We start from the raw sequence: 288,358 nt of genomic DNA, 5'->3' as shown, positions 1-288,358 counted from the left end.
TTGGAGGCAAAAACACATAGCAAATTTTTTTTTAGGTATATTAAAAGCAGGAAGCTGGCAAAAAAATTGGTTGGACCGCTAGATGACCGAGGGGTAAAAGGGGTGATCAGGGAAGACAAAGCTTAAATGAATTCTTTGCTTCGGTCTTCACCGAGGAAGATTTGGGATAGATACCGGTGCCAGAAACGGTATTCAAAGCTGACGAGTCAGAGAAACTGAATGAAATCTCTATTAACCTAGAGGAAATCTCCTGGTATTCATCCCAGAGTACTGATAGAACTGAAAAATAAACTTGCAGAACTATTGTATGTAATTTATCCTTAAAATCGAGCATGGTACCAGAAGATTGGAGGGTGGCCAATTAACGCCGATTTTTAAAAAAGGTTCCAAAGGACATTCCGGAAATTATAGACCAGTGAGTCTGACGTCGGTACCGGGCAAAATGGTAGAGACTATTATAAAGAACAAAATTGCACAGCATATTCTAAAGCATGGATTAATGAGACAAAGCCAACATGGATTTAGTGAAGGGAAACCTTGCCTCACCAATCTATTACATTTCTTTGAAGGGGTGAACAAACGTGGATAAAGGTGAGCCGGTTGATATTGTGTATCTGGATTTTCAAAAGGCGTTTGACAAAGTACCTCATGAAAGACTCCAGAGGAAATTGGAGAGTCATGGGATAGGAGGTAGTGTCCTATTGTGGATTAAAAACTGGTTAAAAGATAGAAAGCAGAGAGTAACATATTTATAAATGATCTAGAGATGGGAGTAACTAGTGAGGTAATTAAATTTGCTGACGACACAAAGTTATTCAAAGTTGTTAAATCACTGAAGGATTGTGAAAAATTTCAAGAGGACCATACCAGACTGGGAAACTGGGCGTCTAAACGGCAGATGGCATTTAATGTGAGTAAGTGCAAAGTGATGCATGTGGGAAAGAGGAACCGGAATTATAGGTACGTCATGCAATGTTCCACGTTAGGAGTCACCGACCAAGAAAGCGATCTAGGTGTCGTCATTGATGATTGCTCAGTGTGCTGCGGTGGCTAAGAAAGTAAATAGAATGTTAGGTATGATTAGGAAAGGAATGGAAAGCAAAAATGAGGATGTTATAATGCCTTTGTATTGCTCCATGGTGCAACCGCACCTCGAATATTGTGTTCAATTCTGGTTGCTGCATCTCAAAAAAGATATAGTGGAGTTAGAAAAGGTGCAGAGAAGGGCGACGAAAATGATAAAGGGTATGGGACGACTTCCCTATGAGGAAAGGCTAAAGCAACTGGGGCTCTTCAGCTTGGAGAAAAGATGGCCGAAGGGAGATATGATAGAGGTCTATAAAATAATGAGTGGAGTGGAACAGGTAGATGTGAAGCATCTGTTTATGCTTTTCAAAAATACTAGGACTAGGGGGCATGTGAAGAAGCTACAAAGTAGTAAATTTAAAACGAATCTGAGAAAAATTTTCTTCATTCAACTTGTAATTAAACTCTGGAATTTGTTGCCAGAGAATGTGGTAAAGGCAGTTAGCTTAGCAGAGTTTAAAAAAGGTTTGGATGACTTGTTGCCACATCAAAGGCAGACAAGACTCAAAGTGGAGGAGTGGCCTAGTGGTTAGGGTGGTGGACTTTGGTCCTGGGGAACTGAGAAACTGAGTTTGATTCTCACTTCAGGCACAGGCAGCTCCTTGTGACTCTGGGCAAGTCACTTAACCCTCCATTGCCCCATGTAAGCCACATTTAGCCTGCCATGAGTGGGAAAGCACAGGGTACAAATGTAACAAAAAAAAAAATGATGTCATATAACAGTGCTTCATTTAAATCCAAAAGCAGCTTCTGCAGTTTTTTTATCCTTGAATTCAGTTGCCAGTTGTCTAAAATGTGTTAATTTTTTACATATTGATACTAGCATTTTATAGATGCTGTTCCATCATCTAGTTTGAACAGCCTGTTTAAGGCTAGTCTCAAGCTTTTAGAGAATGACATGAGGACAAAGTTTGTCCCCATCCCTGTGGGCTCTGTCTCTGTCCCTGCGTGTAACCGTGTGTCCCCATCCCCTTGTCATTCTGTTCTATGAACCCTGATTACAACAAACTGGCAGTGGCGTTCCTGGACTGGATGGCACCCGGGGCGGAGCGCCGATGCGCCCCCCGGATGCAGCACGCCCCCTGCTAGATGACACCTCCCCCCCTTCGGCGAAATGACACCCCCCCTGGGTGCACGCCGCTGGGGGGGGGGTGCCGCGGCGTGCGCCTGCTCCTCCAAGTTCGCTAAACTTCGTTCGTTCGCTGCAGCTCCCTCTGCCCTGGAACAGGAAGTAACCTGTTCCGGGGCAGAGGGAGCTGCAGCAAACGAACGAAGTTTAGCGAACTCGGAGGAGCAGGCGTGCGCCGCGGCACCCCCCAGCGGCGTGCACCCGGGGCAGACTGCCCCCACCGCCCCCCCCCCCCTTGGTACGCCACTGCAAACTGGTGAACTGTGCACAGTTGCAGGGATCTCATTAAACTTTTAAAGTAACAGCCAGTGTTGTATAGTAACTAAGGGGGTCTTTACAAAGGCACATGCAATAAACATTAGAGACGCTCATATGGGTGTCTCTAACATTTAGCATGTGCTTATTTGTAGCGTGCACTAAAAACACTAGTGTACCTTTGTAAATGGACCCCTAAGTAAATGTAACTAGTTACTGTACTTAAGTAAACGTTTTGTGAGTTTTACTGGCAAAGAAGTACAGGAAACATTTGTTACTTCTAACTAACCATAGGAGCCAACTTTTCAAAATGATTGGGGGTGCTGAATGAATGCAACCAAATATTCTCTTTCTCCCTCCACTTGCCACCACCAAAAATATTCTTAGACTACATTCACCTTTTGTTTTGTTTTTATATATTTTATTGCAACATTCAGATAAAACAATTAACAACGGAGCAATACCAAACTGAAAATGAATGGTGTGCAAAATTAGTCTACTGTCTAAGTAGTTGCATGGTACAAGTGTAAACACTTGTGCCACAGCATTTCTTATCATCAGCTGTGGCAGACAGTGAGACTGCCAGCTGTGATGATACAGTGGTGGAAATAAGTATTTGATCCCTTGCTGATTTTGTAAGTTTGCCCACTGACAAAGACATGAGCAGCCCATAATTGAAGGGTAGGTTATTGGTAACAGTGATAGCACATCACAAATTAAATCCGGAAAATCACATTGTGGAAAGTATATGAATTTATTTGCATTCTGCAGAGGGAAATAAGTATTTAATCCCTCTGGCAAACAAGACCTAATACTTGGTGGCAAAACCCTTGTTGGCAAGCACAGCGGTCAGACGTCTTCTGTAGTTGATGATGAGGTTTGCACACATGTCAGGAGGAATTTTGGTCCACTCCTCTTTGCAGATCATCTCTAAATCATTAAGAGTTCTGGGCTGTCGCTTGGCAACTCGCAGCTTCAGCTCCCTCCATAAGTTTTCAATGGGATTAAGGTCTGGTGACTGGCTAGGCCACTCCATGACCCTAATGTGCTTCTTCCTGAGCCACTCCTTTGTTGCCTTGGCTGTATGTTTTGGGTCATTGTCGTGCTGGAAGACCCAGCCACGACCCATTTTTAAGGCCCTGGCGGAGGGAAGGAGGTTGTCACTCAGAATTGTACGGTACATGGCCCCATCCATTCTCCCATTGATGCGGTGAAGTAGTCCTGTGCCCTTAGCAGAGAAACACCCCCAAAACATAACATTTCCACCTCCATGCTTGACAGTGGGGACGGTGTTCTTTGGGTCATAGGCAGCATTTCTCTTCCTCCAAACACGGCGAGTTGAGTTCATGCCAAAGAGCTCAATTTTTGTCTCATCTGACCACAGCACCTTCTCCCAATCACTCTCGGCATCATCCAGGTGTTCACTGGCAAACTTCAGACGGGCCGTCACATGTGCCTTCCGGAGCAGGGGGACCTTGCGGGCACTGCAGGATTGCAATCCGTTATGTCGTAATGTGTTACCAATGGTTTTCGTGGTGACAGTGGTCCCAGCTGCCTTGAGATCATTGACAAGTTCCCCCCTTGTAGTTGTAGGCTGATTTCTAACCTTCCTCATGATCAAGGATACCCCACGAGGTGAGATTTTGCGTGGAGCCCCAGATCTTTGTCGATTGACAGTCATTTTGTACTTCTTCCATTTTCTTACTATGGCACCAACAGTTGTCTCCTCCTCGCCCAGCGTCTTACTGATGGTTTTGTAGCCCATTCCAGCCTTGTGCAGGTGTATGATCTTGTCCCTGACATCCTTAGACAGCTCCTTGCTCTTGGCCATTTTGTAGAGGTTAGAGTCTGACTGATTCACTGAGTCTGTGGACAGGTGTCTTTCATACAGGTGACCATTGCCGACAGCTGTCTGTCATGCAGGTAACGAGTTGATTTGGAGCATCTACCTGGTCTGTAGGGGCCAGATCTCTTACTGGTTGGTGGGGGATCAAATACTTATTTCCCTCTGCAGAATGCAAATAAATTCATATACTTTCCACAATGTGATTTTCCGGATTTAATTTGTGATGTGCTATCTCTGTTACCAATAACCTATCCTTCAATTATGGGCTGCTCATGTCTTTGTCAGTGGGCAAACTTACAAAATCAGCAAGGGATCAAATACTTATTTCCACCACTGTAGATCCTAAGTTCAAAACAGGTCATTTCCCTCATATTGACTAACCATAGCTGCAGATAGTGGTGGTGGTGAATCTTCTGCCACCCAATAGAACAGAATCAATTTCTTGATGAGCAAAAGAGCATTATTAAGGAAGTGGCACGGCAAGGGCAAGAGGCCCTGCTCCACCAAGTGTTCCCTGAATGCAGTAGAACATCAAACATCTATTGTAAAACTAAACCAGCCAGAACAGTACAGATCGTCGATCCTGCATAGTCAATGCCAACAGAAAACCGTGTCGTTTTCACAGACACAGATACACCCTAATCCACTATAGAATAAGTAACCACAAACTGGTTTTAATCATTGTGAACACTGAGACCTGCTAGTGAGCATTAGCAGTATAGCAAATTTTAAATAAAATATAAACAATAGAAATATTTAGACAAAATTAAACTGAACCCCCCAAGAAGCCAGAGTCTGAATACAATGCAACACCACAGAAACAGTGATAGTGATGATAGCAGATGTAAATGTGAAAAAACTAGCAAATACCAATCCCCACTTTACAAATTAACAAATAGAAACAAAACAAATAAGGAAAACAAGACAATACCATTTTATTGGACTAATACATTTAGCTTTCAGAGGCCAAAACCTCCTTCCTCAGGTCAATACAGTATACTGCTATTACAGTATGCTGTCCAGACCTGAGGAAGGGGGTTTTGGTCTCTGAACATTAGTCAAAATGTATTAAAATGAGTCCAATAAAAATGATCTTATATCCATTTCCTATTTATAAACACGTATTAACACAGCTACAATAGTACTTTAACCTAAAAATAAAAAAAATATTTTATCCACCTTTGCTGTCACTGGTTTCTGCTTTCCTCATCTTCTATTCACTCTCTGCCTTCTATCCACCATCTGCCCCTTCTATCCAGTGTCTGCCTTCTCTCTCTCCCTGCAATCCAGTGTCTGCCCTCTCTCTTTCTGCCCCCTCCACCCAGCGTCTGCACCTCTTTCCCTTCCATCCTGTGTCTGCCCCTTCCAACCACTATCTGCCGCCTCTTTCCCTTCCATCCAGTGTCTGCTCTCTCTGCCCATTCCATCCACCATATGCCCCTGTCTGTCCTCTCTCTCCCCCTTCCAACCACTGTATGCCCTCTCTCGCTTCCATCCTGGATCTGCCCTCTTTGTCTCTGCCCTTCCATCCTCTGCCATTTCAATCCCTTCCATCCAGGGTCTGCCCTTTCTCTCTCTGCCCCAATCCATCCACTATCTGCCCTTTCTCTCTCTGCCCCAATCCATCCACTATTTGCCCTTTCTCTCTCTGATCCATCCATGGTCTGCCATCCCACCCTCTCTCTTCCATCCAGGATCTGTCCTCCATCCACTATCTGCCCTTTCTCTCTCTGATCCATCCATGGTCTGCCATCCCGCCCTCTCCCATCCAGGATGTGCCCTTTCCATCTCTGCCCCTTCCATCTACCATGTGCCCTTTCTCTCCCATCCATCCAGGGTCTGCTCTCCCTCTTCTTCGTTCCATCCAGGATATGTTTTTCTCTCTCTCTCTCTCTTTCCCTTCCATTCATCGACCATCTGTCCTTTCTCTCCCTTCCATCCACGGTCTTCCCTCTCTACCTCTCTTTCTTTCTCTCTCTCTCTCTCTGCTCCTGGGCCCCCTTCCATCCACCATCTGCCCTCCCTCTCTCTGCCCTGTCTTCAATCCACTGTCTGCCCTCTCTATCCTTTCCAGATCCATTCGCCCCCCCCCCCCCCCCCCCACAAATGCTGCTGCTTCTACTCCCGCTTCAAAATATCAGAAGAAAAAACAATAACCAAATCGCGGGGCCTTACCTACTCATGGCTGCCGACTCTGCTCCAGAACTGGAAGTGACATCAAAGGGGCGGGATCGGCAGCCATGGGTAGTTTAGAGACCGTGCAATCTTCCAGCGCTTACGTACCGCTGTCCGCTGCTAGTCTGCTGGATGAGAAGCAGTAGCGGTGGTGGTGACAGCTTGACTGGGCTGGAGGCTGCTGGAGGAAGACACGGGACCGTCCGGCCAGAGAGGCAATAGCGTCTCCGGAAGCTCCTCTGGCTCTGACTGTTGCAGGCAGCATGATCATCATCCCGCCTTTGCGGGACAGGAAACTGTCTGTAACAGAGTGAGCCAGTCAGAGGGAAAGCTTCCGACCATTGAGGAAGGCAGTGCGCTGTGCTTACTGGCTTCCTGACACGGAGAGTCACTGACGGCATCGGCGGTCCCGGTCCGGAACTTGATTGAAGGAGCGGAGGTAGGAGCGGACAGACGTCAGACAGCACAGCGACAGTCAGACAGCGGTGCAGGGCAGGGAGTCGGGAGTCTCGGCTCGGGACGGTGCAGGGAGCAGGACCGAGAGGGACTTTATGCCCACGTGCCACTGCCAAATTATTGGGGGTGCTTGAGCACCCACGGAGTCGGCGCCTATGTAACTAACTAACTACTAACATTTCTAAAGCGCTACTAGGGTTACGCAGCGCTGTACAATTTAAACATAGAAGGACAGTCCCTGCTCAAAGAGCTTACAATCTAAAAGACAAGAGAACAATCTAAAGACAAGTGTACAATCTAGAGGATGAGTGAACAGTTAATCTGATAGGGTGGATAGATTGGGGCATTCTATATTTCTCAAGCGGTTAGTCGCCGAAGGCAGCATTGAATAGGTGAGTTTTAAGCAGAGATTTGAAGATGGGTAGGGAGGGGGCATGGCGTATGGGTAAAGGAAGATTGTTCCAGGCATAGGGTGAGGCAAGGCAGAATGAGCGGAGCCTGGAGTTGGCAGTGGTGGAGAAGGGTACTGAGAGAAGGGCTTTGTCCTGTGAGCGGAGGTTACGGGCGGGAACATAGGGGGAGATGAGGGTGGAGAGGTAGTGAGGAGCCGCAGACTGAGTGCATTTGTAGGTAAGGAGGAGGAGCTTGAATTGTATGCGATATCTGATCGGAAGCCAATGAAGTGATTTGAGGAGAGGGGTGATATGAGTATATCGGTTCTGGCGGAATATAAGACGTGCGGCAGCGTTCTGAACGGATTGAAGGGGGGATAGATGGCTGAGTGGGAGGCCGGTGAGGAGTAAGTTGCAGTAATCAAGGTGAGAGGTAATGAGAGTGTGGACAAGAGTTCTGGTGGTGTGCTCAGAGAGGAAAGGGCGAATTTTGCTGATGTTGAAGAGGAAGAAGCGACAGGTCTTGGCAGTCTGTTGGATATGCGCAGAGAAGGAGAGGGAGGAGTCGAAGATGACTCCGAGGTTGCGGGCAGATGGGACTGGTAGGATGAGAGTGTTATCAACTGAGATAGAGAGTGGAGGAAGAGGAGAAGTGGGTTTAGGAGGAAAGACGAGGAGCTCGGTCTTGGACATGTTCAGTTTAAGGTGACGGTTGGACATCCATGCCGCAATGTCGGATAAACAGGCCGATACCTTGGCCTGGGTCTCCGCGGTGATGTCAGGTGTGGAGAGGTATAGCTGGTTGTCATCAGCATAAAGATGATACTGAAAACCATGAGACGAGATCAGCGAGCCCAGGGAAGAGGTGTAGATTGAGAAAAGAAGGGGTCCAAGGACAGATCCCTGGGGAACTCCAACAGATAGTGGGATGGAAGTGGAGGAAGATCCATGGGAGTGTACCCTGAAGGTGCGGTGGGAGAGATAAGAAGAGAACCAGGAGAGGACAGAGCCTTGGAACCCAAAAGAGGACAGCATGGCAAGAAGTAAGTCATGATTGACAGTGTCAAACGCGGCGGAAAGATCGAGGAGGATGAGGATGGAGTAGTGACCTCTGGATTTGGCCAGGAGCAGGTCATTGCAAACTTTAGAGAGTGCCGTTTCTGTCGAGTGCAGAGAGCGAAAACCGGATTGAAGTGGATCGAGGATGGCATGAGAGGAGAGAAAATCAAGGCAGCGGCTGTGAACGGCGCGCTCAAGTATTTTGGAGAGGAAGGGTAAAAGAGAAATGGGTCGGTTGGAGGGGCAGGTAGGGTCAAGTGAAGGTTTTTTGAGGAGAGGTGTGACAACGGCGTGCTTGAAGGTATCAGGAACAGTTGCAGTGGAGAGAGAGAGGTTAAGGATGCGACAGATGGAGGGGGTGACAGTATGGGAGATGGTGTTGAGTAGGTTGGTGGGGATGGGATCAGAGGAACAGGTGGTGCATTTCGAGGAGGAAAGAAGGCGGGAAGTTTCATCCTCGGTGATCTCAGGAAAGGAGGAGAAAGAGGCCTGGGTAGGTTGGTTGAGGGAGAGGGTTAAAGGGTGAAGAGGAGGTGGTGGCTTGGTCGTGAACTCAAGGTTGATCTTTTGCACTTTGTCGCAGAAGTAGTCGGCCAGTGATTGAGGAGAGAGAGAAGGGGGAGTAGGAGCAGGGGGCACTTTTAGGAGGGAGTTAAGGGTGGTGAAGAGACGACGAGGGTTGGAGCTGAGAGAATTGGTCAATTGGGTGTAATAGTCCTGTTTTGCACGGAATAGGGAGGAGTGGAAGGAGGATAGCATGAATTTGTAGTGGAGGAAGTCTGAAAGGGTACGAGATTTCCTCCAGAGGCGCTCAGCGGATCGGGTGCAGGAGCGAAGGTAACGGATGCAAGGAGTCAGCCAGGGCTGGGGATTGGTGCGCTTTGTGGGATGGGAGATGGATGGTGCGAGGGTGTCCAAAGCAGAGGAGAGAGCAGTATTGTAAGCGGAGACCGCTTTGTCGACAGTTTCGGAGGACGTGATGGAGGGGAGGAGATTAGAGATAGTAGATGATAAGGTGGAGGAGTCAATAGCCTGGAGGTTCCTGGAGGTGGTGGTTAAAGTTGGACGGGGTGGAGGGGGGGGGGTGAAGAAGTGTGAATGTGATCAGGTGATGATCGGAGAGAGGAAGAGCTGAGGCGTGGAAATTGGAGGGTGAGCCGGAGGAGGAAAGGGCGAGGTCAAGACAATGGCCGTCACGGTGAGTAGGGGTGGTGGAGCACAGCTGGAGGTTGAAGGAGGATGTTAGGGTGAGGAACTTAGAAGCGTGGGGGTTGGATAGGTCATCAGCGTGTACGTTAAAGTCTCTGAGAATGAGGGACGGAGATGAAGGGTCAAGAAAGACGGAGAGCCAAGCATCAAAGTCGGTGAGGAAGGAAGGGAAGGATTTATCAGGGGGCGGTAAATGACTGCCACTCTGAGTGGTAGTGGGTAGAATAGCCGGATGGAATGGGCTTCAAAGGATGAGAAGCAGTGAGACTGCGGTAGGTGGAGGGGTTGGAAACTACAGGAGGGTGAGAGTAGTAGCCCAACGCCTCCGCCGCGGCCAACTGGGCGGGGCGTGTGGGAGAAGAGAGAGCCTCCATGGCAGAGGGCTGCAACTGAGGCAGAGTCTTCCGGGTGAGATCCAGGTTTTGGTTAGGGCGAGCAGTTGAAGGGAGCGAGAGATAAAGAGATCGTGGGTGAGAGACAGTTTGTTGCAGACTGAGTGGGCATTCCACAAGGCGCATGAGAAGGGGAGGGAGGAGGGGGGAAGGAGGGGAATAGAGACGAGATTGGAGACATCCCGGAATCGTTCGCAAGGATAGGACGGGGACAGGTGAGGGAGACCTGGATTAGGGTTAATGTCTCCCGTGGATAGCAGGAGGAGGAGCAAGAGAGTGCGGAGGAGGGTGGGGGAGGTCGGGTGACGAAGGCGACGAAGACGGGGTGTACTTAGGAGGAATGGGGATGGGTTAATGGCAGGAAGGAAGTGCTGAAGGTTGAGAGCCAGGAAGGAGGAGGGGGACAAGAGGGATGGTGAGGTGAGGGATGGAGGTGAATAGGGTATTGCGGTGGCAGGCAGGGTGGGAGGGCAGCGGGTTCTAATGGTAGACAGTGGGAGTGGGGGGGAAAGAAGATTAGGAAGGGACAGGGCAAGGAAGAGAACATGGACAGGGGCCATAGGTGGTGACTGAGGTGTAACAGGTGACTATGTAGTGACTGAGGTGTTAAGCAGATAGATAGGGCTTGAAGCTAGGTTTTGGGTTGGCGATTAGGTAAGTCAATGGCTGATAAGCTAGCAGGCAGGTAGGTAAGTCAATGGCTGAGAGGTTCACAAGCAGGCAGGCAGGTTACTCGATGTGTTAACAGGCAGATGGATTGGAGCAAGCCGGAACAAGCTGAAACAAGCCGGAACAGGCAGGAACAGATGGACAAGCTGGAACAAGCAGGAACAGATGGACTGTGTCAGGATGAGCAGACGGACAAGCTGGGATCAGGAAGACTGGAACGAGCTGGAACACGCTGGAGCAGATGAACTGGAGTAAGCAAGGAGAAGCTGGATCAGGCAGGCTGGAACACACTGGAGCCGATGGACAGCAGGGGGAAGGCTGGATCGGCGGACTGGAACTAGCTGGACACGCTGGATCCGGTGGACTGGGCAAGCAGGAAGAAGCTGAATCAGGTGGTCTGGAACACACTGGAGCCGATGGACTGGAACAGGCAGGGGGAAAGCTGGATCGGCAGACTGGAACGAGCTGGAACATGCTGGAGCCAGTGGACTGGAGCAAACAGGGAGAAGCTGGATCAGGCGGACTGGAACACAGTGGAGCCAATAGACTGGAACAAGCAGGGGGAAAACTGGATCAGGCGGACTGGAACCCACTGGTGCCGATAGACTGGAACAAGCAGGGGGGAAACTGGATCAGGCGGACTGGAACACGCTGGAGCCGATGGACTGGAGCAAGCAGGGAGACGCTGGATCAGCGGACTGGAGCCGATGGACTGGAGCAAGCAGGGAGAAGCTGGATCAGCGGACTGCTTGCCTGGGATCAGGCTGGGATCAGGAGGACTGGAACACACTGGAGCCGATAGACTGGAACAAGCAGGTGGAAAGCTGGATCAGGCGGACTTTAACAAGCAGGGATCAGGAGGACTGGAACAAGCTGGAACACGCTGGATCGGGCGGACTGGAACAAGCAGGGATCAGAAGGACTGGAACAAGCTGGAACAGCTCTACTTATACCAGCTTCTACTTATACCAAAGTAATAATTTTACCAATTTTTACTGCTTTTACTCAGTTACATCTGATGCTTGCAGTTAAAAGTAAAAAGTAAAATCAGAAATGAGTTGTAAATGCAGTGCTTTTTTTGTAGAAAAAAAGGTGCCGGTACTCATTGTGGGTGGGGTCACCACACATGGCACCGCCCCTATTATAGCCACACCCACATTAGTCACACCCCTTGTACCAGCCATGGCGCATATAAACAGACATCATTGAAAATATTATACTAGTATAGGAGAAAAAATAATTTGATTTTTTTTCATTATAAATAATTTCTGTAAGCTGTTACAGCTCCAGTATACCCAGTGCAAAATAAGACAAATTCCAAACACTAAAATGAAAATAAAATGATTTTTTCTACCTTTGTTGTCTGGTGACTTTGTTTTTCAATCCATATTAGTCCCAGTCTCTGATTCTGCTGCTATCTGTTCTCTTAACTCCATTTCCAGGGCTTCCTTTCCATTTATTTCTTTACTTTCTTCCTTTCTTCTTCTTTTGTTGCCCTGCATCCATAAGTAAAAGCTGGGTCCTCCTCCATGGAATTGACTGGAGGAGGTATAACATGGATCCAGCTTTTGCCTATTTTCTCCATCCATGTGCAGTTTTCTCCTCTTCCCTTTCCCTCATCTCCATCCATGTGCATCTTCTTTTTTCTTTCCTCCCCTCCATTCATGTCCAGCACTTCTCCTCTCTCCTCCCCTCCATCCAAGTCAGCATTTCTCCTCTCTCCTAGCCAACACCTCCATGCATCCATGTCCAGCAATTCTCCTCTATCTCCTGCTCTCCTCTCCATCCATTTCTAGCATTTCTCCTCTCTCCCCTCTCATCCATGTCCAGCAATTCTCTCTCCCCTCCATGTCCAGCAATTCTCTCTTCCCTGTCCTCCCCTCCCCATCCAGCGATTCACCTCTCTCCCCTCCATGTCCAGCAATTCTCTCTTCCCTGCCCTTCCCATGTCCAGCAATTCTCTCTCCCCTGCCCTTCCCTCCCATCCCATGTCCAGCAATTCTCTCTCCCCTGCCCTTCCCATGTCCAGCAATCCTCTCTCCCTTGCCCTTCCCTCCCATCCCATGTCCAGCAATTCTCTCTCCCCTGCCCTTCCCTCCCATCCCATGTCCAGCAATTCTCTCTCCCTTGCCCTTCCCTCCCATCCCATATCCAGCAATTCTCTCTCCCTTGCCCTTCCCTCTCATCCCATATCCAGCAATTCTCTCTCCCCTGCCCTTCCCTCCCATCCCATGTCCAGCAATTCTCTCTCCCCTGTCCTTCCCTCCCATATCATGTCCAGCAATTCTCTCTCCCCTGCCCTTCCCATGTCCAGCAATTCTCTCTCCCTTGCCCTTCCCATGTCCAGCAATTCTCTCTCCCTTGCCCTTCCCTCCCATCCCATGTCCAGCAATTCTCTCTCCCCTGCCCTTCCCATGTCCAGCAATTCTCTATCCCTTGCCCTTCCCTCCCATCCCATGTCCAGCAATTCTCTCTTCCCTGCCCTTCCCATGTCCAGCAATTCTCTATCCCTTGCCCTTCCCTCCCATCCCATCCCATGTCCAGCAATTCTCTCTCCCCTGCCCTTCCCATGTCCAGCAATTCTCTATCCCTTGCCCTTCCCTCCCATCCCATGTCCAGCAATTCTCTCTCCCCTGCCCTTCCCATGTCCAGCAATTCTCTCTCCCTTGCCCTTCCCTCCCATCCCGTCTAGCAATTCTCTCTCTCTCTTGCCCTTCCCTCCCATCCCATGTCCAGCAATTCTCTATCCCTTGCCCTTCCATCCCATGTCCTGCAATTCTCTCTCCCCTGCCCTTCCCATGTCCAGCAATTCTCTCTCCCCTTCCCTCCCATGTCCAGCAATTCTCTCTCCCCTGCCCTTCCCTCCCATGTCCAGCAATTCTCTCTCCCCTGCCCTTCCCATGTCCAGCAATTCTCTCTCCCTTGCCCTTCCCTCCCATGTCCAGCAATTCTCTCTCCCCTGCCCTTCCCTCCCATGTCCAGCAATTCTCTCTCCCTTGCCCTTCCCTCCCATCCCATGTCCAGCAATTCTCTCTCCCCTGCCCTTCCCATGTCCAGCAATTCTCTATCCCTTGCCCTTCCCTCCCATCCCATGTCCAGCAATTCTCTCTTCCCTGCCCTTCCCATGTCCAGCAATTCTCTATCCCTTGCCCTTCCCTCCCATCCCATCCCATGTCCAGCAATTCTCTCTCCCCTGCCCTTCCCATGTCCAGCAATTCTCTATCCCTTGCCCTTCCCTCCCATCCCATGTCCAGCAATTCTCTCTCCCCTGCCCTTCCCATGTCCAGCAATTCTCTCTCCCTTGCCCTTCCCTCCCATCCCATGTCTAGCAATTCTCTCTCTCTCTTGCCCTTCCCTCCCATCCCATGTCCAGCAATTCTCTATCCCTTGCCCTTCCATCCCATGTCCTGCAATTCTCTCTCCCCTGCCCTTCCCATGTCCAGCAATTCTCTCTCCCCTTCCCTCCCATGTCCAGCAATTCTCTCTCCCCTGCCCTTCCCATGTCCAGCAATTCTCTCTCCCTTGCCCTTCCCTCCCATGTCCAGCAATTCTCTCTCCCCTGCCCTTCCCTCCCATATCCAGCAATTCTCTCTCCCTTGCCCTTCCCTCCCATCCCATGTCCAGCAATTCTCTCTCCCCTGCCCTTCCCTCCCATTATTTCCAGCGATTCTCCGCCTCTCCCCTGCCCTCCCATCGACGTGCAGCGATTTTTCCGTCCCTCCCCTGCCCTCACCTCTCCCATATCCAGCGATTCTTCGTCCTCCTTCACTGCCTGCCAGCCAGCGTCGGACGCAGAAGCGAACGGTGCAGGCAGCGATTGGCTGGCAGCGTCGTAGCTTCCCTCTGCAAGTCCCGCCTACAACTTCCTGTTTACGCATAGGCGGGACTTGCAGGGGGAAGCTACGACGCTGCCAGCCAATCGCTGCTTGCACCGTTCGCTTCTGCGTCCGACGCTGGCTGGCAGGCAATGAAGGAGGACGCTGGGGGACGAAGAATCGCTGGAAATGGGAGAGGTGAGGGCAGGGGAGGGACGGAAAAATCACTGCACGTCGATGGGAGGGCAGCAGAGAGGCGGAGAATCGCTGGAAATAATGGGAGGGGAGGGGAGGGGAGGAGGCGAAAAAGGTGCCGGTACGCCGTACCGTTGCGTACCGGCACAAAAAAAGCACTGTGTAAATGAGAATTCCTCAGTAAACCAAATGAAACAACAAAACCTGGTCACACAAACAGTGGATCATCTCATCTTTAATTTTGCTGTTCGGTGAATATAGACTATGAGAACAGTGAAGTTGCCTGTGTTTCTTGAATTGGTTATCGGTCTCCAGTCAAACAATGATGAGTTGGATCACTTTGAAGCAGAGATGAAGCTGAAGCTTGTTGCAGTTCTTGGTGAACAGAGCCAGGGGCGTAGCTACGGGTGGGCAGCTCAGGCCCGCCCAATTTGTCCTGCTCCTCCAATCCGGTGCTGTCTTCTAGGTGCCGGTTAGGCTGCAGTGAGAGTGCTGCACAGCCTTTCAGTTCTGCCCTGTCGTAGGCGGCATAGCTAGGTGGGGCGCAGGGGGAGCGGTCTCCCCTAAATGGATTTTTAAACAAAACGGCGTCTATGCAATTTTGAATCGGCGGGGCCGGCACTTTTTTTTTTTTAATTTGTAGTTTCTCCTCTCCCTTCCCTTCCCACCCTACGGTTCCACAAAACGCTTCCCTCTCCGAGTCTCCAAGCCCAACACCACTCTCGCTGCAGCAGCAACAACAACAAACTGCTTGCTTGATTGGGCCCGGCAATGGATCCTTCTGCCTTCGTCACAAGTCCCGCCCTCGCGCAAACAGGAAGTGCCCGAGCTGGAGGAGCGAGTCGAGACGCGGTAGAGGGAAGGAACGGAATGAAGCAGGTTTGACGATCCCCGCGCGCGGGGGGGCCCGACGGCCACGACACAGAAAGCGGCGCTGGACTCGGGGAGGATGGGGGATGGAAGGAGAGAGGGGAAACAGCGGTGCTGGACTCGGGGGGGGGGGAGAGAGGGGAATCAGAAAACAGTGCTGGACTCAGGGAGGGGGGTTGAAGGCAATGAACTAAAGGAGGAGACGCTACTACCCACTTACAAGAGGAGAAGAAATGGAAAGCCCAACCTGGGAAAGAATTTGTAAGGCTGACTTATAGAACAAGGGGGAAAAAAAGACTGAGGCCAGCCAAATTCCCAGACAACAAAGGTAGAAAAAAATATTTGTATTTAATACTTTGTAGGGACTGAGATACTGCTTTGTAAAATGTACATTTTTTCCAATTTTTATTTTGCAAAAATGTACATTAAAAAAATGGGTTTTTTTTGCATTTTTTCTCTTTTTTTTAACCAGTATTTATTGCACTGTTTATAGAGTCTGGCTTCCTTGGGCAGATTGGGGGGAGGGTCTCTATTTCAATTTTTGTTGTTTTGTTTTGGTGGCTCCGTATTCTGTATTAGATTGGTAGCAAGGAATGTTGTCACAATTTGTGTTTCTGCCAGGTGCTTGTGACCTGGGTTGGCCACTCTTGGAAAAGGAATACTGGGCTAGATGGACTGTTGGTCTGACCCGGTATAGCTACTCTTATGTTATATAGATGAGGGTCTGTCCATGTTCTGCATCTGTGACTGAGGTGAAGGATTCTGCTAGCATGTAGTATCTGTGTAGGAATGTGTAACAATGCAGCTTGTTCCAGTTTCCCAATAGTAGGTATATTGGTGCTCCAGAGCCCAGTGTACTATATATAGCACTGATAGGTGGGTTAGAGCTGTTATGTTGTGGTAAGTTTTGTGTTCTAGGGCAGTCCTGGAGTCCCCCCTTGTCAGTCAGGTTTTCAGGATATCCACAATAAATATGCATGACATCGATTTGCATATACTGCCTCCATTACATGCAAATCTTTTTCATGCAGATTCATTGTGGATAGCCTGAAAACCTGAATGGCAAGGGGGTACTCCAGGACCACCTAGGGAAACACTTCTCTAGGTCCTACTGTAATATTTATATCACCGTCTTTTCATAAGTGGGTTAGGGCTGTTATGATGTGGTAAGTTTTCAGTATAGGTTTTGGGTGTCTTTTTGCAGAGGTTTGTGTTATTTCACAGAGGGGCCTGTTTACTAATGTGCTGTGTTTTTAGAGCACCTACACTTAGTGCTATAGGGATATTGTAGGCACATACATGGTTAACACGCGTTAAAAATGATAATGCTGTTTAGTAAACAGGGCCCAAAGTGTCTAGCCCTATTTGAGGCTCTGGGGCAAGGACCACCAAAATAAAAATGTTCAAGACTAGTGTTCTTCACATCCTGTAGAGTCACCACACAAACAAAAGCCCATCTTGATTTAAACAAGGTGTCTAGCAGTGGAAGGACTGGGTGTGTTATTCCTGAGGTGATGGTCACGATTTGAATATTTTTATTTGAAGTTAAGAAGACAGGTTGCCTGCTCTGGCCAGTCCAGGGACCTCTTCTGCGCCCTGCCTACTGATGTAACTTACTGTTTCCTTGTAGGCAGGTCACAACAGAGACATCCTGTATTAATCAGTGCCTGGTACAGCCCCTGAGCAACAACACAGACACTACTGTCTAGCTGACACCAACTGGCGCCTATTTTATAAAAGTCTGCTCCCCCTGCGATGAAAACCTGGCTACGCCTCTGGCTAGGGGGGATGGAAAAAACGGCACCTATGCGCATTCATCGCCAGTTTAGTTCCTGCAGCGCATGTGGTGCCAGTTGGCTGGATCGGATTCGTGCCTTGCTTTGCTGCGGATGGTTGGCGCTTTCAGCCCACTCAGCCGCCTGCCCCCTGTGCTGCCAGTGCCTGCACTGCTTGAAGCCAAGAGAAGGAGCAGAATGTCGTCCAGAGAGCTCAGCCGCAGCCATTGTAGTAGTAAAGTAGCTTACCACACAAGGCCGCTGCGGCTGGGATGAGCTCTCTTGACGACGTTCTGCTCCTTCTCTTGGCTTCAAGCAGTGCATGCACCAGCAGCACGGGTGGGGGGGGGGGGGGGGAATCTGGTGTGTGTTGCAGGCTGCACTCGCTGCTGCAGCCCAGCTGTTTGGCGGCAGCAGCGCTTGACCGTGGTTGGTTGTGGAAAGCTGACTCCTGTGACCTGTTCTTCTTTGACTGCTGGGCTGGCGCCATGGCTGTAGTAGAGGTAAGGTAAGGGACCGTTCCCACAGCACATGTTGTGTGTGCTGTGGGTCGCTGACTTTGTGGGTTGCTGGGTTCCACCTCTGCGGCACTTATAGGAGCTATCACCCGACCCTGTCCCCAACACAACACAGGACAGGACAAGGAGGTTGAAGAAAACAGAAGATGGGGTGTTCCTATCTAGTCCATTATACAGACTTTAGCAAAAGAATTTTCAAAATAAATATGTAGTCCATCTGTAAAAAGCCTAAAACAGTTCCAGTTGGATAGGCATTAGACAGTGCCTTAAAAGTTGGAGGTGGGATTTTGTTTTCTTTTTTTACTTATTTAACAGCTTTTTAATTTATTTGAAACCTTCCTATATCTAGAGTTAAATATAAAATAAAAATTGAACATCAGTAAAACAGCTTAAAAATTATTATAGCTGGTAGAAATAGCAGTGATAATCTTTGTATTTTGTGCTCATTTATCTACATGTTTCAGTGAGAATATTCTATTTCTTGATCTTAACTGTTCATCTTAATTGTTTCTGTAATCTGCCTTTGGGAAGCCTGGTGTTATAAAGTGACATAGTTAATGATGACAGATAAAGACCTGTAGGGTCCATCCAGTCTGCCCAGCAAGATAAACTCATTTTACATGGTATGTGATACTTTACTTGTATACCCCAGTTTGATTTCTCCCTTTCTTTCTCAGCCCAGCCCAGCCCAGTACTGCAGGTAATACAATTTGTAAATGTTTTTTTTTAACATCATAATGGTGGGATGAGTAGGGGGTAGGACAGGGCTGACAAGGTTATAGGGATAGATGGGGGGTAGTGTAGAGAAAGGAAGGGCTGATGCCAGACTACGGGGATGGATGGATGGGAGGGGGGTAGGAAAGGAAGGGTAGGGCTAATGCCAGGTTATAGGGATGGATGAGGTGAGTAGGGAAGGGAAGGGTAGGACTGATGTCGGGCTACAAGGAAGAATGGAGGGATAGGGAAGGACAGAGCTGATGCTGGGCAATTGATGTGGGTTGGTCTGTGTTCTGCATGTGACCAAAGTGATTCTTCTGGCATGTGGTTTGTGTTTGGATCTATATCAGTCTGAGTAGTCTGACTTTTCCAGTGAGAGGCGTAACGCTGTTGTGTATATTCACTGCTGCCTTTTTAAAAGTACTGTTATTAGTATTTGTGTGTTCAGAATTGGTGGTGTTAAAGTTTGCTACATAGGCTTTGAGTATGTATGTGGTTTATATTGATACTGGGCAGACTGTTTATTAGAAATCCTTCATCAAGTGCACTTTAAGGCATTATTTAGGAGTATCTCAAGAAATGGTACTCTCACTTATATATATATATATAGTGCCCACCCAAAATGTCAGGTCTGGCTACGCCACTGGAACAGACATATCTCTCCACAACAGACTACTGGTCATCCCATGGAAAATTTTACTTTGGGGTGATTGTCCACTAGATTGATAGTCTTTAGAGAGGAAGTCTGCTTGCTTGGCCTTAAGACTGAAAGGTTCCCACACATTTGATGTTCTTGCATCAGTTCTCGAAGATATTCAAACAAGGTTTGCCGTCAGATGAAAAGTCATTAGAACAACAGCAGACAATGATTCCAACTTTGTGAAAGCCTTCTCTGTAATTGGACAACATTAATAATGAAGATGCTAGTGATGAATTAGACCTTACCACTTCTAATGTAAATGATAATAACAATGATGATGATAAAGTAGTATTCTTTGCTATATGGAAATCAAGTGTTTCAGACAGATTCCCTTGATCAATATCTGCACACCCAGTCAGAAGACATCAGTAATATTGCAATCTGACCTGATTTGAAGGAACTTTTTTTATCAGGCTGAACAATCTACCTCCTGCTAGTGCAGTTATTGAATACCTTTTTAGCTGTGCTGGTTTAATAATGACTCAGACGCATACTGACAACCTTAGAATAACAGGGGTTTAAATTCACTGTTAAATCTTGTACGTGAAATGTTGGAGTACTGCCAGATGTAAATCTAACTATGCAAAACCAAGTTGATCAGATTATTTTGACAACTTTCTTTCAACTGTGGATGTTGAGTAAGATGAAGGGGATGGTGCCAGCATCATATTTCCAGATGATCGTGCAGAGCCTGGTATTAGAGAAAATTGATTATTGTAATTCACTTTACTTAGGTATGTCTGGCTAAATTCTAGGCTCTGCATGTTGTCCAGAATGCAGCAGCATATTTAATTACTGGAGTTTCATGATCAGTACATATTACTCAAGTATATAAAAAACCTCACTGGTTACTGATAATGTACAGAATATTGTTTAAGGTTTTGGTATTGATTCATCAATGTGTTTATGCTGACGTGCCTATGTATTTTTCTAATGTTTTGAGTATGTATTATCCAAAATGATCCTTGAGATCACGAACATCAAAACAACTATTCTTACCATCAGTAACAGCATATCATTATGCCGAAAACTGGAAGAGTGCTTTTTCTGTTGCTGATCCTACATTATGGGATGCCCTTCCTGGCCATTTGAGATTGTGTGATAATAAGAGCTTTTATGGAGGGATGAAGTGTTCTGATTTCTGCTAGAGTTTTAGGCTATTCTTAGAACTAATTAATTGTTTATGGTCGTAGTTAGAGCTAGTTAGAACATAAGAGTAGCCATACTGGGTCAGACCAATGGTCCGTCTAGCCCAGTATCCTGTTTTACAAACAGTGGCCAAGCCAGGTCACAAGTACCTGGCAGAAACCCAAATCATGGTAACACTCCATACTACAAATCCCAGGGCAAGCAGTTGCTTCCCATATCTGTCTCAGGAAAAGTGGACTTTTCCTCCAGGAATTTGTCCAAACCCTTTTAAAACCCAGATACGTTAACTGCTGTTACCACCTCTGGCAAAGAGTTCCAGAGCTTAACTATCCGTTCAGTGAAAAAATATTTCCTCCTATTTGTTTTAAAAGTATTTCCATGTAACTTCCTTGAATATTCCCTAGTTAATTGCTGTTTGATTTTATTTGATTTTAATTATGTATGTATGTTTGTAGCTTTGGTTAAAGCGGGATATAAATGTAAAAATAAATAATAATAGTTGCATTCTTTGTAGTTATAGCACTTTTACTTTTTTTTCATTATTCTTTTTATTTTAAGCAATTTACAAATTCAAAATCCAAGAATAATCTTGATATAGAAAAGATGAATATTATCAATTCAAATTTCCAAATCACAAAAATAACATAATCAACATATTATATTTCTCATCTTTAGTCCACAAATGTGGAGGAAGCAAGGCACAATACCTAAGAAAATGAAGAAAAACTCCACACTAATTAAAGAAATTATAGGCTAGAAAGGGTGGTTCAGGATTATGACCAAACTAAGTTACGGAGTAGATGTAACTACTACTCTTGGCTATGAGGGTAGACTTACAGCAGTCTTGGAATCCAAAAGAGAACTTAAATGTGTAGGATCATAAAAAACATATTTCACTGAATTTAATTTCAACACACATTTACAGGGGAAATTCAAACAGAAAAGACCGCCCAATTGTATAACACGTGGGTGGAGTTTAAGGAAAAGTTGGCGCTTCTTTTGGGTTGCTTTAGATACATCCGGAAACATTCTAATCTTACAATTCAGAAAAAAACTCTTTTCTATGGCGGAAAAATTGTTTCAATATCCAGTCTCTATCAGGTTGTAATACAAATGTCACTATTAATGTTGCAGATTTTAAACCCAAATTATCATCTTCAAGTGTCTGTGTAAGATTTAAACTCTCAAGGGATACTTCAGTCCCTTCAACAACAGGTTGTTCAGTTGTCTTCTTAATATAAGGTAATAAGTAATAGATTTTTGAAACCGGAGGATAAGCTTGTTCTGGAATCTTCAATATTTCAGACAGATACTTTTTAAAGGTTGTAAGAGGAGCAATTGAAGACTGTCTAGGAAAGTTTATTAGCCGCAATGTTTTAGACCTCTGTTGATTTTCTAAACTTTCAATCTTCTTCTGAAGCAACAAGTTCTCTTTAATCATATTTACTTGTATTTGTTGAAGAGATTGGATATCTTAGCATTAGTCTCAATCATTTTATCCATTGTTAATATTTTTTTCTCCAATATAGATACTTTCTCTGATGAAATTTGAGTTTGCTGGAATACTGATAAGAGTTTTTGAGAGAAAGATGTTTCTAAACCCAAAAGGGCTTCACAAATAGTGTCTAAAGTAATAGTTGCTGGCTTAATAGGCAAAAACAATTTACTCAGTGAAGTAGAATCAGTCACGGATTCACCAGAGAGTTGTGGCTCCTTTGTCACAATAGATTCACGAGAAACAACAGCTCCATACTGTTCCACACCCAACTGTGCGGAAGTGCTTGGCGGCACGTCGCCAGAGGCTGATCCCGCTCCAGGAAACACTACCACCTCTTTGGGATGCAGAGTTCCCTGTACTAGTCTCTGCCCGTCCACCAGCATGGGCGGCGGCGTCCATAACTCGGGACTTAAAGTTTTTTCTGCTTCAAACTGGGGGAGCGGCTCACCTCCCACCGCTCCCTCCGGCAGCGAAGATACAGGTCCAGATATTGATCCTGAAACGGCGAAGCGATCCATAGGTCCCACCAGCAGTGTGGCAAGCATAGCAGCGCTAACGTGTTGCCTACCTCTCCTTTTAGGCGTGAAGAAAAAGTGAACAACATTGCCAGGTTTCAAGAAAATAAAGGTAGGACCGGAACAACTTCACAACGCTCCCTTCAAGCCGACATCTTGCTTCCTCAGTACTTTTACTTTTAATGTGTTTTTCACTGCACTTTTACTTAAGAATTTAAAAAATACATTTATTTTTACTTTTACTTAAGTACTTTGACCAACACTGATAATGGCAGAACAACACTGGTATTGACAGAAATATATGGTAACAGAACATTCTGGTAGTAATTTATGTTCATTCAATCATCCCATTGAATTTTGTTGGTCATGAATTATATGGTACATTTATTAATCTTCTGTGTGCAGCCCCCTAGAGTTAATACAGACATTCATGAGGCTCTCTGTGTATAAAGGTTGTCCACTCCTGACTTAAAGTGTAATGTTGCAGTTAGAAAGGAAGGCAAGACAGTTTAAATGTTGTCATTTCCTACCCTTCTGCATCTCCAAAATGATCTACCCTCTGAAAACTTACCCCTTCCTCACAACTGCCCCACACCCAAAACCTATCTCCCACCTGTGCCATACTCCCCTTCCTACTGACTCCCACCCCACAAACATTTCACGTATAACTGCTGCACCACCCAGAAGCTGTCATCACCCCCTAAAACTACCTTCTGCAAACTGCTTCATCTAAAAAAACTAACCCCCAATTAACCCTAGAAACTCTCACACCTCCAAAACTACCCCTGGAAGTAGCTGCCCACTGCCTTGCAAACTGCCCCACCCTCAAAAAATAACCCCTATAAACTACCTACTCACAACAGCCCTCTAATTGTTCTGACCACCAAAACTATCCCCTGCAATGCCCCACCAACCCACTCCCAAAGCCTGGCCCCCTCAAATATCCCTACATGATCCAAACTACTCCCTCCTCTCAAACTTGCCATCTCAAAAGTGCCCCCCCCCCCCCCACCACCACCATCTTCACTACCTTCCTCACAGATATAACACAACCCAGCAGACACACAACACAGAACAGAGATATACAAACACATGCAGACCCACAGCTGCACATACAGGGAATAATTATATTTTCTTATTCGTTTCTTTCTTTTTTTGTTATTTATTCTATTCTGAAACTACTTCAAGAATCAGACAGTTTTTATTGGTTGCTATGTGTATTGCCAAGTAATTTTGCTGAGGGCAGGGCCATTTTAAGCCTTTCGGAAATTTTCCACATACTTTGTTTAAGGGGACCTCTATGAGATGTGCTCGGTACTCAGGTGGTTAGGATTGCTAACTGAATTCAGCAGAATTTTACTTTTTTTTTTGTTACATTTGTACCCCGCACTTTCCCACTCATGGGAGACTCAATGCGGCTTACATGGGGCAATGGAGGGTTAAGTGACTTGCCCAGTCACAAGCAGCTGCCTGTGCCTGAAGTGGGAATCAAACTCAGTTCCCAGGACCAAAGTCCACCACCCCAACCACTAGGCCACTCCTGCACTCCCTACAATAGGTGACATGTCTGGACATTTTTAGTTTAAAAATCTCTATCTGCAGTTCTCTAATCCCCTCCCCAGTGAGCCTGCATCTAATATACCTAGCAGCACAGACTGTAGGTAGGATTCAGCCAATGTGAAGGCATTGGAGGTGGAAGACAGGAAGGCAACTTTAGTTATAGAAAGAGAAGAGGCGATCTGGTCTGGAGGAAGTTGTAGAAGTTACATTTTTGCATCTGGTCGGAGACCTCTCCAAAAAATGCCACAATACATTTCTATAGCAGAAGCAGCTACATCAGCTGCAATATACAGTACATACGTTGCTTCACTGTAACATGGGCAGATTCAGAAAGCCACATGCTAGAACCACATGTGGATGGATGGCTGAGCAAGTGGCTTCTACCGCAAAAGTTAATTCAGTGTTATGCAGAAAATAAATGACATGCAACTTTTAGGCATGTAGGACTTTGAGTGCAAATTGGGGGATCCTGCTGGACGCATGCACACAAGGGTTTTGTGGTAAGAGCTGCTTCTTGTGTGCACGTGTAAAGAAAACAAAAATGCCAGCACACAATAGCAGCTGTTCAGAAATATTAGCATCACAAAACATTCTTGCACATATAATTTTTGCAAGGCTGATATTTGTATGCAGGGGAACAGGCACAGATGGAAGCTGGCACTTTTGTTTTTGTTCAGACACATGGACATGAGCCCTTACCTCCCACCTGTCTTTTAAAATCACAGATTCTTGTTCCAGTTACTGAAAAAAGGCAAAACTAGTTTTTACATCTTCAAAACAGGGATTTTGTGCTGTCATCCAACCTTTCTACACTTACAAATAATTTCTTATGTTGTCCACACGTCAAAAGCCACTGTTTTCTCCTCATTACCATACAGTTTAATGCAATGTAGGGCCATGTCTTCTGCGTGAGTTAATACCCACACTCATCCCTTCTCTCCATTGCTCAGCCATTAACATGCGCTACAACCCTTGGTAACGCTGCATCGGCTCTATTGTGATTAAGGAATTGTACCTTTCAGACTGCCTACCCCTGTCATATTCTCTCCTGATTACCGACACACAGAAAACACACACACACGTATACCAACACACACCCCATGCACGCACACACACACACACACACATGCAAGCATAGTAACATAGTAGATTACAGCAGATAAAGACCTGTATGGTCCATCCAGTCTGCCCAACAAGATAAACTCACTATATATAAGTACATAAGTATTGCCATACTGGGACAGAGCAAAGGTCCATCAAGCCCAGCATCCTGTTTCCAACAGTGGCCAATCCAGGTCACAAATACCTGGCAAGATCCCAAAAAAGTACTAAACATTTTATACTGCTTATCCCAGAAATAGTGGATTTTCCCCAAGTCCAATTTAATAATGGTCTATGGACTTTTCCTTTAGGAAACCGTCCAAACCTTTTTAAAACTCTGCTAAGCTAACCGCCTTTACCACATTCTCCGGCAACGAATTCCAGAGTTTAATTACACGTTGAGTGAAGAACATTTTCTCTGATTCGTTTTAAATTTACTACTTTGTAGCTTCATCGCATGCCCCCTAGTCCTAGTATTTTTGGAAAGCATAAACAGACGCTTCACATATACCCTTTCAACTCCACTCATTATTTTATAGACCTCTATGATACGTGATATGTATACCTGCTCTTGATTTATCCTTGCCATTTTCAGGGCATAGAAAGTAGAAGTCTGCCCAGCACTGTGTTTGTTCTAAAATTTCTGGCGTTAACGTCAAAGCCCCTGAAAAGCTGCACTCCATCCCATCCAAATCTATTCAGCCACGATCAGGTCACAGACCTTAGAAATCTGGCCAGTGCTGGCCTTGTTTTCCAACTTCTGAAGCTGAAGCTTAATCTGTCTAGCCACGACCACAGCACAAACCAAAGAAGTTTGCCCAGTACTGGCTTTGCTTCCCAATTACCGTTGTTGCTTCCTTATCTCCCTAAGCTTCTGTGGATCCATTCCTTCTAAACAAGATTCCTTTATATTTATCACACGCATTTTTTAATTCCATTACTGTTTTCATCTCCACCACCTCCCGTGGGAGGGCATTCCAGGTATCTAGTACTTTCTCCGTGAAAAATACTTTCTGCCATTATTCCTGAGTCTGCCCCCTTTCAACCTCAATACATGTCCTCTATTCTAGTGCCTTCCTGTCTCTGGAAAAGGTTTATTTGCAGATTAATACCTTTCAAATATTTGAACGTCTGTATCATATCGTTCCTGTTTCTCCTTTCCTCCAGGGTATACATGTTCAGGTCAGTAAGTCTCTCCATGTATGTCCTGCAACGCAAATCCTATACCATTTTTGTTGCTTTTCTCTGAACCACTTCAAGTCTTTTTACATCCTTAGTAAGATAAGGCCTCCAAAACTGAACACAATACTTCAAGTGGAGCCTCACCAACGATTTGTAGAGGGGCATGAACACCTCCTTTCTTCTACTGGTTATACCCCTCTCTATGCAGCCTAGCATCCTTATGGCTACAGCCACCAACCACCTTGTCACATTGTTTTGTCACCTTCGGATCCTCAGACACCATCACCTCAAGGTCCCTTCATGAGCCGAGCTTACCAATCTCTCTTCCCTCCTATCTGGTATATCTCCTTTGGATTTCTGCACCACAAAATGCACACTGCATTTCTTGGCATTAAATTTTAACTTGAAAAGAAAATCCACTGAGGTGGAAGAATGCTGAAATCCTACAAGAGGCACACAAAAGTTGATGGACAGTGGGAAGTCAACCATGAACTTGAGAGAAAATGGCAACAGCCTAAAGCCAATAGTCTAATTTTCTCAAATAGGTTTTTATTGATCATAGACTGAGCACTAAATCACTCTAAATGTGTTTGTGTTAATGAAATATGGATGTTGTGTGAATGATTGATTAGAGTTTACATTATTTTTCTGTACTTGTAATTAATGATATAAGAGTGGTACGAGTGTATATTGAAGGTTTTCCTAAGTATATTGATTCAGATTAAATTTTAACTGTCAGACCCTTGACCATTCTTCTAACGTATAAGATTCATTTGGCAGGATTTTCCTTTGGTAAAGCCACGTTGCCTCAGATCCTGTAACCCGTTGGCTTCTAGAAAGTTAACTATCCTTTCCTTCAACAGCGACTCTGTTATTTTTCCTACCACTGATGTGAGGCTTACCAGCCTGTAGTTTCCCACTTCTTCCCTGTCTTCGCTTTTGTGAAGAGGGGCCACATCAGCTCATCTCCACTCCCAAGGAACGTCTCCCATCTCTAAAGGTCTATTAAATAAATCCTTAAGAGGTCCCGCCAGGACTTCTCTGAGCTTCCTCAGTATCCTGGGGCCAGATGTATCCCATCTGGCCCCATAGCTTTGTCCACTTTCAGATTCTCAAGCTGTTTATTTATTTTATTTATCACATTTATACCCCACAATTTTCCCACATGTTTGCAGGTTCAATGTGGCTTACAATAAACCAAAAAGGCTATCGCCAATCCGGTAGTTATATAAATACATTAGATTGTAGTAGTCAGCAAGGAATGAAAGAATAGGGTGTGAAGGGAAAGTGGGTAAAGTTAAGAGAGTCCAAAATGGTCCATTTATATGCTGTTTTGCAGGACTTTAGGTTGGTCTTGAGTAATTTCCTAAAGTTGGGATGGTTTTGAATAGATTTGACAGCTTTTGGCAACGCATTCCATAGTTGGGTGCTGATGAAGGAAAAGGCTTTCTTCCGTGAATGGCACAGTATCCACTCCATTCCCAGATACTCCTTTGGCAGCCAACCATGGTCCTTCTCCAGGATTTTCTTCCGAGAACACCGAAGAGAAGCATTTGTTTATCACGTTCGCTTAATCTTCATTATTTTCCACATAGCCATGCTCAGCATCTTTCAGTCTAATAATTCCATTCCTATCTTTTCTCCTTTCCCCAATATATCTGAAAAAGGTCACCTCTCTTAACACCTTTAGCCATTTTTTATTCCGCCTGTTCTTTCGCTAGCTGTATTTCCTTCTTCGCTTCTTTGAGTTTAATCCTATAATCTTGTCTGTGATCCTCTTGTTGTGTTCTTCTGTATTTCTTGAATGAAGTCTCTTTCACCCTTATTTTTTCAGCCACTTGTTTGGAGAACCATATAGGCTTCCTGTTTCTCTTGCTTTTGTTTACTTTCCTGGAGTAAAGATCAGTTGCCATATTTATAGCAGCTTTCAGCTTGGACCACTACCATCAGTTCCTTCTTCAGGTATTCCCCCATTTTACCAAAATCAGTACATCTGAAATCTAGTACTTTGAATTTTGTACGACCACACTCCACTTTTGCTCTTATATCAAGCCATATCGTGTGATGATCATGTACCAACATATTTATTTTATTAATTTATTTGTTACATTTATAGCCCACATTTTCCCACCTGTTTGTAGGCTCAATGTGGCTTACATAGTACCGGAGAGATGTTACAGACTCTGGTGTAAACAACTACAAAGTGATGTTGTGGTAAGATAAAGTTCATGTGGCATAGCCACATTAGGGAATCGTACAACGGAAGAGTTGTGTTATGTCTATTATGTTCTTTAGTTTTGTTGTGTTGCAAAGATCAGGCATTTATGTTGGATCGGTAGGGTATGCCTTTTTAAACAGGTTAGTTTTTAGTGTTTTCCGGAAGTTTAGGTGGTCATTCGTACTTTTCAAGGCTTTTGGTAATGCGTTCCACAGTTGTGTGCTTATATAGAAAAACTGGACGCGTAAGTTGATTTGTATTTGAGTCCTTTGCAGCTTGGGTAGTGCAGATTTAGGTACGTTCGTGTTGATTTGTATGTGTTTCTAGTTGGTAGGTCGATCAAGTCTGTCATGTATCCCGGAGCTTCACCGTAGATAATTTTGTGAACCAGAGTGCAGATTTTGAAAGCAATGCGTTCTTTGATTGGGAGCCAGTGTAGTTTTTCACGAAGTGGTTTTGCACTTTCAAATCGCGTTTTTCCAAAGATAAGCCTAGCTGCCGTTTGAGCCGTCTGAAGTTTCTTTAAGGTTTGTTCTTTGCATCCCGCATAAATTCCATTGCAGTAGTCTACATGGCTTAGTACCATTGATTGTATCAGGTTGCGAAATGTTCCCCTCGGGAAGAATTGTTTCGCGCATTTGAGTTTCCACATTGAGTGGAACATTTTCTTTGTGGTGGATGTCACTTGGCTCTCTAGTGTTAAGTAGCGGTCCATTGTAACGCCGAGGATTTTCAGGCTGTCTGAGATAGGGAGGGTGTAATCTGGGCTGTTGATAATACTGGGGTTATCCACGCTGTGTAGGGATGAGAGGAAGAGACAGTGTGCTTTTTCTTTGTTTAGTTTTAGTTGAAAAGCATTTGCCCAAGAGTCCATGATGTTCATGCTGATCTTGATTTCATTGGTGATTTCTGTCAGTTTAGATTTGTAAGGAATGAATATTGTGACATCATCTGCATAGATGAAAGGGTTAAGGCCTTGGTTGGATAAGGACTTGGCTAGTGGGGTCATCATTAGGTTGAAGAGGATCGGTGATAGCGGTGAGCTTGTGGTACTCAGCACATAAGCACCGCCACGCTGGGAAAAGACCAAAGGTCCATCAAGCCCAGCACTCTGTCTCCGACAGCAGCCAATCCAGGCCCCAAGAACCTGGCAAAAAACCCAAAATTTAATAACGATCAATGGACTTTTCCTTCAGAAATCTGTCCAGACCCCCTTTAAACTCAGCAAGGCCAGCTGCCATCACTACCTTCTCCGGCAATGAGTTCCAGAGACTAACTATGCGCTGAGTAAAGAAAAACTCTCAGATTTGTTTTAAACCTACCACATTCTAATTTCATTTTGTGTCCCCTGGTTCTATTATTGTTAGAAAGCGTAAACAAACGCTTCACATCTGTCCGCACTATCCCACTCATTATTTTGTAAACCTCTATCATATCACCTCTCAGCCACCTTCTCTCCAGGCTAAAGAGTCCTAGCCATCTTAACCTCTCCTCATAGGGTAGTCGTCCCATCCCTTTTATCATTTTTATCACCCTTCTCTGCACCTTCTCCAATTCCTTTATATCTTTTTTGAGATGAGGCGACCAGAACTGAACACAATACTCCAGGTGCGGTCGCACCATGGAGCGATATAACGGCATTATAACATCCTCATGCTTGTTTTCCATCTCTTTTCTAATAATACTCAACATTCTTGTTCGCCTTCTTAGCCGCCGCAGCACATTGAGCTGAAGATTTCAACGTCCTATCCACGATGACTCCCAGATCCCTTTCTCGGTCTGTAACTCCTAACGCTGAACCCTGTTGAATAAAAGCATAAAAAATAGAAGTGGAAAGCTTCAAAGAACATGCAGAGCAAGCTGTGTCAACATTAAGACCTCCTGAGGCATGAGAAAAGATTGACGGACATTAAACATCGGCCAAAGGCACGGCTCCAGAAAGTCTGGCAAGAAGGGGGAGCAATAAGGGAAAACAGATGTAGCATGTTCTGCACATGATTAACAGCGTTGTGGTATTCAGAGACTTGCACAGGAATGTTGTGTGAGAATTAGTCAGATGCCAAAGAAGAACGGTATAAAAACAGAGTAGAACAAAGAAGTAGTAAGCATTTTGATTTGCCTTAAGCATTCTAATATCTTTGCTGTATATTGCTTGTTTGAGTACAGAAATGCTTCCTGAATACCCAATTGATGGTATTCAGTTTGTAAACTAAAAAAGTGAATAAACTTTTTATATTAAATAGGAAATTTGTCTGGCCTTTTCTACAAAAGTGGCGACCGCGGCAGGACTGAAGATTTATGCCGCACACGGAAAAGAGAAGGCGAGACGAATGACAAATTAAGTGTTGTTAACGAAGTTTTTTACAGGATTTTGAGAGCAAGCGTTGTTTAAGCCTGATTTCTGTGTACCACTGATTTGGGAGTGATCAACCTACTGACGTGGACATACAGGTGACGACTCCTGGGCTTGCTAAAGAGAAATAAGAAGACGCGTGAGTAAGCTTACATTGTGGACTTATTAGTGGTATATTTGTTTAGCTTTGTAGTTTTCTTTTTTGTATATTTTCTTTGTTTAAGTGCATTAGTATATTTTTGTAGGTTGTGGCTCTATAGGAGAAATTGTAATAGTCAGAATAAAATGGAAGGGAAAGGGGCAGATAAGAAAGAAAAGCCTCCTGTATATGCTTTGTATTTAGATTTAGATAGTTCAAAAAAATGCACCCCTTTGCAGCATGTCATAGAATTATTCCCGTTAGAAAAAAAACAGATTGAAAAAATACATGAGAAATGGGTCAAATATGATGCAAAAGATTCTTTTTTGAGCTGGTCTCAGTATGGATCGTTTGAAAAAATACAGCAAGAACAGGAAAAGCAGCCTTTGGTTCAGCCTGAAGGTTGAGGAATGTCATCTGGTTTTGATTTCTCGGGTGTACAGGTTAGAAAGGTCAGGAAGAACTGAAATTTGTTTTGTTCCTTTTAAAAGATTGTTTTAGATTAGATTTAAATAAGTTCTTTGTCTTATAGGGAATTCTGATCTCTGTTTATTTTAAAATATGTGTTATTCTGTTTAATTAATAAGTTCTATTTCTCCATGTGGAAACTTTGTCTGACCCTTTTTTAAGTGAGATTCCTGCAGTGTTAAGAGATCATCTGGTTTGAATTAGTCACAGTCCTAGCTAGTTTTGTGTGTAGGGCTAATAGGTGAAAGAGGTGATTTAAAATCTCTAATAACCTCTGAACAATATGATTTGTCAACATAATTTGAGGCTGAGGGACGGCTACGGGTTAGTCCCGAGACCTCAACAAAAACCAAAGGTAATCCTGTTCAAATTGACACCCAGACCGTCAAAGGCAATTTTTAGGGAAACCCATGTAGCTGCAGAGCTTGTGAGAATGGATAAAATCAAATGTGGGGAGTTACTAAAAACCTGTTGGAAGTTAAACATCTCCCCTTCCCCCGTGACAAGGGAGGACCTATATCACTTGAGGATGTACAGAATTTGACAAAAGCAGGAACTCAATTGACTATTGGGGATTTTAAAGCTTTATGTGCAGCATCAGGTATCAGTATTTCTCAAAGTTGGGCAGCTATGATTAATCAAAATAATGAAGTAAATACACCAGTAGCTTTTTTATCAGGCTCTTTTAATCATGTGGAAAAGGGAATGAAAGAAATACCAAAGTTATTGACAGCTATTGTGGCAGCAGTAGGCAAATGGAGAGCACAAATGCCTTTTGTTCCTATTGTAATACATACCAACCACACGATTAAAACGCTGTTGAGCCCTAGCCAGACGGCATTGACAGCCACTAGATTTGGAAAATATCAAGCAGTACTTTTAGGACAAGATATAAGAATAATACCATTAACTAAAGATCAGAGAAATAAGATAGATCTGCTTTTTCCTGTCGATCAAGAGGGTGAGATCGATACTATAGAAATCCCTACATTTCACTGTCTTACTTTTGAACCCTTATCTGATGGGTTAATATGGTTTACAGATGGAGCTTGTGAAAGGACTGTTGCAGGCTTTGCCTGCGTGCAGGTAGATGAGAATCTAAGAAAGATAATGCAAGTACAATATAAAACCCCTCCTGACCATACTGCACAGCATGCTGAACTTTTGGCCGTTATTACGGCCTTACAACACACTGATATGACTCAAAATGTCACTATATATACTGATAGTGGTTACGTTGCAAGTTCACTACAGTATCATATATTAAAATGGCAGCGTAGGGGGATGATAACCAGTGCAGGTAAAAATCTACAACATTACACATATTGGAAATTGCTGTTTGAAATTTTGGCAAGAAGGGAACATGAAGGTAGGAAAACGGCAGTTGTGTAGACCCCGGCCCACACTGAAAGGCCAACCTTTGAGGCACTAGGTAATGCAATGGCTGATGCAGCAGCAACAGAGGTGGTTAAGCAAAGTGAAAAGATTTTGTATAATACTAGACAGACACAGGAAGGGCCACTTACGAATGTAGATAAGATTGAAATGTGGCAGCCAGAGGGACAGGAAAGTGAAAAATGGTTGAAGAGAGGATGTATGAAGTTGGGAAGTGAATGGTTTAATACAGAAGAAGGATTGCCTTGCATGCCAATGAGTCAGGTGATTAAGGTATTAACTGAGTGGCATGCAACCATGCATTGGAATAAGGAAACAATGAAACAACAATTTGAGCAAAGATTTTGGACTTTAAAAATTGATAACCTGATTCAACAGGTTGTGCAGAATTGCATGGTATGTAATATTAACATACCTAAAAGAGGTCCTAAAATATCGCCTGGGACACTTCCAATACCAGAAGGCCCAGCAAAAGAATGGTATATTGATTTCACTGATATGATTGTTCCAGTGCAGGGAAAAAGATATTTGTTAGTTTGGGTGGATGCTTTTTCAAGGTGGATAGAAGCATTTCCATGTAAAAGGGAGACAGCACATGAGGTGGTACAATGCCTGGTAACTCATATTATGCCAAGACATGGGTGTCCGTCTAGAATAATTTCTGATAACGGGACACATTTTAATAACAGTGTTTTGAAAGAAATGGAAACGATTATGGGTTTAACACACAGGAAAGTATCAGTGTATCACCCCACCTCCAATGGTTTGGTGGAGCGCTACAATGGCATTTTAAAAACAAAATTGAGAGTCTTACTAAAATCTCTCAATAAAGAAATGGTGGGAAAATTATATACATGGCTTGATGTATTGCCATTAGCATTAATGACAATAAGGGCCCAACCTAATGGGCGTACTAAATTGTCCCCATTCCAAATTCAGACAGGACGTCATTTCTTCCCGATGCAGACAGCAAGTACTGATAGCACAGCTCAGTACTGGCAAAAGCTACAACCAATGTTGAACCTGACGAGTGATATGATCCGAATAAATGTAGCATCACAGGCAGGGACTACTAATGATGTTTGTGCTTTTAAAGTAGGTGATCTAGTACTAAGAAAGAACTTTACACATAAAACGTGGAAGGATCCTGTGTATGTAGGGCCTTTTGCTATCACGGCCCTTACTCAGACCGCTGCCCGTCTGGAAGGTCATACTTCTTGGATACATTTATCAGATATTCGACGAACTAATAATATTGAAATGGACAAAGAATAAACAAACATCATGTCCCTAAACATGATGGTATTGGGATGTTGTTGTTTTGTTGTTGTTTGTTAATGGACAATGAACACATATGAGAATAGACTTGTTACAGCGGCCAAGATGTTGAATTTGACTGATTGTATCATATGTGCCCACTGACTGACATCATCCTTGTCCTTGCCAGCTATGATGTTTGGGACTACAATGATAAACCTCAACATCATGTCTGTTATCCCAATAATACCTGTGTAAGGGATGGTGGAAACCTTCATTGGACAAATGAGACTATTCATAAGCAAGCCTTGCTTATGGACAAGTACCCACAGACATCATTTTGGTGTCTGATTAATAGTATGACAACTGGAAACATTCCCCTGATAAAGTGCAATTACACGCACAATGTTGTAACAGGTAATTGGTCTATAGGAAGAAGTACAGTGATTGTAAATGTCACAGCCACCAGAGAAAATTTTTTAATGCCACATCAGCTAATGAAAAGTAAGAATGAATGACAGTGTATTCCCCTTTGATGAAGCTCACTGTCCTATAAATTATATACCTCAAGAGATATAAATTTTGTACCCTAGTACAATTGAATCTGTTTAATGCTGTGTAACATGTGTATTAGCATATTTGCAAAGATGTGCCAGGATGCTTTTAAAATGATAATGGTAACTGAAATCAAGAATGAATAGAACTTTAATATGTCAGCCAAAAATATTGAAAAAGCGTGCAGAAACTGAATGCCACAAACATGAGGGAGGAGATTTAGAAGGGAGGTAAGGAAACAGACTGGAGCTGAAACAGATGTTTGAGTCCTGGAATACCAGGCCTCAAAGGGAGGATGTTGAATAAAAGCATAAAAAATAGAAGTGGAAAGCTTCAAAGAACATGCAGAGCAAGCTGTGTCAACATTAAGACCTCCTGAGGCATGAGAAAAGATTGACGGACATTAAACATCAGCCAAAGGCACGGCTCCAGAAAGTCTGGCAAGAAGGGGGAGCAATAAGGGAAAACAGATGTAGCATGTTCTGCACATGATTAACAGCGTTGTGGTATTCAGAGACTTGCACAGGAATGTTGTGTGAGAATTAGTCAGATGCCAAAGAAGAACGGTATAAAAACAGAGTAGAACAAAGAAGTAGTAAGCATTTTGATTTGCCTTAAGCATTCTAATATCTTTGCTGTATATTGCTTGTTTGAGTACAGAAATGCTTCCTGAATACCCAATTGATGGTATTCAGTTTGTAAACTAAAAAAGTGAATAAACTTTTTATATTAAATAGGAAATTCGTCTGGCCTTTTCTACAACCATGTATAACATAGCTGTAATTCAGGTTCCTCCTTCCCACATGCATCACTTTGCACTTGTCAACGTTGAACTTCATCTGCCATTTGGACACCCAATCCCCCAGTCTCACAAGGTCTTCTTGCAGTCTGCTTTCCACGGTGATGATATGTTTGAGTTTGATTTTACTTGACATGTTCTTGTGGTTAAGAAACTCTTGATCTAGCTGAGTATGTTTCCACCAATCCCGAACTTATCTAGTAATCTTATTAATATATTATGGTTTACCATGTCGAATGCACTAGACATGTTGAATTGGAGGAGGAGGGTGTTTTTGCCTATTGCTATTTCCTGCTTGAATTTGGCTAAGAGAGTGAGTAGCACTGTTTCTGTGCTGTGCTGTGGAGGGGGCGAAAACCTGACTGTGATTCGTGTAATATTGAGAATTTGTTTATATAATCTGTAAGTTGTTTGGCTACCATGCTTTCCATCAGTTTGACTGACAACAGAATGGATACTACTGGACAATAATTAGTGATTTCATTTGTTTTTTTCTTGGTGTCTTTTGGTATCGGAGTGAATAGGTTATTGCCATTTTCCTTAGGGAAGATACCTTGTTGAAACACACCTTCTTAAACATGTACACACCTACCATCCCCCCAACATACACAAACATGCATTTACATGTGGAGAGGGTTTGGAAATAATTCTATGAGACATGCACCATATGCTTTCCCTACTTGCTACATTGATATCATTAATACTATTTAATTTTGTTGGTTTTATTTGTAAGAATAAATAACTCATTTAGGGCCTCTTTTATCAAGCTGCACTAGTGGTTCCTGTGCGGCAATGCCGATGGAGCCCATTCAAAGTGAATGGGTTTTGTCAGCATTAGCGCACCGGGAGCCTCTAGTGTGGCATGATAAAAGAAGCCCTTAATTTTTTATATTATATTGTATTCATTGGGATTTTGGCCTCCTCATACATAGTAACATAGTAGATGCGGCAGAAAAAGACCTGCACGGTCCATCCAGTCTGCCCAACAAGATAACTCATATGTGCTACTTTTTGTGTATACCTTACCTTGATTTGTATCTGTCTTTTTCAGGGCACAGACCGTATAAGTCTGCCCAGCACTAGCCCCGTCTCCCAACCACCAGCCCCTTGATTTGTATCTGTCTTTTTCAGGGCACAGACTGTATAAGTCTGCCGAGCACTAACCCCGCCTCCCAACCACCAGCCCCGCCTCTGCCATCCAATCTCCGCTAAGCTCCTGAGGATCCCTTCCTTCCGAACAGGATTCCTTTATGTTTATCCCACGCATGTTTGAATTCCGTTACTGTTTTCATCTCCACCACCTCCCGCGGGAGGGCATTCCAAGCATCCACCACTCTCTCTGTGGTTTTGTTTTGGTTATTTCACAATGTACATGTAGTAGAGGAAATTTTTGTGTTGATTCTGAAGAACTTCAGAATCAGAACCTAGCATATCGAAATGTAACTTGCCTTGAGCTACTCTTGAACAGGCAGGAGCTAAAACCAATTTTTTGTTGTTGTATGGTGAGTTTTATAGGGAAACTAGTAAAAAAAAGTCTCGTTTCTGACAGAAATGAAATGGGCACTAGCAAGATTTTCCTCGGAGTGTGTATGTTTAAGAGAGAGTGTGTGTGAGAGATGGAGTGTGTGTGTCAGAGAGAGAATGAGAGAGAGAGACAGAGTGTGTGTGTGTTTGTGTGAGAGAGAGAGCAAGTGTGTGAGAGACAGAGTGTCTGTGTGTGTGTGTGAGAGAGAGATAAGAGTGTGATAGTGTCAGAGAGAGTGTATGTTAGAGACAGTGAGTGAGTGTGTGCCCCCCCTCTCGCAGGTCCCCCACCCCCACCTCTCTGGTCTCAGGACCCCCTCCCCACCTCCCTCTTCCCTGCCCCCCCAGCCATCCATGTCCAGCAACCCTCATCTCCCCCTGCCCCCCTGCAGCCACCCATGTCCAGTGACCCTCCACTTCCCCTGCCCCCGTCTAGCGACCCTCCCCTTCTTCTCCCCCCTGCTCCCGCTCCAGCCACCCATGTCCAGCAACCCTCCCTCCCCCCCCCCCCCCCGCGCATCAAACCCCCTCGCCACCAGCAGCTGCCACTGGTAACGCTGTGCGGCCGCTGCTGCTTCTCCTATTGAGCAGCAGCGGCCGCTACAAAAAGAAAAAAAGCCATTAATGTTTTTAAACCTGAAACGCGGCACCGTAGACAGCCATCAGGCATTGGCTGTCGGCTCTGCAGCCGTTCCTCCTCTCGCTTCTCACATCGCTGTGCTCCTCCGGGGTCTTACTCCAGGGGCAGTGAAATGGAGGCGAGAGAAGGAGCGGCTGCAGAGCCGACAGCCAATGCCTGATGGCTGTCTATGGTGCCGCGTTTCAGGTTTAAAAACATTTATGGCTTTTTTTCTTTTTGTAGCGGCCGCTGCTGCTCAACAGGAGAAGCAGCAGTGGCTGGACAGCGTTACCAGTGGCAGCTGCAGGTGGCGAGGGGGTTGATGTGCTTTGGGGGGGGGGGTTGATGTGCCGGGGGGGGGGGGGGCTTGGGTGATGCACCAAGGGGGTGTTTGAGCGGCGCACTCACAGCTGATTCTCAGGCAGGGGGAGGAGTAGGGAAACACATGGAGCAAGTTGCTCCGCATGTTTCCCTACTCCTCCCCCTGCCTGGGAATCAGCTGTGAGTGATGTCAGCCTGGCTACGGAGCCTAGCTCAGCAACTCCAGGAGCCACGGACACAGGCAGCTACTTTAGAACGTTGGTGGTGAGAATTATTATATAGGATGTCCTAGTTCTGTTTGCCCTCACTGTTGGGGGGGGGGGGGGGATTTTCATGGATGCAAAGTACATGATTATATGTAACTCCATGTGTGTAATGTGTCACTTATGTGCATGTTGTTCATCAGGATTATCATAATGAAAAAAAAGGTTGAGAACCACTGATTTAGATAAACACCTTCATTGGTGAGCCTCAAAAATCAAGAATTTATAGTCCACAATAGAGCAAACATAATAAGCAAATCAAAAGGGTAAAGTCACAAATTTCCAAAAGATCATTTGTTCAAGTCCTGAAAATAAAGCAGTTCCTCTGGATCTCTATTTCTTCCTTTTCTTTTGTAGGTCTTGGGTTTGGATCCTTAAACAACTCCTACCATTTATACAAGATAGTTGCAAAGCAAACAAATTAATTCTTTCCAGACAATGTTTGATTTCTGTATAATTGTGTTGCCTCTGTGTGTGTTTTATGGGAGTTAGTTTTCAGGGGATAGAGAGTTGCAGGTTATGTGGGGGGGGGGGGGGGGGGGGGGGGGTTAGGGTAAAAGTAGGTAGGATTATTGAAGGTGTGTTTGGTGTTCACTGTGAGTGAGATTCAGATGGGTTGCAGGGCCACCAAGAGACAAAGAGGGTCCCAGAAAACAACAAGGCAACCGATCTGCAAAATCCAACGTGGAAAACAAACTAGCAGATCAGTATAATATCCAACAAAAACTTTATTGAAGATACCATGTATGAAACGAATGCCCAATACAGGCCGTGTTTCGCCCAACAATAGGGCTGCGTCAGGGGCTAGTCTGTATATTTTTAAATAAGAGCGGTATCATATTATCTATCAGGACAAGGATATGAAAAATATTCTTCATAATAGTCTGCTATCGATTATCTGGCGTCACGCATATCCAGAGATATGCTATCTTGAGCTGCTCATGCTGGATTTTTATGAAGAATATTTCTCATATCCTTGTCCTGGTAGATATGATACCACTCTTATTTAAAAATATACAGACTAGCCCCTGACGCAGCCCTATTGTTGGGCGAAACACGGCCTGTGTCGGGCATTCGTTTCATACACGGTATCTTCAATAAAGTTTTTGTTGGATATTATACTGATCTGCTAGTTTGCTAGTTTGTTTTCCACCAAGAGACAAAGCCAGTCCCAGGGCAAACAATGTTAAGGATCCCCCACTGCCAACACCCTACTGCCGCCGCCTTCACCTGGTCTTCTACTTGCCTGGAGTCACTGAATGGCAGGCAGCAGTGATCAAGAGACTGCTCTGCCGGCCACAGGCCCTTCTTTCTGCCGCATCCCGCCTCCTGTGAAGTAACTTCCAGTTTCTTCATAGGCAGGACATGGCAGGAAGGACCTGTGGCCAGCAGAACAATATCTCTCGATTGCTGCTGCCTAACATTCAGTGACTCCAGGCCAGTAGAGAACTTGGGGGGGGTTGGTTGGAAGGGAAAGACAGAGGATCTCATGTGGGCTCCGGTACCGGGCCTCTCTTGGAGTCTGGGTCTGAGTGAATATTGCCCCCTCTCCCCGCCCCCCCCCCCCCCGGCAGCCCTTACCAGCAGAGTGCCCACTCCCCCCCCCCCCCCAGCAGCCTTTACCAGCAGAGTAGAAAACAAGGGAGAGGCAATATGAAAGAAGCAGTTCCCTAATTGCCCTGTTTCACTGTATTTGATTTACCCTTGGGAGAAATTTGCACAGGCAGCAGCAGAAGTGGTGACAGCTTGAGGGCTTGGCCACTCAGCGGCTTTCCCTTCCTGCAGTGATCATGCAAGAGGAGGAGGTGCATGGCTACACCATTCCCTTCAGCTGCTCTAGACTCAACTGTTCATTTGAATTGCGCATGACTCCATGTAGCCATGGGGTTCAAATAAACAGGCGGGTCTGGGATGGCAGAGGAGGATGGAGCCAGGGAACTGAAGATAACTGTGGGGGGGGGGGGGTGGCTACAGCAAGCTGGATGTGGGCCACCAGGGGTGGGGGTGGGGGAGGAGAAAGGTGAGAGCTTGTGCCTGGAATAAAGGAGAGCTGGACATGGAAGTAAGAAGGAAAGGGGGTTATGGGGAGGAGGAGGATAGAGACCTTCAGGACAGTAAGAACTGGAGGTTTTGGCTTGGAATTAGGAATAGAGGATAGTATAGAGGACACAGAAGACTGAGAGGTGGGGGGAGATCATTATGAAGTGCAGAGAATGCACTAGAAGACTGGAGGGAGAGAACAGAGAATAGAAAGAGAGAAGTGGGAGCAAGGGAGAAAGCTGGGAGGTGACCGCGCTAGAGAAAGGGCAGAGAAAGCTGGGGGCTAAACCTATGCTCAGGCTAATTTGTGGCAAGAAAGAGAGAACTGGAAAAAATGGAACCTGGAGAGTGATACTGCTGGAACAGGTCATGCTTAAGGAGGGAGAAAGCTGAGGAAGATTTTAGGCCTGGTCAGACTTTATGATCAGTGGATTCTGCACAAAAAATTTACAAACAAAATATATGGAATTATAAAATACTAGTAAAAAAAGGCCCGTTTCTGACACAAATGAAACGGGCGCTAGCAAGGTTTTTCTCGGCTCCCCTGCAGCCACCCATGTCCAGTGACCCTCCTCTCCCCCTGCACCCACCTCAGCCACCCATGTCCAGCGAACCTCCTCTCTCCCCTGCCCCCCCTGCAGCCACCCATGTCCAGTGACCCTCCTCTCTCCCCTGCCCCCCCTCCAGCCACCCATGTCCAGCGACCCTCCTCTGGACATGGATCAGCTGTGAGGCTTCCCCCCCCCCCCCCCCCCGGGTTCTGAAGTTGATATCATAATGGCTACGGTGATGTCAGCCTGATCTACGGAGCCTAGCAGACCAACTCGGAATGAGCCATGGTCCCAGGCAAGTCAGGACGTTGGAGGTGAGAATTATTATATTGGATTGTATACAGAATTTTCTTTCAAAATCCATCAGGCAAATGTTGTTTTTTCTTTTTTTAATTTGAAAGGAGTCTTAATTGAAACTTGAAGGATTCCTATACAATGAAAACTACACACAACAGAGAGCATAGTACAAGCCAGCAAGAATTAAACCACCAGATTGTTACAGCAAAACCCTTACACCATCTCTAAACAATAATAAGACTAGACAGTGCTTTTTTTGTAGTAAAAAAGGTGCCAGTACTCATTATGGGCGAGGTCACCACATATGGCTCCACCCCTTTTATAGCTACACCCGCATTAGCCACACCCCTTATTCCAGCCATGGTGCATATAAACAGACATCCTTGAAAATATTATACTAGTATAGGAGAAAAAAAATAACATGATTTTTTTTCATTATAAATAATTTCTGTAAGCTGTTTCAGCTGCAGTATACCCAGTGCAAAATAAGACAGCAGATGTAAATTCTCAAATTGGACATATTCCAAACACTAAAATGAAAATAAAACGATTTTTTCTACCTTTGTTGTCTGGTGACTTTGTTTTTCTATCCATATTGGTCCGAGTCTCTGATTCTGCTGCTCTCTATCTGTTCTCTTAACTCTGTTTCCAGGGCTTCCTTTCCATTTATTTCTTTACTTTCCTCCTTTCTTCTTCATTTCTTGCCCTAAATCCATAAGTAAAAGCTGTGTCCTCCTCCGTGGAATCGACTGGAGGAGGTATAACGTGGATCCAGCTTTTACCTATTTTCTCCATCCATGTGCAGTTTTTCTCCTCTCTTCCCTTTCCCTCATCTCCATCCATGTGCATCTTCTTCTTTTTTCTTTCCTCCCCTCCATTCATGTCCAGCACTTCTCCTCTCTCATCCCCTCCATCCATGTTCAGCATTTCTCCTCTCTCTTCCCTCCCCTGTATCCATATAAAGCAATAATTCTCTCTCCCCTCTCCTCCATCCAAGACCAGCATTTCTCCTCTCTCCTCGCCAACTCCTCCATCTATCCATGTCCAGAGAATCTCTCTCCCCTGCCCTCCCCTCTCATCCATGTCCAGCGATTCTCCTCTCTCCCCTGCTCTCCCCTCCCATCCATGTGCAACGATTCTCCTCTCTCCCCTGCCCTTCATGTCCAGCGAATCTCTCTTTGCTGACCTCCCCTCCCCTCCATGTCCAGTATGTCTCCTCTGCCCCCTGCCCTCCCCTCTCATCCATGTCCAGCAATTCTCTCTTCCCTGCCCTCCCCTCCCCTCCATGTCCAGCATGTCTCCTCTCCCCCCTGCCCTCCCCTCCATGTCCAGCAATTCTCTCTCCCCTGCCCTCTCCCCTCCATGTCCAGCATGTCTCCTCTCCCCCTGCCCTCCCCTCCATGTCCAGCATGTCGCCTCCCTCCCCTGCCCTCCCCTCTCCTCTCCAAGTCGCAGCCAACCGGAAGTGAAGTCAGCGCAGCAGTGCTCACTGATGCAGGCACGCAGGCAGGTTTGTCTCCTCTCGCGTTGCTTCCCTCTTAGCGCTTCCCGCCTTCAAGGGCGGGACGTACTGAAAGGGAAACAACACAAGAGGAGACGAACCTGCCTGCGTGCCTGCCTCAGTGAGCCATAACGTGAAGAGTGGAGGGCAGGGGAGTAGAGGAGAACCACAACTTCAGGTAAAAGATTTTGCAAGTGAGTCTAGCCCTATAGGTAATCCAAATCTAACAACTGTTCAAACTATGACTCCCAAGTTTTTGAAATTTTTAATAAAGTGACCTAACCCTCCCTTCCCCCCCAACCTTCCCCCTCAATTGCAACCGATTTCCAACCTCCACACTCTGCCCCCCCTAACATTCACAATGCTTCAGAAAGGGCTGCCAGATCGCTTCCCACTTCGCCTCCATATGGCCCCTTACTGCCCGAAGTCTCTCCATTTCACAGATATACCATAATTTGTTGAGCCATCTGGTCAATGGTGGGACTGTAGGTGATTTCCAACAACCTGCAACCACAACTCTCACTGCCACCATTGCATGTCTGGCTAGTAACGCTTGAAATTTTGTTAGACCTGACGGTTTTTTTGAAAATAGAAAATACTCAGGAGACCACTTGACCGGCCTAAGGAACCACCTTTGCAATCTATGTTGTATTGCTTCCCAATAGGCCCTAAATTTATTACAGGTCCACCAAATGTGACCCATCATCCCCCCTCTGTCCACAGCCACACCAACACAGTGGTGAAACTCCAGGAAACATGTGGTGCAACCTAACTGGAGTCAAGTACCACCGGTAGAGCACCTCAACTTCATTTTCTTGATGAGGAACTGAGATAGAAATTTTTAACCAATTATTCTCAAAAAAGGACCAGTCACCCTCACCAATGGTCACATCTAGCTCCTGTTGCCACTTCTCCCGATGGGCATGATTAGGACCCATTTGTCCCCTTAAAAAGGAATACAGACATGTAATCAGACCCCTGGTAGTTTTGGAATCTTCACAAAGGTCTGCAATAAACAATTTTTCCTGCACTATAGTGGCCTGTATCTCCCTTGAGGTAAGAAAATGTCTCAACTGACAATAGGCAAACATATCATTTGGTAGAAGGTGTCAGCCTGCACTTCTCCGTGCTGTCTGCTCTCGATCCGACACCTCTTCGTGCTGTCCGCTCTCCACTCAACACCTCTCCGTGCTGTCCGCCTTCACCCACACAATTGGGGCTAATCCACCTCCTAAGAGGAACTGCTTCTGCTCACTTGCAAAAAATAATTATTCACAGTATTATATTTATTCTGCAGAGTACTTTATTCTACAGCGGTACCAGCGGGAAAACAGTATGTCCACTGTACTACAGCTGCTAGCCTCTGTGCACCTTGCTTCACTTCTCCAACACACAGCAATCAACAACAGTTCAGAACAGTTCAGTCTTAGAACTCGCTATCAACTTGGGATAAACCTGTGGATCAGTCTATTCCTCCTCTCCTTTCTTCTACCGCCTAGGAGTTGGAGGCATTTTCACCACCCTCATTTGCCAGACACCAACACTCTGACAACCTCCCACAAATGTTCAGACTGACCTCCTTCAGTTCCCACAGTTCCCACAGTTCCATGAAGCCAGACCGCATCTAGGCATTGACACTTAGCGGCCCCAAATCTCTGGCTTCTCTCTCTCTGCAGTCTCTTCCTTTTCCACCTCCATTTGTCCTGAGCAAAAGAACTCCATTTGCTCCTCACCAACCTCTTTCCTTTTGCTTTCCTCTCCTAGTTCAATCTCCTCCCACTCCATGGAGTCTTCCCCCACCCTCTCTCCCAGGTACTGCTCCTCCCCCTGATTAGCCTCCATCTCCCAATCACCCCCTGACTCTACTACCTGCTGGAAGTTGTGGTACTGTTTTTCTTGTTCCCTCCTCCCTTGCAAGTGTTGCTGGGCTCTGTAGTTCTCTTCCCTTTTCATCAGTCTCCTACTCCCTTTTCCCCTCTGAGGGTTTTTCTCCTTTCCTCGCTTACTGTAACTATCAGCTCTTCTCTGCCTTCCTTCTACCTCCTCCTTACATACCCCCCCCCCCCCCCCCCCCCCCTGCTTAAGAATCTTACCCTCCCAGGGCTTGACTCCTTCATCCTCCTGACTGGCCATTCGGGACAAAATATCTACATTCCCCAACAGCTTCCCCGCCCGATTCTCCACCCGGAACTGAAAGGGTTGCAAGGCCAGGTACCAACGCATAAGTCTGGCATTAGCATTCTTCATCTGCATTAACCATTTCAGGGGGGCATGATCCGTAATGAGCCTAAAGGGACGTCCCTCTAAGTAGTATTGGCACATTTGTGTGGCCCACTTAATGGCCAGACACTCCCTCTCAATTGTGGCGTACCCTTTTTCATGAGGAAGGAGTTTATGGCTCAAATATAACACCGGATGCTCCTCCCCGTCATGAATCTGAGAAAGCACTGCCCCCAACCCCACCCCTGAGGCATCAGTTTGCAGAATGAAAGGTTTTTCCCATTCCACCGCCTTCAACACCGGCTCCTCACATAGCGCTAAACGCAAGCACTGAAAGGCTCTCTCCTCCTCCTCCCCCCATTTCAACTGATTCGGCCGATTCCCTTTTAACATGTTAGTTAAAGGCTCTGCTAGCGAGGCGAAATGAGGAATGAACCTGCGGTAATACCCGACTAGACCAAGAAAACTTCGAAGCCCTTTTTTAGTAGCTGAATACGAAAATTCCCTAATGCTTTGTACTTTATCCAGCAAGGGCCTCACCTGTCCACCCCCCACCTTATAACCCAGATATTTTACCACATGCTGCGCGAAGTGACATTTCTGTGGATTAAGTGTGAGCCCCGCATCCCGAAAAGCCGCTAACACCTTTCTGACCTGCCTCATGTGCGTAGCCCAATCCTCACTATGGATGATGACATCATCTAAATAGGCTGCAGCATAACTCTGATGAGGATGTAAAATCCTATCTAACAAACGCTGGCAGGACGCTGCTGCAGAATTCAACCCAAACGGCATCCTCTTAAACTGAAAGAGCCGCAGGGGAGTAGAAAATGCCGTCTTGGGCCGAGCCTTCGCAGATAACGGAATCTGCCAATATCCCTTGGTCAAGTCCAGCGTAGAAAGGTACTGTGCCGAAACCAACCTATCCAACAACTCCTCAATGCGCGGCATAGGATAGGCATCCGGAAACGACAAGGCATTAGCCTGGCGGAAGTCAATGCAAAACCGCCAGGTATCATCCCTCTTTGGCACCAGCACCACCGGACTTGACCAAGGGCTACATGACTCCTCAATTATGCCATACTCCAACATTTCCTTCACCTGTCTCACCACCTCTTGTTGTTTAACCGGGGACAGCCTATAGGGCCTCTGCCTAACCACCCGGCGGGGCTCTGTAACAATCTCATGCACCATCAAATGAGTCTCCCCTGGGCAGGGCGTAAGGACATCCTGGAATTCATCCAGGAGTGCCCTAAATTCCTGCTGCTGACCTTCCTTCAATTCTCCAGCAATCTGAGGTTTCAGAGACTTAAAAATGTCCGAGATCTGAGGCCCCAGATCCTCCTCCTCCAACTCCTTAGTCCCTCCCCACATCACCTTCCTCTCTCTCCACAACTTCAACACATTAACGTGATATTTTACTTTCTCCCCCTCTCATTCATCACCTCATACGTAACTGGCCCCAATTTCCTAGTAATCACCACCGGTCACCTCCACCTACTTTCAAATTTATGAGGGGCATCCGCTATCATTATTATGACCTTCTCCTCTTCTTCAAACCCTCTCTCTTTCACTCCCCGATCATAATATGATTTCTGGTATTCTTGACTCTTACCCAATCTATCCCGAGCGTTGCCCCCCAACTGTCGCAACCTACCCTTCAGGTCAAAAAGATAAGAGACCACCGTACAGTCTCCTTTATCTGGCGGACCCATTGTTCTCTCAGAATATCCAAAATCCCCCGAGGAGCCCTCCCGTACATTAATTCAAAAGGAGAAACTCCTAATGAAGCTTGAACACTCCCTACAAGTGTATAAGACAAACGGCAGGAGGCGATCCCACTCATCTATACAGCCCCCCAACCCCCTTTGCAAGAGAGTCTTAAGAGTCTTATTAAATCTCTCTACCAGACCATTGGTCTGAGGATGGTAAGCCACAGTACGAATGTGAGAAATGCCAAAAGCCTCCCATACTTGAGTCAATGTACGAGAGAGAAAATTAGTGCCTCTATCTGTAAGCACTTCTCGAGGAAACCCCACCGTGCAAAAAATATGAATAAGCTCAGCGGCAATCGCCTTGGCTGATACAGTACGTAGGGGCACAGCCCACGGGAAACGAGTGGCCATATCTAAAACCACCAAAATATAGACAAAACCCCTCCGGGACTTGGGAAGCGGTCCTACAATATCCATAGCCAGCCGGCCTAACGGGACCCCAATGCGCGGCAAGGGACATAAAGGCGCCCGCTCCGGCCCTCTCTCCGCTACCTTCTGACAGAGTCCACAGGAATTGCAATACCCCTCCACTTCCTTATAAACCCCTGGCCAATAGAACCTTCTTAAAACCTGGTCCAGAGTACCCTGTGTTGCCTTATGCCCCCCCCCCCCCCCCCCCCCCCCCCCAGAGGATGATCATGAGCTAATCTCATTATCAGGCTACGAAACCCCTTGGGTATCACCAACTGTTTCTGACACCCCTTCCCTGCTGTCGAGTTAACTCTAAATAGCAGCCCCCTCTCCACCACAAAGTGCGGGAAAGAGCCCCCCTCACCTTCCCGGGCCCTACTCCAGGCATATTGCAAGGTACCATCAGACTCCTGCTCCCTCGGGAAAGATGGAAACTGCTCTATGAGCTCCCCTGGGTCCATTGGAAAATCTCCTTCCCCTTCGACCTCTGTCATAGCCTGCCTTCTTCTCCATTGAGCTCCTTTTTTTTGTCGGCCCCCTTTCCTACTTTTCCCCGGAGTACCTAAAATCTCCGGATGAAAGGGGAAAACCTGATCCAAAGGGAGAACCTCCCCACCCTCCTGCTGAGCTTGACTCTGAGCCCAGGTAGTTACAAAGGCTTTTCCCCCCTTCACATATTGGGAAAACGGAGCCCAGTCCCTCCCCAGTATCAGGTCCTGAGGCAGCCGAGGAAGCACCGCTACTAATATCTGGTGTGCCCCCACAGGCCCTTTTATGGTCACCCAATGTAAAGGGTATCTTGTACTAGCCCCATGAATACATTGAATAGCTACCTCACCAGGACTAGACCCTCCCTGTTCGTTCTTTCCCTTACTTATACGGGACCATAACCTCCTCGAAAGCATAGATTGATCAGCTCCCGAGTCTAATAGGGCCTCCACCTTCAACCCCCTCACCTCCACGACATGAGAAAAGGAATGTGTAACCTGCTTGTGAGAAGTAAAGCCCTCTTTGGCCCTACAATCTTTCCTTAAGTGTCCTTTACGCCCACACCTATAGCAAATCCTATCCCTGGCATACCCCAAAACCTCCACTCCCCTTTCTCCCTTACTAGCCGGTACACTCCTTGCCTGCAGAGGCCTAGACCCTGTTATAGAGCTTTCTTTCCCCGCCCACACCCCTCTCCCACCTGCATGCTGTGACTCTAGAAAGCATTCCATACTTTTAACTGCTTCATCCAAGGACCCACATCCCCGCCTAATCAAATCCCTTTTTAATTCTTCCAGTAAGGCCTCCAGAAACTGCTCCAACACCAGCTCTAACATTACTTGTGTCACTGAGTTTTTTTCTGGTTCTAACCACTTGGTGGCCAAATCCATTAATTTCTGGGCCAAAGCCCTGGGCGTCTCCCCCTCTGCCCACCTCCATTCTCTAAATCTCCGCCGGTATGACTGCTTACTTAGTCCATACCTGTCCAAAATAGCCCGTTTCAGTTTAGCATAATCCGCAATCTCTACAGCAGGGAGACTGCGAAAAGCCGCCAAGGCCTCCCCAGACAACGCCGGAGCCAGCCTCATAGTCCATTGCTCCCCTGGCCAGGCTGCAGCCACCGCTATCCATTCAAATGCCCCCAGGTAATCCTCAATGTCGTCCTTATCAGACAGCTTACCCCAGGGTAACCAGTTCATTCCCATCAGGCCTCCTGGCAAAGGTCCTCCTCCAGTTGCAGCTCCCTCTGGCACTGTCGGCCCAGCCTGTACCCGTGCTCCTCCTTTCAACAACTCTTGACAAAGTTCCAGAAGCGGCTGTTGCTGAGCCCTTGAGGCAGCCAAGGAGTCCTCCATCAGCTTGTGTGCCAGTTCCTGTTGTTTTTGGAATTGATGGGCCATGAAGGAAAACATCTCCTTTGGATCCATGGTGGCCAGCCTTCTTCTCACCTAGACAAACCAAAGAGAAACAACATCCAAGTGCAGCTGCTTTTATAGGCCTGCCACCCTGCAGCACCACACATGCATAAGCCAAACTCATCCCGGTCCTGCTATATGCTCACCGGATGGCCAAGGATTTTGCGCCTTGCGTCTCCTTCTCTTCGAGAACCAGGTAGTTTTGTCGAATCCCACCACTGCCACCAAATGTCAGCCTGCACCTCTCCGTGCTGTCTGCTCTCGATCCGACACCTCTCCGTGCTGTCCGCTCTCCACAACACCTCTCTGTGCTGTCTGGTCTCGACTTAACACCTCTCCGTGCTGTCCGCCTTCACCCACACAATTGGGGCTAATCCACCTCCTAAGAAGAACTGCTTCTGCTCACTTGCAAAAAGTAATTATTCACAGTATTATATTTATTCTGCAGAGTACTTTATTCCACAGCGGTACCAACGGGAAAACAGTATGTCCACTGTACTACAGCTGCTGGCCTCTGTGCACCTTGCTTTACTTCTCCAACACACAGCAATCAACAACAGTTCAGAACAGTTCAGTCTTAGAACTCGCTAACAACTTGGGATAAACCTGTGGATAAGTCTATTCCTCCTCTCCTTTCTTCTACTGCCTAGGAGTTGGAGGCATTTTCACCACCCTCATTTGCCAGACACTAACACTCTGACAACCTCCCACAAATGTTCAGACTGACCTCCTTCAGGTAATTAATTCCCACAGTTCCATGAAGCCAGACTGCATCTAGGCATTGACACTTAGCGGCCCCAAATCTCTGGCTTCTCTCTCTCTGCAGTCTCTTCCTTTTCCACCTCCCTTTGTCCTGAGCAAAAGAACTCCATTTGCTCCTCACCAACCTCTTTCCTTTCGCTTTCCTCTCCTAGTTCAATTTCCTCCCACTCCATGGAGTCTTCCCCCACCCTTTCTCCCAGGTGCTGCTCCTCCCCCTGATTATCCTCCATCTCCCAATCACCCCCTGACTCTACTACCTGCTGGAAGTTGTGGTACTGTTTCTCTTGTTCCCGCCTCCCTTGCAAGTGTTGCTGGGCTCTGTAGTTCTCGTCCCTTTTCATCAGTCTCCTACTCCCTTTTCCCCTCTGAGGGTTTTTCTCCTTTCCTCGCTTACTGTCACTATCAGCTCTGCTCTGCCTTCCTTCTACCTCCTCCTTACAAAGGTTATATTGTTCTTTCAAAGATTCTAAAGAAAGCACATGGCCCTCTTCAAAAAACTGACCCCAAGAAACCAGCCCCAAGGACCACCATCTGCGAAAGATCGCTGAGGAAACACCCGGGGGAAATAGGGGGTTGTACGCTATCGGCGAGAGCTTAGATAACCGCTTCCAGTCTAAGAAACAACCCGTCCCAGTAAGTGAATGTTGAAAGAATCGAATAACACAAATCTTTACATAACAACCTATGCTTACTGGGGATCCACATCAAGGCACTAGGAGAGCAAGAACCAACCTCAGCCTGTTCCAACTTCACCCATAATTTATGAGGCTGATCCTGAAACAATTCAAAAGCCGCTCGCGCTTGGGCCGCCTTGTAGTACCACAAAACATTTGGCACTCCCAAGCCCCCCCTCCTCCTATCCTTGTATAATAGATACCTAGGCAAACGAGAGCGCTTATTGGCCCATACAAAACGGACCAATTTATCTTGCACATCGGACAAGAAGCCCCTAGAGACACGAATAGGAAGAACTTGGAACAGGTACATCAAGCGTTCATCTTTAAAACCGCTATTCTACCCAGCCAAGACAAGTCCATGGTGTCCCACCTCTCTAAGTCTCTATAGACCACCTTCAAAAGTTGTGGATAATTGGCTGAAAACAACTCTGAAAATTGAGGAGTGATTGTAACCCCTAGGTAGGTTATTCCTCCCGTTACCCACCTAAATGAAAAGGATTGCTGGAGCGATTCCAACACTGGACAAGAAATTCCAACTGCTAGGGCCTCTGACTTACTCACATTTAATTTTTTTTTTTTAAATTTTTTGAAGTCTTTATTAATAGATAATACAAAACATCTGAAACATAGTACATTATGCAAGCCGTGTTACATGTCATTTATGTAAGCCAGAGTATTCTCAAAAGTTCACGGTTATACAATACAAGTCAGAGTGATTATTGCTCTATGTACCAAAAAGAAAATAATTCTTATTGCATTGAAGTGTCAAATAAATTATTCAGATTTATGATTCCAAAACTTCACATTTTCAGAGTTTTCATTTATAATATTCTGTTGTTTACCCATCCCTCCCTCCCTTCCCTTCCCACCCACCCTTCCGGCACAACTTTAACAGAAACCTTATCTCAAGTTATACATGAAGAAGAAAAGAATCCCAGATCTGATGCCATCTGTCTAATTGATTATGCCTCTCTGCTAGAAGCCTTTCCATCTCACAGGTGTATCTCAGTTTTTGGACCCATCTGGTGATAGGCGGAATCATGGGCTGCTTCCAACATGCAGCAATTATAACTCTTGCGGCAGTTATGGCCTGTCCCACAAATATATGCTGATTTCTGGAAAGGCTCACTGCTCCCCCAAAAAATAGAAAGAACATTGGGCTCCATGGCATTGGGCTGCCCATCCATCTCTGTAACCTGCTGTGAATCGATCTCCAATAGGCCCTGACCTTCTTACAGGTCCACCATATGTGGCCAGCTGTGCCACGTACCCCACAACCCCTCCAGCACAGCCCCGTCAATGTGGGGTAGATACGCTGAAGACGCTCAGGTGTCAAGTACCAACGATACAGCACCTTCACCGCATTTTCCCTGAAGGGCACATGAGACGACACCCTCACCACTGCCCGCTCCAACCTCTCCCATGTAGCCTCCTCCAGTTCCATGCCCAGTTCCCTCTGCCAACTCTTCCTATGAAGTGTGTAGTTCGGGGATTGTCTATTAATAATGTGATACAGGCGAGAGACCAGCCCAGTAGTCGTAGGTGGACCTTCACAGATAAGCTCTATTGCTGTCTGTTCTCTGGCCATAACCTCCCGAACTGCCCGTGTCTTAAGAAAGGATGCCAATTGAAAATAGGCGTATCGATCAGATCCCACTATCGGGAATTTCTCAAGAGCTGCAGAATAAGACAACAAATTCTCACCATCAAATAAATGGCCCCACTGTCGTAATCCCCCAGTGTACCATCTTGTGAATATTCCCTTTGTCGTACCGGGGTAAAACAAAGGATTATAGGCTATGGGGGACAGACGAGATAGTGTTGTGCGTCGGAGTGTGAACATGCTGTCCCAGTTTGAAAGGGTAACATATATTGAAGGACATAATCCTGTTTCCAGGGACCTAAGTGAGCCCGGTATCCACATAAGAGCCCCCAAGGACCTATCACCTAAGGTATATTGTTCAAGCTGCACCCATTGCCTATCTGGGTAGTCCTGGAACCATTCCACTGCTGCGCGTGCCTGAACTGCTCTATAATACCAGGCCAAATTGGGTACTCCCAGCCCTCCCCTCGCCCTGTCCTGGTACAGAATCGTACGTGCCAAGCGTGGGCGTTTCCCTCCCCAAATAAAGCGCATTATACGATCTTGTAGCATTGATAGAAATCTACGTGGCATTTTGATTGGAAGGGCCTGAAACAAATAGAGCAGGCGCGGTAAGACATTCATCTTTACTGCTGCTATTCGGCCAAACCACGAGAGGGTAATATCCCCCCATCTACCCAGATCCTCTGTAATTGCCTCTCCCAAACCTTTATAATTAGTCGAAAAGAGATCTGAGAGATCTGCTGTCAAGTTAATCCCCAGGTAGCGAATGCTCTTATCCGCCCATCTAAATGCGTGGGAAGTCCTCAATGACTCCATAAGCTCCGTCGGTAGGGTTATGTTTAAGACTTCAGATTTGGACATATTTACTTTAAATCCCGACACAATCGAAAATTCCTCTATCTCCCGCAGAAGCCCAGGGAAAGTGGTCAGGGGGGTTAGTAACAAATAACAGAACGTCGTCTGCAAAAAGGGCTAATTTATGTGTTCTCCCACCCATGGTAAGTCCCGATATATGGGGGTTAGCTCTCAACCTGGTTGCAAATGGTTCCATTACCATTGCAAATAATAAAGGAGACAAAGGGCAGCCCTGTCTAGTGCCTCTATGTAAGGGTATCATCCCTGAGTTACCCCCATTTACACGAACACAGGCTTTAGGGGAGCTGTAGAATGCTTGTATCCATCCACAAAACTGTGGTCCTATCCCAAAGGTCTCCATCACCTTATACATGAATGGCCAATGCACCCTATCAAAAGCCTTTTCGGCATCTAAGCTTAAGAGACAAAGGGGTTTCTTCATTCTCTTAGCCAAATATATTAAATCGACCACTCGCCTAGTGTTGTCAGTTGCTTTTCTGTAAGGGACAAATCCCACCTGATCAGGATGAATAACAGCTGGGAGCAAAGGTGCTAGACGGTTGGCCAGGACTTTAGCTAGGATTTTGACGTCAGCATTTAAGACAGATATAGGGCGAAAGGATCCACAATCCTTATGGTCTTTATTCGGTTTGGGCAGTACTGCAATCCATGCTTCCAACATGGAAGTGGGCAAAGACTCCCCCTTCCCAATCGAATTAAATAAGTCAGCCAGCAGGGGAGCCAATTCAAGGGCATATTTCTTGTAAAATTCATTCGGGAATCCATCTAAACCTGGTGATTTACAGGAAGGTAAATGTTGAATGGCTTTTTGGACCTCAACCGGAGTTACCGGTGCATCTAGGGCTGCCCTCTGCTGGCTGGTTATAGAAGTCAATTCGCTCTCTGCCAAATAGTCCAAGATAGCATTTTCAGATGGATTAGTCTCCTGCGCATATAATTTCTGGTAAAATTCACTAAAGCGTTTCCTTATGGCCTCAGAGGTGTTCAACAACTCTCCTTTCGAGTCCCTAATGTGAGGGACCGTTCGGTCCACTCTTTGCCTACGCAGCTTTATTGCCAGGAGTCTACCTGCCTTGTTAGTAAATTCATAGGATCGGACTTTATTTCTGGATTGTAACCAACTTAGCTGATCAGAATAAATAGTATCCAACTGGAACCTCTGTCCACGCAGCTCCTCCAGAACAGAGGGGGAACCACCTGATTTATGCTGTGCCTCTAGGATCCTAATCCTGTCCAAGCACTGTGCCAGCTGGGCCCTACGAACCCTCGCTCGCCTACTGGCTAACTGTATGAAGTACCCTCTTGAGACTGCCTTCATAGCATCCCACACCACACTAAGGGGGGGGCCCGATTCCATGTTGAACTCCAAATACTCCTTCAGGACCTTCCTACACCCCTCTACAGCCTCCCCCTCCAGCAATAGGTCTGTGTTAAGTGTCCATCTTTGATCTTTGGCCTCAGCTCTGATGTTCGACAAGGTTACCCAGACTGGGGCATGGTCTGAAAATGTAATGTTGCCAATTTCTGCTTTCGGGCCCCTCTCTGCTAATGTAACGTCGAGGAAGATATGATCGATCCGAGAGTATGAGTTGTGTACAGGAGAAAAAAAAGTGTAGTCCTTAGTCGTCATATGAGTTAATCTCCATACATCCAGGGTGCCCAGTGAACGGACCAAAGAGCCCAATGCCACTGAGTCCCTAGAAGTTGGGTGTTGAGAGCTCCCAGATCTATCTAACCCAGGGTCCATAACCTCGTTAAAATCACCCCCCATAATCAAAGAGCCCCGAGTGAATGCAGCCAGAGTGTTTTTCACCTTAGTGTAAAAGGACCCCTGATGTTCATTAGGAGCGTAAATCGAAGCAAGCGTGAGATCTACCTGATCCAGGACAATTTGCAAAAGTAAGAAACGCCCTCCCGGGTCCCGCCTAATTTTCTTTACTTGGGCTGATATTGTTTTATGGAACAGAACTGCCACCCCACGTTTTTTGGAACCGTCAGCAGAGGAAGCGAAGAAGGAGTGTGGGTATTCTGGATGAGTTAACAGCCTCTCATGTGCCCTGCGGAAATGGGTCTCCTGCAACAATACGATGTGCGGCCTAAGTATCTGCATCTCTTTGAAAAACTTCTGTCTTTTCTGAGGCATATTCAGCCCCTTGACATTATATGATAGGATTTTTAAGTCTGTATTCATTTCTGGGATGTTACATCAGCTATCTCTCCCACCAGGTGGGATCCATCCATTTCATGTCTTTGTTCTATCCAATACCAGTTGTGCTCCCTTCCCTCCCTAACCCTCCCTCCCCCTAATGATGACCCTCCCCCTACCCATGTCCCCTCCATCCCCCCCTGTCTAGCACCAACTAACGGGATCAAGTCCCAGTAGTGGGAAGCGAGGAAGTAACCCACCAGCATCCAGGCAACCCAGCCCCCCCCCCCTCAAATACCTATGTCATCACCAATTTTATGAACCCAGATTGAGCAACCTTAGTTACCCATCTGCATGATTGGTCCCTGCCCATTGTCCATCACCTTAAATTTTCCCTCCTCTTAATTTCTTGTAACTTATGCAACTTCATTCACAACGAGCCTCACATCCTTAATTACCATTTCCTCCATTAACTATATTATTAAAGTTCACTTTTGCAGAAAATAGCATTAATAAACAAAGAACAAAACATATTCAAACTTGTGACAGAGAGTAATATCAGTAACTCTCCGCAACATTACCAACCAGGATATCAATTTCAGCCATTTTTCTTCTGGTAAAGTTCAGGTTTCTTCCACAGCCACTTTTCTTTTTGGAATATTTCTTTTAGGAGTGGCAGGAATCCTTTGCCACTTTTGAAGCTTTGTCTTCGTGGCTGGAGCCAAAGCGCCAGGCGGTTTGTTAGTCTGCCCCAGGCCTGCCCCATGCAGGGATTTCCAAGCTTCCATCATCGACGTCGCTCTCATCTTGACACCCTGAAGTGAGTAAATCAGAGAAAAAGGAAAGCCCCATCTATATGTTATCTGTTCCTTAGCCAAAATGTCCAGAACTGGCTTCATGAAACGTCTTTGCTGCAGAGTGAACTGTGATAAGTCTTGATAGACAGACACAGTGACCCCACCAAATTCCAAGTTAGACTTTTTCCTGGCGCAGTTAAGCAGTTGTTCCTTTGTTTCATACCTGTGGAACCGGGTGATAATGTCCCGTGCTCTATTTTCCTGCCGCTGACCCAGGGATCTGTGTGCTCTGTCGATCTCAATCTTTACCCCTTCAGCGTCGGCCCCCAGCAAGCTGGCACACAGTGTCTGTACAATTTGAATAACATCCTCTGTTTCTCCACCCTCAGGAACTCCACGGAATCTCAGGTTATTTCTCCTTCCCCTGTTTTCAAGATCATCAAGCTTATATGTTAGATCTATTTGTTTTTGATCTAAGGCTTGGAGGTTGGTCTCGACTGAGTGTATGGATTCAGAGTGTTCTTCCAACTTAGCTTCTACCTCCTCAACTCTGTTCCCCAGTTCACGGAGGTCGGAGCTCAACGACTCCATTCTTTCCAAAATCTCATCCTTCAATTTATTTATATCAGCTTGTATACCACATAGGATCTGGCGAAGTTCGCCTGAGATTCCTTTTTTAATATGCGGTTTCCGCGATTCCGCTAGTGAAAGCGCAGAGTCAGAGTCAGAAGGAGAGACCGGCGCCATTACCTCGTGGCGCTTCGCGGTTTTGGCCGGCCCGCCGTCAGCTGCCTTCTCCTGCACTTTAGCTCGCGCCGAAGACGCTTTACTCATCCTAAGTTCAATGAGGAGCAGCGGAGAACACTGCAGGCAGATCCAAACAGGTTGGTGATAGCTTTTTATAGCTTTGTAGTTATCGAGGAACGGGAGCTAGAACGCTAGGCAGCCATCAGCTTCAGTGACGTCACTTCCTCTACTCACATTTAATTTAAAACCGGAAACCGCTAAATATAACAACAAGCCTTTCATCAAATTGGGAAGTGATATTAGTGGTTTTGTCAAAGAGAGAAGCACATCATCCACAAAAAGCGCCAACTTGTAGTCCCTAGGGCCCACTTGAATTCCTGATATATTAGGGTCAGACCTAATATACATGGCAAGAGGTTCCATAACCAATGCAAAAAGCAATGGCGAAAGAGGGCAGCCCTGTCTAGTCCCCCGGGACAAGGAGAACATTGGGGAGTTACCTCCATTGACCCTAACACAGGCCTTGGGTGATGTGTACAGCGCTCGGATCCACCTTATAAATCCTGAACCAATTCCAAATCGGTCCAACACTTGGAACATGAAAGGCCAATGTACTCTGTCAAAGGCCTTTTTGGCATCTAACCCCAATAAACAAACAGAAAGATTATTTTTCTGGGCGATATGTAGCAAATTAATCATTCTACGAATATTGTCCATTGCCTGTCTACAAGGAATAAAGCCCATCTGGTCTGGATGAATTAAATCAGGCATAACTTTTTCCAAATGATTAGTCAGCACCTTTGCTAAAATTTTTATATCAGAATTTAATATGGAAATGGGACGATATGAGGCACACTCAGTCACGTCCTTACCAGGTTTAGGAATGACAGCTATCCAGGCTTCCATCATAGATGAAGGAAATTCACCTCCCTCTAGGATCTCATTTATGATTTCCGTCAAAATGGGTGCCAACTCCCCCTTAAAAGCTTTATGAAATTTGTTTGATAACCCATCCAGACCAGGCGACTTTCCAGCCGGAAGGGTCTTAATCACCTTAGCAACCTCTTCCACAGAGACCTTTCATCTAATGCCTCCCTTTGACCCGGTGTAATTGTAGGGAAAGAACAGGCCGACAAGAATTCTTGTGCCGAAACATTATTAGACAGAGTTTCTGAAGTATACAGTGTTTGATAAAACGACTGAAATTTCTCCCGTATCTGTTGAATTGGTCACCAGCACCACCAGCCCATCCCTCACTTTCAAAATAGTTTTGTCGACTCTTGACTGTCTCAGTTTAAGCACCAGCGTCCTACTCGGTTTATTACCAAACACAAAGTGGGAGTGCCTCTGTTGGTCATGAAAGAACTTTAACTGATCCGAATATACCTGGTCCAATTTCAAGCGCAATGCCTGTATTTCCCTAAATGTTGTCACAGAATGAGAGGATTTATGTTTTTCTGAATACGAATTTAATTGGGTTAAACATTTAGCAACCTCAGCTTTTTTCTGTCTAGCCCTAAAACTAGCTTTCTGAAGGAAGTATCCCCTGGTAACCGCCTTAAGCGCGTCCCAAACAATCCCCAGGGGAGGGCCTGAACCCACATTAATCTCCAAGTACTCTTGAAGAAGCTTTCTATAGCCAGCTAAAAGTTCCTCCTCCTTTAAGAGACCAGTATTCAACGACCACCTCCTCTCTCTCTCCTCTCCCCCTAATGAGGGAAGACTGACCCAGACTGGAGCGTGATCTGACAAGGTGGCTGTACCAATTTCAGAAGACCATCCAGCATGAGTCAGTGTTACATCCACGAAAATATAATCAATATGAGAGTACGTATCGTGGGAATGAGAATAAAATGAATAATCCCTAGCCCCCGGGTGGGAAACTCGCCACACATCTGAGATCCCTAAATCTCTAACAAATCTACTCAATGCTTGGGAAAGCAAAACATCACCCCCAGAGGGCAAACCTGACCTATCCAGCACAGGATTATGCGTAGTATTAAAGTCCCCCCCCCCCCCCCCACTATAAATTTCCCCTGGGGACAAGAATTTAAATGACCCACCAGTTTAGTCAAAAACGCTTTCTGCCCTTCATTAGGAGCATAGATCGAAGCTAATGTTACAGCCTGTTCTCCCAATGTCACACTCAGAAGTAAAAATCACCCCTCTCTGTCTCTCTTCACCCTCACCACCTGAAATTGTAAAGAAGAATGTAACATGATGGCCACCCCCCTTTTCTTAGATCTGTCTATTGCGGATGCACAGAATACATTAGGATAATGAGGGTGACACAAGTATTTTTCATGGTCCCTTCTCAAATGAGTCTCCTGGAGAAACATCACCTGTGGATGAAAATGCGTTAGTTCTTTAAACAACTTCTGACGCTTTTGCGGAGAGTTCAGGCCTTTCACATTATAAGATAAAAATTTTAAATCTACAGTCATGTCAAATCCCTACCAAGCATACACTTAGCAAAGCCATCTGGACCAAGTAGCCCCCCTGAAGCACTGCCCACTATAGCAACACTGCCCCCAAAGGACCCCAAGAAACCTCCCCTCCAAACCCCCCTACCCCCCTCCCCCCCCTTAACCCCCTTACCCACACACATAACCCCACCAGACAGCGCCGTAGGCCCTGAATGGGAAATCCAGGAAATACCCCACTCAACTCACACACACCCCAAATACACCCCCCACTCAAACAATATTCACCGCGTCCTATCCATCAAACCCCCATCCAGAGCACATACAACCCTATGCCCCCCAGAGCAGCTAAAGTCCCACTAAAAAGAATTATTGGCATTGCTATACCACCATATCCGTTTCATCAAATGAACTGAGACAGTTTAACAGTATATCTAAGAAACCACAGTCATATTTAGGTCCCTTATTTCTTGGACGGCTTCGGAACTCTCTTCCACTTCTGTAACTGAACTCTCGTCCCAGGAGCCAGGTCCCCCGGCAGAAACGCTGAGCCAGTCATACAGGCTTCATTCAAAAACTTCCAAGCCTCCACAAACCAGCGGAACCTGACCTGTTTGCCACCGAGCGAAAATCACAAAGCAAATGGAAAAGTCCATCTGTACAGGATTTTTTCCTTTGACAAGATCTCTAGCACTGGTTTCATTGACCTCCTCTGGGCTACAGTAAACAAAGACAAGTCCTGAAAAACCAACACCTTCGCATCATTATATTCCAGTGATGATAATTGGCGCGCTTTCAGCCATATTTTCTCCTTAAGTGCATACGAGGAGAATCTCACTATAATATCCCTGGGCCTGTTGTCTGCAGTTTTCTCCAGTGCTCTGTGTGCCCGTTCCATCTTGATTGCCTCTGTTTCAGGGGTTTCTCCCAGTATTTTAACACACAGTGACCTGACAATAGCTGGGACATCCTCCATGTCCCGCCTCCGCCCTCCCCCCCACCACTGCGGCCCCCTGTCGCTCCCCCCGCCGCTGCCGTCCCCAATCGCTTTCCTGCTGCTGCAGTCCGCGGTCTCACCTACCTGCCTCCACGGCTCTGAGCCCCCTGCATTCAGGGCGGCAGTCGCAGATCGCCTCTCTTCTGGCCTTCCTTCCCTGTGTCCCGCCCTCGTCTGACGTAACTTCCAGTTTCCGTGAGGGCGGGACACAGGGAGGGAAGGCCCGAAGGGAAGCAATCTGTGACTGCCGCTTCGAATGCAGGGGGCCCAGAGCCAAGGAGGTAGTCAGGTGAGACCGGGAACTGCAGCACCGGTGGCCTGACCCCGGCACCGGGCCCCGCTTGGCGGCCCGGGCCTGGGGAATTTTGTCCCCCCTGCCTAGGGTTACCATATGTCCAGATTTACCCGGACATGTTCGGGCAACCGGGCGGGTTTTGCCAATCTGCCCCCTCTTTCCTGCCCGGAGCGCTGCCCTGCATGCATCCTTCCTGTTCCTGATCTTGGCGCCGATTCAAAATGGCCACCGAGAGTTGAAATGACCTCGCAAGACTTCAACTCTCGGTGGCCATTTTGAATCGGCGCCGAGATCAGGAAGGATGCATACAAGGCAGCACTCCGGGCAGAAAAGAGGGGGCTCTTTCCTGCCTCGAAGAGGTCACTAGACCACCAGGGCAGTAGTAAGGTAAGTGGAGGGGGATGACAGGGTGTGTGACAGGGGGGAGGGGAAAATGTGACAGGGGCGGAGCAAGGACGTGAAAGGGGGTGGGTGGGGTGTGAAAGGGGGCGTCGTGGGGGGTGGGGTGGGGCCTGTGTTCTCCTTTTTGGGGGACAAAATATGGTAACCCTACCCCTGCCCCCCCCTCTTGGCGGCCCTGACAATGTCAACACAATATGTAATAGGACATTTTAAAAGACAGCTTAGGGTATAAACAAAGATGGAACATATAGATAGGTAAGAATAAGAGGAGTTAGAAAATAAGGTGACTAATTTAAAGAAAGTTGCACATGAGGTCAGAGAGATGATTAAATGTTATCTCAGCTAATGTAGGAGTGGTTAAACATATCCTGCTGCAGATTGTGCAGCCTATGTCACTCCTTGTGTGTGAGACTAAGAAGTTAGTTACTTCTTCCATTAAAGGCCTGGCTGAAGAGCCAAGCTTTCACCTACTTCCTGAAGTGGAGATAGTTGTGTTAAGCGGAGCCTTTCAGGCAGTGCATTCCAGAGTGTGGGGCTACTCCAGAGAAGGCTCACTTGCGGGTATCACTTTGTGTAATGTCTTTTGGAGAGGGTGTGGTTAGGGATACCCTTTGGGAGCAGTGGCATACCAAGGGCGGGGCAGTGGGGGCGGTCTGCCCCGGATGCACGCCGCTGGAGGGGTGCAGAGAGCAGCCACGCGCCTGTCGGCTCCGCTGGTTCCCTGCTCCCTCTGCCCTGGATCAGGTTACTTCCTGTTCCGGGGCAGAGTACATAAGTAATGCCACACTGGGAAAAGACCAAGGGTCCATCAAGCCTAGCATCCTGTCCATGACAGCAGCCAATCCAGGACAAGGGCACCTGGCAAGCTTCCCAAACGTACAAACATTCTATACATGTTATTCCTGGAATTGTGGATTTTTCCCATGTCCATTTAGTAGTGGTTTATGGACTTGTCCTTTAGGAAACCGTCTAACCCCTTTTTAAACTCTGCCAAGCTAATCGCCTTCACCACGTTCTCCGGCAATGAATTCCAGAGTTTAATTATGTGTTGGGTGAAGAAACATTTCCTCCGATTTGTTTTAAATTTACTACACTGTAGTTTCATCGCATGCCCCCTAGTCCTAGTATTTTTGGAAAGCGTAAACAGATGCTTCACATCCACCTGTTCCACTCCACTCATTATTTTATATACCTCCCAACACCTGGGGGGGGGAGGGGTTCGATACGCCGGGGGGGGGGGGGGGAGGTGTCGTGCAGCACCCGGGGGGGGGGGGGGGGGTGCGCATCGCCAATCCGCCCCGGGTGGCAGCCGACCTAAGATCATCACTGCTTGGGAGGACCTTAGTGTCCTTGGAGGTGTGTTGAGGGTCATCCTGTTCTTCAAGTATTCCCGGCCATTTCCTTTAAGGGCCTTGAAGATCAGACATAGAGTTTTAAATTTAGCCCAGTATTATACTGGTAGCCAATGATGTTTTTGCAAAAGTGGTGTGATCTGGTCACGTCGTTGCAACCTTCTATGAGTCTTGCTGCAGCATTCTGAATCAATTGGAGCTGGTGCAAACCCTTTGTAGTCAGACCATTGTAGAATGCATTACAGCAGCGGTTCCCAAACTGTGTGCTGCGGCACCCTGGTGTGCTGCAGCAAACTGGGGTGCCACAGCAAATCCCGACATCTCTCTCGCCACCACTGCAGATAGCAGTGGCAGCAAAACAACAAAAAAAGCAAGTACAGGGCTGCAGCAGCCTTCAAGCATGTGCTGTTAGTTCTGCCGGTCCTCTGCCCCCAGAACTGGAAGTTGACATCAGCAGGGGCAGAGGACAAGGATAACCGACAGTGCATGCATGTCTTTTTTTTTTTTTTTTTGTGGCCACTGGGGACACAGAGCAGACGGCCTTCGGGACTCGCTTTTGCAGCCAAGGAGGTTGGATGAAAACAGGAGATAGGTTAAAGTCAAAAAGGTGGAAGCCAATAGGCCAGTCTCTGTTTCCCCTTCCCATTCAAAACAAGCAAGCAAAGCAAGCAAACCAACCTATGAGCTACTGCATCCACATTGTCATTCTTTATTGCTGGTAGTATTTATATTTAATCTCACTTGTATTTTCAAACCTGCCAGCTTGTGTAGCATACGGATGTACACAGAGGAAGTATAGTAATGGAATAACTTTTCATAGGTAGAGTAGTAATTTGTTAGAAATGGTAATCAGTGTGTCATTTGGAGGGGCTGGTTATAGGGACACCCTGGCACTGTTATATTTGTGCAGAGAAAAAGATGGAGACCTGTGTGGCTGGGGGGGAGGGGCCGGAGGTCAGTGTGACTGGGGGGTGGAGACTGGAGTGGCCGGGGGGTGGGGGTGCCACAAAAAATTGCTCAGACACGAAGGGTACCGTGAACCGAAAAGATTTGGGAACCACTACATTACAGTAATTCAGTCTTGATGTTATCATGGCATGCACAACTGGGATAAGATTTTCCTTCTCGATGTAAGGAAAGAGGCAGCATAGTTGTCACAAATAGTAGAAGCAACTCTTAAAGGTTGCTTGGATTTGGAGATTCAGAGTAAATGTTGAATCTAACTGTATTCTGAGGTTTTTGACTAGTGATTGGAGGGGGAGTTTGTACTTCCCAAAAGAGATTTGGATGTCAGGTACGTGTCCACTTGTGTTAGGGACCTAGAGAAGCTCAGCTTTACTTGGGTTCAGGCAAAGTTTGTTGTGCTTTACCTGTCTAACATCAATTCAAGAATAGGCTATCAGTTTATTCAGGGCTGTAGTTAAGTCAGGTACAGTGGGTATGAGTATCTGCACATCATCCACGTAGATGTAGAAGAGTGTCCATTGACCGAATCAGCTCAGCTAGTAGCTTAAGGTAGATACTGAACAGAATGGGTGACAGTATCAATCCTTGTGGTACCCCAATGGTCAGTGTCCATGAGGTGCTGCCAAACATTATGAATTGTTGCCTGTCTGATAGGATCTGAACCATGCAAGTACTGTTCCATTGATACCTGTTTCAGCAAGTTGTGCTAGCATGATATCATGATCCACAGTATCAAAGGCTGCTGAGAAATCTAGCAGTACTAACACCAAAGCAAATCCCCTGTCTCGGTTCTGTGAAGATCATCTAGTAGGGGATACGAGGGCCATTTCTATTCCATAACCAGGTCTGAATCCAGATTGACATGGATCTAGCCAGTTTCTCTCTTCTAGCCAACCACTGAGTTGAACACAGGGCGGCCTAGCAAGATGCTATAGATCATTTTGGAAAGAGAACACAGAATCTCTTCTCACATGGGTATGGTCTACAGCCCTGTGACACACATGTAGTAGCTCGACAAAGATATCCAAAAGTTGGGATTGAAAGGGAAGGTGCTGTTGCTAGGGGATTTCAACCTGCCAGATGTGGATTGGAATGTCCCATCTGTGGAATCAGAAAGAAGTAGAGTGATGTAAATGCCTTTCAAAGTGCTCTACTCAGACAAATGGTGAGGGAACCTAATGAGGGAAGGGGCGATGCTGGATTTAATACTCACAAATAGAGAAAGTGTGTCTAACATCCGTGTGGGTGCCCCCATGGGAAGTAGTGATCATTATACGGTATGGTTTGATAGACGAGCTAACGCAGTAAAACAAAAGTCCTAGATTCCAAATATGCTGAGTTTAGTAAAATGAGGAAGTACCTGAAGACATTTGACAGGATAGAGGACATAAGAGAAGTGGAAAGATAGTGGTCCAAGCTAAAAGAAACTATAAGAATGGCAAAAACATTTTTATGTAAGGGAAGTAAATAAGAGAAAGAGCACCCCAAGTCTAGCAGAAGCTGCAAAACTCATTACACAGTTCATGGACTTGGGGAGTCCTCTCCCAAATTTCTGCCTGGTTCCCAGCCACATCTAAGCTATATCTTCCTGAAACTGACATACTAATCACCTTGGGGGGGAGGGGGGTCTTTTACTAAACCTTAGCTCAAGTTATCTACAGCTGGGCCCATTTTATTTCTATGGGCCCTACTGCATATAACTCAAGCTAAGCTTTAGTAAAAGACCTCCTAAATCACCAGGGACATACCCAGTGTACCTGACTGTAACTCACCTTGAGCTACTACTGAAAAGGTGTGAGCAAAATCCAAATAAAATAAAAATAACTAAAATAAATAGAAAATAAAATTATTTTTTTCTACCTTTGCAATCTAACCATTTTATTTTTCTAATTGTGTTGGTCCCAGACTGGTTTGTCTTCTCAATTTTTTTTCCTGGCCATTTCTCTCTCCTCCTGTCCTCCCCTACATCTATCTCTGACATCAGTCTCTTCCTTTCAGCTTTCCATTGATTTTTCTGCTTTTCTATCCAGATTCCACTCCTCCCTTTTACCAACCAGTGCCCTATCTCCCTCTTTTTACTATATATACCTTACAGCTTGCTATCTTTTTGCTTCACTCCCAATCCCCATTGATCTTGCCTTCCCTAGTCTCTAACTCCATCTTCTCCCCCAGGTTCAGTATACCATTCCTCTCTCTCTACTCCCCCCCCCCCCCCAATCCAGCATCCTGTCTCCCTAGTCCCCTCACCCCTTATGCAACATCTGTATGACTCTCTAGATCCCCTAACCTGGTGGTCCAGCATTTCTTGTGTCCCTGTTCCCTCCCCCCCTCTGTGGTCCAGAATCACCACCACCACAGCCTCACCTTGTCCAGCATTTCTCACCTGTGTCCCTATTCCCTCCCCCTAGATGGTCCAGCATATTTCCTATCCATGTCTCTGTCCTCCCTTCCACAGCCCCGTCAACTTCAGCACATCCCCTCCAACATTTTCAGTAAAATAGCCCTATAGTTTGTATTCCTCCTGAATAATATGAAGATGGCATGTTGATACTTGGGGCCACTGATCTGCAAAAAAGATTTGTCTTCTTCCGATAGGGATTGTCTTTGCTCCGAGACTGGGACTTTGGCAGTCAAGAACCTTGACATACATACTGGTATATTCACAGATTAATCACAATAATAAACACAACACTCAATTAAAAAAAAAAAGAACAAAATTTTATTTCTGTAATAAAAACATGTGCATGTGCTGGACAGCTTGTGGGCATCAGAGTTTACACATAGTTTATTGCAACTGAGCCCTTTCATGCACTTCCAGCCAGAAAATGGAGAATAAGCAAAACCACAGTGTACTTTAAAATTAAAAAGATACAACTTCTTAAATCCTTTTATTTAAAAAAAGTCTCTTCCCCCCAAATATTATATAAACCAAGCAGCTTGTGCTGAAAAGATGATAACCCCTCCAGTGTAACCTCTCCTCCAATCTCAGGGAGAGGAAGCCTATGTATTGGCTTCTAAATCACTTGTTTCCATTCAGGGAAGGTCTCACAGTCACAAACTACAACATGGGAGAATTTAAGTCTGTTCCATGGTGTGACAATTTAGACAGTAGGTGGCCATCTTGGTTTAGAGATGCCTCAAACTCCCATCATCCTCTAAAGCCCAGAAACACAATGATGTCTGGAACAACACAGACCAATAAGTCTCCCTTTTCACAATGACATCATCAAAAGTAGCCAAGCCAATCAGTATCACTGGCAAGAACAAGTCTGGAGGTGATCAGACTTGGAAACAGCAAAACCTGAAAGATTGATAAAGGAAAATTTCAACTCCATTGCTTTGTGATGCCTTCATCTTAAGAACCTGGAAGCTCAGCTTCCTACAACATAGAAAGACTGTCCCATAATCCCTTCACCAAATATCAGAAAATTATAAAAGAAAAATTTAGAAAAAAAGCATATTGTATCTTTAAAAAGAGAGTGTTTTTATTTTAAAAATGTAGAACAGGTTGAAATAAAGTGACTAGCGTGTAAGAAACAAAAACAGTAATGAAACACAACCAAATACAATTAAAAATAAAGTTTAGAGCCGTTGATTTTAATGTGCTATACCAGGTTTGAAATGAGCCACTGTATGGAAATAAAACATCCCCCACCATTCTGTTATGGCTTCCATCTCAGATCTGCTTATTGGCTCAGATACCCTGAGGAGAGAATGTGTAATGGGATGCTTAACTTGTGTTCCTCCCTGAGGAAAGCTGCTTTGTATCTTTAGGATTTTACACTCTGTAGTAAGGCCACAATTACTGCTCTAAGGAAAACTTCCGTATTAAGGACACTTTTATTTTAAAATCATGGCTGGTTTATTCTGAGATCTAGCTATGCAGAATTGTCTTTTTTTAGACACTGCTGCCATCTTGTGGTTCCTTCACAGACTGTCATGCTGTATTTTCTATGGATCAATATTTTTCAGGGAATTTTTATTTCAAGAGCTGCCCCTTCCCCCCTTTGTCCCTGCAATAAAAGATAAAACCTTGTATCGCTCTTGCTATTAAAGGCTTTAGTAAATTCCATTTGCAAAGTTGCATATTGTTTTTATTAATGAAATCATTGAAAAAGTAATCCTCTTGAAATATATGACTTCCAATTTTTATTCCTCTTTTAAAAACTGAGGGGCTCTACCTTGAAATTAACTCTCCAACCTACTGTGGCATGCTATATGCAATGAGCATGCAAATTACTGCCAAGTTAAAATTGAGGCGGTGATATGCAGCTCACTGCGAAATGTCACTCTTCCTGTCAGTACCTGAGCAGGGATTGGCCAAGCAAGGGTTACATATAAAAAAACAAACAAAAGCTTGGCAGCAGTCAGCACCCACCTGATCTCCTTTCCCTCTTACCTTGATCCAACCTTGCTCTCGCTCCCCCCCCCCCCCAACATGACCGACACTGGACCCACCCTGAACCCACTTTAAAACTGCCCTGGTATCTAATGACACCCTTTCCCTCCCCGACTTTTTTTTTTAAGTCCCTGGTGTCTAGTAGGGACCCAGACTTCCCCCCAAACCTCGTTCAGGCTCCCTCCATATCTGTATCTCAGATGAGGCAGGAGCGATGCCCACTCGTTTACAGCCTCTGGTGCAGTCATGTTCAAAATAGTGGCACCCTGCCCTGTTTGGTGCACATCATGGGATGCACTGGGTGAGACCATATAAGGAAATTATTCTCTTATATGGCAAACTGACCCCACTCAATACATCCCAGAATGCACCGCAGGGGGTGGTGCATTGCCATTTTGAATGATGGCACCGAAGGCAGGAGCGAATGGGCATCACTCCTGCCTCATTTGAGGTACAGATCTGGAGAGGGCCTGAACGAGGGGTCATGGGGGGACCCCATGAGACACCAGGGAATTTGAAGAAAAAAAAAAAAAGACAAGTCAGGTCTGTTGCACAGGGGGCAAGGAAGAGTGCCCTAGACATAGGGATTTTTTTAAAGTATTTGGGTGGGGTCCAGTGGCATACCTAGGTTGGCTGCCACCCGGGGCGGGTTGCCACTACACAGCACATCACATGCCCCCCTTTCAACACATCACCACCCTCCCCATGAAGCACATTATCCTCACCAACTGGGGGTGCACAGAGCAGTCGTGCAGCTGTCAGCTCCACCAGTCCCCTGTCCCAGAACAAGAAGTAATATCAAAGAGGGGAGGGAACCAGTGGAGCCGATGGCTGCGCAACTGCTCCATGCACCCCCTTGCTGCCTGCACCCAGGGCAGACCGCCCCCTACGCCCCACCCTTGGTATGCTACTGAGGGGGTCGGTGCCTTAGACACTGGGTGTGGGGTCGGAGGGAGTGCGCTAGGCACCAGAGAATTTTGTTTTATTAGTTGGGGGAAGGGAATGCGGTCAAGTTAGTTGAGTCCTCTAGGAGCAAAGTGCCAGTGCAGAAAGCTAATCAGGCACTGCCCTAGACACAGTGAAAATAATTTACACAGTAACCATGCATCAGAGGCCACATTTTTATTTTGTGTATTGCCGCAGCATACTTGATGGCCTCATCGGCATTCATTTGAATGCAATGCGTAGCCATGTATGCTGCACGAGGTAAACCTGCACTAACTCCTTCCTGTATTGCTTGTGCACAGATACCTCACGGTATCTGTGCAACCGAGCTGGTGGTAGCTTTCTGCATTAGCCTGCAAGATATTTTCCAAACTCTACCAAAAAAGCCCTGTTGGTATAGTAACAGGGGACTTGGAATCCTGAATCAGCTATGTTTGTATTTTGTAAACAATAAACATTTCTTTCAGATAATTTACTTCCTACACACCACTCCATTTGTATGTACAATGCTTACAACAGTGTACATCAAATGGGGAAACATTTAACGCATGATTTCTGGTCACAAGGTGATGGGATTTACAAGTTTCCATGAGATGGGTGAAAATCAGGACTCGCTCATATTGTTCTGAGTAGCCTGGAGTTATGTTAACCATAAGTTCATTCGTTTCTGAAGCCCAGATGTACTTAAGGCCAAACCTGCACTGTACAGCCCACTCCTGGTAAATTAGCAAGAACACCAAATTGTAACCGGGGTCCTGGTGATAACCAACAGACTGAAAACATGCTGATCTGACTTGCAGTGACAAGCAACACAAAGCAGGAATTTATATACAAGGATAGACAAACAGCAGTACTATCCTCCACTCTAAGGGGGTCTTTTACTGAAGTACAGTAAGTTTTTGCACTTACCATGTGTTAGTTATAAAAATTAATGCACAAAGTGCAAAGCCTGTGCAGTAAATGCAGGTGGTGTGGCCAACATCTGCCCAGTATTTACTACACGTACAGATATCTACCACAATATCTGCAGTGCCAGATAGCATGGGTGCACCTGTGCTATGTGGTACTGCAGGTAATGTAGTGTGGCCCCATTCACAAAGTTGCACAGAGCTGCTGCAGTGACTCAGCCCTGGCCACTCCCCCCCCCCCCCCCACACACCACTCCTGACCCCCCAGTTCTGATTTCCCAACCCATCTCTCTGATAAGCCCTAACCCACTCAAAGACCCACTCACAACCTGGCAAGGAAACCTTCTCCCCTGCCCCATTACCACCCATAGGTGATCTCTGCTAGTCTAGTGAGCGGGAACAGGAATGGTACTCTGAAATCAAAATGGCTGCCATGATGCCTAGTGGTAGTCTCGTGATGCTACCACAAGGGGGCATCCTTCCATATAAGGAGATATAAGTATGCCCCCATAGAGGTAGTACCACAAAACTACTGCTAGGGATAATGTCGGTCATTTTGAATGCTGGAAGGGGACTGCTCTGGTTCCAGTGAACCAACTACCAGAGATCACTTCCAGGTAAGTCCCAGGGTGGTAGGGGTGCCAGGAAGGCCTACTTGCCAAGTTGTAGGTGGGGCTTTGACTCTGAGGAGGAGCTTATCGAAGAGATGGGACTGAATGTTTTGGGGGGGGAACAGATAGGAGGAGTTGGGGGAAAAGATCAGGGAATTGAGGGATCAGGTTGGAAGGGGAAATCAGATGTCGGGTAATCAGATGGGTGGAAGGGTGAGGATCTGCACCATTCAGTCTGAGTCATGCCACCGGTTCAGTGGCTACACTTAAGTGCCTCTTCTTGAAACAGTGGTTAAGTACAGTACACTATCAGCAGTTGAGACAGCTAGTGCGCATACTGACCCACGCACTGTCACAGCCAAACATTCCTCCAACCTGCCTGGTTCCTATCCCTACCCAGCTAGCACAGGCTTTTCTACCACACTACTGGTTTTAATGTATAGTAAAGTTTAGCATGCATCCACACTAACGTCTACTGTGTGGTAAAACCTTCACCAGCTGTTTAATACATCTTAGTAAAAGAGCCCCTAAAAGCAGTATAAATCAGTGCAAGTGGTATATGTAACCAGTTGCACTGTCTTACATCTAGACATCTCCCACTCCATCTTATGAAATAAAAACGTAGCTTCCTGGGATACATCAGAAGACCACATCAACAAGCAGGAAGGAAACATTGGGTTCTTCCCAAGTGACACACCTATTCCATCTACCTTTCCTTCATTTTACATGGACCCCAAGCTTCTCAACATCTTTACCCCACCACTGTCCAACTCTGGGTCAAACATGGGCTTTTTCCAACTGTCCTACAAAGCAATTTTGGCCAGTGAATGACTGGAACTTTAAGCATATGCCCCTTTCTCCATACATGTCCCAAACAATACTTTGCTTGTTTTTATGGTCCCGACTCCCTCTCATACCCAAACTTTGTCCCTCAGACTCTGGACTGTTGAAGATGTGGTACAAAAGGATCCTTTATGACAAGGTTGTCCTGCTGACCCCAAAGCTAGTTAGGTTTTCTGGGTACCCTCAAGGAATAAGCATGTGATAAATCTGCACATGTTGGAACCGAGTACCTGCATATTTCACAGTGGCTAATAGTATATGAGATTTCAGAAAGAAATGAAAGTGAGGCATTAAAAAGACAATTATATAACTGGCAAATGCACGTGTGCCTTGTTTGTGTAAATGCACCAATTAGTGTCATTTAAGCATCCACATGCAATACAAGCTATTCTATAAGGGAGCATCTAAGTACAGGGGAATACATGCCAATCAATTATTCAATCCAAAGGCATATCAGTGTACTTTTATGTGGACAATATTTTATTCATTTATCCTCTTAAACCTTTTTCGCCATCCATTGGTCTACTTCAGGCGTGTCTGGATTCTGTAGCAGGCTGGTTATTTGAACACAGATTGGTTTTAAATAAAGATAAGACAACTGCATGTTGGTTTACTGTTACTGGCCATCTTTCACAACCAACAAGCACTATTACTTTATTTGGAAACCCTATTGTACCAGATGACTCTTTAAATACTTAGAGGTCTTTCAGGATTCTAAACTTTTGTTTATTCTGCAGGTACTCTATGTAAAACTAGTTTTTAAATTTACGTCAATTACATTCTGTTAGACATGGTCTTATCTCTCTCTTTTTGTAACAAGACTGGACGATTGCAAAGTTATTATTTCAGGTCTTCCACGCACAACTTTGAAAAAAATTACAGATGCTTCAGAAATAGCAACTAAATTACTATGCAAAGCAAAGAAATCTGATTATATTACTCATTTGTCATCATTGGCTTCCCGTTGAGCAAAAAGATTTATAAAATTCTTGCTTTTACTTTTAAGACTTTTTTAAGGTGGGTTCACTGGATTATTATACAAACCCCCATATTCACCAGCTCATATTCTTCGTTCCATCAATGATTTTATTATAGTGCTTCGTGGCCCTAAACAAACCCAACTTGTAAGTACCAGAAGATATAGTGGCTTCTATTTCTTGGCACCAGCCACCTGGAACACTCTTCCACTAACCATTCACAGAGTTCAAAATTGCCATGAAAACTTGGCTTTTTGAACAAGCTATATAATGGTTAGAACTATTATCCCTCTTCTGATTCCAAGATGGTGCTGTGAATAGACGCACCCGTGTTTGCTCCTGGAGGCTGCTGTGTTTGTGAGTTTCTCTCGGTGCCTCTGTAGCCTCGTTAACCATGGGGAAGCGGAGGGGGAAGGTAAAGGAATTTCCCTCGGTTCCTGTGACCTCCTCGATGTTGAAACAAACAACCCTGCAATTTCCCAGGCAGCAACCGGGTCCTCAGGGAACTTCGACCCCCACTGCAGCTCTCGGCCCTTCGGAGTCGATTGAGAGTAGAAACGGGGCTTCCTTGAGCCCTGTGGAGCGAATTGCACCTCCCCAGCCTGGAAGAGAGTTGCTGGCTGTTCAAACAGAGACAGACGCCAAAGTGGCTCAGCTGGTCCTGTCTGAGGGTGTGACTGCAGCAAAGGAGTTAGATTCTCAACTTCGGGAAACATTACTACAACAGGCTTCAAAGGTATTGCCTCAAGCTATTGTTTCCAAGTTAGCTCGGGCTGATAGTCTATCTCAATCTCCTCCTGTGGCTAGTGGAGTGATTAGACCAGCAATTGTGACGAGTCACTATGGGACATGGTTTACAATATCCAAACCTCTATGCAAACTACTTTAAAGCAGAATTCTTCTGATATTGAAGTTCTTTCTGAGGCTGCCCTGCTTCAAGCACAAGTGACTGCACAGCAAACCCAGAAATTGGAACGTGTGGATATCAAAATTCAAGAAATGGGATCTATAGAAACAGCTTTGGTTAAAGACAATAATTTCCTACTTAAACGACTTGAATACCTTGAAAATCAGACTAAAAGACTTAACCTTAGGTTTCTTAATTTTCCCAAATCGCCTTTAATTTCTCCTTTGGAGATGGTCAAAAAATATTTGGTGGACATCCTGGGAATGGACAAGGACTCACTCCCTCCCATTACACAGGCTTATTACATCAGGAGTACTGGAGTGGAGGAGGTGGGAACCCCCCCACCCCCACCCCCGTAATAGGGGAGGGAATGAATCTTACCTCATTCCTAGAAAGCTCATTAGAAATAGTTACTCAGAGGTTAACTCTGCTTGCCACTTTTGCGTTGGAGCCTGATAGGAATGCCATACTATGGCTTTCGTTGAGACACTTAGAAAATCTGTTTTTGGGCTCAAAGGTCCATATCTTTCCAGATCTCTCACGGCCTACACAGATGAGACGAAGGGCCTTTTTGGAACTTCGCCCCAGGGTGGTGGCATTGGGAGCAAATTTTGTTTTGCGATTTCCTTGTTTTTGTAATGTGATGCTTGAGGGTAAACATTTTCAGTTTGTAGATCCAAAACAGTTGAAAGAGTTTATTGATGCAAGAGTTGATGTGAATATAGTAAACCTTCCCTAATTTAGCAGGCTGGGGTCTGAACCAGAGGAAGCATCTATTGATTATTAATTTTTGTATTTCTTTTTCTTTTTTTAATTTCCTTAATCTTGGAATCAAATTTCTTCAACTTGTGGACAAATGGGCTGTAAAGATATATACTTATCATTTTTGTTTCCTAATGTTAAATAATGCCGATTGCATATTCACTTTAAGTGGTGATATATTGGAAAATTTAAATAATTAAAAAAAAAAAAAAGAACTATTATCCCTCTTCTTTGCACTATGCTCCTTGCAAGTACATTTTTAGTCTTTTACTGGATAAATATTGCTTAAGTATGTGAGAATGTCCATTCTTTTTAAAATTGTAGTTCTTTTCTAACTGTTTAATTAGTTTGTAAGCCGCTCAGTTCTGTAACTCAGTAAGGGAGGTATAACAAGTTCTAATAAACTATAAACTATCATGTGTGGGCTATCAGCATGGTACCATCTTATGCATATAACATATAGAACACTATAAGATCTATGCACTGCATTTAGACATGCCAACATACGCCAGACATAGACCTGGCATAAGTGGTTGTGCCTAAATGTAGGCATATCGATGTCAACTTGCACTAGTATTCTATAATGGAATCTTGGTGCCAAGTTGCCATTACAGAATTAGTGCATAGCATTGAGAAACCAAGTTATAGAATTGCCCGTATTTACTTTTATAAAACTCCATGAAAAAATGCAAGTACTTTCCATGATCTGCCTCAATCTCCTCTTTAAACATATGCTAGAAACTGCATCTCACCCCCTCCCCCACCGGGCATGGAGGACATGGCAGCCTGGAACATTCTAGTGCTTAAAGAAGTGGGTTGTGAACCAGGAAAGCCAGTATTCAAACCCTGCTTCTTCCCCTCAGTTAATCCTTGTGACCTCATGCAAGTCATTTCACCTGCCACAGTCTCAGGCACAAACTTAAACTGTAAGCCCTCAATGGACAGGGAAAGATCTATAGTACCTGAATTGATTTGGAAAAGTGAGTAAACAAATCTAAAATCCAAACTGAGCAATCTGATTTGCTGAATGTTTCTAGTACTAGGCTGCCTGGAATGGGTAAAATTTAAAAAACAAATCATATTATTGAAACTGCTGTAGGATGTAAATGATCCCAAAACATTCTGCTATAGAACCACATGCCTTTTCATTGCAATTTTTACCAGCCAACCAGAAACGGTTGTCAATCGACCTGAGGTATGAAACTCCAAAATAAATTTTCTTGCCCAGCACAAACCAAACAGCTCTAAACTCTGCCTTAGAAAACAGAAAAACGCTGCAGGAAAGCTTTTCCTGCTCTGTGTTTTCATCTCCCTTTTTTTCCTGCACACTGAAACCTCATAGCAACAAAAAATATATACATTTTAAAAGAAAATTTTCAAAGTTCAGATATTCTTCAGAGGGCAGTGGTCCTGGGCATGGAGTTTCTTTCTCCAACCCATACAAGAACAGGAAATAGGGAGCGCTGGGATGGAGGGCTAAATGACCTCCATTATGGAAAGCATTTCTTCCTCAGCTCCTGGATGAAGGCTGTAGAAAGAAGAAGATGGAAGTATATAAGATTTTTCACTACAGGATTGTCTGCACCCACTGCAACCATGGAATTGTAGTTCCTGCTTTTCTTGGAATTGCAAGTCCATAGATACAATGGATGTTAAATCAGGACTGGACTATAGCCAACAGGAATCCCATTCCCCAAGGCATTTCCTGCTGTAATACTGAATACTAGATCTGTTCAATATACTTAAGATCGACATGAACTAATGTCCTTAATGTGTAATACGTGTGTGTATGCTGGGTCAAATTCTGCCAGTATCACTAAGAAGTACCCAACTAATCCTTAAAAGTGTATTCTTTCCTTCTTCCTCACCTCCAGAAATAAGCAGTGGTTGTCCCCATTTCTACATGGCTAATTTTTTTAATAGACTTTTCTCTAGGAAATTGTCCAAACTCCCTTTAAACCCAGCAATGCTAAATGCCTTGACTGCATCCTCTTCATAAATTCTATAACTTGTTTGATCACTGAGTGAAAAAATACTTTCTCTAATTTGTTTTAAATCTGCTACCTCCTACTTTCACTAAGAATCCCTCTATCCAAATACAATTTGAAGGCATATAAGTATTCCCTATTTACCCATTCCACCCCACACATCATTTTATAGATCTCTTCATATCCCTTCTCAGTCATCTCTTCTCCAAACTGAAGAGCCATAACCTGTTAGCCTCTCTTCACTGGAGAGCCATTCCTTCCCTATTATCATATTCATTACCCTGTTCTGTACTACTCCTAGTTCCACAGATGGGGGGGGGGGGGGGGGGGGCAACTAGAACTGCACACAATATGAAAGATGCAGTCACACCATGGAGCTGTACAGATGCATAAATGATATTCTCAGTTTAAATATTGCTTCCTTTCCAAATAATTCTAGCATTCATTTGGCTTTTTTGACTGTCAGTTAGGCAGAAGATTTCTGTGTACTGTCCACAATGACTCATGGTCCTCTGTCTGGGTGGCAACTCCTTATACAGAACCCAGTACTGAGCACTGTAGTTAGAATTATTTTTTCCCTTGGAGTAATGACTCCACATGGATTAATTTTGTACATACCATGACAATAATGAATCTTGCTCCTAAGCCAGGATATGTAGAGAATGATCTTAGTCTCTTAAATTCACTGGTAACACTTGCCATAGTATTTGTATCATGCCAAAGAGAGCATCACTTTGCACTTGTACACGTTAAATTTCAACTGCCATTTTGATGGCCAGTCTTCCAGTTTCACAAAGTCCTTTAAGTAATTTGAACAGTGTATCACCTGCAAATTTGATCAATTCACTTGCTGCTCCCCTTTTCATATCATTTATCAGTAACACTTATGTGTTAATTACTGTTTAATTATTAATTATTATTAATTGAGCTCATAGGGATGTTTAAAAATAAAACAGTAAATCCCCCTCTCCATTCCCAGGGAAAACCTGGAGATCTGGTTGAGCCTTTTTCTTTGTTGGGCTGCAGAAGTTAATACAGTAGTTAAAGGAGGCTTCAGTGACGAAATGTATCTTCAGTTTCTTTCCACACACTCCACATCCTTCTGGTCTTATATAAACTATTAGCAGGGCAGATACCTGATTTCCTGCAGCCATAGTTAATCTGAGACATCTTGTCCTCTTAACCCCATCTATGAATCCACCTCATTTTGTTTCTGCACCATCATGGCCTCACTCATTTTAAACAGAAGCTGCTCATTTCTCTTATCCATAGCCCCACAGAGCAGAGACTGTCTCTGAATAGCACTACAGTAGTAAACATAAATAAATAAATAAAATAACCCAGCGTGCAGCAACCCCTGGGTGGATGGCCAAGCATTTTGTATATAAGTTTCAAGTTTATTTATCCACCTTTCACATATACTTCTAGACAGTTTACAATAATTATTATTAATAATAATAAAGCACCAAAATAATATTCTGGTAATTTATAATGAAAAAGTAACGAAACTATATCAACCAAGGTAAAGGAGGAAAAAGAAAGTCAACTCTGAGCATGTGCAGGATCCATCCATCCATCCAAGTCTAAATACCCTTTCCACTAATCAAGCCTTAGGTATCAAACACCTTAGAAAATAAATAAGCCTTCAGATGGGAAGGGACATCTTAAACCATAACTACGGAGATAGTCACTTCCAAAGAGTTGGGGCTGTGATGCTGAATATAGAATCTTGAACAGTTATCTAGATGTATATGCCTAAACAAGGGAATCATTGTTGGACAGAGAGAAGTACTCTGGATGATGCATATGGAATTATGACAAAAAGAGGAAGATCTGAATAAGAGTCTTGGAATTCTGGGAAAGGGAGATCTAGGATATAGCAAAGCCCACCTTCAATGATTTCCTCTTTCACTTTCTGCAGTTCTTTCCGAACTTCCTCCACCAGCTCCTGCAAACAGACATAGCAGAAGAGATCATGTTTAAAATGAGGTGGGGGCTACGGAGGGTCTCCCCCATTTTGCTGCCCTAACACAAGTCCTACTAGGGCACATGAACCAAGTCCTATGCCCCTTGGTTACTCTCTCAAGAGACCCCAGAAGCAGGTCCCCCAACTACTGTTTTGTAGGGTTCACCAGAAACCTGATCCTTCGCAACAATGCTGATAGCCTCAGTCCCATTACCTGTTTGAGCCTCTCCAAGTCTGAGTCCTCTGTGGTAGGTGCTGCCTCACTCCCACTCACGGCAGATTTCATCCTAAAGGAGAAGGGAAATGTTACTAACTTGATGTATTTAAGACTAATACAAGATTGCATTAGCAACTAAAAAAACAAAATTTCTCTGCACAACCAGTGGAGATGAGTGGCAACAGCACAAGCTTCCCTCACACACCCACACAACCCTACCACATGAAACATATTCAGAACCAGCAGCAACACTACAAGCCACACACACACTCACCTCACAATACATACGGCACAGGCAGCAGCCATGCAAGCTTCATCTCCTCCCCATAAAGACACAAGTGTAGCAAATGCAGCAGCAGTACAAGCTTCTCACATACACAAACTGCACCATCACATGACAGGCATTTCTCATGTATACACACACACACCAGCACTGCCTCACCACATTACAGGTGTACAACACAGACAGCAGCAGTACAAGCTTTGCACATACACAAGATGTAGCACTGTAGATAGGGGCAAACAAAGAATTCCTGCAATGCAATTTTCAGTACATCCGTCTTCCTGCAAGGTACCTTGACCAATATATGCTGACATTGTATCCAGTGGTGTGCTGGAGCCGGCTCACACGAGCCATTTGTTAAATTTTTAAAGCTCTTGCGCGCCGGTTGTTCCGGCAGGCAAGCCGGCTCCCAGGGGTGGCGCAACCCGCCACTCTGGGGGGTAAATAGTTGATTCCTTCATCGTCATTGTCGCAGCAGCAGCCGCAGTGGTGAATCCCTCCCCAACACTGCTGGACTGAATGCGTTACTCTCCCTTGTCCCTTCCCTGCTGAAAGCGTTCTAGTATCTCTCTCCCCTTCTTCTTCCCCTGCTCGCTCTCTCCCTTCAGATCTGTCCTAGTACTGCCCTGCAGCTCCTTCACAGTAGAGCCCCGATGAGCAGAAACTAAAACCAGCTGGTTACAGACTCTGTTGTTACAGCGGGGGGGGGGGGGGTTCTGTCTGCCAGATGCACCCTCCCTCGCTCTCACGCACTTCCTGCTGCTAAGAAGGGGGCGGCTCTTCCAACCTGATTCACAACAGCACGAGGCTCCGCACCTGCCGTTTCTACTTCTGGCTGCACTGGGAAAGATCCACGAGACTAGGACAGGTTTGAGGTGAGGGAGCGGGGGGAAGAGTGCATGAAGGGAAAAAGCAGAACAGGGGAGGGGAGAGAAAGAGAGATTGATCCTTCAACACGTTGGGCAGAGGAAGTCCAGCAACGGAACGAGAACAGGCTTGAGGGAAGGGAGTGGATGGGGGGGGGTGGGGATGGATAAAGCTGGACATGGAAGGAGTGAGGGGGATGCTGGAATATGTGGGGCAAGGGAGGGAGAAGAAAGATGGCACACAGTTGTGGGTTGGGATATGCATTGCTGGACATCAGGAAGAAGGGAATAGGGAGGGGGGCAAGAAGGGGCAATGTTGGATGGGGAAGGAGGAGAGAAAGACAGACAGAGAAGGGAAATGTAGGAATACATGGGAAAGGGGAGGGAGAAGAAAAATGACAGACCTTCTTGGTTTGGGAAAGGGGATATGCTGGACTCTGGGGGGAAAAGAATAGGGAAACTGGGCTTAGAGGGCTCAAGTGTAGGGGCACCTAAAGCTTGCTGCACTGGATTGTCCCATCACAGCTGCCACCATGTCCACCTCACCCTGGCATCTAGGATACAAGCATCTAGCACCTCCTTCCCTCCCCTATTCCACCCTCTACCCAAACGGTATAGTGGGTGGAAGGAAACATTGGGGAAATGTTGGTGAGGAGGCGGGTAGACGCTAGAGAGAGGTGGATGGAAGGAGAGATTGGCGGAAGATGCTGGAGAGGAGGCCATGTGAAAAGAGACATCAGGAGAAGATGCTGGAGGCCAAGTGGAAGGGGAGATCAGGGGGAGACACTGGGTATTGTGGAAAAGTAGATGGAGGATATACTGGCCACAGAAGAAGGTGGAAGGGGAGATCCTGGAAATGGAGTAACATGGGAAACTGGGGGGGGGGGGGGGCATGCTGGACATAGTGGAAAGGGAGATGGGAGGACATACTGAACATGGAGGTAGGTGACAGGGAAGATCAGGGTGACATAACGTCATGAGGGACGGGAAGACAGGAGAGATGCCTGATGTGTTTGAAGAAGAAGGGAAAAGAGGAGAGATGTTTGACGACGGGTGGGGGACAGATGGAAAGCTAGATAGAAACAGTAGAAAGAGGGAGCTTGAAGACTGGAGGAAGAGAAGGAGACATTTAATTTAAGATGCAGAAAATAAATTGGAGAAAACTGAGTATGAAAAAAAATCAATGAGGAAATGAAGAAGATAGGAATACAGAAAAGAAATGGCAAATGGGCAGGAGGCTCTGGACAGACAGCACACTAAGAGGATAGAAGAAAGAAGAAGCAGAAACTAGGAACAATTCGATTAGGGGAAAAAACATCAGACCAAAAAAAGGTAGAAAAATAATTTTATTTTTGATTTATTGATTGAACTGTGTCAGTTTTGGTAATTGGAGGGGAGGGAAGAGTGAGGAAGGAGATGAGATGAGGGAAAAGGAAGAGAGGAGAAAAACTGCACATGGATGAAGAAAATAGGCAGAAGCTGGATCCACTGGACAGTCAAATCTGCGGAGGACCCAGCTTTTACTTACGGATGTAGGACAAGAAATGAAGAAGAAAGGCGGAAAGTAAAGAAATAAATGGAAAGGAAGCCCTGGAAACGGAGTTCAGAGGACAGATAGCAGCAGAATCGGATACTGGGCCAGCATGATCAGAAAAACAGTCACCAGACAACAAAGGTAAAAAAAAATCATTTTATTTTCATTATAGTGTTTGGAATATGTCCATTTTGAGAATCAGGTGCTGAACGTTAAAAGTTTATATTTATTTACTTATTTATGGCATTTTATCCCATATTAAACATGAATTAGATTGGAACCTGGGATCATTTAATTTTTTTTTCCTGGAGAGAGTAATGCATTCCCCCCCCCCAGGCTATAGCCAGCTCTGCAATTTTTGGGGGGAGGGGGGGCGCAGAGGTGGACGGGGGAGAGAGCCTGTTGTTAAAAATTTACCAGCACACCACTGATTGTATCTAACAATGCACCATATGCCAAACATACTGGCTATTCCTTCATCAAGAGTGAGTGTGTGTGTGTGAGTGTGTGTGTGTCAGAGAGAGAAATGGAGACACCCCCTCCCAGCATTGTTTAGCCAGGCACAACTGCAACCTTTCCCATCCCTGCCTGAGACTGCAGCATGCAAGGTAAAGCAGGTCCAGGTCCACAGCAGATAACACACATATCACCACCCGACATAGTTACATGAAAGCCTGCATCCCACGCCATCCCAGCAAAACAAAAGCCCATAATATCCAGCAGGGCTGAAGCATGCATTCCCTGTCAGAATAAAAGCATGTACTCCCTTACCACTACCAGGAAAAGACATGTGCCTTCTGCCTTCCACAACAAAGGCACTGCCCTTAACTGCTACAACTACTTATTTCTATAGTGCTACTAGATGTACACAGCACTGTACACAAACATGTAAACAACAATCCCTGCTCGAAAGGCCTTACAGTCTATTCAAGACAAATATGCCAAATAAGAGATTTAGGGAGTTTCATTTATTAAGGAAATGATTAAAACATAGGCATTAAACAGGCAAATAAGGGGTGAAGATTACAGCCTTGAAAAGGTGAGCTTGTTGTCTGTATTTGAATAGGGCCAGAGATGAAGCATGGCATACTGATTCAGGAAGTCTATTCCAGGCATACGACGCAGCAAGATGGAAGTTACAGAATCTGGAGGTGGCGATGGAGAAGAAGGGTGCAGATAAAAGTGACTTACCGCATGAACAGAGATCCTGGAGAGGGGTATAGGGAGAGATAAGAGAGGAGAAATACTGAGAAGCTGAAGAATGAATGCTCTTGTAAGTCAGTAAGAGAAGTATGAACTGTATATGGAAATGTATAAGAAGCCAATGAAGTGACTTGAAAAGAGAGGTTATGTGAGTGTAGCAATACAGATGCAAGATAAGTTGTGTAGCACAATTTTTAATAGATTGAAAGAGACAGAAATGGTTTAGTGGGAGACCTGAGAGGAACAAATTACAGTAGTCTAAGCAGGAGGTGGATTAGAGTTTTGGTAGTGTACTCAAAAGGGATAAATTTGGGTGATGTTATAAAAAAAAACAACAGGTTTTAGCAGTCTGCTGGATATGTGCAGAGCGAGAGGAGTTGATGATCCCAGGGTTAAGAGCTGAGGAGAAAGGCAGGATGTGACAGTGTTATTCACAGAAATTGAGAATGAGGAATAGGAGATTTAGGTTTAGGGGAAAAAAGATAAAAAGCTCAGTATTAGCCATGTTCAGTTTCAGATGACAATGGGACATCCAGGTAGCAAATGTCAGACAAGCAGGCTGAGACTTGGGTCTGGATTCCCGGTGAAATTTCTGGGGTAGAGAGAAAGACCTGAAAGTCATCAGCACAAAGATGGTACTGAAAACCATGAGAAGAGATCAGAGCACCAAGAGAACAAGTATAGAGAGACAGAGAAGAGGCCCCCAAGACGAAGCCCTGAGGTAGACCAACTCACTGTGGAGTAGCAGTGGAGGAAGATCCACCAGAGCATATGCTAAAGATGTGATGGGAGAGAGATAAAAAGAAAACCAAGACAGAATAGAGCCTTGAAATCCAAGACACACTATCAAGGAGTAGGTAATGGTGAACAGTGTAAAAAGAAGCAGACAGGTCAGGAAGAGTGAGGATTGAGTAAAGGCTCTTAGATCTGGCCAGGAACAGGTCATTGGAGACTTTGGCAAGGATTGTTTCTGAATGTACAGAGTGGAAGCCACACTGTAGTGGATCAAAAATAGCTTGACATGAAAGAAAGTCAAGACAGCGGTGCTGACCAAGTACGTTCAAGTAACTTGGGGCTTGATGGGTAGGTAGGGTCAAGTAAAGGTTTTTTGAGGAATGGTGTCACCACAGCATGTTTGAAGGCATCGGGAACAGTTGCAGTGGAAAGTGACAGATTGAGGAACATGACAGATGGAAGGGATGATAATAGAAGAGACAGAGCTACGTAGATGGGTGGGAATGGAATCAGAGGAACAGTTAGTGAGTTTGGAGAAGGCCAGAAAAAGTGCGGTTCTCCCCTCTGTGATTTAAAAAAAGGAAGAAAGGGAGGAAGTGACGTCACGGATCAGGATGGCAGCTTGAAAGCAGAGCTCCGTTGGGGCGCTACTAAAAGTGAGCAAATCCCGTAGATTTGAGCAGCATCTCGAAGCTTGGATCGCAGGGGAGAGGTCCCAGAGCTATGCCGCCGAAGAAGGGGCTGGAGCGATTCCGTTTCATGATGGAACAAAGCAAAAAAACGGCGGTGGTCTTGGCAGGACCAGAGCAGAGCGAGTCCAAGATGGCGGCAATTCCAGCTGTAGCCGAGGAGCATGCTAAGGAAGAACTGGAGGACTCTGGCGAGATTACTAAATCGGATGTGGTGGGTTAGTTTCAGGACTTGAAGGCCAATCTGGCGGGGGTCTGAAAGGATGTCCAAAACGCCCTGAGAGAAATTAGGGCTGAAATCTGCGACCTGGGAACGCGTGTCGGTGAGGTGGAGGAGGGGATGGAGACTCTTAAGCAGGACATGGGAAAACTCCATAAAGCAGTGAATGCTGACACGGTGGAAGTGCAACAACTAAAGGAGCAGTTGGAAGATCTAGAGAATAGGTTGCGACAAAATAATTTGAGATCTAAAGGAATCCCAGACTCTGATATGTTCAGCAACTGTGAAGCAGTGATTCGAGAGCTGTGTGGGCACATATTGAATTCCAAGGAAGGGGGTCAATTATCGGACCTCCACATCCAGAGAGCGCACAGAGTGGCTGGCCCGCAGCGAGATTCCAACCCAAGGGACATTGTAGTGTGTTTCACTGATTTTCCCACGAAGGAGCAGATATTGTCTAAAGCGAGGCAGCAAAAAGAGATTCTTTGGAAGAACTGCAAGATTGGAGTGTTTCAAAATCTGGCATGGACTACTTTACAAAAGCGTCGATCCTTTAGAGAAGTCACGATATTCATGAGGTCAAAGGGGATCCACTACAGGTGGCTAATCCCCTTTGCGATGTGGCTAATGGTGGATGTGAAGTCGCACAAAGTAAAGACCCCGGGTGATGCCTGGTCAACATTGCGATCTTTGGGGTGTAGAGGTGTTCCAGTACAGACGGAGTTACTGGAGACCGCCAAGGAACCCAGAGCGGATTCAGCATGGCAGACGGTGGTGGATCGGGGAAAGAAATCTGATAAGCAGGCTTCCTGAAGGAAAACAGACTTAAGTGGACTGGCGACAGATTGATTAATTCGCTGAGGACGTTATGCGGATAAGCAACCATTTCAGGGGGTGCTATGCATAGGGGGTTGGGTGGGGAGAGGGGAGGGTAGGCATGGATAACCCTGGTGAGAGTGGGGAGCATGGGAGCACGTTGGAACATTGTGAGGGGTGAGCTGAGAGATTGGATTGGAGGGATTTTGGATGTGGGAAATGGGAAAATTAGGTTCTTACCGTGATAATTTTCTTTCCTTTAGTCATAGCAGACGCAGCCATTACAGATGGGTTGTGTCCATCAACCAGCAGAGGGAGATAGAGAGCACACTTTTTTCAGTGCCTCATACCAGCTTGCTCCACTGCCTCTCTTCAGTATTTGAAGCTTCCAAAGCAGTATGGCAAACCGCAATGGGAATAACATGAGTTTTCCTCACAGCGAACGATGGCCCTACAACAAAGGGCATTAACTCAGAATGGAGGGAATGAAACATCCTCCCGGAGGGCATAAACTCATCCTCCACTAAGACATAACTGGAGGGAATAAACTCATCCTCCCGGAGGGAATAAACTCATCCTCCAAAACATGAAACTGGAGGGAATTAAGTCATCCTCCTTTTTTTTTTTTTTTAATTTTATTTTTTAACTTCTTCAGTACACAATACACTCATAAAAAGCAGAAAAAAAACATAATCTAGGTCACTATGCACACCAATACTGATACAAAATTCAACAGAACAATAAAACACTGTCATAAAGGTGAGATGTATTCCATACCGAATTTTCTTTTATAACCCCCCTTTTTCCCCACTTTCACACACTAGCAAGCCGTCATGCATATACATCCCATCACAACATTCGTACTCCACGCACCCATCTACCCATGCCCTTCCCCCTATCCCCCCTCCCCTCCTACTATCATGAAAACCTTAGCCCATGATATTTAAACATGAAGCCCATATGTAAGCGTACTGTCTATTGGCCAGTTTGGGGGATCCCCTGTAGATCTGACTCTCATATTTGCCTACTTCCCTCATTTTTGCCTTCCAAGCTTCTGCAGGTATGGGCTCCGGTGACACCCAGAAATGCAAAACTGTTTTCCTAACCAGCAGCAGAGAGACATACACAAATCGACTCTGTGGATATCGCAGTCCCTGGGCCACCAATAATGACTGATCCCCTAACAGTAAAGTTGCATAGTCCCACTCCAATTCCCGTTGCAACACGGCAGCCAATAATTGAAAAGCCGCATTCCACAGTGATAGAGCCGAGCATTCCAAGAAAGAGTGTATAAGGGTTCCCCCCTCAGTCCTGCACTTAAGGCATCTGTCATCTGTCCAGAGTCCTATGGCTGCCCCCTTTGCTCTAGAGATATATGCTCTATGGAGGATCTTGTATTGTGTCTCCTGCAGGTCAGCAGCTCTAACCATCTTATACAGGTTAGTGAAAAGTTTCCCAAACTCCTTTTCCGTGTACCTAGATCCTACGTCCTCATTCCAACGCATTACCAGCTGTTCCATGTCCCCCCACTGCCCGTTCGTTGTTAGGATCTTATACCAAGTAGATAAACTGTTAACCTTAGTGGGTATACGTAACAAAATCTTATCTAAGGGGCCCCACAGCCAACCGTCTCCGTGTTGTGCCTATATAGTAGACTAATAGTGTCTAACCTGCAAGTACTGTAATAAGTTGTTATTCGGTACGGCCCACTGTGCCTTAACTTGGTCAAAAGACAAAAAGACGCCCGACCCTTCCTCCAGAAGTTGTCCCAATATCCTGCAGCCTAAATCTGCCCACTTAGAAAAAATAGAAAATCCCATGCCCGCCGGGAATGCCGCATTACCTGTCATACTCAAATATGGTGAGGCATCCGAGGAGCACCGCTGCTGACCTCTCCACCACATCCAAGCTCTCCGTAAGGGTCGTAAGAAAGCCAGCTTGTGTGACATACAAGAGTCACTACTCGATCCCACGTGCAGCAGGTTAAGAAAAGTCCACGGGTGACTCCAGTCTCCTAGTCCCTCACTAGGCAAGAAGCGATTGCTCCCTCCCATTCCCTCGTAAATAAGGCGCATTAACGCCGCTACGTTGTACCGGCGTAAGTCCGGTAATCCCAGACCCCCTCTGTCTTTGTTGTGGCATAATTTGGAGACCCCTATTCGTGCCCCTTTCCCCCTCCATATAAAAGTCCTAATAAGGGACCGGAACTTGCGTTCTTCCCGTCTGAGGACCCAGATCGGTGCAGCCTGTATCGGGTATAAAATCTTGGGAAGCAACACCATCTTTACTAATGCTATTCGGCCCATCAGCGAAAGGGGCAAGTCCCTCCATCTGTCACACAAACTCTTGATCTTGTCCAGAGCATCTATCACATTTTTCCTATAAAATGTAGTTCTATTAGTGCTTAAATAGATGCCCAGATATCTCATTGCCCCTGCCACCGGTTGTATCGGAAGCCCCACCATCCCCCTCGCCCCCTGAGTATCCGTCATGGGCAGCAGCTCCGACTTAGTATAGTTAACTCTGAGTCCTGAGATATCCCCGAAGCCCCCAACCACAGAGAGTGCCTTCTCCAAATCCCTTGGGGCATGGGCAACATATAGTAGAATGTCGTCAGCAAAGAGATTCACCCTCAGCTCCCTACCCCCTACCCGAATACCTCGGATCTCTTCACTACCACGGATTTTTGCAGCCAAAGGCTCTATAGCCAGCACAAAAAGAAGCGGCGAAAGGGGACATCCCTGCCTTGTACCCCTTTGAATTGTAAAATAATCAGTAAGCCTCCCATTTATCTGTAATCGTGCAAAAGGATTGGCATAAAGTGCCCGGATCCATTCAGAGCAGGCCCCACGAATCCCTAACTGCTCCAGCACCCTAAACAAGTATTCCCACGAGATACTGTCGAAGGCCTTTTCCATGTCCAGCCCTACTATAGCCGCCGGGCCTTCCGTCCTCTTACACTCATGGATGGCCATCAATGCTTGCATGATATTCATAGAGGCTTGCCTCCCTGGCACAAAGCCCACCTGGTCTTCATGTACTAAAGTATGTATGACCCGATTCAGACGCCTGGCCAGGATAGCCGCCAAGATTTTAACATCCTGATTTAATAGCGAAATTGGTCGGTAAGACCCCACCCTGGCCACATCCTTCCCCGGTTTCGGTAAAAGCACCACATGGGCCTCATTACGCTGCAGGGGCTCCCCCCTGTCAACCAGATCATTAAACCAGGTCCTCATCGGTGGTGCCACCAGGTCTGCCATAATTCGATAATATTCAGGCCCAAAGCCATCGGGCCCAGGGGCCTTAGTCAGCTTCAGGGCTCCTATGCCCTCCCTTATCTCCTGCTCTGAAATGGGGGCATTCAGATGGGCCAGCTGCTCCCCATCCAGGCGTGGGAGCCGCAATCCTTGAAAAAAGTCCTCATACTTGGTCTGGTCAAAATCTCGGGCCCTGTACAGGGAACTATAAAAGTCCACAAATTGTTGTTCAATTTCAGACTCTGTAGTGTATGACCTCCCCTGCTCATCCTGAATAATGGATGTAATCTGTCTCTTTCGCGAGGGCCGCACCAAATTGGCTAACAACTTGCCTGCCTTATTACCCCATTTAAAAAGTCGGAACCGCTGGTAATATATATCCCTTTCGGCTCGTTGCCGCAAGATCTCATCTATCTGCTGTTTAACCTGCTTCAGGGCAAGCTTATTGTCCTCGTTCATCTGAGAAATGTGCTTCCGGCGTAACTGGTGGTATTCTTGAGACAGGCGCAACAAATCCGCCTCTCTCTTCTTCTTTGCCCCTGCCGCGTATGCTATGATGTGCCCTCTCATAACAGCCTTGGAAGCTTCCCAATATGTTCCCGAGCTCACATCTGATGTCTGATTGTGCTGTTGATACTCCACCCACTTAGCCCACATATACTCCTGAAAACCTCTATCAGTGCTTAACAAAGGGGAGAACCTCCACACCCGCTCGCTCGGCTCCGTACACCATGGGATAATTATCTCCACTGCCTGGTGGTCACTTAAGGTATGATTTACTATGTGTGCTCTAGAAATCCGAGCAGACAGGGAGAGGTCCACCAAGAGGTAGTCCAGTCTAGAATAAACCCCATGAGGGTGTGAATAAAACATAAACTCCTCCTGCTGTGGGTTCAGTAGCCTCCAGATATCCACTAGCCCCGTCTGATTACATACAAAATTCACCCCTTTGTGCTCCCAATTCCCACCCATACATTTCGCTGGCTTGCAGTCAATTGAGGGGTCTGCTACCACATTAAAATCCCCCCCTACAATCAGCTGGTATTCAGAGTAGGCGACCACCCTGGCCACCAACTCGGAGAAAAATTTATGGGAGTATACGTTGGGTCCGTACACATTACAAAGTAAAAGTTTTTGTCCCCAGAGTTCTCCCAGAACCAAGACATACCTCCCATCTCTGTCAGCTATTGTTTTATGAACAATAAAGGGAAGTTTTTTATGTATCAAAATAGCCACCCCTCTCTGTCTTGCATTGTAGGAGGAATATCCCATCTCCCCTACCCATCCCCTTCTGAGTTTTTGATGTTCTGCCGCTGACAGATGTGTCTCTTGTAAATAAGCAATCTCAGCCCCCGCTTTAGACAACCAGGAGAGTAGTTTTGTACGCTTGATGGGAGAATGGATCCCATCAACATTAAGTGTGATGATCTTTAAATTAACCATATTTTAAGCATTCACAAATTCTAGCACTCAATTCTTGACGAACGTTCTCACAGGCCTCCCAGCATAGCCTGCGGGAACAGCCGCGCCAACCTTCCGGCCTCCAAACATTCATCAACAAACATATGCTGCGTCTGACTGCTTCACTTAGGCTAACCACAATTTTAGGCATCAAGGTTTGCGTATCTTTCAAACTCCCCCCAGCCCCCCCCCCCCCGCCCTACCCTGCACACACACACCTTCCACTCCCTCTCTTCCATCCACCCCCCAACCCTCCCCTCTTACACATCCATACTCCCCCTTCCTCCCCCCCTCCCCCCCTTCCCTCCCGAACCCCCACCCAGGAGCTATTTTCCCTCCTATGACCCACCAGTAACCGCCCGCCCGTGGCTCCGCCCCCCTGACATCAAATAGAAGTAAGAAGAAAGTGAAAAAAAAAACCCCCCAATATCTCCTCCTAAGACTTATACATATTCTCGTACTAAACTATATGACATTGCAACCAATATAACTTTCAACTGTCAATGCATCAGCTGGAGCCATACTTTGTATAACAGAACAATACCATCTACATAGTCCAGGTGCCGGCGCCCTGTTCCAGCCCCAGCCTCCTCCCTTCCAGCGCATGGCTCCACTTAAAGAAAACATTAAGTGAAACAACTTAGAGTAACTGTGCTCCCCCTTACCACCCACAGGTTTAAGGCACCCATTGATATGTGCAAGCGGCAGCTTGAAGCGTCCACAAAACCGCAGAAGCCATATCATCCCTGGGCTGCTATTATAGTTCCGTTATCCACGGGGCCCCCAATGCTTACGTGCCATCTGCCACAAACCCCAAGAAGCCCATTTTCTCAGTTCAGTCCTGGTCTTCCAATCACGCTCCCTGAAGAACTCCTCACGGCAGGCGCCTGACAAAGGCCTCCAACTCTTTAGGGTCCGTAAAGAATAACGTTTTGTTGTCGTGGAGAATCCTCACCTTCGCCGGGAATAGGAGGGCGAAACGCACCCCCTTATCAAACAGTCTCTTGCAGTGAGGGCCCATCTTCTTTCGCTGCTCTGTGACCCTTGCAGAGAAATCTTGAAACAACAATAGCTTGTGGCCATCATACGCCAAGGATTTCTTGCTGCGATAAGCCTGGAAAAGTTTTTCTTTATCGGCATAGTTAAGGATGCGCGCAATTACTGGTCTCGGGCGCGTGTCCTTCTCGCGCTGGAATCCCACTCTGTGGACCCTCTCGACCAGCATCTTCGTGTCTGCTGACTGGAGCCCCAGCTGGTCAGGCAGCCAATGTTCAACTAAATTCCTCAGTTCGACGTCCTTAACCGCTTCTGGCAGGCCGATAATTCTAACGTTATTGCGCCTGCTACGATTTTCCAAATCATCAATCTGCTGGGAAAGCTGGGCCTGGCGCACTTCCATTGTTTCCACTCGAGCCTGCATCTCCTCCGATCTATCCTCTTGGCGGGAAATTCGATCCTCCGCTTGCTGCATTCTGGCATTTTGACGTTCCATCGCATCCTTAATGGAGTCCACTGAGGTCTGTATTTTAGTTAGTCTTTCATCTAAGCTCGCAGTGATTTGTTGTGTGATTTCTTGAATCGCCGTGGTCGGCAGGGTCAGGATCCCCGCGGGCTCTGTTTTGTCCGCCATCTTGGGACTCGCCATGGCCACGCGTTGCTTACTCTGCCGCTGTGTCTTTACGGGCATAACACCGCTCCCTCTCACCGCCAGCGCTTATTCAGCTCTCCGATTATCGCCGGTAAGAAGCGGGTACCCCTCAGCTGTTCCTGCGGCGTGCTCGGGGGTTTTAATGTGCAAAAACGGGGGTTTTTTTCAGCAGTGGGAGCGGAGCCCGGGCTGGAGACGTCCGCTCAGCTCGCAAGCATCACGTGACCCCCAAGTCATCCTCCTTTAATTGAACAAGAATCCTGAAGACTGTTTTCCGACTTTCTCCCAAGGACGGAATCTCCAGGAAACACGAACAGAACCTGAAATAGATTTACAGCAGATAGCATCAGACAGGGAGGGATCATGGCTGCATCTGCTATGACTAAAGGAAAGAAAATTATCACGGTAAGAACCTAATTTTCCCTTCCTTGTCATCAAGCAGATGCAGCCATTACAGATGGGATGTATCAAAGCAATCCCTAGATAGGGTGGGAACAAGCCACACCACGCGCCAGCACTTGCGCTCCAAAATGTGCGTCCCTCCTGGCAGCCACATCCAGCCTGTAATGTCGGGCAAAAGAGAGCTTAGAAGCCCATGTTGCTGCACTACAAATCTCTTGAAGAGAGAGTGCTCCAGTTTCAGCCCAAGAAGAGGAAATTCCTCTAGTGGAATGCGCCTTAAAGGCATTAGGCGGAGGCCGGCCGGCAAGCAAATAAGCTGAAAAGATAGATTCTTTAAGCCAGCGGGCAATAGTGGCTTTAGATGCTGGAGACCCTCTGCGAGGACCCGATAGCAAAACAAACAGATGATTAGAGGTCCTGAAAGAGTTAGTAACTCGCAGATACTGCAGCAGAGTCCTGCGCACGTCCAACAGGTGTAATTGCCCAAAAGATTCTGGAAACTCCTCCTCGACAAAGGAGGGCAAGAAAATAGGTTCGTTTAGGTGAAACGCTGAAACCACCTTAGGCAAGAAGGAAGGCACAGTCCGAACCGTGACCCCGGACTCTGAAAACTGCAGAAAAGGGTCTCTACAGGACAGCGCCTGGAGCTCTGACACCCGTCTCACCGAAGTAATGGCCACTAACAAGACGGCCTTCAGTGTCAAATCTTTCTCTGAAGCACGCCGAAGCGGTTCAAAGGGAGCACCCTGAAGGGCCTTCAGCACTAGCCCCAGGTTCCAAGCTGGACAAGGTGCACGCACGGGAGGACGGAGCCAAAGCACCCCTCTAAGAAACCGTGCCACATCCGGATGAGCAGCTAAAGACACGCCTTCAACCTTGCCACGCAGGGAGGCCAACGCTGCCACTTGCACCCGCAGGGAATTATAGGCCAAGCCTTTTTGTACACCATTCTGCAAAAAGTCCAGAATGGGCGAGACAGGAGCCCGCAGGGGTGTGATCTCTCTGGAAGCACACCAGACTTCAAACTGGCGCCAAATCCTGGCATAAGCCACAGAAGTGGAACGCTTGTGGGCTTGCAGGAGAGTGGTAATTACTTTATTGGAAAAGCCTCTGCCTCTCAATTGCGCCCTCTCAATCGCCAGGCCATAAGACCAAATCGGCCGGCATCCTCCATGGTCACCGGACCCTGTGACAACAGGTTGGGAACCAGAGGTAACTGAAGGGGATCCTCTACGAGCATTTGTCGGAGGTCCGCATACCAAGGCCTCCTGGGCCAATCCGGGGCGATGAGGACCACTTCTCCTGGATGCAGCCAAATCCGCAGGAGCACTCGCCCTATCAAGGGCCACGGAGGGAACACATACAGTAGGCCCGGAGGCCAGGGTTGAGCCAAGGCATCCAACCCCGCCGCGCGAGGATCTCTCCGTTTGCTGAAGAAGCACGGGACTTTGGCACTGGTGCTTGTCGCCATTAGATCCATCACGGGCTTGCCCCACTTGGCACATATCTGCAGGAACACTTCGTCTGCAAGTTCCCACTCCGCTGGATCGATCTGATGCCTGCTTAGATAATCGGCTTGCACGTTGCTCTGACCTGCAATGTGAGCTGCCGACAAAACTGTAGATGCAGCTCGGCCCACTGGCAAATTTGTTCGGCCTGCGTGGCTAGAGCTCTGCACTGAGTGCCGCCTTGTCGATTTATGTAGGCCACTGCTGTCGTGTTGTCCGACATCACTCTGACAGCCAATCCTTCCAAGGTCATTTGAAAGGCCAGAAGCGCCTGAAACACTGCTTTCAACTCTAGGCGGTTGATGGACCACTCCGACTCCTCGGGTGTCCATAGACCCTGGGTATGCTTCCCCTGGCAATGTGCGCCCCAGCCTTTCAGACTGGCATCTGTCACCACTAGGCACCAATCGGGGAGCGCCAGCGGCATTCCTCGCCGCAGCATGCTGTCTGAGAGCCACCACTCCATGCTGAGTCGGGCCGCAGGGAGCCAAGAGATTCTGCACTGGTAATCCTGAGATACTGGAGACCATCTTTGGAGTAGAGCATACTGTAGAGGTCTCAGGTGCGCTCTCGCCCAGGGCACCAGTTCCATGGTGGCCGTCATCGATCCAAGCAGCTGGACAATGTCCCAAGCTCGCGGGCGGGGCATCCTCAGGAGCAGACGGACCTGATTCTGAAGCTTGCACCGCCTTTGCTCGGGTAGGTACACATACCCCGAGGCTGTGTCGAACCTGGCCCCCAAATATTCTAGAGACTGCGAGGGGGTCAGGTGACTTTTGGCCAAATTGACGACGCAGCCCAGAGATTGAAGTACTGAGACCACTCTGGCTATTACATGCTGACTCTCTGCAGCAGAGTTTGCTCGAATGAGCCAGTCGTCCAGGTACGGATGAATCCGAATACCCTCTCGCCTTAGAAAGGCAGCTACTATCACCATAACCTTCGAAAAGGTGCGGGGAGCTGTGGCGAGGCCAAAAGGCAAGGCCCAGAACTGGAAATGCTTTCCCATCACTGCAAACCTCAGAAACGTCTGGTGCGGGGGCCAAATTGGAATGTGCAAGTAAGCTTCTTTCAGGTCCAGAGATGTGAGAAACTCTCCTGGCTGTACCGCCGCAATGACGAAGCACAGGGTTTCCATGTGAAAATGCCGCACTCTCAGGGACTTGTTTAATTCTTTAAAGTCCAGAATAGGGCGAAAAGACCCTCCTTTTCGCGGCACCACAAAGTAGATGGAGTAGCGGCCGCAGCCGTGTTCGGCGGGAGGTACCGGGGACACGGTCGTTTGGCGGCAGAACCGCATCGGGACTCCACAAACACGTCTCTTACAGGGACGTTGAATTCTATTCTGTAACCGTCTCTGATCAGGTCCAAGACCCACTGATCTGAGGAAATGTTGGCCCACTCCTCAGCAAAGAGGGAAAGACGTCCTCCGATGACAGGACTCGAGGAGAGGGCTGGCGCAGCATCATTGAGAGGGTCGCCCCTGAACTCCAGGCCTTGAGCCAGTGGCTGTGGAACGTTTGTCCGAGCGAAAGGAGTTCCTCTGCTGAAAACGGACACGAGAAGTGAACCCAGCAGAACGCCCCGGGCGGTACCTTCAAGCTTCACGGAAGCGAGGTCTGTAAGAGGAGTGGACCGCCGCACCCTTAGAGGAAGGCCGAGGCCTATCTTCGGGCAAGCGCTGGGGTTTAGCCTCATCCAGGCCCTTCACAATTTTCTCCAACTCCTCACCAAACAGGAGAAGGCCTTGAAAGGGCAACTTCACCAACCTTTGCTTAGAGGCCATGTCCGTCGCCCAATGCCGTAGCCAAAGAAGACGGCGAGCCGCCACTGCTACTGCCATGTGTTTAGCCGAAGCTCTGACAATATCATAAAGGGCGTCAGCAAGAAAGGACAAGGCCGACTCCATCCGCGGAGCCACATCTGAAAAGGGCTCCGCTCCATCACTGGACTGTTCCACTGCCTGTTGCAAAAAAGCCAGGCAGGCTCTAGCAGCATAACAACTGCATGCAGACAACCGAATAGTGAGACCTGCAATTTCAAATGACCGTTTAAGTGCTGATTCCAGTCTACGGTCTTGAATATCCTTCAGGGCAACACCTCCTTCAACAGGGAGGGTAGTTCTCTTTGTCACAGCTGTGACTAGGGCATCCACTTTAGGCATAGCAAAGCGAGCCATATGCTCCTCACTCAGAGGGTATAATTGCCCCATAGCCCTGGAAACTTTCAAAGGTCCCTCGGGGTCAGCCCATTGAGCCGAAATAAGCTCTTGGATGGAGTCATGCAAAGGAAAGGCTCGAGCAGGCTTTTTGGTACTAGCCATCCTAGGATTCACAGAGGAGGCTATGCCACTGGCAGGGTCCTCAATAGAGAGAGCCTGCAGGCATCAGAAATAAGCGCTGGCAGCTCATCATGGTGGAAAATCCTCACCGCTGAGGGATCGTCCAGATCCTGAGTCATTTCTGCACCAGACTCTGGCTCCTCAGACCATGAAGGCCTGCCAGAGTCCTCCGAATCCTCGCAGCCCGACCACGGGGGGGGGGGGGGGGGGGGGGGGGGGGGGAATGGAGGTGCCGCACTCTCTGAAGGGGAATGAGCCCTTCTGCGCTTCATATTCTGCCAATTATCAGGGAATAACGCCTCAGAGGGCATACCCAGGCTAGAATCCACCGGGGGGGGGGGCATTAGAAGAGGCCCATGCCGGGCTTTGTGGGAGAGCTCTTTTAAGCTTGTATGCTTTATGCATTAATAAGACAAAATCAGGGGAGAAAAACTCACCCTGGGCACCCGGATCTCTGCCGGGGCTAGTAGCTCCCATATCAGCCTCACTCCGAGGCCTCCCCCCGGGCTCAGGACTCTCCGTCTCAGCGGAGGTCGCACCATGTGGTAAATTCAAAATGGCGCCCGCTGCCAGCTCAGAGCGCGAAGAATTGTCGCTCGCCATGCTCGGGCCGGCTCTAACGTCTGTACAGCACAATTTACAGAGCCCCGCTGCTGATCTGTGCTTGCCACACTTGGAACAGCGCTTTACTGTCTCCGCAGCCATCGCAGAAAACGGCGGTAAAATTCAAAATGGCGGTTCGCGCCAAAATCGCACCAATCGTGGGCCCACCCCGGAGGAGTCAGAAAACACTCTTACCTCACTGGATCGAGTATCACAGCTCTGGTCCCACAGAAAAAGGCAAGGAAAAACCTCTGTTCCAGCGTCTAAGCGCTTTTTTTTTTTTTTTTTTAACGCTGTGAGGAAAGCAGAGGTAAATAGAACTCCGGAGGCTCAGGTGAGTGGGAAAGGCAGGGAAAGGGCGAACCTATGTGCCTGCATCCACTGTTGGTGGGGAAGGACAGGGAAAGCTAAGCAATGTGTCCACATCCACGGAGGTATGGGTAAGGCAGGGAAAGGGCGAACCTATGTGCCTTTAAAGTGAAGCTGCTATAGCCTCCAACACCCCTGCTAACAACTGGCAAAAGCACAGGAGCAACCTCCAGGCAGATTTTAGATGGAGCTCGAAGAAGCTGCAGCCACTCTGCTAGGGGAGATAGAGAATACTGAAGAGAGGCAGTGGAGCAAGCTGGTATGAGGCACTGAAAAAAGTGTGCTCTCTATCTCCCTCTGCTGGTTGATGGACACAACCCATCTGCAATGGCTGCATCTGCTTGATGACAAGGAAATATTTGTGTGGGTCTGGGGGTGGAAGGGTGGAGGGATGCTAGACAGGAGGGTAACGGTTAAGTGAATGTAGCGGATGCGGGGGACTGTGGGGTGAAGGGAGGGCAGGGGATGAGGCCAAAACCCGGGAGAGTGCGTTTATTCCTCGTGGGATGGCTGATCTACTGATAGAGAGATCGGCTAAATGGAGGGGGAGGGTTGGGGAGGGACTGTCGATATGTTAAAGCAGGGGAGAGTGGGTTTGGAGCAGGGGGAGGGACGGGGATTGGCCATGGTGAGGGGAAGGTGCCAGGGGGGGTGAGGGTGGGGGGGACAGGCCTTACTGGTGGGTATATGGAATGTGAACGGGCTCAATAATCAGAGGAAACGCAGTAGAGTATTTAAGGAGTTGAGCAGGCTGAAGTGGGACTTAACGTTTTTGCAAGAAACACACTTAAGACCAAGAGATACTCACATGCTGCGTTGTAGGCCTTTTCAGGAAGTGGTGGTACATCAGGGAGAAGGACCAAAGAGGATGGGGGGAGTATATTGATAAGACAAAATTGTGGGATTGTGATTAAAAAGGTGTTTCGAGATACTAGTGGGCGCTGTGTGGCCCTTAGAGGGTGGTTGCAGGGCAAGGAGCTGACATTGATCAATATTTATGCACCGAATGTGGGGCAGAAGAAATTCTTTCAAACATTAAAAGCAGAGATTCTGGGATTTGTGGGAGGGCAGGTAGTGGTAGGGGGGAATTTTAATCTCGCCCCAGATGCAAGGTTAGACCATTCGACAGGAGGAGGGCAGCAGAGTGGTCCTGGGCAGAAGGCATTGTTGCAATTTATGAAGGGGTTGGAAGTGATGGTTTGTTGGAGGCTGCTACATGGGGTGCAGCGGAATTACACCTTTTACTCGCATGCAGCACAGACTTATTCCCGTATAGATGGGTTGTGGGTGCATCGTAATGGATAGCATATGGTGGAGGCGGCTGAGATAGAGACAATTTGTGTTTCTGATCATGCGCCAATGTAGATTAAACTAACTGGGCTGGGTCATTGCAGGCGACAAGGAGTCTGGAGACTTAATGAGAGTCACTGCTAGGTGATGAGAAAGTGAAGGAAAATATTAAGCTTAATATTCAAGAGTTCCGTCGCTTTAATGACAATGGGGAAGTAACTGACAGGGTGTTATGGGATGCGTTGAAGGGGGCCTTGATTAAGTGGGGATCGCGCAAGAAAAGGGAAAAAGGACAACACTCGCTACTTTTGCATATGAGGTTATTACACTTAGAAAAGCTGCACAAACGAAACCCTACACCACAGATATGGGAAGACCTTAAACAAATGAGAGGGGAAATAGCACAATTGCAGATGGCAGACGTTGATTTCATGAGAACTAAGCTAAATCAGCAATATTTTGAGTTTGCCAATAAATCAAGTGCAATGTTGGCCCATTATTTACGGACAAGGAGAGGGCGCTCCCTTATCCAAAAGTTGAAAGATGGTGGGGGAGGTTGGCACTATGCTGATTCAGATATTGAAAAATGCTTTGTGCAATATTACCAAGACTTATATAGTGCCTCTGAGGGTGCATCGGCTGCAGATACAGCTCATTATTTGGATCAGGTTCCATTACAACGATTGGATGAATCTGAAAGGGCTCGGCTTGGGGAACCTATTAGACTAGGGGAGGTACAGGGGGTGATAAAAAGACTTCCTAATGATAAGGCCCCAGGATTAGACGGATATTCAGTGAGGTTTTACAAGTGTTTTCTGGAGGAGCTGGGAGATTTATTGGTGCAAGTGGGTAATGGCATTTTGGAGGGCAATGGGCTCCCGGTATCCATGTCTGAGGCTAGGGTAACGGTCCTGCCTAAACCTGGGAAAGACCCCACTATTTGTTCATTTAGACCTATTTCACTTCTGAATGTGGATGCAAAGATAGCGGCTAAGACCCTGGCTAACAGATTGGCTAGGGTACTGCCGAAATTGATTCATATAGATCAATCTGGATTTATCCCAAAGAGGCAGGTAGGGGATAACATAAGGCGTACTCTTCATTTAATATGGGAGGCACAAAGATCCCGGTCTAGTACAGCTATGTTAGCCATAGAAGCAGAAAAGGCTTTTGACTGGGTCAGTTGGGGGTTTTTGCGAGCAGTGATGAATCGCATGGGCCTTGGAGATAATTTTGGTACCTGGCTGGCAGCCTTATATGCAGATCTGAAGGCATGCCTTAATATTAATGGGGGATATACATCTTTTTTTCCAATTGGTAGGGGGATCTGAGAAGGGTGTATAGTTTAAATTATGGGAGGATCGTGGACCAAATTTGGGTGGAGTTATCCCGATGGAAGGGGTTGTGGCTTTCCTGGTGGGGGCGCATGGCAGTGGTGAAGATGAATGTGCTGCCTAGATTGTTATTTCTGTTTCAGTCACTGCCAGTGGCGGTTCCGAGGCAGACACTTAAGCAACTGTAGGGTCTTCTGTCACAGTTTATTTGGGAGGGCAGACATCCCCCTTTGGCAGGACGTATATTATGGGGGGCTCCTGAGAGAGGGGTTACAGCGGTACCCAATATTGAGTGGTATTATTTTGCTGCCCAACTGCGGATGATTATAGACTGGGAGAGGGGGAAAACAAAGCCAGCTAGTCAGGTGGAGCAGTCGTATAGCCCTCATAGGCCAATGAGTTCCTAACTGTGGACTACTGAAAGAGTGGGAGTGATTTTGGCTGGGATACAAAATCCGTTTTTGAGGCATCTGGTGGAACTGTGGGGAGAAGTGCGGAGGAAATGGGGCCAGACTGATAGGGTGTCTACACTTGCGTCTTTGCGATGGGAGCCAAAATTTGGGGCTGGGAGAGAAAATGCCATATTTGTGCAGTGGGAACAAATGGGTATGTTGAATTTCCGAGCTGTGCTGCAGGGGGGGGGGGGGGGGGGGTAGGATGAAGAGTTTTGATATGCTGTACTCCATGTATGGCCTGCCCGGGGGAGATATTTTTTCCTATTTACAGATTCAACACTTTGTGAGGGAACTGGGTTGGAGGGGGGAGAACCCTTAAGAGCTGGAAAGTCTGGAAAACCTGTGGCTTTTGCTGAGGAGGGTGCCCCGACCAATATCAGTGATATATAAATTTTTTAGGGGATGTGATCCCAGACAATTTGGTTTTCAGGGGGCCTGGGAGAAAGATTTAAATTGCCGTTTTTCTGATCAGGGGTGGGAAGTTATTTGCGGGGAGGTTCAGAAATCTTCGGTATGTGTTTTGGTGCAGGAAAATGCACATAAAGTCTTATCCAGATGGTATTACACACCTGAGAGATTGAAGCGGATGTATCCTGGTACATCAGACATATAGTAACATAGTAGATGACGGCAGAAAAAGACCTGCAAGGTCCATCCAGTCTGCCCAACAAGATAAACTCGTATGTGCTACTTTTTGTGTATATCTTACCTTGATTTGTATCTGTCATTTTCAGGGCACAGACCGTAGAAGTCTGCCCAGCACTAGCCCGCCTCCCACCACCGGCTCCACCACCCAATCTCGGCTAAGCTTCTGAGGATCCATATATGATTTAGGTAGAGATTTATTCTGAATTATCTGAAAGTACATTTTTGACAGGCTTTCTGCTTTAATGTAAATGTCTGTCTTTGATTAAGTTTTCATCTGTGTCTGCTGGTTCCATCACTCCCATGGCAGGACATCATACCAAATAATTGCTGATCTTCAGCACAGGTTATTAGTCATGGTTTTGCTCTCAGTGCGTCTCTGAAATCATGCATCCAATTCCTCCAGAAACATGGCCAAGTCCTAGCATGTCATGAAGGTAAAACCAGGCCAGGCTCAACCTGTTCCTGGTAAGTTGGAGCTCGTCAGCTTCACCAGATGTCAGTTTCACAAAGCAGCTCCATTTCTTCAGGACAAGCTGATCCATTTCCAGTTTTGCCCCAAGACATGCATGGGGATGTAGTTCCCATTTTATAATATCAGAACGTCAAGGTCATTAATTCAATGGGGCATACACTCCTCGGAGCTACACTTCCCTTCCCTCCTGACACAGTAGTAAGCGAAACAAGTGGCCCTTGTCGAGGACTGATTGGATATGTGTGGCTTAACCTCTATAATTTGTGGGTTACAAATGTCAATTGACTAACTGTAGCACTGAGGAGTTGTAAATCCCAGCTGGGTTCTTTTCTACATATATGGTGGACCTGCCCAAGAGTAGTTCCCTTCTGGCAGGCCGGTATGAAAGCGTTAGTAATATTGATTGAATCATCATTGGTGTGTAGTCCTGTGGTATGCCTCTTGGGTTTGTATAACGAGTGGGATTCTTGGGAGGAGAGCAAATGGCTGCGATGGGGGTTGGCAGCAGCCAAGTGCCTTATAGCACAGCATTGGAAAAAGGTAGACCCCCCCACGTTAGGTGATTGGAAATGCAAATTGGGCCAGTTAATACATATGGAGCGCCTTACGGCTTATCGCAGGGAGGGGGTTCAGCCACATAAGGGTGGGTGGGCTCGATTCCAACAGTGATTACTACGCATTTAGGATGATGGAAAATTAGAGGATGGACTCCATTTCCTTTCAACTGGCTTTAATATTAAATCCCGTGTATTATACCTGAATGTAACTCGTCTTGAGCTACAACTGAAAAAGGTGAATGCTAAATCAAAAATACCCCTACTGAAATTTCAATCAGAAACAGCGAACAAAGAACACAGGAAAAGATCTTTGTTGTTGAAGAAAGATTGTTGTGATTGAGAAAAAACCTAATGTGAAGAGCAGAAGGCATATCCCAAGCTCCCAGACCAGTTTGTTTAGCCCTAGAGAGGCCAAGATGCAAAACACAGCAACGTGTGGCAACTGTTAAAAATAGGTCAGTACATATCAGATAAAGTGAATTAACTGAGACAGAGGGGATAATGTGTTCCATAAAGAAGACTTTATAGTGTTCCACTTCTCTCAATCAATCACAGCTGGACCACCCCCTACAGTAACAAATCAAAGCTAGAACCTCTCCCCCCAACAGTAAGCTGCAGCTAGAATATACACCCTGTCAATCAATCATAGTTGAAAGAATCTTCCCACACCTCCCTTCCTTTTTCTAATAAGCTATGGCTCAAACAAACTTCTTCCTCCCGCGGATAAATTCCATTTGGAATGTATCACAAGTCCAGTTGAGTGAATACCCCCCTCTCTCCATTATGTTGAACAAGCCTTGGTAGTTGAACATTCCTCTGGTACCTGGGCAATGTGGTGCTGGCTTTCTCCCATGGTCTTCTAATTGAATCTGCAGAGGGAAAGGATGGAAAAATATGTGAATAAAATCCCCAAGTAGGTGATCTGTACTTAATCTAGTGTATACATGTTAGCTTCAGCCCTAGGTAGTAGCTGAGTATACATCATGTCTGAGCCTGCTGTCGCAGCTCAGTCCACTGCAAGTGTAGAATGAGCAGATGCAGAGCTCCTGACTAGAGCTGTTATCACCACCATCTTCTGCCTTCAAAATCCACTTGTCTAAAACATTACAGAATTGCCAGCTTTCCTGCAACTCTATGACTTTCTGCATGTTCTAGCCTTTGTTCCTATTATTTTGCTGGAACATCCACGTTTGGTTTACATTTTCAGCTATACTTGTCAGTCTTACTGAAGGATTACTCCTTGGGAGCAATTCTAACACACAGGCACTAATATTTATGCATGTGTGCCTCTATATGTGTAAATTCCAGAATTTTGCCTAAGCGCTATTCTGCAAATACCCACTTAACTAACATAGTACTTATTTGCAAGGCAGCATACACAGGGGCAGAGCATAAGTGGGGCTCAAACTTACATAAGAATAGCCATACTAGGTCAGACCAATGGTCCATCTAGCCCAGTATCCTGCTTCCAACAGTGGCCAATCCAGGTCACAAGTACCTGGCAGAAACCCAATTAGTAGCAACATTCCATGCTACCAATCCCAGGGCAAGCATTAGCTTCCCCAAGTCCATTTCAATAACAAACTATGGGCTTTTCATCCAATAACTTGTCCAAACATTTTTTAAACCCAGATACACTAACCTCTGTTAAGACATCCTCCGGCAGCAAGTTTCAGAGCTGAACTATTCTTTAAGTGAAAACATATTTCCTCCTATTTGTTTTAAAAGTATTTCCATTTAATTTCATTGAGTGTCCCCTGGTCTTTGTACTTTTTGAAAGAATGAAAAATTGATTCACTTCTACCCGTTCTACATCACTTAGGATTTTATAGACCACAATCACTATAAGTTATGTGCATGTCTGCAACATCTAGCTGTATGGTTGGTGTAAGTGCTCATGCTTAACTGTTAGGTGCATATATACCCAGTCAAGCTAGAATTCTATGAAGGAGAGTAGCTGCATATGTTCCTTTATAGAATAGGCTCCTACCAGGATCCCTTTTGTACAACTGTCCTGCTTATGACCTGGTCCTTTCTGTCTCCCTTTGGTGCAGTACTCAGGGGTATATCATGTGGGATAGGGGATGCTGCACCCATAGAAACAGCAGCCGGAGCCCTGGAGCCTGTGCTCTGCCATCCGACTGTTCTGAGAGCTGATACCACAGGATGAAGTGGTGGGAACAGGCAAGTAACTACAGCTGGAGTTGACACTCAGTCAAAAATATACAAACAACTGAGCACTGCGACCACTAGAGGGCACTGTGGCAAAAAAAGGAATCATGCAGCCACAGTCTTGGAGTAGAGACTTGCAGGGACGGAAGGAAGTCATTCCTGCGGGTTCCCATGGAGACAGAAACCGTTACTGCTGAGTTCCCATGGAAGCGTACGCTGCACTTGTGTCAGCCTCTCACTTACCAAGTACCAAGTTCTTTGAGTGCTTTCTCCTCCTCCTCCTCCTTGCTTTAACAGCACAGATGTGGAAGTCTCCATTAAAGAGGTGATAGAGACAAAAATGGTGACGGAATTCAAAAAAGAATGGGATGAACACAGAGTATCTCTAATTAGAAAATGGAGTTATAAAAAAACCTAAACTTAAATGACTGCATGTACATGGATGTGTTAAGCGACACTTAGATGGCGACTCAGGCTGTGATGAACTAGGGCCAATACTGGGCAGACTTGATGGTCTGTCTCTCATATATGGCAATCTGTTTTAAGATGGGCTGGAAAGGGCTTAGACAGCAACTTTAGTGGCTGGAACATGAGGACAGTGCTCGACAGACTTTTATGGTCTGTTTCCCACAAATGAGAAGACAAATAGGCTAGAGTGGGCTTCAACGACAACTCCAGCAGTTGGAACGTAAGGATAGGGCTGGGCGGACTTCTTTGGTCTAAGTCCCAGAAACAGCAAAGAAAAATCATAATCAAATATACAATATCACGTTCATTGTTGATTTAATTATGAATTGATAATGAGTGTGACTATTGGGCAGCCTGGACCGTTCAGATTTTTATCTGCTGTCACTTACTATGTTATTATTAATTCTCTCTGCTCCCGGGCTGATGCACAGACCTCAGCTCTGACACAGGCACAAGAATCAGATGTCACCTGACCTACCGGCGCGTGCATGTGGCGACCTCTTACCACACAGTGCCACTGAATCAAAGACAAGTCTTACATGTGCGCACCAGAGTTCCTTCCTTGCCTGCAGTGCTGCAGCTCGAAGCCAGAGAGACTGAGAGAACCAACCTGAATTTTTTTAAATGTACCATTAAATTCTTGTGGGGATGGGTAAGATTCCAGTGGGGATGGGTAAGATGTCTGTCTCCGTGCAACTCTCTATCTTGGAGCCATGCCTAACATCATGCTGGTGCAGTGGTGTAGCCAGACAGCCATTTTTACATGGGCCTGAGCCCAAAGTGGTTCTCCAAGCCCTACCAGCTGAACCAGAGCTCCATTTTACCAAGCTTGGCAGGCAGCAGCAGTGTCCCTGAGCCACTGACTCCAGCATCCCACACATGCTCAGTTGTCAGCAGTTCAAGGACGCTCACTGCTGAGATTGGTACAAAAGAGCTCTGGCGCTTTTGGAGGAGATCCACAGCTGGTGGGTCTTGGGGATCCCCACCAGCAAGAGGAAGAGTAAGTTAGACATGCTGGGGCGCAAGGCAGACAAAGTGGGCTCCTCCATCCCCTCTCCCCTTTTCTCCCTGCCTCCTCCCAATCTCCACCTACTTTTACTACCACACCAACACATACAGAACAAGGTACCACAAATAAAAACACGTAGATAAAAAATGAACTGGTAATCCCAAGAAGTTAAAACTCGGTGTGTACTGCAACACTGAAGAAATAAAAATAGAAATGCATTTCCTTTTCTACTGAACACAATTAAAAGACATCTGCTGTGAACACTTCCCAAACCTAACATATTCCAGTTAATAAATTAAAGATAACATGCTTTTTTCTACCTTTGTTATTTGGACATTTTATTTTTCCATCATATTGGTTCCATTTCTGTTTTCTGCTTTCCTGTCTGTCTTCTGCTAATTCTCCTTCTGGTGGCTGCTGTCCATTTGTCTTTTTCCTCTCTCCTGTCCCCTTCCATTTCCTCACTATACCTATCTCTGACATATTAATCTTTTCTTTTTAGCTTTCATCCCATTTTTCTCTTTTCTGCCTCTGTCCACTCAAATTTCACCTTCTTTCTCACCCTTCATCTTTTTTACTTTTCACCTACCTATCGGCTTTCCATCTCCTCTTCTCACCCACTAGCACTCCCATGTTTTATCACTCCTTCCCCACCTTCTATTCCCTTCCATCTTTCATCTACTCCCCATTACCATGCTTGTACCCTCTGTACTCACTCTCCTCCTCTCATTCATCCTTTTGCTACCCTCCCCCATCTCTTCCACCATTCCCAGCATCTCTCTCCCTCTCCCTCAACTCTTGTAGCCCAGCATCTGCTCCTTCTTTCTCCCCTCGTAGCCTGACATCTCACTGTCCGTTCCACTCCACCCAGCCAGCATCTTTTTGTCCCTTCTCTCTTCCCTCCTATGCCCAACCCCCGTGGTCCAACATTTCTCCCTCATTCCCTTTTGCCCCAGGATCCCACATCTCTCTTTCTTCCCTCCCCCCATTCTTTGCAGCATCTTTCTCTCCTTTCCACCCCTATGTCTAACATCTCTCCCTCCCATTGTCTACCATCTCTCTCTCCCCTCAACACCCAGATACAGCATCACTCCCCCTTCATAGCGCCCTCCTTCCCATCGTTCAACATTTCTCTCCTCCCATCCACCCCGTCTAGCATCTCCCTCTCTCCCCCCATTTTTGATCATAGGGTCACCGGCAGTGGCATCGATTCCCATATGCTGCCTGTGGCTGACCTGAAAGCCTTCCCCCTGCCATATTCCTCTGCATCCAAAGAGGCTAAACATGGTAGAAGGAAGGTTTCCGGATCAGTCACAGGCAGCAATTAGGAATCATGGATACTGCTGGTGACGCAATGTTGAAAGATGCTTGTTAGGGTACATTGGGGGGTGGGGGAGGGTGATGCTGGACTGTAGGACCTTCTGTAGCTGTGGAGCCCAGTTTGCTCCCACCCCCTAAACATGGTGCGATCGCACCTCGAATATTGTGTTCAATTCTGGTCACCGCATCTCAAAAAAGATATAGTGGAACTAGAAAAGGTGCAGAGAAGGGCGACGAAAATGATAAAGGGGATGGGACTACTTCCCTTTGAGGAAAGGCTAAAGCGGCTAGGGCTCTTCAGCTTGGAGAAAAGGCGGCTGAGGGGAGATATGATAGAGGTCTATAAAATAATGAGTAAAGTTGAACAGGTAGATGTGAAGCATCTGTTCATGCTTTCCAAAAATACTAGGACTAGGGGGCATGCGATGAAGCTACAATGTAGTAAATTTAAAACGAATCGGAGAAAATGTTTCTTCACTCAACGTGTAATTAAACTCTGGAATTCATTGCCAGAGAATGTGGTAAAGGCGGTTAGCTTAACGGAGTTTAAAAAAGGTTTGGACGGCTTCCTAAAAGTCCATAGATCGTTATTAAATGGACTTGGGGAAAATCCACTATTTCTGGGATAAGCAGTATAAAATGTTTTGTACATTTTTGGGATCTTTCCAGGTATTTGTGACCTGGATTGGCCACTGTTGGAAACAGGATGCTGGGCTCGATGGACCTTTGGTCTTTCCCAGTATGGCAATACTTATATACTTATGTAATGCTGGCCCTATGAAGGGTGCACCATTGTTGGGTGAGCCTGATCCCAAAGTGCATGGGTCTGGTGACCAGCTTGCAAGGGGAAGAGGGGAAAAATGCCAGCTTCATCTGTACACCCCCCTGCGGTCTAACTCTTCTATTAAATTGAATAAAAAAAACCTCACCACGTCAAATGCAAAGACACATCATTTAATGTTATCCCAATTAACTGTATGTAAACAAAAAACACAAGCTAACTAATAATTATTGAAGTATAGGGGAAGCCATCAGTGTGAACATGAACATGTGAATCCAATGGGCTAAGATAACATTTAAGCCAATGAACTTGGCCAATCATTAAAGCTTTAAGTACACCATCATAGGCCTTGTGTATACTAAAAATCTGTGAATAACCAACATTTAAGGCAATAACATAAGTGTCCATGAATTTAAGTCAGCTTCCAAAAATAAATGTGCTAAATTATTCAATCAAATTACAGAATAAACTGAAAATGCTGAACTTATTTTCAAATACACATTTTATATCAAGTCCATGTATAAGAGGATAAATCCAGGAGTACTGGATTAGGTTCCCATGCTACCTATTCTCTCTGAGGGCATGGAAACAATCAGGGAAGATAGGGAAGGAATTTCACACACATCCTCACACTTCTACCACAGCAGAACATTTCCTGCTTTCTCCTCTTGTCCTAGCATAGTGTCCCTAGGAGCTCCCGCTGCCCATCACTTACCATTTTGTTGGCTTGGTGTTCTAGTGCTCACTGTCTCAGAATCATCCTGGCAAATAAAAATATAACATTAATTTGACAAAGCCTTAAAATGCTGAAAAGAATAGATCTAGATGGCGGTTCACACACACACAGCTGTGGAGCCAGGCTGATCTCAGAGAGATGGTGCTGCACCTCCCACCCCCCACCCCCTTCTAGTGTTGTCGCTGCAGTGACAGTATTTGTCTGGGGGTCATACACAGATACTAGCTCTGTGGTACCTAAACGCACCCCAATATTAGGCAAATTCCTTCACCGTTTCCAAGGAGGGGGTAAATCTTGTTGAGTTTAACACTGCCAATTGTTTTGAAAAGTTGGCTCCCTTGGGACTATACATCAGGACTTTTCAGAGCACTACAACGATAAGCTCCGAGTCCAGACAATAGATGTCACTACTAAGCAGTGTGCATGACTCCAGGGGCTGTCTCTATGGGGGGTGGGGGTTCTCAATTCAGTCCTCGGGATACACCTGTTAGCCAGATTTCCAGGATACTCACAATGATAAATTTGCATATAATGGAGACACTGCATGTAAATTTATCTCATGCATACTCATTATTGATATCTTCAAAACCAGATTGGCTTGGTGTGTCCTGGGTTGAGAACCTCTTCTCTATAATATTCCCAGTCCCAGACAATCCAGGGAATAGGAGACAACACTCAGGGCAGTGCACAGCATTTACCGCCTGAGGCCAGCCTCCAAATACTGACTTCTATAGGACATACTGCTCAGCCTAAATAAAGTTTCCTGGTTTTATTGTAGTGAGCAATGTATACCTTACACACAAACTGAAGGTCTCTGGAAGCATGTGCATGGGCTCTGTCACTTGTTGCAAGTGGAAGAAAAGTGGGATGCCACAGGAAAGAATAAGGAAAAGGGCTGAGCATGATGGTTTCCTGATGGCAGCCAGATGGGATAAGCTCACAGCTAGGCAGACTCCTTTAACCATAACATTGCTAGGACCCTAAGAACAGCTTTCAGATGACTAAAGACCATACTCGCCACGGACTCACACTGTTGGATATTTCATCTCTCTTCGATGTGGACTTCTCCCCCTGCTGTGTGACTTTCCTCCTGCAGATCCCAAAACAGAGATTAAAAAAAAAAACATTAAAAGGAATTAAAAAAAAAATAAGAAAAACTTGCTCACCCTGAAGCTTGCTCTAGGCTTTGGGAGTCCTGCTGATGGTTCAGAAGCAATATGCTCACTTTAAAGCACACAGGCCGCCACTTCTCCGTCTCCACGATAAATTTAATTTGGGTAGTGCCTGTATCCAGCTGCTCCACCATCAGGGACAGATTCATTCATATTGTGGCTCCTAAGTTGTAACACTTGAGGCCCCCCTCAATTAAGCAGGAAGTAAATTTTAGGTTTACTAGTTTCCCATGCTAGTGAAGAGTGAGGCCCTAAGGTGTAGATTGTCTAGTTTATACATTAAATCTGGCCTTGCCCACCACTGCCTATTTCTCTTTCTTCTACGCTTTTGCACCATCCCTTGATCCCCTCCCACCACTGTTTAGCTCCTAAGCTTACCGTCTGGCTAACATGGCGTTCATCTCTTCCATAAGCCCTCCTCCTCCTCCGCCAGCAGCGTTACCCCCACTGGTGCGGCTGGCATCAGCCTTTGCTGGCAGAGCAGAGCTCCCACCAGTCCCTGAGGCACTATCATCCAGCGTCTACAAAAGAGGAAGCATAGGGTTACCCAAGGGCATGAAGCTTGGTTTGTAGGCCTGCTCTTGCTTCTTTTAACTCCTCAACACAAAAAAAGCCTTCCAGTAAAAATAAAAACATATATAACGAAAAAATGGAGGAAAAGACTTCAGTATCAGCCAAATACACCAGCTTCACTATCAGCAGATAGGAAGGCTCAAAGACATCAAAGGTCATAAAACAAAACTTCATTTAAATTGTGCATAAATGTGAATTCTCTTAATTTAAATCAAAATTGTGTGCAAAATAAACTTACCTTGTATTTATTATTTTTATTTGTTACATTTGTATCCCACATTTTTCCACCTTTCGCCAACACCGGTAAAGAAACAAATACAATAAGGTATTGTGGTCGAATAAGGTTCACATTAAGGAATCATGAACAGGAACAGAAAAGTTAGTTTATTACCATTACGAGCTTTGGTTTCATTTGCAGGGTTCAGGCATTTAAGTTGGGTCGGTAGGGTATGCCTTTTTGAACATGTTGGATATTAATAGTTTTCAGAAGTTTAGATAGTTATACATTGTTTTCACGGCTTTTGGTAGTGCGTTCCACAATTGTGTGCTTATGTAGGAGAAGCTGGATGCATATGTTGATTTGTATTTGAGTCCTTTGCAGTTTGGGTAGTGGAGATTTAGGTATGCTCGTGTTGATCTGATTGTGTTTCTGGTTGGTAGGTCTATGAGGTCGGTCATGTATCCCGGGGCTTCGCCGTAGATAATTCTGTGAACCAGAGTGAAGATTTTGAAAGCAATAGGTTCTTTTATTGGGAGCCAGTGCAGTTTTTCTCGGAGGGGTTTGGCGCTTTCGAATTGCGTTTTTCCAAATATGAGCCTGGCTGCCGTGTTTTGAGCGGTCTGAAGTTTTTTTATGAGTTGTTCTTTGCATCCTGCATAGATTCTGTTGCAGTAGTCAGCATGGCTTAGTACCACTGATTGTATCAAATTACGAAATGTTTCCCTGGGGAAGAATGGTTTCACGCGTTTGAGTTTCCACATTGAGTGGAACATTTTCTTAGTTGTAGATTTCACTTGGCTCTCAAGTGTAAGGTTTCAGTCAATTGTAACTCCGAGGATTTTCAGGCTGAGGTAGGGAGGGTGTAATCCGGGGTGTTTATATTTGTGGGTTTGTACATATTGTGTTGGGATGAGAGGATAAGGCAGTGTGTTTTTTCGGTATTGAGTTTTAGTTGAAATGCATTAGCCCATGAGTTCATGATGTTCATGCTGAGTTTGATTTCGTTGGTGATTTCAGTCAGGTCATGTTTGTAAGGAATATATATTGTGACATCGTCTGCGTAGACGAATGGTTTGAGGCCTCGACTGGATAAGGACTTGGCTAATGGGGTCATCATTAGGTTGAACAGGATCGGTGATAGTGGTGATCCTTGAGCTACTCCACAGTCTGCTTTGCACTGTGATATTTTTGAATTTGATTTCACTTGGTATGTTCTGGGGGTTAGGAAACCCTTGATCCCGCTGAGTATATTTCCACCTATCCCGAAGTAGTCTAGGAGTCGTAATAGTATATTGTGGTTTACCATATCGAATGCACTAAACATGTCGAATTGGAGGAGAAGTATGCTTTTACCTGTTGCTATTTCCTGCTTGAATTTGGCTAAGAGAGTAACTAGTACTGTTTCGGTACAGTGGAGGGGGCGAAATCCTGATTGTGATTCATGTAAAATTGAGAATTTGTTTATGTAATCATTAAGTTGTTTGGTTACCATGCTTTCCATCAATTTGACAGCCAATGGGCGGTAGTTTGTAAGTACGTTTGCTTTTTTCTTAGTGTCTTTTGGTATTGGGGTGAGTAGGATGTTGCCTTTCTCCTTAGGGAAGAAGCCTTGTTGCAGCATGTAGTTTAGGTGGGATGTGAGGTCTGCTATGAAGCGGTCAGGGGTGGATTTTATAAGGTAGCTGGGGGAGGTATCCAATTTGCAGTGAGTGTTGAAGAACCTATAAATCGCCTGGGTAACTGTTTCGGCGGAGAGGAGAGCGAAGTTAGTGCAGATTCGGTCCGCTGGGTATTCTCCAGTGGAGATGATTCTACTTTATTTGCCCCAGAAGAGGTATCATGTTCTATGGCAGGATGATACCTTCCCTCCTTTTACCCCAGATTGTTGGGTACCACAAGGGTCTCTCTTAGCTCCAGCCCCGTTCAACATCCTTCTGGCACTGCTTGCAACTTTAATATAGTCACTGGAATTAACACTCTATAAATACGCTGTTAACATTCAAATTCTAGGGACCTTAAACCCCAGGGATCCTCAAGGTCTTGCTACTCTGAACTCTAAACTCTTGATCACAGCCACATGGTTAAGGGATAAGTGAATGCAACTGAATTTGCAGAAAATGAAAGCTCTTCTATTTACCCCTAACCATACTGAGGATACAATATCAAATCAAATCAATTCTTGTATACCACTAATATCCCCTTTCCAGGGTTCAGTGCGGTTTACATTCTAGGTGAGACAAAAGTCTCTGTTACCCTTCTTAATAGTAAAATTCCTATCAGTAAATCTGTGAAAATTCTTGGAGTACTTCTGGGCTCTGATTTTTAACATTCCACCCCCAAAATTTGAATGTTATTGGGAAATATATATATTTTTTTAATGTGTCAAATCCTCTCTATCCACAATCTCCTGAGTTCTAAGGCACCTCGCATTCTGGTCTACTCATTGTTGCTTATAAACCTTGACTACTGTAATGTCCTATTATAGGACTTGAGGCAAGGGAGCTTAAACACTTGCAAAATGTAGCCATTAAAACTTCTTACAAGTGCAAAAAAATTCATCCATGTTACCCTACTTCTGAAGACAGAACATTGGCTACCAATTTGGTTATCGTATACAGTGCAAAATTCTAATGTTAATCCACAGTATAAAATCCTCAGACATGCTCCTATTGTTTGTCACAATTTCTAATCCCCTATCCCCACTACCTGCTCTCTTTGTCCCTCGCAGCATAATTTACTGATTGTCACATCTTTTCAACAGGTTTTTCGCAATAGGTTTCCAGATTCTGTGTTTGCTGTAGTTGCTCCTACCCTTTGGAACAAGCTCCCTCCGGTTTACATCTAGAATCCTCAGAAATTTAAAGCTTTCCTAAAGACTTATTTTTTCCATGCAACCTATGGATCCTGATTCTCTCCCTTTTTTACAGCCTTTGGGCATTTGGACCAGAGGTGTGGTGTGCTGTGGCACGGCAGCAGAATGACTCTACTCTTCTCTCTACTATGGCAATTGTATTTCCACCTCTTTTCTTCTTATTATTATTTATGCATTTGTACCCCACATTTTCCCACCCGTTGGTAGGTTCAATGTGGCTTACATGCTTCTAGAGTAAATTGGTTACAGATTGTATAGAACAAGGTTACAAGTTAAATGGGAAAATGAGACAAGGTTACTAGTTATATGGAACAATGAGTCTGTAGATTTGCTACAGTTTGTATAGAACTCGGTTACAATACATATAGGCCAATGAAGATTAACAGATGTCTTGATTATGACAGGTTATATGTGTTTATATTTGTTTCATATAAGTATGTTAAATGTTTGGGTAAATTGAGCGACAGAAGCTTAGGCCAGTTTCTGTCCATTGTCATATTCTTGTGTTATTCGGTGTTCTGGTTGGCTAAGTTGGTTCAATAAGAAGGAACTTTCTGAAAAAGTGGGCCTTCAGATGTTTCCAGAAAATTAGGTAATTGTGCGTGAGTTTTATGTCTTTCGGTAGTGTGTTCCAGGGCTTGGTGTAAACATAGGAGAAGTTGAAAGTGTATTTGTATTTAAGGCCTTTGTAACTAGGGAAGTTGAAGGTTAGGTAAGATCTCGCTGAGGGTAGGTCTATTAAATTAGTCATATAGCCCGGTGACAGGCTGAAAATTATTCTGTAGGCCAGAGAACAGATCTTGAAGGACATGCGTGCCTTGATTGGTAGCCAGTGTAATTTTTGGAGAAGAGGTTTTGCACTTTCGAACAGGGTTTTTTCCATTTGAGTCTGGCTTCTGTATTTTGTGCAGTTTGTAATTTGTTTAAGATTTGGTTTTTACATCCTGCGTAGATTCCATTGCAATAATCCACATGGGCCAGAATCATGGTTTGGATCACGTTGCAGAATACATCTCTTGGGAAGTATTGTTTTATGCGTTTGAGTTTTCAAATTGTGTGGAACATTTTCTTTGTAGTGGCTTTAGCCTGGTTTTTTGGTGATAAGTTTTATGGTGATTCCTAGGATTTTCAGGTTGTCTGAGATTAGGAAAGATGAACCCAATGCATTGATGGTTTTGTGTGAAGATGAGAGTATGAGGCAATGTGTTTTTTCCCTGTTTAGTTTCAGTTTGAAGGCTGATGCCCAGGATTCCATGGTGTTCATGCTGTTCGTGATTTTGGAGGCGATTTCTGATAGGTTATTTTTGAAAGGGATATAGATTGTAACGTCGTCAGCGTATATGAAGGGATTAAAGCCTTGTTTGGATAGGGACTTGGCTAGTGGGATCATCATTTAGGTGAATAATATAGGCGAGAGTGGTAAGTCCTGTGGAAATCCACATTCCGCTTTCCAGGGTGGGGAGATTATCGAGTATTCTTAGTAGAATTCAGTGGTCCACCATGCAAATGCACTTGACATGTCAAACTGGTGTAGGAGGATGTTTTTACCTATTGAGGTTTAATATATTTGAATTTGGCCAGAAGTGTGATCAGCACTGTTTCAGTACTATGGTGGGGTGTGAAGCCTGAGCCTGATTGGGATTCATGCAATATGGAGAATTTGTTGATGCACTCTGTTAGTTGTTTGGCCACTATACTTTCCATTGTCTTGGTCGTTAGTGGTATTGATGCAACTGGCCTGTAGTTTGAGATATCATTGATTTTTTCCTTGGTGTCTTCTGGGATAGGTGTGAGCAAGATGTTTCCCTTATCTGGTGGGAATAATCCTTCCTGGAACATGAACTTTAGATGGAATGTGAATTCTTCAATGAATTGGTTAGGGGGTGTTTTCATAATGTAGTTGGGACATGTATCTAGTGAGCAGTGAGCGGATGATAACTTTCTAATCACTTGAGCTACTATCTCAGAGGAAAATTGGGCGAAATTAGCCCAAGTCCGGTCCACTGGTGTTTCTTCTGGGGGTGGATCTAGTTCATATATGAAGGTTTCAAGGTTGGAATCTTCCTGGGGTAGATTTTTTCTTAAGTTGATGATCTTTTCTTCAAAATATTTGGCTAGTTCATCTGCTGGTGGGAGGTCTTCGTTTGTTGTAGTCACTGTTTTAGTCACTGCTTTGATGTCTAGTAGATTGTTTACTAACTTGTATAGTTTCCCCATGTCTTTATAGTCGGAACCTATTAGTTCTTTATAGAATTTCCTCTTAGCTTGTCTTATTTTGTGTTTGTACCTCTTTTGTTATTCCTTCCATGTGGTTACTGTATATTCATTTTTATTTTTTCTCCATGCTCATTCTAGTCTTCTGCATTGTGTTTTAGTTCTTTCAGTTCTTTGTTGTACCATGGGATTGTATTGTGTTTTTGTGAGGTTTTGGTTCGCAGGAGTGCTATTTCGTCTAGGATGGTAGTGCAACTTTTGTCCCATTCTGCAAAGAATTCTATGGAGTTGGCTGGTGATGACCATTGATTTTTGTACACGGATTACCAGAATGTTGTTGTGTCTACTTTCCCTCTTGTTTTGTATGAGGTTCGGTTTTGTGTTTGGTGAGTTCCCTTCTTCTTCCAGTAGTGGGTCATATTCAGTCTGAAGTGATCAGACTGTCCATTTTTGGTTCTTTATTGAGAAGTTCTGGTTTGTTGAAAATTTGTATGCTAGTAGGTCTAGTGTGTGACCTTTTACATGGGTTTGGTTCACTTGTGGCCACTGAAATTCCCACAGTTGAAGAAATTTAATACACTCTCTTGTGTAGTTTGTATCTAGGTCTTCAAGATGTAGGTTAATGTCTCCTATTACTAGTGCATTTGAGTTTGTTACACACGTTTGATATAAAGTCCATGAGGTTTGTCTGGGGGTCTATAAAATATGATGCAGCTCATGTGGTTAAGTAGAGACTTGTCTTTTATCCTGATCGAGGCGATTTCCATTTGCAGTGTTATGGATTCGGCAATGGTTTCTGTAGTGAAGAGGGATCTGTATATTAATGTGATGCCCCCTCTCATTTTCTCTCTCTCTGGTCCAGTGTAGAATTTTGTATTCTGGAGGACAGAGATCCAGGATTATAGGGTCTTCTCTGTTGTGAATCCATGTTTTGTTGATGAACACTAGTCTGAGGTCTTCCTCCGTAATCCAGTCCTTTATGGTTTACATTTTGTTCACTACTGATTTGGCGTTTATGTAACCCACTTGAATTGGTAGGTAGTTTTCTTCTATTGTGATTTTGGGGATTTATACTAGTTGTCATTTGTTTGTCTTGTTGGGTTGGTCCTTTTTTTGTCATCTGCTGTGTTTGGTTCATGGATGAATCCCTTTTTTTGTTTGATCAGTTTTTAACATGATGGAAGGTGGTGTGTCTGGTTGTGTGGTGTACAGTATGGGTATAATGCTGTGGTCGTCTTGTGGTAGGGCTCCTGTTGTGGTAGTTAGTGTTAGGATATATAGTCCTAGGAGAAGTTTTATGGTGTACATTTTGTCTTCTTTTTGGGTAATGTAGTTGGGGGTTTTTTGTTTGCTTTCTTTTTGCTTAAGCAAGCAGTGATGTAAGCCACTTTGATTTCTTCTGCAAAGCAAGAAGTATGTCAAGTCAAGTAAATAGGTAAACAGGTTTCAAGTACACCAATTATGCAATGTGGTTTCTATAACTATTGCATACAATTACCAGTTATGGTTAAAAAGCACTGATGTAGACACTTTGATTTTTTTGCATAGGGAGAGATATATCTAGTCAAGCAAACAGATAAATTAGTTTTAGCACACTAATCATGCAAGTTAATTTCTGCAACTATTGTATACAACTTTCCTGGTCTAGTCGACTGCGGCCAGTGTTTTGTTGCCAGATGTCCCGCCATTGATTTCACTGGGCTCTGATCTGGTGGCTGCGTCCGGGAACAGTGTTGCATGGTAGAGTAGCCTGTCTCCTCTGTTCTTCTCCAGCATGGGGAGGATTCCACATCAACACCAGACACTCTGGTGGGTTCGGATCTGAAGGCGGCATACAGCAGGCAAAGATTCCAGCGTGCCCATGTCGTATATGAACTTCCTTACCCACGAGATTGAGCCTTTCTTGCTGGCTGTTGGTGAAGCTGGTGCATTTCCTCCATTTTTTTATTCTATATGTTTTCATATTTATGGGAAGTCTTTTGTTTGTGGTGGTTTTTCCTATGTCTTCCCTTATTTCTCTAATTTATAGGTATTTTTTTTATTCTCACTCAGGAAAGTATTAGGCTTGGCTCTGGAGAGAGGGCTCAGGTCAGGGCCAGCTTCTGAGAAATGTCAGAATAGTGATGAAGGCCTGTGCTTAACCATGAAAGTTTTGGGTACAAACCTTTCACCCAAGAACAAGAGTTAAAATGAAGTCTGACAAAGCACCTTGCTGCATTCAGCAGATACCACGTCCTTTGGGTTGCTGGGAGCTCCCTCCACCCTCCAGAGGTCACAATCTTCAAGAGACAGAAAGCTGTACAGGGTTAGCCTTATGGTGGGAAATCAAAGGTCAAACCCCACTTCTTCAACTGACACTCATTGGCGCTCATTTTTGAAGCAGATGGACATCTCAAAATGGCCCAAAAAAAGTCCATCGGCCAAAAACGTCCAAATCATGATTTTCAAAATGCTGAATTTAGATGTTTTACACTGCAGTCCGTCCAACTAGCAAGGGAGTGTGTTGGAGGCATGTTCTAGGTGGGACTAGGGAGGGTTCAAAATTAGAACATCTTACAGTGATAATGGAATGGGAAGAAATGTCCAAAACAAAAAAAAAAGGGGACATTTTTATCTAAACCTGTTTCAATCACATCCATGGAAAAAGAAACCCTGATTGAACAGCTGACCATTGGAGGGATGAAGGCATGACCCCTCCTTAATCTCCCAGTGGTTGCTTTCTCCCTCCCACCCTAGGAAGTGAAAGTGAAACTGGATACCAGGCTCTACGACAGCTTCAGGTATTATGGCCACTCTAATAGAGCAGCAAGCAATGTAAGGAGTAGCCTAGGAAACTGGAAGACTGGTCATCCAAATGGCAGATGTGATGCACATTTGAAAGAATAATCTGAATCATAAACTGATGCTTGGGTCCACCTTGGGGGTCAGCACCCAAGAAAAAGATCTAGGTGTTGTTGTAGATAATACGCTGAAATCTTCTGCGTATATGTGCGGCTGTGGCCAAAAAGGCAAACAGGATGCAAAGAATCATTAGGATAGGGATGGTAAATAAGACCGAGAATATTGTAATGTCTCTATCGCTCCATGGTGCAACCTTACCTTGAGTATCGGGGTTCAGTTTTGGTCGCCATATCTCAAAAAAAATATAGCAGAATTAGAAAATGTTCAAAGGAATTGGCTATTGGACAGAGAACAGAGGGTATGGTTAAATGGTCATTTCTCTCAGTGGAGGAGAGTGAAGAGTGGAGTGCCGCAGGGATCTGTACTGGGACCGGTACTATTTAACATATTTGTGAATGATATGGAAATTGGAATGATGAGTGAGGTGATCAAATTTGCAGATGATGCAAAACTATTCAAAGGTTGTTAAAACACGTGAAGACTGTGAAATGTTACAGGAATACCTCGGGAAATTGTAAGACTGGGCGTTCAAACAGCAGATGAAATGTAATGTGGACAAATGCAAGGTGATGCACATTGGAAAGAATAATCCGAATCACAGTTACCTGATGCTAGGGTCCACCTTGGGGGTCAGCGCTCAAGAAAAAGATCTGGGTGTCGTCATAGATTATATGCTGCAATCTTCTGCTCAGTGTGCGGCGGTGGCCAAAAAAGCAAATAGATGCTAGGAATTATTAGAATAAGACTGAAAATACTACAATGCCTTTGTATTGCTCCATGGTGTGTTCGCACCTTGAGTACTGCATTCAGTTGTGGTCACCGTATCTCAAAAAAAGATATAGCAGAATTAGAAAACGTTCAAAGAGCAACTAAAATGATAAAGGGGATAGAACTCCTCTTGTATGAGGAAAGGCCAAAGAGGTTAGGGCTCTTCAGCTTGGAAAAGAGATGGATGAGGGGAGATATGATTGAGGTCTACAAAATCCTGAGTGGTGTAGAATGAGTAGAAGTGAATCAATTTTTTACTCTTTCAAAAAGTACAAAGATTAGGGGACACTCAACGAAGTTAAATGGGAATACTTTTAAAACAAACAGGACAAAATATTTTTTTCATTCAACGAATAGTTAAGCTCTGGAACTGTTTGCCAGAGGATGTAGTAACAGTGGTTAGCGTATTTGGGTTTAATAAAGGTTTGGACAAATTCCTGGAGGAAAAGTCCATAGTCTGCTATTGAGACAGACATGGGAAGCAACTGCTTGCCCTGGGATTTGTAGTATGGAGAGTTGCCATGATTTGGGTTTCTGTCAGGTACTTGTGAACTGGCTTGGCCACTGTTTGGAAAACAGGATACTGAGCTAGATGGACCACTGGTCTGACCCAGTATGGCTACTCTTATCTTATGTAAGAGCAAACAAAATGATAAAGGATATGGAACTCATCTCATATGAGGAAAGGCTAAAGAAATTAGGGCTCTTCAGCTTGGAAAAGAGATGGCTGAGTGGAGATATGATTGAGGTCTACAAAATCCTGAGTGGTGTAGAATGAGTAGAAGTGATCTATTTTTCACTCCTTCAAAAAGTACAAAGACTAGGGGACACTCAACAAAGTTACATGGGAATACTTTTACAAAGAAACAAGAGGAAATATTTTTTCACTCAATGAATAGTTAAGCTCTGGAACACTTTGCCAGAGGATGTAGTAACAGCGGTTAGCATATCTGGGTTTAAAAAAGGTTTGGACAGGAGTTAAAGAGGCAGTCTGGAGAAAAGCCCGGGGACTAGGTGAGATTGTCTGGAAAAATTGCAAACCCCAGGTGTTCCAGGACTTGGCCAGAAAGAAATTGCAGAGGAGGAGAGAATAAAAGGAGATAACCAGATATATGCAAAAAGAGGGACTGAGATATAAGTGGTTATACCCACTAGGATACAGTGGGTATAACCCACTGTATCCTAGTGGGTATAACCACTTATATATATACCCAGCAAGTTACAGTGAGAAGTAAGACCCGGAGACTTCTATCTGCAGAAGGGGCATGGAAGATGTTGAAGGATATGGGCTGCACAGATCTGCCAAATACAGTGGAGGAGGCACATAGGCAGCAGACACCAAGCCCCAAGACCAGCAAAGAGGGATGGAATAAAGTGCAAGGAGCGAATGTCAGGTTTTCAAGGCAGAAACTAGGTTCGTGAGCAGCAGTGGCAGGCAAAACCACCCCACACCAGAGACAAGGCAAAACTCTGACAGGAACAGCTAGACTTCACCTGCACTTGACCACCGTTCCCCAAGAGTTGAGCCCCTGGGTGCAGGGGGCCAGCAGGACTTACCAGACTGGGCAGGAACTGGATACTAACAGGAAACACACAACAGAGTCAGGACTACAAGTTGCCAGGCAGCCACTAAGACAGAAACATAGACAGGAGAGAGTCAGGACTAAAAGCTGCCAAGCAGCCACTAAAAAGGAACACAGACACAAGACAAGGAAATGCAGACCAGAAACAAGACTAGGAACTAAACAATAAAACCAAAGCTAACTACACACAACAAACTAGAACCAGGCAAGAACTCAGACTAAAACTGGACTAGGCAGAAGTGCACAGAGCACACCCACATACCAGGGACCTTAGACGATGCAAAGGCAAACACAGAAGTTTCCAGGTGATTAATAAAGCCCATCAGCTGCTGAAGTTCAGCTGCAGGAATCACAAGGCAGCTACGGGTGCTGTTCAGGCATAAACAAGAGAAGCAAGTCTGACAGCCCAGAAGATCCGGACCGGGCTGAAGTCTGGAATGGGTGACAGTTCATAGCAGCCACCGGTTCTGGCCACCAGAGGACGAGGCGAGCACAGACAAGGAAATGGTCACGAACGTGACAGCGAAGGGGCAAGGGTCCCCGTCAGTGGATGGCAACAGACATGATACTAGCGGAGTGGACTGAAAATGGTGGCAGGAGAAGCAGTGGAACTATTAAGATGATAACGCCATATACAGATTGAATGTTGATAACTGTAAGGGGGAGGTGGAAGGGTAACTGACTATAACAGGAGGCATTTAAGCAGGGGGGCAGCAAAGGAGGAGTGGTATAAGGGGGGCAGCTCTGGCGTGGGCTTAATTCCTTAGGCAGAGAGGGAACAGAGCCAGATGCAGGGGGGGAGAGGAGGGGAGCGGGGGAGAGGAGGGGGATTGGGGATGGGGGGAGGGTTACGGGTAGGAATATGGAATGTCAATGGTCTGAATAACCCAGGGAAACGGAGTATTATATTCAAAGAGCTGAAACAGCTGCAGTGGGATATGATTATGTTACAGGAAACTCACATTAGGAAACAAGATGAATCCTTAATTAGATGTAAACAATTGGGGGAATGTTTCCTTTTGGCAGACCCCAAGGGGGGGAAACAGGGGGGGATTAGCCATCTTTGTAAAAGCACATCTCAGATTTGTCCAGGAGGAAATATTTAAAGGGATAGAGGAAAGATGCTTGGCGGTTAAAGGGAAAATGGGGGATCAACACATTACACTTATTAATACTTATGCCCCTAATAGTGGGCAAGGTGCCTTTTTTGAATCCACAAGGTCAGAACTAAGCTTATTTGGGAAGGGACAGATAATATTGGGGGGTAATTTCAACTTTACAGTCTCAAATTTAGATCACTCTATGGGACGAGCTGAGGGAGCCAAGCAGCATAGGGGCAAATTTCTTAAATTAATGTCAGAACTAGACTTGGTGGATGTCTGGAGATTATAGCACCCTAGACAGAAGACATACTCGTTTTACTCTCACACACAGTGTACATACACTAGGATTGATGCAATCTGGTGCAGCCGGTCACTGTGGGGGGCCATAATGGAAACTGAGATTGAAAGTATACCCATGTCTGACCATGCTCCTGTGTGGGTAGTAGTGGATAAATTGGGAAAGGAGTTGGGGGGTCAAGTTTGGAGGCTGAATGAAACTTTGATTGCGGAAGAAAAAGAATGTCAGGAAGTGCGTAACGTAATAAATGAGTACCTTCAAATCAATGACAATGGAAAGGTGACGGAAGGGATCCTGTGGGATGCCCCCAAGGCAGTAGTCAGGGGGCATCTTATAAGAATGGGAGCCCAAAAAAGAGGGAACGAGAGGCACATGAGTTGCTAACAAGATAGACACTGGAACATTTAGAGGCTAAGCATCAAGCTAAAGGGGACCCACAGATATTTAAAAACCTGTTAGACTGTAGAACAGAACTGCAAAAAATACAATTGAGAAAGATGAAATACAATAGGAGATTGATGAAACAAAAGTTTTTTGAATTTAGTAATAAAGTAGATACAATGCTAGCGAGAAGCTTGAGACAAAGACAGGTACAAAATACAATAACAAAAATTAAAGGGGCCCGGGATGAAATACTACACCAGGATAGAGATATCCGTAAACAATTTGTACGGTTTTACACGAAATTATACTCCAAAGGGGAGGTGGTTTCCCAAGGAGAGATGCAAGAATATCTACAAGAGTTAGATATACAAAGAATCACGAGTGTACATAAGGCAGAGCTGGAGGCCGAAATCACAATACAGGAGGTCCTCAAGGTTATTAAAGGGTTAAAACTGGGAAAGTCCCCGGGCCTCGATGGATATACAGGCCAATACTATAAAGTATTTGGGAAGGAACTGGCACCCTTGTTAGTAAGGGTGGGCAATGCAAATTTTTGGGGAAATGGAGTGCCGTCCAGCATGCGTGAAGCGGCGATATCGGTCCTTCTAAAACCAGGGAGAGATCCAGCAGTGTGCGGATCATACAGACCGATATCCCTGCTGAATATTGATGTAAAAATTCTAGCTAAGGTTATGGCGGATCGCTTGGGGAGAGTAATGCCCCATCGTATCCATGAGGACCAATCAGGGTTCATAGCCAATAGACATGTGGCAGACAATATTTACCGCACTTTGAACATCACATGGGGGCACAGAGAAGGGGGGACTCACTGACACTGCTGGCGGTGGATGCGGCGAAAGCATTTGACAGAGTGGGAATACCTGTGGGAAGTGATGAGGGCTATGGGAATGGGGGGTGCATTCACAGACTGGGTGAAGGGCATGTATACACTCCAAGTAGCTAGAATAAAGGTTAATGGAGGTTATTCAGGGGAACGAGACAGGGCTGTCCGCTCTCCCCTCTGTTATTTGCTATTTCTATTGAACCCCTGGCACTGAGAATAAGAACTCTCAGAGACATTAGAGGAGTTAGATTGGGGGGTCACGAACACAAAATAGCCTTGTTTGCTGATGACATCCTTTTTTATGTTTCCCAAACAATATTGACGCTGCCTATTATCACAAGAGAATTAGACTTATATGGAAAAGTTGCGAGGTTTTTAGTGTATTATGATAAATCTGAGATGATGGGAATTACTAACACAGAGGTAGAGTTGGAACAGTTGAAACAGGCCTTCCCCTTTAAAATGACGGACCACAGCTTCCGGTATTTGGGTATCATAATACCAAAAGATCTGGATAATCTCTGCTCCTTAAACTATACACCTCTCCTCAGAGAAGTGAGAAGGGACTTGAATAAATGGAAGAATAATTGGTTATCATGGTGGGGGAGAACAGCAGTAGTAAAAATGAACATCCTGCCCAGACTTCTCTTCTTATTCCAAACACTACCAATATTAGTCCCCAGAAGGGAAATATTAAAGTTGCAGTCAGACGTAGGGACCTTTGTGTGGGTGGGCAGACTGGCAAGGTTGTCAAAAAAATTATGTGGTGGAAGGTCGAAGGGGGGGGGGGAGAGGAATGCCAAATGTGCAGTGGTATTATTGGGCGGCACAGCTAAAACAGATAGCAGAGTGGAACAAAGTAGACTTATCTCCAGTAACCAGGCTAGAACAAATTTTTGTAAGGGAAGGAAGGTTAGATGGTCTGCTGTGGGCCTCAATCCCAGAGCAGAAATATAGGGGCCTAACGTTGAACCCTTTTGTATCATATCTCCTAACGGTGTGGGGAAGGCTGAAAAGGAAGGTGAGGGGGACAGGGAATAGATCTACATATGCATGGCTCACACAGGAACCAGGGTTCCCGGGGGGAAAGGGAAAGTAAAGTGTTTCAAACATGGTTTCAAAAAGGGCGAATACAGTTCCATGAATTCCTGGACGAGGGACGAATAAGGACATTCGGGGAACTACAGGAAATGTATGGGATACCCGAGTCCGATTCCTATGCATACACGCAGGTCAAACATTTCATTATTACAGAGAAATGGGCCAGGGAGGATCCTAAGGAACATGAGGAGTTTGAAAAAGTATGGGGGGAAATAGATCAGTGGGGGAAAGGAATCTCAAGGATATATGAACACCTAAGGGGTCAGAGATTTATGAAAATGTAGTATATGGAGGCATGGGAAAAGGATTTGAATCAGGGAGTCACTGAGGCTGAATGAAGGAGGGTATGTTTAGAAGTCAAGAAGGCCTCGATGTGTGTGTTAATTAAAGAAAATGCATATAAAGTATTGAGCAGATGGTATTATACACCGGATAGAATAAAAAAATGTTCCCCGGGGCTTCTGATGGACGCTGGAGATGTGGAAGGGAGACGGGAACATTTTTCCATATCTGGTGGGAGTACAGTGTGATTCAACCTTATTGGAAATACATAACGGACAGGTTGTCAAAGGGTTTAGAAAGTACATTTCCATGCGATCCTAAATGGTGCCTCCTGGGGTGGGGGAACCAGAGAGGAAAGAGATGGCAACAGAGATTCAAAAGAATGGGGTTAGCCGCAGCAAAAACCACTATAGCGATGCATTGGAAGAAGACAACAGGACCAACAATATGTAATTGGTCGTAGAAATTTAGAACCATCATAGAATTGGAAAATTTGACAGATAAGTGCAAGGGGAGATATAATCCGGAGGCACCAGAATGGTCACATCTAGCAGACATTGAAGGGACAAAGGGTGGGGGAAATAAAGAGTAGGGGGGATTCGGACTGTTGGGGGAATAAGGTGCAGAGGGAATAGTGGGGACGGGGGGAACAGGGGGGATAAAAGGGTTAAAAGGAAAATGTTTAAAAAATGATAAGTTGTAATGTGTTTAGAGCCAGTGGCTTGATGTTGTGTTTGAGATGTTGTTTTAATAAACATTTATAAGTTTAAAAAAAAATAAGGTTTGGACAAGTTCCTGGAGGAAAAGTCCATAGTCTGCTATTGAAACAGATATGGAGAAACACTGCTTGCTCTGGCATTGGTAGCATGAAATGTTGCTACTATCTGGGTTTCTGCCAGGTATTTGTGGCCTGGATTGGCCACTGTGGAAACAGGATATTGGGCTAGATGGACCATTGGTCTGATCCATTATGGCTATTCTTATGGACAATGCACTGGACTTTGAACAACAGGACCCAGATGTAACTCCCACTTTCACTCTTAGTTTTGTGCAAATATGTGAGCCCTCCTGGAACACAGAAACACCTACTGTGCCTGAATTTATAAGACACCTGCAAACATGATGGCTATTGTAGTGGTGTACTTTTAGGTACAGTAGGCTTTTATCTGTTTCTGGAGAGCTCACAATAACATAACAAAATTAAGGTGGGATTTGTACCTGGGTCTGTTGTTTACAGTCCACTGCACTGACCTCTAGGCACATCCTCTGCTCTACAGAGACGTCTTTGTGGCCATTTTTGTATTAACGATGTCTGACAAGATGTTTTTGTGCCTAACTTTTTGCCATTCATATTTTGGACATTTTGCATTGGAAAATGGCTATTCATGTTAGATGTTTTCAGTGCAAGAATGTTCTTCTCATGTATTTTCGAACAGGAAATCCCGATGTTCTTCCTGTTCGAAAACGACTGCGAGATGGATTTTTTTTCGATGTTATAAGCAAGACGTCCCGATTCTGACTTGGACTTTCCTTTGAAAATTCCCCTCACTGTGACCTTGGGCAAGGCACTGCAACCTCCACAACCTCAGGTGCAACCTAGATTGTGATCCCATTTGGACAGGAAACTAACTCATCAATCTGAATTCCAAATCAGCTCAGATTTGGATAATACAAGTAATAAATCTAAATCTAAATTAATCACTAGGGGCAGCAAAGCTGTCCAAGTTACTGTGGACAACTGTAAAGCGATGCACATTGAGAAGAATAACTTAATTATAGCTACACAATGCTAGTCGTCATATTAGGAGGAAAATTATCTAGGTGTTACTATGGACAATATGTTGAAAATCTTCTGACCAGTGTGTGGTGACAGCCAAAAAAGCAAACAATGTTAGGAATTATTGAGAAAGGTGAGACTGAACCTTTTGTATTGTGTGAAATTCTGGTGTCCAAAGATTCAGTGGAACTAGAAAGAAGGGAAACCAAAATAATCAAGGGAATGGAATAAATCTCATACGAGGAATGACTAATGGCAGCGAGTTCTAGAGCTTGATTATGTGTTGAGTGGAGAAATAACTTTCTCCTATTTATTCTAAATGTACTACTTAGTTATTCATTTCGTGTCCCTGTGTACTTTTGGAAGAGTAAACGTTTGGGAAGCTCGCCAGGTGCCCTTGGCCTGGATTGGCCGCTGTCGTGGACGGGATGCTGGGCTCGATGGACCTTTGGTCTTTTCCCAGTGTGGCATTACTTATGTACTTATGACTTTCCACTTGGAGAAGACACAACTTGAAGGGAGATATAAGAGGACTATAAAATCCTGAATGGAGTGGAATAGGTATGTGTGAATCAATTGTTTACTTTTTCAAAAAGTATAAAGTAATATTTTAAAACAAATAGGAAAAATATTTTTTCACTCAACACACAGTTAAGTCCTAGTACTTGTTGCCAGATGATGTGATCAAAGCACTTAGCATTACTGTGCTTGAAAAATGTTTGGACTAGCTCCTAGAGAAAATATCCATAAACAGTGTATTAATAAGCTGAACATGGGGAAATCCATTTGTTATCTATCTCAAATCAGGCAGTATAGAATTTTGCTATTTGTTAGGATCCTGCCTGATCCACCACTGTTGGAAACAGGATGCTGGGCTAGATGGACCTTTGGCCAGACCAGTATAGCAGTTCTTTTGTTCCTACATGACTATTTAGGAGGGATACTAAAAGAATAGGTGCAACATGACTCACCTTGGCAACCTTCCTGAGTTTTGCTCCTGCAAGAGCAGCAGCTAGACCTGTGGGGGCCCCTCCCCCTCCAGTGCTCTGTGGTGCGGGAAGAGGTGGAGCAGGTGGTGGGCCCCCAGCAAGGGGTGGAGGCCCAGGTGGCGGGGGTGGACCTGGAGGAGGCGGAGGCCCTGGAGGTGCTGGAGGAGCACCAGGAGCAGTTGATACACCTGAAATGGATGAGACAGGGAGAGGTTACAAACAGACAACTAGACCACAAATTCTAGAATGCTTTGTAATGACAGATACAATTGAAAAAAAAAACTGAGCTGGAATAATTGCTATCTGGCTCTCAAGAGAAGGGTCAAAAGTTCAAAGGCAGAACTGTTAAGGAAAAAGCAGTATCTGCAGTTGACAGCTCCATTTGTGGGCTAAAACTGCAGCTCTGCACTATTCAGTGCAGCTGGCCCTGCTCTAGAAAGACTATTTCTGCCAACCAGGAAGCAGCAGCTAGACTGTCTTCATTCAGTGACTGAGGTTGAGGGTAGTAAAGGGTTGACCTGTGCAATTTTCAAAAACCCTTTTTTTTTTTTCTGGTCTTTTCACTGTAGTCAGTTTTGGGGCCAATGTTCTGCTCCTACCCAGTTATCTCCTGCTGACCAGGTGATCTTCAGACTTTCAGCAACGGGACAATTCTGCTGAAAATTCAGGTAGACCATAGAAGCCAATTTTTAAAAAATTATTGGGAGTGCTAAACCTAATGGAAATTACCTCTCCCTGGCACAGACAAGAGGTTTGTTCAATATTGGGGGGTACATTGATGTCTATGCAACTCTTTATGCACAGCTTTTTTTTGTATCAATAAATGTTTATTAAAGTATATAGAATAAAAGTGAACAACAACATACAACACCGCAAAGCCTAAGTATTACAATAACAGCACCCCCAAAAACACCACTACAAAGGATAAAATCTCCACAGCAGCACTACCCCCAGCCCATCCCCCCCCCCCCCCGTAGCATCTCGACAACAGACTCTTAAGGGTGCCCAGTGGTTCCTTCAGAACACCCGACTAACTACCCCCTAAATAACACCCCCCCCAGCCCATAACCCTCAAGCCTCCAGCCAGTCCCAAATGTAAGCCCAGTCCATCCGACATAGCACATAAATGCTTTTCCTCCTCTCTGTAAGAATCTCGAGTGTGTTCAGAGTCTGTATGCAATTTGTCCACTCATCAACTGTAGGTACAGCGGAACTCTTCCAATGGAGTGCAATAAGGCATCCCATCCACAATAATTTACATTTACAGCAGATAGTGCAAACATTACGCAAATCCAATAAGCATCCCTGAGGAGGATCTTCTCCCAAAGCCCCAGATAACAGTTGCACCACCTCCCTCCAGAACCAATGGATGGGTTCGCAGTCCTATCAAATATGTAAAAAAAAGTCCCAACCCTCTCCCAACAGCACCAACACCGATCAGACACATGAGGAAACATACACTTTAGGCGCTAAGGGATATAGTACCAGCTGGTCAAAACTTCATATGCATTTTCTTGTACCAACACATATACGAAGCATGCTTAACCTCAACACATATAGTAGCCCATTCCCCATCTGAGAACCCCTGCCCAAATCCATCTCCCAATGTAGCATATACTTATATTTAACTATGTTCGACCCATGTAGAAATCTACAGATCACTCTAACAAGAGCCATAAGTTCTCAAAAAATTCAACTTCCACCGGGTCCTTCCGAAACCACCCCTGTGATGCCATAAAATGTTGTTTTTGCATATGGGGCAGAAAATCTCCCAAGGGAAATCCATAGTGTTCCTATAACTAACAGAAAGGAGTACCTCTCCCCTTAGTTAATAGGTCTCTGAAAGTAACCGCCCCTGCCCGTTCCCACTTCAGGAACGCTTCTCTGGACTGCCCTGCTGCAAACTGCCCCCCTCAAAGAAGCCAATGTAGATACTCTCCTTCCCCTCCCACATCTCCTCTGAACTTCCCTCCACAACTCTAAAAAATGTCCAAATATGGGTCCCCCCCCCCCATGGGAAATCACCTCAAAGGCCCACAAAACACATTGGAGAGGCACTGTGCCCATGAAAAATTGCTCTAGCTGTTACCACTGGCTTTGAGGCACCTATTGACCAATCTAATATCAATCGAAGTTGCGCTGCAATATAGTACCAGTAAAGGTTAGGCACTGCAAAACTCCCCAGCTCCCACGCCCCCCCCCCCCCCCCCCCCCCACACACACACACACAGAGCCTGTTTAGCTAGTCTCAGGGACTTCCCACCCCAAATAAAATGGAAAAACACAAAAGTGCAATTTTTCAAGGACTCCTCTAGGGTCAGGAACTGGGAGAGTCTGGAATAAAAATAACAATCTAGGTAAGACATTCATCTTTTTTTTTTTTTTTTTAATACATTTTTAACCCTAGAACGCATATTGGGGGCCTTTTAGGCCCCCATGCTTACATTTTTGCTATTATCTGCAAAATTACTTTAGTTAGAATTTTGAAACTCAAGGTATTACTCAAATATGTCATTGTTGATAATATCCAGTTGTTCATATAATTTTTTTTCATAGGCATTATGGTGTAACAATGCTTGTTTGGTGAAAACTACATCTGTACGAATTGGGGGCCTTTTAGGCCCCCGCTGTTTTTATCATGTTCTCAGAAGTGTTTGTGTCTCAAGTTACTTTATTTGTACTCAGTAATGCTGGTGGAGGGGCCAGGGTGTGGATAATAACATGTGAGGATGTCATGTGATTTTTGGAGGGAGTGATAAGGCCATGACATCACCTCAGGTCCTCTGAACACTGAGGACAGTATACACTGTGAGCTAATTGCTGAAGGACCTGTGATAAGATAAGCTGTTGAGAGGAAATCTGTTTCATTTTCTAACATCTAGTCAGCAATGGCACAGTCTTCCTCCAAGTGTCTGACTGACCAAGAGATTGAAGCGATTATGTTTCAAAGCGATGATGAAAGTGAACTATCTTTGTCTGATGAAGAATATCTGCCACCAGCTAATCAAACATCCTCATCCAGTGATTCTTCTGATGATGAAGAAGTGAATCTAGTGGATCCTCAAGAAGTGATAAGTAGAACATCCAAAACAAATGTTTTTTGGGACAGTAATCCTACATTAGTCGGACATACTCCAATACACAATATTGTGAGACAGGCTCAAGGAGCTGTGGGAAGTCCCAGTTACTTTACCCCTAAAGATGTATTCTGTACTTATTTTTCTGACAATATTGCAGAAGAGGTCCTATTATGTTCAAACCTAGAAGGAAGACGTATCGCTTCAGCAAAAAATAAGTCCTGGAAAAATATCTCAAAAGAGGAACTTTATGCATATATTGGACTTTTCCTGCTGGCAGGGAGTCAAAAATTGTATGATGTCCCAATACGAGAATTATTTCTGGACCCACTTTCTGATCCACACTATAAGGCGACAATGTCAGTGGGCAGATATGAGGAAATTAGAAGGATCATTCGCTTTGATGATAAGTAAACTCGTGCAGCGAGGTTTGAAACAGACAAATTAGCCCCTATCAGTTATATCTGGAACATATTTATCAAAAATTGCACAAAACTTTACAATCCTAGTACTAATGTTACTGTAGATGAGCAACTTGTACCGTTCAGAGGACGCTGCAAATTCATACAATACATGCCCAGCAAGCCAGCCAAGTATGGTATAAAAATCTTCTGGATGTGTGATTCTGCAAATTATTATGGCATAAATGGCGTAATCTACTGTGGCAAAGAGGTTGGTGCACCAGTACAGAAGGATCTGGGGTCTGAAATAGTCAAAACTCTTGCTGTTCCAATATTCAATTCAGGTAGAAACATCACCATGGACAATTATTTCACCAATGTTGAACTAGGCAATTTTCTGCTTGCAAAAGCTATTACACTTGTTGGTACTATAAAGCAAAACAGACGAGAAATTCCAGCAGCACTCAAACACAATCGTCAGCGAGCACTTTATGAGAGTGTCTTTGGATTCAATAACAAAGCGACTTTGGTATCTTACAAGGCAAAGAAGGAGAAATCTGTAATTTTACTCAATACCATGCATCACGATTGCAGTGTTGACAGCAATAACCAAAAATTGAAACCAGAAATCATCCTGCATTACAATGCAACAAAAGGAGGTGTAGATAAAATGGATGAGATGGTGGGAGAATTTTCGTGTAAGAGGCAAACAAAACGATGGCCTGTAGTACTATTTTCAAATATGCTTGATGTAGCAGCCCTAAATTCATTCATTATTTATACAGAAACTCATCCTGAATTTCATGCACAGAGGAAGGACAGGAGACACTTATTCTTGAAGGACCTTTGTCATGAACTTGTAATACCTCACATGATAGAGCGAAGCGACTTGAAATGCTTGCCAAAGAAAACTAAAGAAGCAATGAAACGGTGTGGCGTACAGTTTCAGATTACTCCAGAGCCAGGAGAAAGAAAACGAAAGCGTTGTTTCATGTGTCCAAGAAACATAGAGAGGAAAACTGAGCGATATTGTTCCACTTGTAAGGAAACTGTTTGCAAAGAACACTCTTCTGAAAAAATAACATGTCAGAATTGTTTGGAAGACTAATATAATAGAAAAGAAAGTTAGAATAAAAATGTAGCTGCAGCTAGTTTGCTATAGATTTCTATGCATTTTTGTGTGTTTTCATGTCTTTGCGTGAAATTTGGGAAAAAAAAAGATTTTTTGGTGTTTTCTGTGAAAAATTATAATTAAAATGTTGTCCACTTTTCATATTTTATTGAGCAATTTTGAAATAAACTTGTGAAAGTTATTTAAGTGTGTTTTTCTACATTATGTGCATGGGGGCCTAAAAGGCCCCCATGACGTTAATATGTATATTTTTAACGTCATGCGTTCTAGGGTTAAACATAACAAAAACATTACATCTTGTTTAGGAAAAACAGAAAAAGAAAAATTCTACTTCAATATATAGTCCCCCATTTCATAGTAAATGAAATGACGGCAGAAAAAGACCTGCATGGTCCATCCAGTCTGCCCTACAAGATAAACTCATATGTGCTACTTTTTGTGTATACCTTACCTTGATTTGTACCTGTCCTTTTCAGGGCACAGACCGTGTAAGTCTGCCCAGCACTATCCCCGCCTCCCAACCACCAGCCCCGCCTCCCACCACCGGCTCTGGCACAGACCATATAAGTCTGCCCAGCACTATCCCCGCCTCCCGCCACCAGCTCTCCCACCCAATCTCGGCTAAGCTCCTGAGGATCCATTCCTTCTGAACAGGATTTCTTTATTTTTATCCCACGAGTGTTTGAATTCTGTTACCGTTTTCATTTCCACCACCTCCTGCGGGAGGGCATGCCAAGCATCCACTACTCTCTCCGTGAAAAAATACTTCCTGACATTTTTCTTGAGTCTGCCCCCCTTCAATCTCATTTCATGTCCTCTCGTTCTACCGCCTTCGCACCTCCGGAAAAGGTTCATTTGCGGATTAATACTTTTCAAATATTTGAACGTCTGTATCATATCACCCCTGTTTCTCCTTTCTTCCAGAGTATACATGTTCAGGTCATCAAGTCTCTGCTCATACGTCTTGTAACGCAAATCCCTTACCATTTTCGTAGCTTTTTTTTTGCACCGCTTCAATTCTTTTTACATCCTTCGCAAGGTACGGCCTCCAAAACTGAACACAATACTCTAGGTGGGGCCTCACCAACGACTTATACAGGGGCATCAACACCTCCTTTCTTCTGCTGGTCACACCTCTCTCTATACAGCCTAACAACCTTCTAGCTACAGCCACTGCCTTGTCACACTGTTTTGTCGCCTTCAGATCCTCAGATACTATCACCCCAAGATCTCTCTCCCCGTCCGTACCTATCAGATTCTCCCCGCCTAACACATACGTCTCCCTAGGATTTCTATTCCCTAAGTGCATCACTTTGCATTTCTTCGCATTGAATTTTAATTGCCAAACCTTAAGACCATTCTTCTAGCTTCCTCAGATCCTTTTTCATGTTTTCCACTCCCTCCCGGGTGTCCACTCTGTTACAGATCTTTGTATCATCCGCAAATAGGCAAACTTTACCTTCTAACCCTTCGGCAATGTCACTCACAAATATATTGAACAGAATCGGTCCCAGCACCGATCCTTGAGGCACACCACTACTCACCTTTCCCTCCTCCGAGCGAATTCCATTCACCACCACCCTCTGGCTTCTGTCCGTCAACCAGTTCCTAATCCAGTTCACCATTTCAATTAAGTTTCTTTCTTAGACCACAAAATTAAGACAAGGGGGCTGGAAATTTAAAAGGAGTTAAGTCAAAAGAAATTTTTAACAAGAATATGGCCTGGATCACCCCATCAAACACACACATTGTGAATTACCAGGTCTTAAATTAGCACCAGATCTATCTGTTTACTTTATTCATATCTATAAAACTCCTCAAGTGTCCAGGATCAAAAAAAGTTATATTTGTTATCCAAGTATTTTAACTGACATTTACAAGGATAGGACAGTATAAAACTGGCCCCTAAAGCCTTAACTTCATCTCTCATTGCCAGGAAAGACCGACGTCTTTCCTGGGTGATCTTTGCGACGTCGGGAAAAATCCAAAGTTTTTCCACCATAAAATGGTTTTGCAAGATTACGAAAGTAAAGTTTTTTAATCATGTTCACATCTTGTTCGAAAACCATTGAGACAAGAAGAGTTCGCCTCTCAAATATCCCATCATTGGAGTTTTCCAAAAAATCAGTCAAATCCTGAAATTCTTGATTCCCATCTGTTCTCTTTTTAGGAATAGGTATATAGAATATTTTATTAATAGGAGGTATTAAGTTTGGAGAGACAGATAGGTTTTCAATTAGGTACTTTTTGAACATCTCAGTTGCATTTATTTCTGAAGAATGGGGAAAATTAAGAATCCGTAGGTTCAAGCGTCTATTATAATTTTCAAAATTCTCCAATTTTTGATGGATTATTATTTTATCTTTAATCAATGAGTCTGTTTTTTTAGTCAAAGAAGAAATGTCCTGTTGAACCCGTGTTTTATTTAATACAGATTCCTGTTTCAATGTCTCGAACGCATTTGTTAGCAAATCCAATTTACTCACTATTGACGTCGTCTCCTGGGCAGTTTGCGAGACTATAGATGTTAAGGACTGAATCGCGGACCAAATAGATTCTAGTGTTGGCGCCGGTGGAGTTACAACTTCTCCCTTGCTGTTACCTCCCGCTTCCCTGGGGGTGTCACCGCTGACAGGAGAACCTGGAGTAACGACTTCAGAGTGCTCCTGGGTCTCCAAACACGCCCAGGCTACAGCGGGGCACGGCGGTGGATTCACTTCCGGCAAGGACAACGATGTTTCCAAACCCTGTGGGCTAAATGCTCCTTCACCTGCCCACACTGCGGGTACGCTCTCGCCGGTCAAACGTGGGGTGCTTGTGGCGTATCGGTCCAGGGTTGTTTGAATCTACGTTGTACCTAGAGCTGCCGGCGGTATGCTTTTCACAACGCCCTTTCTTTTAGTGTGTGGCATTTTTTCAGAAGCAATCACCGTTCTGGGATTCAGGTAAGACGAAAGGATTTCAAACACGCTCTGACCACCATCAAGTCTAATCCGCCATCTTGGAAACGCCCCCCAGTCTGTTTCAGAAATTCATCTTTATAACAGAAATTTTACCCCACCAAGAGAGCCAAAAAACCCCTCACCCCCATGCTCTATATCAACCCTAATCCGGTGCACCATCTTGGAATAATTGATATCATATAACCGCAAGAGATCCCTAGGTATACGAATACCCAAATATCCCCCTTGATCATTTGAAATGGGAATACCTGAACCAACCCTTCTTCCTCACTGCAAGATAACGTGACTCCTAGAAGTTCGGATTTATCTATATTGACCTTAAAATCTGCTAACTTCCTAAAGACCAGAAAAAACCTGAAGAACAATCGGCAAGAAGAGTCTAGGTTCCCATAGGTAGCGCAGGACATTATCAGCAAAAAGTGCAATGCGGTGCTCCGCCAACTCCACATGAATGCCAAGAAAATCGGGATGAGCACAAACACAGGCTGAAAAGGGTTTGATCAAAAAAAGTGAAAAGGAGACATAGGGCAACCTTGCCATGTCCTCTGTTCCATGAGAAAAAAACCCGTATAGGCATGATTAACCCAAATACAAGCCACCGGGTTCGTATAAAAAGACAAGTTCCCATGCACAAAAATTACAGCCAACATCAAACTGCTGTAAAACCACCCAGAGAAAAGCCCGGGTTACCCGATAAAAAGCTTTCTCCACATCTATGGCCAATAGCGCCGTCTTTTCCCGGTTCGCTGGGAAAAGCACATGCAATGTACGCCTGACATTATCCCCCATCTGCCGACTGATCAACATGTACCAGACCCAGCATAACCCACGCCAGCTGGAGAGCTAGAGTTTTTGCTAAGATCCACATTTAACAACGAGATGGGTCTATAGGATCCACAAGACGTTGGATCCTTCCCTAGCTTCAACAGCAGTAGGTAAAGCCCCGCCCATCAAGACCCAGTTTCCCAACCTCTCTAATATCTCACTCAGTTCATCCACAAAGGTCTTATAGAATAATCCAGAATACCTGTCCAAACTGGGAGCCTTCCCCTGCTTAAGCTGTCAAATAACCACCTGAATCTCCCCCGCTCTGATGGGTTCATCTAGTCTCCACCGATCCTCACCTGACAACCGTGGAAGCTGCAGCCGTTCCAAATAATCCCAAATTTCATTATGCCCAGCAGAATTGTCCCTTTGATACAATTTCTGATAACAGTTTAAAAATGCCTCTTGAATATCTCGATCTGTATAACACTAATTGCCTGCCTTTCCCCTAATTTTTTATATATTCGAATCCACCCGCTTAGCCCTTAGATACCTAGCTAATCTGGTCCCCAAACTCAAAAAATTGACCGCCTGAACCTGCAAAGCGTGCAACCGAGCCCTCACCTGTTGTAACTCCACCAACAGATGAGCCCTTAAATCAGACTTATGCCTCCATTCCAGCTCTAATAGCCTTTGTCTCAAATAATGCATTTCCGCCTCCCTAGCCCTCTGATTCCACGTACCCCACTTAATCAGAACTTTATAATTGCTTTCAAAGAATCCCATAATACTCTGCCCCTCACTTCTGTATCATTTTCCTGCATAAAATTCTGGATATTGTCCTGAACGTCAGAACAAACCTGAGCATCCCCTAACAAAGATTTGTTCAATCTCCAAAAGCCCCCCCCCCCCAACCCACAGAACGTCAACCACACCGTGGCACTGTCAGAAATCTGGATGGGCCTCAGTACTCGAGTCCCTAAGCCTACTCCACATGTTCCTATGTATCCACAAACCATCAATCATAGTATATATTTGCTGTGCATGAGAAAAAAAAGGTATAGTCCCTCTAGTCCTGTGCATCAGCCGCCACCCATCTAACAACTCCAACCTCCATCCCTCAAGGCTTTTCTTGCCACCTACTATACTCCCCCCCCCCCCCCCCCCCTCCACACACACTGAGTGATCCAATCGGGCGTCTGGGGCTATATTAAAATCAGCCCCCAAAATCACATTGCCCCTCATGAAAGCCTGTAGGTCAGCCTTAATAGAACAAAAAGGTCAGACTACCCTGAATTGAGTGCATAGATATTAACAAGAGTCAGTTTTCTCCCCTCAAACAGCTAAACACTGCCCTCCTGGGTGTTTAAAGACCACTTGAAGAACAAATCCAAACCCTCTCTTAAAAGAATAGCAATCCCTCCCTGGCAGCACCCCATGGCACTCAATTGGGCATATTTTCAAAGCACTTTGGGAGGCTAAGTTCCATAGGTTTCTATGGAACTTTGGGAGGCTAAGTGCTTTGAAAATGAGCTTGAATGCGTCACAATCTCCCCAAATTGGGGACGCTTAAGAACATGGATATCCTGTGTTTTTAAATGTGTCTCTAGCAAAAAGCTAACATCCCACCTCATCCTATTCAGCTCTCTAAAAATAATGCTCAGTTTACCTGGATTATTGATGCCATTCACATTCCAGGCCATATAACATGTCAAAAGATGTCAAAAGCCCAGACCTGTCCAACACAGGGGCTGGAGGTCCATGGGACCACCAGACACCAAGTACCCCACCCCGAGCCAAGCAATACGGGGGCTGTAGGTCCGGCGGACCTCTGGACCCCCCAAACCCCCCCCCCCCCGACACAAGTTCAGGGGGGCTGGAAATCCAGTAGGTTTCCAGCCCCCCTAACATCCCCTCAGATATGATAAAATACCATGCTGCAGTATTGTCTAGAGTCTGGGGTTCGTAATGTAATACAAAATATAGTATGACCCTAGAACACAAATTTTCAAAAAAATGTGCTTAAATGTGGAGAAAACCCTCAGAAACCTGGGACCAACTGTCGCAGGTTTAGAGCGGGGTTACTGATGTCATAAGTAACACACGCCCAGATTCTATCATAGGGTAAAAAAACTCCACTTATGTGTTTGTTTATAAACTTATATCAAACATATATGCCTGTTTTTTTATATTATATCGTATTTTATCAAGCATATAGGATACAGTCCTGAATAATTGCACTGTTAAGCTTCCAGCATTGCTTTACTTGAAAACAAATTTACTTTAAATACGATATAATATGAAAAACAGGCATATATGTTTGATATAAGTTTATAAACAAACACATAAGTGGAGTTTTTTTACCCTATGATAGAATCTGGGCTTGTGTTACTTATGACATCAGTAACCCCGCTCTAAACCTGCGACAGTTGGTCCCAGGTTTCTGAGGGTTTTCTCCACATTTAAGCACATTTTTTTGAAAATTTGTGTTCTAGGATCCCCTCAGATATCCCTGGTGGTCCAGTGTGCTGCGGATCAATCCCCCCCCCCCCCAACCTGGTGGTCTAGCGGCCCTTCCCCACCCCCCTACCTTTGTTGGAGAGAGGTGACCTCCCTCCTCTTCCATTGGTGCCGTCTCAAAAATGGTGGTGCCCAGCCCTACCTAGTGCATCCTGGGATGCGCTGGGCGGGGCTTCACACCATATAAGGGAGAAACTGCCAATGTTTGGCGCACTGCAAGCTAATCATTGGGGAGGAATACAGTGAAACCTCGGTTTTCGTCGATAATTAGTCCAAAAAATATTGACAAAAACCGAAACCGACGAAAACCAAGACAACAAGCAATTTTTCTTCTAAATTCTTTTAAATGAATAAAAAAGACTAATGTATAGAATAAATGAACATTTAACATGGCATTTACCTTTCTGAAGACTCCTCTTGGTGTATGGAAGACACAAAATTAGCAGTGTGGGCACGCCAACGAAATCCGAGGCAACCGACGAAAACCGAGACAAAAATTTCGTAAAACAAATCAACAATAACCGAAAACGACAAGACCAGAAGTCAACGAGAACCGATGTTTCACTGTACATTTAGCACGCATTTGCATGTTACTTGCGCTAAGAGCCCTGTTTTGCACGCTAGTTGCGTTCAGAGCCCGCGAGCGCATTGTTTCACACGCTCGGGGGCTCTGATCATGGGGCAGTAGCAAATGCAGGCACTAGTAAGGCGTTAACAGCCTCTAGCGCCTCCATTTGCTTCTGATCATCAGCCCATCAGCTCCTGTATAGCTGCAGAGTCCTGTGAATTGTTTGAACTTCTGTCTGTAAAATTACATCATTGCCTCCCCTTTATGCAAAGTTTTCTTGCATACTAGACTCATTTCTGTATTGTATAGCCATAGTAACAAAAAAACCTGTATGCAGAACCCTGCACTAAACTCTGTGGTAAGTTTCCTGTACTTTATTACATCGGCCCTTGGGTCTCTTCCCCACCTCCTTACTCCTTCCCTTTTAAAAATCCCGTCAACTGACTGGATGCCAAAAATGCTTTTAGCCTAGAGGTGGCTCTATACACAGGCTCCCAAAACACTCAGTGTGGAGGGTACTTTATTGACTGGCACTGTATAACTCAGATTCTTGTTATGAGTTCCGAGGCCTGAAACCACCACGTGTTAACCTGGTAAAGGATCAAGGTTCATTCCTATCACGGAATGCATGTAACTAACCCATTTGGAGACCCCAGGATTTGAATTTTACTGCCAAGTGTGAGGAGTTTGGTTCTCAGGCAGGTCTCTGCATGACTCCAATTTAGGGTTCAATTCTCCTAGCACAACCCTTTCTTCCAACTTGCTTCCAGTCTCCACCGTACCTGCATTTGACACCCTACGCTCTCGTTCCTGCTGCTCCCGTTCCTGCTGCTCCCGCTCCTGTTGCTCCCGCTCCTGTTGCTGCCTGAGGGACATGGGTAACAAAGGTAAAATGTGCATCACTAGATAAGACAGTGAGACTGAAAACATTCATAGGAACAAACTCCAAAATAATCAGGCTGGCTGGCCGCAAAATGTGAGGGAGAGGAGAAAGGGGGGAGGGTTAAAGAGAGAATCTGACATATAAAATTTCTCTAGCCGTAGCCATGGTAATTCATCCCCTATGCCTTCACTGACATACAAAGACCTGCCAGCCCAACAGTTACACCAGAAGCAACTTCAGGCTCCCTGCAGTGACAAGATCCATAAAGGCAGAAACAAAGTCACACATTCTACCTGGGTGTGTTTGCCCATCCAGTGGCTAATGGGCGGGTGTTTGATCAGTTCAAACATCAGTTGGCATTCTTAATATCTCAGACCCTGTCTTTTGCTGGGGGAATGGGGGGAGATTTCCTTCTCACCTTCTCCAAAAAGAAAAGGAGATTAGAATTAATAAATTGAAGAGAATCCCTTATCAGGATTTCTTTCTTAGAAGTCTGGCAAGCCCAGGAATGGTCTTGTTTACCCCCTCGCCTGTCAGTGTGCAAAAGTGGGAAGAGTCAGAAGGATAAAAATGATAGAGAATGAGACAGAAAGAATTAGAGAACAGGGCTGGCACAGCACATTCTGATTCAATTTAAACTAATTCCCATTCTCCCCAACTCCAAAATCACGAAACACACCAACCTAGCCCCTGACCCTTCAACTCCAAATCCTGTACCTTTTCTGCTGCTCCAGCTCCTCCGGCAATGGTCCATTCTGGACTGGCCAGGGTGCTACAGGACCTGAGGCGGAGGAGAGAAACCAAAAGCTCATGTTACTGAGATCCGGGCATAGCCAATATCAGTGGCATCAGGATATGCATGAGAATATAGTGCATCTAAAACAGATTGTTTTATTTATGGTGATTTTCCCCTACCTTGGATAGTGTTTGGTGGTCTGTGATATTAGAGTTTGCTGTGGGATGCTAATGGCTGCATGCAAGAAGCTGGATAAATTTAAATACACTCCATTGGAAGATCAGCATTGGAGGCTCCAATATGGCAGCAAAGCACACTGAATCAGAGGAGGATGACCTCGTGGTGGAGACTGTGTGATGGCAGAATTCACTAAGCAAGAAGTGGCGCAGTGATTTCAGTCTTTGAAGGTGTTTCTCAGGGACCAGCAGTCTTCAATCGCAGGGCTCCGAGGGGACATCCAAGAGATCGGGAACTGCATCAAGCAAGCGGAGGAACGCATCGAGGGTCTGGAGGCGACAGTGCAGAGCATTACACAGACTCAGCAGCGGCAGCAGATGAGTCATCAGGAGATCCTTGATAAGATCGAGGACAAGGATCTTAAGAATCGATCATGGAGATGCAATCTCCACTTTAAAGGGATTTGGTAATAAGTCAGGGACTATACTGGCGAGGCATTTGAGGGAAAAGCGGATCTCCCAAACTGTACCCAAGATCTAAGGGGGAGGCGTTTGTGACTGTTTATATTATATGGATTCTGCAATTCAGACAACTTTTTGGATTATTATCAGAAGTTGTATAGTGTGGATGACCAGAGTTCGGGGGGGGGGGGGGGGGGAAGGGGGCGAGAGAGATTCCTAGTTATTTGGATGATATTTGCCTCCTGCGGCTTTCAAAGTGGATAGGACACACTTGGGAAGCTCCTGTTACCTCTTCTGAAATCCTTGGGGGGGGGGGGGGGTGAAAAGTCTTAAGAATGGAAAAGCTCCAGGCCTGAATGGCCTTACAGCCAAATTTTATGTTATTTTATGGCACTATTGGAGGCCTTTTGGGGAGGGTGGGAAATGGGTGTTTGGGGGATAGCCTTTTCCATCTAGCATAGGAAAGGCAGGAATAACAGATCTGTTTAAGCCTCATAAGGATCCAGCGATCTGTGGGTCATATAGACCCATATCTTTGTTGACAGTTGATGCTAAGTTGTTAGCAAAAATTATGGCAGACCACTTGAAGACTGTTTTACCAGATTTAATTCAGGTGGATCAATCTAGTTTTATTCCTCAGTGTCAGATGGCAGATAACATCCACTGTACACTGAACATTATTTGGAGGTCTCAGCAAACTCAGGAAAATTTGGTTCTTGTACCTTTAGATGCAGAGAAGGCCTCTGACCGGGTTCACTGGGACTATCTTTGGGCTATATTGGATAAGATTGGTTTTGGGAATGGATTTTGTACTTGGATTGAGCAATTATATGCGCATCCTACTGCTTGTTAAAGTTAATAGCTATACAGAGACCTTTGATATCAGACAAGGTACAAGACAGGGCTGTCCGTTCTTGCCCATGTTGTTTGCTATCTTTATAGAGCATTTTGTGCAGAGTCTCCGGGATAATGTGGATGTCTTGGGTTTCAGGTGGGGACCCAGAATTATAAGATGGCCTTATTCGTGGATAAAAAGGCAAGATGGCTGCCAACTAACGGACTCAATAACTACAGCTCCGTATACCTTCGCTGTTTCTCCCAAAACCTATTGACTTCTCCTGCTAGTCTCGATTTTGACAGCCTTCCCTGGACCCCGCTGATGCACTGACTGCTCTCCAATTTTCACTAATTTTTCTAACAAGCTTGACAATAACACAACGGGTCTCCCCGTGATACCTGCCTTCTCCTCCCAGCTGATCGCTCTTATAATCCCGTCGCTAGAGTGCAGTTCCGCTCACTGCCGCTGTTGTCGATCAGCTGTTATCCTCCCTGCTGCAGGTTGAACAAGCGGTCTCGTTCGTTGTGGTCGGGGGTGCAGACGTCGTGTTAGAAACAGCACTAAGGCCGCCATTTAACGGTCTCCCACAGAATTCGCCATCTTTTCTCAAAATCTGCTGTCGATACGGAGCGATGTTGCCGCTTTTAGCGGCTCCAGAAGAGGAGTAGCCCCACCTTGATTCTAAGCTGCCTGTTTTGCTTGAAGAAGGAGGAGCCTGTTTCGGCACTGGACGTCTTGCAACTAATCAGCTGTTGCATCTCCCTTCCTCCTGTTTGCCCTAACTGCAGATCTGTGGAGAATGCTCCGGGCTTTATTTAATCTGCCAAGATTAGCCTGTTACATATGGATTCCCCTTCTTCACTAACAAGATTACAATTAGATTAACCAGATTACAATCTCATCTCCTGTCACCTCCTGGCATAATCATGTTCTCGTCCTCCATAACTCAAATTCTCTACCTGTCAGCCCTGTTGCACTCCGTCCTAACTGCTACTGAATCCTCTTATGGCCACATTCCCATCATCACTGGACATAGGAAGCTCTCATCCCGCACACCATCTTGCAACTCGTCACATGCTGATCAACTATCTGTCTCTGTTGCCTCTAAGTCCCATCCTCGCAAGCAATATCATTACTCAACGGTTCCCATTGTGCAAGCGAAACAAGTGCAATTCCAATCTTTACATGTGGGCTATGTAAATGCGAGATCAGTAGTGAGCAACCCTGAAATGATATCTGACTGGATCTCCTCCGACGCTCTAGATATGTTGTTCATCACAGAAACCTGGATAAGAACACCTAAAGACCCCATTGTATTAGATCTCTGCCCTGCAGGCTACAAAATCATCCATTGGGACAGAAAAGACAAGCGAGGGGGCGGGTTAGCGCTCATTTACCGCTCCTACCTCATAGTAGATACAATTTCGGTTTTGACCTCCTCGTTGCTGGAAGTCGCTGCTGTCAATGTTCATCACTCCTCCCTTCATGGCCAGCTGGCCTGTGTGCTGATTTATAGACCACCAATTTCCTGGTCAAGCAGTCAATCTGTGCTTCTGGATTTCATCTCTAATGTCTGCATGAATAACTCGAATACACTTTTCTTGGGCGATCTTAACCTCCATTTGGATAATACCACCTCACCAGATGTATCCCAGTTCCTGGATTTTCTCCACCTTTGTGATCTTGAATGTCCTATCTCTGGTCCAACTCACTGTAAAGGCCATTCACTGGACTTCCTCTCATTTAAATTTTTAGAAGATCGTAACTTTTCTGTTCATGATATTGACTGGCTGGAAACGGCCTGGTCGGATCACTTTAAATTGCAGTTCACCCTGCATTGGCAAACCTCAAGTCCCCTCCGACCTCGTCAGTCTCACCAATATTACACCAGAGGCGTCATCGACCCCAGCTTGTTCTGGAGATCTCTCTACAGTCATGGCTTGGATCTGCAACCATCCTCGCCCAATTATCTCTCCGATTGGGACCACACTTGCAAAACAGTATTGAATACAATTGCACCCCTGCGTCTTAAATCCTCGTACAATCGTAGATTATCACCTTGGTTCTCAACAGAACTGAGAGCTTTGAAATGTGAGGTACGACGTACGGAAAGAACTTGGCGAAAATGCAAAACCGATCTGGCTTGGGAGGCCTGGAAAAGTAGTCATCGCAAGTATAAATATGCTATCCGATCTGCAAAGCGCACCTACTTTTCATCTAAGATGCAGGTGGCAGGCCGGGACATCCGACAGATATACCAGCTACTAAACACCTTTCTAGATACTCGCAAGTTAGAATGCTCCAGTGTTATTCCTCCTTCAGCTATACAACTAGGATCTTACTTCAAGGAGAAAATCCTTACCCTGCGGTCTTCAACCGTCAGCAACCTCTCTGAGGTGGACGACTTCCTGGCATCCCTGGTCGTGCCATTTGGCGCTTGCCCGGCTGACCGCTATTGGATCAAATTCAATCGCCTGTTGCCTGACAAGGTGACTATGGCTTTACGTAAATTCACAAATAAAAGCTGCAGATTAGATGTATGTCCAACCCACCTCCTAAAAGTTGCACCAAAATGTTACATTGAAGAATTGACTTGTTACCTCAATTATATGTTAAACGCAGGTTTTTTCCCGTCAGGCCATGGAAACATCCTTCTCACCCCAATCCCAAAGAATCCTAAGATCAAGCCAGATGTCATCTCCAACTATCGTCCAGTGGCTTCGATACCTCTAGTTATCAAACTGATGGAAAGTCTGGTCAATGTTCAGCTCAACGAGTTTTTGACTAATTTTGATATCCTCCACCATTCGCAATCAGGATTTCGAGTTCATTACAGCACGGAGACAGTCTTGGTCACTCTCTTATCTAACTTTAGACGAGAACTATCGGTTGGACGGAAGATTCTTCTACTACAATTTGACATGTCTAGTGCTTTTGATATGGTGGATCACGAACTCCTGCTCCATCTACTGGATTCTTTCGGTATAGGAGGGCCAGTTTTGCATTGGTTCAAGGGTTTCTTGACCTCAAGGTCCTATCAGGTCATGGTGAACTCCCACACTTCAGAACCGTGGAATGCTTCCTGTGGGGTCCCTCAGGGCTCTCCTCTTTCACCTACCCTGTTCAATATTATGATGATGCCGTTAGCCACAGCACTTGCAAACTTAAACCTCAACCCTTTCATCTATGCGGATGATATTACAGTTTACATCCCTTTTCAATCCTCAATATCAGAAGCTGCCAACCTCATAGATGCATGTTTCACCACCTTAGAACACTGGGCCAAGGTGTTCCGATTCAGGCTCAACAGGGAAAAAACTCACTGTCTCATCCTCTCGTCCACGTACGCTCATATATCTGACACTATGCTTCCAGTTCTGGGCTCGGCCCTCCCGATTGCCAACAGCCTGAGACTTTTAGGAGTACATCTGGACTCACATCTCCAGCTGGTTGATCATGTACATTTGGTCACCAAAAAAATGTTCCAGGCAATGTGGAGGCTTCGGCGCATCAGATACCTCCTTCCAAGAGACTTGTTTCGAACCCTTATCCACTGGCTTGTCCTATCCCATCTGGACTATTGTAGTGGTATTTACGTGGGTTGTCAGGCCTCCTTATTGAAAATGCTCCAAACGGCTCAGAACACTGCGGCGAGGCTCATCCTTAGAGTAAGGCGTTTTGAACATGCCGAACCCCTGCGCTTTAAACTTCATTGGCTGCCTGTACACGAGCGAATTGCTTTTAAGATCTGTTCCCTGACGCATAAAATCATCTATGGGACTGCACCGGAATACATGCTCCCCTTGATTGACCTTCCGCCTAGAAATGCCAACCCTGCTGCTCGGTCCTATCTCTACCTCCATTTTCCGACCTGTAAGGGAGTAAAGTACAAGAAAATCTTTGCCTCGTCCTTCCGTTACTGGAGTCCCAAACACTGGAATTTGTTACCTCATCACCTTAAAACTCAAGAAGACCATGGCCTTTTTAAGAAGTTGTTAAAGACATTCCTCTTTGCTAAGACTTACTCCTCAACTTACAATGTTGATTAATGTATCCTTTGTCCCCTTCCCTATCTAGTTCACTCTGTTAGATGCTTGCATAACCTTTAAGTTTGTACTTTTATTTATCTTACTGTAAGCCACATTGAGCCTGCACGAGTGGGAAAATGTGGGATATAAGCAACAAATAAATAAATAAATAAATAAATAATGTCTTATTGTATGTGGGGCACCCTCTCTCCACATTACCAGTTCTTTTAAGAGAGTTGGGTGCTTTTGAAAAGGTAAGGTGTCTGGCTTTAAAGTCAACTGTGACAAAACGGAGTCGTTAGGTATTACAACTGATGAGGCTGATGAGGTTTATTTCCAAAAAAAATTTTTCTATTTTGCTGGGCTACTCAGGGAATTCATTGTGTGGGATATCCAATTATGGACAGCTTTTTCCTCAGCTAAATCTTGAGACGGATCGCTGGCAGGGGTCTTGGATGTCTTGATGGGGCCATATAGCTGCTATTAAAATTAATGTTCTTCCCCGGTTGTTACTTTTGTTTCAAACTCTGATTACTGAGATACCTCAGGGGGTTTTGGATAAGGCCCAGTGGAGATTGTCTTGATTCGTTTGGGGAGGGGCATGTTCCTAGGTTGTCCGGGTCAGTTCTGTGGTACCCTGTAGTTTTTGAAGATCGTGCTGTACCGATTTTTGACTTGGTATTACTGGGCGACCCAGCTGCGTCAACTTGCAGAGTAGGATACTGGATGCGGAAAGCCTGGAATCATGTTGGAGCAGGTTCATTTTCCCAGTTTTGCTTTGAAACACTTGCTTTGGCATTCGTGCCCTGCGGCTTCTTGGCGGGAGAGGATTAGTAATCCTTTTATGAGGCACTTGATTCTCCTGTAGGGTAAAGTTAGAAGCTGCTATGGTAGCTCCCCTAGGGTTTCCACTTTGGCATCAATACAGTTTGAGCCTACCTTTGGGGCGGGTGGCGGGTTAGGCAGATCTTTTGCTAAATTGGAATCCCAAGACTTGACCTATTTTCATCAGCTCTTAGATGTGGGGGAGATTATTCCCTTTTCTGATCTCTAGGAGTCTTATGTTCCCTCCTCTGATCTTTTTTCTTACTTGCAAGTTAAAAATTTCATGGCCAATCAGGGCTGGTTCCTTGAGGACAAGGAGGACAGGGAATCTCTTGAAAATGTATGGGCATCCTTGAGAAAGGTGAAGGGTCCTATTTATATTTTGTATAAGTTTCTTTGTTGGTCTGAGTTCCTTAAATTTCAAGCTATAAATGGGAACAGGATTTGGATAGGGAACTTAGTAAGTGGAAATGGAAAAGGGTTTTTCTGGAAATTCAGAAATCTTCAATATGTGTTTTGATTTTAAAAAATGCCTTTAATGTGGCTTCTCACTGGTGTTATACACCAGTTAAATTGAAAGCCATATTCCCTGCAACCACAATCAACACCTGCTGGAGATGTTTGTAGGAACGAGGGTCTTTTTACCATATTTGGTGGACATGTGGGTTAATACAGGTTTTTTGCACTTCAGTGACTCAACTCTTGATGAGGGGACAGGGTTGTACATTTCCTTTGGAGCCTCGGGCTTGTTTGCTTGGCCTTTTTAACAAAAAGGGCCTTCGAAGGCAGAGGTGACTTAAACGACTGTGCTTAGCGGCAGTTAAATATGAGACTGCCACACACTGAAAGCAAACAACTGGCTCCACGGTTACACTGATTGCAATTGTTGGCGGAGTTTGAAAAACTGACTGAATGGCATTAGGGGAAATTTGACCCCAGAGGGAAGAATGGACTCAGTTATAAGTTTACCTCACTGCAAGGGGACAGGTTTTGAGGGAGTCTTGGGGAGAGGGGAGTCTTGAGTGGGTGGCCACGTGCTCAATTTCATTAAAACGAGCGTGCCGGACGTGAGGGGAAGAGGGAGCAGGGAAGGCAATTCAGCAGCGCCACAGATCAGTGCTGTACAAAGGCCTCAGCTGGTGGGCCAAGGTATGTGCGGCGGCGGCAGTGCTTCAGCTGGCGGGGATTGGGAACCCCCGCCAGCCAAAGTATGTGCAGCAGCAGCAATGGGTGGGGAGCGGCAGGGCAGTGGTGGGGGTGGGGCGGACCAAATTGTGCCCCTCCACTTTGAGCTCTGACCCCCTCCCATCTCGAGGTCTGGCTACGCCCCTGGAGCTCAGAGGCAGGGAAGAGCCTCTGGCATCAGAGGATAAAGATAACGGATTCCATTTCCCAAAACATATTCAACCCAGATAGTCAAAGCCGGGACCTGTGCAGGCTTCGGCTTTGAATATCCGGTTATTTCTAGGCTGGCTAACACATAGCTGCTTAAGTTGATATTCAGCACTTAAACGGACATGGGCTACTACGTAAAAACAGGACAGACTTTAGTTTATGTGGTCCCATTTATGTGCTAAGCCTGGCTGCTTAAAAGCTGAATATCAGCACTCGAGTGGCCAAGTGTTGACTCCGCCCCTGGAATGCCCCTAACAGACGGTTTTGAGTTAGGTACTAACTATGAATTTCCATGGCATGTAGCTGGTTAAGATCAACAGAAAATTAGCAACTAGCCCTAACCAAGCCATTTAACTGCCCCAGACTGAATTTCCTAAGATTTAAACACATGTACAGTGACAGTGCTACAACAGTCACTGCTGCCCATAGTCGATGTACAATGTAATCACAATATTATTGACATTTACAGTTCCATTTACAGCAGACCTGGGCTCCGGGGCCAGTAAGAGGGGGCAAAAGAAAGAACTTACTCATTTGGAAAGGAGGGATGGGTGGAGCTTGGACCAGGGCAAATCACTAGAAAAAAATGGCACCATGGGCAAGAAATGCTTTCAGCACCAAGCTTTCCCATTTCAGGTTCATGTGCTCACAGACTTACTCAAAATGGTTGCACCCTCCTCCTTCATGCCCACCCCTTGTGATAGCCCCGGGGAGCACTCACCAATCTCCAGCATATCCAGTGCTTGCATCATACTAATGGCAAACTGAGCAGCATCCTCTTTACTGCTGAAGTTCAGACCCCAGACCTGTCGAGCGTCACGCCATTGATGGAAGTTGGGTGTGGCCTGGTTATACTTGAGACCCTTTGGAATGGCACAGTTCATGACAACCTATGAGAGGGCAGAAATCAAGCAGCAGTGACTATGGGAAGCAGGAGCAAGGGGTGACCAGAGGGAAGAATGCAACCAGGCACCATCCCACACCCCTCTGAAACACAATCAAGGATCTTCCCCTGCAATGTGTGGAAGTGCTGCCCACCCAACTTAGGGCCAAATGCACTAAAGTCGTCGTTAGAGCCGTTCCCTACCGAATTCCATAGCGAATTGGTACGGAACGGCTATGCATCAAGGAAAGGGAATGCAAGTGAGCTACTCGTTGTAGCTCACTTGCATTCTCTATTCCATCGTAAAACTGTCGGCCAATCAGCCAGTCAAGCATGCACAGAGCAGCAAAGCGTTATGCTGGCTGCTCTGCACATGCCAAATACGCCTCAAGTGCCAAGTAAGCGATATGGGTCCAGTCCCAGCTCTCACTTCTCATGAGGACACAATCTTAGGAAAGCAAACAGTCTAGCAAATGTCCAAAAGCCAACGACAGAAAGCATGCAATTTCTTATTCAGTGCCATTTTGAAAAGCCAATTTCCGTGGATAAAATACTTTTTTTAACCGTGTAAACAGGCTTTTTGAAAACTTCCCATCCTCACTGCAGGTGGAAATATGCACACAGTTTTACAGGTGAATCCTTATACCTGCAGTGTTAAAGCATGTTTTGGTAGAAGGGGAAAAAAGGTGTAAGACTGTATACAGATTTGAAAGTGCCCTTTTTTCTATAGGTATTTCCCTGCAGAAACTGCAGGTGCAAAATACCTCACTTACGTCGTATCTGCCAAAACAATCAAAGCAAACTTACATATGTGATTTTCCTTTGATTATTGGTGTCTGACAATTGTGGGCAGTTTGTTCACTTCACTGTCTCATTCTTCCACCTCCCATGATCCAGAACCAACTGCCCAAAACTCTTCATTTGGAACCGTTATGGACTAGGTTCAAGTCTACTCTGAAGGCTTGGTTTTATACTAAAGGCTTTTCTTAACCTCAGTTTCAGGGATTCCTATTTTGGTATTTTTCTCTCCCTCCCTCATGTTGGCTGATATTTATTTTTGGTTTACGTATCTATTCATCCCCTTTTCTCTGCAATACTTGGTCTTGACTGCTGTCATAGTAGATGATGACGGCAGAAAAAGACCTGCACGGCCCAAACAGTCTGCCCAACAAGATAAACTCTTATGTGCTACTTTTTGTGTATACCTTACCTTGATTTGTACCTGTCATTTTCAGGGCACAGACCGTAGAAGTCTGCCCAGCACTAGCCCTGCTTCCCAACTACCAGCCCCGCCTCCCACCACTGGCTCTGCCACCCAATCTCGGCTAAGCTTCTGAGGATCCATTCCTTCCGAACAGGATTCCTTTATGTTTATCCCAAGCATGTTTGAATTCCGTTACCGTTTTCATCTCCACCACCCCGCAGGAGGGCATTCCAAGCATCTACCACTCTCTCCGTAAAAAAATACTTCCTGACATTTTTCTTGAGTCTGCCCCCCTTCAATCTCATTTCATGTCCTCTAGTTCTACCATCTTCCCATCTCCGGAAAAGGTTCGTTTGCAGACTAATTCCTTTCAAATATTTGAACGTCTGTATCATATCACCCCTGTTTCTCCTTTCCTCCAGGGTATACATGTTCAGGTCAGCAAGTCTCTCCTCATATGTCTTGTAACGAAAATCCCATACCATTCGCGAAGCTTTTCTTTGCACCACTTCAATTCTTTTTACATCCTTAGCAAGAGACGGCCTCCAAAACGGAACACAATATTCCAGGTGGGGCCTCACCAACGACTTAAACAGGGGCATCAATACCTCCTTTTTCTGCTGGTCACACCTCTCTCTATACAACCTAGCAACCTTCTAGCTACGGCCACTGCCTTGTCACACTGTTTCGTCGCCTTCAGATCCTCAGATATTATCACCCCAAGATCCCGCTCCCCGTCCGTACATATCAGACTCCCACCGCCTAACACATACGTCTCTCATGGATTTCAACTCCCTAAGTGCATTTCTTCACATTGAATTTTAATTTCCAAACCTTAGACCATTCTTCTAGCTTCCGCAGATCCTTTTTCATGTTTTCCACTCCCTCCCGGGTGTCCACTCTGTTACAAACCTTAGTATCATCCGCAAATAGGCAAACTTTACCGTCTAACCCTTCGGCAATGTCACTCACAAATATATTGAACAGGATCGGCCCCAGTACCGATCCCTGAGGCACTCCACTACTCACCTTTCCCTCATCCGAGCAAATTCCATTAACCACCACCCTCTGGCGTCTGTCCGTCAACCAGTTCCTAATCCAGTTCACCACTTCGGGTCCTATCTTCAGCCTGTCCAGTTTATTTAAGAGCCTCTTGTGGGGAACCGTGTCAAAAGCTTTGCTGAAATCTAAGTAGATTACATCTATAGCACGTCCATGATTCAATTCTCCGGTCACCCAGTCAAAGAATTCAATGAGATTCGTTTGGCACGATTTCCCTTTGGTAAAACCATGTTGTCTCGGATCTTGCAACTTATTGGCTTCCAGGAAATTCACTATCCTTTCCTTCAGCATCGCTCCCGTTACTTTTCCAATAACCGAAGTGAGGCTTACCGGCCTGTAGTTTCCAGCTTCTTCCCTATCACCACTTTTGTGAAGAGGAACCACATCCGCCTTTCTCCAATCCCTCGGAACCTCTCCCATCTCCAAGGATTTATTAAACAAATCTTTAAGAGGACCCGCCAGAACCTCTCTGAGCTCCCTCAATATCCTGGGGTGGATCCCGTCCGGTCCCATGGCTTTGTCAACCTTCAGATTTTCAAGTTGTTCATACACACACTCTTCCGTGAACGGTTCTATATCCACTCCATTCTCAAATGTACTTTTGCCAGTCCATCCCCAGGATTTTCTTCTGTGAAAACAGAACAAAAGCATCTATTTAGCAAATCTGCTTTTTCTTCATCTTTATCTACATAGTGGTTCACAGTATCTTTTAGTCTCACAATTCCCTTTTTAGTCATTCTCCTTTCACTAATATACCTGAAGAAATTTTTGTCACCCCTCCTTACATTTCTAGCCATTTGTTCTTCCGCTTTCGCCAGTCGTATCTCTCTCTAGGCTTCTTTCTGTTTCATCCGGTATTCCTCCCCGTGTTCCTCTTCTTGAGTTTTTCTATATTTCAGAAACGCCAACTCTTTAGCCTTTATTTTCTCAGCCACTTGCTTGGAGAACCATATCGGTTTCCTTTTTCTCTTGCTTTTATGTACTCTCCTTACATAAAGGTTTGTGGCCCTATTTATAGCTTCTTTCAGCTTGGACCACTATCCTTCCACTTCTCGTACGTCCTCCCAGCCCATCAGTTCCTTCCTCAGGTATTCCCCCATTTTACTAAAATCAGCACGCTTGAAATCCAGGACTTTGAGTTTTGAGTGGCCGCCCTCCACTTCAGCTGTCCTGTTGTTGTTTATTTTTACGTCTTTTTATGTGTTACATCTGCTTTGGTTTGATGTGTACACCACCATGATAGTTTTTGAATGGCGGTATACAAAAGGACCCAAAAAGAGCATGAAATATGCAGCTTGCTAACAGAATGGCTAAACCCAGACTGTGAGGACCTATGAAAAATCTCACAATTTAATCACACAAGGCTTCAAAACTCAAAGAGTGTCAGTCTATCCCCAAAGGGGTTAAGAACATAAGAACATTAAGTGTTGCCATACTGGAACAGACCGAAGGTCCATCAAGCCCAGCATCCTGTTTCCAACAGTGGTCAATCCAGGTTACAAGTACCTGGCAAGATCCCAAAACAATACAATACATTTTATACTGCCTATCCTAGAAATAAGCAGTGGATTTTCCACAAGTCCATCTTAATAATATGCTTATGGACTTTTCTTTTAGGAAGTTATGCAAACCTTTTTTAAACTCCACTAACTGCTTTTACCACATTCTCTGGCAACTAATTCCAGAGTTTAATTACACAGTGAGTGAAGAAATGTTTTCTACGATTTGTTTTAAATTTACTACTTTGTAGCTTCATTGCGTACCCCCTAGTCCTAGTATTTTTTTTGGGGAAAAAAAAAAAAGAGTAAACAAGCGATTCATGTCTACCCGTTCCACTCCACTCATTATTTTTATAGACCTCTATTATATCTCCTCTCAGCCGTCTTTTCTCGAAACTGAAGAGCCCTAGCCACTTTAGCCTTTCCTCATAGGGAAGTCGTCCCATCCCCTTCATCATTTTCATCACCCTTCTCTGTACGTTTTCTAATTCCACTATATCTTTTTTGAGATGCAGTGACCAGAATGGCACACAATTTTCGAGGTGTGGTCGCACTATGGAGTGATACAGACGCATTATAATGTCATTTTTGTTTTCCATTCCTTTCCTAATAATACCTAACGTTCTATTTGCTTTCTTAGGCAGCACTGCAGACAGAGCAAAGAGGTTCAATGTATCATCAATGATGAAACCTAGATCCCTTTCCTGTTCAGTGACTCCTAATGTTGAACCTAGCATCCCGTAGCTATAGTTCAGATTCCTCTTTCCCACAAGCATCACTTTGCACTTGCTCACATTAAACATCATCTGCCACTTGGATACCCAGTCTCGTAAGGTCCTTTTGTAATTTTTCACAATCCTGCGATATAACAACTCAAATTTAATTACCTCACTAGTTACGCCCATCTCTAGATCATTTATAAATGTGTTATAACGCAGTGGTCCCAGGACAGACCCCCGGGAAACCTCACTATCTACCCCTTCTCCATTGAGAATAATGATGATTTAATCCTACTCTCTGTTTTCTATCTTTTAACCAGTTTTTAATCCACAATAGAACATTATCTCCTATCCCATGACTCTCTAATTTTCTCTGGAGTCTTTCATAATGTATTTTGTCAAACGCCTTTTGAAAATCCAGATACACAATATCTGGCTCACCTTTATCCACATGTTTGTTCACCCTTCAAAAAAATGTAGTAGATTGGTGAGGCCGTCAGCAGCGGTAAAATGTGTGCAGGCTCGGAAACAGGAAATGGGGTCAGGACCAGAGCTGAGAGAGAGAGAAGGGCCGAGCCTGCACGCCTTTTACCGCTGCTGACAGCCGCTGTAACCCCGACTTAGTAAGTGAAGATGACTTCTAAAATTTGGAGGGAGGGGTACTGGAACTGGAAGGGAGGGAGGGCGGGAGGAAGGGAGGGACGACGACCCTGGAACTGGGAGGGAGGATCCTGGAACTGGGAGGGGGACCTTGAAACTCAGAGAGGGGGGGACCCTGAAACTCGGAGGGAGGGAGGAGGGGGGAACCTGAAACTCGGGAGGGAGGGAGGGGGAGGACGACCCTGGAACTCAGAGGGAGGGAGGGAGGGAGGGAGGGAGGGAGGGGATGATCCTGGAACGGAGGGAGGGAGGAGGAGGGGATGACCCTGGAACTCAGAGTGAGGGAGGAAGGGAGGGGGGAGACCCTGGAACTCTGAGGGAGGGAGGGAGGGAGGGGGGGACAACCCTGGAACTCTGAGGGAGGGAGGGAGGGAGGGGGGGACAACCCTGGAACTCTGAGGGAGGGAGGGAGGTAGGGGCGACCCTGGAACTCGAAGGGAGGGAGGGGGGACGACCCTGGAACTCGAAGGGAGGGAGGGGGGACGACCCTGGAACTCGAAGGGAGGGAGGGGGGATGACCCTGGAACTCGGAGGGAGGGGGGACGACCCTGGAACTCAGAGTGAGGGAGGAATGGAGGGGGGCGACCCTGGAACTCAGAGGGAGGGACAACCCTGGAACTCTGAGGGAGGGAGGGGGGACGACAACCCTGGAACTCTGAGGGAGGGAGGGGGGACGACAACCCTGGAACTCAGAGGGAGGGAGGGAGGTAGGGGGCGACCCTGGAACTCGAAGGGAGGGAGAGGGGGACGACCCTGGAACTCGAAGGGAGGGAGAGGGGGACGACCCTGGAACTCAGAGGGAGGGAGGGAGGTAGGGGGCGACCCTGGAACTCGAAGGGAGGGAGAGGGGGACGACCCTGGAACTCGAAGGGAGGGAGAGGGGGACGACCCTGGAACTCAGAGAGAGAGAGGGAGGGATGACCCTGGAACTCGAAGGGAGGGAGGGGGGACGACCCTGGAACTCGAAGGGAGGGAGGGGGGATGACCCTGGAACTTGGAGGGAGGGGGGACGACCCTGGAACTCAGAGTGAGGGAGGAATGGAGGGGGGCGACCCTGGAACTCAGAGGGAGGGACAACCCTGGAACTCTGAGGGAGGGAGGGGGGGGGACAACCCTGGAACTCAGAGGGAGGGAGGGAGGGAGGGACGACCCTGGAACTCGGAGAGAGAGAGGGAGGGATGACCCTGGAACTCGGAGGGAGGGGGGGACGACCCTGGAACTCGGAGGGAGGGAAGGAGGGAGAGGGGGCCCATGGAACACACTCATTCTCACACACACTCTCTCTCACAGACACACTTGCACCCAGTCTCACTCTCTCTTTCACACACACACACACTCGCACATTCACTCTCTCTCTCTCTCTCTCACACACACTCTCTCAAACATACACACTCCGAGGAAAACCTTGCCAGCGCCCGTTTCATTTGTGTCAGAAACGGGCCTTTTTTAGTAGTCTATAATAAACTTGAAAACCTGATCTATACTGCCAGTATCCCACATATAATAGACATAGATGTCCTTTTATAAAATTATCCTCACACAGAAAAACAGAGAGGGGTTCACACTCTCCACAGCAATCGAACACAACAAAAAAATGGAGTGGAGAGGACCAAATATCAAGAGATCAGTTGCCACACACAAGGGTAAGATGCTCCAGAAAAACCTTTATTAGGACCCAACACGATCCGTGTTTCGGCTATATCAGCCTTCTTCAGGGGTCAATCGATGGATGTTTGATAGTATATCGATTGATGGAGCATTAGATAGTCAACTGATTGAAATCACAAAAACCTTGACAAACACTACGTATAACGCACTGCTGCAAAACTGAACGCAGTTTTAATTTTAAATGAGTTATTTCTACATATATTTGTTTGGTATCTGCTGTTTTAACTGTATGCTGTATAATAAAGGTATTATGTTTTATTTATGGTAATACATAAAATGTTGCTTCTGCTATATGGGAAAATTAGGTTCTTACCATGATAATTTTCTTTCCTTTAGTCATAGCAGATGAAGCCATTACGTATTGGTTATGTCCATCAACCAGCAGGGGGAGATAGAGAGCACTCAACTTTTCACAGTGCCTCATGGCCAGCTAGCTCCACTGCCTCTTCAGTATTTGAAGCTTCCAAAGCAGTATGGCAAACTGCAATGAGAATAACATGAACTTTCCTCACAGCGAACGATGGCCCCTTAACAAGGGCATGAACTCAAAAAAGGAGGGAATGAACTCATCCTCCTGGAGGGAATAAACTCGTCCTCCCAAAACATGAACTGGAGGGAATGAACTCATCCTCCTATAACTGTAACAAGAATCCTGAAGACTGTTTTCCGACTCCCCAAGGAAGGAATATAACTTCAGGAAACAAGAACAGCACCTAAAATCAGAATCACTGCAATACAGATAATCATACAAGGAGGGCTCATGGCTTCATCTGCTATGACTAAAGGAAAGAAAATTATCATAGTAAGAACCTAATGTTCCCTTCCTTGTCATCAAGCAGATGAAGCCATTATGTATGGGATGTAACAAAGCAATCTCTAAATAGGGTGGGAAAAAGCCACACCACACGCTAGCACCTGTACTCCAAAACGCGCATTCCTCCTGGCAGCCACATCCAGCTTGTAATGTCGGGCGAAAGAGAGCTTAGAAGCCCATGTTGCAGCACTGCAAATCTCATGAAGAGATAGTGCTCCAGTTTCCGCCCAGGAAGAGGAAATCGCTCTTGTGGAATGTGCCTTAAAGGCTTCAGGCGGAGCCCGGCCAGACAGCAGATATGCTGAAAAGATAGCTTCTTTGAGCCAACGGGCAATAGTGGCTTTAGACGCTGAAGACCCTCTGTGAGGACCTGCAAACAGCACAAAAAGATGATCAGAGGTCATAGTAACATAGTAACATAGTAGATGACGGCAGAAAAAGACCTGCACGGTCCATCTAGTCTGCCCACGATAAACTCATATGTGTATACCTTACCTTGATTTGTACCTGTATTTTTCAGGGCACAGACCGTATAAGTCTGTCCAGCAGTATTTCCCGCCTCCCAACCACCAGTCCCGCCTCCCATCACCGGCTCTGGCACAGACCCCGTATAAGTCTGCCCTCCCCTATCCTCGCCTCTCAACCACCAACCCCTCTTCCCCCCGCCACCCAATTTCAGCTAAGCTTCTGTGGAACCATTCCTTCTGCACAGGATTCCTTTATGCCTATACCATGCATGTTTGAATTCCGTTACCATTTTCATGTCCACCACCTCCCGCGGGAGGGCATTCCAAGCGTTCACCACCCTCTCCGTGAAGAAATACTTCCTGACATCTTTCCTGAGTCTGCCCCCCTTCAATCTCATTTCATGTCCTCTCGTTCTACCGCCTTCCCATCTCCGGAAAAGATTTGTTTGCGGATTAATACCTTTCAAATATTTGAACGTCTGTATCATATCACCCCTGTTCCTCCTTTCCTCCAGAGTATACATGTTCAGGTCAGCAAGTCTCTCTTCATACGTCTTGGAACGCAACTCCCATACCATCCTCGTAGCTTTTCTTTGTACCGCTTCCATTTTTTTAACATCCTTCGCAAGGTGCGGCCTCCAAAACTGAACACAATACTCCAGGTGGGGCCTCACCAACGTCTTATACAGGGGCATTAAAACCTCCTTTCTTCTGCTGGTCACACCTCTCTCTATACAGCCTAGCAACCTTCTCGCTACGGCCACCGCCTTGTCGCACTGTTTCATCGCCTTCAGGTCCTCAGATACTATCACCCCAAGATCCCTCTCCCCGTCCGTGCCTATCAGACTCTCCCCGCCTAACACATACGTCTCCCTTGGATTTCTACTCCTTAAGTGCATCACTTTGCATTTCTTCGCATTGAATTTTAATTGCCAAACGTTAGACCATTCTTCCAGCTTCTTCAGATCTTTTTTCCTGTTTTCCACTCCCTCCGGGGTGTCCACTCTGTTGCAAATCTTGGTGTCATCCGCAAAAAGGCAACCTTTACCTTGTAACCCTTCGGCAATGTCACTCACAAATATATTGAACAGAATGGGCCCCAGCACCGATCCCTGAGGCACTCCACTACTCACCTTTTCCCTCCTCCGAGCGAACTCCATTTACCACCACCCTCTGGCGTCTGCCCGTCAACCAGTTCCTAATCCAGTTCACCACTTCGGGTCCTATCTTCAACCCTTCTAGTTTATTCAAGAGCCTCCTGTGGGGAACCGTGTCAAAAGCCTTGCTGAAATCTAAGTAGATGACGTCCATAGCACGTCCATGATTCAATTCTCCGGTCACCCAGTCAAAGAACTCAATGAGATTCGTTTGGCACGATTTCCCTTTGGTGAAACCATGTTGTTTCGGATCTTGCAACTTATTGGCTTCCAGGAAATTCACTATCCTTTCCTTCAGCATGGCTTCCATTACTTTTCCAATAACCGAAGTGAGGCTTACCGGCCTGTAGTTTCCAGCTTCTTCCCTATCACCACTTTTGTGAAGAGGGACCACCTCCGCCGTTTTCCAATCCCTCGGAACCTCTCCCATCTCCAAGGATTTATTAAACAAATCTTTGAGAGGACCCGCCAGAACCTCTCTGAGCTCCCTCAGTATTCTGGGGTGGATCCCGTCCGGACCCATGGCTTTGTCCACCTTTAGCTTTCCAAGTTGTTCATATACACTCTCTTCCGTGAACGGTGCTCTATCCAATTCATTCTCAGGTGTACTTTTGCCAGTCCCTCTCGGTCCTTCCCCAGGATTTTCTTCAGTGAAAACAGAACAAAAGTATCTATTTAGCAAATTGGCTTTTTCCTCATCATTTTCTACATAGCGTTTTGCTGTATCTTTTAGTCTCACAATCTCCTTTTTAGTCATTCTCCTTTCACTAATATACCTGAAGAAGTTTTTGTCTCCCCTCTGTACATTTCTAGCCATTTGTTCTTCCGCTTGCGCCTTTGCCAGATGTACCTCTCTCTTGGCTTCTTTCAGTTTCATCCGGTATTCCTCCCCATGTTCCTCTACTTGAGTTTTTTTGTATTTCTGGAACGCTAACCCTTTAGCCTTTATTTTCTCAGCCACTTGCTTTGAAAACCATATCGGTTTCCTTTTTCTCTTGCTTTTATTTACTCTCCTTACATAAAGGTCTGTGGCCCTGTTTATTACTTCTTTCAGCTTGGACCACTGTCCTTCCACATGTTGTGCGTTCTCGCAGCCCATCAGCTCCTTCCTCAGGTATTCCCCCATTTTGTTAAAGTCAGTTCGCTTGAAGTCCAGGACTTTGAGTTTAGAGTGACCGCTAATCACATGAGCCGTTATATCAAAACAAACCGTTTGATGGTCACTGCTTCCCAGGTGCGCAGCCACTCGGACATTTGACACACTATCTCCATTCGTGAGCACCAGATCCAGCGTCGCTTCCTCCCTTGTGGGTTCCGTCACCATTTGTCTGAGCAGAGCACTTTGGAAAGCATCCACAATCTCTCTACTTCTTTCTGATTTCGCAGAAGGAACCTTCCAATCTACATCCGGCAGATTAAAATCTCCCAACAACAGCACCTCTCTTTTCTTCCCCAACTTTTGAATATCAGCGATCAGATCTTTATCCAGTTCCTCCAACTGTGTCGGGGGTCTGTAGACAACACCAACGTGGACCAAGGTTCTTACCTCTCTTGTTAAGGTGATCCATATCGCTTCTTCCTTTCCCCACTTCCCTGTCATTTCAGTTGCTGCGATATCATTTCTCACATACAGAGCTACTCCTCCACCTTTACGTCCCTCTCTATCCTTCCTAAAAAGATTATAGCCTGGTATGTTTACATCCCATTCATGGGAACCATTGAGCCATGTCTCTGTGACTGCAACTATGTCCAAGTCAGTCTCCAACATCAGGGCTTGAAGGTCATGAATTTTATTGCTTAGACTGTGAGCATTTGTGGTCATTGCTTTCCAACTACATTTCCTAGTATGTGTTTTGGGTTTAGTGATTTGTGAGTGTCTTTTCTCTTTGGGTACCTTCTCCTCTTTTTGTTCCCTCTTCCTTGCTTTTTCTTTTGCTTCAATTTTAGTTTCAGGAACATCACAGTGCTGTAGTGGAGCAAAAGAATTTTGTAGTGGCAACACTTGTGTGGGCGGATGCTTCTGTGTCACATGACGAATTCTGCCTGAGCCTACTGTGAACCATCTGTTCCTTTGTGGTTTTATTCTCTGAGGCAGTGGTGAGAAGTTATGATTCTGCACAGTCCTATAAGTTGCTTTAATTGCATCTAATTCTTGCATTACTTTATAGAGCTCTTGTTTTAAAGTAGATAGCTGAAGACAGATAGGACAAGCTTTAAGTTTCCAGATGATTGGCCTTGAAACTAAAGCAGCACAATTATTGCAGAGAATAAAAGTCATCCTGATTGGTTGAAATGGGTATGAACAGGTGTACTATGTTGGAGTATCAGCCTGCAAGACTGCCTGTGTATGACTGTGGAGTAAAGTTAATGAGGTTTGGTTTGTCTATAAATGAGTGGACAACCCTGGGGTGGGTGGGATTATAAGTCCCAATGGGTCAGCTAAGTGCTGCTATCAAGGGAATTCTTTAGCTGAATGGACCAAAATGGTAGTGTCTGGTCCAGGACTTTACACTTTATTTTACTTTTTAAAACTGCCCTAGATATTAATAACTTTCCTTTTAAATAAATCTAGATATTGCCAATAATTATAGCAGTGTAGCAGCTATGTAAAAATGCCCCTCCCCTCTATCAGAGTTTCGCAGGAACAGAAAGAAAGAAAGAAAGAAAGACAGAAAGAGAGGTTCCCAGTGCTAATTAAATTGATTAAGCAACAAGCCTTAAAAATTTAAGACAATATCAGGTAGGTTTCTCACCTAACGCCAGTCAATTTGAGAAGTATGGGATTTAGGGGTCAGAATAAACCTGTCCTATTTGTAGGAGCTTGGTTCAGTCCCAGCACCTAACACCAGTCAATTTGAGAAGTATGGGATTTAGGGGTCAGAATAAACCTGTCCTTTTTGTAGGAGCTTGGTTCAGTCCCAGCACCTGGAAGTTAGAATTTGAAAGAATTTGTAATTCGCAGATACTGCAACAGAGTCCTGCGCACATCCAAAAGGTGCAACTGCCCAAATGAATCTGGAAACTCCTCCTCAACAAATGAGGGAAGAAAAACAGGCTGGTTTAGGTGAAACGCTGAAACCACCTTAGGCATGAAGGAAGGCACGGTCCGAACCGTGACCCCTGACTCTGACAATTGCAGAAAAGGGTCTCTACAGGACAGCGCCTGGTGCTCTGACACCCGTCTCGCCGAGGTAATGGCCACTAAAAAGACGGCCTTCAGTGTCAAATCTTTCTCTGAAGCACGCCGAAGCGGTTCAAAGGGAGCCCCCTGAAGGGCTTTCAATGCTAACCCCAGGTTCCAAGCTGGACAAGGTGCCCGCACGGGAGGACGGAGCCGAAGCACCCCTCTAAGAAACCGTGATACATCTGGATGAGCAGCTAAGGGCACGCCTTCAACCTTGCCACGCAGGGAGGCCAATGCTGCCACTTGCACCCGCAGGGAATTATAGGCCAAGCCTTTGTGTACACCATCCTGCAAAAAGTCCAGAATCGGCGAGACAGGAGCCCGCAACTGAGAAAGCACTCTTGAAACACACCAGACTTCAAACTGGCGCCAAATCCTGGCATAAGCCACGGAAATGGAGCGCTTACGGGCCTGCAGGAGAGTGGAAATTACCTTATTTGAGTAGCCTTTATCTCTCAATTGCGCCCTCTCAATCGCCATGCCATAAGACCAAAGTGGCAAGCATCCTCCATGGCCACCGGACACTGTGACAACAGGTGCGGAACCAGAGGTAACGGAAAGGGAGCCTCCAACAGCATCTGTCGGAGGTCCGCATACCAAGGCCTCCTGGGCCAATCTGGGGCAATGAGCACCACTTCTCCTGGATGCAGCCGAATCCGCAGGAGCACTCGCCCTATCAAGGGCCAGGGAGGGAAGACATACAGCAAGTCCAGTGGCCAGGGTTGAGCCAAGGCATCCAACCCGGCAGAGCGAGGATCCCTCCCGTCTGCTGAAGAAGCACGGGACTTTGGCATTGGAACTGGTCGCCATAAGATCCATCACTGGCTTGCCCCATTTGGCACATATCTGCAGGAATACATCGTCTGCTAGTTCCCACTCCGCTGGATCGATCTGATGCCTGTTTAGATAGTCAGCTTGCACGTTGTTCTGACCTGCAATGTGAGCTGCTGACAAGAACTGTAGATGCAGCTCGGCCCAGTGGCAAATTTGCTCGGCCTGCGCGGCTAGAGCTCTGCACTGAGTGCCGCCTTGTCAATTTATGTAGGCTACTGCTGTCGTGTTGTCCAACATCACTCGGACAGCCAATCCTTCCAGGGTCACTTGAAAGGCCAGAAGAGCCAGAAACACCGCTTTCAACTCCAGGCGGTTGATAGCCCACTCCGACTCGTCGGGCATCCACAGACCCTGGGCATGCTTCCCCTGGCAATGTGCACCCCAGCCCTTCAGGCTGCCATCTGTCACCACTAGGCACCAATCGGGGACCGCCAGCGGCATTCCCCGCCGCAACATGCTGTCCGAGAGCCACCACTCCATACTGAGGCGGGCCGCAGGGAGCCAAGAAAGTCTGCACTGATAATCCTGAGATACTGGAGACCATCGTTGAAGTAGAGAATACAGCCGTGACCAGGGCATCCACTTTAGGCATTGCAAAGCTCTCGCCCATGGCACCACTTCCAAGGTGGCCATCATCGATCCCAACAGCTGGACAATGTCCCAAGCTCGCGGGCGGGGCATCCTCAAGAGCAGACAGACCTGATTCTGAAGCTTGCACTGCCTTTGCTCGGGAAGAGACACATAGCCCTAGGCTGTGTCGAACCTGGCCCCCAAATATTCTAGAGATTGCAAGGGGGTCAGGTAACTTTTGGCCATATTTACGACCCAGCCTACAGATTGAAGGACTGAAACCACTCTGGCTGTAGCTAGATGACTCTCTTTTTCTGAGTCTGCTCTGATGAACCAGTCGTCTAGGTACGGGCGAACCCGGATACCCTCTCGCCTGAGAAAGGCAGCTACTACCACCATTACCTTGGAGAAGGTTCGGGGAGCTGTGGCGAGGCCAAAAGGCAAGGCCCGAAACTGGAAATGTTTTCCCAACACCGCAAACCGCAGAAACTTCTGGTGCAGGGGCCAAATTGGTATGTGCAAGTAAGTTTCTTTCAGGTCCAGAGACGTGAGAAACTCTCCTGGCTGTACCGCCACAATGACGGAGCGCAGCGTTTCCATGTGAAAATGCTGCACTCTTAAGAACAGGTTTAGCTCTTTTAAGTCCAGGATCGGGCGAAAAGACCCACCTTTTCGTGGCACCACAAAGTAAATGGAGTAGCGGCCTAGACCTCGTTCGGCGGGAGGCACCGGGGTCACAGCCCCTATCTGGCACAGACTGTGCAAAGTCTCCTCTACCGCCGCCCGTTTGGCAGCAGAACCGCATCGGGACTCCACAAACACGTCTCTCACCGGGGCATCGAATTCTATTCGGTATCCGTGTCTGATCAGGTCCAAGACCCACTGATCTGCGGAGATTTTGGCCCACTCCTCGAAAAAGAGGGAAAGTCTTCCTCCGATGACAGGAAACGAGGAGGGGGCTGGCGCACCATCATTGAGAGGGTCGCCCCTGAACTCCAGGCCTTGAACCGGCAGCTGCGGAACGTTTGTCCGAGCGAAAGGAGTTTCTCTGTTGAAAGCGGGCACGCGAAGTGAACCCAGCAGAACGCCCCGGGAGGTACCTTCTAGCTTCACGGAAGCGAGGTCTGTAAGAACAGCGAACCGCCTGACCCTTAGAGGAAGGCTTCGGCCTATCTTCGGGCAAGCGCTGAGGTTTGGAATCCCCCAGGCCTTTAACAATGTTTTCCAGCTCCCCACCAAACAGGAGAAGGCCTTGAAAGGGCAACTTCACCAACCTTTGCTTAGAGGCCATGTCCGCCGCCCAATGTCGTAGCCAAAGAGTGCGGCGAGCCGCCACTGCTACAGCCATTTGTTTAGCCGAAGCTCTGACCATATCATAAAGGGCGTCAGCCAAAAAGGACAAGGCCGACTCCATCCGTGGAGCCACTTCAGATAAGGTCTCCGCTCCATCACCGGGCTGTTCCACTGCCTGCTGTAACCAAGCCAGGCAGGCTCTAGCAGCATAACAACTGCATGCAGACGCCCGAACAGTGAGACGTACCAAATTAAAGGACCGCTTCAGAGCTGAATCAAGCCTGCGGTCTTGAATATCCTTCAGGGCAACACCTCCTTCAACAGGGAGGGTAGTTCTCTTTGTCACAGCCGTGACCAGGGCATCCACTTTAGGCATTGCAAAGAGAGCCAAATGTTCCTCACTCAGAGGGTATAACTGCCCCATAGCCCTGGCAACCTTCAAAGGTCCCTCGGGGTCAGCCCATTGAGCCGAAATAAGCTCTTGGATGGAGTCATGCAAAGGAAAGGCTCGAGCAGGCTTTCTGGTAGTAGCCATCCTTGGATTAACAGAGGAGGCTGTGACACTCCCAGGATCTGCAATCGAGAGGGCTTGTAAGGCATCTGAAATAAGCGCTGGCAGCTCCTCGCGGTGGAAAATCCTCACCGCAGACAGATCATCAAGCTCCTGTGGCAATTCTGCACCCGACTCGGGCTCCTCAGCCCAAGAAGTTCTGTCAGACCCCTCAGAATCCTCATAGCCCGACCACGGGGGGAAAAAGGGGGGTGCGCCACACTCAGAAGGGGAATTAGCCCTTCTGCATTTATCAGGAGGATAAGAAACAAGCAAAGCCAATTCCAAAAGGCCAGGATCCACCGGGGGGGGGGGGGGGGGGGGGGGAGGGCAGGCAGAGGGTCCGAAGATCCCTGTGGAAGAGCTCTTTTAAGCATGTATGCCCTATGCAGCATTAAAACAAAATCAGGGGAGAAAACCGCTCCCTGACCGCCCGGATCCTGCCCAGGGCTATCAGCTCTATTATTAGCCTCACTCAGAGGACCCCCCCGATTCAGGGCTCTCCGTCGCAACGGAGGTCGCGCCATGTGGAAAATCCAAAATGGCGTCCGCTGCCAGCTCAGAGCGCGAAAGATCGCCGCTTGCCATGCTCGGGCCGGCTCTACCGTCTGTACAGCACGAATTACAGAGCTCCGCTGCTGATTTGCGCTTGCCACATTTAGAACAGCGCTTCACAGTCTCCGCAGCCATCGCCGAAAACGGCGGTAAAATTCAAAAACGGCGGTAAAATTCAAAAATGGCGGTTCGCGCCAAAATCGCGGGCCCACCCCGGAGGAGTCAGAAAACACTCTTACCTCACTAGACCGAGTATCACAGCTCTGGTCCTGCAGAAGAATCTCAAGAAAAAAGACCTCTTTTCCAAGATCGCTGCGCTAAAGCGTGACGTGACTTTAATTATTATTATTATTATTTTTTTAACGCTGTGAGGAAAGCAGAGGCAAAAGGTAAAATTATGTATCATACCTGATAATTTTCTTTCCATTAATCATAGCCGATCAATCCATAGACTGGTGGGTTGTGTCCATCTACCAGCAGGTGGAGATAGAGAGCAATCCTTTTGCCTCCCTATATGTGGTCATGTGCTGCCGGAAACTCCTCAGTATGTCGATATCAAAGATCCATCTGCAGGACTCAGCACTTAGAGAATTACACCCACAAAGGGACACTCTGCCCAGCTCACCACCGCCGAAACGGGGGAGGGGAATCAACCCAGCTCATCCCCACACAAGTGGGGGAGGGGAATCCGTCCAGCTCATCCCTGCGGAGCGGGGGAGGGACACCACAGCCGCCGATGCGGGGGGGATCTGGCTTATCCTGCAACCGCGGGAGGAGCTGACTAACCTTAACACCGCCGAAGCGGGAGAGGTACAAAGCTGCCCTACAGCCGCACGAAACGGGAGGGAGCGCCGGCAGGATTTAGGTCTCAATCCAGCCCCGTAAAACAGAGGGGAGAGAAATGCAGCAGCTCACTGTAACACAAAATCGTCACAACTCCTGAAGAATCCAATTGAAAAAAAACTTGAACACGAAGTCCTCCTGAACAGGAACTGAAGACTAAACTTGAACCTGAAATGCAACCAGAATAAAAACAGTACAGATATCTGGGAGGGGCTATGGATTGATCGGCTATGATTAATGGAAAGAAAATTATCAGGTATGATACATAATTTTACCTTCCATATCATCATGCCGATCAATCCATAGACTGGTGGGATGTACCGAAGCAGTACTCACCCAGGGCGGGACATAGAAATTCCTGACCGCAACACTGAAGCTCCAAACCGGGCCTCCGCCCGAGCAACCACAGTCAAGCGGTAATGTCTGGAGAAGGTATGAGCCGATGCCCAAGTTGCCGCCCTACAAATCTCTTCCAAGAAGACGGACCCGGCCTTTGCCATCGAGGCCGCCTGTGCTCTAGTGGAGTGAGCCTTCAGTTGGATAGGCGGCACCTTCCCCGCGGCCACATAAGCCGATGCAATGGTTTCCTTGACCCATCGTGTCACTGTAGGCTTGGCAGCCTGCAGACCCTTACGAGGACCTGCGAACAGCACAAACAGATGATCCGACTTCCGGAATCATTGGTCACTTCCAAGTATCTGATGATGACTCGTCTCACATCTAGATATTTCAGAGCAGAGTACTCCTCTGGGTAGTCCTCCCTACGAAAGGAGGGTAGACAGAGCTGCTGATTCAAATGGAAACGAGAAACAATTTTGGGCAGGAAGGAAGGCACTGTGCGAATAGACACTCCTGCCTCAGTGAACTGCAGAAAGGGCTCCCGACATGATAGCGCCTGGAGCTCGGAAACTCTTCTGGCTGAAGCGATAGCCACCAAAAAGACTGCTTTCAACGTCAGGTCTTTCAGAGATGCCCTTGACAAGGGTTCACAAGGCGGCTTCTGCAAGGCTCTTAGCACCAGATTGAGATTCCACGCAGGTACCACTGAGTGCAGAGGAGGGCGCAGGTGATTAACTCCCTTGAGAAAGCGTACCACATCTGGCTGCGAGGCCAGGGAAGCACCCTTCAGGTGACCCCTGAAGCAAGCAAGAGCCGCTACCTGGACCTTAAGGGAACTGAGCGACAGGCCTTTTTCCAGACCTTCTTGCAGGAACGCCAATACTGAAGAAATTGGAGCAGTGAAGGGAGAAAGTGAGCCTGCCTCAAACCACGATGCAAAAGTACGCCAAACCCTGGCGTAAGCAGTAGAAGTAGAGCGCTTCCTCGCTCTCAGCATAGTGGCGATGACCTTGTCTGAGAAGCCCTTCTTCCTCAGACGCTGCCGCTCAATAGCCAGGCCGAAAGACCAAAGGGGGAGGGATCCTCCATTACCACGGGACCCTGATGCAACAGGCCCCGCTCCGCTGGCAGCTGCAGAGGGCCGTCCACTGAGAACCTGATCAAGTCCGCACACCAGGGATGTCTGGGCCAATCTGGACTCACCAGGATTACCTGGCCCGGATGCTTTGCCACCCGGCCTAGCACCCTGCCCAACATGGGCCAAGGCGGGAACACATAGAGAAGCTCCTGTGTCAGCCACTGTTGGAGAAGAGCATCTACTCCCAGAGATCGAGGGTCCCGTCCTCTGCTGAAAAAGCGCGGCACTTGGCAATTGGCTGATGAGGCCATCAGATCTAGGCTCGGCTGGCCCCAGCGCTTCGTGATGTCCAAGAAGGCCTGAGTAGTATTCATGACTCCCGCAATGTGGGCCGCCGACAGCTGTTCCAGGTTTGCTTCCGCCCACAGGCATAGCTTCATGGCCTCCTTGGCTAGAGGGGCGCTCATGGTACCTCCCTGGCGATTGACATAAGCCACAGCCGTGGCATCGTCCGACCGGACCCGTACTGGCTTCAGCGCCAGGACCGGGAGAAACTCCAAAGGCGCCAATCGAATGGCTCTGAGTTCCAGGAGGTTGATAGACCACTTTGCCTCTGCAGGGGACCAGAGTCCCTGCGCTGTCCTTCCCAAGTAGTGGGCTCCCCAGCCCGTCAAAGAGGCGTCCGCCGTGACGACAACCCACTCCGGGGTCATAAGAGGCATTCCTGTGGACAGCTTGTCTGGCCTCAGCCACCAGCTCAGCGCCTTGCACACCGCCGGATCCAAGAGAAGGGCGCACAGCGTAATCCTCTGACACTGGAGTCCATCGCTGCAGCACAGAGAGCTGTATAGGTCTCATATGGGCCCTGGCCCAGGGCACTACTTCCATCGTGGCCGTCATAGAGCCCAACAGCTGCACATAGTCCCAAGCCCGAAGAGGAGAGGCTGCTAGGAACTTGTCCACCTGAGCCTGAAGCGTGACAATCCGATTGTCTGGCAGGAACACTCTGCCCACTTGAGAGTCGAATCGAACTCCCAGATACTCCAGGGACTGAGTCGGGCGCAGCTGGCTTTTCTCCCAGTTGATGATCCACCCCAGGGAGCTCAAAAGAGCAATCACCCAGTCTGAAGCTCTGCCGCACTCTGCATAAGAGGGGGCTCGGATCAACCAGTCATCCAGATAAGGATGGACTTGTACTCCTTTCTTGCGAAGGAAGGCCGCGATGACCACCATTACTTTGGAGAAGGTCCGCGGAGCAGTAGCCAACCCGAACGGGAGGGCTCTGAACTGGAAGTGTCGGCTCAGAACTGCAAAACGCAGAAAGCGTTGATGAGGAGGCCAGATGGGAATATGCAAGTAAGCTTCCTTGATGTCCAAGGATGCCAGGAACTCCCCTGCCTGCACTGCCACTATAACAGAGTGGAGAGTCTCTATCCGGAAGTGCCGAACTTACAAGGCCCGATTGACCCCTTTGAGGTCGAGGATAGGCCGGACAGAACCTCCTTTCTTTGGAACCTCAAAGTAAATGGAGTAACGTCCCTTGCCAAGCTGATCAGATTGTCCAAAGTCTGCTGCACTGCCACAGCTTTGACCGGAGACTTGCAGGGAGAGTGCACAAACCTGTCTCTTAAGGGTCGGCAGAACTCTAGCTTGTAGCCATCTCTGATGACTTCCAGCACCCAAGCGACTGAAGTTACCCTAGTCCACTCGCCCAGAAACGAGGATAGGCGTCCTCCAATCTGCTCTGGGCCATGGACCAGCGCCCCGTCATTGGGTACGAGACCCTGGGGGAGGACCGGAGGAAGCACCTCCGGGACGGCGGTCTCTGCGAAAGGAATGCTGCTTGGTGGAGAAGTTCCTTATGAAGGAAAAGGGGGCAGAGGAGCCCGACTTGCCCGGGCGATACCGACGGGCTTCCCGAAACCGTCCTTTGGAGGAACCGGGGTGGGTACCACTGGCCCGAGCCCTGACCTCCGGTAACCTCTTGCCCTTAGACGTGCCGAGATCGGTCACAATCTTGTCCAGCTCGACCCCAAAGAGCAGCTTGCCTTTAAAAGGCAACTTAGCCAGGCGAGACTTAGAGGCATGGTCAACAGACCAATGCTTTAGCCAAAGCCACCGCCGTGTAGAGACTGTCTGAGCCATACCTTTAGCCGAGGCTCTCAAGACATCATACAGCAAGTCTGCCAAGTAGGCCAAGCCCGATTCCAGGGCTGGCCAATCAGCCCTCAAGGAAGGATCCGAGGGGGAAGCCCGCTGCACCAGCGTCAGGCACGCCCTTGCCACATAGGAGCCGCAAACTGAGGCCTGCAAACTTAAAGCAGCCGCCTCGGACGACTTTAAAGCCTTCTCCAATCTCCTGTCTTGGGCGTCCTTTAGGGCCGTGCCACCTTCCACCGGCAACGCCGTTTTCTTAGTCACCGCAGTGATTAAAGAATCCACGGTAGGCCCAAGAAAGGCCTCCCATTCACCTTCAGGCAGAGGATAGAGGTGGGACAAAGCCCTAGCCACTTTAAGGCTCGCTTCTGGGAAATCCCAATGAGCCGAAATCAAGGTGTGCATGGCTTCATGCACGTGGAAGGTTCTAGGTGGGCGCTTCGTCCCCAGCATAATGGCAGAGCCAACAGAGGCTGAGGGAGAGACGTCCTCCGGAGAGGAAATCTTCAAAATGCTCATGGCCTGCACTAACAGGTTGGGCAAATCCTCTGAGCGAAAGATCCGTGCTGCAGAGGGGTCATCCGCTCCATCCGAGCGGGAATCCGTCTCCTCCAAGGAATCCCCAAAGGACCGTTGGGAGAACTCAGATACGCTGCCCTCATCTACATCAGAGGAGACAGAGTCCTCTACGGCCTGGAAGTCCACCCGAGGGTGTTTGCTTCCGGAGGCCTCAACCCCTTGATCAGAGGGGGGAGCCGGGGCAGCGTTTAGCATAAGAAAAGCCTGATGCAGCAGCAAAATGAACTCAGGGGAGAACCCCCTAGACTGTGCACTTCTGCCGCCTGGGCCATGGCCCTAGACACACCCTCAACCGGCGCTCGCAAGAGCGGGGGGGGGGGGGAACATGCTGCGCATCCAAAATGGCATCCGGCGCGAAACTCTGAGAAGGAGCCGCGCGGAAAGAACAGCGCTTAACTTTCACCGCTTTCTTGCCGTCGCCCGAATCAAGGGCGACCATAGCATTAACGGCTCCCACCTCGAGGGCGGCCCAAGAAGAAGCCGTCCAAGCAGAGTGGCCGGCCAAAATGGGGGGGGGGGGGGGGGCGAGCAGCGGGGGATGGGCATTTATGGCGGGAAAAAACCGCCACACCGGAGGAAGAACCGGGACACTGACCGGACTCCAAACTGACGCCCAAACAAAGGCGATTCAGGCTTTGAAACCCCCGCATCGCCGCTAGACGCACACACGCGGTCCGGGGAGCGAATCTTCGCACCCTCGCCCTCCGACGCCATAAGCCACGTGGAGAACGAACGGGGAATCCCCTGCCCGCTATAAAAGGTAAAATTACCTGCTTCTCGCTCCGAGCTATAAAGAACTGGTGTCCCAGTGAGCAGCTGCAATAAACGCTGATATAAACGTTGAAATAAACGCCCTTAAAGGACGTTCAAATTTTTTTTTTTTTTTAACGGAGCCAGCGGGAGGGGGGAGAAAAGGAGGGACCTGGCACCACCAGGTTTGCACTTGCTCAAGAAGAGCCCTCAACCCCAGGTACTCAACAAAACCTAAGAATTAGGCTTGGAGACCTAGCCAGAGCTGCTGCTGTGTGTGACCACCACCTGCTGAGATAGAGAACATACTGAGGAGTTTCCGGCAGCACATGACCACATATAGGGAGGCAAAAGGATTGCTCTCTATCTCCACCTGCTGGTAGATGGACACAACCCACCAGTCTATGGATTGATCGGCATGATGATATGGAAGAGGTAAATAAAAACACTCCGGAGGCTCAGATAAGTGGGAAAGGCAGGGAAAGGCGAACCAATGTGCCTGCATCCACTGAGTGGGAAAGGACAGGGAAAAGCAAGCTAATATGTCCACATCCACGGGGGCATGGGTAAGGCAAGGAAGGGGCTGACCTATGTGCCTTCAAAGCCACCCTGCTTGGGGAGATAGAGAATACTGAAGAGGCAGTGGAGCTAGCTGGCCATGAGGCACTGTGAAAAGTTGAGTGCTCTCTATCTCCCCCTGCTGGTTGATGGACACAACCCATATGTGATGGCTTCATCTGCTTGATGACAAGGAATCTTGATTTATTTAATTTATTTTTAAGCTCGTACAATAATTTTGAATGTCACTTGGACATGCAGAACAATGTTTTAAAAGATTTCAAAAGGCTGATTCAGATCAAAGTACCCTTAGGTACTTAAACAAGTAGACTGCATTTTCAAATGTGTGTGCCCTCTTTTCCAGTAAACATTTCCCTGCCCAAAAAGCAGGTGCAAGATAGTGAACCTATGTTGCATGTACAAGCAGTATAGTATAAACCCTTCCCACATGTGTATAGACAAAATATAATATATAGGAGGAAAAAGCTTCAACAGACTCCACAATCTCTCTGCTCAAACAAGCATGGAGTTCTTGCTGTTTTCATTGGCTAAAAAAAAAACTCCTGAGGTGCACAATAATTCACTGTAAACTTTCAAAATATTCAAAAAATACACACTTAACTTAAAAATGCTCAAATCACCCACTTCACTTTTAAGTTAAGTGTGTATTGTTTTGAAAATTTGCAGTGAATTATTGTGCACTACAGGAAGTTTTTTTTTTAGCTGATGATGACAGCAAGAACTCCATGCTTGTTTGAGCAGAAAGACTGAAGTGGAGTCTGTTGAGGCTTTTTCCTCCTATATATTATATTTTGTTGAGGCTTTTACCGCCTATATAATATATTTCCTTCTATATATTATGTGGGAAAGGTTTATACTGCTTGTTGATATTATTGATTGCAACAGTTTGTGGTGGACCTATGTTGTATCTGCCACAATAATCAACGCAAACCTACATATGATTTTCCCTTGAATATTGATGTGGCCAGTGATACACGAGCATAAAAGAAGGTAAACAGAAAACCTTCACCTACTCATGCCATATACATATAGGTATTCTGAAAGGTAAATGGCACAACTGGCACTTAGACACAAAGGGTTCGATATTTAGCTGGCGGCAGTGAGCATTTTGCTCACCGACAATGGAGTTATTCCTGGATACTCAAAGCCAGGACCTGTGCAGGCTTCGACTGAATAGCTGATGAAGTTGATATTCAGCACCTAAGTGGCTATGGGTTAGCGTATAAAAATAGGACAGACTTTAATGCAGTCCCATTTATGCGCTAAACCTGGCCACTTAAGGGCTGAATATCAGCACTTAAGTAGCCATGTGCTGACTCACCCTTGGAACGCCACCAACACAGCCAGCTTCAAATTAAGTGCTAACTGCGAATTTCAGCAGAACTTTGAATATCGGCCCTATAAATTGTAAAAAATATATATCTGTGCCTATTCCTATCAGCATACACATGTATAAGTTACTCCTTAATTCAGATATATGTTGCCTGTATAAAACAGATGCAGCATATGCACCTATTGTTTTTCTTTCTTAGGTACTGTTAGCAGTAGAAGCTATGGCAGTGTTCTGGAGACATTTGGGAAAAATTCCTTTGTTCCCAGAGGTCCTTTACAATAATTCACCTCACAACATCCCAAGATGAGAGCGTGGAGTTCTCATTTTATATTTCACTTTGCAAATAGCTACATTCTGAGCAGGACAAATGGTCAGTGGTTTACAAGATCATTGGTCTACGCTGCAGTGGTACCTGTTGGTCCTGCTGCATCTTGCGGCCTACAACCCGTAAGGAGTTGGTGGCTGGGTTGTGGAAGATTTGAACCCGGCTGGTGGTTTGAGGCCCAGTGCCTGCCGGGATCCACTTCTTGCCAGCATCATCGTACACCATGACAGTGGCCCGGGAGCTGCATAAAACGACTTCACTGTGGAAGACAAAATATAAATAAAATAAATGGGGGGGGGGGGGATTCTCACACAATTTATTTAATTGGATTTCTTTAGCTGCTTAATTCTAAAGCTGGCTCTAGGTGACATACAAGACATTGCCTAAGAAATAAATATTGATATAAATACAAAAGAACATAAACTAGATAAAAGAAAACCATCACACATACATATCATCATAAAATATAAGAGACTAGGAATAAATGCCCGTTTCTGAGGGCAATGAAACGGGCGCTAGCAAGGGGCCCCCTCCCTCCCTCCGAGCTACTTGCCTTGTTCGGTGTTGGCGTCGCTGTGTGTGGGTAGGGTTTTGTTTTTTGTTTTTTTTTTGCTGCGCCTCCGTGGCCGTGCCTGTGGCGTTTTGGTTTCGGGCCTCGAGTGTTATAGCTCCGCCCTCGACGTCATGACGTTTTGACGCGAGGGCGGTGCAGACACTCCAGGGCACACCGGATATCTCGGGCGCCTCAACTTCCGTGGAGGCTTCAGAACGTTGGGGTTGCCTTTTATATATATAGATGATATTGACAATCAGGTTTAGAGGGTGACCAAAAACTTTTTTCTGTTTCAGTCATAGCCAAATTACAGAAAACATTTGCTACTCTGGTTCTGGGAAAGCCATCCTTATGCCACTTTTAAGTCTATCCCTCTCATCCATGTTTTCAATCCTTCTTCCTACTTGAAGGAGTTTCTCTCTCCTCTCTCATGCAGTGTATCTAAGTACCTGAACCTCTCTATCTTAGCCATGCCTCCCTTACTCACAGATTGGCTATTACTAAAATGCCTCCAAGGTAGCCAACTAATTACATATTCAACATGCAATGCTTTTGACTGCCTTTGGCACAAGTTTGCAGAAACCTCTAAAATATATGGATATTTCTTTGATGCAAGCCATAAACTATCAAGAATAAGTTAATTCATTGACAACTGATTGTTTTATTCCTGGTATTGTATATGGATCATATTTTCTTTAGGAAATTCATGTCTGGCTGTTTGAGGCCTGGCAACCTGATGTAACTGCATATATGTTCTTCAACTTTTCCATGTCCAGAAAGCTTATGTTTTGCACCAAGATCAGAAAAGAAATTTGGATTATGTATATTCTAGAAAGTGGCAAAATAATTTGATATGAGAGATATTTAAGCAACTCCCCCCCACCCCCAAACAATCCAAAACGTTTTTTCTCTCTCTCTCTACGTATTCAGATACTGGTACCCAAATCAAAACTGTGATTAATATGCAGATCCTTGTAACAGAGTAACATATAGTAACATAGTAGATGACGGCAGAAAAAGACCTGCCCAACAAGATAAACTCATATGTGCTACTTTTTGTGTATACCTTACCTTGATTTGTATCTGTCATTTTCAGGGTACAGACCGTAGAAGTCTGCCCAGCACTAGCCCCACCTCCCACCACCAGCTCCACCACCCAATCTCGACTAAGCTTCTGAGGATCCATATATGATTTAGGTAGAGATTTATTCTGAATTATCCGAAAGTACATTTTTGACAGACTTTCTGCTTTAATGTAAATGTCTGTCTTTGATTAAGTTTTCATCTGTGTCTGCTGGTTCCATCACTCCCATGGCAGGACATCATACCAGATAACTGTTGATCTTCAGCACAGGTTGTTAGTCCTGGTTTTGCTCTCAGTGCGTCTCTGAAATCATGGATCCAATTCCTCCAGAAACATGGCCAAGTCCTAGCATGTCATGAAGGTAAAACCAGGCCAGGCTCAACATGTTCCTGGTAATTTGGAGCTCGTCAGCTTCACCAGATGTCAGTTTTACAAAGCAGCTCCATTTCTTCAGGACAAGCTGATCCATTTCCAGTTTTGCCCCAAGACATGCATGGGGATGTAGTTCCCATCCTATATAATTCTCACCTCCAACGTTCTGAGGCTGCCTGGAAGCATGGCATCCGCCGGAGGTGGTCTGCTTCATGGAGTAGATAATAGTGACGTCAGGGAGGAGCTGCGATGCAGGGAGCAACGAATCGGCTGCGGCGAGTGTCCAATGGGAGAGGGAGGAGTAAGGAAACACGCGGAGTTCCACACTCTGCCCCCTTCACGTAACGGACCCTCCCGCGCACAACAAAACAAAACCGCTGATTCTTTTGACAGCCAGTTAATGTCTCTTGCTCCACAGTGCCTCCGAGGCTCCATGGCCAGCAGGCGCTTCTCCCTGGTGTCCCGGGCCCTGGTCCCGGTCTTTCATCACCTGCAGTCTTCCGTTGCCTCCCAGCCGTGGCGCTCTACCGACTCAGAGCCTGTACCTAGGGTTACCATACGTCCGGATTTCCCCGGACATGTCCTCTTTTTGAGGGCATGTCCGGGGCGTCCGGCGGATTTTGCCCGCGCCCACGTTTGTCCGGATTTCTGGACAAACGTGGGCGCGGGTGCGGGCAGGCGCGTGCGTGCGGTGGGCGCGCGATCGGCGCCGTGGGTCGTGACCTGGTCTCCCATCCCCTCCCCTTCCTTACCATGTTCCCTGGTGGTCTAGTGACGTCTTCGGGGCAGGAAAGAGCCCCCTCTTTCCTGCCCGGAGCGCTGCCTCCCCTGTCTATCATCCTTCTCGGTCTGGCTGGGGATTCAAAATGGCCGCCGAGATTTGAACTCTCGCGAGGCCGCTTCAACTCTCGGTGGCCATTTTGAATCCCCAGCCATACCGAGGAGGATGCAGCAGGCAAGGGCAGGCAGCGCTTCGGGCAGGAAAGAGGGGGCTCTTTCCTGCCCCGAAGAGAAGACGCTACTAGACCACCAGGGCTAGATAGTAAGTGAGGGGGGGAGGGGACTATGTGACGGGGGGGGGGGCGTGGCGGAACCCGACCTGAAGGGGGCGTGGCGGAACCCGACCTGAAGGGGGCGTGGCATGAGGCGTGGCGGGGGCGGGGTAGGGGGCGTGACATGTGTCCTCTTTTTCAGAGGACACAAAATGGTAACCCTACCTGTACCTGATGGGCTGAAGATAGGTCCCGAAGTGGTGAACTGGATTAGGAACTGGTTGACGGACAGATGACAGAGGGTGGTGGTAAATGGAGTTCGCTCGGAGGGAAAGGTGAGTAGTGGAGTGCCTCAGGGATCGGTGCTAGGGCCGATCCTATTCAATATATTTGTGAGTGACATTGCCGAAGGGTTAGAAGGTAAGGTTTGCCTATTTGCGGATGAATCTAAGATTTGCAACAGAGTGGACACCCGGGAGGGAGTGGAAAGCATGAAAAGGGATCTGAGGAAGCTAGAATGGTCTAAGGTTTGGCAATTAAAATTCAATGCGAAGAAATGCAAAGTGATGCATTTAGGGAGTAGAAACCCACGAGAGACTTATGTGTTAGGCGGTGAGAGTCTGATAGGTACTGAGGGGGAGAGGGATCTTGGGGTGATAGTATCCGAGGATCTGAAGGCAATGAAACAGTGTGACAAGGCGGTGGCCGTAGCGAGAAGGTTGCTAGGCTGTATAGAGAGAGGTGTGATCAGCAGAAGAAAGGAAGCGTTGATGCCTCTGTACAAGTCGTTGGTGAGGCCCCACCTGGAGTATTCTGTTCAGTTTTGGAGGCCGTACCTTGCGAAGGATGTTAAAAAAATGAAAGCGGTGCAAAGAAAAGCTACGAGAATGGTATGGGATTTGCGTTCCAAGATGTATGAGCAGAGACTTGCTGACCTGAACATGTATACCTTGGAGGAAAGGAGGAACAGGGGTGATATGATACAGACATTCAAATACTTGAAAGGTATTAATCCGCAAACAAATCTTTTCCGGAGATGGGAAGGCGGTAGAACGAGAGGACATGAAATGAGATTGAAGGGGGGCAGACTCAAAAAAGATGTCAGGAAGTATTTTTTTCAAGGAGAGGGTGGTGGATGCTTGGAATGCCCTCCCGCGGGAGGTGGTGGAGATGAAAATGGTAACGGAATTCAAATATGCGTGGGATATGCATAAAGGAATCCTATGCAGTAGGAAGGGATCCTCAGAAGCTTAGCCGAAATTGGGTGGCGGAGCAGGTGGGGGAAGAGAGGTTGGTGGTTGGGAGGCGAGGATAGTAGAGGGCAGACTTATACGGTCTGTGCCAGAGCCGATGATGGGAGGCAGGACTGGTGGTTGGGAGGCGGGAAATACTGCTGGGCAGACTTGTACAGTCTGCGCCCTGAAAAAGGCAGGTACAAATCAAGGTAAGGTATACACATATGAGTTTATCTTGTTGGGCAGACTGGATGGACCATGCAGGTCTTTGTCTGCAGTCATCTACTATGTTACTATGTTACCTGGGCCGCTGAAGCGGTGCACGCTGCAGACAAAAGTGGAGCACATACAGCGCGCAGAGGACGTGACTCAAACCCCTTCCTCCACTCTCTCCCCTGAGGTCACCATCCATTTCCGAGACCCCCGGGAAGCCTATCGGAGTAAAAACACCTGGGAGCTGCTCCGGAGCCTGATGGTCTTATGCCTGTGCTGCTACGATGCGCTGGTGGAGCGGAACCAGCATGTGAGTCCTGGAGGAGGAGTACGGACACGGGGGTACATAGGAGACAACTTTAAAAGACTGAAGGAAGCAAAAGTGTTAAACGGAGGGGGGGGGGGGGGGGGGGGGAATTTGGAGAGAAATACAATCTGAATGCCCGCCATTAGGACACAGGGTAGATATGATAGGAGACTCGAGTTTTAAAAGAATGAAGGAAGTGAAAGTGTTACATTTTGGGGGAGGGGTGAGGAGGAAAGCGGTGGGATATCCGGATACTGGGCGTTAGGGCCACAGGGGTAGACAGAGTTTTGAAAGACTTAAGGAAGCCAAAGTGTGGGAAGGAGGAGGGAAGGGGGTGAGGGATGTAAGGAACAGGGGAGGGGGGCCATGCCGCACACTGTCATTCTCACACACACACTGTCACACAGACAGTCTCACTCTATGTCACACACCCGCACATTCACTCTGGCTCTCTCTCTCACACAGTCACTCTCACACACACTCTCTCAAACATACACTCCCAGGAAAACCTTGCTAGCGCCCGTTTCATTTGTTCCAGAAACGGGCCTTTTTTTACTAGTTTTATAATATCAGAACTTTAAGGTCATTAATTCAGTGGGGCATACACTCCTCGGAGCTACACTTCCTTCCCTCCTGACACAGCAGTAAGCGAAACAAGTGGCCCTTGTCGAGGACTGATTGGATATGTGTGGCTTAACCTCTATAATTTGTGGGTTACAAATGTCAATTGACTAACTGTAGCACTGAGGAGTTACGTTTTAATTGTCATTTCATCGATCTTGTTATACCTAATGCTTTATTCCACAATGTTACTCATATTCTTGTGTTATTATTAATTGTATTTCTATTCAGCCATGGTAATAGCCAGGGCAGTGCAGTGTAAGTCACATTGACCCTGCAAATAGGTGGGAAAATGTGGGATACAAATGCAACAAATAAAAACATAAATATTTTTGGCATTCTGGAACTCAATATTCTCTGCACTTGCATGGTAGATTACTGTATTTTTGATACCTGGGGTTTTTTTTTTTTTTTAATGGGAACTTTTTTTCTCCGATGGGAGAAATCAAACAAGGAAAAATAACTTACATTTTAGATGTGCTGGACAAGAGAATTTTTAAAAAATCTTTAGTTATAAATCTTAAATTAACAATCATTTAACATGACTGCAATTACAGTACTTGAATTACAGCAAAGAGGAAAAAATAATAACCAGGTATAACCTCGCATAGGCAAATAATTTCATTTAGTTAGTCCACAATAAGGTGAGGCAAAACACAAAGAAAAAAAATCAACATTAGAAATATTTCAACTTTGTAGCAGGAGAACTACTAAACCCACAATCGAATTTAACAGCATTAGCCTACAGGATTGTTCTGGTTAGAACAATTCTCATCCTCCTTGGAAACAATAAAGTCTTGTAGTTAGTCAAAGGAAAGAAAGCATCTGCAGGGAAATTTCAGTAGGAAAGTTCCTTTCAAGGTAAGAGTCCTCTGCTTTAAACCCAAAAACTCACGTCTTTGTCTCAAGGTCTCTCTATTTAAATCCGGAAATATTTGTATACTGGCTCCGAGAAAAAATGCTTTCATATGTTTGAAATATAAACGGAAAATATTATATCTGTCTGTTTCAAATACGAATGATACCAAAAGAGTAGTACGCTCAGTTATTACTTCAAGGGAGCTTTCAAGAAATTCAGTTAAATTAAGTCCCAGTTGAGACTGTATTAAAGTTCCTTTTCCTGTAATATATTGAGCTCTAGTAATTGGAGGATATGCTTACATAAGTACATAAGTAGTGCCATACTGGGAAAGACCAAAGGTCCATCTAGCCCAGCATCCTGTCACCGACAGTGGCCAATCCAGGTCAAGGGCACCTGGCACGCTCCCCAAACGTAAAAACATTCCAGACAAGTTATACCTAAAAATGCGGAATTTTTCCAAGTCCATTTAATAGCGGTCTATGGACTTGTTCTTTAGGAATCTATCTAACCCCTTTTTAAACTCCGTCAAGCTAACCGCCCGTACCACGTTCTCCGGCAACGAATTCCAGAGTCTAATTACACGTTGGGTGAAGAAAAATTTTCTCCGATTCGTTTTAAATTTACCACACTGTAGCTTCAACTCATGCCCTCTAGTCCTAGTATTTTTGGATAGCGTGAACAGTCGCTTCACATCCACCCGATCCATTCCACTCATTATTTTATACACTTCTATCATATCTCCCCTCAGCCGTCTCTTCTCCAAGCTGAAAAGCCCTAGCCTTCTCAGCCTCTCTTCATAGGAAAGTCGTCCCATCCCCACTATCATTTTCGTCGCCCTTCGCTGTACCTTTTCCAATTCTACTATATCTTTTTTGAGATACGGAGACCAGTACTGAACACAATACTCCAGGTGCGGTCGCACCATGGAGCGATACAACGGCATTATAACATCCGCACACCTGGACTCCATACCCTTCCTAATAACACCCAACATTCTATTCGCTTTCCTAGCCGCAGCAGCACACTGAGCAGAAGGTTTCAGCGTATCATCGACGACGACGACACCCAGATCCCTTTCTTGATCCGTAACTCCTAACGTGGAACCTTGCAAGACGTAGCTATAATTCGGGTTCCTCTTACCCACATGCATCACTTTGCACTTGTCAACATTGAACTTCATCTGCCACTTGCACGCCCATTCTCCCAGTCTCGCAAGGTCCTCCTGTAATCGTTCACATTCCTCCTGCGACTTGACGACCCTGAATAATTTTGTGTCATCGGCGAATTTAATTACCTCACTAGTTATTCCCATCTCTAGGTCATTTATAAATACATTAAAAAGCAACGGACCCAGCACAGACCCCTGCGGGACCCCACTAACTACCCTCCTCCACTGAGAATACTGGCCACGCAATCCTACTCTCTGCTTCCTATCTTTCAACCAGTTCTTAATCCATAATAGTACCCTACCTCCGATTCCATGACTCTGCAATTTCTTCAGGAGTCTTTCGTGCGGCACTTTGTCAAACGCCTTCTGAAAATCCAGATATACAATGTCAACCGGCTCCCCATTGTCCACATGTTTGCTTACCCCCTCAAAAAAATGCATTAGATTGGTGAGGCAAGACTTCCCTTCACTAAATCCGTGCTGACTTTGTCTCATCAGTCCATGTTTTTGTATATGCTCTGCAATTTTATTCTTAATAATAGCCTCCACCATCTTGCCCGGCACCGACGTCAGACTCACCGGTCTATAATTTCCCGGATCTCCTCTGGAACCCTTCTTAAAAATCGGAGTAACATTGGCTACCCTCCAGTCTTCCGGTACTACACTCGATTTTAGGGACAGATTGCATATTTCTAACAGTAGCTCCGCAAGTTCATTTTTTAGTTCTATTAATACTCTGGGATGAATACCATCAGGTCCCGGTGATTTACTACTCTTCAGCTTGCTGAACTGACCCATTACATCCTCCAAGGTTACAGAGAATTTGTTTAGTTTCTCCGACTCCCCCGCTTCAAATATTCTTTCCGGCACCGGTGTTCCCCCCAAATCCTCCTCGGTGAAGACCGAAGCAAAGAATTCATTTAATTTCTCCGCTACGGCTTTGTCCTCCTTGATCGCCCCTTTAACACCATTTTCGTCCAGCGGCCCAACCGACTCTTTGGCCGGTTTCCTGCTTTTAATGTATCTAAAAAAATTTTTACTATGTATTTTTGCTTCCAACGCTAATTTCTTCTCAAAGTCCTTTTTTGCCCTCCTTATCTCCGCTTTGCATTTGGCTTGGCATTCCTTATGATCTATCCTGTTACTTTCAGTTGGTTCTCTTCTCCACTTTCTGAAGGATTGTTTTTTGGCTCTAATGATTTCCTTTATCTTACTGTTTAGCCACGCCGGCTGACGTTTAGTCTTTTTTCCCTTTTTTCTAATACGTGGAATATATTTGTCCTGAACCTCCAGGATGGTGTTTTTAAACAGCATCCACGCCTGATGCAAGTTTTTTACTCTGCGAGCTGCTCCTTTCAGTCTTTTTTTCACCATTTTTCTCATTTTGTCGTAATCACCTTTTCTATAGTTAAACGCTAGCGTACTTGATTTCCTAGTTTCACTTCCTTCAATGCCAATATCAAAACCGATCATATTATGATCACTGTTATCAAGCGGCCCTCGTATCGTTACCCCCTGCACTAGATCATGAGCACCACTAAGGACTAAGTCTAGTATTTTTCCTTCTCTTGTCGGCTCCTGAACTAGCTGTTCCATGAAGCTGTCCTTGATTTCGGGATAGCCAAAATTTCATGGAAATATTTCTTTATCAATAGCTGACAACATGAGAGATTTCGGGAAATTAAGCAGTCTTAAGTTTAATTTTCTAGCATTATTATCCAGGTATTCTAATTTCCTGTTAATAATCTCTCTTTCTTTCGTGACTGCCCCTGCAAAAGTTTGTAAAGCTTTTATCTCGCCTTCTAGCTTAAGAATTCTTTCCTCCTGTTTTTGAACACTCAGACAGAGGTAAATAGGTATTTTTCAAACTAGTCACTTCTTCTGTAAACGTTTTTGTTACCTGGAGAAGACAGCCGGTCAATTCCTGAATCGCATTCCATAGGGTGTCCAATGTCACCACGCTCGGTTTTTCGCTTCTCTTCCAGCTCACAGTAGCAGGCCCCAGGTTTGAAAAAAAAGAGACTGCTCCTCCTGTCTTTTATTCGGTATTAACTCTGGGGTAGAATTGGCAGGGGGGCCTCCTCCAGGTATCAAAGAACTATTCACCACTTCAGGTTGTTCTTGAGTCTGCTCCACTGCCTATAGAAAACTGCTTCCCGGTCTGGGAGGTGTCGTGTTCGACGAAGAGCTCAAAGAGATCTCCTCTGTGCTGCGGACTTCCCTCTCCATAGAGGGGAGGGAATGCCCGTTCGCAGTGAGCTTTCGGTACCTGAGCAGCAAACATCGTCAGTGTAGTCTGGCAAAGTGCAGGGTTCCCTCCAGGGGTTAAGGAGGCTGCCCCCTGGGCTTCCCTTTTCTTTTCCCTATGTAAACAGGGAGAGAAAAAACCACTCCTGCTGACAATTCACGACGATTCAAGAGCTCAGGTACTTGCTTCTGCTCAGGATGCCATCTTGCCTCCCTGGACAAGAGATTTTGCTTTGCAAATTGGGAGTCTGTTCTCAACCAACCCTCTCTCCATGCAAGAGAGAAGCTGGGAGTAATTCAGCAACAAACTGAGGGAGATGTTGTATTTAACTTTTATACTGGTAAAACCTTGATAGCGTGTCAGTGGTTTAAAAAGGGGACATACAGCAAAGTACAGCATAGTCAGATACAGTTCACAGAGAAGAAAGGAGAAAGAAGGGAGGCCACTAGCCCAGCATGCACAGAGAACAAGGCACGCCAACAGGCTGAGTCCCATAAGACACAGGGATCTGGGACATGTGCTCAGGAAAAGCCTACTATAGGAAACTATTTTAATATAGGCACTGTAATCTGTTACAGACAATGCTCAACATATTCATATAAACAACAAACAGTTGAACCGAGTGCATTGTATAGCAACTGACCCTGGAGCACTGAGGTCGGATGATTCAATAAATGTTATTTAGATATATGCTAACTGATTTTCAGACAGCAGGAGATAGCCGAGCTGTCTCCTGCGGTCCACGCTGAACCCGGATGTTGCATGCCTGGCCATTTTCAGTGACTGGCATTGAATAGTTAGTTTAACTTTGGCTGGTCCGACTTTAACCAGCCAAGCTGATATTCAGCCCCCGATCTCGCTAATCTATAAGTGACCAATTTTGAAAAGATGTATTTAGAAGATCATCCATTCAAGACACATCAAACTATACAAGAGGTACATGAATGATATCTTCATCCTTTGGCATGGTGACAATGATACATTAGAATCTATCCACAATTGGCCTATGTTCAAGATATGAATTTAAAGTTCTAGATCCAGTATAGTTCCAGTGAAATTAATTTGCTTGATTTGAAAATCAAAATAGAAAATAACCACTTCATGACCACCATCTACAGGAAACCCACTGATCGTAATGCACTTCTACATTACACCAGTTATCATACGTCTCAAGAAAAGCTTGCCTCTGTGTCAATTCCTTTGTCTGAGAAGAATTTCGTCTAATATTGAAGATTTCAACATACAAGCACAGAATATGTCAGGAAGATTCTTCAATAGAGGATATCTATCAGAATATACTGCTACGGGATTAGTTAAAGCACAAGTCAGTGACAGACAAGACCTTTTGCAGACGAGAACCACAAGAGGCACTCCGGATTTTGTATGTACTCTCAGATTCTCCTTCTCAGTCCAACAGATACAGAAGATCATACGCCAACATTGGCATGTCCTGGAAAACTACGGTTATTTTAAGAACAAAAAACTCATAGTGGCATACACTAGAGAAAAAAATCTAACAGAAAAGCTGGTACCCTCCACATTTCCAGAAATAAGAAGTGAACCAACGAACATTTCATTGGGACATCTGAAATGTGGACACTGTAGTGTATGTTGACATGTCTGGGAGATCTTCATGCACCCCACCACAGAAAAAGTATATAGATTACAACACACATCCAACTGCAATTCCTCAAGAGTTCTGTACATCATCCAGTGCCTGTGCCGTTTATTATATATTGGCAAGACCAACAGAATGATCAAGACTCGCATCATAGAACACCGAAGTTGCATCAAAAGGAACATTGAAAGCGCACCTATTGTGACACACTGGCACACAGCTAATCATGCAATAGACGATCTTAAGTTTTTGGTATATAAGATTTTCACACCTAATTGGAGAAGAGGTAACTTAGATAAATATATTACTCAAAGAAGAAAAAAACTAATTTACAAATTCAGCACAGTTGTTCTGTTTTGTCTAAATGCAGAGTTGGATCTCCGCCCTTTCCTACAAAAAAACACTAAACATACACACTTTTTCAAAGATGATATAAAAAAATTTTCTCTATTACTAAGTGCAGGATTGACCTGTATATTTCACCATTCATCACTTGGAGTTATTAGACAGGTACACATATGCACTGCTGTATATGTACAATGTGCTAGGTTTCTTTTGTTGACACACATTCATTATTACTACACTGTAGAATAGACAGTGCCTAATATACAGCAAGGATACAGTTCTTTAGGATATACATAAATTATATTGCTTTGGGTTTAAAAGTATTGATGTTCATTACTATTATATATGAATTATGACCATACTGTATATTAACCAACTCCTGCTGTACAGCAATGATGCATTTGGTCATCCATTGTTTTGGGTTATATAATATTTACATTTATTACTCTCATTTAAATATATACTTTGTTGAATTACCTTTCATTCTGTATTACCCCATAATTATCTTGTATTTCTATGTTTTTCATCCCTTGCATTTTTTGTGTAATGTTTTCTTTGTCTAAATCTTTATTGGTACATTTGTGCCCTCTAGTGGACATTTTAGAAATTAATCTACCGTTCATTTTGACACATAGCCACAGTCCTCAAACAATAATTTTAAATTTAGGGTATTTTCCCTTTTTTGATTTCTTACATCAGTTCTTTATTACTTGCTACTTGTTCCATTTTCAGGTTCATTTACACGTTAGACTTTTCAGTAATAATCATTTAATGCCCCTTTTTTAACTCACTTTATCCACACTGCACTTATTTCAACTATACACATTCACAGTTTTATTATTTTCTCTGCAATACATTTTGTTGAGTGTTCTTTCAAACATATTTTACATCAACCTAACTCTTCACATTGTTGCAATACAAATTACCTTTGTGCCATTAACCTATGTTTCATCAACACGCATGGATCCGCCCTCCCCTTGGTTTTGGCACCCTTTTGCAGTCCTTTAACTCATCCAACAGTCTGCTTTTTTTCAAACCTTACAGCAGCGTCTAGAAGCGATATCCTTTGCAATACCTCATAACGGTCTTTATAAAGGTACTTATTTTGTTCTATATTAATAAACATAGCATTTTATCAGATTACTCATTACTGATTTCCAGTCTATTTGCAATCGGTACTGTATCCTTTTAAATTTTTACAAGGAGCTCACGTATTCACACTTTGGTCCCTTTGCAGATTTTCTTTCATGATACATTTTTGTTCATGTTATACACGTCACAAAGATGGATGAAATATTGTCTTTCATGATACATTTTTGTCCATGTTATTCACCTAAGGTTTGGCGCCTTTTTGCAGTTCTTCAAACACTTCCAAGTCTGCCATTTTTATGCTTTACAGCAACATCCAGAAGCGATATCATTCGCAATACCTCACAATGTTTCTTTAAGAAGGCATTTTTTTGTTTTAATCCACAACATAGCATTTTATCCAGTTACCATCACTGATTTCCAGTTCACTTACAATTAGTGCAGTCTATGGCTGATCAGCACCGTATCTATTTCAAGTTCGTTTTTTTTTTTAAATATTTCTTTATTTCATTGTGTAATCAACGTTCTTGTTTTATTTTTATTACCTGAAGTAGACAAGGTATAGTCATTATGCCATTCATAACACATCCATATGCCATACGATGTTAATATAGCAGCAGTTCATAAACACATTCATAGCTTTTCAGCATATTGTTGCACTTTAAAATCAGTCTGTGTGTTTTTTATCTTTTAGCATATGCATTCACTATCGGGTGCATTTCAACTCTCACTTGTAACCTTTTTTTCAGTACTACCTCTCCTTGTCCCACAGATATGAGGACCAGGACATGGGGGACTTATAATATAAGTCCATACAATCATAGTTTTTTTGTATTCATTCACTCTGGTTTTTTTTTAATTCACTCCTGTCCCTTTGCAGTTTTTTTTTTCATGATACACATCGCATTGCATTCATCTTTTAGTTTTAGCATTTCCTTTTCAGACCATGACGTTCTACTTTTCAAAGATTCTATTTTGAACACAAAGATTACCAGACACGTTTACCAAGGTCAGTTCTTGTATACACATAGACTTGTGTTTTTGACATATACATACACACATTTCTTTGCTCCCTTCTGTAAAAGCAGCTTTAATCTTACACATCTGCTTCTTAATAACAGAGAGATTTCTTTTTCAATACCACTGTCTCACCCTTCATATAAAAATGATTTAACTTTGAATAGATTTTATGTTAAAGTAATATTATATTTTTGCTTGTCAACCTTTGTAATGACATTTTATTTTATATGGGTTTTTTTTGTTTGTTTCTACATATATATTTATATTACTATTTTAATTTCCATTTTAGGAGTTTAATTTTCAGTGTTTATGCTTTTATTCTTATTTTGAGACACACTCAATATGTTTTACAGACGTTTTCATTCATATTTATGTAGACTCCCGAAGAAGGGACTTTCATTGCTGAAACATGGAACCATGTTGTGTTATCTTTTACTAAATTTGTAATTCATATTCAGTGTCTTTGGTCTGTTTTTGAAGAGACTGATTCCGTCTTCTCTACAATGTGGGATACAAATGCAACAAATAAATAAATACACACACATACAATGGGGTAATTTTATGAAAGGCCTTTTTCACAGACTTTCTTGTGTATTTTGGGGATGTATGTATGGACTAGAATTTGTACGTGGGTATGGAATATACTGTTATATTGAACTGTGGGGCGGGTTGTATGCTGACTGTAAATCACTTTAGATAGCTTAAGCACAGTGAGTTATAAATTGGAATATAAAAGTAAAGATAGTTCCCCGTATCCAAGTACCAAGTCATGAACGAATTATGGGGGCTGCCATTTGTGTGATGATTTCTTAGCAGACTGTCATTGCTGTCCCCAGTCATCTTTACATTCCCACCCCTTTACCAACCAAAAATGGATGCATGGGCTGAATTAGCCAGAGGCCGGCTACCTGACAGAAATTCTACTGCAGGATTTGAACTCGGGTCATAGGCAATCGACCTCCTAGATGCACCACTATCTTTACCTTGCACATAATTTTGTACTAAAACCCCTAAAGCTTAAAATTATGCAGTAAAGCAACTAACACAATAACTAAGCACACAGATATATCTAGCATACAAAATACGTCAATATAACTAAAAAGTTGTGATGGACGATCACAAGCTCCCTCTATCAAGTAATGTGGCACTCGCCAACAAGCTTTCACAGGAGTAGCCCCAGCATTCTGGAACTCACTCTCAGAGGGGCTATGCCAGTGGTTCCCAAACCTGGTCCTGGAGGCACCCCAGCCAGTCAGGTTTTCAGGATACCCACAATGAATATTCATGAGCGAGAGATCCGCATGCAGTGGAGGAAGTGCATGCAAATCTCTCTCACAAATATTCACTGTGGATATCCTGAAAATCTGACAGGCTGAGGTGCCTCCAGCACCCGGTTTGGGAACCACTGGGCTATGCCTAACTTAAAACTACCTCTACTTCAGGAAGCAGGTAAAAGTCTGGTTCTTCTCACAAGCCTTTAATGCCTGTGGCAAATGACTATCCACCCACTCTGCATCTGGGTTAGTTTGCCGCATACCTTGTAACTACCACCAGTTCCACACAACTTATGCAACTAATTTGCCTTCAATTTAACCACCCATTTTATTTCTCCCAATGCTTTTGTCCTACCCATCTTCTCTGTCTATATTTCCCAAACTGCATTTGCTCCCATCTATTAAGATGTTTTATTATACTGTACTGACTTGTGACCATCATACCTATGTTATATCTGAATGTTCTAATACATGCCTATTAAGATGTTTCATTTATACTGGGATGGATTTAAGAGTGTCTATACTATATGAATTTTCTTCCATGTTACCTATCATTTGTATTCTGCTGACATTTATCATATTTATGTTATATGAATGTATTCTGTTGGCCTTTTCCCAGAGACCTGATGCAACACCCTGACTTGCTTTTCCAGTCTTATTATTGCTGCATCCCGAGAGTTCCTCTTATTGCTCACATAACGTATGCTCTCTCCCCTTAATAAGACTTTTACCGCTTTCCAGAAAAGAACAGGATCTATCTTATGTGCCTGTTTATATGTCTCATATTCATTCCAGCACCTCACTATAGTATTTTATTTATTTATTTACAGTAACTTGATATACCCCCTTAACTAACATGTAGACCTATCTAAAACAAGAGCAAAACAAAGAGAAAGGGGGGGGAAGTAAAGAAGGGAGGAGGGAGAGGAATTAGAGTTTAAATGGGATTGCCAAGCCTTTAACACAGACTTAAACTTTTTAAAAGATAGCTCTGCACCCAATATGCAGGGGGCAGAGAAGAAAATGGCACAGTGTCTAGTGGATTCTAAACTAAGTTGGTTGGGATTTGGCAACACTAAATGGTAATCACTGAGTAATAGTAATAAATGTACGGGTGAGTATAGGATTGTAAATTAGCCAAATAATCAGGAAAGCCCAGCCAGAAAACCTTAAATGTAAGGATAAAAAGTTAATGGACGACACTTTGCTTGATAGCAAGCCAATGGTATTTCTAAAGCAACAGTGAAACAAGGTCCATTCTTTTAGCACGACAAAGAAGCTTGATTGCAGTGTTTTGCAATGTTTGAAGGTGCTTTACAGAATAACGAGGGGATCCTAAATATATATTACAGTAGTCGATTCTGGAAACCAGTAGAAAGGATAAGTGAGTAAAATGTATCGTGATCAAAATAATTTCTAACTAACTACAGTTGACGGAGAATAAAGAACCTGATTTACACAATTGAGAAATTTGTGCAGAGAATGTGAGTCGTGAGTCCAAAATAACGCCCAAATATCTAAAGGCGTCAACTGGAGAAATAGAGGTACCAAAGAGGCTGAAAGGAGTGTTTGATGTTGAGCAACCTCCGGAGAACCAATATGCAACTGTCTTTTCTTTATTTAAACTCAGGCTATGATATAATCAATACATGATTGTGTCGTGTAGGCCTAAGAAAGATGAGTATAATCATGCTCCTGGGGGTGGAGAATTCTCCATATATCCAGGAGGTCAAGTGCACGACTGAAGAAAAGGAGCCCTCTCGATTTATTTGATCTGAACATGGGTAATGTTATTTATCTAGGGTGGGGTCCCACACTATACTAAAGTCCTCTCCTATAATTATGGGCCTACTCAATTGCTAATAACTCCTATTAACGACTTGAAGAAGTCACTATCATAGGTGTTAGGTGCACAGACACTGCACAACAAGAGATGCTGCTGATCTACTGTAGTATGACAAATTATATAGTGGACACTCTGATATGTAAGCACTTTATGCAGAGAACAGTCAAGTGCCTTCCAGCACAAAATGGCTACCCCCACCCCCACATGTTTCCCAAGAGCTGGGGAATCCACGCATGCACTCATCCACCATTGTTTCAATTTTCTATGTTCCACTGAATCCAAGAAATCTGAAGAAATACTGTATCTGCACTCTGCCTCCGCAAGGCCTGTAATATCTTGGAATGCTTAATCAGTGAAGATGTTCCAAGATATTATCTTCAGTGTAAAGTAATGGCATAGTTGGGACAGAGCCAACGGAAGGCATAACATCCTTTGAATGGAAGAAGCTGACCCAGCCACCAGCCTCCTCCTAAATCCACATCATATCATGGTCTACAGGATCAAATCCCTAGGTTGCCTACTCGATTTCAGTCTCTATCAGAGGTCCCACCCTAACTCCCATCCCTTCTCCCCAAAAGCTCCCAGATCTCTTCTAATAACCACACCCAAAACTGATTCCAAAAAATTAAAAATGTAAGTACAATTCTCTTAAACTTTATTCCCTCCTCCCCCATCCCATCCCCTTAGCAGGACCCTCCTAAATGATAGCTCTGCCAAAGTCCAAACGGGCTCAGGCTAGCACATCCAATCTGTAATGTTTCGCAAAATAATGGAGCAGCGACCACATTACCACACGGCAGATTTTTCCTCTGAAAAATCACCTTGGCCTCTTCTCAGGGGGTAGCCTGTACCTGAATTGAGTGAGCTCTCAATCCTGGAGGTATTCTTTTATTCCTGAAAATGTAGGCTGCCTCAATGTCTGCCTTGATCCAATGGACAACAGAAGCTTTGGACACCAATGGCTCTCCCCTAGGGTTATGGAAAAGAATAAAATGATGATCTGAGGGGAGGAAGTGACGTCATGGACCGGGATGGCAGCTTGAACGCGGAGCTCCGTCGGGGCATTGTTTAGAGCAAGCATATCCCGCAGACTTGAGCAGCATCCTGAAGAGTGCATCGAAGGGGAATGGTCCCTGAGGTATGCCTCAGAAGAAGGTAAAATTATGTATCATACCTGATAATTTTCTTTCCATTAATCATAGCTGATCAATCCATAGACTGGTGGGTTGTGTCCATCTACCAGCAGGTGGAGATAGAGAGCAAACTTTTGCCTCCCTATATGTGGTCATGTGCTGCCGGAAACTCCTCAGTATGTCGATATCAAAGCTCCATCCGCAGGACTCAGCACTTAGAGAATTACACCCACAAAGGGACACTCTGCCCAGCTCACCACCGCCGAAACGGGGGAGGGGAAGTAACCCAGCTCATCCCCACACAAGTGGGGGAGGGGAATCCGTCCAGCTCATCCCCGCGGAGCGGGGTAGGGACACCACCCCGCCGATGCGGGGGGATCTGGCTTATCCTGCAACCGCAACCGCGGGAGGAGCTGACTGACCCTAACACCGCCGAAGCGGGAGGGATACAAAGCTGCCCTACAGCCGCACGAAGCGGGAGGGAGTGCCGGCAGAATTTAAGTCTCAATCCAGCCCCGTAAAACGGAGGGGAGAGGAATGCAGCAGCTCACTGTAACACAAACTCGTCTCAACTCTTGAAGAATCCAAGTGAAAAAACTTGAACACGAAGTCCTCCTGAAGTAACTGAAGACTAAACTTGAACCTAAAATTCAACCAGAATATAAACAGTACAGATATCTGGGAGGGGCTATGGATTGATCAGCTATGATTAATGGAAAGAAAATTATCAGGTATGATACATAATTTTACCTTCCATATCATCATGCTGATCAATCCATAGACTGGTGGGATGTACCGAAGCAGTCCTCACCCAGGGCGGGACATTGAAATCCCTGACCTCAACACTGAAGCTCCAAACCGGGCCTCCGCCCGTGCCGCCACAGTCAAGCGGTAATGCTTGGAGAATGTATGGGCCGATGCCCAAGTTGCCGCCTTGCATATCTCTTCCAAGGAGACGGACCCGGCCTCTGCCATCGAGGCCGCCTGAGCTCTAGTGGAGTGAGCCTTCAGCTGGATAGGCGGCACCTTCCCTGCGGCCACATAAGCCGCTGCAATGGCTTCCTTGACCCATTTTGCCACTGTAGGCTTAGCAGCCTGCAGACCCTTACGAGGACCTGCAAACAGGACAAACAGTTGATCCGATTTCCGGAAATCATTGGTCACTTCCAAGTATCTGATGATGACTCGTCTCACATCCAGATATTTAAGAGCAGAGTATTCCTCTGGGTAGTCCTCCCTACGAAAGGAAGGGAGACAGAGCTGCTGATTCACATGGAAGCGAGAAACAATCTTGGGCAGGAAGAAAGGCACTGTGCGAATAGTCACTCCTGCCTCAGTGAACTGCAGAAAAGGCTCTCGACATGAGAGCGCCTGGAGCTCGGAAACTCTTCTGGCTGAAGTGATAGCCACCAAAAAGACTGCTTTCAACGTCAGGTCTTTCAGAGATGCCCTCGACAAGGGTTCAAAAGGCGGCTTCTGTAATGCTCTTAGCACCAGATTGAGATTCCACGCAGGCACCACCGAGTGCAGAGGAGGGCACAGGTGATTAACTCCCTTGAGAAAACGCACCACATCTGGCTGCGAAGCCAGGGAAGCACCCTTCAGGCGGCCCCTGAAGCAAGCCAGGGCCGCTACCTGGACTTTAAGGGAACTGAGCGACAGGCCTTTCTCCAGACCTTCTTGCAGGAATGCCAACACTGAAGAAATTGGAGCAGTGAATGGAGAAAATGAGCCTGCTTCACACCACGCTGCAAAGGTACGCCAAACCCTGGCGTAAGCAGTAGAAGTAGAGCGCTTCCTCGCTCTCAGCATAGTGGCGATGACCTTGTCTGAGAAGCCCTTCTTCCTCAGACGCTGCCGCTCAATAGCCAGGCCGTAAGACCAAAGGGGGAGGGATCCTCCATCACCACGGGACCCTGATGCAACAGGCCCTGCTCCACTGGCAGCCGCAGAGGATCGTCGACTGAGAGCCTGATCAAGTCCGCATACCAGGGACGTCTGGGCCAATCCGGACCCACCAGGATTATCCAGCCTGGATGCTTTGCCACCCGGTCTAGCACCCTGCCCAGCATGGGCCAGGGCGGGAACACATAGAGAAGCTCTTGTGTCGGCCACTGTTGGAGAAGAGCATCTACTCCCAGGGATCGAGGGTCCCGTCCTCTGCTGAAAAAGCGCGGCACTTGGCAATTGGCCGATGACGCCATCAGATCTAGGCTCGGCTGGCCCCAGCGCTTCGTGATGTCCAAGAACGCCTGAGCAGATAGCTGCCACTCTCCGGGCTCCAAGGTATGGCGACTGAGAAAGTCCGCCTTGACATTCATGACTCCGGCAATGTGGGCCACTGACAGCTGTTCCAGGTTCGCTTCCGCCCACTGGCATAGACTCATAGCCTCCTTGGCTAGAGGGGCGCTCTTGGTACCTCCCTGGCGGTTGACATAGGCCACAGCCGTGGCATTGTCCGACAGGACCCGTACTGGCTTCAACGCCAGTACCGGGATGAACTTCAAAAGCGCCAACCGAATGGCTCTGAGTTCCAGGAGGTTGATAGACCACTTTGCCTCTGCAGGAGACCAGAGCCCCTGCGCTGTCCTTCCCAAGCAGTGGGCTCCCCAGCCCGACAAAGAGGCGTCCGTCGTGACAACAATCCACTCCGGGGTCACCAGAGGCATTCCCGCAGACAACTTGTCTGTCTGCATCCACCAGCTCAGCGCCTTGCGCACTGCTGGGTCCAAGGGAAGGCGCACAGCATAATCCTCCGACATCGGAGTCCAGCGCTGCAGCAGAGAGTGTTGTAGTGGTCTCATATGAGCCCTGGCCCAGGGCACTACTTCCATCGTGGCCGTCATAGAGCCCAACAGCTGCACATAGTCCCAAGCCCGAAGAGGAGAGGCTACTAGGAACTGGTCCACCTGAGCCTGAAGTTTGACAATCCGATTGTCTGGCAGGAACACTCTGCCCACTTGGGTGTCGAATCGAACTCCCAGATACTCCAGGGACTGAGTCGGGCGCAGCTGGCTTTTCTCCCAGTTGATGATCCACCCCAGGGAGCTCAAAAGAGCAACCACCCGGTTCACAGCTTTGCCGCACTCTGCATAAGAGGGGGCTCGGATCAACCAGTCGTCCAGATAAGGATGGACTTGTACTCCTTCCTTCCTCAGGAAGGCCGCGATGACCACCATTACTTTGGAGAAGGTCCGCGGAGCAGTAGCCAACCCGAACGGGAGGGCTCCGAACTGGATGTGTCGGCCCAGGACTGCAAAACGCAGAAAGCGTTGATGGGGAGGCCAGATGGGAATATGCAAGTACGCTTCCTTGATGTCCAAGGATGCCAGGTACTCCCCTGCCTTCACTGCCGCTATAACAGAGCGGAGAGTCTCCATGCGAAAGTGCCGAACTTTCAAGGCCCGATTGACCCCTTTGAGGTCGAGGATAGGCCGTACAGAACCTCCTTTCTTTGGTACCACAAAGTAAATGGAGTAACGTCCCTTGCCAAGCTGATTTTCTGGCACCGGAACGACCGCACCCAGGCGGATCAGATTGTCCAAGGTCTGCTGCACTGCCACAGCTTTGACCGGAGACTTGCAGGGAGAGAGTACAAACCCGTCTCTTAAGGGTCGGCAGAACTCTAGCTTGTAGCCGTCTTTGATGACTTCCAGCACCCAAGCGTCTGAAGTTATTGTGGTCCACTCGCCCAGAAACGAGGACAGCCGTCCTCCAATCTGCACTGGGGTGTGGACCAAGGCCCCGTCATTGGGTACGAGACCCTGGGGGAGGACCGGAGGGAGCACCTCCGGGACGGCGGTCTCTGCGAAAGGAATGCTGCTTGGGGGAGAAGTTCCTCTTGAAGGAAGAGGAGGCAGAAGAGCCCGACCTGCCCGGGCGGTACCGACGGGCTTCCTGAAACCGTCCTCTGGAGGTACCGGGACGAGTACTAGCCCGAGCCCTGACCTCTGGTAACTTCTTGCCCTTAGACGTGCTGAGATCGATCACGATTTTGTCCAGCTCGACCCCAAAGAGCAGCTTGCCTTTAAAAGGCAATTTCGCTAGGCAGGATTTAGAGGCGTGGTCAGCAGACCAATGCTTCAGCCAAAGCCACCGCCGCGCAGAGATTGTCTGAGCCATGCCTTTAGCTGAGGCCCTCAAGACATCATACAGCAAGTCTGCCAAATAGGCCAAGCCCGATTCCAGGGCCGGCCAATCAGCCCTCAAGGAATGATCCGAGGGGGAAGCCCGCTGCACCAAAGTCAGGCACGCCCTGGCCACATAGGAGCCGCAAACTGAGGCCTGCAAACTTAAAGCAGCCGCCTCAAAGGACGACCTTAAGGCCGCCTCCAATCTTCTTTCTTGGGCGTCCTTTAGGGCCGTGCCACCTTCCACCGGAAACGCCGTTTTCTTAGTCACCGCAGTGATTAAAGAATCCACGGTAGGCCACAGATAGGCCTCACGTTCACTTTCAGGCAAAGGATAGAGGCGGGACATAGCCCTAGCCACTTTAAGGCTCGCTTCCGGGACATCCCATTGAGCCGAAATTAAGGTGTGCATGGCATCATGCACGTGGAAGGTTCTAGGCGGGCGCTTCGTCCCCAGCATAATGGCAGAGCCAACAGGGGCTGAGGGAGAGACGTCCTCCGGAGAGGAAATCTTCAAAATGCCCATGGCCTGCACTAACAGGTTGGGCAAATCCTCTGAGCTAAAGAGCCGCGCTGCAGAGGGGTCATCCGCTCCATCCGAGCGGGGATCCGTCTCCTCCAAGGAATCCGCAAAGGACCGTTGGGAGAACTCAGATACGCTGCCCTCATCTACATCGGAGGAGACAAAGTCCTCCAAGGCCTGGGAATCAACCCGAGGGCGTTTACCTCCGGGGGCCTCAACCTCTTTACCACACGAGGGAGCAGGGGCAGTGTTTTGCATAAGGAAGGCCTGATGCAGCAGCAAAACAAACTCGGGGGAGAAACCCCCCAGACTGTGCACTTCCGCAGCCTGGGCTACAGCCCTAGACGCACCCTCAACCGGCGCTCGCAAGAGCGGGGGAGAGACATGCTGCGCATCCAAGATGGCGTCCGGCGCGACACTCCGCGAAGGAGCCGCGCGGGAAGAACGGCGCTTAACTTTAGCCGCTTCTGTGCCGTCGCCCAAATTAAGGGCGTTCATGGCATCAATGTCTCCCACCTCAAGGGCGGCCCAAGAAGAAGCCGTCCGAGCCGCGTGGCCGACCAATATGGCGGAGGCGAGCCGCGGGGGATGGGCGTTTATGGCGGGAAAAACCGCCACACCGGAGGAAGGACCGGGACACTCATCGGTCACGAAACTGTCACCCAACAAGGGCGAATCAGATTTTAAGACCCACGCATCCCCTCTGGAAGCGCACACGCGATCCGGGGAGCAACTCTTTGCGCCCTCGCCCTCCGACGCCATGGGCCACGTGGAGACCAATCGGGGAACCCCCTGCCCGCTATAAAAGGTAAAAATTACCTGCCGTCCGCTCCGAGCTGTAACGACCTGGTGTCCCAGTGAGTAGCTGCAATAAACGTTTAAATAAACGTCGAAATAAACGCCTTTAAGGACGTTCAAAATTTTTTTTTTTTTTTTTTTAAACGGAGCCAGCGGGAGGGGGGAGAAAAGGAGGGACCTGGCGCCACCAGGTTTGCACTTGCTCAAGAAGAGCCCTCAACCCCAGGCACTCAACAAAACCTAAAAATTAGGCTTGGAGGCCTAGCCAGAGCTGCTGCTGTGTGTGACCACCACCTGCTGAGATAGAGAACATACTGAGGAGTTTCCGGCAGCACATGACCACATATAGGGAGGCAAAAGTTTGCTCTCTATCTCCACCTGCTGGTAGATGGACACAACCCACCAGTCTATGGATTGATCAGCATGATGATATGGAAGGGGCTGGAGCGATTCCATTTTTCGACGGAACAAAGTAAGAAAACGCCAGCGGCTTCGGCAGGGCCAGAGCGGAGTGAAGCAAAGATGGCGGCGAGTCCGGCTGTGGCTGGGGAGGAGCACGCTGAGGAGGGACCTGAGGCTGGCAAGATTACAAAATCGGAAGTAGTGGCTTGTTTTCAAGACTTGAAGGCCGATCTGGTGGGGGTCCGAAAGGATATACAAACTGCCTTGAGAGAAATTAGGACAGAAATCTGCGATTTGGGAACGCGTGTCGGTGAGGTGGAGGAGGGGATGGAGACTTTTAAGCAGGACATGGGGAAACTACATAAAGTGGTGAATGCTGACATGCAGGAATTACAACAACTCAGGGAGCAGGTGGAAGACCTGGAGAATAGGTTGTGCTGAAACAATTTGCGATTCAAAGAAATCCCTGACTTGGATATATTTAGCAACTGTGAAGCAGTGATTCGAGAGTTGTGTGGGTTCATTTTGAATTCTGAGGAAGGTGGTCAACTACCAGACCTCCGCATCCAGAGTGCGCACAGAGTGGCTGGCCCACAGCGAGAATCTAACCTGAGGGACACTGTAGTGTGTTTTGCTGACTTCCCCATGAAGGAGAAGATATTGTTTAAAGCAAGGCAGCAAAAAGAGTATCTTTGGAAAAACTGTAAGATTGGAGTGGTTCAAGATCTGGCATGGACTCAGGGCCGGTCAAACCCGGTAAGCGGGGTAAGCACCGCAGGGGGGCGCCTGCCTTCAAGGGCTCCACTGTGGTGCCATACCGCGCTGCCCTTGGGGGTATAAATCTTTTATTTACCTCCGTCCCAACGGCCGCGTCATTTTAAAGCCCTGCCCGTCTCTAGCCTTCCTTCCCTTCGTGAGTTCGTTCCCTCAGAGTCCCGCCTTCTGACATCATGCCTTCTGATGTCATTTCCTCTTTCTTCGAGGGCGGGACTCTGAGGGAACGAACTCACGAAGGGAGGGAAGTCTAGAGACGGGCAGGGTTTTGAAATCATGCGGCCGCTGGGACGGAGGTAAATTAAAAGGGTGGCAGGAAGAAAAAGGGGGATGTTGGGGGGAGTCGGAGAAGAGGGCGGGCAGGTGGCCATAAATGGGAGGGGGAGGGTGCAAAGGAGAATCACTGAACATGCACTGGACGTGGATGAAAGCAGGAGGGGAGGGGACAGAGGATAATCGCTGGATGGATCGAGGGGGCAGGGGAGAGCAGAATTGCTGGATATGTATGGAGGGCAAGGGAGAGGAGGGTTGCTGGACATGGGTGGATAGAGGGGAGGGCAGGTGAGAGAGGAGGGTTGCTGGACATAGGTGGATGGAAAGGAGGACAGGGGAGAGAGGATGGTTGCTGGAAATGGATAGAAGGGAGGTCAGGGAAGAGAAGAGTTGCTGGACATAGGTGGATGGAGGGGAGATGTGAGTTGCTGGACATAGGTGGATGGAGGGGAGAGTAGAGTTGCTGGACATGGGTGGGTGGATGGAGGGCAGGGGAGAGAGAAGGGTTGCTGGACATGGATGGAGGGAAGGGCAGGGAAGACAGGAAGGAGACGCACATGGATGAAGGGGAGAAATTCTGGATATGGATGGAGGGGAGGGAAGACAGAGGAAGGAGATGTACATGGATGGAGGGGAAGGGAGAGAAGAAATGCTCGACATGGATGGAGGGGAGGGAAGAGAGAAGAAATGCTCGACATGGATGGAGGAGAGGGCAGAGAGAGGAAGGAGATGAGATGAGGGAAAAAAGGGAGAAAATCTGCACATGGATGGAGTACATAGGCAGAAGCTGGATCCACTGGACAGTCAAGTCTGCAGAGGACCCAACTTTTACTTACGGATGTACGGCAAGAAAGGAGGAAAGTAAAGAAATAAATGGAAAGGAAGCCCTGGAAACGGAGTTAAGAGGACAGATAGCAGCAGAATCAGGTACTGGGCCAGCATGATCAGGAAAACAAAGTCACCAGACAACAAAGGTAGAAAAAATCATTTTATTTTCATTATAGTGTTTGGAATATGTCCACTTTGAGAATCAGGTGCTCAATGTTAAAAGTTTAAATGTATTTACTTATTTATGGTATTTTATCCCACATTAAACATGAATTAGATTGGAACCTGGGAGCATTTATTTTTTTTTTCTGGAGAGAGTAATGCATTGCCCCCCCCCCCCCCCCAGGTTCTCTCCCCGGCTATAGCCAGCTCTGCAATTTATTTTGTGGGGTGCAGGAGCACAGAGGTGGATGGGGGGGCAGAGGTGGATCAGGGAGAGAGCCTGTTAAAAATTTACCAGCACACCACTGACTGAACTGGACAGACTCAGTGTTCAGCGCCGTGGTGGAGCAGGCAGAAGGCTGCAGCACAGATGGTTTCCCTCTGCTGAGTCCGCTTGCGAGTCGCTCCTCCTGTGCGTGTGGGTGGCGTGGCCAGCCTAGGCAGTCCCTACCCTATCTGCTAATTTCGTGAACATGAAAGTACGAAAAGCTAAGTGGTTGTAAACCCTCTATTTGTTCAGCAATCCCACAAAGATGCACTCCATCTCTTTCAGCTCCTATTTCCTTTGCATCTTGTGCTCCCTCTGCCTGCAGTTCTTCAACTTGTTCTTCACCTTTTAAGGCACTGGGCTGAAAAAGGGGGCAGGGTGGGAGAAGAGGGAGGAAGAAGAGAGAAAGGAGATGCTAGACGGGGGGGGGGGGGGGGCGCCAACTGATAGTCTGCAGGGGGGCACCAGAGACCCTAGGACCGGCCCTGCATGGACTACTTTGCAAAAGGGTCTATCCTTTTGAGAAGCCATGATATTTATGAGGTCAAAGGGGATCCGGTACAGGTGGCTACTCCCATTTGGGATGTGGCTAATGGTAGATGGTAAATCGCATAAAGTAATGACCCCGGAGGAAGCATGGTTAACATTGCGCTGTTTGCGGTGTAGAGATGTTCCCATTCCGAAGGAGTTACTGGAGACCGCCAAGGAATCCAGAGCAGATTCAGCATGGCAGAGGGTGGTGGATTGGGGGAAGCATTCTGCCAAGCTTCCTGAAGGAACACAGATTTATTTATTTATTTTTATTTTATTTATTTGTTACAGTTGTATCCCACATTTTCCCACCTATTTGCAGGCTCAATGTGGCTTACATAGTACCGTAAAGGCGTTCGCCAATTCCGGTATGAACAAATACAGTAATATTGTGGTAGAATAAGGTTTGTGTGTACAGACACATTAGGGAATCATAGAGAGGAAGAGAGTTATTATATGTCCATTACGAGCTTTGGTTTTGTTGTGTTGCAGGGTACAGGCATTTAAGTTGGGTCGGTAGGGTATGCCTTTTTGAACAGGTTAGTTTTTAATGATTTCCGGAAGTTTAGGTGATGTAAGTTGTTTTCACGGCTTTTGGTAATGCGTTTCATAGTTGTGTGCTTATGTAGGAAAAGCTGGATGCATATGTTGATTTGTATTTGAGTTCTTTGCAGCTTGGGTAGTGGAGATTTAGATATGCTCGTGTTGATCCTGTTGTGTTTCTGGTTGGTATGACTATGAGGTCTGTCATGTATCCCGGGCCTTCGCCATAATTTAATGAACCAGAGTGCAGATTTTGAAAGCAATACGTTCTTTGATTGGGAGCCAGTGCAGATTTTCTCGGAGGGGTTTGGTGCTTTCGAATCGCGTTTTTCCAAATATAAGCCTGGCTGCCGTGTTTTGAGCGGTCTGAAGTTTCTTTATAATTTGTTCTTTGCATCCCGCATAAATTTCGTTGCAGTAGTCTACATGGCTTAGTACCATTGATTGTATCAAGTTGCAAAATGTTTCCTCGGGAAGAATGGTTTCACACGTTTGAGTTTCCACATTGAGTGGAGCATTTTCTTTGTTGTAAATTTCACTTGGATCTCTAGTGTGAGGTTACGGTCGATTGTAACACCAAGAATTTTCAGGCTGTCTGAGATAGGGAGAGTATAATCTGGGGTGTTTATGTTTGTGGGTTTGTTCATCTTGTATTGGGATGAGAGGATGAGACAGTGTGTTTTTTCTGTGTTGAGTTTTAGTTGAAATGCGTTTGCCCATGAGTCCATGATATTCAAGCTGAGCTTGATTTCATTGGTGATTATCTGTCAGATCACGTTTGTAAGGAATGTATATTGTGACATCGTCTGCATAGATGAAAGGGTTAAGGCCTTGGTTGGACAAGGATTTGGCTAGTGGGGTCATCATTAGGTTGAAAAGGATCGGTGATAGTGGTGATCCTTGAGGTACTCCGCAGTTTGCTTTCCACGGTGGTTATATGTTTCAGCTTGATTTAACTTGATATGTTCTAGGGGTTAGGAAACCCTTGATCCAACTAAGTATGTGTCCGCCAATCCCGAAGTAATCTAGGAGTCTTAGTAGTATTTTATGGTTTACTATGTCGAATGCGCTGGACATGTCGAATTGGAGGAGAAGCGTGCTTTTGCCTGTTGCTATTTCCTGCTTGAATTTGGCTAGGAGGGTAATTATTTCTGTTTCAGTGCTATGGAGGGGGCTAAATCCTGATTGTGATTCATGTAATATTATGAATTTGTTTATATAATCAGTAAGTTGTTTGGTTACCATGCTTTCCATCAGTTTGACCACCAGTGGGATTGATGCTACTGGGCGGTAGTTAGTAATTTCGTTTGATTTTTTCTTGGGATCTTTTGGTATTGGGGTGAGTAGGATGTTGCCATTTTCCTTAGGGAAGAGACCTTGTTGAAGCATGTAGTTTAAGTGGGATGTAAGGTCTGCTATGAAGCGGTGGGGAGCGGATTTCATTAGGTAGCTGGGGCAGGTATCCAATTTACAGTGAGAGTTGGAGAACCTATTAATCGCCTGGGTGACTGTTTCCGCGGTAAGGAGAGCGAAGTTTGACCAGGTTCGGTCCACTGGATATTCACCAGGGGTTGGGTCCAAGCCAGTGATGAAATTTTCGATATCGGTGTTGTCCTGAGGTAGCGTGTTACTTAGGTTTGCAATTTTTCCATTGAAATATTTAGCAAGGATGTCTGCAGATGGGATGTCTGTACTGGTTGTGGTGACCAAGGTGATGTCTAGTAGTTTGGTCACGAGTTGGTATAATTTCATCGTGTCTTTGTAATCTAGCCCTATTTTAATTTTATAGTATGACCTTTTGGTCTGTCTTATTGAGTATTTGTATTTTCTTTGTATTTGTTTCCATGCGTTGATTGTGTGTTCGTCTTTTATTTTTTTCCAAGCTCGTTCAAGTTTCCTGGATTGTGTTTTTATTTTTTTCAGTTCTTCGTTGAACCACGGTATTGAGTTATGCCTACGTGAGGTTCTTTTTCGTAAGGGTGCTATTTCGTCCAGTATGCTTCTGCATCTTTTATCCCATTCTGAGAGGTAGTATATAGAGTCCGTTTGTGCTGCCCATTCGTTTTTGTATATCTGTTGCCAGAATGTTTCCGAGTCTATTTGGCCTCTTGTGCTGTAGGTTGTGTATTCTTGTATACAGTGTGAACCCTTTTTCCGCCATTTTAGGAATAAGATTAGTTTGTAGTGGTCAGTCCATGGTGTTTCTTTCCATTTAATTTCTGTTATTATTAGGTTCTGGTCTGTGGACAGATTGTGTGAGATGAAGTCGAGCGTGTGCCCTTTGACATGGGTTGCTTGCATATGTGGTCATTTAAGATCCCATGAGTGGAGGAATTCCTTGCATTCTCGTGCGTTGGTAGAGTTTGGGTCTTCTAGGTGGAGGTTAATGTATCCTAATACTAGTATATTGGAGTTGGTTACACAAGTGTTTGAAATGAAGTCCATGAAGTTGGTCTGGCCTTCGTTCCAATTACCTGGAGGTCTGTAAAACAAGACACAGTTCACATGATCGCGTAAGGTTTTGTTGTGGATTCTGATTGAGGCAATTTCAAGTTGAGGTGTTATGGACTCGGCAGTGGTTTTGGTGGTAAAGTGGGACTGATAGATTAGTGCTATGCCTCCGCTTCTTTTCTTTTCTGATCCAGTGTGTGATTTTGTATCCTGGAGGGCACAGGTCTAGGATTATAGGGTCCTTTTGGTCATGGATCCAAGTTTCAGTGAGGAAGAGTAGGTCGAGGTTTTCTGACATGATCCAGTCTGTTAATATTTCTGTTTTATTTACAGCGGATCTGGCGTTGACGTAGCCCACTTGGATTGTTTGGAATGGGTCTTCTGTATTTGGTGTTAAGTGAATTTTTGTTAGTTGTCGTTTCTTTGTTGAGGTGAGTTTGTTTGGGCCCTTCTTTATTTTTTATTTTACAGCGCTTATATCCCACAATTTCCCACCTCTGGCAGGCTCAATGTGGCTAACGACAAAATAGACAGGGTACCTTCTGTTGTGGTTGTTCGCACGAAAGTGTTCTTCCTTTGTTTAGGTTGTTAACAGTTTTGGTGAGGTATGGTGTATTTGATCAATCTATGATGATTGTGTAGTATGGGTATGATGTTGTTTTCTGCAAGTGGGGTGGTTAGTGTTAAGTGGATCAGTATTAGGGAGTAGATTATTAGGAGTAGTTTGAAGGTATTCATTATGGTATATATTTCCTGTGGTTTCTATTAAGACCGTGTTGCCCCAATCTGCTCTCATCACAATCTGCTCTCATCACATCAAATGCAGTGCAAAAGGCTCCTTCTCAGGCCCACCCCCCTCCTGCTGAAGGTGTCTTCAGTTCACTAGCAATTATTCAGTTTTTACTTTGGTTTTTACTGTCACGCCTTTCAAGCCTTGTCAGTTGTAAAGTCTCAATATCTTGAAATATAATAGGCACTTTACTCACGGTCTGGTGATCGGACGCATTGCCCAGGGCAGGGGTAGGTAACTCCAGTCCTCGAGAGCCGCAGGCAGGTCAGGTTTTCAGGATATCCACAATGAATATGCAGGAGATAGATTTGCATACCATGGAGGCAGTGCTTGCAAATCTATCTCCTACATATTCATTGTGGATATCCTGAAAACCTGACCTGCCTGCGGTTCTCAAGGACTGGAGTTGCCTACCCCTGGCCCAGGGCACAAAGACTCCGCAACCCTGGGAGCTGTGTCTATGTTGGAGGTAGACACCAGAGGGGGGCAGCAGCCTCAGGCTGCCGCTACTGCTTTGCTCTGAGCCCCTCGAAGCCTGTCTCCGTGGCCTCCGCTGCGTTGCCCCTTCTCCTCTTGTCACTGCTGCTGCGCTCTGGTCTTGGTGCTGTTGACGGCAACCTCGGCGGTTCCCTCACACCTCCATAACTCCCATGCTCCTAGGGCAGCTCCACCGGACAGTAATCCCCTTTCCTGCTGCCTTCTGAGGAACCGGCGGGCTAGTGGAGGATTGATTATTTCATTGAGAACATTATGCAGATAAGCAATTACTTAGGGGGTGCTATGTATAGGCGGTCTGCAGGGGAGAGGGGAGGGAGGGTAGGGTACCCTGGGGATTATGGAGAGCATGGGAATAGGTTGGAAGCCGGTGAGGTGTGAGATGGAACTGGAGGGATTTGGGGTGAGGGAATTAAAATTATGCAAGTTTGGGGATGGAGGGAGGTGGGGTGGAGGGGTGTGGGATTAATGAATGCAGTGGATGTGTATGAATGCAGGAGGATGGGAGGTTTAGGGATTAGCTTTTGAGAGGTTAAAGTCCCGGGAGAGTGCGTTGATTCCTCGTGGGATGGCTGATTTACCAATAAAAAGATCAGCTACAGGGAAGGGGAGGATGGGGGAGGGGTTGGGGATATGTTGTAGCAGGGGGGAGTGGGTTTAGAGCAGTGGGGAGGGCATAGATTGCCTGTGGGGAAGGGGAGGAGGGGAGAGACCTTATTGGTGGGTACATGGAATGTAAACGGGCTAAACAATCAGGGGAAGCGCAGTAGAGTATTTAAGGAGTTGGGCAGGCTGAAGTGGGACGCAACGTTTTTGCAAGAAACACACTTAAGACCGAGAGATACTCACATGCTGCTTCGTAGGCCTTTTTGGGGAAGTGGTGGTACATCAGGGAATAGGACCAAAAAGGATGGGGGGTGGGGGGGGGTGGCCATTTTGATAAGACAAACTTGTTGGTTTCTGATTGAAAAGGTGTTTCAAGATACCAGTGGGCGTTGTGTGGCCCTTAAAGGGTGGTTGCAGGGCAAGGAGCTGACATTGATTAACATTTACGCTCAAAAATGTGGGGCAGAGGGAATTCTTTCAAACACTAAAAGAAGAAATGTTGGGATTTGTAGGAGGGCAGGTCGTGGGGGGGGTGGGGATTTTAATATTGCCCCGGATGCAAGACTAGATCACTCGGTAGGAGCAGGACAGCAGAGTGGCCCTGTGCGGAAAGCATTGTTACAATTTTTGAAGGGGTTGGAGGTTGTTACATGGGGTGCAGCGGAATTACACCTTTTACTCACATGCAGCGCAGACATTCCTGGATAGTTGGGTTATGGGTGCATCGCAATGGATGGCATATGGTGGGGGCTGCTGAGATAGAGACCATTTGTGTTTCTGATCATGCGCCAATGTGGATTAAATTAACTGGGTTGGGTCAATGCAGGCAACAAGGAGTCTGGAAACTAAATGAGTCACTGCTTGGAGATGAGAAAGTGCGGGAACATATTAAGCTTACTATTCAAGAGTTCCGTCACTTTAATGACAATGGGGAAGTAACTGATGGGGTGTTATGGGATGTGATGAAGGTAGTAGTGAGGGGTGCCTTGATTAAGTGGGGATCGCGCAAGAAAAGGGAAAAAGGGCAGCATTCGATGACTTTACAGATGAGGTTGTTGCACTTAGAAAAGCTGCATAAAAGAAACCCTACACCGCAGGTACGGGAAGACAAGCAAGTGAGAGAGGAAATAGCACAATTGCAGATGTGGATTATTATTTATTGCATTTGTATCCCACATTTTCCCACCTATTTGCAGGCTCAATGTGGCTTACAATGCTCCCATAATAGAATTAGTTAAACAGATATAGGAAGAAACAGTTCAGCATTTAAAGTGATGATGGGTTACATTTACAGTTCTTGGCCCTTGTGGTATGCCTCGTTGAAGAGGTAGGTCTTCAGAGATTTACGAAAATTGATTAGTCCATAAATTGTTTTTAGGTTAATCGGTAATGCATTCCACAGCTAAGTACATATGTAGGGAAAGCTGGACGCATGTGTTAGTCTGTATTTTAGACCTTTACAGCTAGGGAAGTGAAGGTTAAGGAATGTGCGGGATGATCTTTTAGCGTTCCTGGGTGGCAAGTCGACCAGGTCTAACATGTAGGTTGGGGCTTCTCCGTGAATGATTTTGTGCACTAGAGTACATACCTTGAACGCGATACGTTCTTTAAGTGGAAGCCAATGTAACTTTTCTCTTAAGGGTTTTGCACTTTCGTATTTTGTTTTTCCAAATATGAGTCTAGCTGCAGTGTTCTGAGCTGTTTGAAGTTTCTTAATTTGTTCTTTACAGCCAGCGTAAAGTTCATTGCAATAATCTAGGTGACTTAGCACCATAGACTGTACCAGATTGCGAAAGATGCTCCTTGGGAAGAAAGGTCTTACCTCTTTTAAGTTTCCACATCGAATGGAACATCTTCTTGGTTGTATTCTTCACATGATTTTCAAGTGTAAGATTTCGATCGATGGTAACTCCGAGAATTTTCAGGGTGTCTGAAACAGGAAGGGAGAAGTTTGGTGTGGTTATGTGGTGAATTTGCTTGTATTGTGCTGTGAAGTGAGTATGAGACATTGAGTTTTTTCGGCTTTAAGTTTCAACTGAAATGCATCTGCCCATTAATGCATGATTTGGAAGCTTTGGTTGATGTCATTGGTGATTTCCTTTAGATCATGTTTGAACGGGATTGTAGATCGTGATGTCATCTGCATATATATGTAGGTTGAGGTTTTGATTGGATAGTAACCTGGCCAAGGGTGTCACCATTAGGTTGAAGAGGGTCGGGGAGAGGGGAGATCCTTGAGGGACTCCGCATTCAGGTATCCATGGGGTTGATGTAGTCGAGGTAGATATAACTTGGTATGATCTTGTGGTCAAGAAGCCTCTAAACCAGTTGAGAACGTGATGTGTAGTAAAATTCTAAGGCCAGCCATGTCAAAACCACTGGACATGTCGAATTGTAGGAGGAGTATTTTGTTGCCAGTTGCGATAGCTTGTTTAAATTTAGTCAGGAGAGTAACTAGAACTGTTTCGGTGCTGTGGTTAGACCGAAATCCTGATTGGGAATCATGAAGTATTGAAAATTTATTTAAGTGGTCGGTGAGCTGTTTGGTCACCATGCTGTTAGGTTGGTTACCAGAGGGATAGATGCTACTGGGCGATAGTTGGTTAAGTCACTTGTACTTTTCTTTGCGTGTTTAGGTATAGGGGTGAGTAGAATATTTCCTTTGTCCTTTGGGAAGAGCCCATTTTTTAGCATGTAGTTCACATGTTTCATAAGGTCTGATATTAGTTGTTGAGGGGTGAACTTTATAAGGTTATTAGGGCATATGTCTATTTTACAGTGGGACTTGGCGAATCTTTTGAGCGCTCGGGAGATGGTATCATCTGAGAGTGTGTCGAAGTTAGTCCAGGTTCTGTCAGCTGGGTGGGTATTCACCAGGGCTTGGGTCTAGACAGTCGAGAAGTTGTGCGTGGTCGATGGTATTAATAGGTATCGTGAGTTGCAATCTTACAATTTTCTCTTTGAAGTATTTCGCAAGATTGTCTGCTGTTGGTGTGTCTGTGGTGTTAGAAGTAACCGGTGTGGTGTTTAGTAATTTGTTCACGAGTTGGAAAAGTTTATGTGTATCCTTGTAGTCTGGTCCGATTTTGGTTTTGTAATATGATCTTTTAGTTTGTTTTATGGTATATTTGTATTTTCTTTGTAGTTGCTTCCAAGCGTTGAGTGCGGATTCGTCTTTCTTTTTGTTCCATGCTCGTTCTAACCTTCTAACTTGCGTTTTTAGTTTTTTCAGTTCTTCAGTAAACCATGGTATTGAGTTTTTTCTATGTGAGGTTCTGGATTGAAGTGGTGCTATGTTGTCTAATATGCTTCTGCATCTATTGACCCATTCTTGAGTGAATTGGTTTGATTCTGTTGGTGCTGTCCAGTCGTTATTATAGAATTGTTGCCAGAATTTTATGAGAACCAAGCTAAAGCAGCAATATTTTGAGTTTGCCAATAAATCAAGTGCAATGTTGGCCCGTTATTTACGGGAGAGCAGAGGGCGCTCCCTTATTCAAAAGTTAAAAGATGGTAGGGGAGGTTGGCAGTATGCTGATTCAGACATCGGAAATTGTTTTGTGAAATATTATCAAGATTTATATAGTACCTCTGAGGATACACCGGCTGCAGATATAGTTCGATATTTAGACCAGGTTCCATTACAACGATTGGAAGAGTCTGAAAGAGCTCAGCTTGGGGAAACCATTAGACTAGGGGAGGTACAGTGCGTGATAAAACGGCTATCTAATGGTAAAGCACCAGGTTTAGATGGATACTCAGTGAGGTTTTATAAATGTTTTGTGGAGGAGCTGGGAGACTTATTGGTGCGGGTGGGAAATGAAGTTTTGGAGGGCAATGGGCTCCCGGTATCCATGTCTGAGGCTGGGATAACGTTTCTGCCTAAGCCTGGGAAAGATCCCGTGGTTTGTGGTGCCTATAGGCCTATTTCACTTCTGAATGTGGATGCAAAGGTAGTAGCCATATAGATCAATCTGGGTTTATCCCGAAGAGGCAGGTAGGGGATAACATAAGGCTTAATCTCCATTTCATATGGGAGGCACAAAGATCCTGGACTAGTACAGCCTTGTTGGCTATAGACGCGAAGGCCTTTGACCGGGTAAGTTGGGGGTTTTTGCGAGAAGTGATGAATCGCATGGGCCTGGTAGATAATTTTGGGGCTTGGCTGGCAGCTTTGTATACAGCTCCGAAGGCATGCCTTAATATTCATAGGGGATATACTTCCTTTTTCCCCAATAGGTAGAGGGACTAGGCAGGGATGTGCCTTGTTGCCCCTCCTCTTTGCACTGTACATAGAACCGTTGGCAGTAATGATATGTCAGCATCCAGATTTTCGGAGTATTAGGGTTGGGGGGATGGAACATAGTAGTGCTTTGTTTGCGGATGATGTGCTCCTTTATGTAGTGGATCCTGAGCAGACACTACCTGCGGTGTTGGAGATTCTTAGGGAATTTGAACGATATGCTGGCCTAAGGGTTAACATGGATAAAAGCGAGCTTTTGGGGATTTCTTTGGCCCAGGGGGAGAAAAGTAGATTGAGAGCATTGTTTACATTCAAGTGGGCCAAGCACCACATTCGGTATGGGAAAATTAGGTTCTTACCTTGCTAATTTTCTTTCCTTTAGTCACAGCAGATGAATCCATTAACTGATGGGTTATATCTGCCTACCAGCAGGTGGAGATAGAGAACACTGAAAGCACATGGTGTTCTAGGACACCCAACCCCCTCTGCCTTCAGTATATGAAATTTCCAAAGCAGAGTGAATAAAAACGGCAATATAACATAAACTTTCCTCACAGAGAACAAACGCCCCAGAACCGGGGCAATAACCAAACAACGAAGGGACGTTATCAACCTCCCGCAATAAAAACAGCATGTAGAAACTCTGATAGCTTGTCTTCAAGTACTCCTGATGAGGCACAATGTCTGTATGCAACATCTGTACAAAAACTAAAGTCAGTCAGGGAGGGATCATGGATTCATCTACTGTGACTAAAGGAAAGAAAATTATCAAGGTAAGAACCTAATTTTCCCTTCCTTGTCATCAACAGCAGATGAATCCATTAACTGATGGGATAAGTAATGTACATAAGTAATGCCATACTGGGAAAAGACCAAGGGTCCATCGAGCCCAGCATCTTGTCCACGACAGCGGCCAATCCAGGCCAAGGGCACCTGGCAAGCTTCCCAAATGTACAAACATTCTATACATGTTATTCCTGGGATTTTGGATTTTTCCAAGTCTGTTTAGTAGTGGTTTATGGACTTGTCCTTTAGGAAACCGTCCAACCCCTTTTTAAACTCTGCTAAGGTAACCGCCTTCACCACATTTTCCGGCAATGAATTCCAGAGTTTAAGGCACCGTACGAAGTTACCCCAGATTCCGAGAACTGCAGAAAAGGATCCCTGAAGCTCAGACACTATTCTAGCCGACATCATTGCCACTAAAAAAAAAAAAAAACTGTCTTGACAGTCACATCCTTCTCAGAAGCCCGTTTAAGAGGCTCAAACGGAGATCGCTGGAGCGCCTTCAACACAAACCCCAGGTTCCAAGCCGGACAAGGCGACCGCAAAGGAGGACGGAGACGAAGCGCCCCTCTGAGAAAACGGTGAATTTCTGGATGAGCAGCAAGGGACAATCCGGAGACTTTCCCCCGGAAGCAGGCCAACGCTGCCACTTGAACTCGAAGGGAACTGAAGGCCAGGCCCTCTTGTATCCCGGCCTGCAAAAAGTCCAGCAAGAGCGAGACTGTCGCCAGAGTCGGCAAGATAGACTTTGGCGTACACCATGCCTCAAAGTGCGCCATATCCAAGCATAAGTCACAGAGGTAGACCGTATGTGAGCCTGCAAGAGCGTGGCAATAACCTTATTAGAATAGCCCTTGTCCCTCAATTGCGCCATCTCAAGAGCCAGGCCGTAAGACCAAAGCGGCAAGGATCATCCATAGTCACCGGACCCCGAGGCAAAGGAAGAGGCACGTCCACCGGCATCCACCGGAGATCCACGTACCACAGATGCCTTGGCCAATCCAGGGCGATGAGAATCACCAATCCTCGGTGCAGATGAATCCGAAGTAGAACTCGCCCTATCAAGGGCCAAGGAGGGAACACATACAGGAGGCCCGAGGGCCAAGGTTGAGCCAGAGCATCCAACCCCGCCGAGCAAGGATCTCTCCCTTCTGCTGAAAAAGCGAGGGACTTTGGCGTTTACGCTTGACGCCATGAGATCCAAGCCCGGAGTCCCCCATTTGGCACAAATCTGAAGAAAAACTTTGTCTGCCAGTTCACATTCCGCCGGGTCGATTTGATGTCTGCTGAGGAAATCGGCTTGCACGTTGCTCTGACCGGCTATGTGAGCCACGGACAGCAGCTCTAGGTGGCGCTCGGCCCAGTCACAGATCTGAGACACCTCCGCAGCCAGGCACTGAGTGCCGCCATGGCAACTCGGACAGGAAGACCCTTCAGCGTCCTGTGGAAGGCCAGAAGAGCCTGAAATATCACTCTCAGTTCCAAGCGATTGATGGACCACCCCGCTTCCGCGGTGGAGCACAGACCCTAAGCATAGCGTCCCTTGCAATGAGCTCCCCAGCCCGAAAGGCTGGCATCCGTTATCACCAGACACCAAAAAGGAAGAGCCAGTGGCATCCCCTGCCGCAGCCTGCTGTTGGAAAGCCACCAATCCATACTGCGCTGGGCCGCAGGAAGCCACCTTAGTCTGCGTTGGTATTCCTGGGAAATCGGAGACCATTGCTGAAGCAGAGCAAGCTGCAGCGGTCTCGTGTGAGCTCTCACCCAGGGAACCACCTCTATGGTGGCTGTCATCGATCCTAGGAGCTGAACAAAGTCCCAAGCTCGAGGGTGAGGCATCAGCATGAGCAGGCGAACCTGATTCTGAAGCTTGAGCCGCCTGCTGTCGGGAAGAAAAACGAACCCCGAATCCGTGTCGAACCGGACCCCCAAATACTCGAGAGACTGAGAGGGGGTCAGGTTGACCTTAGGGCATATTGACTACCCAGTCCAGAGTCTGAAGAACTGTAACAACTCTGGCTGTGGCAAGTCAACACTCGTCTGCCGAATCCGCTCTGATGAGCCAGTCATCGAGATAAGGGTGAACTCTGATACCCTCTCGCCTGAGAAAGGCAGCCACTACCACTGTGACCTTGGAAAAAGTCAGAGGGGCAGTCGCCAGGCCGAAAGGCAAGGCGTGAAACTGGAAATGTTGGCTCAATACCGCAAACCGGAGAAACTCCTGATGTGGCGGCCAGATGGGAATATGCAAGTACGCTTCCTTGATATCCAGAGACGTGAGAAACTCTCCTGGCTGTACCGCCGCAATGACGGAGCGCAGGGTTTCCATGCAGAAGTGTCACACTCCTAAGGCCTCGTTGAGTCTGCGTAAGTCTGAACGACCCGCCTTTTCAAGGCACCACAAAATAGATGGAGTAGTGACCGCAGTCGCGTTCGGTGGGAGGAACTGGAACCACCGCTCCGAGCTTCAGCAACACCTGCAAGGTCTCGTATACTGCCGCATCGGGACTCCAAAAACGCATCTCCTACTGGGACGGCAAATTCTAGCTGGTAACCTTCTCTGATCAGGTCTAGGACCCACTGATCCAAAGTAATCTAGGTCCACTCCTCAAAAAAGAGGGAGAGACGACCCCCTACTGCGGGAACCGACGAGTGGTCCAGCGTCCCATCATTCTGGAGGACGCCCCTGAACTCCTGGACGTTGCCCGGATGCTGCCACGCGTTTGTCCAAACGAAAGGAGTTCCTCTGCTGGAAACGGGTACATTGACCAAACCCTGCAGAGCGCCCCAGGCGATACCTGCGAGCTTCGCGAAAGCGTGGCCTGGAAGAGGAGGGAAAAGAAGGGCTTTTGGATGAAGGCCTCGGCCTATCCTCAGGCAACCATTGGGACAGAGTCCCCTAGGTCCTTAACAATCTTCTCCCTCCCCAAATAAAAGAAGGCCCCGAAAGGATAACCTCACCAGCCTTTGTTTAGAAGCCATGTCAGCCGCCCAATGCCGGAGCCAAAGAAGGCGGCTGGCAGCAACCGCCACAGACATCTGCTTAGCCAAAGCTCTGACCAGATCATAAAGGACATCAGCCAAAAAAGACAGGGCAGACTCCATACGCAGGCCGACCTCAGCGAGGGAACCCGCTCCATCGGCAGGCTGCTCAACCGCCTGCTGCAACCAGGAAAGCCCAGGCTGCATAGGAACTGCAAATAGCTGCCCGTAAGGAAAGGCCCGAGATATCAAAGGACCGCTTCAGCGCGGATTCCAGCTGCCGGTCCTGCATATCTTTCAAAGCGACCCCTCCCTCCACCAGGAGAGTAGTCTTTTTAGTCACAGCCGTGACTAAAGCATCCACTTTAGGCATCCCAAAGAGGGTCAACTGACTTTCCCTCAGGGGGTAAAGGTGACACATAGCCCTGGCCACCTTCAAGGGACCCTCAGGGTCAGACCATTGAGCTGAAATAAGCTCTTGGATGGAAGCATGCACGAGAAAAGCCCAAGAAGGCTTCTTAGTACTAGCCATCCTAGGATTAATAGAAAAGGCAGCGCCCTCGTCAGGATCTTCAATACAAAGGGCCTGTAAGACATCAGAAATGAGAGCTGGCAGCTCGTCGCGGTGGAAAATCCGAACTGCTTTAGGGTCATCCAACTCCTGTGGCAAGGCAGCCACCCTCATCTGGATCATCAGTCCCTGAGGGCCTGCCAAACCCCTCAGACTCCCCGAAACTAGACCACAGGGGAGAACAGAGTGAAGAGTCCCTCTCAGACGGTGTATTCACTTGTCTATGCTTAGCGTCACCCAAAAGCTCGGGGGAAGAAATAAAGTCTCCAGCAGACGCTGGGCTATAAAGAACCGGAGACAACCCAGACCGACAGGAATTGTCAGGAGCCTCAGGCAGTGCTCTTTTTAACATAAAAGCCTTATGCATCAGCAGCACAAATTCAGGGGAGAAAAACTCACCCTGTACATCCGCCCCCACATTGGGGGAAGAGGAGGCAAAAGCTCCTCTAGAAACCTCGAAACGAGGCGTCCCCCTGCACTCAGACCCCTCCGCAGCCGCGAGGGTCGAGTCACGCGGCGCCTCCAAGATGGCAGTCGCTGCCAACTCCAGCGGGAGGGATGAATCACTGCCCGCCATGCTCGTGCCAGCATTAGCATCTAGGCAGCATGTGCTGCAAAGCCCCACTTCTGATCTGCGTTTCCCACAGTGGGAGCAGCGCTTAACCCCTTCAGCAGCCATCAAATACAGAAAACAAAATGGCGCCATCGCGCCAAAACTACCCCGCACAGAGCGCTGACAGCAGGAACCTCCCCGGAGGAGCTGGGCACCACTCTCACCTCAGGAAACCGAGTCAAACGAGTTGCGGTCAAGCTGTACCGAACCAGGAGCTCTGGAGAATGCCTCTCTCTGTTTTTTTTTTTTTTTTTTTTTTTAACTGTGAGGAAAGTTAGGCAGGCAGACACAGAGGAACTCCGGGAGGAGGGGGAATATAAGTACATAAGTACATAAGTAACGCCATACTGGGAAAAGACCAAGGGCCCATCGAGCCCAGCATCTTGTCCACGACAGCGGCCAATCCAGGCCAAGGGCACCTGGCAAGCTTCCCAAATGTACAAACATTCTATACATGTTATTCCTGGGATTTTGGATTTTTCCAAGTCCGTTTAGTAGCGGTTTATGGACTTGTCCTTTAGGAAACCGTCCAACCCCTTTTTAAACTCTGCTAAGCTAACCACCTTCACCACATTTTCCTGCAATGAATTCCAGAGTTTAATTACACGTTGGGTGAAGAAAAATTTTCTCCGATTTGTTTTAAATTTACTACACTGTAGTTTAATTGCATGCCCCCTAGTCCTAGTATTTTTGGAAAGCGTGAACAGATGCTTCACATCCACCTGTTCCACTCCACTCGTTATTTTATATACCTCTATCATGTCTCCCCTCAGCCGTCTCTTCTCCAAGCTGAATAGCCCTAGCCTCCTTAGTCTTTCTTCATAGGGAAGTCGTCCCATCCCCGCTATCATTTTAGTCGCCCTTCGCTGCACCTTTTCCAATTCTACTATATCTTTCTTGAGATGCGGCGACCAGAATTGAACACAATACTCAAGGTGCGGTCACACCATGGAGCGATACAACGGCATTATAACATCCTCACACCTGTTTTCCATACCTTTCCTAATAATAATGGGGTAAGGCAGGGACAGGGAAAACCAAGTATGCCTTTAAAGTGGGCACCACCAGCCACAACACCCCCTGCTCTACTGGCAAAGCACAGGAGCCACCCCAGGCAGAAATCCAGGAGCTGAGAAGCAACGTCCACACCTGCTGGGAGATAGAGTTATACTGAAGGCAGAGGGGGGTTGGGCGTCCTAGAACACCATGTGCTTTCAGTGTTCTCTATCTCCACCTGCTGGTAGGCGGATACAACCTATCAGTTAATGGATTCATCTGCTGTTGATGACAAGGAAACAGATGATCCCACAACGAAGGCGCCGGAGTTGACCGGCACTGAAGAAGACTCTTCAGCTGGCGGGGATTCGGGACCCCCGCCAGCAAACAAGGTACCTGATGCGGGGTGGGGGGCGGGCAGCGGCGGCAGGGGGGGGGGGGGTTGCAGTTGTGGCGGCGGTCCAAAGGGGCGGGGGGGGGTTGTGGTTGCGGCAGCGGGGGGGGGGTCCAAAGTGGTGGGGGGGAGGTGGCTAAAAAGTGCCCCCCCACCTCGGGCTTTGGCCCCCCCCCTCCTGCTGAGGTCTGGCTATGCCCCTGTGTTATAGTCCAGCAAATGATGGCCCCTGATGGGCAAATTTGAGCAAGATGTGCTCTTTGCGAAAATGACTGTTACAGAATTATTACAATAAAAATTTAAAATAGGGAAAAAATGATGAGCTGAGAAGCGAAACTCATTCGTATCTCGCTTAAGCAAAACGATTGAAATCCTGGTGATTGTAGGGGGCACATATGTGCCCAAGTTCAAGACAAAACTTCCAGGGTGCCCACCATGGAACCTAATAGTTGAAGATAGTCCCAGGCCCAGAGAGTCTTGAGGCTGCACAGCTACGCTTCTGGGCTGCAGATTGAACATGCATTCCTCTGGAAGGACCCCCATGGAAAATCCTATCTGGGGTCTCCCACTATACCAGCTTCATGTTTGAGTGCAACTTATAAAGCGGAAAATGCTTTGGGAGCCTCACAAGACCCTCCAGGATAGGGTCTCCTTCTGATGGCTCGGTCAAAGGGCCCTTAGACAGCCCCAGAGTCTCCGACACCAAGTTAAGGAGGCAGGAAAACTCTTTTCAATGAAATAGCTGAACGACAGGTGAGGATTCCTCCTCCTCCAGAGGGGCGGGCGGGGGGGGACTGTCTAAGAATCAGAGCCCAGAGCCACCTGGGGATCTGAAAGCCCCTTATGACCCCCAGAACAGACTCCAGCATGACAGGAGCCATAGTCAGGGCCCGGTCTTCGCTGCAGTGCATGAACCCTGGGGAAGAGCTCTCAAGGGACCCCCTCCAGAGGAGAGTGAGAGTCACCCTCAGTTGCTAGAGTCTTCTTAACCAGCAGAACTAAGTGCTGGAGCCAAACATGGCTCCACACCCCCCTCCCTCCCAGTGAGTGAGACCACGGTTGATATAAAAGATACCAGCCCCTCCAAAGCTCCTACTGCAGAAACTCTGCATCAGGAAAAAAATCCAGTGTTTCTGTGTGGCGGCCCCAAATATTTAGAATGCCCTCCCTCTCCGAGGCTTAAAGGCTCATTTACTATATTCAAGTCTCAGCTTAAATCATATTTTCTTTGGCATTTCCCTCCATCCCTGGACCTTAATTAATATGCAGTTTACAGCTTCACCTTCGCTTATTATGGCATCTCGGAAGTCATATAATATTTATATTCCGCTCTATCAAACCTTCTAGGCGGATAAGATCCAATACATGCACAATCATCACTATCATAGGCAAAACACTACAAGAGAAATAATACATTAAAAACAGCAATCTAACACTGAACTCTACACTTCAAATAGACATGTCTATAATGCCATCTGTCAGCATCTCAAGCCTCTCCATATGATTGCTGAAATAGCAAGATTTTCAATTTCTTTTTAAACATTTCTATGTTCTGCACTGTTCTAAGTTAATATGGTAATGTATACCACAGCTTTGGACCAATTACATAGAAAACAGACTAACTACATGAAAGGAGAGGACATTCAATTTTGCCATATTGCACCACAATTGCTCAAGACTTTGAATACCAGAAGATCTTAAATTCTATCCTCTGCACAATGGGCAACCAATGCAATCGTATCAACATGGGTGAAATATGTTCATATCATGAACACCCTACAGTTAACTCTTGCTATGTCATTCTGAGCCACCTGCAAGGCCTTCACTAAATTTCATGGTACACTGATTAATAGCCCATTACAATAATCAAAACATGGTGTTACAATACTCTGATCAATCTGAAACTGTCCTCTTTAAAATAATCCCTCAGTCTCCTTAATCTCAACTTGAAAAAAGCCTATTTTATAAACCTGATGTCTCATTGTTAACCCTGAGTCCAAAATCACGCTCAAATTATGGAAGCTTATTCACTACTGGAATAGATACATTGTCAATCAAGATCTGAGAAGGAATATCATTAGAGGGATATCCTGACAGAATCATTAACTGTATTTTAGATTCTGATACTGCCTTCAACTGACTGATCTATACCAACCAAAAATTGGATGTCATCAGCATATAAATGAAATTGCAGATCCAAACAATTCAACAGTCTGCATAATGTCAACAAATATATATTAAGCAGTATTGCAGAGAAACACAACCCTTGGGGCACTCCTGTATGCAGTGGTGTGCTGGTAAATTTTTAACAACAGGCTCTCTCTCCGGTCCACCTCGGTGCCCCCCCGTCCACAACTGCGCCCCCCCCCCTGTCCACCTCTGCGCCCCCCCCCCCCATCCACCTCTGCGCCCCCCCCCCCAAAATTGCAGAGCTGGCTATAGCCGTGGGGGAGGGGGCAATGCATTACTCTCTCCAGGAAAAAAAATTAAATGATCCCAGGTTCCAATCTAATTCATGTTTAATGTGGGATAAAATGCCATAAATAAGTAAATAAATATAAACTTTTAATGTTGAGCACCTGATTCTCAAAGTGAACATATTCCAAACGCTATAATGAAAATAAAATGATTTTTTTTCTACGTTTGTTGTCTGGTGACTGTTTTTCTGATCATGCTGACCCAGTATCCGATTCTGCTGCTATCTGTCCTCTTAACTCCATTTCCAGGGCTTCCTTTCCATTTATTTCTTTCCTCCTTTCTTCTTCATTTCTGGTCCTCAGCTTCTGCCTATCTTCTTCATCCATGTGCAGTTTTTCTCCTCTCTTCCTTTTCCCTCATCTCATCTCCTTCCTCACTCTTCTCTCCCCTCCATCCATGTCCAGCATTTCTTCTCTCCCCCCTCCTCTCCCCTGCCCTGCATGCACCCATACCCAGCGACCCTCCTCTGCCCTGCCCTGCATGCACCCAGATGTCCAGCAGTGACCCTTCTCTCCCCTGCATGCACCCATGTCCAGCAGTGACCCTCCTCTCCCCTGCCCTGCATGCACCCATGTCCAGCAGTGTACCCTTCTCTCCCCTGCATGCACCCATGTCCAGCAGTGACCCTCCTTTCCCCTGCCCTGCATGCACCCATACCCAGCGACCCTCCTCTGCCCTGCATGCACCCAGATGTCCAGCAGTGACCCTTCTCTCCCCTGCATGCACCCATGTCCAGCAGTGACCCTCCTCTCCCCTGCCCTGCATGCACCCATGTCCAGCAGTGTACCCTCCTCTCCCCTGCCTTGCATGCACCCAGATGTCCAGCAGTGACCCTTCTCTTCCCTGAATTCACCCATGTCCAGCAGTGACCCTCCTTTCCCCTGCCCTGCATGCACCCATACCCAGCGACCCTCCTCTGCCCTGCCCTGCATACACCCAGATGTCCAGCAGTGACCCTCCTTTCCCCTGCCCTGCATGCACCCATGTCCAGCAGTGTACCCTCCTCTCCCCTGCCCTGCATGCACCCATACCCAGTGACCCCCTCCACCCATGTCCAGCAGCGACTCCCTTTTTCCCCCTGCCACCCCCTCCCAAGTTGTATCGCGAATTCTTCTCCTCCCTCCCGATCCCTCACCGCCCGCTTGTTTTTTGAATTCTTCGGAGCAGGCACTCTTGCCTGCCCTCCCTTGCCGATTCGCTATTCAAAATGGCCGCCGAGACTTCAGCCGAAGTCTCGGCGGCCATTTTTAAAGCGCGAATCGGCAAGGGAGGACAGTCAGCGCTGGAAGCGGGCAGGCAATGCCTGCCCCTAAGAATTCAAAAAACAAGCAGGCGGTGAGGCGGATCCGGAGGGAGGGAGGGAGGGAGGGAGGAGAGCCAGAGCCGGCTCGCTATTTTCAACAACTGGCTCGCAAGCCGGAAGAAAATTTAACAACCGGCTCTTGCGAGCCGGTGCGAGCCTGCTCCAGCACACCACTGCCTGTATGACATCCAATTTCAGATGATTTGCCTCCTTTTAAAATACAAACCAATATTGTAGATGATTCAACAATATAATGTGATCAATAAAATCTAAAGTTGCTAAAATATCTAATGTGACTAGCCAATATCTCTTTACTTTATCAAACAATGCCTGTACAACATCTAACAGTAAAATTGACATTTCAGTGTCAAGATTTTCTCTAAAACCAAAATGGTTACTATCCAACACTCCATGTAAAATAAGGAAATCTAACAGTTGGTCATAAGCTACCCTCTCTATTAATTTTGCTAAATAAGGCAAAGATGAAACCAGTCGATAATTCCCAATCACAGTAATGTTTAAGGATGGATGTCTACAGATAGGTTTCACAATGGCCAGCTTCAATGAGAATGGATAAACTTCTGTCAATGACTTATTAAATATACTAACACATTAATCACTGTATCATTCAATGCTTTAAAAATAGAAGGATGCACTACATCTAGTTTGCAGAATTTGCTATTAACTTTTGCAGCTAGCTTTCTAACAATCTCACTGGTCGTTAATTGGAAATGGGACCAAAGCTCATCACTTTGCAAAGGACAACTAATTTCAGTCGATAATGTTCTCTTATCAAACTGCTCTACTGTCTGAGACTCTTTCCCCTGGATTCTATATAGTACGACTTAAGTTGCATGTGCAGATCCAGTTGTATTCTGTATTTGCATGTGCAACTTAATTAACAAGCCAATCAACACTGATAATTGCCACTTAAGCAATTATTGACACTAACTTGCATTATCACTATCCAAACATATTAATCTACTCCTATTATATCATCTGCCAGGAAACTAGAATAAAATGGAAGAGGATATCTTTGAATTCATACCCAACATTTGTATAAATTCAGATGTCATATTAGTAGGAGATATTAACCTACATCTGGACAAACAGAACAATCCCAATACTAGAAGCTTCTTAAATGTCCTTGCTACCTGGAATTTCAACATTCCTTACTCACTTACCAACTCTCAATCACATAACGAAGGCCATCAACTTGACATCCTAGCTCATAGATTCACAGACCCCAATAACTTTCAAATTTCTGAAGTCTTGTGGCTGCCAACGCCTTGGTCAGACCATTATAAATTAAACTTCACACTTAACTGGAAAGAAAAGAAACCGAATGAAACCGCTTAAAACAAGAAGTTTACCTTCAAAACAAGAGGCAAAATCAACCTAATAGAATTTTGGTCCAATATTCCATTTGACAAACTCCTTCCAACATCACTCAGTACCAACTTCAATCACAGCTGGGTCAAACTATGCACTGCCCAGCTTAATGATATAGTGCCAATGAAAACAAAATCCACACCATCAAGAAAATCTCATCCTGGTTCTCAGAAGACTCCTTAACACAAAAAGAGCTTGCAGACAACTGGAAAGACTATGGTCAAAATCTAAAACTGAAAAGAACTTGGAAAATTGGAGAAAATCAATCAGAGAGACTACAAAAATAAAATCTGAAAAGCCAAAGCATCCTACTACGCCAAATATATTGGCCATTTCTCTCTAAATACTAGACAGCTCTATGCTCTTGTAAACAACTTACTAAATACACATCCCCTAACTATTGGTGATGAATCAGCTCCTTCTGCTGACCAACTATCTAACCATTTCAAACAGAAAATTGACAAAAATCAGAAACAACCTAAAAGGTTCTAATAGTCAAATCACGAATCTTTTCAATATACCTGCCACATCTTCCAACTGTCTTCCTGGAGACAGAATTTGGACCTCCTTCTCCAAATCAACTTTAGATTCTGTTAAACACTACTTAAATATGCATCCTCTCAATACATACTAGACTCGCGTCCCAGTTTCCTCTTAAAATCAGCTCCTGAGCTATTTATACATGCCTACAATCAAACTTACCTTTCATGTCAACACATGGAATTTTTCCTTCAAAAAATGGAAAAATAATCCTAACCCCCATTCCCAAAAACCCAAAATCTAGCCTGACTGAAATTTCTAACTACAGACCAGTTGCTTCTATCCCACTGTTAGTTAAAGTAACAGAAGGCCTGGTCACCCAACACAACTCATGGACTATCTTTTTTTTTTTTTTTGTTACATTTGTACCCCGCGCTTTCCCACTCATGGCAGGCTCAATGCGGCTTACTTGGGGCAATGGAGGGTTAAGTGACTTGCCCAGAGTCACAAGGAGCTGCCTGTGCCTGAAGTGGGAATTGAACTCAGTTCCTCAGGACCAAAGTCCACCACCCTAACCACTAGGCCACTCCTCCACTCCATATCTTAACTCTTTCTCAATACTACAGCCTGCCAATCTGGTTTTAGGTCTTATAGCACCAAAACAGTCCTAACAACGCTCATAGCAAGCCAAGCTGAGAACACTGCAAATGACAATTAAGGGGAAACAGTTGTCAGAATACGCTGACGACAATGCATTCAGGCAGAGCAAACAGGCATAGATGCCACAAAGCCTCTTTTCCTCCTCCAGCATCACCCTCAACTTTTTATAGACACCGCGATCCCGTGTGACATCAAAGGGAGGCGAAGCCAGTAATTTTCCAAGCCAAGAGCGATGTAAATGACAATTGAGGGGAAACAGCTGTCAGAAAAAGCTGATGACAATGTGTTCAGGCAGAGCAAACAGGCAAAGGTTTCATAAAGCCTCTTTTGGTTGGTTTTACCTTCCCAAGTGATTACCTCTGTTTCAAATTTTACTTTTTCCGGCCCTTGCTGTCCTGTTTTGCTTGTCGTGGTGATATTTTTTCCCCACATCCTGTTTTTATCCATCCCTAAAGGTTTTATCATTTTAACAATGTAAACCGCTTTGTTTTGATAATTTTTCAGTATGTCAAATAAACTGAACCTGAACTGTGACTGCCAAGACTATTCTTTGCATCATGCGGAAACAGAGAGATCCTTGATTACCAAGAAAATATGGCTGAAAGATTTTAATTGTATGTTTACTGAAATTATTAAACAAATGTTCTGAGCAAACACACTTGAATTTGAAATATCAGAGATTGCCAAAGAAAAAAAAAAGATAAAAATAGCAATCTAAGACAACAAGAAAATATAAATGTAATAACTGATACAAGTCCACAATCTAAAAGGGGTATCAAAAGAACAAACGATTTTAAAGAAATAATGGCAGAAAGATAAAGAAATATGTCCCATCATACTGGGTGCCACAGACTTGATTAAAAAGCAGTTTACAAGCACACCTTGATATGCTGCCTATACACGTGACATCCTATGAACCACATGAAGCTCTCTTTGGCAAATACTACAGTGAATGTTAGCAGTAAATCTGAGACTACAATAAAACTTCACATTCCCTGGATTAAGCGTAAGGCTCATGGTATGCACAAAACTAACCCATCTGAACACCCCCCCCCCCCCCAAATATAAGTGCATCAATACTCTGAGTGTTGTCCAAATGTCCAAAAGCAGAACTGGGAGTTCCTGCAGACATAGATTCAGACTCATTGCCCCTCGACTGCCCCAACCACTGGAAGCTGAATTCAAAACGGTAAGAATGGGCTAGGTGCTAACAAATGGAGGAAAAGGAGGTGAGAAGGGGATATGCCCCCAGATTCAACCATGCCAACAGAAAGTACCACCAAGAGATGGCAGTGCATATTCTCAATTAAGCTGATCTCCTCCCCTCCTCCCAACCCACCTACCCTTAAAATATTCTGGATATAAAATGAGACTTGAGGATCTTGTCTTTCTCTACTCCATGCACACAATAATCACTTGGTACTGACACTTCTGTCATCAATGCCTTGGTCGTGGTTTTGATCTCACCAAAAAGTCACTATGAATGGCCTCTCTCTCATCATTTTATTATTTTCTAGGTATATACTCAATAATTGGTTGCAATTTGTATATCATACATTATCTTCAACAACCGTTGTATTTATCTTTATTAAATGTTTAATTCAAATTTTAATCATGTTATCCATATTTTAAACCTTTTCACACAAACTATCATCCACACCTCACTCTTTCTCCCATTCACACTAAACAGAATAACTACACCTATATTGACAATTCTAAAAATCAAATACAATTGTCATTTTCATGTTCCTCAAAAGTCATCAATTGTAGTTTCTAATGATGACTTTTGAGGAACATGAAAATGAGAATTGTATTTGATTTTTAGAATTGTCAATATAGGTGTAGTTATTCTGTTTAGTGTGAATGGGAGAAAGAGTGAGGTGTGGATGATAGTTTGTGTGAAAAGGTTTAAAATATGGATAACATGATTAAAATTTGAATTAAACATTTAATAAAGATTGATAATTAAATACAACGGTTGTTGAAGATAATGTATCATTTTATTATTGGGATTTAACTGTCTTTATGAAGAGATTCATCCAAGGTACAGTAGGTACAGTTTAACAAACACAATTTTGTTAATAGCATAATAGTAAATTGAACAAGACATAAACAGAATGAAATAGGAAAAACTTGAAAGAAGCAAACTGAAGCATAATAATAGGACTACCATGAAACAGGATCAAAAATATACATATTTATCAGCACTGAAATTCAAATAACAGAGATATAATATGAATGCATAATAGTGATCTAATATCCAATAAGCACACAATTATAACATTCAAATAACATTGCTATAATACTAATACTTTTTTACAATGCAGCTTACCATATAGCTGAGGGGCCAAGTGCAGATATATACATGGGGACAAGACGAATGGTACAGTCAGTTGGGATAAATAAATGGGTGGCTAAACTAAAGGCAAGTTCTTTGTACAGTTAATCAAGATATAAAGAACTGGTCCAAGTTACAGTGACAGCAAGATAATCCAGGTGCAGAATGGGTATATAGTCAGTCACCCTATGTATTAAAGGCTTGGGAGAGAAGAGCCAGGCTTTTACCTGCTTCCTGAAGTAAAGGTGTATCATGTCTCCCCTTAAACCTTCCCATGTGGCTCTCGTCTATCTTCAGTTACTGAAAACAGATGTGTCCTGATCCTTCAGGAAATGTTTGTATACAAATGTTCAGACAGATGTGAACTCCCTATACAACTTCACATCAAATCCTCCCCTCACTCAAGAAACATTTTTGCCACAGCAAATTTTCCTTGTCTTGTTTCCAATTTGGAAAAATGGCAACAGCCCAAAATCAAGAGAGAAGAAATCCAGAACCATCCTTTTAAGTTTTATACAGGAGACATTAATTCTGTCTCTCCTCCACAGATAAACATCCAGCAAACATATCCCCTCTCCTCCCAGAGAACTATAAAGCCAGTCATTTCCAATCCCTGATGCAGACACATGAAAAAAACAAAACAAAAAAAAACGAGGCCTAGTGCTTGGATGAGATCAGTTAGTAGTCTCTGGGCTTCGGTGAGTGTCCACATCCTTTCAAAGGGCTTCAGCAGCCATGCTGTGGAATTTTCACAAATCTGTTTCTGGAGTCTCCAACGCCATCAAACCCAAAAAGAAGTCTGTGTGCCTAGGCTGCTTAAAGCCCTTTTATGCCAACTGGTTAATTGAAACATAGTAACATAGTAGATGACGGCAGAAAAAGACCTGCACGGTCCATCCAGTCTGCCCAACAAGATAACTCATATTTGCTGCTTTTTGTGTATACCCTACTTTGATTTGTACCTGTGCTCTTCAGGGCACAGACCGTATAAGCCTGCCCCGCACTATCCCCGCCTCCCAATCACCAGCCCCACCTCCCAACCACCGGCTCTGGCACAGGCACAGACCGTATAAGTCTGCCCAGCACTATCCTCACCTCCCCACCACCAGCCCTGCCTCCCAACCACCGGCTCTGGCACAGACCGTACAAGTCTGTCCAGCACTATCCCCGCCTCCCAACCACCAGTCCTGCTTCCCACCACCGGCTCTGGCACAGACCGTATAAGTCTGCCCAGCCCTATCCCCGCCTCCCAACCACTAGCCCCGCCTCCCGATCTTGACTAAGCTCCTGAGGATCCATTCCTTCGGCACAGGATTCCTTTATGCTTATCCCACGCATGTTTGAATTCCGTTACCGTTTTCATTTCCACCACCTCCCGCGGGAGGGCATTCCAAGCATCCACTACTCTCTCCGTGAAAAAAATACTTCCTGACATTTTTCTTGAATCTGCCCCCCTTCAATCTCATTTCATGTCCTCTCGTTCTACCACCTTCCCATCTCCGGAAAAGGTTCGTTTGCGGATTAATACCTTTCAAATATTTGAACGTCTGTATCATATCACCCCTGTTTCTCCTTTCCTCCAGAGTATACATGTTTAGTTCAGCAAGTCTCTCCTCATACGTCTTGTAACGCAAATCCCATACCATTCTCGTAGCTTTTCTTTGCACCGCTTCAATTCTTTTTACATCCTTAACAAGATACGGCCTCCAAAACTGAACACAATACTCCAGGTGGGGCCTCACCAACGACTTATACAGGGGCATCAACACCCCCTTTCTTCTGCTGGTCATCATCAGATGATCTGATGATGGCAAAGCTCTGGAATAAATTCATCCGAGTTTCACAATCCATTACATGTCGTTTTCCACCAAAGAGGGTTATTCAGTTAAGGGTGTCCTCCACTGCTTATAATTTCATGTCATTTACATTCATTGTCAGGAGGAGGTGATGTTGCAGCCAGTGTAATAAACTCTCAGATTAAGCACATAATTTCCTAACACACAAATAAATCATACCTGATGCTGTAAACAAATGGTTTGCCAATTACTGCAGCATTAAAAAAGCACACAGACAGAAAAATGTGTGTACGGTTCTCTGCATCAGTCTTTCTGTGCACAAACCTTTATTTATTTTATTCATTGCACCTGAATACTGAATGGGGATTGGCCTCTTCATTAACAGCTGTCACTGAAGGATTAGTCACCTATGAGGTGCAGTGAATACATATTAAGTGCTGAATACCGTGACATTTGCTATTCAGCCTTGCCACAAGTAGGAAAAGCCTCTCCTCCTCCTGTTGGGCTCGGTAAATACTCCTGGGGGTTCAGGGGTCTGAATTTGCACTATAACTTCTTTATATATTGGAAATCAAAAGGGAGTCCACTTGGCTGTTCCATTCTTTCTAAGATATTAGGGTTCAGTAGAGAAGATCCATTTTACGGGTCAGGAGAAGTCGTCCACTTCTTGGTCACATAGAAGCTCATTTTCAAAGCACTTAGCCTTCCAAAGTTCCATAGAAACCTATGGAACTTTGGAAGGCTAAGTGCTTTGAAAATATGCCTCATAGTAACATAGTAGATGACGGCAGAAAAAAGACCTGCACGGTCCATCCAGTCTGCCCAACAAGACAACTCATGTGTGCTACTTTTTGTGTATACCCTACTTTGATTTGTACCTGTGCTCTTCAGGGCACAGACCGTATAAGTCTGCCCAGCACTATCCCTGCCTCCCACCACTGGCTCTGGCACAGACTGTATAAGTCTGCCCAGCACTATCCCCGCCTCCCAACCTCCAGCCCCGCCTCCCACTACCGGCTCTGCTATCCAATCTCGGTTAAGCTCCTGAGGATCCATTCCTTCTGAACAGGATTCCTTTATGTTTATCCCACGCATGTTTGAATTCCGTTACCGTTTTCATCTCCCCCACCTCCCGGGGGAGGGCATTCCAAGCATCCACCACTCTCTCTGTGAAGAAATACTTCCTGACATTTTTCTTGAGTCTGCCCCCCTTCAATCTCATTTCATGTCCTCTCGTTCTACCACCTTCGTATCTCCAGAGGTAGGAGAATGAGAAGTAGAACTACACATAAATCATGCTGACATATGAAGCTGACACAGCAATACACACTAATGCTAGCACATTAACTCCTGATGTAAATTCCCAGTATGAAAAAAATGTGTTAAGCCTTCAGGGCTCATGCACCCTTCTCTGCAATGAATACCAGCTTTCTTAAATAACATAGAACTTGGGGACAGATGCACTAAACTTAACGAGCCCTTAACGAGCAAGTAGTAAACTCTGGCACGCACTAAACACCATTTCCAGATCATGGTAGCAACTAACGAAAACGGAATGCAAATCATTATAATGAGCTGCAGTACCACTGCAAGGCTATTATAATGATATGCACTAACGTTTACCAATTCCCCTCTCGTTAGGCAGGGGCTGCTGTGAGAAAGGAAAAAAAAAAAAGCTGCGCTTCTGTGCCTAACACTGACGTCCTTCAAGGACGTCCCTGACGAGCACTGCTTTATTTTTTCCCTTCCGACGCCCCCCCCCCCCCGCCCGAGGTCGCCACCGCCGCTCCCCCTCCCCCCTGCATTGAGAGAGCTTTCCGCAGCCCCGCCCCCCAGGCCACCGCCGCCGCTTCCCCCTCTCTTGAAATGACAGCTTCCCCGCCATCCTCTGCACCCCCGTGGCCCCGCCCCCGCCGCCCCCCTGAGGTTGTCCCCACCACCACCACCCCCTCCACCCGCCCCATCCGTCTGCCACCAGGCCCTCACAGCGCCTCTCACCCCCGTGTGAAGGCGCTGCACCGGCCGCAGCAGGCAACAGCTGATCGCTTGGCTTCGGGACTTCCCTTCTTTCCTCCTTGGCCCGCCCTCGTCTGACGTAAGTTACCTACGTAAGATGTTACAGTATATCCAGTGCAAAATAAGATAGCAGATATAAATTCTCAAATTGGACATATTCCAAACACTAAAATGAAAATAAAATGATTTTTTGTACCTTTGTTGTCTGGTGACTTTGTTTTTCTGATCATGCCGGTCCCAGTCTCTGATTCTGCTGCTCTCTATCTGATCCCTTAACTCCATTTCCAGGGATTCCTTTCCACTTATTTCTTTACTTTCCTCCTTTCTTCTTCATTTGTTGCTCTACATCCATAGGTAAAAGCTGGGTCCTCTGCAGGCTTGACTGGAGGAGGTGTAGAGTGGATCCAGTTTTTCCCTATTTTGTCCATCCATGTGCAGTTTTTCTCTCCTCTTTTCCATTTCCCTCATCTCCATCAGTATGCATCTCCTTCCTATTCTTCCCTTCCCTCCATCCATATGCATCTCCTGTCCTTCCGCTCTCTTCCTTCTCATCCATCCATCCATGTCCAGCATTTCTCCTCTCTGCTCCCCTCCATCCATGTTCATCTCACTTCCTCTCTCTTTCCTCCTCTCCATCCATGTCCAGCATTTGAACTCTCTCCCCTCCCCACCATCCATGTGCATATCTCCTTCCTCTGTCTTTCCTTCCTCCAATATTTCTCTTCCCTGCCGTCCACTCCATCCATGTCCAGCATTTCTCCTCTCTCCCCTGCCCTCCCCTCCCATCCATGTCCAGGGTAAACTTCTACAAAACAGATGAAGATGTGATTCCATGTGCCCCGATGAAAGGAGAGTTTAATTCTACTTCCATTTAAGTTTAATATATTCCATCGTCTTTATAAACACCGGGATTCCCAAGGCAGATTACAACCAGTTAAGATGAACCCATCAGGAAACAGAATATTCTCACTGACATCTGGCCATCTGAATAGTATAGAAGCACAGTGAAGAAAAATGAGCACAAACTACAGAATTTATAATTGCTGTTTCTACTAGGTAGGTACAATAATTTTTGAAGTTGTTTTAGTGATATTCAATTATGTCTTTTCGCCTCCACCTTTGGATCCAATCAGTTCACAGTTCTAAAAGTGATGTCATCAGAGAAGCCCTGCAGGGAGGAGGAGGAGTTGGGACAGCAGCCAGCCAATGAGAGTCCATCTTCAGGGAGATGGGCATCCTAGGATGGCAGCCGGCCAATAGAAGGAAGCAGCAGGAACAGCTGGGGGTGGAACCAAACTGATGCTGAATGATTCTTCAAAGAAGAGCAGCACAGGTTTTTCCCACTTTTTCCCAGCAGTGGGAGGCAGGGAGCCCCAATACAGGTATGCCCATCCAAAAAAAAAGCGCTTTTGTACTTGCAAAAAAAAAAAAAAAAAAAAATGGTAAGTCTACTGCTTTCATACACGCAGCTTCTCTGCGTGTATGAGAGCCGTCTGTAACATACGCAGAGCAGCCACGCATAGCAATTGACTGTTCTGTGCATGCTCAGTTCGCCAACTGGCTTACCCATATCGCATGCAAATGAGCTGGGTCGCAAAAGCAACGAGCAGCTCATTTGCATGTGATTCTCTTTGTGAATTCCTCTGTTTCTAAATCGGTAAATTTTTACCAATTTGGAAATACAGACAGATTCTTAACGGGACCTTTGCTCTTGGATGGGCTGAAGTGGAGCTTTTCTGGGGCTATGACAACAACTTCAGAAATTTTAGGACAGTGCCGGACAGACTTCTACAGTCTATGCCCTAAAGGATAAATGAAGATCAGATATATATATCTACGTCAGAGGAGGGCGGGCCCAGGAAGAAAGAAGGGACGTCTGAGGAGGCCTTCTGACTCGCCGATCAGCTGTTCTTGCCCGTGCAGCAGAGGTGAGAGGCGCTGCACGGGCCGGTAAGGCAAAGGGGGGGGGGGTCGTTGGAGGGGGCGGCGGGGGCGTGGCACGGGACCGGAGCATGGCGGGAGGCGGAGCTAGTGTGGGAGAACACACAGGAAGGGAGGAGGGCCGGCCCGGGGCTGCTAAAATTTGAGTTTTTTCGTGCGGGGGGGGGGGGTGGGAAACGGTGACCTCGGGCGGGGGGGGCAAGGACGGCCATACAGGACGCTCCTCACGAGCACCTTTGCCCCCCCCCCCACCCTTTTTTTATTTTTGTTTTGATTTGGGAGCCATGTGCTTGTGTTTTGGCTGTTTGTGGCATGCGCAGAGCAGCTAACATAACGATTGGCTGCTCTGCGCATGCTTTAGGGGCCGATTACCGATGTGTATTGTGATTCTTTGATACATTTTACTTTTCAATACCGATCCGAGCATGTGTAACTTGTTGTTTTGGTGCATTCTTCGTTTTTTTTTAAATTGTTAGGGACTTTAACGATTTAGATTTTTTAACGTTTGCTTGATGCATCTGCCTCTTAGTCCTACTCAAAGTATACCATCTAAAGTGCAACATCTGTAGTTCTTTAAAAAGAATGGGGAAAGAAACCTGCACAATGCAGCAAATAACAACCTTAACCATCTTACTGGACAGACTGGACGGGTCATGCTAGTCTTTTTCTGCCTCCATCTTCTATGTTACTAAGTAACTGAGTTGCAAGTTTAGTTGCAAGTAATAGTTAATAGAAGCTACCTGAAAGATCTCTAATGGTGGATGGTGAATACACACTGTGTGGAATGTCTCTTAAGTGTGTAATAGATAAGGATTATCTCTGAGAAGCTGCTGTAAAACAAAGAACAAGCCAGAGAAAGTGCAGACAGTAATTTGAATGCTGAGTAAATAATTCAGGAAGGAAGCACAACAGTAAAAAAAAAAACCAACAACCTCCCTCCCAGAGGAGGCTGTGGCTCCAGGGCTGGGGAGGCACCATAGAATAATTCATTTCACTGAAAGCAGATTCAACTCAGTGCTAGCAAGCCTATGGTAGAATCACACACCCCACCTCTTACTCACTCTCCTGTCTAGTGCAGGTGAAAAATGCCACACTAAACTATCTAGTCATGTCTTAGGTCATGGCAATGTGATGGTACATTTAATGCAAACCAGTTAACTGTATCCTGCTGCACCCCCCCCCCCTCCCCCAAGTCCTCTGGTCCTAGAAACGTCAGGTTCTAAACCTTGTGAGTTGTGCCAATCTCCTAAGCAGAAACAACCCCAGCAACTAACACATCCTCCCCCCACCACCACTCTTCCCTATTCCACTTTAGTTCTCCTCAGTTTGCAAATGAATAATATGAGCTTGTAGACCACAAAGAGGAAGTAATGCAAATCAACCACTGCTACACCTATGCAGCTGGAAACTTCTCATGAGTTACTGCTCCTTCACTACTAGAAGACCTGTAGTGACCGGAGGAGGGGCTGACAGACAGCGAGTATCAGGTTGTGAAGGGATAGCCAAACTCAGCAGAAGAGCACAGACATGTCACTTTCTGCAAGAGAGAAGTGAAATTTGCTTTGGTTTTCCCCTGCTTCCTAGGGGTCATAAAAGCCCATCTGGTTAATGAGAAAGCTTTTGCACAAGAAGAGGCAGGGCAAGTAATAACGTTGGCTCGAGCACCTCCCTAGGCCCTAAAGTTTCTAAAGCCCTCATCATCATGCCCAAGGAGGTTTATTAAACCTCCCTGATCATGCCCTATCAAAAACTGCAGGCCTACTACACACCCACAATGCTCTGGGTACAGACAATGCAACGTGCTTTGTATACTGACAGTCCAATTTTTAAAGAATCTATTTTTTTTTTACCCCATTCAATCCAACCGTAAAATCCCCACCGTTCAGTGGTGATTTTTTTCCCCAATGTACCCTGTAAAACTTCCAGTCCAGCCACGAAACGGTTAAGAGGAAAGGGCGGGGAGTACATCTGCTCCCCACCAGTCCCGGCTGCATCAGTTGAACTCCTGGTGGTGGTGTCTCGTCTCCCCTCCCCCATTCCTCAACAACAGACAGGTTGTACCAAGAGAAAGCAAAGCAAGAAGCCCTACCCCACCTGCCGGGCTCGTCATGCCCTTTTCCCTCAGCTACTCCAGCCGCCTTTTAGTGACGTCACTCGGTTTAAAGGAGGATTTAGTAGAGACGCAGACAATTCCACACCACCTAAAATGTCCCAGCAAAACTTTCCAGTGTACTTTATACAGAGCCGGGGATACGCAAGCTTAAATTGTGCTCCAAAATACGTTATACAGAGAGAAAACATAAACACACTAAACTGTATCCCAAAATAATTATACAGAAACACATACATGCATGCTAAACTGTATTCTAAAGTACTTTATACAAAGGAATATGCACATACACACCAGTTACAGTACTGCTTTTTAGTGAAAATGCTATTGTCGGTTACATGTATATTCCTTAAATCATAACTTACCTTATTTGTAATTAACTTTTACATAAAAGTATGCTGCATTACAATTTTGTACCTTAGTGCTAATTTCAAGACTATGGGGCCCTTTATCAGCTGCCGGTAGGGCTACCACGGGGTAGCCTGCAGAAAATTAGTCCTACCACCAGGCTTGCCCTGGAGTAGAGAGTTGCGGGGCCAGAAATCTTACCCATCTCCGCCCGTCCCTGCTAGAATCTCGCCCATCCCCACCGGAATCTTACCCATCCCCGCAAAAATTTAACCCATCACAACCCGTCCCCGCAAAAATTTAACCCATCCCCGCAAGAATTTAATGGCACATAAAAGAAAATTCTGGTCAGCTCCCTCAGTCTCTCTCTGGATTTGAGCCACATCACTGTAGGCAAGGAAGGAATGGAAGCTGAAACTTAGAACACTCTGGTGTGCACATGTAAGATTTGTCTCTGATTTCTGGCCGGGGCGGTCTTAGCAAGTGTGGGGCCCTATGCAGACCAATTTGGTGGGGCCCCATCCTAGCCCTGCCCCACTGTAGCCCCGCCCCATCCTAGCTCCACCCAATTGATAAGATTATTCCATTTTTAGAACATTTTTTATTTATGAAATTTCAAATAAAGACAAATGAAGCTAGTACAAAAAAACTGATTGAAATAATAAGCACAATGCTATCATGAAACCTCCCTCCCCAGAAATTATTCAGTTCAAATCCAATACAATTAGTAGTTCCAATTCTCATAACAAAGGAGAATAAAGGAAAAATATTAAGAAAAGATTTAGTACTTTCAAATTCCCCTATTACTCTGTAACCCATATGTGCAATAAAATAAAAATGAAATGAAAAGATATACAATAAAATAAAGTGATGTGTAAAATATAATGTACATGTACAATATAAAAACATATAGACCACCAAGGTATTAAAATTGTTTTAAAATATATACCACAACTCTCTGACTCAAGAAGACTCCGACTGTCTGTCATCCATAATTGTCTGACAACACACATAAAAAAAATAAGTAAAAATAAAATAGACACCATTAATACCTTATACACCAATATACCAGCCATACGGAAAATGCAGACCATCAACAACATGAAGCTAGCAAGGGATCATAATATCACAATTCTCATGTAGAGCCACAAAACACCCTTTTAGAAGTAGTGTGTCATGATTTAGGCTCTACACCCTTTCTGATGTTTGCTGCCACCTTAGTAAGGCCAACACACAATCTCTCCACTGCAAAACACTATACACAAACTTGTGCAAAAACACACTCATTACCTTAACAAACCATAAACAGCACTAATTCCAAGGACAGGACGAGGTACAACCTTATGCGTGGCGTGGAAAGGCAACTGTAATTACACCGGGCTCTAAAACACCAGTGCACAACCTAGTCAAAAAAAAAAACAAAAAGGGCTGCAAACTATACGCTTGCAGAATACTGCACCTTCCTTGATCACACCTGAAAAACACATGAAGGCAAAATACTGAACTGGAAAGTTACCTCAAGAAGTCAGACTCAGCATGCAGCAATACTACAAAAATTGAAACTTACATGCAAAATATCACAGATGCACATTTCCAAAAACTGACATATTCCAATTAATAAATCCTGAATAAAATAGTTTTTTCTACCTTTGTTGTCTGGTGACTTTGTTTTTCTGATCATGCTGGCTCAGTATCCGATTGTGCTGCTATCTGTCCTCTTAACTCCGTTTCCAGGGCTTCCTTTCCATTTATTTCTTTACTTTCTGCCTTTCTTCTTCATTTATTGCCCTACATCTGTAAGTAAAAGCTGGGTCCTCCGCAGGCTTGACTGTCCAGTGGATCCAGCTTCTGCCTATTTTCTATATCCATGTGCACTTTTTCTCCTCTCTTCCTTTTCCTTCACCTCCTTCCTCACTCTTCCCTCGCCTCCATCCATGTCCAGCACTTCTTCTTTCTCCTCCATCCACCCATGTCCAGCGACCCTCCTGTCCCCCCTGCCATCCATCTATGTCCAGCAGCTCCCCCTGTCCCCTCTGCCCTCCCCTGCCATTCACCTATGTCCAGTGACCCTCCTGTCCTCCCTGCCCGCCCCTGCCATCCACCTATGTCCAGAAACCCCCCTCCCCTGCCATCCACCCATGTCCAGTGACCCTCCTGTCCTCCCTGCCCCTGCCATCCACCTATGTCCAGAAACCCCCCTCCGCTCCATCCACCCATGTCCAGCGACCCTCCTGTCTCCCCTGCCCTCCCCTGCCAACTGCCATCCACCTATGTCCAGAAACCCCCTCCCCTGCCATCCACCCATGTTCAGCGACCCTCCTGTCCTCCATGCCCGCCCCTGCCATCCACCTATGTCCAGAAACCCCCCTCCCTTGCCATCCACCCATGTCCAGCGACCCTCCTGTCCCCCCTGCCATCCATCTATGTCCAGCAACTCCCCCTGTCCCCTCTGCCCTCCACTACCATCCACCTATGTCCAGCGACCCTCCTGTCCTCCCTGCCCGCCCCTGCCATCCACCTATGTCCAGAAACCCCCCTCCCCTGCCATCTACCCAGGTCCAGCGACTCTCCTGTCCTTACCCTCCCCTGCCATCCACCTATGTCCAGAAACCCCGCTCCCCTGCCATCCACCCATGTCCAGCGACCCTCCTGTCCCCCCTGCCATCCATCTATGTCCAGCAACTCACCCTGTCCTCCCTGCCATCCACCTATGTCCAGAAACCCCCCCTCCCCTGCCATCCACCCATGTCCAGCAACCCTCCTGTCCCCCAATGTCAACTGCCATCCACCTATGTCCAGTAACCCCCCCCCCCCCGTCCTCCACCCATGTCCATTGACGCGACTCTCCTCGTTCCCATGCTCCCCCTCCCTCCAGCCACCTAAGCCCCCCCTGACCCACCAAACGACCCTCTTCTGCCACCCGACCTGGCCGGCACCTCACCTGACCCAGCATTTAAAAAAAATCTCCAAGCGACGGTGCCTGCGTCTGAGTAAAAGAAGAAAAAACACTTCGAAGTTCATCCATCTGCCTGCCTTCCCTCATGTCCCGCCCTCTGATGTAACTTCCGCAAGGGCGGGACATGAGGGAAGGCCGGCAGATGGACGAACTTCGAAGCGGTTTTTCTTCTTTTACTCAGATGCAGGCACCGCCGCTTGGAGATTTTTTTTAAATGCTGGGTCAGGTGAGGTGCCGACCGGGTCGGGTGGCAGAAGAGGGTCGTTTGGCGGGTCGGGGGGGGGGGCTCAGACGGGAGGGGGGCTCAGGTGGCTGGAGGGAGGGGGAGCAGGGGAACGAGGAGAGTCGCGCCGTTGGACATGGGTGGAGGGCAGGCGAGCAGCGGCGGTCCGGCGGCGAGGCACAGTTGAGGCGCGCCGCGCGGGGCCCCCTTAGGCACGGGGCCCTATGCGGCCGCCTCGGTCGCCTCTGCCTAAGACTGGCCCTGTTTCTGGCCCTGTGTGCTGAGAGGTCACCGCATGCACACGCCAGTAGGTCAGGTGTCAGACCTGAGGTCTGCGCATCAGCCCGGGAGCAAAGAGGATTAATTGTAACATAGTGACAGCAAATAAAGACCTGAACGGTCCATCCAGTCTGCTCAATAATTACACTCACTATCAATTCATGATTAAATCAACGAGTGTGATACTATATACTTTCTTTCGTGTTTCTGGAACATAGACCATAGAAGTCTATCTGGCCCTATACTTATGTTCCAACTGCTGGAGCCCACTCCAGTCTATTTGTCTTCTCATTTGTGGGATACAGACCGTAAAAATCTGACCAGCACTGTCCTTATGTTCCAGCCACTGAAGTTGCTGTTTAAGCCCTTTCTAGCCCATCCTAAACCAGACTGCCATATATTAGACACAGACCATGGTTCGGGATAAGGTATCTTGCAAGGATACCTATGTTTGAAGGTGCTGCACGGGATGGATCAGCTCTTCGTCGATCGCTTCTGTCTCCTCCGACGTCGCTTTCCTTCTTCCTGTGCCCGCCCTCCTCTGACGTAAATTACCTACGTTGGTAACTTACATCAGAGGAGGGCGGGCACAGGAAGAAGGAAAGCAACGTCGGAGGAGACAGAAGCGATCGATGAAGAGCTGATCCATCCCATGCAGCGCCTTCAAACATAGGTGAGAGGCGCTGCACCGGCCATTATGGCGGAGAGGGGGTCCGGTGGAGAGGGGGAGCGGTGGCGACCAACTCAGGGGGGCGGGGCACGGAGGCGGAGGATGGCGGGAGGCAGAGCATTGGCGACAGAAGAGAGAGACAGGAAGGGAGTTGGGCCCTGCGCTGCAAAAGTGTAGATTTTTAACAGTTTGTATTTCATACACGGAGAAGCGGGGAGCAGCGGCGACCTCAGGCGGGGGGGGGGGGGCAAGGCCGTCCACACAGGACGCTCCTGATGAGTGCCTTTGCCCCCTCCCAATCCTTTTTTAATGTTTGTGGAGACATGCAGGGGAAAGCGGGGAGCCACATGTTTGTGTTTTTTTTGTTTTTTTTTTTAGGTTTTGACATTTGTGGCATGCGCAGAGCAGCCAGCATAACGCTTGGCTGCTCTGCGCATGCTTTAGGAGCCGATTACTGACGGGGATTACGCCAGTTTGATGCATTGTTCTTTACAATACCGCACCGAACATGTGCGACTTGTTTTTTTGGAGCATTGTTCGTTTTTTAAAATTCGGTAATGGCTTTTATGTTTTTGCTTTTTTTACGTTTAGTTGATGCATCTGGGCCCAAGTCAGCACGGCTTTTGTGTGGGGAAATCTTGCCTGACCAATTTACTTCAATTCTTTGAAGGAGTAAACAAACATGTGGACAAAGGGGAGCCGGTTGATATTGTGCTGGATTTTCAAAAGACGTTTCACAAGGTACCTCATGAAAGGCTACAGAGGAACTTGGAGGGTCATGGGATAGGAGGAAATGTCCTATTGTGGATTAAAAACTGGTTGAAGGATAGGAAACGGAGAGTGGGGTTAAAGGGCAGTATTCACAATGGAGAAGGGTAGTTAGTGGGGTTCCTCAGGGGTCTATGCTAGGACCGCTGCTTTTTAATATATTTATAAATGATTTAGAGATGGGAATAACTAGTGAGGTAATTAAATTTGCTGATGACACAAAGTTATTCAAAGTCGTTAACTCGCGACAGGATTGTGAAAAATTACAGAAGGACCTTACAAGACTGGGAGACTGGGCGGCTAAATGGCAGATGACGTTTAATGTGAGCAAGTGCAAGGTGATGCATGTGGGAAAAAAGAACCCGAATTATAGCTACGTCATGCAAGGTTCCACATTAGGAGTTACAGACCAAGAAAGGGATCTGGGTGTCGTCATCGATAATACACTGAAACCTTCTGCTCAGTGTGCTGCTGTGGCTAGGAAAGTGAATAGAATGTTGAGTATTATTAGGAAAGGTATGAAAAACAGGTGTGAGGATGTTATAATGCCGTTGTATCGCTCCATGGTGCGACCGCACCTTGAGTATATGTTCAATTCTGGTCGCCGCATCTCAAGAAAGATATAGTAGAATTGGAAAAGGTGCAGCGAAGGGCGACTAAAATGATAGCGGGGATGGGACAACTTCCCTATGAAGAAAGACTAAGGAGGCTAGGGCTTTTCAGCTTGGAGAAGAGACGGCTGAGGGGAGACATGATAGAGGTATATAAAATAATGAGTAGAGTGGAACAGGTGGATGTGAAGCGTCTGTTCACGCTTTCCAAAAGTACTAGGACTAGGGGGCATGCGATGAAACTACAGTGTAGTAAATTTAAAACAAAATCACAGAAAGGTTTTCTTCACCCAACGTGTAATTAAACTCTGGAATTCATTGCCGGAAAATATGGTGAAGGCGGTTAGCTTAGCAGAGTTTAAAAAGGGGTTGGACGGTTTCCTAAAGGACAAGTCCATAAACCGCTACTAAACGGACTTGGAAAAATCCAAAATTCCAGGAATAACATGTATAGAATGTTTGTACGTTTGGGAAGCTTGCCAGGTGCCCTTGGCCTGGATTGGCCGCTGTCGTGGACAGGATGCTGGGCTCGATGGACCCTTGGTCTTTTCCCAGTGTGGCATTACTTATGTACTTATGGTTCAGCCTGGTGTGTATTCCTTAGATAGTTCTCGCTTTCCCTTTGTATGCCTAGTGTGTTCCCTTGTGGGGGCTCCCTGTATCGTTGTATGCTGTAGGTACAGCCTAGTTCCCTTGTGTGCTGAATGGTTCAGCCTAGAGTGTATTCCTATAGTTGGTTTCCTTTTTCCTTGAGTGTGTGTTGTATAAGCCTAGAGTGTTTCTTTCTGGGGCTTCCTGTATTCTTGTTCGCCTGTGGCACAGCCTTGTATACCGTTAGAGGCTTCTGCCTCTCACCCTTTCCTTTTTGGCTGTAACCTGCACTGTGTGTGCTGCTTGTGGCCCAGCTCCGCGTGGAACCCTTGTTGTTCTTGCTCCCTTCCTAGAGTGTGACTCGGTTCCCGGTCGGCCGTGAGGCCCGCTTGCTTGGTCTCTGCATGAGTGGGTTCCCAATCAGCCATGAGGCCTGCCTAAATGCTCTATCTCCCACTTTCTGGTGGTGCCTGTTGGCTGTTATGAGTGTGCAGGGCTTGGTGGCTGGGGTGGTGCGTAGGGCCTGTTCAGTCTACCCTAGGCCTTGACCAAAATCCTATACTAGGCCTCGGCCTGGGCTCAAGGGCTCACGTCCGGAATAATACCCAGATTGTTGGACTGAATGCTACAAAATGTTGTAAACTGTGATGGAATGTCTCTGTTCTTTTAAAGAAATAAAAGTAAGGCTTGATGACAATTCAGTGGAGTGCAGTTTAGGAAAATAGGATGGACTGTGTGACATGAAATACTTCCCAATACTATTTTGGGAAGAAATCTGGGATGAGTGTGTAGAAGTACTTTGCTGTGCATGAATTCCATATACAGTGGGTAATGTACTAGGGCCTATACTTTACCTTCCCTCCTAGCTAATGTTATGGGTTATTGTTTATTTACAGACTTGATATACTGCATTTCAAAATATACGAAGAAGCCCATAAAGTGGATGACACTGATAGCCATGGTTGGACTGCTTCTTTGGACTATTCAGTAGATTATTTTTAATGAGATCTTTCATGCACTTTTAAAAACTGAACTCTACTGTGGTGATTATCTGGCATGTGAATAGTTATGTGAAGTTTTTGAGACAGTTGTTAAGTTTTCTACAATGGAGTTAATACGTATTTGATTTACTTTTGTGTTCTGAGAAATAAAAGTTGAACTATGTTGAAGAACAGCCCTTATTATCACTAAATACCAGCAAGATGCTATCAAATGAGCTGAGCTTTTTTATAACAAACACATCTTTTTAGCTACATTAACACTACTGTTACAGATCTCTTATGTGAACTATTTATTATAGGTTGGCTGGGAAAAACTTTGAAACTCTTTGGGGTTAAACGAAGATGTAACATTAGATAATAAAATATAAATACAATATAAAAGATAAATAAGATCAATTGATAAATCTGGAATGTGATTTTAATAATAGAAAGTGTAGAAATTGTTTGGTATATCAGTGTTTTGGGTTTTTGTTTTTATACTTTATGTACAAAACAAATCCAACTGGAAGCACTATCCCTGGCTTTCATCCAGATTCTATCCAAAGAATTTAATAGAGTTGTACCTTACATCCAAACTGTATCCCAAAACACTTTATAGAGATATGACCACACATTTCTTACACACTACTATTACTACTTATCATTTCTATAGCGCTACTAGACGTACGCAGCGCTGTACACTTGAACACGAAGAGACAGTCCCTGCTTGACAGAGCTTACAATCTAATTAGGACAGACAAACAGGACAAACAAGAGATAAGGGAATATTAAAGTGAGGATGATAAAATAAGGGTTCTGAACAAATGAATAAGGGTTAGGAGTTAAAAGCAGCATAAAAAAGGTGGGCTTTTAGCTTAGATTTGAAGACGGCCAGAGACGGAGCTTGACATACCGGCTCAAGAAGTCTATTCCAGGCATATGGTGCAGCAAGATAAAAGGAACGGAGTCTGGAGTTTGCGGTGGAGGAGAAGGGTGCAGATACTACTATTACTACTTAACATTTATAAAGCGCTACCAGGGTTACGCAGCGCTGTACAATTTAACACAGAGGACAGTCCCTGCTCAAAGGAGCTTACAATCTAAAGGACAAAAAAGTGCAGTCAATCAAATTGGGGCAGTCTAGATTTCCTGAATAGATGAATAATGGTTAGGTGCCGAAAGCGACATTGAAGAGGTGGGCTTTGAGCAAGAATTTGAAGATGGGCAGGGAGGGGGATTGGCGTATGGGCTCAGGGAGTTTATTCCAAGCATAGGGTGAGGCGAGGCAGAAAGGGCAGAGCCTGGAGTTGGCGGTGGTGGAGAAGGGTACTGAGAGGAGGGATTTGACCTGTGAGCGGAGGTTACGGGTAGGAGCGTAAGGGGAGATGAAGGTAGAGAGGGTTAATAAGAGAAGCTTGAATTGTATGCGGTACCTGATCGGAAGCCAGTGAAGTGACTTGAGGAGAGGGGTGATATGAGCATATCGGTCTAGGCGGAGGATAAGACGCGCAGCAGAGTTCTGAGTGGATTGAAGGGGGGATAGATGGTTAAGTGGGAGGCCAGTGAGGAGTAGGTTGCAGTAGTCAAGGCGAGAGGTAATGAGAGAGTGGATGAGAGTACGGGTGGTGTGCTCAGAGAGGAAAGGGTGAATTTTGCTGATGTTATAGAGAAAGAAGCGACAGGTCTTGACTGTCTGCTGGATATGCGCAGAGAAGGAGAGGGAGGAGTCGAAGATGACTCCGAGGTTGCGGGCAGATGAGACGGGGAGGATAAGGGTGTTATCGACTGAAATAGAGAGTGGAGGGAGAGGAGAAGTGGGTTTGGGTGGAAAGACAATGAGTTCGGTCTTGGCCATGTTCAGTTTCAGGTGGCGGTTGGACATCCAGGCAACAATGTCGGATAAGCAGGCCGATACTTTGGTCTGGGTTTCTGCAGTGATGTCAGGTGTGGAGAGATAAAGCTGGGAGAGATTTACCCAATGAACAGAGTTCCCGGGAAGGAATGTAAGGAGAGATGAGAGTGGAGAGGTACTGAGGAGCTGCAGAGTGAATGCACTTATAGGTCAATAAGAGGAGTTTGAACTGTATGCGGAAACGGATAGGAGGCCAGTGAAGTGACTTGAGGAGAGGGCTAATATGAGTATAACGACACTGGTGGAATATTAGTTGTGCAGCAGAATTTTGAACAGATTGAAGAGGAGAGAGATGGCTAAGTGGGAGGCCTTTGAGAAGCAAGTTGCAATAGTCTAAGCAAGAGGTGATAAGAGTACTGCCTACATATAGTACATCCCAGCCCACAGATGCCTTTGTTTGAGATGATTCTCAGAGGGCGGAGGAAACTGATCCAATGACTTGCCCATGCCCCATCTGGATGAACCTCCTGACAAAGAAAAACTGCCGTTGCCAAGTTTAACATTGCACCCTCAAGGTTTAGTAAAGCCATGAAGGACAAAAGTCTAAAAAGTGAGGGTCAGTGCCCTGTCAGATAAATGTTTTATGTTTTTATTTATTTATTTGTTACATTTATACCCCACATTTTCCCACCTATTTGCAGGCTCAATGTGGCTTACAAAGTACCATAAGGCATTTGCCATTTCGGTTGATAACAAATACAAGATTGTGTTGTGGTCAAATGAGGTAGAATTGAATCAAGTCATGAGGTCGAGGAGAAAGAGGAAAGTAAATTGTCTAGTACGATCATTGATTATGGTGTGTTGCTGGATGTGAGGATTTATGTTGGATCGGTGGGATACGATTTTTTGAAGAGTTAGGTTTTTAATGATTTCCTGAAGTTTAGGTGGTCATGTATTGTTTTTACTGCATATGAGAGTCCATTCCATAGTTGTGCGCTTATGTAGGAGAAGCTGGATGCATAAGTTGTTTTGTATTTTAGCCCTTTGCAGTTTGGATAATGTAGGTTTAGGTATGATCGTGCTGATCTGAGTCTATTTCTAGTTGGTAGATCTATGAGGTATGTCATGTATCCTGGGACTACGCCATAGATGATTTTAAAACATGCATATTTTCAAAGCACTTAGCCTTCCAAAGTTGCATTGGTTTCTATGGAACTTTGGAAGGCTAAGTGCTTTGAAAATGAGCCTGTTTATGGACCAAAGTGCAGATTTTGAAGATGATCCATTCTTTGATTGGGAGCCAGTGTAGCTTTTCTCGTAGGGGTTTAGCGCTTTCAAATCATGTTTTACCATATATCAGTCTGGCTGCTGTGTTTTGGGCGGTCTGGAGTTTTTTTGTGAGTTGTTCTTTACATCCCGCGTAGATTCCATTGCAGTAATCTGCATGGCTTAGGACCACTGACTGTATTAGTTTACAAAAGGTATCTCTCGGGAAAAAAGGTTTTATTCGTTTGAATTTCCACATAGAGTAGAACATTTTCTTTATTATGGTTTTTACTTGGCTCTCGAGAGTGAGGTTGCGATTGATTGTGACTCTGATTATTTTTGGGTTGTCTGAAATAGGGAGTGCATGTCATGGTGCGTTTATGATTGCGGGTTTGTAGTTGTTGTGTTGAGATGAGAGGATAAGGCAGTGTGTTTTTTCAGTGTTCAGTTTTAGTTGGAATTAGCTTGCCCAAGAGTCCATGATGTTCAGGCCATCATTGATTCCATTGGTTATTTCAGTCAAGGCATGTCTGAAGGGAATGTAGATTGTAACATCATCTGCATAGATGAATGGCTTAAGGCCTTGATTGGATAAGGACTTTGCCAACGGGATCATCATCATGTTGAAGAGTATTGGTGATAATGGTGATCCTTGAGGTACTCCACAGGTTGCTTTCCATGGGGTGATATGTTTGAATTTGATTCAGAACGGTGGTTAGAAAGCCCTTGATCCACATGAGTACATTTCCAACAATCCTGAAGTGGCCGAGTCTTAGTAGTATGTAATGGTTTACCATGTCGAATTGGAGGAGAAGTATGCTTTTACCTATGGCTATTTCCTGTTTGAATTTGGCGAGGAGAGTGACTACAACAGTTTCGGTACTATGGTGGGAACGGAATCCGTTTGGTCACCAAGCTCTCCATCAATTTTACTACTAGTGGGATGGACATAGTAACATAGTAACATAGTAGATGACGGCAGAAAAAGACCTACACGGTCCATCCAGTCTGCCCAAGATAAACTCATATGTGTATACCTTACCTTGATTTGTACCTGTCTTTTTCAGGGCACAGACCGTATAAGTCTGCCCAGCAGTATTCCCCGCCTCCCAACCACCAGTCCCGTCTCCCATCACCGGCTCTGGCACAGACCGTATAAGTCTGCCCTCCACTATCCACACCTCCCAAGCACCAACCCCTCTTCTCCCCACCTGCTCCGCCACCCAATTTTAGCTAAGGTTCTGAGGATCCATTCCTTCTGCACAGGATTCCTTTATGCATATCCCACGCATGTTTGAATTCCGTTACCGTTTTCATCTCCACCACCTCCCGCAGGAGGGCATTCCAAGCATCCACCACCCTCTCCGTGAAAAAATACTTCCTGACATCTTTCCGGAGTCTGCCCCCCTTCAATCTCATTTCATGTCCTCTCGTTTTACCACCTTCCCATCTCCGGAAAAGATTCGCTTGCGGATTAATACCTTTCAAATATTTGAACGTCTGTATCATATCACCCCTGTTCCTCCTTTCCTCCAGGGTACACAACTGGGCGGTAGTTGGTGAGATCGTTTGTTTTTTTTCTTAGTGTCTTTTGGTATTGGGGTAAGTCGGATGTTACCATATTCCATATACCATAATTGATTTTGCTTCATCTGTAGATGAAATTGTTGTGCATAGTCTGAGAATCAAAGGAAATTACTATGAAAGTTCAGCCAGCTCCATATTCAAAACACAATCTAAATTCTGCACTCCATTTTCTCTTAGCAGTATCCAGGTACATAAGAGCAATATTCAGCAGTAAATAAAAGCAGCTTTGGACAGGAAATCATGGGGCAGGGTTCAGGAACACATACACAAACCCGCAGGCATCCTTAGGACATTCCTTGTGATCTTAGACAATCGGTTAACTCTGCAGTGGGGACAAGAATACCTACTGTTCCTAAATGTATCTGGCCTTGACCTACTAATGAAAAGATTTGAGCTAAATCCAAAATCTCCTCACATAAAAGGGGTATTTGCTCATCAGTTTCCTCCTTTGAGTGGAGGAGTGGCCTAGTGGTTAGGGTGGTGGACTTTGGTCCTGGGGAACTGAGGAACTGAGTTCGATTCCCACTTCAGGCACAGGCAGCTCCTTGTGACTCTGGGCAAGTCACTTAACCCTCCATTGCCCCAGGTACAAATAAGTACCTGTATACAATATGTAAGCCGCATTGAACCTGCCATGAGTGGGAAAGCGCGGGGTACAAATGTAACAAAAAATAAATCCTAATAAGTATATGTCCCTTTTAATTGCTTTTAAGATCTGCTCCCTAACACATAAAATCATCTATGGGACCGCACCGGAATACATGCTCCCCTTGATCGACCTTCCGCCTAGAAATGCCAACCCTGCCGCTCGGTCATATCTCCACCTCCATTTTCCGAACTGTAAGGGAGTCAAGTACAAGAAAATCTTCGCCTCGTCCTTCCGTTACTGGAGTCCCAAACACTGGAATACGTTACCTCATCACCTTAAAACTCAAGAGGATCATGTCCTTTTTAAGAAGTTGTTAAAGACATTCCTCTTTGCTAAGACTTACCCCTCATCTTACTATGTTGATTAATGTATCCCTTGTCCCCTACCCTACCTAGTTCACTCTGTTAGATGCTTGCCTAATCTTTAAGTTTGTACTCTTATTTAACTTACTGTAAGCCACATTGAGCCTGCACAAGTGGGAAAATGTGGGATATAAGCAACAAATAAATAAATAAATAAATAATGTTTTAAGTTTCAAAATTTACATTGAGTTTTATTTAGATATCATCTGCATTTTAATGTTCAGATGTCTGTGATTTAATTAATGTATTATTTGTGCATTGTTTTTATCTTATGCCTTTGAATTTATAAGTATTGAGAGTTTGTGTTTTTTAATATTATTAATTTTAATTATATATGTACTAACATTTTTAATTATATTATTAGTATGTCTCTATTGAAAATTGATAATCTTGTCTTTAGTGTATATGTCAATTCTGAGACAGTATTTTATTTTGTTTAGTTATTACTTTTTAACAAATGTATGTTTGTTTTTGTGACACAGTTGATAATCCCTGACGCAGCCTCTAGATAGGCAAAACGTGGCCACATCAGGTTGTGTTTTAAAGTGTCAAGAATAAAAGCCTTTTTAACTATTAGAAGATGTGTGTTCTGCTTTTGTGGACTATACTGCAAACTTATCTAATGCATATTTATTGTATAAATATATCGCAACAACTATGTAATATTCAAATAATTTATTATGTACTTCAAAAACTTATACTAAAATAATATGAAAATATTAAAACTCCTGTTTATAGTAATGTTGTAAACATAGCAGAAAAACCTATTACATATACTCATAACAAATACTAACTGCAGCCTTACTGTAGTACAAGAACATATGTCCAATTCAGTCTTTGTAAGATGAAATGTACTTATTTCAGGGAGACTTTGTGGTAATTGCTGTTTTGTACTTAGGCATCCGAACCGATGATGTCATTTGGAGCGAAACACGGACCGTGTTGGGTTTGGCTAAGTATTTGGCACGGGTTCAAGTCTCAGCATTGTCTTGTTGTTTCATGAACTTATATAGTGCATCTGCACCCTACTGCACAGAAGACTTTTTTAGGGATTCTTTATATCTCTGGATGGTTGCTCAATTGAAGAGGATATTTAAAGGAGAATGTTTTGCGATTCATGACTATTCTTAATGTAATTGCAGCAGTGTGTATCAACGAGGAATTCCTGTTTAAAAACATCACTGGAGGACCACTGAGATAAGTACATTTCATCTTACAAAGACTGAGTTGGACATAGTATTTGTTATGAGTATATGCAATAGGTTTTCTGCTGTGTCTACAGCATTACTATAAGCAGGAGTTGTAACATTTTGATATTATTTTAGTATAAGTTTTTGAAGTACATAATAAAGAGTTTGAATATTATATAATTGTTGCAATGTATTTATAAGTTAGATGATTACAACTATATTGTAATTTATTTACAATAAATAAATATGCATGTGAAATATGCACATTTATTGTGGATATCCTGAACACCTGACTGGCTGGGTGTGTCCTGAGAACTGGGTTGAGAACCACTAGCTAAACGAAGGGGGTAAACCCAGGTACACTGCCCTCCTCTTCAGAGTGCAGGGGACACAAAGCAGCAGCAGCAGCAACAGGAAACTGCAAGATCAGAAAAAGAGAACATACAGGAAGCACGTTGTGTTGGATCATTATTTTCAGGAACGTCCAATCTGGAACATTAGTAATCCTTTGGTCCTGTCTGTGGCCAAGATGCACTAAAAAATCGTTAAAGCCCTTCCCTTACCGATTCCCTTAGCGAATCGGTAAGGAACGGGCATGCATCAAGGAATAGGAATGCAAATGAGCTGCTCGTTGTAGCTCACTTGCATTCTCTATTCCATCGTTAAACAGTTGGCCAGTAGAGCATGTGCAGAGCAGCCAAGCGTTATGCTGGCTGCTCTGCGCATGCCAAGGACGTCCTTTATGGGCGTCCTTCAGTATATATATATATATATATATATATATATATATATATATATATATATATAAAAAGACGAGCTGTGCCTATGGACGTCCTTTGCCCCCCCCCCCCCCCCCCGAGGTCGCCGCCACTCCCCCTGCATTGAAATGTGAAATGACAGCTTCCCGCAGCCCCGGGCTCCCCGCCATCCTCCGCACCCCTGTGGCCCCGCCCCCCCCGAGGTCATCACCGCCGCTCCCCCCTCCGTCTGCCACCGGGCCGGGCCCTCACAGCACCTCTCACCTCCGTGTGAAGGCGCTGCAGCAAGCAACAGCTGATCGCCTCCCTTCGGACTTCCCTCCTTTCCTCCCTGGCCTGCCCTCGTCTGACGTAACGTAACGTAACATCAGACGAGGTCAGGCCAGGGAGGAAAGGAAGGAATTCCGAAGAGAGGCGATCAGCTGTTGCCTGCTGCAGCACCTTCACACGGAGGTGAGAGGCGCTGTGAGGGCCCGGCACAGTGGCAGACGGAGGGGGGCGGGTGGAGGGGGGAGCGGTGGCAGCGAAGACCTCTGGGGGGGCTGCGGGGGCGGGGCCACGGGAAGCTGTCATTTCAATGCTGGGGAGAGGGAGGAGCGGCAGTGGCGGCGGCGGCGTCTGAAGGGGAAAAAAAAGCCAAGTGCACGTCAGGGACGTCCTTGAAGGACATCCATGTTAGGTACTTTAGAAGGATGTCCCTGACGAGCACTTGTGGCACGCAGCTTGTTCTTTTTTTTTTTTTTTAACATGGGTGTTAGGCGCTTTCCCACTGGTCTCCCTGGGTCCGCTCACAGCAGCCCCAGCCTGAGAGGTGTAGACCTCACGTTAGGTTTTTTTCACTGTAAGGGGATCGAAAAACCGTACTGCATCTCATTATACTAGCCTTGCAATAGCCTTTGGATCATCTGCATTCCGTTTTCGTTAGCTGCTACCGTGATCGGAAAATGGCCTTTAGTGCATGACAGGGTTTACTACTTGCTCGTTAAGTTTAGTGCATCTGGCCCTGTGTGTGTGTGGGGAAACAATGTGTCCAGACTGCTGGCCTGAAGATTATACCCCCTTTCCCCACCTTTCTTCTAACAACTGGGGGGAACGGTAACAGGCAGCCTTTGAATAAGGTGGTGGTGGGGTTCAATAAAACGTTACCGTGGCACAATGGCTGGCTATGTAATACTTTAAAAGTATGACTTTAGGGGTTAGTTGCTTTTTTTTTTTTATTGCTAAACCCTAGAGGGCATCGCAATGCACTCGAAGCTCTCAAGATGAATTTTAGAGGGTCGTGCCGTGTTTCCGGGGCTTGCCGGGACTTTGCAGTCAAGCGTGTATAACAGAATTGCAATGCCCCAAAGAATGTGCTTCCGGAACCGAACCGATGGGATTCTCCAGACTCCCGTCACTCCCCCGGCTTTAGACTATGTTTCGCTTCCTGACACTCTTAGCAGGGGAAATGAAGGCGGAGTGCACGTCAGAGGTGAGGATATCACAGCACTTATTTTATCCAGATTCCAGGAGAGCAGGAGGGGAAGCTGAGGTACGTGGCAGATCGCTGGGTCCTGCAGTCCATTCTTATCCCGTCCCCCTCCCCCTCCCCCTCCCCCCCGGAAGGTGCTTTTTATGCACCCGCAGCTTGAGGGAAGGACGGCTTCAAGCACTCTCACATGCCTTTCCCATATAAGGCTCACTTTCAGCACAGTATTTGCACTCAGGAGTTTGGACATCCCACAGAAAAATGTTGAAAAGGGAAACCGCGATGACACAGCATGACTGAGGAGATAGAGGGGGAGGGGGAGGAGGAGAAGGAAAGGACAACACAGAAAGAAGAAAAGTGAGATCACCTCCTCGGGTCCTCTCGAGACACTTCCACTGTAGCTGGCTCCAGGGGCACTGTCTGTCCTAATAGCTCCAACTCCAAAAACCAGGGCACAGAGCTCAAATGTCATACATATGCTCTAGAGAACACCCCGAAACGTGGTCGTTCTCTCAAATCCCTTTACTAAACCTCAGGGCTTCCACCAGTTAGGCGAACCCGTGTAACAGTGATGTGCAATCACCACCAAAAATTCGGACCTCAGGCAGGCAACACAGAGAAGGATAATGGCAGGTGGTGATAGGTGTGGAGGGGACAGTGTTTGTTGGACCTGGGACTGGCAAAAAAGAAAGTGGACAAAGACATGAGACCAGACAGGGTGAATTCTAAGGTGTTAAGATCTGATCAGGCAGTCCTTGGAGATGGGTGGTCCAGTGGGACTGTAGGAAAATGGATGCAGTGGTTCCGTTTCATGAAACTGGAAACCGTGAGGAGGTTGGAAACTACAGGGTTAGTTAGCCTGACTTCACTTAGAAAATTAATGGAAAGGATGGTGAATACAGAGGGTTGCAGGATCCAAGGCAGCATGGTTTTATCAGGCCATGTCATATGAGTTGGACTTATATTTTCAATTGGATGACAAGAGTATTGAATCCAAGGGTGTTCTGCATGTGGATTACAAAGATTTCAGCAACATTTTTGATATGCTTTTGCACGAGAGGCTCACAGATACTGAGCAGTCTGGAGGTGGATGGTGGACTGGATTACAAATTGGTCGAGTGATAGAAAGCAGAGTACTGCTAGAGTGCCCAGGAGGGTGATGGTAACTGGGTACCATTGCCCCTCCTCAGGGGGAAGAGAAGGGAACGTCACCCTTCCTGTTCCTCATGGAGGATGGGCAATGGTCTGTTGCCACTACTACTACTACTATTTAGCATTTCTATAGCGCTACAAGGCATACGCAGCGCTGCACAAACATAGAAGAAAGACAGTCCCTGCTCAAAGAGCTTACAATCTAATAGACAAAAAATAAATAAAGTAAGCCAATCAAATCAATTAATGTGAACGGGAAGGAAGAGAGGAGGGTAGGTGGAGGCGAGTGGTTACAAGTGGTTACGAGTCAAAAGCAATGTTAAAGAGGTGGGCTTTCAGTCTAGATTTAAAGGTGGCCAAGGATGGGGCAAGACATAGGGGCTCAGGAAGTTTATTCCAGGCGTAGGGTGCAGCGAGACAGAAGGCGCGAAGTCTGGAGTTGGCAGTAGTGGAGAAGGGAACAGATAAGAAGGATTTATCCATGGAGCGGAGTGCACGGGAAGGGGTGTAGGGAAGGACGAGTGTGGAGAGATACTGGGGAGCAGCAGAGTGAATACATTTATAGGTTAGTAGAAGAAGTTTGAACAGGATGCGAAAACGGATAGGGAGCCAGTGAAGGGTCTTGAGGAGAGGGGTAGTATGAGTAAAGTGACCCTGGCGGAAGATGAGATGGGCAGCAGAGTTTTGAACTGACTGGAGAGGGGAGAGGTGACTAAGTGGGAGGCCAGCAAGAAGCAGATTGCAGTAGTCTAAACGAGAGGTGACAAGGGTGTGGATGAGGGTTTTGGTAGAGTGCTCGGAAAGAAAGGGGCGGATTTTACGGATGTTATAAAGAAAGAAACGACAGGTCTTGGCAATCTGCTGGATATGAGCAGAGAAGGAGAGAGAAGAGTCAAAGATGACCCCAAGGTTTCGAGCTGAGGAGACAGGGAGAATGAGAGAGCCATCAACAGAAATAGAAAACGGGGGGAGCGGGGAGGTGGGTTTGGGGGGGACAATGAGAAGCTCGGTTTTGGTCATATTTAATTTCAGGTGGCATTGAGACATCCAGACAGCAATGTCAGACAAGCACGCTGAAACTTTGGTTTGGATGCAAGGTGAGATATCAGGGGTAGAAAGGTAGATTTGGGAGTCATCAGCATAGAGATGGTAGGAAAAGCCATGGGATGAGATTAATGAGCCAAGAGAAGAAGTGTAGATAGAAAAGAGGAGGGGACCAAGAACAGAACCCTGAGGTACGCTGACAGGCAGAGGGATAGAAGTAGAAGAGGATCCACCAGAGTGAACACTAAAGGTGCGGAGGGAGAGGTAGGAAGAGAACCAGGAAAGGACAGAGCCCTGGAATCCAAGTGAGGACAGGGTATCGAGAAGAATGCTGTGATTGACAGTGTCAAACCCAGCGGAAAGATCAAGAAGAATGAGGATGGAATATTGACCTCTGGATTTAGCCAGTAATAGGTCATTGGAGACTTTAGTAAGCGCAGTTTCGGTTGAGTGGAGAGGGCGAAAACCAGATTGTAGTGGGTCAAGAATAGCATGTGAGGAGAGAAAATCAAGGCAGCGGCGGTGAACAGCACGCTCAAGTAATTTGGAGAGAAAAGGAAGGAGGGAGATGGGTTGGTAATTAGAGGGACAAGTAGGGTCGAGTGAAGGCTTCTTAAGGAGAGGTGTGACCACAGCATGTTTAAAGGCAGCAGGGACAGTCGCAGTGGAAAGTGAGAGGTTGAGAATGTGACAGATAAAAGGAATAAGAGCAGGAGAGATGGCATTAAGAAGGTGGGTGGGAATGGGATCAGAGGAACAGGTGGTACATTTTGAGGAAGAAAGGAGAAGTGTAGTTTTCTCAATAGTAACTTCAGGAAAGGAGGAAAGGGAATGAGGGGAAGGGGAGAGAGGGGAACGGACTAGTGGAGGGAGAGCTGGTGAGGTAGAGAAAGCAAGGTTTATCTTTTGAACCTTGTTGTGAAAGAATTCAGCAAGGGTCTGAGGAGATAATGAAGGGGGAGTTGGGGGAGGGGGCACCTTGAGGAGAGAGTTCAATGTGGTGAAGAGAAGTCGAGGATTAGAGCCAAGAGAGTTGGTCAGTTGGATATAATAATCCTGTTTGGCACGTAAAAGAGCAGATTGGAAGGAGGTCAGTATGAACTTAAAGTGTAAGAAATCAGCAAGGGCCCGAGATTTCCGCCAGAGGCGTTCGGCGGAGCGGGTACAGGAATGTAGGTAGCGGATATTAGAAGTCAGCCAAGGTTGGGGTTTTGTATGCCTTACAGGGCGGGTCATCAAAGGTGCAAGAGTGTCTAAGGCAGAGGATAGAGTATTGTTGTAAGAAGAAACAGCCTCGTTGACAGACGTGGATGGTGCAACAGTAGAGAGGAGGTTTGAAACATGGGAGGATAGAGATGAAGGGTCAATATCGTGAAGATTCCTAGATAAATTAGATAGGATAGGACGGGACTGGGAGGGAGGAGAGTTAAGTGTGAAAGTTATAAGATGGTGATCAGAGGAGGGATGATCAGAGGCAAGGAAACTAGAAGGTGAACAGTTGGAGGAGAAGATGAGATCAAGACAGTGACCATTTTGATGAGTGGGGGAGGTGGAGCATAGTTGGAGATTAAAGGGCCAAGTGGGGAAGGCAGTGGGTGGAATCTGGCCAGCAATGTAAATTGACCCTGCAGCCCTGGGGCAGGATAGGTTATTAGCATATGTACGCCCAATAAAGCTGCAATCTCGTATTGCCAGATTGGAGTCATGATTATTAAGAGTACTGGGGTGGGGGAGGTAGAAAGTCACTGCTACAGTTAATGAAATTCACTCTGAAAAGAGAGAAGTAATTAGTGGAGGCCCTCAAGAATCAGTCCTGTTCTATTCAACATTTTTGTAAGCAATTTTGAGGGGTTAGAAGGAAAAGTTTGTAGATGACATGTAGATCTGCAGAGTGGACACTTCTCAATGAGTTGAAAGAATGAGAAGCAATCTAAAAAAGTCTTGGTGTAATCAGTTTCTCAACAGTTAAGGTTCAATGTACAAGTGCACTCTTGCATTTGGGGAACAGAAATCAGAGGGAGCACTACACAATGGGTGATCCTGGAGAAATGGAGAGCTAGAGAGATAGCTCAGGGTGATAGTGTCTGTGGATCTGAGGATGGTAAAAAGAAGTGTGATAAGACAGTAGTCAAAGACAGGAGGATGCTGGAGTGCATAGGAATAAGTATATCCAAGTAGGAAAAGGGTGGTGATAATTCCTCTGTAGAGAGTGTTGGTGAGGCCTCATCTGGAATACTGTGTGCCATGGGAGGCTGTCTGTAGAAAACACAACAAAAATGTTGTGGAGTCTGCACCAAAATTATATGAGACCAAAAATCAAACCTATATATACCTACAAAAGAGAGGTGGGGAACCAATAAACCAGAGTTTCTCAACCCAGTCCTTGGGACACATCTAGCCAGTCAGGTTTTCAGGAAGCCCACAATGAATATCAATGAGATAGATTTACATCCAATTGAGGTGGTGCATGCAAATTCATCTTATGCATATTCATTGTGGATATCTTGAAAACTAGTCTGGCTTGGTGTGTCCCAAGGACTAGGTTGAGAACCCCTGCGATAAACACATTTTAGTATCTAAAAGATATTAATACATCAGAAGCAAACAGAAAAAGCTGCAGAACTAGAAGTCATGTTATGATAGGAGAAGGCTCAGTAACAATGCAAGAAATACTTTTCCACAGAAAGGGTTAGAGATGCCTCCAGTAACCTCCTAGAGGATGTGGTGAAGCAAAAAAACTGTAACAGAATTAAAAAAAAAAAAAAGGGTTATATTTATTGTTTGGCTCACACCTTTTCAGTTGTAATTTAAGGTGTGTTACATTCAGTAAGTTTTAACTCGTCCCTGGAGGGCTTACAACTTAAGTTTATACCCAAAGCAATGAAGGGTTAAGTGACTTGCCCAAGGTCACAAGGAGCCACAGTGGGATTTGAACTAGGTTACCCTGGCTCCTTAGCCTGTTGCTCTAACCATTAGGCTACTCCTGCACTCACATATTATACACTGAAGATCTCTGGTGGAAGGAGGGTGGGAAGAACCTCCTTGGAGTGGCAGTTACAACCCAAAAGCAGCACTGACACCATGCTGGGATTCCTGGAAGCCATTGGGAAAGTCAGTATGGAACGGCAGTTGGCATAGTTACATTGAACCTTCAAGAACATGGGAGATGGATAAACCTAACATTTCAATAAGTAAGCACAGGCTGAATTTGACTGTACACTTGTCTCTAGATTGTACACCTGTCTTTTAGATTGTAAGCTCCTTGAGCAGGGACTGTCCTTCTATGTTTAAATTGTACAGCGCTGCATAACCCTGGTAGCGCTTTAGAAATGTTAAGTAGTAGTAGTAATTTTTACATTCTCAGGGATTAACATGATTGACAAGTCATTGCTCAGCAGCAGCTCAGTACTGGAATAGGAGAAGTGCTGTAGGCAGGAGTGAGATGTCTTGGCTGAAATGTGTGTGGAGGTCTCAGTACTAAATGTTGATCTTATCAGAAACAAAGTTGAATTGGCAAGACCTGTGGTAGCCAGGCAGCAGGGGAGGAGTGACTATTACAGAAGCAGATTTTAGGCATGCTTGTGAGGATATGGAGTGGTAGGTAAGGGAATGTGAAGTTAATTAGATGTTGGATTGGGCTGCATGTGGAAAATCATATACACTTGTACACAAGTATAGGGACCTCAACTGGGCAGCCTGGATGGGTCATTTTGGTCTTTACTGCTGCTTGCTATGTTAATTACAGTAGTTTCTTGTTGAACCACCTATTTTTTGACTCAACAGCCAGCACTGACCACCAGCATTGACAACCTAACCAGAGCATTGAGCTCTACATGCACGACCTTGACAGAGTCCTGGGGAGACAAAAAGAGGCTTCATATAGCCCTCAACATATTATCTAGAAATCCCTACATCAGCCCTCTCTATACATGACAGCAGGAATATGTCACAGACAGCTGGACACAAGTCTCCTCACTGCAGTGTGTCAGACACTGGGTCCCCAATAGCAATGGTGCTCAGACAGGACTCTTATCCCTTCTAAATCCCTCAAATGCCCTCCCAACTTTATAGATTAATGATCCATTTGGTCCTCAGGCACAAATCTAATCTCACGGATTAATAATCCATCTCAGGGTCCCAGGCCCCTCCCTAATCCAAGGGAGTAATAATCCCTGTAGAGTCTGAGGCACCTCACAAATCTCAGGGTCTCTGACATCTCTCTAATTTTAGGAAGTAATAATCCATCTCAGAGTCTCAGACTCATTCCTAATTTCAAGGATTAATAATCCATAAGGGTCTAAGATATCTCCCTAATTTTAGATATTAATATTCCATCTCAGCATCTCAAAAACTCCCTAACCTCAGAGATTAATAATCCACCTCAGGGTCTCTAACCCCTGGGATTAATAATCCATCTCAAGCATCTCAGGGTCTCACCCTATGCTGGGAACAACCTTCCTGAGCCCTTACGCCAAGCCCCCTCCCTACCCATATTCAAGTCTTTGCTGAAAGCCCACCTCTTCAGTGCTGCTTTCGGCACCTAACTCTTACCTTTCAGGAAATCCAGACTGCCCAATTTGACGGCCCTTATCGGACTGACTGTTCATTTGTCCTTTAGATTGTAAGCTCTTTGAGCATGGATTGTCTTTCTATGTTAAATTGTACAACGCTGCGTAACCCTAGCAGCGCTTTAGAAATGTCAAGTAGTAGTAGTAGTAGACATCTCCATAATCACAGGGATTAATAATCCACCTCAGAATCTGAGGCAGCTCAGCACTTGAATAAGTGCTGAAAGGAAGGACTGAGGTACCTTTGCAGACCTGTACATGGAGATCTCTGTACTAGAATAGCAGGAGGTGCCCCATCTCTCATCCATATGGAGAAAGAGATAAAACCAGGATTACAATGGAGATGCAGCGAGCAAATATGAGTTGCCAAAATGACAATTAAATCAATGAGCCAGGATTAGCTTGAAGTAAACTGGCTCCTGAATGTGCAGCCATCTTCAGTTCTTCAACACAAAAACATGAGCCAGCATTTCCACTTACTTATCCAAATCATATGAAAATGATCCACCTTTAGAAATAGAAAACTCACCTTATGCAAATCCCTCTGGTGCACATCAGGAATACTGTGAAAATCTAATGTTTAGTGACCCCAGGGAGAACCATAAATCACCCAACTCCGCACGCAGAGCCTTGATGGATTTATATCAGGACATATGAAAGATGCTCTGAGCAGAAGGCTTGGGACCTATTATATAAAAGGTTCTTTAGTAATGTGAGCGACATTGGACAGGCTGATTTCACTCTGTTCTGGTCTCTGTACCAGTAAGTCCTGCTCTCAGAAGAAAAGAGAACCACAAGTCCAGAGATGCAATGGGGTAAACCCAGGTCTGGTTTGGCACATCCTAGATGGCTTGCGATACCTATGTTTTACACCTAGTGAATTGAAGATCTGAAGAAGGGCAGGGACCTGCAGCACAGGAGAGCAGACTATCTCCAGTGGGTCCATGCCCAAACGTAGGAGGAAGCAGGTTTCAACTATTTGACTAATACATGGCCACACGGCATCATGCCACTGTGATATTTGCTGGTCTCTTTTGTGAACCATCTGATATCTACTATTTGAGAAGGATCCAACAAGGTTGTATGACTCCTGATGTAGGCATCTCAATGCTGAAACATGGCTCTGTGTCAAGTCTTTTAATACTCCAATGAACATTGAGTCCTTTCATAGTTGGTGTTTTAAATTAATAAACAATTTTTACATCTGCAAGCTTCACAGCTGGTTTTGTGGAAGGCCTACTGTCTATCCCTACTTTTTTTTGTCTTGATTTACACATAGGGTTGTTCTGCTCCCCCTTTTTTTTGGGGGGGGGGGGGGGAGTTGCCATTCTTACCTTAGCCACCCTGTTAAAAAAAAGTAAGGTCCTGGGGGATATGTAATTCTGCAGGGAGTTAGAATCTAAAGGGTAATGGGAAACAATACATTTTGCCACCAGCAGGAGGTACTGCCACTGGTACCCACAGCCAACTTGCTACTTAGTAGTGTTCACACAAATCATCCCTACCAACAGGAAACCCAGATCAGAAATACCCAGACAAGTTGGCAGGACTGTAGCTTTGAAATCCAGATATAGGTTTCAGTTCTGTGCATAATTGAGAATCCCTCCCCTTTGAGCAAATTCCTTCACTGTATATAGAGAGGGGGGGGGGGAGTAAATCTGTGAAGTTTAGCACCCCTATGATGAATCCCACTAGACTGAGAGTGGACACCCTCACACACCCTAGCTGTGAGGTAAGACCAAAACAGGTGCAAGAGGAATGGGTAGGAGAGTCAATACAGACAACAAGTCTTTCAGTCAAGCATCTGTGGCTAGCAAAGGGGATAGGGACAAGGGATTTCAATTTGTCGTCTTTCTTCTCAGCAGCAAATGCATAAAAGTCAAACAGCAAAGAAATTCTCAGCTGTAAAGAGAGGAGACAAAAGGGAGCAACCTAATCCTGAAGCAAACCACGACTAAAATGGACAAATCTCTACCTTACTAAGAGGCAAATATTTTGAAACACCTCTGCACACTGGCTACTGGTTTCAGCTTTTATGCTTTGTAGTCCACGGGGAAACGTGGAATGGTAGGGGGAGGGGCATTGTTTAACCTTGTACTACGGTCACTACTTTTCTTTACAGGATGAGGGAAGGGAACTCTCTAAAATGTCAGCAGTCTGTGAGCGGGAAGATCAATAGCCCAGTGATCAATCACCAACCAGGCGGAGGTCAGTCACCGATTAGTTTATCACTGTTTTTTTTTTTTGGGGGGGGGGGGGGGGTAGAGATCTGCTGTCACCATGGGGATGGGGATCTCTTAACCAGAGATCAGCATTCACTTGGGGGGGGGGGGCATTCATCAAAGAGATTTATAGTCACCATAGGGTTGGGGGAGGAGGAATCACTCATCCCGAGACCAGCCTTCAATGGGATTGGTTCCGGGGGTGAGTGGGTGGAAGGATGAGCAATAGAAACTCTCAACCAGAAATTAGGACAAGGAAACTGATCATTCGTACAAAGATCTGCCGTTACCTGCAGCCAAAGACACTATGAAAATAATCTCACAACAACCCCAGTGTTATACAGTGTCTACTGTGCCTGCCAGCAGTCATGGCTTCAAAGACTTTCTCTGGTAACAACTCACAGTAAAAGTAATTTAAGATCCTACTTTTTAGTGGAAATTTGTTGCCATTGTAAAGAGGTAACTATGCTTTAAACTTCAGACAGCTCCACCTACGTCCTGGCTACATTTCTTGTTACGAACCCAAATAAACCGTGGGTGTAGCTGTGCTGTTCATCATCAAAATACCATGTGTGTTTCACACAATGCATGGAAGTTAAACAGTGCACGGACAAGCGACGGGATGTTCCAAGAACAAATTACTACAGGAAGCAGCAATCAATTGGGGAATAAGAGATGTTCCAAACGACCAAACTATGGCCAGTCACTTCCGTAAAGATACCACAAAACAGACTCCCTTCCCTTCCTTTCTCTCAGAAATCAGTTAGAGACACGTGCATAATATATGATCAGAATCTTATTTCTAAAATGAAAGGTCAGTTACGCAAAACATAAACAGCCAGAAGGAAACAGTTGTCAATGAGCAGGCTTGGAACAGAGTTTTTGGGCCGAAAGTCCACAGCACAGACATCTTCTCACTCTCAGAAAGCAACTCCCGGGGTACCCGCACACCTTTACTCTTAAAAAGCAACTCCCGGAAGACCCGCACACCTCATAACATCGGTCCCCATCTACCCAGGCTCAGGCGGTTATTTACATACATAAACTGGATTCGATCTCATTTCAACAACCATCAAAAGCACTTTTTTTTTTTTAAATCAAGAAACTCACTGCCCGTCCCTGAGCAGCTGAAAGCCAGAGCCAATCAATTCCCTGCCCCTCAGACCCGCCGGTACCTTTATGCTCTTACCTCATTTCCAAAGCTCAGATTGAACAAAATCTTCTTTAACTTGGGAGTCGAACTTCTCTTTTCTGCTTCACGATTATAGATTTATACAAATCAAATATATATTCCTTTTTTGTTTTGGATGGGGGAGTAAGGTCCCAGCCCTGCTCAGTTTACTGCTTCCTCAGTCGTTCGTGTCTTTCCGATCCTCAGCTCCTACCCTGTCCTCGTACACTTGTCTCTTTATTCCTCCTTTAATAAAACAGGGGCGCTTTCTTTTTACAGGTACAGTGTTGCTGCTACTTTGCTACATTTCTTTCCAAAATTCCACTCCCTGATTCCACACAATGCATTGCACTATTTCCTCCTAGGGCAAAGCCCTGCTCTTAAAAGGGCCATGCCAGCTCTGTTTTTTTAAAAGGGCAATGCCCTAGTTCTTTCCTCCCACTCAAAAATACACCGCAACTCTCCAGAGGTGCAGAGAGGAAAATCAATCCTGGGCTGCTCTTCCTGTCTCTTAAAAGCATTTATTAACTAAGTACAGCCTATTCTATAAAAGGGTTTTATGGATAAAACACTTACCTCTGGAAGATGACTCCACATATCAAGAAAAACATTTTAAAGACACATTGGTCACTATGTTCAAAGGATTTATGCTCCTAACTTTGGGGCTCTTTTACAAAGCCACGGTATAGCTACCATGGCAATAGCGTGTGCAAAATTGGCCCTACAGGCTGGCTACCAGAGGAGACTGGCAGTAGTGCCAGTGTGTACTGTGTTTCATTTTCAGCATTTAAAAAATAATTAATTTTTTTTAGCATGGGAGTCCTTACCGCTCCTACATAGAAGATGGTAAGGGCTCCCTTAGGAAATGGCCACACAGGAAGTGCTTAACCTACCGCACAGCCATTTCTGTTTTTTAAAAAACAATCCTTTTACCCTCTGTGGTAAAAGGGGGCTTTGGCATGCAGCAAACACGCATCAATGCCATCACAGGGGTCCTTTTAACCTTTGAGCATTTTGCTCATAAATTGGCCTCTTTGAAAGTTTATTAGGGCTGAGTGTATAAATTTTTACTCAGAATATCACGAAGCAAGCAGCTTCCAGTCCAGGGGGGGGGGGGGGGGGGGGGATATTCAGTGATTCAAAATGATTAAATCACAAGTGCATTCTGAAAACTTGTAAGACCTTGGGAAACTGGAAGACCGGACAACCAGATGGAAGATGAAATTTCATGTGGAAAAGTGCAAAGTGATACATATTGGGAAGAATAACCCAAATTATAGCTACATTATACTACATTGCACATCATTTGTTTATGCATTCTTGAATCCCAAAAACAAGTTTCGGTTCAAAGTGGCTTACAAACAATTTACATTTAGGTGAACTTACAGTAATGTTTTACAGTTAGAAAGTAGGAGTGGAGCATCGATAGCTTATGTAGTTAACTATATAATTTTTTGAAAAGGTAGGTTTTCAGTTCTTTTCTGAACTGAAAATAGTTAGTAATGCTTCTTCTGGCCTTGGGTATTGAGTCACTTCCCAGGAAAAGGATCTAGGTGTCATCATGGCCAATACATGGAAATCTGCTCATTGTGTGGTGATGGCCAAACATGAAAACAGAATGTTAGGAATTGTTAGGAAAGAAATAGAGAATAAAACAAAGCATATCATAATGCCTCTGCATCACTCCTTGGTGTGACTGCATCTTGAGTACTGTTTGCAAATCTGGTTACCACATCTCAAAAAAGATATAGTGGAACTGGAAAAGGTAAAGAAAATGAATACCAAATTGATAAAGGGGATGGAACGGCTCCCCTATAAGAAAAGGCTAAAGAAGTTAGCACTCTTTATCCTGGAGAAGAAGAGACTGTTGGATTATTTGTAGTAAATAATTAGCAGATTTTAGTACACACAGCTTCAGCTTTAGAAATGTTAATTTCTTTCTTCATCTCTCTCTCATTCACCCCTGAATAATTCACTGCTGAGTCACTTTAAAGTTTAAGTAACAAAACATCTGTTTACTCACAGTTTGCAGTTAGATTATAATCAGACAGGCTTACATATACATATTACTATACATTTGTATTATCAGCTCCTTCCATGTGCTTAGATGGTAATGGATGCTCACACCACCATAGATCCTCTCAGGTTAGGAGAGATCATGAGCTCCATGTGCTCCATGTGCTGCATGTGCTGCATCTAACCCCCACAGGAAGTTGCATAGCAGTGTGACCTCTCTAAGTAATTCACATCAGAGGTCACAGAGTAATCACAGAGAAATAATAGGTGACAGGCAATGCATGCAAAATACAATACATTCCAACAAACCCCTTCTCATGCATAACTGTCATGCAATTATTTATTCATACAAAGTCCAAGCTTTATACGCAGATTCACAAAATGTTCTCTGGGTAACGGTTTGGTCATGATGTCAGCTGTCATCTCACTGGTGTGACAATAGTGTAGACTGATGACCCCTTCTTTCGCCAACTCTCGCACGTTGTGGTATTTCGTTGCGATGTGCTTGGTGCGTGACTGAACCTTGTCATTCTGTGACAGTCGGATGCAGCTCTGATTATCTTCCATTATCTGGATTGGTCTCTTTTCAGCTATTCCGAAATCCAGCAAAAGTTTTTCAATCCACATCAGTTCTCTGCACGCTTCCGATACGGCCACGTATTCAGCTTCTGTAGAAGACAAACTCACAATACTTTGTTTATGACTGGCCCATGAAATTTGTACATTTCCATACATAAACACATATCCACTTGTGGATTTATAATCAGAATGATCCCCTGCCCAATCTGAATCACAGTAACATAATAGTTTTGGATTACTATTGGCTGAAATCTTTAATTTACAATCAATGGTACCCTTTAAATACCTTACCATCCTTTTAACTGCAGTCCAATCTGATTTGGTAGGTGAGCTGACCCTTCTGCTCAAAATTCCTACTGCATTTGCTATATCAGCCCTGTATGTGGTAGCTAGATATAAAAGCTTACCTATGGCTGATCTATATTGGATGTTATCTGGTAAAGGTTCTCTTACTGTTTCATCCTTCAGAAAATCAGTGATCATGGGAGTGCTTACAACTTGGGCATCTTGCATACCTAAACTTTCAATAAGCTCATTTATTTTCTGCTTCTGGCTTAGAAGATAAGAACCATCATTTTGTTTCTCAATTTCTATACCAAGATAGTATGACACATTACCAAGTTCTTTTATCTCAACATTGTGGTTTAAACACTTTACAATGTCCTTGTACTCTTGCTCACTTTTGCTTGCAATGAGCAGATCATCAACAAAAGCTAAAATGTATGCATATTGTCCATTTGTGCACCTAGTGTACAAACATTTATCTGCTTCACCTTGCTTAAATCCTAAATTTGTCAATATTTCATGCAATTTTTCATTCCAACATTTTGCACTTTGCTTTAATCCATAAAGACCTTTGTTCAATTTACACACTAGCTGTCTTTGTTTTGTATTTATGAAACCTGTTGGTTGTTCCATGTACAAGTCTTCAGTTATTTCTCCATGAAGAAACGCTGTTTTCACATCAATGTGGTTGACTTGCATGCCTTTTGAGACTGCAATGCTCAGAAGTGTTCTGATTGTCGTGTGTTTCACTACAGGTGCAAACACTTCATCAAAATCTTCTCCATATTTTTGAAGATATCCCTTTGCCACTAATCTGGCTTTATACCTTTCCACTTTTCCTTGTGCATTCCTTTTTAACTTGAATACCCATTTGCATCCTATAGCTTTCTTGCCAGGAGGTAATTTTGTAAGAATCCAAGTATTATTTTTATCCAATGCATCAATTTCTTCTTGTGCAGCTTTATGCCATTCAGCAGCTTCTTCTGCTGGCATTTTCTCAATCTCATCCCATGTTAAGGGCTCTTGAGCTTCTGCTGACTTTGTTAGGTAAGACAGTCTTGGGGGTGGAACACCTTTGTTTTCCCTGGATGAGCGTCTGACAACAGGTTGGTCTGACCTTTCCGCATCCTCTAAATCTGAGAGTTCTTCTCCAATTGATTCCCCTTCTCCAACTGTACTGTCTTCTGCGATGATCCTTTCTGTGTCTGCTTCCTCTGCCTGTTCCTCGTTAGATACAGGTGAGTTGCTTTCAGACATCTGCATTGGTATGGCATTTATATACACTGGCATGTCTATTATGGTTCTAGTTTCATATTCTGGATGATAAGGCTCATCTGGTATAATCCAGCCTTTATCAACCCTTTTGTTTTCATCAAAATATGTAACATGTCTTATGCCAACAATGCCAGTTTTCAGATTCAAAATTCTATATCCTTTGTGTCCTGGAGCATAGCCAACTAAAATGCCCCTTTCTGTTGTGGAATCCAGCTTATGCCTTCTTTGCTTTGGTACATGAGCATATGCTGTACTTCCAAATGTTCTTATGTGTGACAGGTTTGGCTTCCTACCATGCCATGTCTCATGTGGTGTGCGCTCAGCGCCTTTAGTTGGCATTCTGTTTTGTAGGTACACTGCTGTGAGAATGGCTTCCCCCCATAGTCTTTTAGGGAGATTGCTATCTGACAGCATACATCTGGTCATTTCCACAAGTGACCTAAATTTTCTCTCTGCAACAGAATTTTGTTCTGGTGTATAAGCTACTGTTGTGATATGTTGAATGCCTTCTTGTTCTAGAAATGTGCGCATGCTTTGTGAAGTGAACTCACCACCATTGTCGGTCTGAAGAACCTTTGGTTTTCTTTCAAATTTATTGCTCACCATGGCTACGTATTTCTTCAGCATGTCTGTGACTTGACTTTTCTCTTTCAGCAAATAGGCCACACAGTATCTAGAGAAATCATCCAAGAATATTAGCACAAATCTGTTATTTCCCAATGATGGGATATTAAACGGTCCACATAAGTCACTGTGTATTAAGTCCAGCACTTTATTACTCCTATTTCCTGTGTATGCAGGAAATGAGGGTCTCACACCTTTTTGAGTAACACAGTCTATGCATTTCTCCATTTTACCAGCATCTGCACTTATCTGAATGCCAGTGGCCAGTTGCTTACTGTAAAGATCCTGGATCACCTTAGAATCACGATGTCCCAGGCGGCGATGCCAGATTTCCAGACTACATTTACCATCATTCTTCCTTACTTGCGCCATATGTGAGGCTTCACCTGAAATGTTCAGCTTATAAACATCATTATGCATAAAAGCTTCAGCATACACTTCATCATTTTTAGAGATTGTGCACTTACTGTTTTCAAAATGAATCACAAATCCCTTCTTATCTAATGTAGATACACTAAGCATATTACAAACTGCTTGGGGAATATACAAGACATCACTTACAGGAATTTCTTTAACTTCATTAGACACTTTGCATTTTAAGAATCCAATACCTTTTGCTTGGATCTTAGCAGTCCCTGCGTTTGCAGTTTTAAGAATACCTTCCTCTGGACACATTTCCTGAAAGAAATCCTTAGAATTGGTTAAATGGCATGTGCTCCCCGAATCCAAAATCCAAGTACTTTCATTTGAATTATTATTTACCATAGTCAAAGATTTTTCTGCCATTAGAAAGCCCTTGTGTTTATCTTTGTCCTTCATACATTTCCTGGTTTGAAAATTCTTTAGTTCCATTGGCTTAGGTGAGCTAGAGGGAGTGTTTTGTGTTTCCTTACACCATTTAGATACATGTCCCTCCTTTCCACATGAGTAGCAAATCAGCTTGCCCTTGGGTGGAGTTTTCCCATAGCTCCGCCTTCCTCTGTTCTTTGCCAAGAAATTTGTTTCATTTCTCTCTGACTTGCTTTGAGAACACATCTCCTCAGAATCATTTATTATGCATTCCTGCCTTAGTTTTGATGTTGCCTGTTCAAAAGATTGCCCTTCAATGGCCTCATTTACAGACCTAAAAACATCAAACTTCTTTGATAGTGAGGTAAAAAGAAATGCTCTTTTCAATGCATCACACATGGGAATTCCAGAAAGTTCTAGCTTTTGAAATGAAGACATAAGATGCATAATGTGATCATTACATTTACTTTTATCCCTTAATTTGGTTTCATTCAACTCTGCTAACCAAATTGGTTGCTGCTTTGCATATGTAGTTGCATACATAGTTCTCAGTTTATATAAAATGTCCTTTGGTGTATCTTTTCCCTCCACTAATATGGCTTGTTTCTCTGAGAGAGCTTCCAAAAGCATGCACTTCACATAATAGTTTGCATTGTCCCATTCAGCCATATTTTCAGCTGTTCTGTCTTGGTCTAAGCATATATTTAATCTTTTTGCTCGAAGGAGACATATGAATCTTAATTCCCACTGCTGATAATTAAACTCAGTTAATTTAGGCACCTTGAGAGAATAGAACAATGGTGAATTTCCTCCCTCAGCCATTTTCTTAGCCTTCTGTCTGCTGTGTGGGGGGGAGAGAGAGACAGACTGAATCTTTCCTTTAAAACTTAAGAGAAAAATGTGGCCTTTTTTTCTGCCTGGTAATATTTCTCTTCTTTTTCAATTCCTGGACCCTGGGCCCATAACCCTTTTGTTGGATTATTTGTAGTAAATAATTAGCAGATTTTAGTACACACAGCTTCAGCTTTAGAAATGTTAATTTCTTTCTTCATCTCTCTCTCATTCACCCCTGAATAATTCACTGCTGAGTCACTTTAAAGTTTAAGTAACAAAACATCTGTTTACTCACAGTTTGCAGTTAGATTATAATCAGACAGGCTTACATATACATATTACTATACATTTGTATTATCAGCTCCTTCCATGTGCTTAGATGGTAATGGATGCTCACACCACCATAGATCCTCTCAGGTTAGGAGAGATCATGAGCTCCATGTGCTCCATGTGCTGCATGTGCTGCATCTAACCCCCACAGGAAGTTGCATAGCAGTGTGACCTCTCTAAGTAATTCACATCAGAGGTCACAGAGTAATCACAGAGAAATAATAGGTGACAGGCAATGCATGCAAAATACAATACATTCCAACAGAGACAAGCCTGAAAGCTTGTCTTGAAGGGCCCAATTAACTTTGGGCTGGACAATCTTACTAGTGACTTGGTTCTGGTCAGCTGGCAGGCTTCTGGCGGTTGGGGCTTGCTGCAGAAGGCTGGCTAGTATCTAGAGCAGGAAGGAGAATTGGTGAATTTAAGTTAAAACAACTAATCCCGTGTCACGATTGTAACTGTATTCCATGCCTACACTCACCTTGCCCCCGGGTGACCGGGCCCTGTGGTTGCTGTGGACTGTTTTTTCCTGTTTCTCAGACATCTTCCAGGTTCTGTTCCAGTCCTGATGTTCCAGCTCTCCAGACTTGCCCCGAGGTTTCTGCTGCCAAGCCTCACCTGTGACCTCATCTGTAATTGCCTTTATTAAGCTCCTGGGAATTGTCAGACTTGCCTTTGCAACAGAAGTCTTCAGAGGTGCTTTTGTCTGTGAGTGCTTGTTGCAGTTCTAGCTCTGCTAGTCCTTGTCTAGTTTGTCTTTAGCTTCAGTTCCTTACCGTTTATTTCTGTCTTGTTTGTCTTCAGTTCTGTTCCTTACTGCTGTATCTGCCCTGCGTGTCTTTAGCGTCTGTTCCTTACTGCTGTATCTGGCCTGCGTGTCTTTAGCGTCTGTTCCTTACTGCTGTATCTGCCCCGCGTGTCTTTAGCTTCAGTTCCTTCTGTGAGTCTCTGCCCTGTCTGTCTTCAGCTTTAGTTCCCTTCCTGCTTGTTGCATCCTGCTTGTCCTTAGCTTCTGCCCTACCCTGCTTGTGTCTGCCTTGCTTGAAAGTCCTGAATCCCGTCTGGCCAAGCCAAGTCCGTTCCAACGTTTGGTTCCGTTCCGGCCAAGCCAAGTCCGTTCCAGCAGTTTGGGTGGCTTCCTGCTGTTGCCGGTCTCTGGCAGCAGCCCAAGGGCTCACTACTCCGGATCACCCTCAGTGGCATGACATGATTGGGGCAGGAGGTGGGTGAAGAGCAGGATATTTAAAGCAGCCCCCTCCCCCAATGTGCAGGGCTTTTTCCTGCTCCTCGGAGGTGGCTTTGCCTAACTCCCACCCTATGGTTAGCAGCAGCGAGTTCGCTCTGGTGAGGCCCACTGGTTTTGTGGCTGGTGGTGGCTAAGGTTGTTATAGTGGCAGACCCCCGAGCTACAGGGGAGGTGACTTATGGAGGATGAGTCATATCAATTACCAAAAGACCAGATGTTATTATTCTCATTGGGTCACAAGACTTGGTTAACGAGCATGGGACCCATGTCTGCACCAGGGCTCTTGCTGTCAAGGTGAAGCTTTGTGAACAGATCGGTGGTGATGGAAAGGTGAGGGATGTACTACTTAGTGCTGATAAGACGAGGTATGGGGAAAAGACATGTTCTATACATGTTTAAATGTAGCTCGGGATGTGACTGTTTATATTTATTATACTAAGTTAAGAGTTTTGAATAAACAAAGCTGTGACCTACTGTTTACCCAGTAAGAGTGTTTGTTAATTATCCTGAGTTGGGTTAAAGTTCAAAAGTGTACATAGGTCAAAGGAAATAATAAATTGAAGAAGGAAAGGCGCAAGGTATGGGGTGGGGGGTGGTAAACTTGATGTCACTGATGGGGAAGTCCCAACTCCAATGCTTAATGAACAAGGAAAGATATGATATAAATCATAAGTGCAGTGGAACTGGCAAAAATCAGTTGTTCATTATTTAAAAAAGGACAAAGACTAGGAGACATTTCAGGAAGTTACTAAGTAGTATTTTTACAAGAAATGGGAAATATTTTTTCATATAATGCTTAATTAAGCCCTGGAGGCAGGATCAGCTTAAGTGCTCAGCTACTAAGAGTGTAGCTCAGGGAAGCCTGCCTCACCAGATTACCTCTTCACAGCATTGGGAGCATCATCCTCCACTTCCATTGCTGTTCTGTTACTGTGCTCCCTCCACCATGTACTTCACAGCAACTTTGAAACACCAGAATAAGTACTTCCTGTTTCTTGAATGAAAGAGGAAATGCTTCTTTCATGTTTCAAAGCCACAGCATGGCCTTTTGCAGAAGGGGCATAGCATAGTAATAGCAGAGTCACAGGGTAGAGGAAGATTGCTGTGTTGATGCTGGGGCAAATAGGAAAAGGGGCTGGAGGAGTGGGATGATGTTAGGAGGGGGGACTGTGGGTTGGAAGCAGGGGACTGAGGCTGATACTGGGGCTCTGCAAGCCGGGTGCTGAGGGCCAGAGAGAAGAGAGCTGGGGCTGATGCTGGTTGCTGTGGGTTAGGAGAAGAAGTAGGGCTGATGATGGAGTGCTGTGGATTGGTAGAAGGGAGCTAATGCTGAGGAGCTGGGGCTGATGCTGAATAGCTGAGAGAAGGGGGCTGAGGCTGGAGGAGAAGGTTCAAGGTTGTATTTACTGGATTAACTGTAAAAGGACATACAGTCAAAGCGGTTTACATATAAAATTAATATAAAATACTAATAAAAAACCAAATAGACTAATACATATACATAGCAAATACAAATAACAAATATACTTAACAAATATATTTACCAAATTTTAGCAAGTTTACTGAAACCTCATAGAACACCAAGAAACAGAATGTCGTACCACTTCATACTGACTAAATTAATGTCTCAAAAGCTATACAAAACAGATACGCCTTTAATAAAGTTTTAAACACAGAAAGGGAAACATAAGTACATAAGTACATAAGTAGTGCCATACTGGGAAAGACCAAAGGTCCATCTAGCCCAGCATCCTGTCACCGACAGTGGCCAATCCAGGTCAAGGGCACCTGGCACGCTCCCCAAACGTAAAAACATTCCAGACAAGTTATACCTAAAAATGAGGAATTTTTCCAGTCCATTTAATAGCGGTCTATGGACTTGTCCTTTAGGAATCTATCTAACCCCTTTTTAAACTCCGTCAAGCTAACCGCCCGTACCACGTTCTCCGGCAATGAATTCCAGAGTCTAATTACACGTTGGGTGAAGAAAAATTTTCTCCGATTCGTTTTAAATTTACCACACTGTAGCTTCAACTCATGCCCTCTAGTCCTAGTATTTTTGGATAGCGTGAACAGTCGCTTCACATCCACCCGATCCATTCCACTCATTATTTTATACACTTCTATCATATCTCCCCTCAGCCGTCTCTTCTCCAAGCTGAAAAGCCCTAGCCTTCTCAGCCTCTCTTCATAGGAATGTCGTCCCATCCCCACTATCATTTTCGTCGCCCTTCGCTGTACCTTTTCCAATTCTACTATATCTTTTTTGAGATACGGAGACCAGTACTGAACACAATACTCCAGGTGCGGTCGCACCATGGAGCGATACAACGGCATTATAACATCCGCACACCTGGACTCCATACCCTTCCTAATAACACCCAACATTCTATTCGCTTTCCTAGCCGCAGCAGCACACTGAGCAGAAGGTTTCAGTGTATCATCGACGACGACACCCAGATCCCTTTCTTGATCCGTAACTCCTAACGCGGAACCTTGCAAGACGTAGCTATAATTCGGGTTCCTCTTACCCACATGCATCACTTTGCACTTGTCAACATTGAACTTCATCTGCCACTTGCACGCCCATTCTCCCAGTCTCGCAAGGTCCTCCTGTAATCGTTCACATTCCTCCTGCGACTTGACGACCCTGAATAATTTTGTGTCATCGGCGAATTTAATTACCTCACTAGTTATTCCCATCTCTAGGTCATTTATAAATACATTAAAAAGCAACGGACCCAGCACAGACCCCTGCGGGACCCCACTAACTACCCTCCTCCACTGAGAATACTGGCCACGCAATCCTACTCTCTGCTTCCTATCTTTCAACCAGTTCTTAATCCATAATAATAGCCTACCTCCGATTCCATGACTCTGCAATTTCTTCAGGAGTCTTTCGTGCGGCACTTTGTCAAACGCCTTCTGAAAATCCAGATATACAATATCAACCGGCTCCCCATTGTCCACATGTTTGCTTACCCCCTCAAAAAAATGCATTAGATTGGTGAGGCAAGACTTCCCTTCACTAAATCCGTGCTGACTTTGTCTCATCAGTCCATGTTTTTGTATATGCTCTGCAATTTTATTCTTAATAATAGCCTCCACCATCTTGCCCGGCACCGACGTCAGACTCACCGGTCTATAATTTCCCGGATCTCCTCTGGAACCTTTCTTAAAAATCGGAGTAACATTGGCTACCCTCCAGTCTTCCGGTATTACACTCGATTTTAGGGACAGATTGCATATTTCTAACAGTAGCTCCGCAAGTTCATTTTTTAGTTCTATTAATACTCTGGGATGAATACCATCAGGTCCCGGTGATTTACTACTCTTTAGCTTGCTGAACTGACCCATTACATCCTCCAAGGTTACAGAGAATTTGTTTAGTTTCTCCGACGCCCCCGCTTCAAATATTCTTTCCGGCACCGGTGTCCCCCCCAAATCCTCCTCGGTGAAGACCGAAGCAAAGAATTCATTTAATTTCTCCGCTACGGCTTTGTCCTCCTTGATCGCCCCTTTAACACCATTTTCGTCCAGCGGCCCAACCGACTCTTTGGCCGGTTTCCTGCTTTTAATGTATCTAAAAAAGTTTTTACTATGTATTTTTGCTTCCAACGCTAATTTCTTCTCAAAGTCCTTTTTTGCCCTCCTTATCTCCGCTTTGCATTTGGCTTGGCATTCCTTATGATCTATCCTGTTACTTTCAGTTGGTTCTCTTCTCCACTTTCTGAAGGATTGTTTTTTGGCTCTAATGATTTCCTTTATCTTACTGTTTAGCCACGCCGGCTGACGTTTAGTCTTTTTTCCCTTTTTTCTAATACGTGGAATATATTTGTCCTGAACCTCCAGGATGGTGTTTTTAAACAGCATCCACGCCTGATGCAAGTTTTTTACTCTGCGAGCTGCTCCTTTCAGTCTTTTTTTCACCATTTTTCTCATTTTGTCGTAATCACCTTTTCTATAGTTAAACGCTAGCGTACTTGATTTCCTAGTTTCACTTCCTTCAATGCCAATATCAAAACCGATCATATTATGATCACTGTTATCAAGCGGCCCTCGTATCGTTACCCCCTGCACTAGATCATGAGCACCACTAAGGACTAAGTCTAGTATTTTTCCTTCTCTTGTCGGCTCCTGAACTAGCTGTTCCATGAAGCTGTCCTTGATTTCATCAAGAAATCTTATGTCCCTTGCGTGTACAGATGTTACATTAACCCAGTCTATATGCGGGTAATTGAAATCCCCCATTATTATTGTGTTGCCCAGTTTGTTTGCGTCCCTGATTTCCTTTAACATTTCCGCATCCGTCTGTTCGTCCTGGCCAGGCGGACGGTAGTACACTCCTATCACTATCCTTTTCCCCTTTGCACATGGAATTTCAATCCACAGTGATTCCAAGGAGTGTTTTGCTTCCTGCAGAATTTTCAATCTATTTGATTCAAGGCTCTCGTTAATATACAATGCTACCCCTCCACCAATCCGATTCACCCTATCACTACGATATAATTTGTACCCCGGTATGACAGTGTCCCACTGGTTATCCTCCTTCCACCAGGTCTCAGAGATGCCTATTATATCTAATTTTTCATTTAGTGCAATATATTCTAACTCCCCCATCTTATTTCTTAGGCTCCTGGCATTCGCATATAGACATTTCAAACTATGTTTGTTGTTCCTAAGTACATCATGCTTAGTACTTGACAGTATTAATTGGCAATCTTTTGTCTGATTTTTATTGTTATTTAAAGATACCCGATCTACTACAATCTCTTTTGCAACCTCACTATCAGGATACTCTATCTTCCCTGTTATGGTGATATCTTTGAAAGATACCTTATCCCGAACCATGCTCTTTTGAGCGACTGTCGGCCTTCCCCCTGTCAGAGGAAGAGCGTTCTACAATGTAGGACCAGCCAACTAAATATCAATTTCTGAAAGGATGTTAGAGGAACATCCCTAACTGAGGGAATAGACAAAATATGTTGTTGGCTTGACCAAAATGCTCTAGATGAAACATAGGGCAAAAGATGAACAGACAAAAATGTAGGTCTTATAGGAAACACGTTGTTTAACTGGAAACCAGTGTTCAGTTTTCAATAATAGTGTTACATGATCAAATTATTTGCATTAAAAAGCAATTTGACAGCTACATTTTGAATAATCTGCAATCGTTTGATTTCATTTGGTTGGGGCTAATGTTGGAAGGGCTCATGTTTTCCCCTACTCTAATTTTCTTGTAGTTTGAATTTTAATTAACTCTTTCTCCTCTCAGAGTTCTATAAGTGAACTGTGAATTGGCTCAGCCTAGGGGATGGGGGATAAGGGACTGATGCTGATGCTTGGGAACCGTAGGCTGGGGTTAATGCTGGGGAGCTTGTTGCTAGGAAAAGGAGACTGATGCTGAGGTGCTTGGGGCTGGAAGAGGGGGACTATGGCCTGAGACTGTAGTGCTGTGTGCTGGGAGAAAGAGGCTTATGCTAATGCTTATGCTGATGTTGAGGGAAGGGAGAAGAGGACAGATTGACAAGTAAGGGTATAATGCAGTGGAACCACAAAGGAAGGCGAGAAAGAGGAATGGGGAAAGGCAGCAGCAATGGATTTTAAGAAGGGGGAGAGGGAGGAATGAGAGCAAATATTGGTGACACAAGAATATGGGACAGCAGGAATAGAAACTCTAGGAGTGGGTGGGTGGGAGACCAGAAGAAGACAAACTCTGAGATTGGCCAGATATTGGGGCTGTAAGTGGAAATTCAGGGCTTGGTTGAGCTTGTGAGTGGAGACTAGCAGGGGCATAATCAAACGGGGCACCCAAATTTTCCTGAGGGCATCCTCGCAGGACGTCCTCAGAAAGGGGCGGGGAAACCTGTATTATCGAAATTTCGATAATACGGTCGGGGACACCCAAATCTTAACATTTAGGTCGACCTTAGAGATGGTCGTCCCCGGTTTTCACCGATAATGGAAACCGAGGACGCCCATCTCAGAAACAACCAAATCCAAGCCATTTGGTCATGGGAGGAGCCAGCATTCGTAGTGCACTGGTCCCCCTGACATGCCAGGACACCAACCAGGCACCCTAGGGGGCACTGCAGTGGACTTCAGAAATTGCTCCCAGGTGCATACTGCTGGGTATGACATTTGAGGCTGGCAACAAATATTTTTAAAGTATTTTTTTTAGGGTGGGAGGGGGATAGTGACCACTGGGGGAGTAAGAGGAGGTCATCCCTGATTCCCTCCGGTGGTCATCTGGTCAGTTTGGGCACCTTTTTTCAGCTTGGAGAAGAGACGGCTGAGGGGAGACATGATAGAGGCATATAAAATAATAAGTGGAGTGGAACAGGTGGATGTGAAGTGTCCACGCTTTCCAAAAATACTAGGACTAGGGGGCATGCGATGAAACTACAGTGTAGTAAATTTAAAACAAATCGGAGAAACATTTTTTTCACCCAACGCGTAATTAAACTCTGGAATTTGTTGCTGGAGAACGTGGTGAAGGCGGTTAGCTTGGCAGAGTTTAAAAAGAGGTTAGACGGTTTCCTAAAGGACAAGTCCATAAACCACTACTAAATGGACTTGGGAAAAATCCACAATTCCAGGAATAACATGTATAGAATGTTTGTACGTTTGGGAAGCTTGTCAGGTGCCCTTGGCCTGGATTGGCCGCTGTCGTGGACAGGATGCTGGGCTCGATGGACCCTTGGTCTTTTCCCAGTGTGGCATTACTTATGTACTTATGGCAAGCAGGTGAAAAGTGAAAAGAAGGAGACAGGAGAAGGAACAAGGAGGAACGAAATGTAGCTATAGATATGGCAGATAAAAAGTAAAATTAGCGAAACAGAGGGGAAAAAAAGATGAAACAGAAGAATTTAGATCAGACAGGTGTATCGGTGGAAGGGAAGAAGACAGGGAGCGGAAATAATCAAATTAAATCCTGGAAGAGGATTTAGGAGGAAAACAACAGGAAGAAGTGGTAAAGAAAGACCAGGAACAAACCAACTGGAAAAATAAAATTATCAGACAACAATGGTACCTTCTGATGTGGGGCTGTTCTTCCGGTATGAACTCTGACATCTGTACAATTCATACCATCAGAAAGGTGGAGGTGATAATACTCCTGTACAAAACACCGGTAAGGTCTCACTTGGAATTCTGTGTTCAGTTTTGGAGGCTGATTCTCGCAAGGACATAAAGAGGCTGGAGTTGGTAAAGAGGAGTGCAACCAAAAAGGTAAGAGGTATTCATCATGGTGGATGCTTGGAATGCCCTCCCACGGGAGGTGGTGGAGAGGAAAACGGTAACGGAATTCAAACATGCGTGGGATAAACATAAAGGAATCCTGTTCTGAGGGAATGGATCCTCAGAAGCTTAGCTGAGATTGGGTGGCATAGCCTGTGGTGGGAGGCAGGGCTGGTGGTTGAGAGGCGGGGATAGTGCTGGGCGGATTTATATGGTCTGTGCCAGAGCCGATGGTGGGAAGCGGGGCTGGTGGTTGGGAGGCAGGGATAGTGCTGGGCAGACTTAAACGGTCCGTGCTCTGAAAATGACAGATACAAATCAAGGTAAGGTATACACAAAAAGTAGCACATATGAGTTTGTCTTGTTGGGCAGACTGGATGGACCGTGCAGGTCTTCCTGCCTTCATCTACTATGTTACTATGAAACTGGAGGGCATAAATATATATACAGTAGAGGAAAGGATGGGACAAAGGAAATATGATACAGAATTTAAACTCTTGAAAGTTATTACAGAACAAATAAACCTTTTTCAAATGAAGAGAAACTCGGATACAATAAGGTGGAATCAAAAGCAATCTCAGGAAATATTTCTTCATGGAAAGAGTGGTGGATGCCTGGAATGACTTTCTGAAGGAGGTGATAGATGCGAAAAACAGTGTTGAAATTCAAGAAGAAGTGGGATAATATAGTGGATCACTAAAGGGCTAGAGAAGGGGAAAAAAGAATGGAACACCTCAACTCAAAACAGATGTGAACGCTTTGGAACTCTGGACCCCTCAGTTTCTAGTTAGAACTTTCTTTTAATAATTTTAAGATGGCACTAAAAGCTTTCTTTTTCAATAAAGCCTTTGACCACTTAAATGATGTTTTGCAGGTTCTGTGTTAATATTCTGTGTTGTATATGTCTGTCTTTTCTTCCTCCCTTTTGTATCTTTAGGGTTAATTTTGTCTCCTTCCCTCTAATCCCTTATTAAGCAGAAATTGTAACCTAGCATCCCTGGTGTTTCTCCTTTCCCCTATTCTACTAGCCTTTGTTTCTGTATTCTTTTTTACTTTTGTTTGTAATCTGCTTAGATTTTCACTAATTTGTGCCATATTAAATAAAGCTGAACCTTGATACTTGAATCTTGAACCTTAAATGACTGTTGTGCTTATCCTAAGCAATCTTGGGGAAGGTAACCTGCAGTGTATGACAGGCACTCCCTTGGCAATCTTACTGGGCAGACTGGATAGACTATATTGGCCTTTATCTGCCATGATCCACTAAGTTACTATCAGGCTCATTTTCGAAAGAGATGGATGTCCATCCTTCGACATAAGTCGGAACATGGATGTCTATCTCCCAGGGACGTCCAAATCGGTATAATCGAAACCCGATTTTGGACGCCTCCAACTGCAGTCCGTCGCAAGAACGTCCAAATTTCAAGGGGGCATGTCAGAGGCATAGTGAAGTCGGGACTTGGGCGTGCCTAAGACTTGGACGTCTTTGAGCCATAATCGAAAAAAGCAAGGACGTCCTAAAGTAAAACTTGGACGTTTTCACCCGGACATGTTTTTTTTACAAATAAGGCACAAAAAGGTGCCCGAAATGACCAGATGACCACCGGAGGGAATCGGGGATGACCTCCCATTACTCCCCCAGTGGTCATTAACCCCTTCCCACCCTCAAAAAAGATCTTTAAAAATATTTTGTGCCAGCCTCTATGCCAGCCTCAGATGTCATACTCCGTTCCATGACAGAGCATGCAGGTCCCTGGAGCAGTTTTAGTGGGTACTGCTGTGCACTTCAGACAGGTGGACCCAGGCCCATACCCCCCTCCCCCTACCTGTTACATTTGTGGAGGAAAAAAGGGGGGTCCACTCCTTCCACAAAAACACAAGCACACCAGACAAGAGGTGGAAGAGAAGCAAGTCCAAGTGACCAGCCAATAAAAACACAACAATTTTGCTTTGTCCCTGCCTGTGGACTCAGCACCCTTACACTTGTGTTTTCGGTAGTACTCAAGGTTTGGTCTGATATTCAGCTGAAGATTTATCAACCCCTGAGGAAGGCATTTGTGCCGAAACATGGACCGTGTAGGGTCCTAATAAAACCTTGTTTGGAGCTCTTACTCCTGTGTTTTTATTGGCTGGTCACTTGGATTTGGTTCTCTTTCACCTCTTGTTTGGTGTACATTTGTGGAGGAAACAGCGAGCCCTCCAAAACCCACCACAAACCCTCCGTACCCACATATAGGTGCCCCCCTTCACCCGTAAGGGCTATGGTAGTGGTGTACAGTTGTGGGTAGTGGGTTTTAGAGGGGTTTGGGGGGGGGGGGGGGGGGCTTAGCACACAAGGGAGCTATGTACCTGGGAGCACTTTATGAAGTCCACTGCAGTGCTCCCTAGGGTGCCCGGTTGATGTCCTGGCATGTCAGGGGGGCTAGTGCACTACAAATACTGGCTCCTCCCATGTCCAAATGGCTTGCATTTGGACGTTTTTAACTTGGATGTCTTTGGTTTTGAAAATCGCCAAAAGTCAATGATGCCCAAATCCAGGGACGTACAAATTTAAGGACGTCCTTGCATTTGGACGACTTTGACAATATTTTCAAAAGGAAAGATGGACGTTCATCTTTTTTCGAAAATATGTTTTTCCCCACCTCCGGATCGGGACTTTTTTTTAAAGACGTCCAAATCCAAACTTAGACGTTTCTTTCAAAAATACCCCTCCACAAGACTGATAGTCAGCTGGCAGCTAAGGCTAAGAGTGGAATTTGACCTGGATATTAATCGGCCGATTTTTAAAACCATTTAACTGTCCAGGAATGGCACCTGCCTGGTTAAATGGTACTTAACCGGCTGTTTTGAGTGCTGCTGCTGCTGGTGTTGGTGGTCGAGGGCCAGTTTGGAGGCCCCTGGAGAAAGGAGAGGGGTTAAGTGAGTGGGAGATGCTGAGTGGGGGGGGGGGGGAGAGGAGGGAGAAAGAGAGTGAGAGAGAAATACTAAATCAAGGTTAGGGGAGGAGGAAAATGAATGAAAAATGCCAAACTGAGGAAGGAAATGAGAAATGCCAGACTGAGAGGGAGGAGGGAAGGAAGGGAAAGGTAGGTTCCAAACCATAGGGCGGGAACAGGGGATGGGAGTGAGATGCTATACTACAGGAGGGGAGGGAGAAATAGCTAAATGATTCAGGACCTGTGGGGGAGAAAGGGAGAGATGCTGAACCCATGGAGAGGGGGCAAGGGGAAGGAAAAGATATCAGGACCTGCAGGGGAAGGAGGAAGAGGGACTGATACTGAGCACATAGCTTGGAAAGAGACAGAAAAGAAAAAGAGAGAGAGGCATTTGCTGAATTCCTGATAGGAGGGCAGGAGAAAGGGAAGAGAGAGGAAGATATACTGGACATGGGGAGGGATAGGGACACAGCATGGTACCGGAAGATTGGAGGGTGGCCAATGTAACGCCGATTTTTAAAAAAGGTTCCAGAGGAGAGGTCACGTGACGCTATGGTGGAGAGAGGACGTGAGTGATCTTCTCTCCGCTGCCTGCCTGCTCTTTCTAGCGTCTGCAAAAGAATCAATCTCCCCCATACCGCAAAAAAATAAAGAGGAAGACTGCGCGAGTGTACCCGGTGAGCTGGAATAGCGGGAACCCCGATCATGGCAACGAAATCGGCCCAGAAAGAACGACAATGGGGAAAGACGCCGGAGTACAAGATGGCGGCGTCTCCTCCCGATACAGCTTCCTCTGTATCGTCGGCTTGGGTAGCGGAGATTACATCCGAGCTGACAGTGGTAATGGAAGAACGTTTAGACCGGCGCCTTGCCCCGCTGGATCAAAAACTTGATCAAAAGCTGGAACAGTTAAACGCTAAATTAGAAGATTTAACTAAAGAGTGTGTAGCGTTCCAGAATAAAACTAGCGAGGTGGAAGAAAGAATGGCGGGAGTAGAAAACAATCAGCAGGACTTGCAAAAAAAAACTGTCTGACCTGGAATCCAAACTTGAAGATTTGGAGAATCGCTCCAGACGGAATAATATCCGTCTGGTGGGTCTGCCTGAAGCCCTGGGGGGAAGGCAGTTGGAGAGATTCCTTGAAAAATGGCTGACAGACAGCATTGAGTTCCCTGTAGCACTCGGTCCTCTAAGAATAGAGCGAGCCCACCGGCTGGGGGTGAGACAGATGGAAAATGCTAAACCACGGGTGATAATATGCCGGGTGTTAAATTTCATGCACAAGCAACAGATATTACAAGCAGCACGATCCACTAACTCCTTGACTTATGAGAATAAAAAGGTTCTTTGTTTTCAAGATTACTCTGCGGGAATAGCAGCAAAAAGGAGGGCATTTTCACCAGTATGCTCAAAACTCTTTGATATGAAAGTTCGTTTTACCCTACAATATCCTGCTACCTTGAGAATAACGCACCAGGGCAAAATGAGATCCTTTACGTCTGAAAAGGAAGCGAAAAATTTTGTGGATGGTCTGGAACAGCTAGGGCCATCCACATCAGCGGATACAGCGCCTGCATGAGCCAGCGAGGAACTAAAAAAGATCTGACAAAGTTCATCTCAATACTCCTTAAAAGAGTTACACTTCAGGCAGCACAGCGTGTGGACTGGGGAAGAACAAGTTAAGGATAACTTGAACAGTTACAGGAACAAGGAAGAAATCTTTAAAGTTACTGATGGACGTTCACTTATGTTATGGACACTGTTAAGAATTCTGTTTTGGGAGCACCGTGGGTGAGTTATTGATGGGGATTCCAGACGTATAGAATAAAATATGTTATGGTGGAGATCCTGCATAATGAAAGGAGACAAGAAATCTAGAGAGTTTAATTGTAGTTGTGGGGGGATAAAGGGACATAGGGGAATGTAGAACTGTATGATAGAAGAGTAGATGGGTAAGCGTTAAAAAGTGACGATTTCCTTAGGGGAAGCACATGTCGGGAGGGTATAGAAGGGAAAGCAAAGGGGGGAGGGGGGGAGAGGAAGGGGGGAGGGATTAGGGGAAGGTTTAAGGGAAAGGAAAGAAAACAAAGTAAAACAGCAAGGACAAATGGAATGTGTGTGGATGATGGCGCTGAATGTGACTGGTATTTCAGACTGCATTTTTTATTTTTGCCAATAAAACCGATGTTTGGTAAGAAAGGGGGGTGCCAAAGGCTGGGATGGCACCTCTCAATTAATATGACTCACTATTGGTTGATCTTGACTGCTTCTCTTAAGAAAGATGATTAAGCTAGTAACATGGAATGTGGGAGGTATACATTCACCTATTAAAAGATCTAAAATCCTGCAGTACCTCCAAAGAATAGGAGCTGATGTGGCCCTTTTGCAGGAGACACATCTCAGTGATCAGGAACACACAAAGTTAGCTAAATGGTGGGTGGGAGACTGTATTGCTTCATCTGCGGTAGGCAATAAAGGAGGAGTAGCTATTCTTCTCAGGAAAGGGGTGGCGTCCCAGATTCAAAATGTGCACAAAGATCCAGAAGGGCGCTTTATTTTCTGTAATGTTACCATTGCTAGGCGGCAGATAATTTTATGTAGCATATATGCCCCAAACACACTAGATCTTAAATTTTATAAACGACTTCTCCAAACCCTCACTAAGATGGCACCACTCCCTATGATGCTGGGGGGTGATTTTAATATGACGTGGGACCCGCAAATTGATAAATCCCATCCACATCCGAAAAATGGGGCAATCAGCACTAGAGGACTGCCCGATATGTGTGATACATTAGACCTTATAGATGTTTGGCGTACATTACACCCGACAGAAAGGGAATATACCCACCTGTCTAGGGCCCATCAAACCCAGTCAAGGATTGATTATTTGCTGATATCACGCCAGACTTTTACAGACATTACTGACGCTGCTATTGGACCTTGTGTGATCTCAGATCACGCTACAGTTTGGATGACTTGGCAAGTGGGAGATAATACTGCGCAAAAAAATAGGGGTTGGGCATTTCCCAGTTATCTTTGTAAAGACTCTAAATTTCAGGAATTTCTTATTGCTAAATGGGAAGAATACAGACATCTTAATGAAGGATCAGTGGAAGACTCGGTGATATTCTGGGAAGCAGCAAAGGCAGTCCTAAGAGGGGAGATTATTAGCTATGTCAGTCACTATAAAAAAGCTCGGGACCGAGAACTACTGCGCTTGGAAAAGCAATTACTAGGTTTGAGAAAACAATATGGTAAGACTCCGTCCCCTGGGGTGCGAAAAGAGTGGATGTCAGTTCAAGCAGCGGTGAACTCCCTGATACACGAGAGGGCGATAAAATCACAGGTATACTATCGGTTCCAGCTGTATAAACATGGCAGTAAGGGGGGTAAACTGCTAGCTAAAGTAATAGCCTCACAGTATGCTTCTAGGCATATAGTGGCTATTAAAGATAAAGATGGGAAGGTACTACATACAGATGGGGAGATAAGGGAAGCCTTTCACAGTTATTATAAACAACTTTATAGAGCAGGAGGCAGCCAAGACCTGCAAAGCGATATGTATTTACAAAATATAGAAGCCCCCTTGTTAACACAAGCAGAAATTCAATACTTAAATGACCCTATAAATTGTGACGAAGTGGCTTGGGCAATCAGTCAAAGTAGATTAGGAAAGACACCCGGGGCAGATGGCTTCAAACCTGAATTCTATAAATTGATGGGCGATCAAATTGTCCCCACACTGACCAAGGTATTTAATGAATGGGTGGCAAGGGGAGAGCTGCCGGACGGCCTCAATTTAGCCCAGATAGTGGTATTACCTAAACCGAACAGAGATGGAATGTTGTTATCTTCCTACCGACCTATATCCCTGTTAAATTTCGAGGTAAAATTGTGTGCAAAAATACTGGCTAACAGGTTGGGAAGAGTATTACCAAATCTCGTTCATGAAGCACAGGTGGGCTTTGTTCAAGGCCGTTCGGTTACTAAAAATTTGCGTAGTATCTTGATGGCATTGGAAAAGTTGAGGAACTCTGCGGAGCATGCATTATTGATCAGTTTCGACGCTGAAAAGGCATTTGATCGTGTAGAATGGCCCTTTTTATTTTCTGTCCTCACTAAATACGGATTTACTGGTTTGTTTGTGCAAGCAATTCAAGCCTTGTATACCTCTCCTCGAGCACGGGTCCTGGTAAATGGAACATGGTCAGAGAATTTTGAGATTAGTCGAGGAACCAGACAAGGGTGCCCACTGTCACCGTTACTCTTCGCTCTTTATCTAGATCCTTTAATCCGGGATGTAATTTCGAATAGGACTATTAGAAGAATAACGATTGGACAGGCGGAATTTAAAATCGCGGCATTCGCCGATGATTTATTAATGACTCTTACTAGTTCTCGTAAGTCTCTTGCGGATCTTTTAGAAGTTTTTGCAGAATTTGGAGATTACTCCGGTTTTAAGCTTAATCTAGAGAAGTCGGAGGCTCTGGCTATCCCTATGACTACCCGATTTTTTTGGAAAGAAGATTTTCCTTTGAGATGGGCAGAAGGCTCATTTCGGTACTTGGGAGTTCTTCTGACAGCTCAGATGGAGGACATATACAAGCTGAATGTCACTCGGTTGCTTAATCATACTGCGCAACAGCTGGACACCTGGAGGGCCTTACCTTTGCCGTTGATAGGTCGGGTTAGCCTTATTCGAATGGTAATTCTACCCAGGTGGTTATATGTCCTGCAGGTTTTGCCGTTGAAATTACTTCAAAAAGACATTAAACAATTCTATCAATTAGTGGGGCGGTTCTGTTGGGCAAGAAAGAAAGCTAAGCTCAAGATGCACTTTTTGCAGGGAGCCTGGCAACACGGAGGATTGGGTCTCCCTAATTTGCAATATTACAACCTTGCTAGTTTAATGCGGGTAGTGAGAGATTGGGTTTTCTCTTCACACACACATACACCTCTGGAGTTGGAGAAAGCTTATTTTAGCCCCTACGACTTAATCACCCTATTACATATAGAAAACATTTCATTGCCACAGAGGTTGAAACATTGTATACTTTTATTGCCTCTACAAGCAGCGTGGAGAGGCTTGGCAAAGAAGCTGGGGGGTAACCCGAGTATATCAGAATTGTTGTCTATAAGGGGAAATCCGATGTTCCCACCAGGGTTGGAAAATCCGGTCTTTATACAATGGGAGGAAAAAGGCCTTATACGTTTGGAAACAATATTAGATGGAGAAGGAAATTTAAAATCCCTAGGACAACTCACACTAGAGGGAAATTGGAGGCACATTTTTAGCTATGGTCAGATGAAGCATTATATTCAATCCTTGGATGGGGAGGTGTTAAAACTTCATTTAGGGGAGAAAATCCGAAAATTTTTTGATGATATCTCTGATGAAGCCCCATCAATCTCGCAGCTTCAGAGGACATTGTGGACCCTGACACTGCGAGTGGGGTTGATTCAGCTCCGTCGGCGGTGGGAGGCAGATACAGGAGCGGATTTATCTAACTGGGATGTTGAAGCCTACATAAAAAGTATTCACCGGCTAATCAGTGGAGCTAATTACAGGGAATGTGCATTCAGGGTGTTACACAGAGCCTATATCACACAAGCTCAATTGTCCCGAATGGGAGGAATCCTTACACCAAAATGCTTGAAATGTAATCTTGTGGAGAACACTTTTTACCATGCATTTTGGGAATGTTTAATGATTCAGAGCTATTGGCGGAAGATAGTAAACTTTATGACTTCACTGATATCACGTAGAATAGTGGGTACTCCTCTGCAATTGATATTGGACTGCCCAGGTGCATTTCGGGGCTTAACAGCAGATGAGACACTTCTATGTCGAAAGTTATGTCTGGTGGCAAAAAAATGCATATTACAATCTTGGACTTCAGATAAACCTCCTGACTATTGGCATTGGCGAAACCAGACACATCAACTGATGACATGGGAAGCAAGGGAGGCTAAAGGTTCATGCCGCCGTAAGGCGCGTTTTCTAAAGCTTTGGGAGCCATTGTTGGACATACTAACCCAAAGAGGACGGAGTCTTGTGCTTAACACGTTATAACCGAGAAGCAGTCAAAGATACATGTTTATGACCTTATTTTTAGAAACACACATTCGATGAGATTCAAGGAGGGAGGGGGTAATGGGGGGGATAAAGGGATGGGGGGGGGGGAAGGAGCACTATAAGGAGTGTTCACTTGCTAATTTGTTATAAAAGTTCCTTTGAGTGTTGGTTTAATTGGAAGATGAAAACACTAAGATGCAGGTTGTATACCATGTTCATTATGGCTGACAATCTTTGTTTGTCACAATTAATAAGGCCAAAGGTTAATGTATACTCAAACTGCATGTAATCTGATGGCATACAGGTAGAAACAATATAATGCACAGACTGATGAAAAACTGGCTATTAGAAAACCTGTTTGTTTAGTTATAGGTTCGCAATAGATTTACTAAATAAAGGTTTAAAGACTATATAGGACACAGTTTCATAGTTATCAGGGTATATGGTTTACATACTGTCCATCTAACAGCGAGCAGATGAGGATAATAGCCACACAATTGCTGATTGTATGGAGCCTCTTGTATTGACTGCACGAACTTTCAAATATTTACCTGAGGTTCAGATCCATAATCTGTGTGAGAATTCCATGTACAGTCACTACTAAAGCAATGCGTAAATGACATGGGGGCATCCCTCCTATCAAAGAGGGGGAAGGGGATAAAATGTGATAAGTGGTTGGCACTCTGTACTAGCTCAACAAAAAAAAAAATTTCTTTATGAACATTTGTATCTGTGAGGCTGTATATATATATATGGTCAAGCATGTATTTTATTGAAGTGTCACTAATAAAAATGTTGTAAAATAAAAAAAAATTAAAAAAAAAAAAAAAAAGGTTCCAGAGGAGATCCGGGAAATTATAGACCGGTGAGTCTGACATCGGTGCCGGGCAAAATGGTAGAGACTATTATTAAGAACAAAATTACAGAGCATATTCAAAAGCATGGATTAATGAGACAAAGTCAACATGGATTTAGTGAAGGGAAATCTTGCCTCACCAATCTACTACATTTCTTTGAAGGGGTGAACAAACATGTGGATAAAGGTGAGCCGGTTGATATTGTGTATCTGGATTTTCAGAAGGCGTTTGACAAAGTACCTCATGAAAGACTCCAGAGGAAATTGGAGAATCATGGGATCAGAGGTAGTGTTCTATTGTGGATTAAAAACTGGTTAAAAGATAGAAAACAGAGAGTAGGGTTAAATGGTCAGTATTCTCAATGGAGAAGGGTAGTTAGTGGGGTTCCCCAGGGGTCTGTGCTCGGACCACTGCTTTTTAACATATTTATAAATGACCTAGAGATGGGAGTAACTAGTGAGGTAATTACATTTGCTGATGACACAAAGTTATTCAAAGTCGTTAAATCGCGGGAGGATTGTGAAAATTACAAGAGGACCTTACGAGACTTGGAGCCTGAGCGTCTACATTTCAGATGACGTTTAATGTGAGCAAGTGCAAAGTGATGCATGTGGGAAAGAGGAAACCCAATTATAGCTATGTCATGCAAGGTTCCAAGTTAGGAGTCACGGACCAAGAAAGGGATCTAAGTGTTGTCGTTGATGATACGTTGAAACCTTCTGCTCAGTGTGCTGCTGTGGCTAAGAAAGCAAATAGAATGTTAGGTATTATTAGGAAAGGAATGGAAAACAAAAATGAGGATGTTATAATGCCTTTGTATCGCTCCATGGTGCGACCGCACCTCGAATATTGTGTTCAATTCTGGTCACCGCATCTCAAAAAAGATATAGTGGAATTAGAAAAGGTGCAGAGAAGGGCGACAAAAATGGTAACGGGGATGGGACGACTTCCCTATGAGGAAAGGCTAAACCGGCTAGGGCTCTTCAGCTTGGAGAAAAGGTGGCTGAGGGGAGATATGATAGAGGTCTATAAAATAATGAGTGGAGTTGAACAGGTAGATGTGAAGTGTCCGTTCACACTTTCCAAAAAAACTAGGACAAGGGGGCATGCGATGAAGCTACAGTGTAGTAAATTTAAAACAAAATACTTTTCTTCACTCAATGTGTAATTAAACTCTGGAATTCGTTGCCAGAGAATGTGGTAAAGGCAGTTAGCTTAGCAGAGTTTAAAAAAGGTTTGGACTGCTTCCTAAAGGAAAAGTCCATAGACCATTATTAAGTGGAACTGGGGAAAATCCACTATTTCTGGGATAAGCAGTATAAAATGTTTTATAGGTAATTTTATAGGTAACTTCCTATTTCCATGAAGGCAGGACACAGTGAGGGAAGGCCCGACGATGAGGAGGAGATTTGCTTCTTTTACAAGCAGGGCAGACGCAAGGCGCTGCCTGCCACGCCGCTTCACAGATTTTTTTTAAAGGTAGGGTGGTGGCAGGAGAAGAGGGCTGTCGTCTGTCCATGGAGCTGGTAGTCGGGTCAGGTCGGGGGGGGGGGGGGTTCTCAGATGGGAGAAGGGGACTGGGAGGGGGTTCTCAGGTGGGGAGGGGGTTCTCAGATGGGAGAGGGGGAGGGAGGTGTGGTGGGGGCTCTCTCAGATGGGACAAAGGAGGCTGGAGAGGGGTTTCTCAGATGGGAGAAGGGGGCTGGAACTGGGGTCTGAGAAGGGGCCATGTGGGAAAATGGGGGCCATGCCTGGGTCTGGGGCTGAAAAGGGGGGCCCTAATGCAAGGCATGTGGATGAAGGGGGCTGGAACTGAAAAGGAGGGTAGGTGGGATAATTGGGCTAGTACTGGGACTGGGGGCTGAAAAGGGGCAGGGGCTGAAACTGTGGGGACTGGGGGCTGAAAAGTAGACAGGGAGAAGTGGTTGGGGGCTGAAGCTCAGGACTGGTGAGAGAAAAGGGCTGGGGTTGAAACTAGGGGCTGAAAAGGGGACAGGGAGAAGTGGTTGGGGGCTGAAGCTCAGAACTGGTGAGAGAAAAGGGCTGGGGCTGAAACTTGGGACTGGTGAGATAGTAGGACTGAAAAGGGGGGGGGCAGGTGGGAGATGTGGGCTGGGGCTAGAACTAGGGGCAGGTGGGATAAGGGGGCTGGAACTGGGGGCTGAATAAAGGGGCAGAGGGGACAGATCCTGTATGGAAGGGGGAGCGAGAGGGAGGGCAGACCCTGGATCAGCGGCATACCAAGGGTGGGGTGGTCCGCCCTGGGTGCATGCTACTGGGGGGGTGCAGCGCGCCTGTCAGCTCCTCTGGTTCCCTGCTCCCTCTGCCCTGGAACAGGTTACTTCCTGTTCCGGGGCAGAGGGAGCAGGGAGCCAGCGGAGCCGAAAGCCGCACGGCTGCCCCCCGCAGGTAAAGATGCACCCGGGGGGGGGGGGGGGCGTGCTGCAGTCAGGGGGGGTGCGCATCGGCGATCCGCCCTGGGTAGCAGCCGACCTAGGATCGTCACTGCCCTGGATGGATGAGAGAGGGAGGGCAAATGGTGGATTGAAGGGGCAAAGAGAAAGGGCAGATAGTGGATGGAAGGGATAGAAAGAGCAGACAGTGAATGGAAGGGGGAGAGAGAGTGGACAGACAGGGGCAGATGGTGGATGGAAGGGGCAGAGATAGAGGGCAGATGTGCATGGAAGGGGCAGGGAGAGAGGGCAGACATTGGATGGAGGGGACAGCAGAGAGGGCAGACACTGGATGGCAGAGAGAGAACGAAGACAGATGCTGGATGGAAGGAAGACAGTGAAAAGAAGATGAGGAAAGCAGAAACCAGAGACAACAAACTGTAAATAAAATATATATTTTTATTTTTTTGCTTTAGGATAAAGTAGTATTGTAGCTGTGTTAATAAATGTTTATAACAGAACATGCAAATAAGGTAATTTTATTGGACTAATTTTAATACATTTTGACTAACTTTCGGAGAACAAAACCCCCTTCCTCAGGTCAGGATAGGATACTGTAACCGCACTATATTGTACTGACCTGAGGAAGGATGTTTTGGCCTCTGAAAGCTAAATGTATTAGTCCAATAAAATGGTATTATTTTATTTTCTATATTTGTTTTATTTCTATTTGTTAATTTGTAAAGTGGTGATTGGTACTTGTTAGTTTTTTCAAATTTACATCTACTGTCTTTATATTTTGCACAGTACTAGGGGACATATTCTGTTTCTGTGGTGTTGCATTGTATGCAGAGTCTGGCATCTTGGGGGTTCAGTTTAATTTTTGTCTAAATAGAAAGTTTATTATTACTTATTCTATAGTGGATTAGGGTGTATCTGTGTTTGTGAAAAAGACATGGCTTTCAGTTGGCATTGACTGTGCAGGATCGACGATCTGTACTATTCTGTCTGGTTTCGTTTTACAATAGGTGAATTGATGTTCTAGTGCTCACTGTAGTGTTTAAGATGCTTTCCTTTTCCTTGTGTGACTCGTAGAAATGACTGCTTGTGGTATGGTAGAATTGCTCTATAGCTCCTGAGTGTTTTGTATTTTCGGCATGCCTAGTAATGGATTGTGGAGGGGGGGGGGGGGGGGGGTGTTAAAAAATGACCAGCCCCGGGTGTCAACTACCCTAGGTACGCCACTGCTGGCCATCAATGTAACATAGTAACATAGTAGATGACGGCAGAAAAAGACCTGCACGGTCCATCCAGTCTGCCCAGCAAGATAAACTCACATGTGCCATTTTTTGTGTATACCTTACCTTGATTTGCACCTGTCTTTTTTAGGGCACAGACCGTATAAGTCTGCCCCATCTCCCACCACCGGCTCTGGCACAGACCGTATAAGTCTGCCCAGCATTATCCCCGCCTCCCAATCACCAGCCCCACCTCCCACCACCGGCTCTGGCACAAACCGTATAATTCTGCCCAGCACTATCCCCACCTCCAAACCACCAGCCCTGCCTCCCACCACCGGCTAAACTTCTGGGGATCCCTTCCTTACTCAGGACCATGACAGCGCATGAAGGTCCCAGGAGCAGTTTTAGTGGCTACTGCAGTGCACTTCAGACAGGCGGACCCAGGCCCATACCCCCCCACCACAAACCCACTGTACCCATCTCTGAACACACCACCCGAACTCTCGTCCACGCTCTCATTACCTCTCGCCTGGACTACTGCAACTTACTCCTCACCGGCCTCCCACTTAGCCATCTATCCCCCCTTCAGTCTGTTCAGAACTCTGCTGCACGTCTCATATTCCGCCAGAACCGATATACTCATATCACCCCTCTCCTCAGGTCACTTCACTGGCTTCCGATCAGATACCGCATTCAATTCAAGCTTCTCCTTCTTACCTACAAATGCACTCAGTCTGCTGCCCCTCACTACCTCTCTACCCTCATCTCCCCTTACGTTCCCGCCCGTAACCTCCGTTCACAGGATAAATCCCTCCTCTCAGTACCCTTCTCCACCACCGCCAACTCCAGGCTCCGCTCATTCTGCCTCGCCTCACCCTATGCTTGGAACAACCTTCCTGAACCCTTACGCCAAGCCCCCTCCCTGCCCATCTTCAAGTCTTTGCTTAAAGCCCACCTCTTCAATGCTGCGTTCGGCACCTAACCCTTACCGTTCAGTGAATCCAGACTGCCCCAATTTGACTGCCCCGATCGGACCGACCGTTCACTTGTCTATTAGATTGTAAGCTCTTTGAGCAGGGACTGTCTCTCTTTGTTAAATTGTACAGCGCTGCGTAACCCTAGTAGCGCTCTAGAAATGTTAAGTAGTAGTAGTAGTAGTAGTAGTACCCATATATAGGTGCCCCCTTCACCCATAAGGGCTATCGTAGTGGTGTACAGTTATGGGTAGTGGGTTTGGGGAGGGGTTTTGGGGGGCTCAGCACACAAGGTAAGGGAGCTATGCTCCTGGGATCATTTTATGAAGTCCACTGCAGTGCCCCCTAAGGTGCCCGGCTGGTGTCCTGGTATGTCAGGGGGACCAGTGCACTACGAATGCTGGCTCCTCCGATGTCTAAATGGCTTGCATTTGGATGTTTTTGACATGGACGTCTTTGACTTACAGCAATTTTCAAAACCAAAGATGTCCATTTCTCGGGACGTCCAAATTTAAGGATTTGGTTGTCTCTGATGGTATTTTCGAAACGAAAGATGGACGTCCATCTTTTTTCTAAAATACAGTTTTCCCCACCCCTGGGTTTCAATGTTTTGCAAAGATGTCCAAATTGCAACTTGGACGTTTCTTTCGAAAATGCCCCTCCATGTCACATATACTTTGTTTCTGAATTATGCATTAAGAACATAAGCATCACCAGACTGGAACAGACCGAAGGTCTACCAAGCCCAGCACCCAGTCTCCAACAGTGGCCAATCCAGGACACAAGTACTATTTAGTAGCTTCTTTGCGTGCCCCCTAGTCCTAGTATTTTGTAAAGCGTAAACAAGCAATTCACATCTACCTGTTCCATTCCATCTTTCCATTCTTTGAGGAAAAGAAACTAAAAGGATTGGCTGCTGAGGTTAGGACACTAAATCAGGCGTGGATGTTATTAAAAAACACCATCTTGGAAGCCCAGACCAGATACATTCCACATATTTGCAAAGGTGGAAAGAAGAGAAAACAACAACCAGCATGGTTAAAAGGTGAAGTAAAAGAGGCTACTACAGCCAAAAGATTGCCCTTCAAAGAATGGAAAAAGGACCCAAATTAAGAAAAAAGAAGCAACATAAGCACTGGCAAATCAGATGCAAAGCATTAATAAAGGTGGCTAAAAGGGAATATGAAGAGAAACTTGTCACAGAGGCTAAAACTCAGAGTAACAACTTTTTCAGGTACATCAGAAGCAGAAAGCCTGTGAGGGAATCGGTGGGACCGTGAGATCACGAAGGAGCAAAAGGGGCTCTCAGGGAGAACAAGGCCATAGCAGAGAAACTAAATGAATTATTTGCTTCTATCTTTACGGAAGAAGATTAAGAGATCTGCCTGTACCGGAAATGTTTTTCAAGAGTGATGATACGGAAGAACTGAAAGAAATCTTGGTAAACCTGGAAGATGTACTGAGCCAAATCGACAAATTAAAGAGTAGTAAATCGCCTGGAAAGGATGGCATTTATCCAAGGGTACTCAAGCATAAAGTTGCTGATCTGCTGTTAGTAACATGTAACCTGTCTTTAAAATCATAGTACCTGAAGATTGGAGGGTGGCCAATGTGACGCCAATTTTTAAAAAGGGTTCTAGGGGTGACTAGTGGAGGAGTGGCCTAGTGGTTAGGGTGGTGGACTTTGGTCCTGGAGAACTGAGGAACTGAGTTCGATTC

The 288,358-nt window shown here is 45.6% G+C and overlaps 1 protein-coding gene across 2 annotated transcripts; it reads right to left on the bottom strand.

The window, feature by feature from the left end:
- Window positions 1-73,852: 73,852 nt before the first annotated feature.
- VASP (vasodilator stimulated phosphoprotein) lies at window positions 73,853-257,274 on the bottom strand. Of its 2 annotated transcripts, none has more exons than XM_030220022.1 (13): window positions 256,961-257,274; window positions 171,662-171,833; window positions 147,194-147,362; window positions 138,730-138,793; window positions 137,912-137,994; window positions 125,686-125,891; window positions 108,173-108,315; window positions 107,652-107,712; window positions 106,602-106,647; window positions 100,960-101,005; window positions 77,440-77,512; window positions 77,150-77,207; window positions 73,853-74,799 (listed from the first exon to the last, which is right to left on the bottom strand). In XM_030220022.1, the coding sequence occupies exons 1-13, from the start codon at window positions 256,963-256,965 to the stop codon at window positions 74,762-74,764; spliced, it is 1,164 nt and encodes a 387-aa protein (XP_030075882.1). In that variant the 5' UTR covers window positions 256,966-257,274; the 3' UTR covers window positions 73,853-74,761. The 2 variants fall into 2 exon arrangements, with proteins under 2 accessions (XP_030075882.1, XP_030075883.1); XM_030220023.1 differs by lacking the exon at window positions 256,961-257,274 and adding an exon at window positions 229,968-229,988.
- Between the last annotated feature and the right edge of the window lie 31,084 nt (window positions 257,275-288,358).

This window comes from Microcaecilia unicolor, chromosome 11 (genome assembly GCF_901765095.1).
Source record: "Microcaecilia unicolor chromosome 11, aMicUni1.1, whole genome shotgun sequence".
Taxonomy (NCBI): Eukaryota; Metazoa; Chordata; class Amphibia; order Gymnophiona; family Siphonopidae; genus Microcaecilia; species Microcaecilia unicolor.
Note: the sequence above shows the minus strand (reverse complement) of the source record. Positions and strands in the feature narration are given on the sequence as shown.

Bases quoted from the DNA above. Each gene is read 5' to 3' on its own strand.
- VASP (XM_030220022.1), bottom strand. The intron at 137,995-138,729 runs GTACAGGATTTG...CATGTCCCTCAG, and splicing joins GAGCTGGAGCAGCAGAAAAG to GCAGCAACAGGAGCGGGAGC. The intron at 106,648-107,651 runs GTGAGTCCGTGG...TTTATTTGCCAG, and splicing joins GAGATGAAATATCCAACAGT to GATGATTCTGAGACAGTGAG.